Raw genomic sequence first — 246,912 nt, forward strand, 5'->3', positions numbered from 1 at the left:
GAGTATCAGTATGCCTAAAACATATCTGTTGTTGTCATATGGTTATCAGTTCTTATATGAACATGGTAAAAGCTAGTGGAGGAACAGAAACCTACATTTCCAAAGGAGAACATACTTCCTTTAGTCACCCTCATAGCTTCTGCATTCCCTACACTCACTTTTCATCCAAGATATTGCCCGCTATAATTTCAAATCCTTTAATAAACAATGATAGAATATATAAATTGTGCACTCAGTTTTGTTTTTACATTTTAGTGGCATGAAGATAATGTTACCATCTAGTTATTCATTAGAGAACAACTTCAAAATGTGAAGGAATGGACAGGAGAGTATATTTCTCTCCCCAACCCTTGGAATTAGGCTGAGTCTAGGACACTGACTATTCCCTTCCTACCTCCTCCTCTCCTTTCTTTTTCTTCCTTTCCTCTTTTTCTTTTTTAAAAATTTATTTTCACTCTTTTCCTACTCTTTCTTTCCCTACTCAGTTTATATACTACAGAAGAATGGGATGGCCCAGAAGGATAGGGAAAACTGGAAAGGTCAAGGAAGAGAAGAACTGGAGAGGATTTTTTCTCATCCCAAGTTCTGGACAAATCACATCTCCTATTGACTCCACTTAGCATGAAGGACATATGAGGGGGAAGAACTGGTTCATGTTAAATGGAGCCATATCACTTAGTCCTTGAAAAGGGAGTTTAAGGAGGCATTTGCACATCTAGTCTCTTAAAAAACAGACATATAAAAGAAACCAGGTACTTAATCTTCATGAAACAGAATTGTGATTTCCTCTTCCCAGGTGGCTAGAATTTATGCTTTCCTAACAAGATTCATTTAAGCATTAAATCAATCTATACTTTCTTTTTGTATGCAGATATGTGTTGAATTTCAGATAAAGTTAACAGAATTCTGGAATGAAGTTCTATCCAGGATAAAAAGCCCTTCTGTAGAGTTACATTTGTTTTTATTAATGTTATTACTTAGCTTGATCCTCAACCCAGTTACCACTCTTGGCTCCAGATTACTTTTGACCCTTTCCAAACTCAACTCTGCCCTCAAAGAATGAAGAAAGGCCAGCATGGAGAATATTAATTAATTAAAATTATTTAATATTATAATATTATATTTTAATTAATCAATTAGTTAAAAATGTGTCTCAGATCAGAAAGTAAATCCAATGAGGCAGCAAGGTATAGTTGAAAGGATACTAGATTTGGAAGCCAGAAGACCTGAGTTCCAACTCTGTTAGGTGACCTTAGGTAAATCAGTCAACTTTTCAGAGCCCCAGTATCCTCAAGTATAAAATGAGGAAGTTAGACTACATGATCTTTCAGGTCCTTTCTTATTTTAAATCTATATCATGACCTAAAGCATAGGGGGTTTTTTTTTAACCCTTCCCTTCTGTCTTTTAATCAATATTGTGTATTGGCTCCAAGGTAAAAGCGATAAGGATTGGGCAGTGGGTGTTAAATCATTTGCCCAAAGTCACACAGCTAGAAAATGTCTGAGACCAAATTTGAACCTAGGACTTCCTATCTTTAGGCATGGCTATCAATCCATTGAGTCACTTACCTGCCCTCTAAAGCACTGGTTTTTAACCTTTTTGCATGTTTTGAACCCACTTTAGCAATTTGTTAAACCTACGGACCCCTTCTAAGAATAGTATGTTTAAATGAAATAAAATAGAGTTCAAAGGATTGCAAAGGAAACCAAACACAGTTAAAATAAATTTTAAAAATCAAGTTCATGGATCCTATCTTAGGGACCCAATGATGTAAAAAGATGTCTAGAAGTGTCTCAGATACACTATGAACATTTGTAATATCATAAGAGTGCAATCTTCCATGGTACCTACTTTGAAGGATTCAGTACTAGAACACATAAATCCCACTTTGTTAAAATGTTGATTGCATTACTCTAATCTAATGCAGTCCAATAAGCATTTGTTATGCCCTGCAATATGCCAGGCATTGTGCTAAGTGCTAAAAATTTAATAAATAAAAATATAGCCCCTAACCTCAAGGTGCTTACAATGGAACCTACAGATTCATATATGTCTTATTTTTTCTGTATTCTCAGTATTGACTCTAAAAGGCATACACTTACAAGTCCTTGTTCTTTCTTTCTTTTTCTTTCTTCCTTTCTTTCTTCCTTTCTTCCTTTCTTTCTTCTTCCTTCCTTCTTTCCTTCCTTCCTTCCTTCCTTCCTTCCTTCCTTCCTTCCTTCCTTCCTTCCTTCCTTCCTTCCTTCCTTCCTTCCTTCCTTCCTTCCTTCCTTCCTTTCTTTCTTTCTTCCTTTCTTCCTTCCTTTCTTTCTTTCTTTCTTTCTTTCTTTCTTTCTTTCTTTCTTTCTTTCTTTCTTTCTTTCTTTCTTTCTTTCTTTCTTTCTTTCTTTCTTTCTTTCTTTCTTTCTTTCTTTCTTTCTTTCTTTCTTTCTTTCTTTCTTTCTTTCTTTCTTTCTTTCTTTCTTTCTTTCTTTCTTTCTTTCTTTCTTTCTTTCTTCTTTTCTTTCTTTTTTCTTTCTTTCTTTCTTCTTTCTTTCTTTCTTTCTTTCTTTCTTTCTTTCTTTCTTTCTTTCTTTCTTTCTTTCTTTCTTTCTTTCTTTCTTTCTTTCTTTCTTTCTTTCTTTCTTTCCTTTCTTTCTTTCTTTCTTTCTTTCTTTCTTTCTTTCTCTCTCTCTCTCTCTCTCTCTCTCTCTCTCTCTCTCTCTCTCTCTCTCTCTCTCTCTCTCTCTCTCTCTCTCTCTCTCTCTCTCTCTCCCTCCCTCCCTCCCTTTTCTTTCTTTTTTTCTGCTATGGGGTGGGCCAGCCTCCCACAGGGGATGGGGTCTTGGAGGTGGGACAGTGTCAACGAAATGATGGCTGGGACACAGCTTTTGCATTCAACCTGCAGCACAGGTTTCACAGGATAAACTGCTCCACTTTGGCTGAGGCCTGGCTTTATTTTATATCCTCATGATCACACATCTACTTGGCACACAGTTTCATTCTCAAAATGCATGTTTCCATGGAATCTAACAACAGACAGGAAATCTAGGGACATAGTCAACAAAACATTGTTGCTAAGTGAAGGATCAGTGGGTAGAATCAACATGACCCAGATATAGGTTAGGGAATTCAGAGCACAGATTTGCCAGAAGTTTTTATGCCTAGAAAAGAGGGTCCTATCTAAGTGGGTATATAAGAATCCTTAGGTTTAATTTTGTAAGTGGGACCTCCTGGTAATATCCTGGGGGGACAGAGTAGGACATCTGTATTAACCCGGCAAGCATGTTGCTCTCATCTATTTTTCCTGGAGCTAATCAAGAATAATAATCATGGCAATTCCAATGATAAGGGGATGTTAATAATGAAAGTCACTCAGTGAATGTTTCCATTCTTCCTGGGGGCTGCATTGCAGTCCTCAGTTTCCACGTGGACTGTGTCAAACAACGTGGTCTTTGATGGCTCCCAGCATCTATCTATCTATCTATCTATCTATCTATCTATCTATCTATCTATCTATCTATCTATCTGTCTGTCTGTCTGTCTTTCTTTCTTTCTTTCTTTCTTTCTTTCTTTCTTTCTTTCTTTCTTTCTTTCTTTCTTTCTTTCTCTCTCTCTCTCTCTTTCTTTCTTTCTTTCTTTTCCTTCCTTCCTTCCTTCCTTCCTTCCTCCCTTCCTTCCTTCCTTCCTTCCTTCCTTCCTTCCTTCCTTCCTTCCTTCCTTCCTTCCTCCCTTCCTTCCTTCCTTCCTCCCTTCCTTCCTTCCTTCCTCCCTTCCTTTCTTTCTCTTTCTCTCTTTTTCTTTTTTTCTTTCTGCCTATTTTTGTAATCCTGAGACTTAAGAAAACATTGCCTATGGTTTTCCCTAATACTTCCCATTGGGAAATAGCACCTGAAAAGTTTGCTGCCACTGTATAGGGAGGGCAACTCATGATGAACAGTATACAGTTTACTTTTCCTTTTTTTTAATCACATTCCTCAATTGGCAAAATATAAACATGCCAATGGGATATAGTACTTTAATGAACCTGGCTGACATTCAAACACTGTAGTTAATGTCAAGGAAAGAGCAGCCTGCTGATTTATATAAACAATTCAAAAAGCTTTAAGGATAAATCCCATTTGTTCCTCTAACCAACAGGAGAGAATTGTACCTTTAACCCTATGCTCATGTTATAGACTGTGTGCGTAACATCACTGGGGAAGCTCAAAATAACATTTTCTCTAGACTCTTTGGAAGAGACAGATGCCTTCAGCATTGTTCAAAAGTCAGAAATAACAACCGTGAGTTTATAGGCAGCCAAACACCACCAAACAAAATTGTCCAGTGAGTACCTACCCTCTTATACTCTGTTCATTTTAATTCTGTGTGAAGCAAACAGACCCAACATGCTAATACCAGAAATGTGTTAAGGGCTTTAGCTCCCTAATTTCCACCGGGGTGTTTGCATGTTGACATCTGCTAAAAAATGCTCCAAGTAGAGCTTCTGATCCTGGTTGCCTTCTTTGCAGACACCTGCATGGTGATTCATGTTTTCTCTGATATTCCCTGGGCTTATTTAAATGGAATGAATGAGTCCCACTACCCATCACTTTGACTTTATGTTGCTGACTCAAAAAAAAAAAAGACAGCAACAGAAATATAGCACTTTCACTTTAGATTTAGGTCTGGGATTGAATGGAAGACTTGTATACCAAATGAGTATTGGTGCCTGAAAGGGGTTGGGGGGGGGGGCCATAGACCTCTGGAAAAGTGTGTTTACCATCCCTCTTTATAGTAACAAAAAAACAACAACAACAACTGGGAACAAAATAGGGCCCCTCTACTGGGAAGGGCTGAACAAAATTTAATGTGGTATTGTTCAATTGTATCAATCTTACCTAATTCTCAGTGACTCCGTTAGGGGTTTTCTTGCAAAAATACTGGAGTCATTTGCCATTTCCTTCTCCAGCTCATGTTGGAGCTCATAGATGAAGAAACCGAGTCCAGGGAGGTTAAGTGACTTGCCCAGGGTCAAACAGGTAGGAAGTGTCTGGGGCCATATTCAAACTCAAGAGGATGTCTTCCTAGCTCCAGATCTGGCACTCCTGTCTGGGGGCCCATCACCTGGGGAAGGGCTGAACAAATTGTAATAGAAATGAAGCGAATGGCATTTTATTGTACTTTTAAGAAATGATGCTTATTAGGGATTCAGAGAAACATGGTGTCATAAGTTGGGTGTGATTCAGACTGGTCCCCTGGTAGTTTAGGTCTGAAAATGGAATGAAATGAGGCACTTATAATCCATCCAACAGTGAACAAAAGGAGACTTACTCAGCCATAGAAGCAGAAGGTTGTTCAAAGCAGGGAAGGGGATGTTCATTTGGGATAAAGCTTTGATTCCATTGAGCACAGCTTTTCAGGGTTATTCAGAGCAGTTGCTGCTGGTCTGTGGTCACAAACTGGAGGGAGAGCTCTAGCCTTGGGGGGCTGACTCTTTTCTACCCAGGCAACCAAGGAGCTAGGGCAAAGATGGAAGACAGTCCTCTAAACTCATAAATCTTGAGGACAGTTTAAATACCTTTAAAGGAAAAACTAGCATAACTTAAGGGAAGCAAGGGTGTGACGGAGTGCTTCAGATATTGTTCCTGCCACACATGGAAAGACTTATATGAACTAATGCTAAGTTAAGTAAACAGAATGATGGGAATGATATACGCAATTGGACTGGGATAAATTGTACTGAATGATCCAGGTCCTAGAGAATTGATAAGGAAATATATCTTGGTGGGATGGAGGCTACAGTTATTGAATACAGTTCACAATGTCATAGTTGCTTAGCTTAAATATTATTGGGTATCTTTTTGTTGTTGTTATAAGAAAAGAGCCAGTGTGTGCAGGGGGGAGTTAAGGAGAAATGATTATGGCATAAAACCAAAAGGTAACAATAAAAATTATTTTTAAAAGCAAAGAAAAAGTAGGCTTGCCTATGAAAATAACGATGAAGAAAATAATTGAGAAGAAACTGCTCATTATACTTTATTTTCCTTCGCAGGCATGTCATCAATATATTATAACCAAGCTGTGTCTTAAGTGATAGAGCATGATAGAGATAGAGAACTGTGATAGAGAACTGGCCTCAGTCAGAGAGAGACAACTGACTGGCTGTGACTCTGTACAAGGCACTTAGCCTTGATGTGGTTCTAGGAAACTCTATAAGACTATAAGTTATAAAGTAGATGTCAATCTGTGTCTGTGGAGAGAGTTTGCTCCCTGAGAGTTTCCTACATGGATCAAATCACAAGTCTGGTAAAAATGAAAGACAAAAAACTCAAGCCTTATCACAATGTCAGGAAAGCCCACTTCAATATTGTAATACATAATTTTTGAGGGTATATATTTGATGGATAATAGATAACTAATAGATCTGGTAGTTATCTTCTTTTACCTACCCTCCTCCCTCTATATCTCCCTTCATCCCCTCTTCTTCCCTTCAGTTTCCCCTTCCACAATAGCATTCATCTGTTCTCCAGAGTTGAACTAACCATCCCCATATTGAAAATCTGTTTTTCACAGAGCAGAGCTAATTATTAACAAGTTCAGGTTGGATATTCATGCACTCAGTTCTTGGTCCATTTTTCCAGAATACCAGAGTATAGGCAATGAAAAAGGGTACCAAGATACAAGGCAAACTTTGGGCAAGTCTGTGAATCAGATGATATTTTCTCTTGATAGTTTATTTAGCCTGATCCCAGATTCTCCTACTCTTTCTGCTTTTTCCTTTTGTTTGGGGTGAAAATTGAGGGGATCTTGAAAATTCCAAAGTTTACCCTCTTTAACCACCATTAAACAATATGACCAAGGAAATCCATCACTTAAAACAAAATACTTTATTAAGAGAGAAGGAAATGTAGGGGCATTGCCTCAAGTCATTGACCTAAGACAACTGCCCCCCAAAGATTTATAAAGAGAAATGACCATGACTGCCTCAGACTCACCAGAGTCTCGAGCCTTCCTCACTGACTTACAGACAAAATCTTCCCAACACAAAATGTTCCCACAGTTTACAGAGACACTACCAATTTATAAGGAGATACAATAGAATTAACATTCTAAGAGATTGGAAACAGTATTTTGAATAGCTATATAATGATTTCCAATGGACACCTTCAAATAAATTAACATCTTCAAGAAATTGTAACAAGTTCATATTTTAAAGAAACAGTCAAGGGTTGGAGGGGAGGGTTATCTAGGAAGGGCCAATGTGGGGACCAACCCAGCCATCAGGGCTTGACTTCCTGGAAGAAGCTTCCAAGACAAAAGAGTCCCCAAGATTGGTCCTTGTGTCAGTCTGGGACACCTGCCTCAGTCAATTTCCCAAACAAAACTCAAAAAGACCCAACCCAGAACACTTAGAAATGGATGAGGGTTGAGGGGTGGGAGAGCACCAGCCTTTACTAAATTTTTGGCAATATTAATAACTATTAATAACTTGAGAAGTACACACTGATTTCTCACTCCACATACTTTTATCCCATAGAATTTCATTACAAATAACTGTGAGTCCTTGCCTATATGGGAGAAACAAACCTACAAGAGGGGAGCTCATCTTTGATCAAAATTTTCATGGTCTCCTAAAACAAGTCTCCTGCAAAATATTTCTCTTTAACTAATTTTATAAGTAAATGGGTCCTGCTTCTTTTCTACCTTCTTCCTGTCTGATGATAATTTGCTCTCATTCTCTCTCTCTCTCTCTCTCTCTCTCTCTCTCTCTCTCTCTCTCTCTCTCTCTCTGTGTGTGTGTGTGTGTGTGTGTGTGTGTCTCTCTCTCTCTCTCTCTCTCTCTCTCTCTCAAAAATCACCAGGTTTGACATCTATGTCTTACATTGGTTCAGATCTCATTACTTTTTACTATAGTATGCATATAGTAGGCAGAACAAAACAAAACAATTCTTTTTGGTGGGAAAGAGGGCTTTTTGAGAGCCACATGGATCATGAAAAACTTCTTCTGTCCTAGATATTTCCCACTCCTGACTGTTCCCTAGCCTCCTCCTCCTGCCCCTTTTCTGGAACCTCTCATGTCTTTGATCTTCTGTGATGGTAATCAATCAGGTAGACCTTTCAGAGTAGTTGCCTCTGTTTCTGTCTCTGTCTCTCCACCTTCTCCAATCTCTCATCCTCACCCACCCCACGACTTTGTTGCCTTGCTAAGTTGCCTTTATATGTGGAGGATGAAGGAACCAGATAGCCTATGAGGAAATAAGGCTGAGGAGAGTTTTGTGTAACTTGCTCTCTTTTGTAACCTCTCTCTTGTCTAATCTGGTGGTACCAAATCCAATGGACTGGCCTTTTTCATAGACTTATGAGTCCTCTTCTCTTTCCTGACTATGCTATCCTATGCTTTCCTATGCTATCTTCTTAGTCATATCCTTGGTTGCTTCCCTCTCCTTCCCCATTTTTTTCTTGACTGCACCTGTACCCCTAGGTATCTTCTTGATTGCCCTCCCCCTCCAGGATAGCCTTTCTTGCCCCTATCTTTGGTTATCCCTAATTGTGTTCCTTGAGTTGTCTCATTTGGAAATTTGATTTTGGTATCCTAAGTTAGACTCTTTCTACCATTTAAGTTCTGGAACAATGAATTTCCAAAACCTTTAAACATCTATTATCCCTATGTTTCATCTTATCCCTATATTTCCTGAGTTTCATCTATAGTCATAGGCTCTTATGTTTAGAGCTGGAAGGGATCCTCCAGTCTAACTGAGATTTTATAAATGAAGGAATCAAGCCTCATTTAAGAAGAAATGTAATTAATTAGCTTTTAATCATTTTATTAATTAAAAGAAGTCATAACTGTGATTTGTAAGAGATGGTCCCAGTTATTGGTCCAATGAATGTATGAAATAATAATTAGTAAGAATAATCAAGAAATAATCATAAAGTGTGACGTGTTAGTAATTGAAATAAGATTAATTCTCTGTATACTCTTGACCCTGAACATTCAGAATTGTGTCACAGGGGAGGGGAAGCATAAGGAGCTCACAATGTGGTTTGCTGACCATCTGGTACCTGAAAGGGGAACTCTCCATGGTGGTGCCCACTAACTGAGAAATGTGGACTAGAAACATTCATTTCAGCAATATCTGTGCTTTTATGTTGTGAACATATAGGATCTCTAGAACTCAGAATCTAAAACCATAGTGGAGTCTGTAGATCCAGACTTTTGTGACCTGCAACTCTCACAATAAAATCAATTTTGCTTAGATCTTTGCTCAGGTTTTGTTTTTTTTTAAGTACTCAGAGAGGTCAGGTGACTTGTACAAGGTCACACAATGGCAGGGCCAGTATTTGAAATCAGGTCACATGAAAATAAGGTCTAATTCAATCAATTTCTTTCTGGGACACCCTGACTCTGAGTTTCCAAAGCAAATGAGATATTCTCATGAAAATACTGCTTTTATAAGTACTTCCTCACTCTTCTAATGGGTAAAAGGAGTCTATGTATTTTATAAAACTATAAATATTTATTTCTTCCTAACCTGTCAGACCAAGCCCATTGGAGGGAGGTAGGCAAACATTAAAGAATGAAAAAAGCATCATGCCAAATGTGACAGCAGCTTATGCCTTTATTACTGTCTCACAGTGAATGAAAACAAATGAGCAAATTGATGGTTTATATGCCAATTATTTGTACTGCAATTTCAAATACACTACGGTATAGCTGAAGGCAAGTTTTAAAATTCTAGCATGAACATGTAGCAATGATAGCATGAATACTAGAGGGGTTTAACTCTGGTTATGTTTGGAAGTAAAACATTTAAGTGATAATGACTTTGGCAAAATATTTGAACAACTGGGATGAGATTTGAGAGCATGAAGGGCTCAGGGCAAACCTAACCCTTTGCTACTAGAAAAACAACTCAAAACACATCTTATTGATAATAGGTAGTATTGTCGTCAGGTATAAAGGACGACAAACTGGCAGGGAACTGATAGCTACATTCCAAGCCAAGGTCTCCATGTCTGGTTAGCTCTAGTAGCTAAAGCAGTTAATCAGCCCATTAGCATCTACTATATGCCAGGCACTGTCCTAAATGTTGAGGATAAAATAAAGAAGGGGGGAAAAACCCAATGGTCTCCAAACTTTTAATCCACCCCGTTGATTAAAAAAAATTAGAACCAGCATTTCTAATAAGGATATATTTAGTTATTTATAAATTATATAAGGAGTAGCTAGGTGGTTCAATGAATTGAGAGCCAGGCTTAGGGATGAGAGTTCTTGGGTTCAAATCTGACCTCAAACACTTATTAACTGAGTGACCTTGAGCAAGTCTTTTACCCACCATTGCCTGGACCTTATTTTCTTTTCTGCCTTGGAGGCTATATACAGTATTAATTCTAAGAGAGAAGGTAAGGGTTTTAAAAATAAATAATTATAATTAATATTCTTTTTTGTTGCTGTTCCATTCTTGCAATCATATCAGACTCTTTGTGACCCCATTTAGGATTTTCTTGGCAGAGATGCTGGAACGATTTGTCATTTCATTCTTTAGCTCATTTTATAGGTGAAGATAGGGAGGCAAACAGAATTAAATTACTTGCCCAGGGTCACAGAGTTTGTAAATGTCTGAGTCCAGATTTTAAAGACATCAAAAAGATGAGTCTTCCTAAATCTAGGCCAGGTGCTCTCTCTACTCTGCCATCTAGCTGCCCATAGGTACTCTTAGACACATTATAAATCTTACATATTTAAAGAATGTATTAAGGATGAGTTGATAATAAATGTCTGGAATCAATGAAATTTATCAAGTAACAGTGTGGCATAGTCAGGATTCCTCTTTAAGATAATCACTTTGGCATCTGCATTGAGTAAGGTTTGTAGAGGTGAAACTCTTTTTTTTTTTTAACTCTCACCTTCCATTTTGGAGTCAATACCATGTATTGGCTCCAAGGCAGAAGAGTGGTAAGGGTAGGCAATGGGGGTCAAGTGACTTGCCCAGGGTCACACAGCTGAGAAGTGTCTGAGGTCAGATTTGAACCTAGGATCTCCCATCTCTAGGCCTGGCTCTCAATCCATTGAGCTACACAGCTGCCCCCTAGAGGTGAAACTCTTAAGGAATGGAGGTCGGTTAGGAGGTGAACTAGAGTGGTAGCTGTGTGAATCAAGAGAAAGAAGGAGCCAGATGGGAGGAATGTTGTGAGCCAGAAATGACAAGATTTGCCAATTGTCTGGCTACCTGGGGTAACTGAGCAAGGGACAAAGATGACAATGAGGTGAATCTAAGTGACGGGAAGAGTGGTGGTATCCTTGACAGAAATGGTAGAGTTTGGAAGAGGGGTGGATTTGGGAACAAAATATGATATTTTGCAGATCATAACTCAGCTGTGCCTGCTCACCCTATGAGACTCACCATACCTCAACCAAAATGGAGAGAGGGGTGGAGGACCTCTATTATTTGGGTCTATAACCTGAAGTACAAGAGCCCACCCTCCAAGTAGAGCTTACTTCAGGCACCAGGTGGAAGGGATGGGGGTGGCAGGAGGTGGATTTTTTCAATGGCACCAATGTTATTATGGGTTCTTGAGTGGTGGTTACTCTATAGCTGTCCTTAGGAGTTAAGAACACACTCAAAAGGAGGGAAGTGGGTACCTTGCAGAGTGAAAGGACAAAAGGAAAGCATTGGGTAGCTGGTAGATGGGTTTGTGTAGGATACAAGGCTCATCATTTGTTATTACTGGAGATTCCACTCATTTCCATACCATCTAATTGATTGGTCTCATACCCATGTGGGCAAGCCACACTTCCCCCTCCCTTCACCCCAATTTATTGACTCCTAGCCCTTAAATCTGAGACCACAGGATTGGAACCTTGAATGGGCCCATAAGATTCCCATTTCTCCTCTGCCATCTACTCTCCCCTTACCTTTGGCCAGGCCCTTTGCAAATGTATGTTGTTTTTATAAAGGATACTGGGACAGAGTATGGATGGACCAGTGCAAATCTTTTCCCTGCTACTGAAAAGACCTTATTTGCTACACACCAAGAGGCTAGTGTACACCAAGAATGACTCTTTGTCATGTTAATAGATCATAAAATTCAGATTATTTGTTTAGAGTTTTTTTCCTTTTAAAAAAGTCATAATATTTCCATTTTTAAGGCATCTCAAGAATTAATCAACCCAATTTTCTTTTTCCTTTCCAAGATATATTACTATTAAACCTGAACTGAAGAATTGAATACGATTTAGCCAGTGGTTTTCAGGACCTGAGCAGGACATGTGTAGGCCTCTACTCCCCCATTTTAAAGTTTCATCCTCATAATAAATGATTATTTTAATGATAGCCTTGATAACATATGGCAACTTAAAAACACTTTCTGTGGATTTGGCAGCATAGTTCCTAGTAAATGGTTTACTATACTTGAGACTTAAGTAGATATAACTAACTAACTTTAACACAGTTTCTCCTGAATTATTTAAAACACCTCCCTTTGAATTTGCATTAGAAATTTAGGAGACCAATTGGTTAATTCACCATTGCCTCTAATGTTCTAAAAATAAATACCAGCCAATGTATGCTGGAGGGAGCTCTGGGCCCAGATACAACTGCAATTTTACCCCACACCTATATCTGGCTTTAACAAAGTTAGAGGGGAAAGCCAGAAGCTTATGGCACTATTTACAAAGGTAATGAAAATACTAGCTGAATCCAGGCTCTGCTATTTACTAATAGTTTATATTCATCTTGTGATTTACAAAGTGCTTTCTGTTCAGCAATATCCCGAAGTAAGTAGATAGCACAAATATTATTATCTCTGTTTTGCAGATAAAGAAAGAGGCCTTGAAAGGTAGAGGTACTTACCCAGGATCACATGGTTCATATATGTGGGATTCAAAATTAAGATTCCTGACTACAAATCGAACATTATTTCTCTTTGCCATATTTTCTCATAAAGGGCATTTAATACTTGAGTGATCTTTGACTCTCAGTTTCTTTAGTGACAAAACAGAGTTTTGACTAGATTCTGAAGTGTTTTCCAGTTTTGAAAACTGTGATGCTTAAATCTTAAAATCTAAAAGGATACCAATCAGATGACTGCATGAAGCAAAATATAAATTTTATACATATTTATATTTTACTGGTCCTGGAATGTTTTTTTTAATGGTATCTAATTAGCTTATTTACATGTTCTTTATCATAATAGATGATCACCACTGAAAATTCAGGCATATGTCTAACGAAATACAGTATGCTGACCCTTTTATTTTCTAGATTCATCCCTGTATAGAAGCAGTTGTGTTAAAGTATTTTCTTATGAAACCTTAGAGATGGAAGAGACCTTAGAGACAAGCTAATCCAACCTTTATTTGAGTTATGAGTCAGTCACTCAAAATGGATTTGTTAACCACTCATTTTGTACCAGGCACTCTGCCCTGCCCTAAGAATACAAAGAAAAGCAAAAGACAGTCTGTGCTCTTTAGGTGCTAATGGGGGACTTAATGGGCAAACAACCAAATACAAACAAATTGCCCAAATTGAATTTTTAAAGAATTATTTTCTTTGGTGAGCTTTTGTACCTCTTTTTTCTATTTGTCCTTTTCTTTTTTTAAGGGGGTTTTTCTTTAGCTAACATTTTTGCTGTGCCCCCTAACTCTTATTAGGCCAATTCCATTTTTTTAAGATTTTTTAAGATTTCTTCAGCATCTTTTTGTGTCTCCTTTACCAAGCTATCCATTTCGTTTCATAATTTTCTTACTTCACTCTCTTTTCTTTTCCCAATTTTTCCTCTACCATTCATCTCTTTTTTGAATTCTTCCAGGAATGCTTGTTGGGATTATATCCAATTTGCATTTTCATCTTTGAACTTTTGGTTGTATCTGTTTTCACATTGTTGTCTTCTTCTGAGTTTATATCTTGATCCTACTGTTGTAGATTTTATGGTCAACTTCTTCTTTGTTGTTGTCCTAAAATAAGGAGAATAAGTCTAATTCTTCTTCAATAAATTTCAAAGATATTATCATTCCCCCCCAAGCCTAATCTTTTCAGAACTCACAATGGCAATCCCTGATCCATAACCCCAACCCCAATAAAACAATTTTTGGGTCTCCTCCCTCTGTGATACATGATAACTAGGATGGGATATCTACTATTTGTATGGCACTAGCTCCCTCCTATTGATACTGAGACATTCATCTTTGTGTCTGATCATTCAGTTCTTATATGGCTAGATCCTACCCTGTCTTGCCATTTTATTCACCAAGACAGCATGAGATACATTGTCAAATGCTTTACTAAAATGCAAGTACATTCTGCTTATACAATTCCATGATCTATCAGACTAGTACTTATTTAGAAGGAAAGTTTAGTTGTTCTTATATTTTGTTATTGCCTAATCAGAAGTTTCTACTTAGCGTCTCTGACACAAAACTTATTAGCTCTTATGAAACTTCTTCAAAAGCTTTACCTTTTCAGTGAATTATATATCCCCTCAAACTCTATCCTTGCCTTTTAATATCATATCCTGCTTATTCCTATTCAAAAAATAAGACAAAAAACAAGATCCATTGCTAGCTTTCAGTGGTTCCAGACATCCTACTCACTTCATTAACAGAAAAGAAAGAGAGAGAAAGAGAGAGAGAGAGAGAGAGAGAGAGAGAGAGAGAGAGAGAGAGAGAGAGAGAGAGAGAGAGAGAGAGAGAGAGGAAGGAAGAAAGGAAGGAAGGAAGAAAGGAAGGAACGAAGGAAGAAAGAAAGAAAGAAAGAAAGAAAGAAAGAAAGAAAGAAAGAAAGAAAGAAAGAAAGAAAGAAAGAAAGAAAGAAAGAAAGAAAGAAAGAAAGAAAGAAAGAAAGAAAGAAGAAGGAAGGAAGGAAGGAAGGAAGATAGAAAGGTAGAGATAGATAGATAGATAGATAGATAGATAGATAGATAGATAGATGGGTAGATTTTCATGGGATGGCTATATCTATAATTTCATCCATGTCGAGGAATTCCTGATGTGATAACTCCCCCTCCTGATATAGATCAGCAACTTGTCTTAACAGATACATGTAATTATATATATATATATATATATATATACACATATGCATAGATGATATAGATTACAAAGAAAGTACAGACCAGGACAACAGTGACTAGACCTCTTCTAGGATCATACCACCCTGGAAGCATCAAAAATTTGCAGACCCCAAGAACTGGCTCTAAAGACAGCAGCATAAAAATTTCGGAAGCTTGGGACAGTGCTTCCCCATCCCTAGGTGAGCAGAGCCCAAAGTCAAGAAATAGACTGGAAAAATGAGCATACACACACACACACACACACACACACACACACACACTCACACAAAGAACTTGACTATAAAAAAATTACAGTGTCAGGGAAAACCAAGGTATAAACTCAGAAGACAATATGAAATGTACTACAAGCATGATTTTGTGCTTCTGTTGTCCCTTCATACACTGTCACTTGAGTTGTATTTCTTTCCCAACAATGGGTAACTTTTCACAACATCTAGTCCAATTGACACACTGTCAACTCTTTCTCCATAAATGTTGCTGATTGACCATTTGGAAGCTTGGGCCATCAGTTTGAATCATAGTGCCATCTACTGGTACAAATACCACAGCCTCTAGACATTGTCTTTTTGGACTTAGGATAAGATCACAAAAGGTACCATATGCACATTGTCTCTTGTCAGGTAAAGATGCACAGAGACTCCCTTTTCCCTGCACTGTACCCACATGAACCTTCACGAGTACACCTAATAACTGTCTCTGATTTAGATAAAGAATAAGTTCTCTCCTGATGCTGCACCAACTCTGTAGGTATTTTTGTTTGTTTGCTTTCCTTGGCCCCTGCAAGGATTATCTATTGTTAAAAGGGGGAAGTTCAAAGGAACAAAAAATGGTTTCCATTTTGGTCTTCTATGAATCCACATCACTTTTAAGAAATGGGAGACTATTTGGCTTTATGTTCTATGTTTAGTAACATGGATTTCACTTTCTGTTTAGCTAAACTTTCCCTGATGGTTCAGAAATGGGGGAGCAAGTTCAGTGAAATGTTTACAAAGTTGCTGTAGTGTAATATCAGTTTACTAGAGGCACTTTTTAAATTTTTTTCACTCTGAGACCCAGCTCTTCCTTATGTCAGATAAGTTCTTATTGAAGTTCCAGTTGGGTATCTTCGTATGGAGAGGGAGTCGGGAAATATATTTTCTATCACAGAGGGTGGAGTATATGTGATACCCAAGGTCTCATCCATCCCTAAATCTGTGGTCCTATGACTTTTAGTAAGGAATTAGAGACCTTCTCAAATCCAATTCAACAAGACTTTGTTAAGTGTTTACTATTTGCATAGCTTCAGTTTCCTCTAGCTTGATATAGAGCCATTATGAATTAGATCTGTAATGAGATAATTATTTTAAAAACCCTTACTATCCATCTTAGAATTGATACTGAGTATCAGTTCCAAGGCAGAAGAGTGATAATGGCTAGGCAACTGAGATGAAGTGATTTGCCCAGGGACACACTGCCAGGAAGTGTCTAAAATAAAATTTGAACCCAAGACCTCCCATCTTCAGGCTTGAGTCTCTTATCCATTAAGCTACCTAGCTGCTCCATGACTATTTTTTTTTAAAGAAAAGATTATTCAATGCTAGCCTGAAACTGGTAGTATTTTATGTTTTTAAAAATGTTTAAAATAATGAGGAGTAGCAGAGTATAAAAGAATGCCAGAAATGGGTTTAAAATTTACCTCTTTCACTAACTGTGACCTTGGACAGTCACTTAAATTCTGTGCCTCAGCTTCCTTAATTTTAAATGAGGGTATGGAACTGCACAGTCTCAAAAGGTCTTTCCAACTCTCTCTCCCCCCACCCCTCTCTCTGTATCTCTCTCTCTCTCTCTCTCTCTCTCTCTCTCTCTCTCTCTCTCTCTCTCTCTCTCTCTCTCTCTCTTTCTCTTTCTCTCTCCCTCACTCTCTCTTATTTTTTCTTGTCTCTTGTCTCTCTGTGCCCCTGACTCTGTGTCTCTGTCTGTCTCTGTCTCTGTCTCACTTTCTCTTGTCTCTCTCTATCCCTGTGTCTGTGTGTCTCTCTTTTTCTCTCTCCCTCACTCTCTTTTTTCTTGTCTCTTGTCTCTCTGTGTCTATGACTCTCTCTCTCTCTCTCTCTCTCTCTCTCTCTCTCTCTCTCTCTCTCTCTCTCTCTCTCTCTCTCTCACTTTCTCTCTCTCACTTTCATCTCTTGTCTCTGTCTCTTTCTTTTTGTCTCTTTCTTTACCCCCCTCTCTCTCCTTCTCTGTCTCTCTCTGTGTCTGTCTCTTTTTGTCTGTCTGTGTCTGTGTGTGTGTGTGTCTCTCTCTCTCTCTAGTCTCAGAGTCTTGTTTTCAAATTTGGTCCCTGATACTGTGGCCATTTGATTCTGGACTAGCTGCTTACTCTCTCTGTGAGGGAGTTTACTCACTGGAAGTTCACTATAGAAATGAAATCACAGAGAAACATGGAAGACATGAATAGGATCAAAGTCAGAACCACACACGCAGGCACACATACAGCTACAGAAAAACTATAGACAGATCGAGGGGGTGACTACAGCAATGTAAATATCTGAGCAATGGCATTACTATAATATAAACCTGGCCTTGAAAAGCAAGGAGAAAATGTACCTTGTTCCCTCCACTGGAGGATTGTGGGTATGGAATATTGCACAGGCTACCCAACATGGTTGTTTCATGGATTGGTTTGGCTGAAATGTTCCATTTGGCTCAGTTTAAATTTTTTCTTAAAAGAGGATTTGATGGGAAATAAAGTGGGTTGAAATGATTGTAATATAGAAGCAAAAGACATCAATAAAGAAAACTAAAATAAAACAAGATAAAACGGCTCCCAGAGCCCTTTCGTTTAAGGCCTTTTCTTTCTGCTCCAAGGAAAGGAACGGGCACAGTGAATAAAGCACCCAGCACAGAAGGGCCAGCCTCTCCCTTGCAGTTCTGCAGATCAAGAGGCCGGCTCTCATTTCTGAAACGGAAGCCTGCTTTGCATTGCGAGTGATCATTAGTGACCCAGCAGATGCACCAACCGCATCTATAACCCACAGACAGATCTCAGCTGCGCCCAGAGCCCCGGCGCATCCTACTGAGAGGTGAACTCCAAACTTGTCACTGCTTTTGTGCACCCTCTTAATCTTCCTGTTTATTCTCTGCTTCATTAAAGTCAATCTCCGCCGGACAGACTGTCACTCAAGCTTGCCCTGTCCTGCTGGCGGCTCTCTCCGGAGAGCTTCCGTCATCCTGATAAGCAGCCTGAGCCCGCGAGGGGAGGAAGGGCCCCAACGAAGGTAAATAAATCCCAGAGAACAGCTCCCTCCACAGCGGATGGCTGGGATTTCAGGGATACTGGGCATTCAATCAGAGCTTCAGGGACACTCGGGTAGAGTGGGCTGAACATACATTTCTCTTGGTTAGCAGGGACGATTCCATTTGCGTACAGCTGTAGTCACTCAGATCCATTACCGATCCCTTCTTGGAGACTCAACACGCTGAAGAAGAAGCCCCTGGGCTGTCTGTCCGTGGGTTTGAGGAAGTTCTTTAGCTCACAGTCCCTGACCCTGACCCAGTTGCAAAGAAAGGCCAGAAGAACAAGGCATTGTTTCAAGGCTTTTCTCCAAAGCTAATAAGAAAGAATATGCGATTTTTTTTTTCATTTATGTGTCAGCCTTTTACAAGTAGGAGTCGTTAGTGGAGGACTTTTGTCCAATCAATCAGCAAGTGTTTATGAAAGGGCTCCCCATGTGCTAGGTTCTATGTCAGGCACTGGAAATTTTAAATGGTTCCTGCTCTCATATAGCTTTCTTTCTTTCTTTATTCCTTTTTAAAATTTTTATTTAGTCAATTTAGAACATTATTCCTTGGTTACAAGAATCATATTCTATCCCTCCCAACCCTCCCCCCACCCTTTCTTCTTTCTTCTTCTGTCTTTCTTCTTTTTTTTTTTAAACCCTTACCTTCCGTCTTGGAATCCATACTAGGTATTGGTTCCAAGGCAGAAGAGTGGTAAGGGCTGGGTAATGGGGGTTAAGTGACTTGCCCAGGGTCAGAGGCCAGATTTGAACCTAGGACCTCCCATCTCTGGGCCTGGCTCTCAATCCACTGAACTACCCAGCTGCCCCCTCAAATAGCTTATTTTCTATCAGGGGAGATAACACGTGCAAAAAATAAGCATATGCTTCTAGGTATGAGGCAGAGGGTCCATACCCTTATCCTCAGAAATTATAGAAGGCTGAATATCTGCTGAATCAATCAACTAATCACTCTCTCCCGAATACTTCTATTGGATTAATCTATTAATCAAAGACATTTTCTGCTAGGTGAGAGATGTTCTTGGTAAGTTTGGAAAGAGTGAAAGTTGTTGCATGAGGCCAGGGAATGCTGCTCAGGAAGTCTATCAGGATTGGCTAAAGACACTCATCAGGTTCCTTTGGTTGGGGATAAAATAACAAAACAGCTGGAAAGCCAGTCTTTGAATGCTGAGCCAATAGCTGAAGCTGAGCCCCTGAGAGGTAATTACTTGGACATAGAAATGACAAGAGTCTCTCCTTCTCCCCAGCCACAAGAAAGAGCACAGTTCTGTGAACTTTGGAGGGTCAGAGGATTCAAACTTCTCATTGGGGTCCTAGCAGTGTCCTCAGAACAGCAGTTTCTGGTGGCCATATCTGCACTGGGAGGCAAAGTTGTCAGGCTGAGGAAAAGCACCTTCTGTGCTTCTGTGACTGACTGTATCAGAAACCCAACAAAAAGTTTTATCATATCTGTGGGGAACTTTCCAGGCAGGGATTTCTTAAAGGAGAGGAAAGGACTTTCAGGACTGTGAGTTTTCCTCTTTGCCAGTACTCTCTGAGTCTGAGTCTCCTTTCTTTGTTCTTTGTACATATTTCTGGGAGAGTATGTGCCAGACTTGGAGGGATGCTTTTGCAAAGAGGCCCATGTGTTGTTCTAAAGGGTCTGTGTGGTAAGGGCTGTCCCCACACCTATAGCACCCCAAATTCCCCCAGGGTGAGGGGAGAAATAACCAGTTGGAATTCTGAGTTTCAAACCTGTTCATGGGAATAGCAGTTGGCAGAACAGCCCATAGCACACACTACTTATATTTGCTTATGTGCTAATCATGGGGTTCTACCTGAGTACTGGGGTATCCATCCTCATATTTGATCTTTTCCCTGGCTCTGTTTTCACCCCTTCCTGGTACTTGGGGAGTAGAATTAGTAGCCAGCTTGGCTTCACATTATTACCCCAGAACTTCCAGTTGATTTTACAGGCAATACTTCCCTGGGACTACCTGTAGACCAGGGGTTCTTAACTTGGGGGCCATGAATTTTTTTTTTATTTTGATAACTTGATTTAGATGTAACTGGTTTCTTTTGTAATATTATCTATATTTATGCATTTTAAAATATTTCTTCTGAGTGGAGAACCTTAGGCTTTACCACACAAAGGTTAAGAACCTTTACTGTAGAGAGAAATTTCCTTTCTACTTCCTTCTTCACTAGACATAAAAATGGGAAGGTGGCTGATTGGTAAAGGAGACTTACTTTTTGTGGAAGAAGAAGCACTTCTGGCCTCTGAGCAAGTTATGGAAGACCATGCCAAACCTGGCAATTTCTCAAGATTTAGGAATTGGTAGCACTAGATAATGATGAAAAACAAAGCAGAATTCCTAGTGCTTGGGGGTTTGGGGTTAGGCAGGCTCCTATAAACCTCTAGAGAGCTTCAATGTCTTATAGTGAGTCTCTATTGAGAATTAGGTTAGCAGGGGGAAAAAAACTACCAATAATTATTCAGAGATTAAGTACTGAAGATTTATCTGCTCCAAAAGAGTTCATTTCTAGTGAGAACTGCAAAGAAATAGGCTCAGAATATTTATAATGCTCCATAGTTTCCTTTTCAGAGATGCTATTTAAAAAGGAGCATCTGAACATCTCAGTTCATCTGAGGGGAAAAAAAAGAGGGAACATCCTTTTCTAACCCACATAACAAATGTGGTTTAAAATCTTTGAATTGAAAAGTTAACTGATTAAGCCAGAAAGCTCTTCCCAGATTGCAAACCTTGGCTCCCTCTAGTGTTTCTAACCCAGTCTTTTGTTTCAGAAAGAAAAATGTTCAACCCTCAGAAGTCTCTGTCACAGTGAAGATTCTTCACAAACTGTGAACCTATTGTTCCAAGTCTGGATGGGGAACCAACTGTGGTTTGCTAAGATTGCTTGTCAGTGGAGGTCTTAGTAATTTCTGCACATGATATTGCCAGACTAATCTTCATAGATTTAGAATTTGAAGGGACCCTTAAAGTCCAAAATTTTTCATTTTGCAAAGATGAAAACCAAACCACAAAGTGATTTGCTTTCAACGTTTTTGTTATTCAGTCATTATAGTCATGGCGGACTTTTCTTCACCCCATTTGAGGTTTTCTTGGCAAAGACTCTGGAGAGGTTTGCCATTTCCTTTTCCAGCTCATTTGACAGATGAGGAAACTGAGGCCAAGAGGGTTAAATGTCTTGCCCATGGTCACACAGCAAGTAAGAGTCTGAGGTCATGTCTGAACTGGGGAAGATGAGTCTTCCTGACTCCAGGCCTGGCACTCTCTCCACTGAAAATGATCTTCATGTCCAAACTCCTTATTTTACATGGGAACAAATTAAAACCCAGAGAGGACAAGTGCCTGGGCCCATGTCACACAAATAAGTAACCAAGACAGGTATTGAATCTATGCCCTCTAACTTCTAAACCAACACTCTGCCTACTGTATCACATCTCTTCCTTCTAAAAGCATTAATCAGTAAGGGACTCCTGTTGTGTACTGTTTCAAATTTAAACTCAGATTGATGACAACTAGAATTATTGATGAATGGCCATGAGAAGAGCTCCTGGCTATAAAGGAATTTTACCAATTTCTATATCTAGTCTTAACTAACTTCCTCAAGGTTGGCACATTTGCAAGAGGCTCCAATTGGTTTTTGTTTCGCTTTGTTTTACTAGCTCAGTATAATACTATATGGCCACTAAGATCTGTTGGGATATAATCAACCAACAAACATTTACTGAGCACCTATAAGCCTCCAGGAATGCTAGACACTGGAGATACAAAGATAAAGTGAAGTAACCCCTGCCTTCAAGGAACTTACATTTTATTTCCTAAACCTTGGAAATTAATTATAATTAATAGAATTTATGCTGTGTATAGATTCCAAGGCAGAAATGTGATAAGGGCTAGGCAAATGAGTGACTTGCCCAGAGTCACACAGCTAGGAAGTATCTGAGGTCACATTTGAACCCAGGACCTTCCATCTCTAGATGTGGCTCTCATTCCATTCAGCCACCCAGGTGCCCCCAAAGAGCTTACATACTAATGGAGAAGACACCATTGCACATTATATGGGTACTATATATATAAAATGAATTCAAGGCAACTTTGAGAAGGAAGACACTAGCAGCCAGACTGACCAAGAAAGACCTCATGTAGTATTTGAATTGAGTCTTTATTCTAGAGATTCCAAAAGGAGATGAGGAGGGAGGACATTCCAGGGACTGGGGACTGATTGAGTGAAAGTATGGAGACTAGAGATAGAGAACAGATTAGCTGGATAATCCATTTTATGGGAGGAGCTATATATGTTTCTTCTTTCTCCTGGAATAAGACAAAGATGGCGACCTAGTGGTTGGCACTGATGCACAAATACACACCTTGCTATGCCTTCCTTGGTTGAATGAATGTATTTTAAGCCTGTCTATTATCCAATAAGCTTGGTAGATTGGCTCCAGCGGGGATGGCTATGCCTCGATATCCTGAATCTGACTGGCATACTTTTACTCTTTTTTTCCAGCAGGAATCTTTTGACCACTCAAACTAATCTCCTAAGTAACCCCTACACTTGTCACACTCCTTCCTACTTTTGAGCCTTCCCTTTTTACTCCTAGAATTCTGTCTCTGCTTCTTTCCATCTATTCAAATCTTGCTCCTTTTTCAAGGCTCAGATCAAAGTGGCACAGTGGGTAGAATGCTAGACCTGAAAACGGGAAGATTTGAATTTAAATCCTGCTGCTGACCCATATTAGCTACGTAACCCCTGAAGACTCTAAACCTCTTTCAGCCTCAATTTCTTCCTCTATAAAATGGAGACAATAATAGCACTTACTTCACCGGGTTGTTACAAGGATCAGATGAGACAGTATTTTCAAAGTGCTTTGCAAACCTTAAAGCTCCATATAAATATTTTTTTTCAATTCTGAGAATTCTTTTTAATTTTTATTTATTTTTAATTTTTATTTAATTGATTAATTTAGAATATTTCTCCATGGTTACATGATTCATGTTCTTTCCCTCCCCTCCTTCCACTCCCTCCCATAGCCAATGTGCAATTCCACTGGGTTTTACATGTGTCATTGATCAAGACCTATTTCCATATTATTGATAATTGCACTAGAGTGATCGTTTAGAGTCTACATCCCCAATCATATCCCCATCTACCCATGTGATCAAGCAGTTGTTTTCTTCTGTGTTTCTACTCCCACAGTTCTTTCTCTGGATGTGGATAGTGCTCTTTCTCATAAGTCCCTCAGAATTGTCCTGGATCATTGCATTGCTGCTAGTAGAGAAGTCCATTATATTCAATTGTACCACAGTGTCTCAGTCTCTGTGTACAGTGTTCTCCTGGTTCTGTTCCTCTCACTCTGCATTAATTTCTGGAGGTTGTTCTGGTTCCCATAGAATTCCTCCAGTTCATTATTCCTTTCATCACAATAGTATTCAATCACCAACATATACCATAATAGAGCCATATAAATATTGCTTATTATTAGTTATCAATCTGTTCTCTACCATGAAGCCTTTCCTGAAAACTTCAGATTATACCAAACTCTTCCTTTATTCTGAATTTAAATTGCATTCATTATCTAAGTGATGTAAGTTAGCACTATAGTGTATACTATATACATTTGTTGCTCAGTCATTTTTCAACTATATATAAAACTCTTCTTGACCCAATTTGGGGTTTTCTTGGCAAAGATACTGGAATGCTTTGCCATTTTCTTCTGCTCATTTGACAGATAAGGAAACTGAAGCAAACAAGGTTATGTGACTTGCCTCGGGACACACAGCTAGTGTCTGAGAACAAATTTGAACTCAGGAAGTTTTGTGTTTCTAACTCCAAGTCCTATCCTTTATCCATTGCACCACCTCGCTGCCCATATTGTATATATTGCATGCTATAATATGTTTTCCTATGTGTTGGCTTTACTCCTCAAGAGACATAAGTCCCTCTACCTTCTTTGCCATTGGCTTAAGTCTCTTTTGTACCCCCAGAGTCCCTAGGACTGAAGGAAAGTCTACTTAGTATAGTAGAAAGGGTACTGGACTAAAAAATGTAGTCTCCTTGAGAGTAGGGACTGTCTTGTTTTTTGTATTTGTATCTCCAGTGTCCAGCAAATAGTAAATACTTAATAAGTGCTTTGCCACTAAAAATAAAAAGGCATTGAATTAGGAGTCAGGTGACTCCAGGAAAGTCACTGCCTCTGTTTATAAAATAGTAATAATAATTGCTCTGTTTATCTTACAGGACTATTGAGAAAAATCAGTGAGATTTGTTTCAGTAAACACACTCTAGAAATCTCTAGGAAAAAAAGAAAGCTCCTTGAGGGCAAGAGATTCATTATTATCTTTTAAAATTTTTTTATTGATTTACATTTTTAGTGCTCAGCAAAAAAAGAAAGTACATAGCAAATATTGAGTAAATGTTTGTTGATTTGGAATTTTAGATCTAGAAAGGATATGAGCAGAACCAAGAGGATGTTTTATACAGCAACAGCAATATTGTTTGAAGAATACCTATGAATATCTACCTCCAAAGAAAGAAATGATATATAGAAATATGGATATGGTTTTATATGAATATATATGACATCTTTTCAAATGGCAGCTTCTCTCATATGGAGTGGGAAGGGAGGGAGGGAGATAGCTCAGAACTTAAAATGTAATAAACAATTAAATTGTAATAAGACAAAAAAAACTAGGCAAGAGTCAATTCTTCCATACATTCAGGTTTTCACATCCCTGCTTTTATTTCTCCAATGACTTTCCTGGCCTCCTCTTCATCTTTTAATTCCATCTACTTTTTGCAGGAATTAGAAGGGGTTAATACTGTTACTTTCCACATCAGGAATCATTCTAGAGGACATTTAAAACTCTCGACAATCTGGCTTCTCCTAAATTTCCAGTCTTATAAAAATATTACATCACTTCAAAACTTTCCATTTTAATCAAATTTACCCCTATACATGACATTTCACCTTTCATTGGCATGTCAGGAGTGATCTCTCATGCCTAGAGTATATTCCTTCCTCTTAGAATCCCGAGTTTCCTTTAAATCACAGCTTAGGTGCTACCTCCTATATATGAAGCATTTCTTCATCTCTCTTGTTATTAGTGCATGTTCCTTCTTGAAATATATATATATATATATATATATATATACACATCTTTATATATATATTTTTTTTCAATTTATAAACACATTATTTCCCCCTTACAGACACACATAGTAGAATGCTCTTAAAATTAAGTCATTTTTATTTTTGTCATTCTCTGGTCTAACATAGTATCTTGTTCATGAAAGTTATTCATGTTTGTTGAAGGAAAAATGATTTAAATTCTAGCCACCTCATATAAAATTTCACTCTTTATTGCTTTCCAAGTCCTCCCCTATTATCTATGTATAGCTCTCTCTTTTTCTTTCTTTCTTTTTTTTTAAACCCTTACCTTCTATCTTGGAACAAATATGTATTAGTTCTAAGGCAGAAAAGCAGTAAGGTCTGGGCAATGGGGTTTAAGAGACTAGCCCAGGGTGATGTAGGTAGGAAGTATCTGAGGTTAGATTTGAACCAGGAACCTCCTGTCTCTAAGCTGGGCTCTCAATCTACCAATCCACCCAGTTACCCCCCTATCCATATCTCTTGATTCAACATAACGGAATTCTCAAGTGTTACCTGGGTTGTTCCCTTACTTTCATTTCTCTCTTTCATTCTTCATGACTGGAACATGCTTTTCATGTCACATCCATTCATTTCTTCCAATTTCCTTTCCAATTTCTCTTCCTGGTGAAGTCTTCTTGGAATAATCTCTTTCATTCCAAGTTTTCATTCATTTATCTTACCTTTCTGTCCCAGGTATCCTCATATTCCTAAATCCTGATTATAATGTGGCAAAAATGTACTCCTCCATTTCCTTCCTCCTTTTTTAAAGTTAGGGAAATAAACATCTAAAGATTGGTGTCTCATGAATAGATGGAGTAGAGTTGGCTTAGGAGAATAAGGAGAAATCTACTAAAATGTATCTCCCTTCAGTTCTGTCATACTATTTGAAATTCAAATGCTAGAATTCCTTTGGGTCTTGATGGCTTATCAATCTTCAGGAATATTCTATTAAAATACAAATACTACTGGGATTTGTAATACTCTAAACTCTCACGAACTAACACTTTATTAAAGATTAATTTAGCAGTTCATTGAGCATTAGATTCTGCCTCCTAATAGGATACTGATTAGGTCCAACAGTGGACCAAAGTAGAGATATTTAAAGAGGCATTTGACACAGATATGGTTCTTGATTGTGCCTATAGCCATGCACTTGGAGTAAGAGGAAACTAGGTGACTATATGCTGAGAAAACGACTCTCTGGAACAAATTCCCAAAAGACCAGTGTGCCTTTCCTAAGAGGAAAGTTGTAATAATTATAGCTGATGTTTATATAGCACTATAAGGTTTGCAAAGCACTTCATAGGATTATCTCATTTAAGCCTCACAACAATCCCCCCCAAAGTAAGTACCACAGTTATTATTATCTGCATTTTGCAGATGAGTAAACTGAGGCTTTAAGAGGTTGTGATTTGATAGCCGCACAACTAGAAAATACTAGTGGTATGACTTGAACCCAATTTTTCTTGGTTCCATGTAGCATCATTCTACCCATTCTACCATGCTGCTCACTTAACTTTGCTGAGATTCATTTTCCTAATTTGTGAAATGAGGACAATCAATCCACAAACATTTATTAAGTGCCTGCTATGTGTCAGGCATTATGCTAGGCACTGGGGTTACAAATACTAGTTGATATCCATTGCACAAATGAATAACACGACTGCTTTTTGTAGCTGAATAAAAGTATGAGGATGCAAGATTATCCTCTCAAACTGTCATTCATCAAACCATCGCTCATTCAAACTATTCTTGGGATTATTGTAATTATACTCAACATGGTAAGTCACATAAGAAAAAATCACTCTCCATCACTACCCTGGCCAGGTTAACCATTTGTTATCCATACTTATAGCCTTATATGTAAATAGGGATAGGGACTGGACTGTGATTTTATTGGCATAGAAACACACAGATGAGGAAATTCTCTCTGACAGGGTAGGTTAACACCTCTTCCATAATTTATGGTCTTAGTTGACTAGAACTACTAAGTTGCCTAAATAGAGATAGTTTTGCCCAAGGTCATAGAAGCAGTATGTGAAAGGGGCAAGGACCTCAACCTGTCTGTCTGTCTGTCTGTCTGTCTGTCTGTCTGTCTCTGTCCCTCCCTCTCTCTTCCCCATTTCTCTCTCTCTCTCTCTCTCTCTCTCTCTCTCTCTCTCTCTCTCTCTCTCTCTCTCTCCCTCCCTCTCTCTTTCTTTATCTCTCTTTATCTCTCTCTTTCTTTATCTCTCTCTCTTTACCTCTCTCTCTTTACCTCTCTCTTTCTTTATCTCTCTCTCTCTCTCTCTCTCTCTCTCTCTCTCTCTCTCTCTCTCTCCCTCCCTCTCTCTTTCTTTATCTCTCTTTATCTCTCTCTTTCTTTATCTCTCTCTCTTTACCTCTCTCTCTTTACCTCTCTCTTTCTTTATCTCTCTCTCTCTCTCTCTCTCTCTCTCTCTCTCTCTCTCTCTCTCTCTCTCTCTCTCTCTCTCTCTCTCTCTCTCTCTCTCTCTCTCTCTCCCGTGTCTCTTTCTCTCTTTTCATCCATCTCCCTCCCTCCCTCCTACCTGTCTATTCCCACTAAATCTGTATTCTCATAGCAGAGTAATCATTTTGGTGATATAGTAAAAATAAGCAGTTTTATTTTTCCTATTGTTTCCAGCCTGATGTCATTTCTTGTTTGACACTTCTTGCTCAAGATGGGGTTGGGGGAGCGTATGGCAGAGCAGTTTGATAGCAAATAATGCACTACAAAGCTCTGTACTGGGTTCGTTTCACTGTCCAGGAATCTTATCTTTCTGGAAATGGGCAAATGGAAATCACAGTTCTTAATGCTTTTCTAATGTCTGCCTTCTGGAATTCATTAATTTTTTTTCCCCGGCCCTAATATGTGCCATAATCACACTCAGATTATAGCATTATTTTGGTTGTCATTATCATTATTATTACTATTATTTAACATTTTCTGAAGCATTCACAGAATGCAAGAGAGAAAGAGAAGGCTGCTGGGGTTTGTTCTCGGCCATCTGCAGTGGCCAGTCTGGTTGTTATTAGAATAGATGAGATTCAGCTCTCATTAGTCCAGCAGACTCATTTGAATGGAAGTCCCAAGAGTTTTAATTTAAAAAAAGAAGAGGCAAAAAACAACAACAAAACCCCCTCAGCCTGAATGATGTCTGAGGGGCTAATTATATAGTCCTCCCATTACAGTTTTGCTTAAGTAAGGATTGTGCATCAGGGCCCTGAGTAAGCATAATTGAGAATTAATGTGTTCTGTTGCCTGGAGGTGGGGAAGGAAATAAGGCTGAGGAAGTTGCCTTAAGAAAAAAGGGCTTTTCACTGTGTAGAACTGAGGTAACACAGGTCTAGATGACTGACTTTGCAACTATATTCTCTCTTTTTAAATTAAGTAAAACATTTTAATTAACAAAGGTCTCTTTTCCTCCTTCTTTTCTCCCCTTCACATTAAAAAAATAAAACAAAACTTTTGTAACAAATATAGCTATGTCCAAAACGTATGTCTTTATACTCCAAATCTATCACATCTCTGCCGGGAGCTGAGTATAGTGCCTCATCATTGGCCCTCTGCAATCAGAGTTGGCCATGATATTGACTGGAGATGCTTAATTATTTCATAGTCACTTCACGTTTCCAGAAGACAGATGATGAAGTAAGTGACCCAACTCCTCGCAGAGAACTGATGGACTCAGGTACAGAATGAGATGGTTATTTTTTGGATGTAGAATTTGTCCAACCTGAGAATTTGTTTTACTTGCCTATCCAACTTTGTTACAAGGTGTTCTTTCTTTCTCAGTGATGGATGGAGAGAAAATACATGCTTATTAATTTGGAAAAATAAAATTTGATTTAAAAAGAAGAACAAGCAGTAAGTAAACAAAAAAGTCAAAGTTGCTTACGTTTATAGTGTTTTGGTTATTGTGTAAACTGTTTTCTTCATTCTGCTCACTTCACTCCATTTCATCCAAATTCATCCAGTTTGTCTAACTCTTCCAGTTTTCTCTGAAACTGTCCCTTTCATCATGTTTTATTCCATTCACACGCCATAATTTGTTCAGCCATTCCCTAATGGATGGGCACCTCTTAGATTCCAGTTCTTTGCCACAATACAAGACCTACTATAAATATTTCTGTACCTAACTCTCATATTCCCTAATAGTCAGGCCTAGTCACTGAGTCCAGACTCTAGGTTGCTATTCCCCAACCTGACTTTTTTGGGTTTAATGAGTCTAGATCCCAGTCAAAACCAAGCTGGACCATAGCTTTTGAAAGGATTTGTCAAGGCCAGAACTTTGATTTTTTCAGTAAAGGGAGCTCTAACTAGGAGATCTGCTGATGCATATCAGTACCTATTCTGCAATTTATAGCATGAAAGAATTGCCTATAACAGGGAGGTTAAGTGGCTTGCCATTATATGCCAGAGGTGGGACTTGGATCAAAGTTTTCCTGACTTCAAGGTTAGCTCTCTATCTATTCATTATGTAAGCCATGCTGCCTCTCACCCCTTAGCCTTTATCTCAGTAAAATGCACAAAAGAAAGAGACAGGAAGATAGTTCCAAAAATTTTACCTGGGAGAAAGTGCACTGCTAGGCACATAATGGTATCCTTTAACTATTTAGTGAATTGGATTCCAGCATCCTGACAAGTAGAGCATAATGGTAGAGCCCCCTCCAACAGCTCTATCCAATTGACTGTTCTTCTCCAGACCTACCTTTCAGCTCACTCTTTGGACAGAGGTCCACAGCTGGGAATAGTGAAGGGAATTTCCATCTGTTTCCCATTTTCTTATAGAATCATAGATTTAGAGCTAAAAGAGACCATAAAGGTCATCTAGTGCCCCTTCCTCAAGGGAGATAAGGTAAGAAATCAATATGATGAAAAATGGAAGAGTCTTAAAACAGGAGTTCTTAACCTTTTTGTTCTGTGGACCCTTTTGGTAATCTGGTGAAACCCATAAAACTCCTTCTTAGAATAATGTTTTTAAATGCATAACACAAAACATGGGATTAGGAATATGACAAATTTTATTGAAAAGGTATCAAAATGTTTAAAAACTAAGTTCACATATCTTCATAGGTTTTCAGTTCTAAGATGAGGAAACTGAAGCCCATGGTGGTTGGATGATCCACCCAAAATCAGACGGAGAGTAATTGGCAGCAATAGAATTCAAACCCAGATCTTCTTATTCCAACTCCAGTAGTCTTTCCACCATACCACACCATCTCTTCCCCTGCACCCAAAGATCATCAGAACATAGGATTTAGAGCTAGAAGAGACTTGAGATATCATCTAGTCCAATCTCTTCATTTTCCAGATAAAGAATTAAGGTCCAGAGAGGTAAAGCCACTATCTGAAGACATATATTTTTGTCAATAGCTGAAGCAGTACTTTCAGTAGTTTTTGGAGCAACCTTGTGGACATAAATAACATCATGTGGAAATCATATGGACAGTTTCTGGAACAGAAAGTGGATTCTTTATGGGGCAGAGTTGAGATCTCTAAGTCTACCTCCTCTTTCAAAATATCCACCAACTAGGACTGCCAAGGGAAGTCTAGAGGAAGTCAAGCCAATCAGAAAGAGAGGGCCAGAGTGCACTGGACGTCTTTTCTGTAAGAGGCAAATGGAAGGGATTCGTCTTTTGTTAATGGATTGTATGTCCCTCTTAATAAACCATGTAATTCTCAGAGGTGAAAAAAAAAAGAAATGAAAATGGATGGCTTGACATCTATTGTTTATGCCATCTTTTTTTCACATGGTCACCCTCCTAGTGAAGGTTTTTATCATCTTTCCCTAGGATTATTGCAATAGCCTTCTCATTGATCTCTCTGCCTTAAGTCTCTCTCTATACCAATCCACCCTCAACTGCCAAAATGATTTTCCTAAAAGGCCTCTTCTCAGTCCTTATCCTTCTTGACTTCTCTTTAGTGTGTGACATTGTTGACTACCTTCTACTTTTGGATATTTTCCCAATTCATCAAAAATAGGTATTGGGAACTCATTAAGTTGATTTACTTGAATGAAGATTCCAACTTGATTCACCAGCCAAGAATTAAGGCATCCCTGGAGCTCTCTTTGATGGCTTCGTACTCAAATGAGGAAGTGAGGTCACTGGTCTGAGCTCTTAGTGTGAGTCAGTCAAGTCTCAGATAATAGCTCAATAACTTTTAAGGAAAAATTAGCTTTACCAGAACAGGGGAAAGGTGAAGATGTTGCTTCTGTCATAAATAGGCACTCCAATATTTCAGCTGATTGATGGTGGTATTATACCTTCTAACAATGCAAAACATAACCCATCCATGTCACATTGTCCTACACTCCAATAATTTCATCACATCTTAGAAGCCTTCCTCAAATTCCCTTGATATCACCAGGATGCCAATGAATCAGCCTAGTTGCCTATTTAGTTATTCATTACCCTTACTGCCTTCCTGACCAATATTTTTCAATCATTCTTTTAAAAAAATAGCATCTGGAAGGACATTCATGGACTGATGCAGAGAGAAAAAAGCAGAATCAGGAAAACATTGTACACAGTAACAGCAATAGTGTGGCATGATCAATTGTGATAGACTTAGCTACTCTCAGCAATACAAAGATACGGGACAATTCTGAGAGACCTAGGACAAAGAAAGCCATCTACCTTCAGAGAAAACTTTTGGAGTCAGAATACAGATGAAATCATGTGATTTTTCAATTATTTAGATTCATATTTTGAGGTTTTGGTTTTATAAGATTCCTCACTTACAAAAATGAACAATATGAAAAAATAAAATAAAATAAAGGGTATCAACTAAATCCGTCATTGCTAAAAATAGCATCTTTTATTTATCATTCCTTAATAATTCATTGTAATGAGTTGAAAACTCTTCACATTTGCTGGGTCAGAACCATATAGAACATCTAATCCTTTCCTTTCATGCCTAGCACTTAGCAAAGTGTCAGGTATATAATAAATGCTTGTTTACTAGTGGTCTGATGAAACCCATGGGCTTCACAGCACAATTATCTTTTAAAATCTATAATCACCACTGAAGGGAATTCTAGGTTTCAGTTAGAGGTTTAAAAAAATGCAACTTCCCTTCTATCTCCATCCAAATGCATAGGCCCCCTTGAAAGCTATCCCAGGTCCCCTCTGGGATCTGTAGGTCCCAGGTTATTAATCACCAACATAGAGAATTGTATTTGCCTTTTTTTTGTGAGTTGTCATGGCCAAGGAATTCATCACCGAATAGTCAGGCTACATGTTTCATACTCAGTTAGACTAGTTTTTAGGAAGCAGATACAGTCTGAATGATTGAGTCAACATAGATGAATTGGGTTCTGTGTCAATAGAGAGAATATCCGAGCTGACAAAATCACAGATCTTTGAAATATTGAAGTTCAAATGTACAGAAGCAAAAAAAAAAATTTTTTTTTTGGTTTGCTTTTGCCATTGTTCAAATCCTACACATGTGGGTGTGTGGATATGTAGTGGTTTTTTGGTGGGTGGGTGTTTTTTTTTTTTTTGGCAAAATGCTACATGTTGTAATACATTGAATGGCAATGCAGAAAGCTGCTTGAGCAGATGACTCAAGAGTTCATAGAAAATGTCACCAGATGCCTTTTCTAAGTAAAGCAGTTTTTTGGAACCTCCAGAGCTGTTACATTGCACAAAACCCATTTTAAATAGTGCATCAGTTTTGCAGAGTTTTGTGTAATTGCCTTAAAACCACTATTTATGATGGAAAAGGAAAAAAAAAGGTACATTAAGTCCCAGAAAAAGCAAAAGCCTTTTAGTCAACTGTAAGCTGTTCACGGTGCAATCTCATTTAGATGATTATGTAAAAAGGCAGCCCTGAGGACCACCAAAAGCTTCAAGCTTCTTACCCCTGATCTAAGTAAAGCCCTCTTTTTATAGATGAGGAAATTGTGACTCGGAGAAATAATTCTCTTAAGGTGATATATATAGCTAGCAGCAGAGCAGGACCTAGAGTCAACTTTACTGACTCTTAGAGCAGTGCTATTTCCACTACACCAAACTACATCAATTGTTGCACTATTATATTTGTTGTAAATCTTTTTTTAAAACATTATGAACGTTTTTAAGGTCAGTAATGGATAAAGGAGCCTCTGAAACCTACTGACTTCCAACTAAAATGATTTTCATCAAGGTTACCAATAACTAACTGCAAGGTTTGAGGAACTTTTCTGGGCTCTCATCTTCCTTCACCTCTTCTGCAACACTACCTTTGTCCTTGTCTTCCATCACATTTCTCCCTCCTGGTTCTTTTTTTGTCATACTGCAACATGGTCTCATTTTCTGGATCATCATTCATTTCTAGCCATTAGTCTAAGTGACTTTAGTTTTGGTCCTTACCTCTTCTCTCTGTATTCTCTCCCTTAGAAATCTCATTAGCTCCCATGGCTTCACATATCAGCCATATCTATGAAAATGTCCCTAAATCTATAAATCTAGCCCCAAATCTCTCCTGAACTTCAGTCATCCAATATCAACTCCCTGCTGAATTTCTCCTTTTAGATGTGCCATCAGCATCTCAAACTCAAAATGTCCAAAACAGCCCTCATTTTCTTACTCACTAAACCTCCTCCACCTCTAAACTTTCTGATTTCTTTGAGAGGGTGAGTAGCTATCACTATATTGGCCTCAAATATATTTTCCTTGGGGGGATAGGCAAATATTAGCCCCTGAATTGGGGGGTGGTTTGGAGGAGTCCTACAAATCTGGAAGGCTACCAAGGTCTATGAACTTGGATGATGATGTTAGAGTTCAGAGAGGATATATGTATTTTCTCCTTACATTAGAATGTAAATAATTCATCTTGGTTTAGTCCCTTATGATTACCTTTACCTTTGTATGATTCTCTTGACTGCTATATTACATTTCTAAGAGCACAGCTATGATCTTTTCATTAGGAATGCTTAAGAGTACTCTCTAGAATTAAAAATATTTCTTTCCCCTATAGGATTACATTCAATTTTATAGTTGTAAACCTTGGTTTTCAGCTTTCTGGAATATTTTATTCCAAGCTCTCTACTTCTTCATAGTTGTGTCATCTAAAGCTTGTGTGATTCTGACTATGAATCCCCAATACCTTTCTCTATATATTTCTACTTTCAGTATTTCTTCTTTGACCTAGAAACCTGGGTTTGGGGCTATAATGTTCCTAGGAGTTTTGTCTGGAATGTGACAAGTGATCCTCATTGATTTTAAAAGATCTTTTTTAATTTCCTGAAATATGATGTCTAGGTTCTCAATTTTTATCGTGACTTTAAGATAGTCCAATGACTATTAAATTATATTTTCTTGATCTGCTTTCTAGAGCTATTGTCTTTTATATGAGATACCTACTACTTCTATTTTTTTCAGCCTTGTAACTTTATTTTAATATTTCTTATTGTCTCATGGAATGATTTGTTTCTATCTGGTCTATTCTAATTTTCGAAGAGTCTGTTGCTTGGATAAGGTTTTGTACCTCTTGTGCCAAGTTAATTCCCCTTACAGTTCTTTTTTCTATATAGCTCTTTTTCATTTGTTTTTGGTTTTTTTCCTCTTTCTCTTTTAAGGATTTGTTTATTTTTTAGCTTCTTTTTGAAACTCTTGCTGAATCTTTTCTAGGAATTTGAATTGGGTTTATATCCAAGCTGTTTTTCTCTGAGGTTTTGCATTTACATGTTTTAAAGTCATTCTCTTCTGCCACCTTATCACCATAATAGCTCTTTATAATGGGATTTTGTTTTGTTTTGTTTTCTCATTCTTTTATCCTTCCTTCCTCACTTTGGATTTGTATTAGGGTCAAATTTTTCACACATCTAGAGGAAATAGTTGGGTCCTTCTTAGTCCTTTCTTATGTCCTTTTAGGTTCTGACACTATTTTCTTGGAGATATTGGGTGTTTTATCACAGGATCTCAAGGACAGTTCAGGCTAAGAATTCACAAACCTTTAATGCAGGTATTAAAAGGTTTCTGAGAGAAATGTAAATACCACTCTGATGGTCTGACCTCTGTAAGTTCCTGACCTCAGTTTGGGTCTGAGCAATAATAGGTCAATGCCAGACTCAACTTCTGCCATGGAACTAGAAAGTTCCGCAGATTCAGAGTTACAGAACTATAAGCTCATCATTGGTTTTTGCTTCCTGTTCTGATCATTTGGCTCCAGGCTCCAGAATGGGGTCTGAGACACTACTCTTTCAAGCCAGAGAAACTAAGAGATGGAGTAGAGCAGGGAAAGCATTCTAGGAATAATGGACAGTCAGAGAGAATGCCCAGAGCTAGAGGGTCTTGTTTGCAAATCAGCAAGAAAGCCAATGTCCCTGGATCATGGTACAGAGAGGGGGCAAAGCGATAGGGAGACTAGAAATGTGGGGGGAAGAAGGAGCTAGGTTAAAAAAAGGTTTTGAATGCCAAACTGAAAGATTTCTATTTGATCTTGGAAGTGGTAAGGAGCCACTGGAATTTATTGAGTAAAGGATGAGATGATCAAACTTGCATTTTATGAAAATCACTTTGGTTGCTGAATAGAGGATGGATTGGAATGTGGAAAGACTTGTCCAGACTCACTGGCAGCTTATGACTTGAAGTAATGAGGTTCTGTACCACAGTGGAGGAAATCTCAAAGGAGAGAAGGGGGTGTATTGGAGAAATTTTGGGGAGGTGAGAGATATGGATGGAACCTTGCTTGGGAGTCTAGGGAACTGGCAAGATGGTGGTGCTTGAACAGTCATAAGAAGCTTTGCAAGGGAAGAGAATTTAGTTGGGGGTGGGGAAGATAACGAGTTCCATACTTTTCTCAAGGGGCATTGGGTAAGAAGTACTTTGTAAACTTAAAGAAAAAAGTGGAAGTATGTAACAATAATACATTTATATGTCATATAAAGTTTATGAAATGATTTATTCACTATCTTGTGAGGTAACTAATGCAAATACTCTAAATTTATATATGTTAATGTCCTTTTGAACACCCTGTCCTTCAAACTCCTTGATTTCCTCAACGCTTATGATTTAAATATTAACTTGACTTCAACCACCTACAGGAATGATCACATCTTAGATGTCACACTGGGCCAACATGATTTTGAACTTTGAAATTTCTATCTCTGGTGCCCTGTCTTTCTCATCTTTTCATCATAAACTTATTTTTCTGTCTTCACCAAACCCAATTCCAGTCTGTATCACCACCATTCCACCCTATTTCTCTAAGTTCATCACCTTGTGTGGATTTTGCCTTTCTCCCTACTGTCCCAATCCTATTGCTAACTAATTCAAAAGTGTCTTCCTCCCTTGACTCCCTTGCACAATTGTCCTATCACCATTCAAATCCTGACAAAACTCAGTCCTCGATCATTCTCCACTATTATATTATATTATATTATATCTGTTCCAATTCCAAAGCTCCTGAATTATGCTGGAGATAATGACACAATTATGCCAACTGAGACCACTACAAATTCATGTTACCTAATCATGACTGGACACTTACAGTGGCTTGGCAAATATTTTTATCTTTGATTCCCACTCTATATAGAGTCTATTCTAGTCTTCTCTTCTCAACCACCCTCAGTTAACATTGCCTCCCACTTTATTGACCAAATTAGGTCTTCTTTTATCTCCTTTATTCCACAGCTCCAATTTTTCTCTATTTTTTTTTTTTACTCTAAACTCTGGGGAGAAGATGAACTCTTCCCTTGTCAAGGCTAGTCGTATTTTTCTGCCTTTGACCCTATTTCTTCTTATCTCCTCTTGAGCGCTCATCTCAGCCTCTATCTCTCTTTCATATCTTCAAACTCTTCCTATTTGTTGGCTCTTTTCCTGCTGCCTACAAACATGCTAAGGTTTATCTCTGAAACCTTTGCTTGACTAGGCCATCTCCTCAGGCTATCTGTTGTATCTCTTCCTCCTTTTACTGCCAAATTCCTAGAAGGAATTATTTGCACTTGTTGACTCCACTGCCTTAATAGTTTTCAACCCCTTTTAATTTAGTTTTGAAGCTTGTTTTTCAATTGTGTCTGACTCCTTTTAACCCCTTTTGAAATATTCTTGGCAAAGATACTAGAATGGTTTGCCATTTCTTTCTTTAGCTCAATTTACAGAGGAGGAAAAGTGAGATAAACACTGTTAAATGACTTGTCCATCTAGAAAGTGTCTGAGGACAGATTTGAATTGAGGAAAATGAGTCTTCCTGACTCCAGGGCTGAAGCTCTATCTACTGTACCACCTTGCTACCTTCCAATCTTACCACTCAACTAAAATACTCCCTTACATCAAACAATCAATCAACAAGCATTTACTCAATGCCTCCTATGTGTCAGGTATTGTGCTAAGTATCCAGCTTTATCTAACTCAAGGAACCATTGCTAGGCTCAAGGTGCTGAGGACACTTGATTTACTCCCTTTTCCTAAACAATCTATAAATGTGACCTGGTCAGAATTCAGTCTTGGAAGAACTGATCTCTAGTAAAAGAGGATTTAGAATCTCATTTCTTACATTCTTTGGCTCAATAAACCCCACTTCAGTGCCTTGGGGACAAATTACTTAAAGATTAGGTTTTGGCTCATATCTAGTTTTTCTCAAAGGGAAGGAGTAGAAAAATATAGCACTAAATATAAAAAGTACAATATGAACCAACTATGGGATGGATATTTATTTCCTACATACAAAGATATGCTAATATAGACAAAAAACTTACAATAAGTATTGACAAAGCAACTTAAATCAGGTTTTGAAAATCAGACTTAAAACTACTATTACCATATACAAGGGGATTGATATTTATCACTCTTCTAAATGCCAAGCAGCTTTTAGGACTTCTGATTAGGAATGTTAAATTTTACCTTGTTCAATACTGGGTCCCTCAAAGTCTATGTCTTCTGGCAAGCCAGACCAAGGAGTGGGCTCCTCTTTGGTGCCACGGCCATCTTCTCAAGTACAGATGCTTCCCTTGACACCAATCAACTCCATTCATTATACCCAGGACTTTTGGACCTCTCAAACTCAAACCTCCAAGACCTCCAAGCCTGGACATGTCTACCACAAGAGTGATAATCAATAACCTACTCAGGAAAGGAAACACAAAGAAGAAAAGGCAGCCAAGGGCCCAGGTGCATACTCACCTACTTGAGTTCATGTTCCATGTGGAAATAGCCATGGTGTGGGAGGAAAGGATACCTAGGAATTTAATGATAGAGAGTTCAAGTTGTCACATAAGAGATAAAGCAATAGACCAAGACAGAAGCTGTCTTTTCATTTATATAGGCACTGTCATCAGCAAGCAGGCTTTTCACTTTTCAAAGCACTGGTATTCTTCAGTGCTGAGCCACCATATTGGCTAGAAGTGCCCAGGAAGTTCATGACCTTCAAAGAACCCAAGCATTGAGTCATAAATGTGGTTATCTGGAGTTAGTCAAGAAATATCTGTATTTTCTGTACAATCCATGTTATAGAAAGAAAATAAGTACAAGGTAGTTGAGGAAAATGGGGTCCTAGAGATTGGAATGAATCAGGAAATGTTTTCTAAAGAAGTAGTCTTTGAGCTAAATATAAAAGAAAATTTGGTGATTCTAAGAGGTGGAAATTAGGAGGAAGAACACTTCAGACATGCAAAACAGCCAATGCAAAGTGCAAGACATAGATAGGAGATTGATTATAGTATTTGAGCTATAGTAAGAAGGTTGGACTATAGAGTCTGGATAATGGTGTGAGGTTAAAACTTACCAACACTTTCTGGTCTACTAAATACAATTATTTTTCTCAGATCTCACTCTCCTTGACTCCTCCATAGCTTTTGACAATACTGAAAATCCCTATTCTTGAATACTTTCTCCCTTCTTGGCTTCTCTTACAAGTGACTTCACAGAGACATTTCTGGATTTCCTGCTTCTGCTCCTGCCTGTCTGAGCATTCTTTTTTCAGTATCTTTTCACAGGCCATCATCCTTCTCCAAGTGTAGGTGTTCCCCAAGACTCTGTCTTGAGCCCTCTTCAGTTCTCTTTCTACATTATCCTTTGATAATTCCATTGGCTCCCATGGGTTTAATCAACATCAGTAGGCAGATAACTCCCAAGGCTCTTTTCTGAACTTTAGTCTTGCATCATCAGTTTCCTAGAAGACATTTCCCTTCAGATGTTCTGTTGACATCTAAAACACAAGCCCAAAATAGCACTATCTACCCTTCACCCACTCTGCTTAATTCACAACTCCTCTACACTTAACTATTTCTGGTCCTTCCCCATCTCTCTAGTCACTATGGTCACATGTGCACAGTCATCCTTGACTCTCATCTCCACCTCATTTCCAACATTCAATCAGTTGCCAAGGTCTTTTTTGATTCCTCCATAAGATTTCTCACATTTCTTCCTATTTCTAGTTGCTCAAAATAATCCATAAGGATTACCATGTCATTCCCTGGCTTAAAAACCTTTAATGTTCTGTATTGCATTTTGTATGAAATACAAATTGCTTAGCCTAGAATTTAAGGTCTTGTATACAGTAATCTGATTCCAATATATCTTCCAAGCTTAATTTTTTATTACTGCCTTATAAGAACTCCTTTTAAGCCAAACTAGACTCACCAGGCTACCCCTAGGCCATTCCCCATGACTGAAATTCATCAAAATCCTCTTTTTCCTTCAAGGCTCTGCTCAGTGCCATTTCTTCCATGAAGCCTCTAAATTGTCAGTGTGCTCACCCTTCTCAAATGACTTTTAATTTGTTTTATTAATTTTTTATATAATATATATAATATGTATAATTAATTTTTATTTATTATTTAATTTTTATTTATTATTAAATTTATTTATTACATAATCATTTATTTAATTTATTAATTTATTTAATTAAATTAATAATTAATTAATTAATATATATGTATACATACATATATATATATACATATATATATATATACATATATATATATGTATATATATATATATATAGTATAGTATATATAGTGTCCCCACTAGACTGTGAGCTCCTCAAGGTGTAACAGTTAAAATTTAGGGGAGATGGGGAGACTGAGGCAGGTAGAAATTAGTTTCTCTCTGCAAGGAGTATTATATTTTTTAGAGGTTTATTAAAGGTTAAAGATTAAAAAATATACAAGTAAGAAACATGTGCCTAGGCCAGAGGCCTAGACAAAATAACCTCACATCACGCAAGAGACCGCCTGCTCCAAAATGGAAGTCCAAAAAGAGCCAAGAGACCCTCAAAAGCCTTTGAATCAGGTTAAATACCTTCTCAATCTCGGCCCAGGTGAGATTACAAGGCATTCTGGGGAAGTGGAGCAAAGGCTCATGGGGATTGTAGTCCTGTATTCAAGTCTATTTTTTACATTCCCCCGTATGATCATTTTGGAAAAATTAATTTTTCCCCAAAAGGATCATAAAAACATAATAAACTTAAAAGATTGCAATAGTGTGAGGATAAGAGAAAAAAGAATAAAACCAATAATTGCTGAACACATTGACAAAAAGCCATTAGGGGGCAGTCCCCTTTGGCATAAAAGTATACATGCAAATAAATGTTCAATCAACCACACCCAAAGTTCAATTTTGTGCAACTTGTGGTCTGGAGGCTTCTTCATGGTGGCTTCTCCAACAGTTCAGTTCTGGATTCAGAGAGGTAGCATCTTCTTTACCTAAAATTCTTCTCAAAAGGAATTTAAACTTTGCAATTTAAATAATGATTTTTTTTTTACAAAGGGCAAAGACTATCCTTGTAACCCTAGCATCTTACATGTTTCAACAATTTTTAAATTGTGTCTGATTTTTTGTAACACCATTTGGGGTTTTCTTGGCAAAGATAATGGAAGTGTTTGCTCTTTCCTTCCTTAGTTCATTTTTACAGAATAGAAATCAAGACAATCAGGATTAATTAACTTATCCAAGATTACATAGCTAGAAAGTGCACATTTGTGTATTTTTAATAGACCATTTAGCAGAGACAGGGCAGTAGGTATTCATATCGCCATATAATCAATCCGATTCTGTGGTTAAAATGGCTAAAATAGCCAGACACAGATTTGAGCTGTCTTTAACAATCAGATCCACCATATGGCAACTGGTCTGACCTGAATCAACCAGAAAAAAGTCATTTTCCTATTGAATACAGATAGGACCAGGGACAGAAGAACTAGAGGAAAGTTACATACAATGAAATCATTAGATGCAGATTTGCCATTAGGCAAAATGGTAATGCTTGAACATTATGAACTACAAAAACTCCATGAACACATTATATTTTAAACACTTCATCTATTTAACAAACTATGTACATTCTTCTGCTAAATAAGATGAATTGGGATTCAAGAGGCAGCACATACTGGCAAATCTCCTCCTAAAGGCATCCATTAATATAAATCAACACTAGCAATTTGGTTTGATCATTTATTTGCAAGAATCATTAAGGTTTATTAGCATAATTATTCCCTGCGGGACTTCATGTCATGGAAATGAAAAATGGCATTATCAATATTTAAAAGATAAGTGTGTAATGTTCAGAGTACTTAAACAGTCATCTGCAGGTGGTGTCCAGCTGCAGCAAATTACATTAGATTTGGGCATTTTTTGGAACCAAAGAAAAATTGTTTTGTTGTAATTGCTTCATTCCATGAAGCAATAAAATTTTACTTTGCAAATAATTCCAAATGTTGCATCTTACAGTGGATACATTAACATAACAACACATAATAGGCTCCTAACTGGTCTCCCTGCCTCCAGTTTCTCCCTTCTTCAAACCAGCCTTCCAAAAGCTACTTAAAGGAATCTTCTTAAAAAACCAGAGGTCTGGTAATGTCATTTCCCAGATCAAAAACCTTCTGTGACTCCCCAGAGTCCTCAGGATAATGTATAAATTCTTTAGCCTGTCATTCTAGTAAATAACACAGTCTGTTTCCAACATATCTTTTCAGCTTCTTTCCTATTATTATATACACTACATTCCTAATCAGAATTCTAATTATCCCTAATCCTTTTCAATCCTTTTTTTATTTCTATGTATTTATACCTGTTATTCATTCTACCATTCCTGGAGTAAGAAGAAAATAAGAAGATACCAATAATAGCAATAATTATTATTGACTCAATATTTGCCAAATGCTCTATTGTACATATTATTTGATCCTCAAAAGGATCCTGTGAGTTAGATAATGCAAATATTATTATATCCCTTAAATGACTTGGCCAAAGTAACATAACTAGGATGAGGCAAAGGCAGGGTCCAAATACAGGTCTTCTGACACTAAGTCCACTGTTCTCTCCATTATATCACACTTGAAATGAACTCTTTCCTTATCTAAACCTGTTGAAATCCTGTTCTCAACTCTTCCTTCACTATAGAATTCAGATGACACCATTTTGGTTTTTTGTTGTTTTTTTTTAACTCTTACCTTCCATCTTAGAATCAATACTTTGTATTGGTACCAAGGGAGAAGAACAGTAAAGGCTAGACAATAGAAGTTGAGTGACTTGCCCAGGGCCACACAGCTAGGAAGTGTCTGAGGTCAAATTTGAACCCAGGACCTGGCTCATGATCTACTGAGCCACCCAGCTATCCCCTTCAGGTGACACTGTTAACTTGACTGGATGACTCTGAAAGAGTATCCTAGAGATCTCCATCTAACCTTTTGAAGCTTAATGTTTTTCCTAAAGGGTTAAAGGGCATGCTTACCAGATTAGCAGATGATGAAAAGTGGGAAGGAAAACCAATATATTATATTCAAAATGATTTTGACAGGTTAGAACTTTTGGCTGAACCTACTAATAAAATGAAATTTTATAGGAATAAATGTGAATTCTTTAACTTGAGTTCCCAAAACTCACTTTTATAAGTAGAAGATGAGAGATGCTCTTTACCTTTGTAGCTAGATAACTTTATAGCTATAGATTCATAAATGAAAAGACCTACACATGGAATGAAACATTAAAAAGGGAAGAATTTCTTAATAACTTTGATAAGGAATATTCTGTACTATAAATCCTAATTTCCCACTAAGTTACCATTTACAAGAACAATAATATATTATATTCATATAATATATGTAATATATTTTTACATTGTGCTTTAAAGTTTGTGAAATGCTTTAAATCTGTTAGCTTATTTGATCCTTATACCAACCCTACAAGGTAATATTAGTCCGATTTTTCAAATGGAGAAACTGAGACCAAGAGAGATTAAATGAATTAACTAAGGTCACATAGCTAATGTCTGAAACAGAATTTGAAATGAGGTTTTCCTCAGTTCCTGTATTCTATCTACTATGCCAACTCTGTGGGTAAAATAATTCTTAAGTTTAATGATAGCTAATCAAAAAAATTGCTGATCAGAAAAAGTGCAGCTGAATTTGAACTAATAGTTGTAAACAATTCAATTTGTCTGTGATAGGATATATCATTAGATGTAGAAAGTATCATCCTTTCTTCACTCAAAACACTTCTCTCATTTTCTGATAATAAGAATCCTTTCATAATATTAAAGAATCTAAGTGAAATTTCAATGATGGAGACAGTTAGGTGTCTCAGTGGATTGAGAGCCAGACCTGGAGATGGGAGGTCCTGGGTCCAAATCTCTCCTCAGACACTTCCTAGGTATGTGATTCTGGGCAAGTCACTTAACCCCCACTGCCTAGCCTTTACCACTCTTCTGCCTTGGAAGAAATAACAGCATTGATTCAAAGATGTAAGGTAAGTGTTTTAAAAAAGAAAAGAAATCTCAATGGAAATATTCAGCTTGTACTCAACAGGAAATTCTGATGAACATTTCCTTTATGTCCAAAGCCTCCAAATTAGAGACCTAAAAACTTAAGTGAAATGTGTTAATAGTATCTTTTATGATGTACTAATAGTTATCTTATTAGAAATTCTAAAATTCCCTTTAATTTAAAAATTATGAACTGTGTTAATAATATCTTATTTACCTATATTTAGGATAATAGATAAATTTAAATATCAGAATATTTTAGTAATGGAAATTTGCTTGCAGAAAACAGTATTGATTCATTACTGCTTGACTAGTGTTAGGGTAAAAATTAATGGTTGGACAATAATTTTATAAAATTATGTAGTCACCAATATTTATTATATCTTGAGTCAGAAATTTATTTACAAATATGTACAAATAGAGAAGAAACAATAAAGAAGAGAAATGTGAGTGGATTAGAGAGGTTATCTATCCTATCTTAATCTAGGCAGAGATTAATTAGCTCTCAACCAGGAAGGACAATAGTGGTATGAGTAACCATGTGGCCTCCTCCAAGATGGAAGCTAGTCTCTCCAGAAACTAGAAAAGGAGTCAGCCTTTCACTCACCCCACAGAGTAGTCCAGGAGTCAGAGTCCAAGTTGAAGCCAAGTTCCAAGCCCATGATCCAAGCCACAGTCTCTAGCAAAGCTCCCTCAGAGACTCTTTCCAGTCAGGAGACTATCTCTACAAGACAGACTCAAGCTGAAGGATTCCTGGCTTTTATGATGCTAGCACTCACCAGGGGGCAGTTTTTGTGGGAACTAGTTCCCACCTTTTGGAGAAGTGAATTCTTATCAAAGGTCTCTGAAGGTGTCAACTCTGATCATAGGATTCACAAGGTTCTGGAGTTGTCACCCATTGCAGTAAGTGACTTGTGAACTCCTCCATCTAGTTCAAGCTTTTGTTGGTTCAATCCAAAAGTGGAAAAAGGAGAGTTAATCCTGGCTTCACAATCTAGTGAGGTACTAAGTAGGGGTACTTGAGTAATTGTTTAACAAAGTGTTAACTCAAAATAGACAAAGGGAATAAAGAATTCCCTTTTATAAGTGTAAACTCAGAAAAGAGAACAAAGAATTCACTTTCACATTAAGCAGTAAAACACAATCTATATATTGATGAGTCAAGAGATTTTTGCATTCAGTTGATAAACTAGTCTTCAAATCTCAAATCATACATCTCAGAAAATGAATATTTTAATATATTTGTCCATTGTGCTAGGAGTAACTTTCTGTCACTGGTGTTTTAAATAAATAAATAGTAGCTAGCACTTACATGTTTATAATATTTATAATTTAATGTTTATAAAATGCTTTTAATATGTAAAATCATGTGTTTTTTTTAAATAACCCTAATCTTCCATCTTAAAATCAATACTGGGTATTGGTTCCAAGGCAGAAGAGTGGTAAAGGTTAAGTAAAAGGGGTTAAGTGACTTGCCCAGAGTCACACAGCTAGGAAGTATCTGAGGCCAAATTTGAATCCAGGACCTCCTGTCTCTGGGCCTGACTCTCAATCCACTGAGTCACCCAGCTGTCCCCTCATTTGTTCTTCTTAACAACCCCATGATGGGCTACATGCTATTATTATCTCCGTTTTACAAATGAAGAAACAGGGCTGAGAGATGCTAGTGACTTGTCCAGGGTCATAACAGCTACTAAGTGTTTGAAGGCAGATTGAATTCAGGTCTTCCTGATTTCAAGCCTAGCATTCTCTCTACTATTCTACCTTTCTGCTTTATATATTATGGATCCCAGTTCTGAAGAGTGTGAATACTTGCTTCATTAAGGCAGAATGTAATCCATCCCCATCTTAATAGATGGTTTCAAGAGTTGCTGTGGGCAGAAAAATTGATCACCCAATGGCCAACTCTCTCATGGTAAGCCCCTCCAATAACCTTAGCTAGTCTATTCTTGAACAACAGCCTTTCCTTAGGAGGGTCCTCCAAGCTTTCCATCTTCTTAGGACTTATGGAAACTTTTATTATGCTGAAATAGCCTTTAGGAACCCAGTGGAGTTAGTTTCCACATCATAATGAGGCATCAGAGAAGGATGGGTGTTAAAAATGATAAATCATCCTATCAGTTTTCAACCTTTCCAAATAAATATATCCGTTGGGTACATGAGGTATTTTTTTTAAACCAAGAGGTCATGTATGTTTGTATATGTAAATGAATATTTCATAAAAGTCGTGTTTAACTCAAATTACAGCCATGGAGTTTACCATTTGGTTGTGTAAACCTTAAAATTTCTTAGACTTATGAATGTTGGAAATTTCACCATTGGGAAATTTCATACTTGGAAAAAATTTCCTACTGATAGTAAGAACTCTATTGGAATGTGAAAACACTTGGCATGGGAGGGTCCTTCTCCTCCCTACTTAAGACTACTTTAGGGCAGAAACCTTTTGCTAAACAATGGAAAGGGCTTTGACCTATGCTTAAGCATAGAACAGGAAGTTCTTTGAGTCATGATTGATTTTAGAATTGATACAATAGAGATACTTGGAATGACAGAACCAGGCCTTGGAACTTACAATCTCCACCCTACTCAGTCTAACAGGATTTAGGAAGGGCTGCAGCATAGATCAAGATTTAATTATTTGAAAATATGACCTACAACAGACATGTGCAAAGGAAACAGACCTCTGGGTGGTCCTGGGTTAAGCTAGAGCCACCATTGGCACAGGGAAGACATGGACAGTGATTGGTAGATGTGAGAACCGAGGGGAGGGGACTTAGATGGTTTCCTTAAAGATAGCGGGGTCTGAGGACAGAGGGGAGGTTTTGCTCTGAGCGAGGTGGCTCTGAAGGAGGACTGAGGAGGTTGCTCTGTGGGAGGACCAGGAGAGAAGGCTGGCTCTGAAGGAGGAGAATTCTCTGGAAACATTTCTTGAAAGGAGGCTCTCTTGAAGGTGGAGCCTGAGGTTGGCATGAGAAGCCTTACCTAGAGAGATCTTGGGTGAGTGATAAAACCAACTGACTGATTATTCATTCTTATTCCTTTCTTACTTTCTCTCTTTTTCTATTGATTAATCAGTGTATTATAAATTAAATTTCTCTATAAAATCCAGTTGGCTTGGGCATATTCATAAATTGGGAATATATTCCCTGGCAACCATCTTATATTTATATAAAACTAAGACACAGTAGAAAACATATTTCAGCGGTCATAATTGATATATATATTTCCCTTGCTCCCAAACATTTTAATTATCACAGTTGCTGAGTAGTTGCACAGTCTAATGGTTAATCCAATTTGCTCAGTCTTGTTAGGAAGTGGCCATCTTAATGACCAAATTGGAAGAATTCTTTAGTAGTCTTATCTCCTGCTTAGCATTTGTTCATCGAGAGGTCAAGACTGCCGAGGCGACACTTTTGGAAGCTGTATGGAGGCTGTTTAGACATAATATACTTGGGAGAGGTTTTCATGCATTATTGTGAGCAAAAAACGCATCCAATAATGGCCAATTTTTTCATAATGGATGTTTCCAAATTATTTAACTTCTTCTTGGACAATCCTATGAAGCCATTTTTAGATCTTGATTCTAAAATTTTATTTTCTGGATACACATGGAGCTCAGGTCAAGTGTACCTGAGTGTGTCAGCAGATCTAGTCCACACTCTGTGCATGTCAAGGTTTAAAGTATGGCTTAAAAGGTTTGTTTTATGCAAGAATATGCTGAAGATATGAAATCTTCAGTGATCAGTTCCTGTATGATCCTCTTTGCTGAGTTTTATAATTGATTTAAAAAAAAATCCCATGCAGGGGGCAGAGGGGTAGCTCAGTGGATTGAGAGCCAGGCCTAGAGATGAGAGGTCCTGGGTTCAAGTCTGACCTCAGACACTTCTTAGCTGTATGACCCTGGGCAAGTCACTTGACCCCCATTGCCTAGCCCTTGTCGCTCTTCTTCTTGGAGTTAATACACACTATTGACTCCAAGGCAGAAGGTAAGGGTTTAAAAAAAAATAAAAATAAAATAAAATGGTGCTATTGAGGGCAGCTGGGTAGCTCAGTGGATTGAGAGCCAGGCCTAGAGACAGGAGGTCCTAGGTTCAAATCTGGTCTCAGACACTTCCCAGCTGTGTGACCCTGAGCAAGTCACTTGACCCCTATTGCCTAGCCCTTACCACTCTTCTGCCTTGGAACCAATACACAGTATTGATTCTAAGACAGAGGGTAAGAATTAAAAAAAAAAAACATGCAAACTCCTGGCATGGAAATTCACTCCACTAACATAGACCTACACCAGTAACGCTTTCAATTTCCAAGTAGTTCTTATGGGTGATATCCATACATACAAGTCACATCAAAGTAGCCACTTTTAACGAGGAAGCAGACAGGAAGGAGATGGGAGGAGATCAGTGGTTTATCCATTTCTGAGAGCAACGTAGAAAACAGCCACTTCTTCCCGTAGAGAACCAGGTGTGCGGAGCGGAAGTTTAGAAACTCAGCATAGGGACATATCGGAGAAGCGTACTTTCTTTTTTCTGATTCTAAAGGATTTCTTTTTTAAATGAAGGAAATATAAAAACAAAAGATAATATTTGTTAAAGGAACAACTTCAAAATGTTGGATTTGGAGACAAAGGACCAGGGTTTGCTCCACTCTCCATTCATATTCGCTTCCATCTCTATTGCTATTTGTCTGACTCTGGGCAAGTCACAACCTTTGTGGGCCTCAGTTTCCTCACCTATAAAATGATTCCCCCCCACCCCTAACATCAACATTCGGGTTTATTGAGCTTGTTTGCCTTCCCTGCTCCCTTCCTGAAGCTTTTGGGTTCTAAAATGAAGGAACTCTAATTCTAAGATCCTCAGTCAAGCCAGGCTGACTTCATTTTCTTTTACTATGATTATGAGACAAATACATTATTTGGTCAAAATAGTAGATAAAATATACCTGGAAATCAGCAAAATATTTCATAAAAGTCTTTAAAAATATCATTGAATTTGAATAGAGGTGAAGGTGATGGTTGTCTTTATCAAATTCTCATATAATCCAAGCAGATGGAAGAATGAGTTTTAAATTACAAAATCAGGTTCCAAAAAGACCTCAATGGGACAGACAGATTGGCTGAACCTAATTAGATTAAATTCAATCAGTTTGAATCTAAATGAGTGGCCGGAAGACATAGCTGATAGAGGGCCAACCTTGGAGTCAGGATAATCTATTGTCAAGTTCTATTTTTGACAATTGATAACTGTGAGATCCTGAGCAAATCCTTGATCTTCTCAATGCTTCAGGAAAAATTATTGATCTATGTTAGGGAAGTGAATTTCCATGCCAGGAGTTTACTTACTGATCAAATCATAAGTCTATACCAAAAATTTAAATAAATTAATGCATGGGTTTTTAAAAAAATCAACTATAAAAATACAGCATCATAGAGTTAGAGTTAGACCTCTGAAGCTATATTGTAAAGTCTAACTCTCTCACTTTACAAATGAGGAAACAGACCTAGAAATTAAATGACCTGCCTAAGGTCACGTAGGCAAGCATCACTGTCAGGATTTGAACTCAGACTCTCTGATTCAAGTTCTTGTTCATTTCCCTAGAGCCCTTTCTCCCAATTTACTTTCTATTTTGTGTATATTTGTAAACTAAGTTCATATTTATGCTGCATATACTTTTATACACATTTTTTCCTCCCTCTTTAAAATATAAGCTCATTGTGAGCATATAGTCTATCATTTTTTGTGTGTCTTTATCACAAGGGCCTTGAACAGCACCTGGCACGTATTAAGTGTTCACTACATGCTTATTAATTATTTAACTTATATCAAACCTGATAGCAAAGATATAGCCCAAAAAATAATTAATGTGAGAGGAAAATCATGGAGTGTTGTATCGCAGTATTAACTCTATTTCACAGCTAGGTGGCACAGTGGAGAGAGCCCTAGGCCTGAAGTCAGGGAAACTTCTGAGTCCAAATCTGTCCTTAGACACTTACTAGCTGGTTGATCCTGGACAGGCCACTTAACCCCGTTTGCCTCAGTTTCCTCATCTGTAAAATGAAACGGAAGAGGAAATGGCAAACCACTCCAGGATCTTTGCCAAGAAAATCCCAAAGAGTGAGACACCGCTGCATAACCGAACAACACAAAGTCAAATAATCATTGCAAGGATATTTGAGGGGAAGCCAGGTGGCATAAGGGATAGGAGCCAAGAAGACTCCACTTCCTGTATGCAGATCTGGCCTCAGACACTTAGCTGTGAGCTGCTGGGATAGCCAGTTAATCTGTGTGCCTCGGTTCCTCATCTACAAAAAAGTAAACTGGAGAAGGAAATGGTAAATCACTCTAGTATTTTTTAATAAATAAATAAATTAATTAATTTAGAATATTTTTTCCCCTGGTTACATGATTCATGCTCTTTCCCTCCCCTTTTCCCTCCCCACTCCAGGAGCTGACAAGCAATTCCACTGGATTATGCACATACCATCATTCAAAGCCTATTTCCATATTGTTCATATTTGCAATAGTCACTCTAGTATTTTTTTCTGAGAAAACCTCAAATGAGGTCATCAAGAGTTGGCTACAATTGAAACAACTGAACAACAACCGGTTCTATTTGAGTCAACAGAGTGATATGGTGAGCCATAAAAAAAGAAAAGAAAAAAACTAACAAGGAATGCTATCAATACACACGAACAGAAACCCAGTACCCTGCCCGGGGGAGGTAATATTTTGTCATATTTTATCTTGTCCTGGTTCGAGGATTAGAAATTTAGAGGAAAGACATGGCTAAGCTAGAGGGGGTCCAGAGGACAAAAATGACCAGGCTAGTGAGGGGACTGGAAATCATGAACTACAAGAATCGGTTGAAGAGCCTGCGACTATTTATCCTGGAGAATAAAAGACTTGTGGAAGATTTGATTTCTGGGGTTCTTAAATATTTGAAGAGCTATCACGAAGAAAAGGAAGCAAATTTATTCCGTTTGGCCATAGAGTAGTAGATAGCAGCTGCAGAAACCCTACTTTTTACATAATATAAAGAGATGCTTCCAAATGGAGCTGCCCCAAAATGGAATATACTGCTTTGAGAAGTAGGAAGTTCCTCATTATTCCTTTTCAAGCAAAGCCTGGATGACCTCTTGCCTGGGAATTCACACTTCAGGTCTTGATTGGATGAGGTGATTTCTGAGGTCCCTTCCAGTTCCGGGATTCTTGGGTCATTCGTTTGGGTTTTAGCTCTGCTACAGCTAGGTTTCTGTGTGACCTAGACGGACACGTGCCCTTTCTGGGAAGTTATCAGAAGCCCTTAGATAGAGAAGAGATTCCTCACACGTAGGAGCAGTGGGCAGGCTCAGACGCTCAAACTATCAATAAATATTTGAAGCCTGACCTCTAAGTGCCAAGCACTACAGTTCAAGGCACTGTGGATCCCATCCCATTTCTTGGCAATGGTCAAGTCAGACAAAGGGTCGGTGGCCAGGACAATGCATAGTAATCAGAAACAAAGGCTGAGCAAGAGCTGGGGGGTGAGGACAGAAATTGAGTGTGTGCCTGGGGTCCAAACTGGAACATCAGAAAGAAATAGTCATTGTGCCTATAGGGTCCGACCTTCTGTCTTAGAATCAATATTAAGTATCTGTTCCAAGGCAGAAGAAGGGGTAAGGGTGAGGCAGTGAGAGCTAAGTGACTTGCCCAGGGTCACCCAGCTGGGAAGTGTCTGAGGCCAGATTTGAACCCAGGACCTCTCATTTCTAGGCCTGACTCTCAATCCACTGAGCTACCCAGCTGCCCCCCATTTATATATATATATAGAGAGAGCAGCCACATAATCCTTTGCATGACGCTTTGCTCTCATTCAGTTACTCTCAGAACATGGCACCATACAAAGGATTATGTCACCGGAAGTAGTACTGTACGTGAGTGACACCAAGCTTTGCAGTGCTGCCACATATAGTGCACTTCTCACTGACCACCACTGAAAAAGATGCCCCTTCCGGAAGTGCACTGGGGGCCGGATACATGGCCTTGCGGGTCGTAGTTTGGGGACCCCCGTCTTAAAGGGTCGATCCCATCAAAAGTTAAGATCTTTACCTGCAGGGAATACAAAGAAAGACACCGGCCATGCTTACAAGATTACAATATAGCCGAGGAGATAGAATAAGAACACATAAAATGATATGGAACACAAGGTCAATGAGACAATCACCACTGATGGGGATAAGCAGGGAAGGCTGAGGGAAGGAGATAAGGACTCTAGTGGGGTCGCAAGGACGAGCATTCTAGGAGCAATTGGGGTAGGGTAAAAGGAGGCATAACATGCATCAAAGACACAGAGGAAAAGAAAGCAGAGCACAGAATTGATGTAGGAGAGAAGTGGGACATAAGATTGGAAGAGAAGATGGGACTAGGTCAGGGAGGGCACTGAATGTTGAATAAAGAGAAACTGAACTTTTTCAGGCAATTTGAATCCCTGGAAGTTTTGGTCCAAGGGAAGGTATGACCAAAATGATACCTCCTTTCCTCCCCCCTCCCCAGTACCACACACACACACACACACACACACACACACACACACACACACACACTGCCTATGTGTAAAAGTAGTTTCAGCTACATACATGATAATTTTACAGACTTCTATCCTAATTCATCTAAGCTTTTATGCTCTGATCTTCCCTCACCTTCTTGATCATTTTAATTGTCCTTCTGTACACTTTAACACATTTTAGTAAAACTCTTTAAGGTACAGGAACTAGAGTTGTACCCAGTATTTCCATTTTCACATTCAAATTCAGTTTTCTCACCGTGGTTTTGTTCTTAAGTAAGGCAATGGTTGTAGTTCTGTTATTGGTTTACTTTGAAAAACCATGAATGGGACAAGGGGTTTTGGACAAAGTATCCACATCCTTCTCAGTAGGGACCATTCTCGGAACCTATTCATGGAGTCAGACTGGATTCAGTCCTGAGAAAGTGTATCCTCTAAAGGGAGGGAGATTAGACTTCCTTTTCTCACATTCTTAGGCTCATTTAATCTCTATCCAGCCAGCACCCAGGAATAAATCATTTAAAGCTTAGGTTTGGGCTCATGACTAGGGCTTCTCCAAAATGGAGGAACAGAAGAGTACTCAACGTGTAATATGAATCAGGTATGGGACAGTCATTTATTTCTTCACACAAAAGAATACTAAAACATCACATGCATATAACAGAATGCCGATGTGGAATTCTCCAACTTAAGGAAAGAGTTAACTAACTACTCCAAGAAAAACTGAAATGGGGTCATGAAGAATTGGACATGCCTGAAATGACCCAATACCAACAACAGCGAAAAACTTAAGTTATAAGTACGGTTACATTTTCTCCCAGGACAATTAAATGTCATTAGAAAATAAAGCAATTTGTGGAACTGCCAGATAGACATGACCACATGGTGCCCCTGCTCTGCATTGTTCTGTTTAAACAATGGATGGTTATCCTCCTGCCAATGGCTATCTTCTCCAATGAAGAAACTCCCTTTGCTTTCAGTCAGCTGGATCCAATGGCCCTCTGTTCTTCTGGAACCCACAAGATCACCTCCAACCCTGGACATGCCTGTCTCAAAGTTCTATCCCCTGTTTAGGGAAGAAATAAAATTTTTACGAAGATAGCCAGGGGTACCAGTCCAAGCTTGCCCAATGAAACCCCTCCATTTTGTAATTGCCACATGGGAGCAGTTGCCATGATGTTGGATCAGAGAAGGCCACCTTTCTCTGTCTCCTGCCTGAGGTCTCACAGTTAAAGGATGGTCAAATCAAAAGGGCAAGCTAGAAGCTGTCTCTCCTTTAAATCACGACAAAGCCCTCCACCCCCTGCTACTGTCATGGGCATAGGAAATGGACCAATGGACCATTCAGGGATTCCCAGGTCATACCAAAACAACAAGGCCTTTAAGGATTGAGCCAGTATGTAGACAGGAATGGCTAGTAAGTCTGTCATTCCCAATGAGTGTCCAAGGACTGTCACCATGTTTTTGGAGTCCCCATAAGTTTCCTAAAGAGCTCTGTGCTCATGCTCCTTGGGGCAGGCCTGACTGGTCAATTCATCCTTTTCTGCTGCAATGGAAATTATGTGATCTAAGTAAGGATTGGGCAGTTGGGTGGCACAGTGAATAGAATACAGGACCTGAAATTAGGAACTGGCCTCAGATACTTCCTAGCTGTGTGATCCTGGGCAAGTCACTTAACCCTGTTGGCCCCGTCTGTAAAATAAGCTGGAAAAGGAAATGGCAAACCATTCTAGTATCTTTGCCAAGAAAACCCCAAATGAGGTCACAAAGAGTCAGATACAACTGAGGAATGGCTAAACAATAGCTCCGTATATAGATGTAGAGATGTAGTATTTCTAGAGTAGTTATTTATATGTTGTCTTCCTCATAAGAATGTGAACTTTTTCAGGACAAGAACAGTTTTTGCCTTTATTTGTATGCCTGGTACTTACTAGAGCACCTGGAACATAGTAAACTTTCAATAAATTCTTTTTAGACTAACTGCCTCATGTCTTACCCCACTCCAAAAGATCACACAGCTGCCAAAGTGACTTTCTTAAAGCAGAGGATCATGTCTTTCTTCTATTTAACCATCTTCAGAGGCTCCCCTTTGCATCCAGATTAAAATATAAATAAATGTTTATTAATTGAATAAATGATCTAATACACTGATCTGCTTCAAAAGACAAGAATGAGATTTGCTTAAAGTTTTTCCTAGAAAAGACAAAAGCAAAGACTTCATTTAGCCTCTATGATCACTTCTTTTCTTCACTGGGAGTACTATGATTATTTGATGGTCTTGATTTTCTAGCAGTGAAAAATGCTTGCAATGAGAGCAAGGGGTGAAGGAATACAGACTAAGGAGAGGAGATATGTAAGGTAGGCTTCAGATTAATTAGGCACATGGATACAATGGTAACAGTCCACATAAGTAGCTAAGTGGCATAATAAATAAAACACGAGACTTGGATTAGAAAACCTGAATTCAAATATGACTTCAGACACTAACTGTATGACCCTGGGCAAGACACAACCTCTGCTTGCCTCATTTCTTCAGGGTAAAATCGGGATAAAAATATTACCTCTTTCTCCAGTTTGTTGCAAAAATCAAATGAGACAAACTGTAAAACTTTTTACAAATCTTAGAACACTCTATAAAAATGCTAATTAGCTAGTTGTAATTGTTATATTGTGTGTGTGTTTTTAAAGGCAATGGGGGTTAAGTGACTTGCCCAGGGTCATACAGCTAGGAAGTATCTGAGGCCAGATTTGAATCTAGGACTTCCCATCTCTAGCCCTGGCTCTCAATCCACTGAGTCACCCAGCTTCCCCTGTGTGTGTTCTTTATAGTGCAATATATGGGAAAGCATGAGACCAAATGGTTAGACAAAAAGGTAGGGCTAGGCTTGTCCAGGAATCTTTCCTATGTTTTTATATTTGTTCTTTATAATCCTGGAACAGAACCATTACAAAAGGCAATTATAAGAGCTCATATGGCATGTCTGTGCTGCCCTGGGTATCTGTAAATAAACCTGTGGTCAGGATCTGTGATGCTTTGGAGCCAGGAGACAGTATAAAAAAGATGGAACCCATGTGATAATGGCATGTCTTTCAGATTCTTCCTAAAACACATGCACGATATCTTTTATCACTGCTTGACCATGATGAGCCCATAGGCAATAGAAGCTTTATAAAAACAAAGGTATTTCAAAAATTTGATGTCTAATTATTACATATTTTGATTAATGAGTATTCTTCCTGGGTTCTATGCCACCAATCATGACCCGCACATTCCTCCACATCCCTCTCTGGGACATTGCTTCTCCAACCATGTTGTATGATGCAGCCAGCTTGTCTCTTCTTCAGTCAGAACATTCCATCTCCTGTCTCTGAGCCCTTGCCCTAGGGCCATTCTCTATGTCTGGAATGCCTTTATTCTTCACCTCCCTCTCATAAAGTCCCTCTCTTCCTTTAAAGTGCAGTTCAGGCACCATATTCTGCATGAGGCATTTTCTGATATCCTTAACTGTTAGTGCAATCCTTTCTGAACTCCCTTATATTTAATTTTATCTGTATTTGTACTTGACAACTTTATATTTATGCTGTTTATATTTTTACATGTATTTGTATTTTAAATTTTTTTCCAAATTATATTACTATAATTTTTAATTATTATCTTATGACATTTTACAATCTATGTTCTGTCCTTCCTTCCACCCCACCCTTCAATCCTCCCCAAGATGGCAAGTAATACGATAGAGTTCAGTGATGGTGAACCTTTTAGAGACCGTGTGCTGTGCCCTTCCCCCCACAACACATGCTGGATATGCCCTGTCCCCCCTCCCCCGAGGGAGGAAGCATTCCCATTGGGCTGCTGGGTGAAGGGGCAAGGGATGTGAGGAATGTCCTTAGTGAGGGGAGGGAAGGTGAGGGGAGTGGCCTGAGCACTCTGCTCCCCTCCAGCTCTTCTGCCTGTGAGCCATTTACCTTACCCCCTGTGCACTCCCATTGGGTTACTGGGCAGAGGGGTGGGGGAAGTGAAAATGTCATCAGACATGAGGGAAAAGGGGAGGGGAGCAGCTTTGCCTGAGCCCCTATGCCTTTCTAATAATGAACTCTGGGGATAGGAGGGTTGAGGGAGGGAGGGCAGCACTTGTGTCCACAAAGAGCTCTCTGTGTGCCATCTTTGTCATATGTACCATAAGTTTGCCAGCACTGATATAGGTTATATATGTGCTATCAAACAATACAGATTTCTGTGTTCATTATGTTGTAAAAGAAGCCATATTACACTAGAAAAGGTTCATAGAGGAAATAAAGCAAAAAATATTATGCTGGGGGTTCAGTGGATTGAGAGCCAAGCCTAGAGATGGGAGGTCTTAGGTTCATATCTGGCCTCAGACACTCCCTAGCTATGTGACCCTGGGAAAGTCACTTAAGTCTCATTGCCTACCCCTTACTGCTCTTCTGCCTTAGAATCAATATTGGTTCTAAGGCAGAAGATTAAAAAAAAAGTATGTTTCTATCTGCATTCATACTCTGTTAATTCCTTCTATGGTAGTAGATAGCCTTTTTTTTTTATCATGAGTCCTTGCTAATAATAGTTAAGTCATTCACAGTCAATAATCATACATTATTGTGTTTACTGTGTACAATGTTCTCTTGGGACTGCTCACTTTACTTTGTACCATTTCATAGAAGTCTTTCAAGGTGTTTTTGTGTTCATCTTATTCATCATTTCTTATAGCACAATAGTATTGCATTATAATCATTTACCACAACTTGTTTAGCCCCAATTGAAGACCATCTTTTCAGTTTCTAGTTCTTTGACACTACAAAAAAGATCTCCTATAAATATTTTTGTACAAGTTGGTATTTTTTCTATTGTCTTTGATATCTCTGGGATAGAGACCTAGTAGTGATATTGCTGAGTCAAAGGGAGGGAAAAGTTTTATGGTGCTTTGGGCATGGTTCCAAATTGCTCTAGTGAAGGTTAAAATTAATGGTTTAACTATGATTATATGAAATTATGTGATTGCCAGTATTTATTATATCTTGAGTCAAAAATTTATTTACAAATATTTACAAAATGGAGAGGAAACAATAAAGAAATATGAAGAGGTTAGAGAGGTCATTTATCCTATCAACCTAAATGTTTACTCTGGGTCTGCTTAATCCAGGAAGAGATTAATTACCTCTCAGCCAGGAAGGCTGGTGGTAAGTAATAACTCAGCCTCCTCCAAGATGGAAGCTAGTCTCTTAGGAAACTAGGAAAGGAGTCAGCCTTTCACTCACCTCATGAAGTAGTCCAAGAGTCAGAGTCTAAGTTGAAGCCAAGCTCCAAGCCCACAATCTAAGCCTCAGTCTCCAATGAAGCTCCCTTGAAGATTCTCCCTAGTCAGAAGACTATCTCCAGAAAAGTCTCTTCAGACTATCTTCTCAAAGACAATCTGATCTGAGGGAGTTTGGGGTTTGTTTTTATGGTGACTTTTAACAGGGGCCCAATACAGTTTCCAAGTTGTCTAGCACTGCCCAGAGGGACACTATCTGTGGGGCTGACCTCACCTTCTGAAGTTAAGTTCTCATCAAAAGGATTCACAGCTAAGGGTGTGAATTTTCTAAATCTCACCTAGTACTAAGTAGGGTGCTCAATCTTTTGTTGATTCAATTTAAACGTAGACAAAGGAGAATTAATCCTGTTTTCAGTCTAGTGAGGTACTAAGTAGAGGTACTGAAATTATTGTTAACCAAAGTGTTAACTCAAATAATCAAAAGGAATAAAGGATTCCCTTTCATATAAGTGTAAACTCAAAGAACAAAGAACAGAGAACAAAGAATTCCCTTTTACACTCTCAGGAATGGTTGTATCAGTTCATAGCTCCACTAATAGTGTATTAATGTCTTAATTTTTCCATATCTTTTCCAACATTTATAATATTCCTTTCTTGTCATATTAGCCAGTCTGATAGATGTAAGATGTTACCTGAGAGTTGTTTTAATTTTTATTTCTTTAATTAATAATGATTTGGAGCATTTTTTCATATGACTTAAGATAGTTTTAATTTCTTCATTTAAGAACTGCTCATTCATATCCTGTGACCATTTGTCAATTGGAAAATGCTTTGTATTATTATAAATTTGACACTATATACTTGAATTTTCAAGAAATGAGGCCTTTGTCAGAGGCACCTGCTATAAAAATGCTTTCTCTTTCCCTTCTAGTCTCAGTTGCACTGATTTTGTTTGTGCAAAAGCCTTTTAATTAAATGTAGCCAAGTTATCTATTTTACATCTTGTAATGTTCTTTATGTCTTTTTTGAACATAAATTCTTCCCTAATCCATAGGTTTGACAGGTAAATGATTTTGTGCTCCTCTAATTTGTTTATGGGATCACACTTTCTTCCTTTAAAAAAAAAAAACACTTCCTTCATTCTTTTTTAAAAATTTTATTTAATTAGTTGATTTTAGAATATTTTTCCATGGTTACAAGAGTCATGTTCTTTCCCCTCCCCTCTCACAACCCTCTCCCATATCAGACACACAATTCCACTGGGTTTTACATGTGTCATTGATCAAGACCTATTTCCATATTATTGATATTTGCACTAGGGCGATCATTTAGAGTCTATATCCTAAATCCCATCAACCCATGTGATCAAGCAGTTGTTTTTCTTCTGTGTTTCGACTCCCACAGTTCTTCTTCTGAATGTGGATAGTGTTCTTTCTCATAAGTCCCTCAGAATTGTCCTGGATCATTGCATTGCTGCTAGTAGAGAAGTCCATTATGTTTGATTGTACCACAGTATATCAATCTCTGTGTACAGTGTTCTCCTGGTTCTGCTCCTTTCACTCTGCATCAATTCTTGAAGGTCATTCCAATTCACATGGCACTTCCTTCATTCTTAGAATCAATACTATTATTGGTACCAAGGGAGAAAAATGGTAAGTCACTAGGCAATGGGGATTAAGTGATTTGTCCTGCATCACACAGCTAGGAACTAAGGTCACATTTGATCCCAGGATCTTCCATCTCTAGACTTGGCTCTCAATCCACTGAGCAACCTAGCTGCCTTCTCATCATTGATTTCTAAATCATGTATCCACTTCTCCTTCACCTTGGTATATAGAATGAGGTGTTGATCTGTGCTTACTTTCTGCCATATTGTTTTCTAGTTTTCCCAGCAGTTTTTGTCAAATAGTGAGTTCTTCCAAAAGTTTAGATCTTTGGGTTTGTGAAACACTGTGGAGAGCCTGCTGACAGAGTCACACTCTGGGGAAATGGAGACTGCAAAGCAGCCCCCAGAAAGATGAGATGAGATGAACCCCCTTTTGTGTGACTTCTCCCTCTAACTTCCCCTACTAATGGAATTGCTACAATTATTGTTCTCTTCCCAATACAGGAGAAATAATCAGCACATATATTCCACTTTAATCCCTCCAGATTCTAACCCTAAAAGATTACAATCACAAGAATTACCCATTACCCCTCCCTTCTCTATCAAGTAGAGGCACACTTAAATACTCCATATCCATTGCAGGCACAGCATGACAGGTAAATTAATCATTCCTTTGAAACACAAAGCTACAGACACACTCCACTGATTTGTTAACAACCAAGCAACCTTGCTAGGTTCCTGAATCAAGCACAAGAAATATACAACTTGGAAAGTGAGGAAAATTCCAATTCTGGTCTGTCTTAAATTACCCTCTAACCCTGTTCCTAGATACGAAATGTTTTGTTACCCATCTCCTAAGTAGTTGTGATTGATTGTGAAAGCTGATCAAAAGTAACAAGGATTCTCCTAACTGGTCATCTCCTAGGTCAGGAGGAACTAACCTCCAGATCACCCTATTCATGTCATTCATCTCCATCTCTATTGTAGCAACAATGTTTCATTGACTATCTCCTTAGGCTTCATGTCTGTTGTAAGGTTCTACAGAAACATGTATGTTGAGAAATGATTATGTGCCAAAAAAGCATATGCTCATTGAACCTATAAAATAAACCAAGTTCTGTGCCATGGCAGAGAACTATGTGATGCCTGACACAGGGATGAGCATACAGTGCCTCTCATCATTTATCTGACTGAACTGCCACACTCTAGACAGAAGGACCCTCTGCTCTGAGAGACACTGGGTTGGCTCTGAAAGAAACACTAAGTGACTAGAGTCATTTACTACTGTGTGGTTGAGGGCCTAATCTATTCCACTGATCCATTATTCTATTTCTTAGTCAGTACCAGATTGTTTTGATGGTTGCCACTTTATAATGCAGTTTGAGACTGATATGGCTGTCACCTTATTTCCTATTTTTTTCATTAATTCCCTTGATATTCTTAGCCTTTTGTTCTTCCAGATAGTTATATAATTTTTTTGTAGCTCTCTGAAATAATTTTTGAGTAGTTTGATGGTTAACTCCTCCATTAGAATATAAGCTTATTGTAGATAGAGATTATTTCATTCTTTGTGTTTGCATCTCTAGAATAGTGCCTGGTTCATAGGTATGTAATAGGGAATAAACAAGAAGGAATGTAATAAGTATTTATATTGTACCTAGTATATTCTAGGCACTGTGCTAAATACTTTACAAATATCTCATTTATTCCTCACAACAACCCTGGGAGGAAGGTGCTATTATTATCCTCAATTTACAGTTGAGGTAACTGAATGAATTACACAAAGACACATAACTAATAAGTAAGTGGCTGAAGCTGAATTTGACCTCAGGTCTTTATGACTCCAGGTCCAGCTATCTATCCATTGTGCCACCTAACTCACTAGTTGCCTCACAAATTCCTGTTCATTAATTCTATGGAATTCTTGTTCATGTCTTCCTATAAATTCTTCACAGAAAATTTCTAGATTTTCTTGGGGCACTATTTTAGTACTCAGATTGTATATCTATTATCTCTTGTTCTTACTACATGACTGATGTACCTTACTTTTTACAATTACACCTATCCTGAATGATATTTTAAAAAACAATTTTATATAAGTTAGCCTATTGTAATATGCTGCAGCCTCCTCATTTCCTGGAACTTTTATGCTTCAGGCTATAGTGTTCCATGATTTAGTCATATAAAATCACTAAGAGATTATGTTAAAAGATGCATTTTTATTTCAGAGATGAACTAGTAATTATTTAATGCAGTGTGCAATTCTCCAAATGAAATACAGTACTTTCAATTCAAAGCTTATGCCTTTTCTTTTCTTGCACCAACTAACCTATGATTGCTGCTTTTCTGTCCCAAAGTCTCTCAACCAGCCAGGAGTCACTTCTTCTTGCCCATTCTTTCAAAGATCATTAAACTTGCCTTGCAGTAGAGCTATACTAACATAATACATAGCATACCTATCCGTAAATAGTAAAAGTTCATGATCATTATAATTATTAGATTCAACTACAAAGTAAAAGCGTGATAACATATGTCATGTGCCTGTATCTGACCAAAAAGTGTAACTATGGTTCCCCCACCCTCGTGGATAGGATGATTTGAGTCTATAAATATTAACTTTGTGCCTGAAATATTCTGCTAGACACTGGGGTAGATATTTATCAATCCAGAATACAAAAAAAAAAGAATACAGTTTTCTGTCCTCGTGGAACTTAAAATTGGGCAGAATTAGGGAGGACCCATTGAATATGGCACATATGCAAATAATTATAAAACAAAATAGGGTATAAGTGCATTAGAAAGGTATGAAATGCTATGCATTATGGAAAGAAAATATTTCTAATGGGCTTAATCAGGAATATTTGGTGAAGGAGGTGCAATTGTAGCTTGTTAGATTGGAGCTGGATCCTGAAGTATGGGTAGAAACTCAATAGGTAAACAGAATTCAAGAAGAAGGGCACAATATCATGATTCTGCTCACTTCTCTTTGCATCAGTTAACGTAGGTCTTTCCAGTTTTTTTTTAAATCATCCTGCTCATCATTTCTTATAGCACAATAATATTCCCTTATAATAATGTAACATAATTTGCTTAGCCATTCTCCAAATGATGGATATCCTCTTAATTTACAGTTCTTTGCCACCACAAAAAAGCTGTAATAAATATTTTTGTACTATTTTTCCCTTTGAAAAAAAATGTCTTTGGAAGACACACTTAGTAGTAGCATTGCTGGATTAAAGGATATGTACAGTTTTATAACCCTCTGGGCAGGGTTCTAAATTGTTTTCCAGAATGGTTTGATCATCGTGCTTTGTTTTTGAAGCATAAAGTGTCATAAGATTTTCCCAGGTACAAAACATTTTTTACACTGCAAACAATTCTGCAGCAAATTTAACTAATAATTATAATAGAGCCAGGGGGAGAGCATTTAGAAATCACCCAGTACAGTGAGCTTTGATTTCTAAAGCCTAAAGATATTAAATGACTTGTCCAGAGTCATACAGATAGTAGTGAAGCAAAGTAAGTCAACAGCATTTATTAAGAGCTTACTATGTGCTAGGCAAACAACAAAACGGGTCCTGCCCTCAGGGAGCTCACAGTCTAATAAGGGAGACAACATGCAAACAGGTTATGTACAGGAAAATTGAAGAATCTGAAGGAAGGGACTAGTATTAAAGGTGATTGGAAAAAGCTTCTTGCAGAAGTTGTGATTTTAGCTGAGTGAGACTTGAATGAAGGCAGAGCAGCCTAGAGGTGGAAACCTGAGGGGAGTGCAGTCTAGAGATAGGGTATGTTCTTTGTTAAGACCTTCCAAAGACTGGAAAGCATTCCTAAATGTTTGTGAAGCAGTAAACTAAGAGTCAAGCATTTTCTTCAGTAAGCTACCGAGTCACCAGTCCAATTTAATTGTTAAAGTGTTTTAAAGAACTGGAGGCAGAGACGAGAGGGGGAGTGGGAAGATAGAGGAGGGAATGATATGAACTTGGACAATCACGTGGCATCATCTTTATTGCTCCTCCGTAGGAAACAAATGAAAGGAACCCATTTTTCAGTTTCCATTACAAACACGCAAGTTTCCAGAGTAGTATATCTGCAGATTGATTTGAATATACAAACAGCTGGGTGGGCGACCTAGACGTACTGCTAGAACAAGGTTGGTTCTCTGAAACTGCATATCAGATCTTGCTTTCTTCCCTCAGCCTGTAACCACGAAGGCACCAAAAGCAGGAGGAGCATCCTGAGTGGTGTGGTCGGGGAACAACGTTCTTACAATTCCTCCACGCCCTCACACTCCTATTCTCATGCTCCCCCTAGGGATGGAGGAACCCAGAAGGCAATGAGTAATCAAGAAACTTGGATACATGGTTCATTCTTGAACAGAACGACCTCAAACCATACAGTGATAGTCACCTGCAACCAGCATCCGGTCTCAACCCGCTCTCTTCCCATACACTTGCGACCCCACCCAGAGGCGCTGATTGGGCGTCCTCGCCAACCAATGGGAAGTCACGGCCTGAACGAAGCCTCTAAAGCGCCTGTGCCAGTTCAACTTGAGCTGTGACTGTTACCCGGGCTACATGTTGTAAACAAGAAAGCGGGAAAGACTCGGCTGGTGGTAGTAGTAGTGTAGGTGTTCCCCGGCCCATCGGTTTTGGTCTTGAAAGGAAGTTCGAGTTCACTGAGGCTTACGGTGCTTTTCATTAGCCAAGATGGTAAGTGGGACCTGGGATTCAAAACATGAGGCTCCCTGGGTGAGCAACTAGCTCCTGCTAGGACGATAGGGGCCCTCAGAGCTATCTTTCTGTCCTCCCCTTCCTTCCTCTCCTCTTCCTTTCTCCTCTACCTCCTCCCTTACCTCTTCCTCCTCCCATAGTCTCCTCATCTTCCTTCTACCCCCTTCTCCTCGTCCTCTCTTATCATCCTGCTATTCAGGAATCTGGAAATCTAATTTATATCCAACAACACCAAGAAAGCATGATTTGCCTCCTTCTCCATTTAATTAATTATCTTCTGCAAGCACAGGCTTCCAGGTCTTTTGTTCTTTGGCACCTGGGTGGAGAGGACGCTCAAAGTAAATAAAACCTCATCCTTGGAAGATTGGATTAGGTGATATTTGATAGCTGAAGGATTTACTGGGATTGTGTTAGGAGAGTTTGACAGTGATACTTCAGAAAAGCAGTTGGGTAGTAAGAGAGTGTGCTGACTTACCCTCTTCAGAATTATCAGTATACAGTTTTCTGAATTTAGGAAGGAAAATTAAAGCATTTTCAAGTCATAATCAACTTTTAAACTTAATGCTGATATTCATCTGGATGTTTTTCATCCTCTACTCTTTCCTCTTTCAAATCATTACTTCTCTTATCTTCCTCTGTTTCACCCTTTCCTTATACTCCATTTCAAATGATGGAAAACAACCTGAAACCACTTGACAGGATTTTACATAATAATAATAGCTGATATATAGCACTTTAAGGTTTGCAAAGTTTTTAAAACAATAAACATCTCATTTGATCCTCTCAGTTTAGGTTTATTGGCATTTTATGGGAAAAAATAAGAAAAAAATGGTATTATTTTTCATTTCAGGCTATGCAAGGAAAACGAAAGCTGACGGTTGCAGAAAAGCATCAAAAATTAGTAAATGAAAACCTTCTCAAAAAAATACAAAACCAGGAGCAAATAAAGCTGGGGGAACTAGGCAAATTACAGAAGGTGATGTTGGCAAATGAAGAACGTATTGAACGGAAAAGAATCCTCCGTTTACAACAGGATGAACAATTTGAATTAGATATGGAAGAGGTTATTCAAAAGGTAACTTCTCAATATAGTATCCAAGATTGCTTTGTCTTCCCATTTCTACTGAAAAGCAATGAATGTATGCAACTAGCATTGATTACAACCTTAATAATTACAGTATTGAAAGAAACACCAGGTAATAATAGTAATAATTGCGTATAGAGAGCTTTAAGTTTTACAAAATGCTTTCCTCACAATAACCTTAGAATGAGATTATTTACTGAAAAGCTGTAATTCTTAACTTACACTTCTGTTTTTTTCCTTGAACTATAGCATTCTACTTCCCAGTAGGCATTATTTAATCTTGATACAAAGATCTTTGATCTCAGTTCTTCATGTCCTTTGGTACATCTCACAATCCCTCTATATCTCCTGTGCAATTCTTGCTTTTTTAAAATTCTTTCATAGAGGATTCAACACAATGGAAGCTAACCTTTGGATCTTTTACTCTCTTTGAGGTACTATTGTGACACGGTTTAAAAAAATGTTTTGTCTCTTACTAAAAATTCAGAGATTTCAAGATCCCACTGAATGATTTTTAAAAAAATAAACTTTAAATTGGTAGACTAAAATGCATACAGAAAGTCTCTCCTTCGATAAATTGGCTCCCATATATGTTAAGATTATACGAAATTCTTTGAAAGAATTGACAACAGAAAAAACCTTGTTCAAACCCCTTGTTAACATCAAGCAAGGCATAAAATGAAGATATATACTTACCAAAGGTGTTTGCCACTATCACAGCCTATGCCCAACACAAAATGCAAATAGAAGAGAGATTATGGATTCTAAAGTACCCAAGATTTTTTGTTTGTAGATAACATTCTATTGATTGCATCATCTCTGAATACTATAAAGTTAACATACATCCAAAACAACTCAAAGAGTTTAATGTTATAGTTCATACAGAAAAACCAGTTCAACAAATGAGACCTTATGATTACAATTGGAATGATAATCTTTTGAGTTAGCCTGAATTATTGTGGACATATGTTGTGGGCAGACCTTATAGATAGGCAGTAAGGTGGGCCCAGAATTGAATAGGTAAAGATAATCGGTTGTATTGAGTTCAGGGAATTGTTCAGTGATTTCCACCATTCCAAGTTGCTCCTTGAAACAAAGATTCATCTTTTCAACATCAATTTTTTTTCTAACTGAACCCTACAATCTGAAGAATCAAAATTGTAGGAGCCCAAAATGGCACAAATAGGTAGCAAAATATTACCAATAATGAGTTGCCTAAAGAAGTGACCTAAGAATATCTTCTAGGGTATGATAGGAAAAGGAGATGAGTCAGTCATTTATTGACAGCAAAAAAGCCAAGGTTCTATATTGGTATACGCTGGTTAATAAGGACAAATAGGAAAGCCTCCAATGCATTTTTGAAGGTATGGAGGTAAGGCATTGATAAGAGTTGCATTGGATGAAAATGTATGGGTTATTGTAGGAAATACCCAAATATATGCAGTCACCAAATCATTGAAATATTGATGTATGTATGTAAGGCTTTATCCTTCCCTCAATAGAATTCACAATCTACTATGGTGACCATACCATATATAAAAATAAATATTCAATGCAAAATGTGGTAAAGACAAAGAGGAGATTGGAACAAAATGCTCTATGAAAATTGTTGACAGTGAGAATGTGTTAAGTTGGGACTAGAGAAAGCTTCACAGAGGAGGTAGCCTGATTTGAGTTTTAAAAGAGGAAAGAACCTCCAGATAGGCAATAACCTCTGAATGCATAGAAGTGGGATGTTGCATTTTGAGTTTTAAAAATAACTAGTAGACAAATTTGGCTGGAACAAAGTGTGAAAGGGAGTAATATAAAAAAAGGAATTAAAAGTTAAGTTGGTTTTAAATGTTACTCTGAGTAGCTTGTATTTTTCCCTAGGAACAATTAGAAGCCAGTGAAAGTTTTATTGAGGGAAGTGTAGAGGAAAACAGTTTCTTGTGAAATATTCAGAAGGCTAAAATACTTTACTAATTCCAAAACTAATTGTCTGCTCAAGTTTCTGTTTCCCAGGAATTTGCTTTTTCATTTATGTCAGGAACCACTTGTCCCAAGAGTCCCTTTTAATTGTACTTTGTACAGAGCTAACCCAGGAAGATGCTACTTTGAAATAGTAATGTACCATTCAATCTAGTCATAAGTCTTGGTTCATATTCTACTGGTTATACTTATATTGCATCCTGTACTTAAACTTCTTGCCTGAACACAACTTCTGTCTGGCTAGAAATGCCAGTTCACTCTTTTGGTGAAAAAGGTCTGTGTATGGGGGCAATTGGGTGGCTCAGTGGATTGAGAGTCAGGCCTAGAGACGGGAGGTCCTAGGTTCAAATATGACCTCAGACACTTCCCAGCTGTGTGACCCTGGGCAAGTCACTTAACCCCCATTGCCTAGCCCTTATTGCTCTTCTGCCTTGGAGCCAATACACAGTATTGACTCCAAGACAGAAGGTAAGGATTTAAAAAAAAAGAAAAAAGAAAAAGATCTGTGTAATGCCTTCTCACTTCTGTGGTTCAGATGCATTACCTTTCCTGCTGTGCTAACAACAGTATTTAATTAGTCATTATTCTTTATTAAACACTCACCTTGTACAGAGCAATCTACATGACACCTTGCAGAGAGTTAGCAAAAATGGAAGATGTAGCCCTTGCTTTTGAGGAGTTTTAAATTCAATTAGACGTTTAGTATGTTGAAGATACTATGCTAGGATCTGAGGATATGAAAAACAAAACAAAACAACCTTTGCCCTAAAAGAGAGCATTACATTCTGCTGAAGATGTAATAGAAAAATTGACTCTTAATGAAATACAATTTTCTATTTCTGGAGGTGGAAATCTAAAATTATTTTCTTTGGCCAGGAACAAGAAAACAAAAGGATAAAGGCAATGCAAATGGAACAAGAACAAAAATTGGCTACAGAGTTGGCAAAACTAAAGAATGAATGTCTAAAGGATGAAAAAATGAGACAGCAAATAAGAGAAAACAGGTATCTTCATTTTTGTAAATGACAAGTTAAGTATAAAAATTTTATTTTGTATAATTCAACACTTAGAATTAATTTATACTATAATTTGAATCAAAATCTTTTAAAGGATTATAATTAAAGCTATTTTATGCTCAAACATTTACAAGCACTATAATACTCATCGCAAAGAAAAGGAAATATTTTAAATGGCTATTTATGGATAAATTTTATGCTGGTAGAATATATTTTTTAACCCCATGTAAGTATACCTCTTCATATTAATTTTTTATATGTAACTTTAAAAACATGGCATTGCATAGTAAAGTAGAAATTCCTGCATTAGCTGGAAGCTAATCAGAAAATTTAACTGGGATTTTTTCTTTTGAAATCCTGTTAAATGATAAGTAATTAAGCTAATGTCCAGGATAAATTACAAAATAAAAATAAAACATTTTTCAGGAGTGTCCCTTTATTACAATATTCATTTAGCCCATCTCTATTATTTCCTTCATCCACAGAACAGGAAGTCCACAGTATTTAAATAAAGTGTCTTCCTGATCTTGTTCCTGACCTCATGGACTTTACAAAGTAATAGGAAAGACACACACACACACATATACACACATGTACGTACACTGTGACCCAAGGTCACAGAGATTGGAAGCATCTAAAGCCATATTTGAACCCAGGACCTCCTGTCTCTAGGTCTGGCTTTCTATCCACTGAGCCACCTAGATGCCCTTCAAACATAGATTCTTGAGTAGTTCTTAAAGAAAAGAAGTTATCTAATAATATATCTTACTGGTTAAATGAACATTTTTTTCAACAGTCTTGAACTTCGAGAATTGGAGAAAAAATTGAAAGCTGCTTACATGAATAAAGAAAGAGCTGCACAAATTGCTGAAAAAGAAGCCATCAACTATGAGCTAATAGTAATACTTTTTTCTTATTGTATGTAATTGTATTTTACGTGGATGGATCTTAGGCATTAACATTTCTTTGACCCTACCACATTTAGTTTCATCCTTTACAAGATAGTCTATCTAAATGTAATATATTTAAATACCTAAGTCTCAAATATATGAGACCTAAGCAAAAAAAAAAATGGGTTGAAGTAATGTGCATGTATGTTATGTGTACATTCTCAAAAGGATATGTAATCTTACTGAGGTGGATATTTTTTTCCAGTGATGCAAATTACAATCCATCAATGCCCATCCAATAGTTTCACCACAGGAAATCCACTGAATGTGGTAAGAGGGTTTCTCCTGATTTGAGGATACTAGAGAAGTATATGGACTCTCCACTGATCATTTCTTGTTCTCATTCTCCACATGATCAGCTTATCATTTTTTAATCAAATTTTTCTTTAAATAACTACCTTTACTCCAGTTCTTCTCAGTTCAGTATTTGTTAGATGTTAAAATCTTTTCATTCCCACCATGTTACTCTCTATTGTCCTCTGAGTGATAATCACTTTTGAGTTTTTTAGAGATTATATAGTATCCCATGACACAGGTATATAGCAATATTGGTAAAATACAGGTATTAAAAAGATGGACCCTTATTTCTAGGAGAAGTTTAGGGTATTTAAAGAGCTTTTCAATGTTTAAGTGGTATTCTACCCTACTCTATTTATTTTATTATTCTTTGCCCAAATAATTTTCCATTTATGTTGTACATCTAAGACATGCATAATGATAGAAGAGCTCAAGAGATTATCTATCTGCATGTTGTCCTCTGAACAGGAGGCATATGTATGTTCATATGTGTATATTATATATGTGTTACACCTTTCTACTGCCCTTGTAGTTGTTGATTCACTAGGTGTCCTTCAAGTTTGGTTTCTTGAAAATGTGATTTCTAATCATTTTCATATTAAACTTCTATTACAACAAAATAATTTGTAAATCATTTGAAATTCATTATATTAGAATTTTACTTATGAAATATCTTCTTGCATTCTTATGACAAATTGGTTGAGATAATTAATTCTTTAATGCATATAGAGAAGCCAGGTTGGATACAGATTTTATTAAAAGTACAGTCACTCCAGTCTTGATGTCATAGTTGTAGAGACGATGAAGAAAGTGTAGGCAGCATCTTGTACTGTACAGCTGAGCAACTAGTGTCTGATTCTGGAAGCATATCTTTTCTCTTCTTTTCTTTTGGGCCTGTCTTGTCCCATAGTGGTACCACTAGATTAAAAGGTCTTCCTTCCTTCTTTCCTTGCTTGCTTCCTTGCTTGCTTCCTTGCTTGCTTCCTTGCTTGCTTCATTGCTTCCTTGCTTGCTTCATTGCTTCCTTGCTTGCTTCCTTCCTTGCTTCCTTCCTTGCTTGCTTCCTTCCTTCCTTGCCTCCTTCCTTCCTTCCTTCCTTCCTTCCTTCCTTCCTTCCTTCCTTCCTTCCTTCCTTCCTTCCTTCCTTCCTTCCTTCCTTCCTTCCTTCCTTCCTTCCTTCCTTCCTTCCTTCCTTCCTTCCTTCCTTCCTTCCTCCCTTCCTCCCTTCCTCCTTTCCTCCCTCCCTCCCTCCCTCCCTCTCTCTCTCTCTCTCTCTCTCTCTCTCTCTCTCTCCTCCCTCCCTTTCTTTTTTTCATCATCTTTACCAAACTAATGATTATAAGGCTGAACTTCATCATCATTTAAATATGCCTTTTTCATAATATCAGTGATTTAGGCAGTTTTTTCATAAAGTTATTCATATCTTCTCTTTCTTCCTTTGAGCACTTTCTTTTCTTAGCCACTTAACTATCAGGAATGTCTCTTATTCTTATATATTTGAATCAGTTCCTATATATCTTAGAATAATTCATTTAATAGAGAAATTTTTATAAAGATTCTTTTTCCAAGTTAACTGTTTCCCTTCTCATTTTGACTTTATTTGTGCAGAAGCTTTTCAATATTAAGCAATCAAAATTTATTTTAAGTGATTCTCTTTATTTCTATTTTTGCTCATGAATTCTTCTCTTCTCCAAAATTGTTTATCTCTTAATTTGTTACTGTCATCTTTTTTTCCAGGATGTGATCTTTTGTATATCTAGGTTACAGATTCATTTGTAAATGGTGTATAGGTGTAAAAGGTGTGAGACATTGGCCTAGACTTAATTTCTGCCAAACTGATTTCCAGTTTCCTCAAAAAATTTTATTGAAAACCTTAGTACTGATTGGGCTTTGGATTTATAAAATATTTATTGGTAAAGCTAATCTAATTCACTCCTTCCTGGCAGACTATTCTATTTTAAAACCATTGCTAAGTAATTCTGTTTTATTTTTTTAACCTTTACCTTCTATCTTAGAACCAATACTAAGTAGTGGTAACACAGCAAAAAGAGGAGTAAAGGCTAGGCAATTGTGGGTAAGTGACTTGTCCAGGGTCACATGGCCAGGAAGCATCCGAGGTCAAACCAAGACATCCGGTCTCCACCCCTGGCTTCTATTTATTGAGCCACCTACTTGCCCCTCTCAATTGATTTTGACAACTAATGCTTTGTAGTGCAAATTTCATATCTGGTACTTCCTACGTTTTTCCTTCCATTTTTTTAAAGATAATTTTGGGCTTTTCCCAAAGCAGAATTTTGTTATTACTTTTCCTTTGGTAGTTTAGAATGACAATGAATAAGTAAATTAATTTAGGGCAGTGGTTCTCAACCTTTCTAATGCCGTGACCCCGCAATACAGTTCCTCATGTTGCAGTGACCCCAAACCAAAAAATTATTTTGGTGCCTACTTCAAAACTGTAATTTTTCTACAGTTATGATTCCAAATGTAAATATTTGATATGCATTATGTATTCTCATTGCTACAGATTGAGAGGTTGAGAACCGCTGATTTAGGGAGTCTTGTCATTTTTATTATCTTGGCATGGCATAGCCACACCATGACCGATGAATATTCATATGGTATCAAGATTATATCTGAACCATAGAAGGAATTTGGTAGAATCCTTTATTTTTCCAATTTAAGAAATAATTCATATAATATCAGAATTATTGCTCTTAGAATATTTGATGGAGTTCGCTTTTAAATCCATTAGGTCATTTATAGATTGATTGATTCCTTTCCCTGATATTGGGTTATTCAAATTCTCTGTTTCTTGTTCTGTTAATCTACTATTTCATATTTCTGCAGCCATGGCATGGAGTGGTGTTCAGTTTCTGCCTGCATCTGTACTGGTGAATGCTATTGACCAGAGTGCTCCATTTCCCTTTCCCCAGTATTTCCTCTTTTAGAGTACTGCATAGCCTCTGTATTCCTTGAGCCTGCCCCGGTCAAGGCTTTCCCTTGGGCTTCCCCATTTGTGATGCTGCCCTGGATTTGTGGTCTGTCCATCTGCACTCCTGTTGGCTTCTCTGGCAGGACTCCTTTTTTGCTGTTCACAGCTTCTAGCTATTTTTTGTTTGTTTGTTGTTTTGGCAATTTTAGGTTGAATGAGAATCTTACTGAGGTTTCTCTTTAGATTTCTGGGCCATTTTTCAATCTTGTGTTCCTTCTAAATCACTGTTTTTAATATAAATGGGAGAGTTTAATTTCTACATGACCCACTACATATCTAGATTAGTCAAAAATCTTCTCTGCCAGGATGTTCAGAGGAGCCAAATAATAGGAAGTGTGACAGGTGTCTTTCAATCCTGAGAAGGACCTCAGGGCCACTCAGTTCAGCTAATGGCAGACTAAAAATTGCTACCTTCTTCTCCTCTAGTGAACTCATTTTACTTTTCCCTTGTTCCATTTGTTAGCAAGCTTTTTTTCTTAAATGAATCCTAAATCTGTTTTTTTTCCCCTATCTATTGTACCTAGTTCTGTACAGTGGGACCAAGTAGAACATGTTTAATCCCTCTACCACAGTGATAACCCTTCAACTATTTGAAGACAGCAATCCTATCCTCAGTTCTTTTCTTCTTCAGGCTAGCTACTTGCAATTTCTTCAACTGATCCTCCCTTGCTACAGTTTACTTATGTCTTCCCTAAAATAGAACACCTAAAACCAAGCACAGAACTCCAGATGTAACTGAAAGCATAACGGAAGCATTACCACTCTTGTTCTGGACATCATAACTCAGAAGTCTGGTACAGTGTTAGCTTTGCTGACTGCCATGCCACACTCTTGGCTCATCATGAACTTTCAGTCCTTTAAAACTTGCAGATAGGGTGCAGCTGGGTAGTTCAGTGAATTGAGAGCCAGGCCGAGAGATGGGAAGGTCCCAGGTTCAAATCTGACCTCATATACTTCCAAGCTGTGTGACCCTGGGCAAGTCACTTAACCCCCATTGCCTAGCCCTTATCACTTTTCTGCCTTGGAGCCAATACACATTGACTCCAAGACTGCCGGTAAGGGCTTTATTTAAAAAAAAAAGAAAAAGAAAATTTGCAGATAGATCTTTCTCAGATGGGCCACTCTCTGATGATATTTCAAAGGATAAAACTTTACTATATCAATGTTAAATGTCATATTATTTTATTTGGCAGATTATTCTAGTCTGTTGAGATTTTTTGAATTATCATCGTCATCCAGCACGATATTTTTCCCTCAAAGTTTCATTTACAAATTTGAAGAAGATGCCATTTATGTCTATGTCCAAGACAGTCATAAATGTGTAAGCTTAATGACAGATATGTGGTTGTTTTTGGTTTTAGTTTTGGATCCCCAACACTAACACAGTTGGTATGTGGAATATGGAATTATAAATGGAATATGGTTGAAACTTAATAAATTTGTGTTGCTTCATTGACTTGGAAATGATTAACTAGACAGACACTAAAACAGTCATTAATGGGCAAGTGCCATGAAAAGAATGCCTCAGGTTATGTATTATTCAACACTTTTATAATTGACTTGGATATAGATATAAATGGCATCTTCTTCAAATTTGTAGATGTAGAAGCTTTGAGGGAATACACACTCTGGATGTTTCAGGATGTTTGGTAGCTATAAGTGGCTGTCGCTGCCTCAGATAGAGTTTGTGATAGATAGCTTTGTAAGGGAACACTGTGAAGGTGTCTAGGAGTGGGAAGACTTCTGGCTCACTGAACATTCTTGATTGGCTCTTTATTGCAAACAGTTCTGTGCATCTGTATAGTAAGGTAGCTCATGGAAAATAGACATATTAGTTTCAGGAATATTTTGACACTTTTAAATCCAAAGCTCTTAGAAGAGAAATCAGATGCAAAGATAAGAGTGGAATAGTTCAACTTTTTCTTCCTTTTATCCTTGATTATTATCCCATCCATCTTTATAGTGGTCCAGTCCTTTCTTTTATTCTCTTCCCCGTCATGAATTGAATTTTTTTTACTTGTCCCTTGAATTCATTACCAGCCCTTGGTTCTTTTTGGAATTCTTAAAGATCAGTGCTAATATTAGTTGTGTTTTATACATACACACACATACAAATATATATGTAATTTTTTTTTGCCCTTCCAGTTTCTATATATGTATTTTTACATTTGTGAATTCTCTTTACTTTCATATTGGTCTCTTTAAGCAGCCCCACCCTTTCCTCCCCCATCCTTTTATATTTTAAAAAAATCTATTCTTGATCTCTCTTGGGACAATTTCTCTTTCAAAATATTAAACCATTAGATCTTATTTCTCTTTTCTCGGGGACCCTTTGAAATCTGCTCTCCAAAAATTTAGAACCTGAGTTCCTCTTGTCATTTATTTTACCTTTCAAAGGATAAAATCATTGAGTTGTATAAAGGAGTACTGTTTGATAAACAGAATAGAAACCTATGCTTTTCTGAGGGCATATATTTGGAATGTATTGGAAAACCACTAGAGACCTGTCAAATCTGCTGACCACTACTTAGAAAGTGCTGCTAAGGAATATGGAGTTCTTAGTGAGAACCTGAAGATCCCAGAGGCATAGGCAGTTGTTTTTTCTTTTTATTCTTGCCTATTGAAGTTAAGGGATTCATAAGAAAGAAGCAGATCTGAGAATGGATAGTTGGCTAAGAATAGTCCCTGAGAATGAAATTTTGATTTGGGGGCTATGACTATTTTTCACATAGAAATGAGAAGCTAGATTATAATTAGAAAGGGTAGACAAATACTATTTGTTTGGAGTCATGCAAATCTAATCAAAAGGTCTTTAAAAGAGGCAGGAAAAAGAAGGAAATGTCCAAATCGATCTGACAGTCCCAGAAGAGTATAACAGATACAGACAGTACAGGAGGAAAAAGCAGGATAGGACTGATAATTCATAGGACATAATAAATATCCAAGAAGAAAACTAGCAATGAAACACAAGACCTCGGATAGCTATATAGAAATGCCCAAAGTTGCATAATAAGTGGGCTGAACTAGAGAACCAATTCAAGGAGGAATATTTTTATATCATAAACATTATTGAGATTTGGTATGGGATTTGAGACTGGAATTTGGTTTGAAATGGAAATACTTTTTCAACTGAAATAAAAGTGGAATAGGATACACAGTATTATGTTAATAATATATTTTCATGTAAAGAAATTCAGGAATCTGAGAGGAGAATCATAGGAAAGAGCATGTGTGTTCCAATAAATGGAAGTAGAAACAGAAGTGATATTGTCTTGGGTGTGTGGTATTGCCTTCCTGACAAAAATGACAGGGCATGAACCTAAAGAGATAAATAAGGTAGTACATGCCAAGTTCTAAATGCATTTTCAATATTACAGGCAGATTTTGGGCACCAGTTACCATTTATAAGGAACAACAGAAAAGATACCAAAATAAGGCAGCGGGTGGAAGCTAGAATTAATGGAATGGGAAGACCTAGAGGTCATAAGAAAGTGACAAGTAGGTTTTGAAATTAGTAATGAATTTTTTATCTTTTAATGGAAATTTTAATTTCATAAATACAGGCCTTTGCATATAATAGATGTTCAATAAATGTTTTATTAAATTAGATGAAGCAAGCAAAGTAGGTTGAAATTAAGTGATGTAAAACACCATGGGTTGTTTTTCATAAATCACAAAAATTCATTTCCTAGGTTTATTCAAAGAAGTTGTACAGAGTTCATAGGACTATGATTTAGAGTTAGAAGGAAATGTAGAAGCCATTAGTTCTGTCATTTTGCAGATGAGGAAACTGTGACACAGTTATGACTTATCCAGGATGTTCAGGCTAACAAGTAGCAAACTAGTCTTCCAGAAGGAGTCACTGCTGAGAGAGTTAAGGAACAGTTAGAAAAGCTTAACTGGGCCTTGAAGAAAGTGTGGGACTAAAGGAAAGTGAGTGTGGTCATTAATAAAGGTATGCTAATAAAGCAGGAAGGTCAAACGCCCTCTTAAGCTAAAAAGAAACCCTTGAATTTGGCCATTAGGAAGTATTGGTGATCACTGAGTGAGCACTTTCAGTGGACTGTGAGGGACCATAAGCAGACTTCACTTATCTGAAGGTAAATGAGCAGAAAGTAAGTAAAGACAGCAATTTAGACTAATTTTTTGATGAGCATGAATGAATTAACAAAGCAGTCATTTATTAAAGCTCTACTTTGTGTCAGGAACTGTGCTAGCAGCTGGGAGATACTAAGACAAAAAAACCCCCCCAAAACTAAATAGTCTTTGCCCTTTGGGTCTTAAATGCTTTCCAAGGAAATTACATAGACATAACAATGTATATGCAGAACAAATCCAAAATAATTTTGAGAGGGAGGGAGAATTAGAAAGACTTGAAAGAGAAGATAGATCTTAAGCTCAGTCTTGAAGGAAATAAAAGATTCTGCAATGTGGAGAAAGCATTCTAGGCCTGGAGGATAGAGCCTGATGTTTGAAAAAGAGCAAGAAGTCTAATTTTGTTGGACCCAAAATTGATAAAATGGGTAGAACCTGAACAATGGCGATGGGAAGAAATTCTACAGGTTATAAGAAGGTGATAAATAGGTTTTGAAATTATACAAGGATCTGAGAAGCCAAAGATTATGTGATCAATGGAAGCTCTGAGTTTAGGATCATTGCTCTTTTAAATTCTGATGTAAAGTTCACCAACTTAAAACAAAACAAAACAAAAAAATCCTTCTGTACAGGAAATAAGTTTTCTGCTTCTACTTTAAAAACTCAAAATTTGCTTTAGAGCAGAAGTTTATTTTCCCTAGAATTTGGGGGGGGGCAGGAGGAGAAGGTGGGATGGATTTCTCATATAAAGAGAACAATGTCTTGAATTTTAGAAATTTTACCAAGCTAGTGTAGTGGCACAAGTGCTGTGATGGCAGTTCCTTGGTAAAATGGAGCTCCAGAACTCAAGTGTCCCAAGTGCAGCATCCATATGGGTAGCCTCTGGGAGCAAGAGACCACTAAGTTGCCTGGGGAGGGGCAAATAGTCCAGGTGGCAAATGGAACAGGCCAAAAGCCCCTGTGTCAATCAGTAGTAAGATTGTGAGTAGTCTTGGTACTTCTAGCCTCAGGTACAGTAGACTACTCTTTTTAAAAAAGGGAAGAAAAGAAATTTAACTTATGCATCTTCAGGAATATTTTCCCGTCTAGAATCTTTAGAAGCCGTTTTACTAACTTTATGTATATATGCTAACTATGTGGTCATTTAAATCATTTTACAGATAAGGAAACTGAGGCAAACAGGGTCTCACTACTAATAAGTATTACAATGCTAGATTTGAAATCAGCTCTTTCTAACTCTAGGCCTGGAGCTTTATTCACTTTGCCACTTAGCCACCCGAAATTCAAAGGGACATGAAAGCTATCTTTCTAGGACTGGGAAGGCTATCATTTGGAAGGAAGGATTAGATGTGTTCTCTTTGGTCCAGGAGAACAGAATCATGAGTGAGGAATAGAAGCTACAAGGCTTGAAAATTCAGAAAAATTTCCCAATATTTTAGACTATTCAAGTGGAATGGGTCATCTTGAAGAATTAGATCATTTACTTTACAATTAATTTTTAATTTGCCTCTTCATGAACCCTTACTAATTATAACTTTTATCACATTATGATCCGAAAAAGTTGCATTTACTTTCTCTGTGTTTCTGCTTTTGTGTACAATGTTTTTGTGCCCTAGTATGTGGTTAATCTCTGTATATGTACTATGTGCTGCTGAAAGTAGGTATATTCCTTTTTATCCCTATTCAATTTTCCCCAGATAGCTATTCAACTCTAATTTTTCTAAAATTTCATTCAATTCCCTTCTTTTTTTATTCATTTTTTGGTTTAATTTATTGAGTTGTGATAGGGAAAGGGTTGAGAGACCCCCTCTAGTAGAGTTTTACTATCTATTTCCTCCTTAAGCTTCTTTAGTTTCTCCTTTTAAAAATCTGGATGCTATACCATTTGATGCATATATGTTTAGTATTGATATTACTTCATTATTTATAGTGCCTCTTAGTAAGATGTAATTTCCTTCCCTATCTCTTTTAATGGGATCTATTTTTGCTTTAGCTTTGTCTGAGCTCATGTTTGCTACGCCTATTTTTTTTTTTACTTTAGATTAAAGACAAAAGGCTGGAGCAGAATTTATTATGCAACATCTGTGTCACCCAGCCTCAGACATGTTTCTTGTAAATACCATATAGTAGGATTATGGTTTTTAATCCACTCTGCTATCTGCTTCCGTTTGGGTGAGTTCATCCCATTCACATTCACAGTTATGATTACTAATGGTATATTGCCTTCCATCTTATTTTCCCCTTTTTGATTCTGCTCTTTTTCTTTTCACTCTGTTCCTCCTCACCAGTGTTTTGCTTTTTATCACTCCCCTTATTTCCCCCTCCCTCCAATTACTTCCTCCTTCCCTTGTCTTATTCCCCTTCTACTTCTCTATAGGGTAAGATATAGTTCTGTACCCCAATGAGTATGGTTATTATTCCCAGTTATGATGAGAGTAAAGTTTAAGCATTGCCTACTATCACCCTCATCCTCCCCTCCACTGTAATAATTTTTCATGCCTCTTTACCTTTCCATCTCTTCCCCTTTCTCTCATTGTAATCCTTTTTCAACCCTTGATTTTTTTTGCATATCATATCATCATAATCAGCTTACTTCCCCACCCTCTGTCTGAGCATATTCCTTCTATCTGCTCTACTACAAAGAATAATATTAAAGAATTACGTAAATCCTCTTTCCATGTAGGAATATATACAGTTAGACCTTAAATTTTCTTTCTTATTTACCTTTTTAGGCTTCTCTTGGGTCTCATGTTTAGGCCTCAATTTTTTTGTTTAGGTCTGGTTTTTTCCTCAGGAATAATTGGAAACCTTCTATCTTATTGATAACCATTTCTCCCTCCGAAAGAATATACTCAGTTTTGCTGGATAGGTGACTATAGGTTGTAAACCCAGATCTTTCACCTTCCTGAATATCATATTCCATGCCTTCCAGACCTTTAATGTGGAAACTGCTAAGTCCTATGTGACCCTGCTTGTAACTCCATGATATTTGAATTGTTTCTTTTTGACTGCTTGCAGTATTTTCTCCTTGGCTTGGGTGCTCTTGAATATAGCTATTATATTCCTAGAGGTTGTCATTTAAGGATTTCTTTCTGGAGGTGATATGTGGATTCTTTCTATTTTATTTCTTGTTCAAGAATATCTGAAAAATTTTCTTTGATAACTTCTTGTATTATGATGTCCAAACTTTTTTTCATCATGACTTTCCATAAAAATTCTTTATAGCTATATGATTTTCTGTTGTCTGCTCATTTTTCCAAGCTTTTTATAGGTAGACTATGTTCTCTGGGAGGTTAGGGTACTCTCTTAAGCTTCTGTCCTTAGCTTTCTTTCTGGGTTTCTGCCAGTTTCAGGCCTACCAAGATGGTATGATGGCCTGAGGGCTGGGAGTTCTGAGGGCCTCCTCCCACTGCTGATTAAATTAACCCTTGAGACTGCTGATGGCTGAAATTCTCACCTCAGGCTTGGGTGAAGCTTTTGGTCTCACTCTGGGATGATCAAGTCATGCACACAGCAGACTGCCCTGACTTTGAGCCTTTGATAAGACAGAAGCAGGAGTCTGTGCTGCTTTCTCACCCCAGTGCCCCAGATGCTCTCTGCCTACTTTTTAGGTTATTCTCTTAAAAGTTGCTTCACTCTGTCTCCTTTTGGGTTCCTTCACTCCTGCATTCGTTTTGTGGCACTACTTGGAGAGGATTGTCATGGTGGTTTCAAGCTTCCCTGCTTCTACTCCACCATATTGGCTCTGGAACTGGAAATCTGGAGGGGGTTATCTTGAGAGACAATGTGGTTCCCCCTCCCTAGAGGAGAGGCATAGGCTCCATGGCTGCCGAGAGCCCCTTTAATTCTGAGATCCTGTGAGTTCAGGACTATTCAGTCCAACACGTTTTATAATACTAAGCTTTTCTTTTAACTTTAAATCTAAAATTTTTTAAGGTCAAAATAACCCCTTAGGTGTTTGTATTGTCACATTGGGAAATAGAGTATTATTTCATTAGAAAGTTACCCTTCAAATGTATTATTGTATGTTGATGCTTAAATATTTTCTAGAGGGGAAGGGAATAAATGTTTATATAATGCTTACTATATGCCAGGCACTATGTTAAGTACAAACATTCTCTCACTCTCTTCTCACAGTAACCCTGTGAGATAGGTGTTAAATAATCCCCATTTTATGGATGCGGTTATATCTTCTGAGAAATGTATCTTCTGTTACCTAGTGAGAATCAAGACAAAATAGAATTTAATACATAAACTTTCTTTCATATGGAACTTTTATAAAGCACTTATATATGTATGTGTTATATGTTTACATGTATATATGTACCTACACAAAAATTTGTATATATACACGTATATAATTGCCCTTGTGAGAGATTTAACAGGCATGTGCCTGCTTTTCTTAATTAGCTTTGCCGAAAGTAGTTCTATTTTCTATTTTGCATTACTCCAATCACCCCTGCCTTGTAAGAACTGAGGGGACAGTATAAATACATCTTGAAAAAGCTGAAAAGCCTTCCTTAGGATTTTCCTTGCATCTCTAAACCTTTTTCTTTCTGAATTTTTTGATAATAAATATGATTTTGCTTTTATGTGATTATGTTGTTTCACTAATATTGAATTCAACTTCATTCTTAGTATATATGCATCTTGATCATAGTGAATCAAATATATTGATAAAAATATTACAGTATATGTTTAGTACTTCATTCTAGAGAGTAAGAGTTTCAAAAGATTATGTGCATTTTAAGATGCTTGTTCTTATGTTTGAACTAGAAAGAAGAAACATGAAATAACCCATTTTTCTATGATAGAAACGTGAATCTGAAATAGCCCATCAAATGAAGGAAGAAGAGGAAAGATTCCATAAGGAAAAGACTGAAGAAGAAATTAGGCGTTATAAGGAGAAAATTCAATATCAGCAGGAACTCGAGAAACAGCTTGAAGAGCAAGAGAAGAAGAAGCAAGAAGCTTATGAAGAATTCCTTCGAGAGAAACTCATGATAAATGAAATTGTTAGAAAAGTCTACGAAGAAGACCAAATGTGAGTTTAGTCAACCTTTCCTATGAAAATCCTGTTCATTTGTGATTAACTCAAGATTTATCTTCTTTTTAAATTTTTTTGTTATATTATAATTGAGTTCCTTCCTAAATTATTACTATCTCAATTTTGGGTCACTCAGTAAATTTTTTTTGACAGAAAGTCCTACTTTAGAGTTCAGTCAAGAAAGGATGGTGGCTTCTGTTTTCTGAAATTTTAGTAGGACATGTCATGAGTAGATTTTGGAGGAAAAAATGTATGAAGCATTTTACCAATATCTAAATATTGATCTCTCACAGCATATTTACATAAATTACAAGTATAGAGATACTTGGGAAGCCACAGATCTTTTCCATTTTCATCATTAAAAGTCAAAGAGAAACTAGTTGTTTAGTTTTTTTTGACACTGATGAAATTGCAGATTTATTAAGTATTGAACTACTTTCTTATATAAGCACTGGCAATCTCATTCTCTCCTATTAGATCAACTGGATGAAACAAAATAGGATGAAGTTTTAAAATTATAACTAAATTTGTATTCATTAGAATATGAAAATTCATTTTGCCTTAATTTTTTTTGTTCAGGGAAAAATAATTCTAAGTTTATCAAAGTTGACTATTTCTTTATAGTTGGTTTTTTAAAATATATTTTGTATTTGGCTATATTTATCACAAGAAATACTAACTTTTTGGAGATGTACCTTTTAGGGAAAAACAACAACAATTACAAAAAATGGTCGCAACTCATAAGTACATAGAAAAGTTTAAAGAAGAACAAGCTCAGTGGCGATTGAAGAAACGTGAAGAAATGGAGGAAGAAAACAGGAAAATCTTAGAATATGCCAGCCTGCAGAAGCAGAGAGAAGCAGACCGGATGGCTCAAGTCCTAGAGCTAGAGGGAAAAAGGCAGCAGTACAAGAATTTGGTATTTATATACTCATCTTTAAAAATTGAGAAAAAATTCTTTAAAATGTGTGAGCCTTATAAAATTAAAAATTTTTTTTCTTTCATAGATTGCCCAGCATTTGCAGAAAATACAGCAGCAGCAAGATGATATGGAACAAATGAAACTAGATTTATATGAGATAGAACAAGCTGAATTAGATAAAAAAAAAAGCAAGGTAAGTGTTGGCAGTTGACAAAATGAGCAGTACAGAGAATAATATTCTCTACAGATTTTTTTTTAGTCATTTGTTTCAGTCATGTTCAGTTCTTCATGACCCCATTTGAGGTTTTCTTGGCAAAGATACTGAAATAGTTTGCCATTTCCTTCTCCAAAACATTTTACAGATGTGGGGTAAATAGCGTTCAATGACTTCTTCTGGGTCACACAGGTAGTAAATGTCCAAGACCAAATTTAACTCAGAAAGATGAGTCTTCCTGACTTCAGGCCTGGCACTCTAGAGATAAAAACAATTAGATTGCATAATATTAAAAGGCTGTGTTATTTTATCATGTCAGGATATTTCAGTCAGTCAAAGGGCATTTTCTGTGTATATCTCTAGGTACTATGTCAACCATTTATGACCTTCATAATTATAACAGAAATATTAAGGGAATTAAAAATGCAGAAAATGAGAGCATATTTGCTAGTGTGAAACTGCAAATATAGTGCAGCTTCTCAAACAGAGGAACCATTTTTATTCTGACTTCATGACCTTGGATTTTAAGTTGACCTTCAGGTTTTAAGGACTCTACAGACCCAATCATTGATAATAGAATAAAAGGGAATATGCTACTACTAGAGGCAGATAGGGCATCGAGTGAAATATTGTCAGTTTTCTAGAGAGCCATCTATTTTTTATTACTTAGAAATAAGTCACGTATTTGTTAGAGTAGTACCTATATCATCTTTTGCCCCATCTGAACACATTAGTTATTTCAGTGTGATTTGGATAAGAAGTGACTCACTACAAGTCAATAGTCATGATCCCTCCTCTTCTGTACTCTTATCACCACTCCCATATAGCTTTAAGTCAGTGGTTATTTTTTATTTAGTCACTTTCCACTGTCATTTAATGTCTTACAAAAAATGGATTCTTTATTAATGGGATAGATATATTTTAACTAGCAGATAGTAAACCCACCCCCAGGTATATGGAGTTGTAATAATACATTTTTTTCTCAGTGATCTAGTTGCCCACAATTATATATTACCAATTATTAAGTAACCTTTGTTAATCACATAAGAAAATCCTTTAAGAATTCACATTAATTATAGCAATCTTATTCGAAAAATTTCAGGGAATCCTCTTGCATTTCGGGGCTGTGTTAGAAGCATGAGAAAAACTTAGGATTTCTTTCTCTAAACATTTCTAACATTTTGGATTTCCCCAGTTTTTACATCACTTACTGATTTACTTTTGTATTAGATGCAGGAAGATTCCAGGAACTAGAGACAAAGAGGCCATACTCTTCTAGATACAGGCTATGTTCTTTTAGGGGGTGAACCTTGTTCAATTTAAGACATTGTGCTACTCAACAGGTGTTTGTTATAGATGTATACCTCTGTATGCATGAGAAATTAATATGGTTCTCTGCTTCCAGGCCCACAAGCTTAAGAAACAGTAATCTTAATTAAGGTATTGAAATGCATGTTTCCTAGGGAGGTAGATGTGTAGGAAAGGCCAGCAGAATTCATGCAAACTTGTGACCCACAAATTGAGAATGTGCAGGAATTGAGCTTTGAGAAAGCTAGAGGAATACTGACCCAAAGGGTGGCCAGGTATATCAATGGAAAGAGAAGAATCATCCAGAGTCTTCATACAGCTTAAGTCTGAGAACTTGAGCCAAAAAAATACATTTATTTGAAAGGAGCACTCCAAATAAAGTAAAGAATAGCTCCCTTAGAGCTAGTGGTGGGAGTGGGGGGAAACTAATCTTCTTCACATCAGACACTGATTCTACTTGAAAGAAAAAGATAAGCCAGGACTTGGTAAATGAACAGTTTTCTGTTTCAGTGACCTGAAAAAACAAACAAACAAGAAGAGATCAGTTAAAAAGCAGTTGCAGAATAGTGACAGGGGAGAGGAAGAAAGAGTATTTATGTAGTGCCTACTTTGTGCCAGGTGCTATGCTAAGCACTTTATTCCTTTGATCGACACAGTAACCTGGGGAGGTGCTATTACTATGTATTTTACAGTTGGGGAAATTGAGTGACTTACACAGAACCATGTGGTAGAAAATATATGAAGTTGTATTTGAACTCAGATCTTCCTGACTCCAGACTCAATGCCAGCTTCCTAGCTGCACTGAGAGAACAGTCAAAAGAGGGAGATTTAAACATAAGTTTCCTGAAGCTTGACCTGCTTTACTTGATGTTATTATGCCTTCCTATTTAGTGGTAACAGAAGAAAACTGGGAATAGAGAAGTGGTTGGAAAGATAGGATCCTTTTTTTCTTTTAATGCTTTCTTTCTCAGTAACAACCCTAAAATGGAAGGACAAGGGCTAGACAAACTGGGTTAAGTGACTTGTCCAGGGCTACTTAGCTTAGGAAATGTCTGAGGCCAGATTTAAACCCAGGTCTGCCCGACTACAGGCCTGGTGCTCTATCCACTGTACTGCCTAAGTGCTTGAGAGGATACTTCTTTTTTTTTTTAAACAGTATTTTATTTGAATCTTTCCAAACATTATTCATTAGAGACAAAGATCATTTTCTTTTCCTCCCCCCCCCCCCCACCTCTCCCATAGCCAAAGTACAATTCCACTGGGTATCACGTGTTCTTGATTCGAACCCATTTCCATGTTGTTGGTATTTGCATTAGAGTGTTCATTTAGAGTCTCTCCTCAAACATGTCCCCTTAACCCCTGTAGTCAAGCAGTTTTGAGAGGATACTTCTTAATGAGTTCTCCTTAAAAGAAATTTTGGTTAATTCTCTCTCCCTCTCCCTCCCCCCCCCCCCTCTCTCTCTCTCTCTCTCTCTCCCTCCCTCCTTCTCTCTCTTTCTCCCTCTCCCTCTCTCTGTCTCTCTCTCTCCCTCCCTTCCTCCCTCCCTCTCTGTCTCTCTCTCTCTGTCTCTTTCTCTCTCTCTCTACACACACACAAATATATGTACTATTTGTTTATATATAGATTCTATATTCTGTTTTTTGTACATATGTATTTATATATAATCATCCAGCTGATGATTCCATAAAAATTTTTATGATGTGTCATCAAGAAGGAACTTTAGAGATCAACCTTGTCCAGTCATCTCATTTTACAAATGAGGAAACTGTGGAATAGTTTAAGTAACTTGTCCAAGGCCATAAAATGATGAAAAGAACTGAGGTGTGACTCTGGATCTGATGTTTTATCACATTACTATACTATGCTGCTAAGAAAATGTATCTTGCCCTTAGGATAAACCATTCAACCCATCAGCTACTCCTAGAGTCTGTGACTAACTTCACACCTAGATTTCTCTGAGCAAAGTTGCTCCAAGTGGAGTTAAGTGTCTGAGAGTTCCATCTTGTGGCAAGAATGGATAATGACTTTGGTTTCTTGGTCCAAATCCAGGAAGGAGGCTCTGTGCAATATATTTTTAATAAGAATCTCAGAGTTTGTGACCAATTAACAAAATTAATAAGATTTTCATTGCTAGAATATTAAAAAAATTAGTGGGAAAGCATAGAAGGCTTCATTCTCAATCTAAGCTTAACTGAACCGGCATTATCTCTTCTCTGCTCTATGTAATTACTGGCAATCCTGATGACATGAGCACGGATTGCATCCATGTTATCATCTAAGTGAAGTGGGTGCCCTTGTTCTAGAGTCTGCATTTTGCTTTCTCCTGCTCAATAGAAAGTTTTAGAATACCAATTTTAATAGGAAATTCATAATCATTTTTATGTAAGGAGATAGGGGGATTACATCTGGCTCTCTCCATTTTTTGTACCTTCATACTGAAGGAATTGTTCTGCCCCAGGTATTCCTAAAAAAGAATATCTTTCATCTTAAGTGTCGTTCAATAGTAATCCCAAAAGTTCACATTTATATAGGAGTTTATAATCTCGAATGTTGTCACCTGTGAAATAGGCAGTTCTTGTACATTTTATAAACTTTATATATATATACATTTTATAAATGAGGAATTCGTGGCTTAGAAGGATTGTGAGTTGTCTCTTGATCCAGACACGGTCTCTTCACCGAGTTCCAGTCGAACCAGATGTCCGGTGTGAGCGCTCCTCTGCCTTCCCCTCGATTGCACGGTTGTGTTGCTGCCCGGGCACCCTCCTCTGGACGCCTGGCTTTGCAGCCTCGTCACTCCTGACGTCTCTCCCCATGTACCCACTCATTTGCCACACCTCATCACCTCCGTCTCCACAGCATCACCTGCATGAGTCGCCAACCTGCACTCACACAACCACCCCGTGGTCAGACCTTCCTCCCTTCTTTCTCGGTCTGATGCCCGGGCCTCCTATTTCCTCTCCCTACCGGCCTGCTTCAAGCTCTGGCTCGCCCCCCGACGTGATTTTCCTAAAGTGGACGTGTGGCCCCCTCCTCTCCCTTCGCCAGCCCGGGGAAAGGCTCCGCTGCTTCCCTGCCCCTCCCGGGGTCACATAGAGACTGCACTGTCGGTGATTCAAAGCTCTACACCGCATACCCAAGTCCTACCCTCCGAGCCTCCCTGTCCCCCTGGCTATTTCTCCCTCTCGCTGCTCCTCCTCCTTCACTTTGGCTCTTGTCACTCCCGGAGGCTTTCAGACTCAGCTTCCCGCGCCCGGAGCCTCCCCTCCCCAAACGTATGGAAGCACACGTACTGCGTGCGTATAAATACATGCACGTGTGTGTGCGCACGTAGACTTACAGGTGTCTCCCCCGTTTTTGTATACGTGCCCTCGGTGTTTAGCATCGTTTCTGGTACTTCGTAAGTACTTAAGAAATGCCTTTTTGATTGATTTTTGCTCCAAGTCCCCCAGAGAATAAATTTCAGATCCAGATTTAAAATCTGACCTCCTCCCTTCCCACCAGGCTCTGACCTGCCACTATGGGAGCCGGGGAAAAAGCCAATTCTTATTTTATCTCAAGTCTCCTTCCTTTGAGTTAGAGACAGGCTATTACCAGAATATAAAGTTACACCTCTACCATTAAGGGTTGGGGAATAGCGTTTTTCAAATCAAGAACCCCAGATTATTTCAACTATAAATTCCACAGAGATTTATTGAGCAACTTCTAGAAGTTTCCAGCATCTTAAAAACCACAAAGGTGTATTTATGACACATACACACACACACACACACACACATATATTATTACATATATAGTTAGAGGGAGAGAGGGACAGAAAGGGAGACTGTGGCCACTGGGTACTTACAGTTTAAATAGAGAATATAGTCATACATGGAATGGTTGAATAACAGGACAAAGCAATAGAAACATAAATCATCACCATGTCAGTGACACAAATTATTTCAGAAAAAGGAAAGATTAGTAATGCGGGCTAGAGTTATAGGAAAAAGCGCCATAGGTTGGCTTTTGAAAAGGACCTGGAGGATCAGTATCTTTTGGTTAGGTGAAAAGGAGCAGAAAGAACATTACAGGCAAGAAAAATCTACTTGTGAAAAGGTGTTGAGGCATGAATTTAGCATCGGTGTTTGAGACTCATTGTGGCTAGAACAAAGCCTAAAATAGAAAGAGGATTGGACTTGAAATTAAGGAAGGCCTGAGTTCAAAACCAGCCTCAGACACTGTTACTACTCTGGGCAAGTTGATTAGCCTCTCTTTACCTCAGTTTCTTCATCTGTAAAACCGAAATAATGATAACACCTACCTCCCAGAATTGTTGAGAGGATAAAAAGAGATATTTGTAAAGTGCTTTGCAAACCTTAAAGTGTTTCTATAAATGCAGTGGGGAAAACAGTTAAATAAAGGAGGGGAAGATTATGGAGGTGCTTGAAATTTATATGAAATTAGTGTTGTTTATATGTTCACTCTCTAGAAGTCTGCCCTTTATGGGCCTCAGGGCAAATAAACAAAATTAGCATTTAAAAATAAATACCAGGGAAATAAAAGAAAACATTTGTGTCTGACTTCAAGTAGGCTGGATACTATTCATTAAAAGATATTGTGTATTAAATGGCCATGTTTTCCCAGAGTTCTTGATTTTAGTTTGCTATTACATACTGAGCTGAAAATTTCCATTTGCAAGTCAGATTTTTTAAGTTGTGGAATTGAGCTTTTAATATTACTCTTATTGCGTTATTTTAGGAAGAAATAGAAAACAAAATCAAAAAGCGTGAAGAGCAACAAAGAGATTTTGCAGAACAAATGGCTTTCAAAGAATTGGTTCTTCGAGCTACTAGGGAACAAGAAGAAATCTTCAGACAAAACATGCTGGCTAAATTCGCTGAGGATGATCGAATTGAATTAATGAATGCTCATAAACAAAGAATGAAGCAGTATGAACACAGGAAAGCTATAGAAAAACTTATTCAAGAACGTCATGAACAGTTCCTTGCAGACAAAGTAGGCATATTGTTCTTTCAATGTTTTGTTATCAGTATTGAATAAGAGAATAAGGGAAGAGGTGGATATTTCTATTCCACTTATGAAAGTTGGTCCCACAGATTAAGACAGAGAGAAAAAATGATCTCAAAGTAGTAAAATAAACTACCACTTATAATATTTGTATTTGTATTAACTCAATCAAACAACATTGGCATCTTTTTTAGCTTATTTTCCCCTTACCTGTACCTTTTGCTATGAAAGCTTATATGGTATCCAGAGAAATGGGAGGTTAACTTAGATGGGTTGTTAGAACAGTCCTAACCTTTTAAAAAAATTACTCAATTCTCTCTTTTAACCTTTATTGAGATAATTGTGCCAATGTCTGTCCTAATGTGGATAAAACAAAGCAGAAATAAAAAGAAAGAACTCACACAGCATTTAAAAAGTAATATTGGCATGCACTTAGGAAGAATATTCTTGGATATTTTAAATAGCTATACTAAATAAATTAATGTACAATTTTAGCACCACGACAAACTATGAAAATGGATACTTATAAAGCTAGGCAAAATAATAACAAAATTCTTTAAAAAACCCCACAAAATTCTAGCACCATGAGTGAAATAATTGAAGGGAGAGGTTAGGAATGAAGAGAGAATTAGCAAACCTTAGATTATATTATAAAGTAGGGATTATTAAAACTTTTTGGTTAAAAATGGAAAAGTAAATCAGTGGAGTAAATGAAATAAGGAAGAATTAAAAACAAATCCTCCAAGGACATCAGTTTCTTGAGGACACACTTGTTATTTGCCAAGAACTGCCAGGAAAACTGGGGGCAGTTAGATTTAGGCTAGCAAATTCAACCACATATATCATTATAAGCACAAAATGGGCAAGTGATCTTAATAATAAAGGTCACTCCATAAAAAATTTAAAAGAGAATGAGATTGGGTACCTTTCATAATTATTGCTTGGGAAGAAGTTCTTAACCAAACAAGGAAATATGGATATGATCTCAAAAGTCAAAATAGATTATTTTGATCACATGAAATTGAAAAGCTTTCATGTGAATAAAGAAAGTAAAGCTATGATAAGAGGGGGAACTTGTCAATTGGTACAACAAAACCTTTGTATCAAATATCTCTAATGATATCCATGATATATAGAAAACTAATGTAAATATATAGAACTGAGTCATCCTTCATTTCATAAGTCAAAGAATATGAGCAATTCACAGAAATAATTTCAGTTATTTAAAATCCTATGAAATTTTGCTAATTATCACTAGTAACAAGAAACACAGGAGTTCATAACTCTTGACTTTCATCTTATGCCCAGAAAACTGGCAAATATGATAAAAGATAAAAGTTCAGTTTTGGAAAGACTTTGAAAAGCAGACACACTAATATACCATTGGTGAACAGTGAATTAATCCAATCATATCACTCAAAGAAGTCAAAGATAGCAAAAAAAGGTCCCACGTATATAAAAATATTCATAGCAACACGTTTTGTGATATACAGTTAAAGAATTGCTAAACAAATTGTGGTATATAAATATAATGAATAAATACTGTGTTGGAAGAAACAATGATTATGAAACTTCAGAGAAGCATGAGATGACATATAAACTGATAAAAGTAGAGTAAGCAGAACCATGAAATTAAGATACACAGTAACTACTACAAGTATATGGAAAGAACAAAAAAACCTTGGGGGTTGTATAATTTATAATGACCAAGCTTGGTTGCAAAGAAGAGATAATAAACTTCCCCTTATTATTGATTGATATATATGATTGGTTGATATATATGATTGATTGATATATATTCCCCTTATTATATATTGGAGAATATGTTATATTCCCCCAAAGCCTTCTTTGCATAGGTGGGGGCTGGTTTTGATGAACTGCCTTTTTGTTTTTATTCTTTGTTATAAGAGATGGTTTGATGGGTTGGGGATCGAGGGATAGATTCAGAAATGGTGATACAAAGTAAAACAAATAAAAAATTTTAAATTAACCTTGGAGAGAATAACAAAAACTGATTGTATTTCCAGGAACGCGAATTTGAAGAATTTAGGTTACAACAACAAAGAGAAGGACATATTAATGCAATTGTTGAAGAAGAACGTCAAAAGCTTCTTAAAAAACATGCTTCACAACTACTGGGCTATCTTCCCAAAGTAAGTAGAATTTATTAAATCTAAATTATTATGTTGTTTTAGAGGCAAAATGGAATAGGACAGTGAAGGCAAACCTTTTAGAGACTACATGCCCAAACTACAACCCTCAGGCTGCATTGAGCCATCCCCTTGCCCCAGGCAGAGGAGGAAAGAAGTGCTCCAATTGGGCTGCTGGACAAAGGGGTGGGTTATGTGAAAAATGTCCTAAGGCGGGAATGGAGAGGGAGAGGGGAGCAGCCCCCTCCCAGCACACCAGACCATGTATGCTATAAGTTGGCCAACATGGGTATAGGAAATAGAAAACTGAACTGGAAGTCAGAAAGCCAGGTAGTGCTTTTGAGACCCAGCATAGAACAAGTCCAAACTCTGACCACTAACTGGTCAGTGGTCTTAGCCTCTCTAGGCCTCAATTTTACTCATTTCTAAAATGAGAAAATTAAAGGAGATAACCTCTAAAATCTTTTCTAGCTCTAAAACTATATGATAATAGGCACACTTCCCTTCTAACAGATCATATTGATAATTAAACTATACTTGAGGCACATTATAATTCTATATGTGCCCAAGAATCATGTTACAAAAGCCTTATGGTACTTTTAATAATAAATATCCAGATTGACTTTGAATTAGTCCTATTTTTTTTTAATGGACTATGGTGGGTTATGTAATAGCTGGGGTCCAATATACCTTAATTTTTTTTAAGCTCTTTGATCAAGTAGTCTTTGTGTCTGTGTATAGTTATATAGAATATATGCCATTATAAAGCGATGAAACTGGTTTTCTTAAACCATAATACTACAAGTACATAAAATAATTACTTTTAAAAATTATTGAGTTATTACCAGTTTTTAGGATCATTCAACATATATTTATAGCTTGTACATAATATTCTTAGCTCTATATTTGATATTGTGAGGGATACAAAAATATCAAACATGATCCTTGCTTTAAAAGAAATTAACAGTCTAATTGAGCAGAAAGTGATTAAAGCACATTAAAAGATTAGCTTGTTTCATAACCAAGCATATGATTAAATGATAAATTATCAGAAAAAGACTAAGTGACATGAAAGTTTAAGAAATTGGTGATGGCTAAAGTAATCTTTTAATGTTACTTTGTTCATAGAGCACTGTGCCAGGTTCAAGGTTTAGATAAGTTGCTTCTTGCTGTCATGGTATTTATAGTCTAGCTCAGAAATAGGATAATATTTAATAAGTGCTTAAGAAGAAAGGTTATTGAGCACAGGATCGATTTAACCAAATCTATAGACAATGAAGCCGGGGTGTGACAGTGATTAGAAAAGATGGGGATGACTGGGGGGGGAGCAAGGCCTATTGGGCCATGGAAGAGTCTAGTTTAAGGGTGACAGGAGATTCTGTGCTGAGGGATGCTAGTGGGAATGGAGAGAAGGATCTGAATGCGAGGCATCTCAGAAGTGCAGCCAACAAGCTCCAATGATTGAGAGAGCTGAGAGTGTCAGAGGTAACAGCAAGGCTTCCAGCAAGAAGACAAGGAGGAAGGATGGATGGATCACTAAGAGAAGGCAAGAGTCAGGAAGGAAGAATAAGCCTGATCTTAGACTCGGGGAGGGCTTGGCAGGGCAGCAGCTAGAGATGCACCTACTTATCACAGAGTTCATATTTAAAAAGCATTAAGGGCTTCCACACACGGATTTGGGAGTCATCTGTGGACAGTTTATGATGGAAGCCAAAGGAGGAACTGAGGTGGTGGAGAAGCGAGAAAAGAAGGCTAAGAGAGGGTCCTGGGGAGCACAGATGCTACAGTGCTCCGAGGCTCGGAGGCGGGCAGAAGGAAGAGTGGGCAGTTGTATCAGTGACTCGATGAAGGGGCTGGAGGATGAGGGGAGAAAGGCCGTTGCCTTTGGCATCCAGGAGAAGATAGTCTCGGGAGGTCGGTGGATATAGAGAAGTGAGTTTATAAAGGGCTGAAGAGAGAGGAGGTGGAGAAGACGTGGCGAAACAGCTTTTTCAAGAAGTTTAACCACGAAGGGGAGAGAACAGATATTGGAATGAGGGAAGAGGGTTTAAGGAGAATGTTTTGGTTTGATTTTTTTTAGCATTTGGGGGACTTAACCATTTTTCCCCCCTTTTGGCAAAGCAAATGGAAACAAGCCAGAGAAGGGGAAAGAGACTCAAGTTGACCGAGAACAATGACAGCTGCGGGGGGCGGGGAGAGCCTCTAAGCATTGGGGGAGGTTCCACTGAAAAGTGAGCGAGGGAAAGGAGGAGAGAATGGGTGATGATACCGAGACGTTTGAGGTGGGAAATGGGAGCCCAGAGAGCTCCCTCAGACTGTTAGTCAAGGTGGAGGCTGATGAGCCTTTGGAAAAGGTTCCGAGCAGTTTTTGTGGGGAGCAAAAGAAGGAATCGATAAGAATAGAACAAAGTATTGCCAGCACGGCCCAAGTGGCTCTTCGGTTTTTGATGACGTTCAGTCTTTTCTCAGTCCTGTCTGGCTCCTCACTTCCTTCCTTAGCTCATTTTACAGATGAGGAAACGAAGGCAAACCAATCCCTCAGCTTCATTTCGTAGCGGCTGAGCAGCTCAGGCTGGCCTCGCTAGTGGGGATCTGAGCACAGGGGAAGGTGACCGGGGTTGAGAACTCCAAGGCTCAAGTGGCTGCCGCTCCCAACCCCGTCTTTTCATGCAGGGAAGCGGCGCTGAGGCCTTTCCTTCTGCCTCCCGGCGCTTTCCGGTCACCCTTCCCCGTGGCGCCAAGCCCTGCCACCAGTCAGAAGGTTGGCCAAGCTTGCGCAGACCGAGAGGAGAGAAAGGGGAGCGAGCCAGAGCTATCCCGAGGCTTTGGGGAACTAACTATGCGCACACGAACCCAACCGCGACACGGACAAGAGCTTGTGAGGAGAGCGGAGGGTAGCGCGTGGTGCCCAGAGAACGCTGGGAAAGCTACGACCTTGGAGGGAGATCAGTCCAGCCCCGGCGGGGGCGGGGGGGGGGAGGGGAAGGCGGCCGAGGCGGAACCATGTTGGAGCATGACGGAGGCGGAGCGGACAAGGAGGAGGAGGGCGCCTCTGGCGCTGCGTGAGGCAGAGCGCTCAGCCACGTGCTAACGCCCCCGAAGCCCTGGAAGAGCCACGGAGAGCTCGCCGGGCGACAGCTATCGAGAGAGGAGGAGCGAGTGGGGCTCAGTAGCTCCCCAGGTTTTCAGGGGAGCGAGGAGCGTGAACGCCTCTTCCTGGCTCCGCGGTGTGGAGGTGGGAGACTTTGAGGCTGGAAGGAGGGAGGCTAGGTCCGAGGACGCAGGGGATGGCTTTTGTAGAATGGACTTAGAAGAGAGCAGTGAGCTTGCTGTGGGCCTAGGGAGAAGGAAGGCTCCTCGCAGTAAGGGATGCGGGCTCTGAAGGACCCGAACTGTAAAGCTATTCCTGGGAGCAGAGAAGTGGTCCCGTCGTTGGAGGAGGGGGAAGAGGGACTACTCCGTCTGAAGGCACTGGAGAAACTTGCAGAATGAGCCAAGGAACGGAAGCGCCAGCAGGACTGCAGGAGCCGGGAGTGGAGGCGGCAGTTTCCCGAGTCCCAATTCCTAATCTTTCGTACAATCCAATACATTCCTTTTAGTAAGGTCTTCCACCATGGCCCCTAGAACTAAGGCTGGCAGACCCAGAATCCTGGACGCTTTCAAGTTCCATTTGCCCTCCCCTTTCTCCTGTGCCTACAGTGAGTATTTGGGGGAGGGAGGAAGGGTACAAAAGATCCCCCCGAAGTGGAATTAGGGACCCTACCTAGAGGGCAGCCCTAGAGGGAGGCTGGGGAAAAGAGAAGGGGCCAGTTCCTCACTACAAGAGCCCTTGCCTTGGACACCCCTCATTTGAATGGTTAAATTAGGAAATTCAGAATAAACTGTGTCCAAGGAATTCATTTCTTAATTCCATCAATTCATGCTTTTAGGTTGGCCCATACCATGGACAAGACACTTAACTTGCCTCAGTTTCTTCATCTCTCAAATGAAGGGTTTGGGCTATAACTGATCTCTTTGGGATTTCTAGTTTTAAAAGTCTTTGCCTCAAGGTTTCCACAAATTACACATTTAGTGAAATATCTGGTAACCTAAAATAATCGAAAGCATTTTCCTTTTAGGGAGTAATTAAACATGAGGAAGACGTCGATATGCTTGGTGAAGCATTCAAGAAAGCTTATCTGAAAAGCGACCCACAATGAGAAAGAATGTCATCCAGAACTGGATTGCTCTCCGTCACCACTAGATGTCAGCCTGACTTCTGTATCGGTTGTGACTGGTCATGCATTGTCTTGGTAAAAGAATCCTTCCTACTTTGGAATTTTTTAAACCATCGGAATCTCTGACAATCCTCATATACCTCCATCTGTCAGAGAATACAGATGTGCCTTGTCAATAAATCTTAGAAAAAGTAACTGCTGAGTTTCTAAGCATTTTGTTAATTATTAAATAAATGTAAAGGTCTTAGAGTAAAATGAGATAAGCAATAAAATTCTTTTTTTTCAAGTTACAAGTGATTTCCAATGACTACTTCTACTGTTATACAGTCAGCATGCCTGGAGGGAGGGGATATATGTTCAAGAAAAAAGAATGCATTGATAAAATGCTTTTATTTTCTTGAAAGTCTTCTAAACAAAGAGGAAACTGTCATTTATCTGAATTAGGCAGAATTTATTCCAGCAATTTAGTAAAAGGTTTTTCCTTTGACTACTTACTTTTAAACATACAAAAGTATATTAAAATGTTCGTTTTTCTGTGGATTAATCCAACTGTGAACTAAAAATGGGTCACGTTGCCATCTTTCTCACCTATTCCCCATGATACCGCTTTTCAGAAGGAACCTTATCTTGATTACAGAGGTGACCCTGCATTCTCATAGGTAATATGGGCCAGGCAATTGCTGTCAACTAGGCACAAAGCAGTGCTCCTCTAGGGTCAGGGCTTTGAAGACAGCCACATCACCCGTTCATAAAACACCTCTATCTGCTCCTGGCCTGCAGGAGGCATCATTTACACTTCTGGTGCCACCTTGCATTACCCCATCTGCCCTAAGCAGCTCAGGACTAGAAGTCATGGTTCAACTCTGAATCATCTCAATAATAAGCAAAGGCCCGAGACACAACCTGCCTCTGAAGCGTCCTCCAGGGATGACCGGGGTCAACCTCAGCACAGGCACACACACCCAAGTGCATCATGCACACTAGGGTCATTCGTCTTTATTCTCCTGGTCATCTAGCCTCCGTTGCCAGAGGATTTTATATAACAAAGCATTCCAGCTTTCCTCATTTCTGTGACTAAGAAGGAAGTATCTATTACCTTCCTGACCCAATAATGTTTAATATGAACCATGAAGGATGGGTCAGACAAGTCCAAGGATTCCACAGGCCCCCAGTGACCGGCAGAGAAGCTACTGTAAGCGTCCAGACCAGTGGTTGCATTCGACTCAAGAGCCTCCTCACAGAGCCTCCGTTGGACATCCCTCCTCCCTGCCTCCTTTCCAACATGAAGGCTGAGGAGGACAAGCCAGTTGCCTGCCTCAGACTTTGGCCGCTGTCCCTGTGACTCTTCCTTGCATGTCGTGTTCCCCTTGGAGAACATTAACAGAGGGGAGGGACTATTTTGCTTATATTTGTGTTCCCATTACCTGGCACAGCCCTTAATGTATTCACTCATTCATTCATATCCTTTGACCATTTAGCTATTGGTTCTTGGTCCTATATTTGTATTAACTTTCTAAATATTTTAGATATTAGAACTTTACAAGTATTTGAAGGGGGGAGGGCAGTTGGGTGGCTCAGTGGATTGAGAGCCAGGCCTAGAGATAGGAGGTCCTGGGTTCAAATGTCACCTCAGACACTTCTCAGCTGTGTGACCCTGGGCAAGTCACTTAACCCCCACTGCCCAGCCCTTACCTCTTTTACTTTTTTTTTTTAACTTTCTGCCTGGAACTAAAACACAGTATTGATTCTAAGACAGAAGGTAAGAGTTTAAAAATATATATTTGAAGCAAAGGGCCCCATCCTCTCACTCCACCCCTGCCACAGTCCAGTTGTGAAGGTTTCCTTTGTTTTTTGCAAGTTTTTAAATTTCACATGTGACCACTTCTACAACTCCACTCACATCATCATGCCCTGGAAGATGTGAAGATGGAATTAATTCACCCCTGCCCAGTTTTAGATTTTATCACCAGAAGTGTAAACACCCCACTTATTCTCAAGTATGGGGAGGTCTGTGACCCCCATGTGCTATAGTGAATGATGAATCAGAATCAACTGACTGCCCCCTGGGCAGGCCTAAGCAAAAATATAGCTGCAATTGGTCCATGCAAAGTGGAAGGAAGGCACAGGAAGTGATGAAAGGAAGGGTCTTTAAAAGTGGCAAGAACTTCCTGTGATCAGATTTTTCACCTTAGAACTTGACCTTGAAAGCTCAGGCTTAGGACCTTGAACTGCTCTTTGATTTTCCCTTAGAACTGCCACATGAATGAGTGAAAAAAGGCTGACTCCCTTACCTGGCTTTCCTGGAGGTACTGGCCTCTGGACTCATCTTGGAGAAGGCCTCGTGGCTAGAACCCTTGTTTAATTTACCTCTGGGCCCCTTTGCTAGGGCCTCTGAAGCTCTGCCTGGTTTGGACCAAGCCAGAGTAATTATCTATTCTCTCTCTCATTTCCTTACTTTTATTCTTTCACTCTATTTTATAAATTGCTAAAAGTCATTCTGACTTGAGTAATATAATTTTGGCAACCACATTTTTATATATTTAGTCTAACCCTTTAATTTTAACCCTTACAGAGAGTGTATGTATTAGGACCAATGCTATGGGGCTGGAGTTTCCAGCACTATTGCACATAAGCTTTCAAAGGGTTTGCTTTCCATTTCCTTGTCCATTGGATCTTTTCATTAGGCAGTCAGCATCAGCTAGGGAGTGTCTGGGGCTAAGAACTGAACTCCAGACTTCCTGACTCCAGTGCTTTTAAACACTGAGCTACCTAGGAAACATGTAACCAAAGTAAATTCAACTCAGAACTTTTTTTCCTTCGAGGATTCCTCAAGAAGTTCCCCAGAGGTATGGCTTCCAGGTTCCAAAGATTCCATGGCTAGCATTCTCTGCAGCATACTCCATAAAGCTATGTACTTCCTCCCTTCCAGGTCCACTGGTGTCTGTGTTGGTCCACGTCTGTCCTCAGTGTGTGCATGCGCCATATTGGATACATCACCTCTCATTGGTTTGATCTCATTCTAATAACATGGTAAGGATATGGCTGGGGAGCAAAGGGGGTGGCTGCCCTCTTTACAGGTACAGGAGGTACCTCTGGGCTGAGTCCTCCACTGCTTGGCTAGATTTCCCTTGGACTCAACGTCTTCATAAACAGAACAAGGAACGTCTCTAATTCTCTTTGATAATTGCAAGATGTTTCCTGTGTGCCACCATCTGTTTTCATACAGCAATCTAAGCATGTTAATTCTCTCAAATTCAGGACATGTTTCTATCTAGTATATACTTTTTGATTAATTTAATAACGGTATCTAGGTCTTTGGAGATTAATTGGAGAAGATAGAGCTTCGTCCTTACAGATAGCACTAGGATGATCTCATTTTTTATGATCACCTTGTGATGTCTGGTTAAGACCTTCTCCAGACATGCTTGGGGCCAAATGTAGGTCCTTCCATTTTTTTCTTTTAATCATGTGGACTTCCACATGTAGGTCACATATCAGTTTGGGATGCGTTATGTAGAATAAAATGCTGCTCTAAACCTCTTATTCAAAATTGTTTTCACAGAACTTGTCTTTCCTCCAAGTAGTTTATACTTTGGGGTTTATCAAACACTGGACTAAGGAGATTATTTCAGAGTTTTATATGTTCCATGGGTCTACTTTTCTATTTTTTTAACCAGAAGTAAATCATTCTGACGACTGATTTATAATAGTTTGAGGTTTTGATGTGTGTTATATGCTCTGTTTTCGTGTCTTCCCTTTCAATTTGGTACCTTTTGTTTTCTCAAAGGGAATGTTATATTATTTTCTTTGGTTCTGTAAAGTACGTGCTTGGTAGACTGATATGCTTACTACATTTTGTAAATTCACTTAAGTAGCTTTATCATATCATTTATGTTACTTCAGCCTAACCACAGCCTACTAGAATGCCACCCATTATTTGTCTTCCTTTGTTCATAAGGTATTTTATTTGTCCTGAGTGTCTTGATAGAGTGACTACCAGATAGTTTATATATTTTGACATTATTTTAGGATGGGCTCTCCTATGATATCCTGGGTTTTGTTATTTCTGTGTAGAAACCTGTGGACTTGCTTTATATTTCACTCTCTTCATTCTTGAGCCCACTGTTTGTTTGGTTAGTATTGTCCTTACACAAATATTTGTAACTGATTTGCTTTAAAAGCTCTCTTGCTGGGCTATGTGTTTCAAACTAGCGTTCTTCACGAGTTCATGAACTCCCTGATGACCTGTGGTTCCTGAGGAGCAGCTAACTGCATAAAGGTCACCTAAATACAGCTGGGGGCGCTCTGCGCTCACATAAATTGCATTTAGTCTAGAGATTGCTACCAACAGAGGCTTTCCATTCTCCTTTCGTTTCTGACCCTATTCCAGAATCAAAATCCAGAAAATCCTCTAAAACAAAGCTGTCTCATCACACAAAGATACTCATGATATAATATGGGTAGAGGGTACTAAGCAGCTTTTATTTAACCCATCCCAGAAAATGCCCGTGGCAAAAAAAAACCAACAGGGGCAGACCCAAGAAGCATAAAACATTAAGAAACAAACAGAAGAGATGGAAAAGATAGATAGGCTTTTCAATAAACAAATACACCACATTCACCTCAAACCTACACTATCCCTGCAACTCAAAACACACCTGTCAAACCTGTTGCTTCTCAGGAAATCTCCTTTCTCTCCATTTTGCCTAGGGAATTAAAAATCCTCCTTGAGGGAGGGAGGGAGGCATTCGGGAATCTCCCCTCTCAGGCTGCCTTCTCTCATTGCCATGCTCTTCTGCTATGAGTTGACACTGCTGGGGAGAGGGGAAAAATGGGGCTGGGGGTAGGGAGGGGAGAGGAGCCCCCTCTTCTACTAAATTCTGGTCTATTATTCCAAGGTGAGAAATTGCATGAAAAAGGGAATTCAAGGTGGGCCAGTCTTTGGCTCACTCTTAGAGACCACAGGAAGAAGCCTGTGAAGAAGCCCATCCTTCTGGACCTTAGACAACCATCAAGTCACTGAGGACCAATCCATGAAGCTCCTGCTGTCTTTTCACTAAGGGGTTATGGAAGATGCTTTCTTCTAACAGAGGCCTGTGCTCTATAAAATGATCAAGTCGACTTGTAGCACTCATCAGACTGTTCTCCCCATTACATAAACATGAAATTTGTATTTTTATTGAGATATTAAAATAACTTGGGAATTCAAATAAGTGCATAAGTTTGCAGATAGACCAGTTTAGGAAGTATTGCTGAACTTACTGGTAATTACTATGATTTAAAAATATTCATTTTTAAATTCAATTTTAAATTCATTCAAAATCAAAATATTGAAAGAAAACTATTACTAGTACCTTTAATTGTTGAAAATATCACAATGAATGAATGTGCCTATAATATCTCTGCATCTCTTTTATCAATCCTTAAGGTATATTTCGCAGTGATAAATCTTTTCTATGCTATATAAATATTGTATTAAATAATCAAATAATCAAAATACAAGGGAACTTTAGATTTTCCTCTATATATCAGAAACCATAATTTTTTTCTATGTGAATTATGCAGCTTTTGCACACCTCCCCCCAATCTACTGGATAATTAGAAATATTTTAATATTCAAACTTACAAATAAAATCAGACAATTCTAATTGATCAGAAACAGAATTTTCTTGTAGGGGGAATTTTTTGGTGGAATTATTTGAGGTTATATCAAATTTATTTATTCCCCCATTCAAGTGCCTTCATAAATTCTTCTTCACTGAAAGATAGCATCTTAGCCGCTTCAATGTGCATCTGTTAAATAAACATTGTTTAATTTAGTAGCAATTGGGAATCAGTAAATCACAGAGTAATTTGAAATATATTCAATATAAAAATAAACTATAAATACCATCATGAAAAACAATTTTGAATTATGCTTTTAAAAATAACAATTAGATCCATGCCTTTTAACTGAGATCCCATTGCTAAAATATAGATCTATCCATCCATCCATCCATCCATCCATCCATCCATCCATCCATCCATCCATTTCTCTCTATCTCTAGATATTTAAAGTCAAAGAAAGAAAAAATGTTGTATATATACCAAAATACTTCTAGTAGCATTTTTTGTGGTAGCAAAGACCTGGGAAAAAACCAATGCATACCTGAATGAATGTACACAAATACATGGAATGTCACTGTCCTATAGGGAACAATATGAGGAATTCAAAGAATTGGGGTACATGTGAAATGATGGTGATAATAACAGTAACCCACTCTGCAAGGTTGCCATGAGGATCAAGTGATAGATTTGTAAGAGAGATAAGCATAGTGCCTGGCACACAGTGCTAGAGAAATACTTATTTCCTCTCTCCATACTCAAACATCGTAATGATGATAAATAACTGATTATAAAATTGGTATGTGAAAATTTTATTTAAAAATTATAATCAGGTACCTAAAAAACAAGGCTGTAAATGCCTTAGTATAAAAAAAGTCCTTAAAAGCATATTTATATACACAATCAATTATATATGTATTATCTATGATTTAATTTTCAGAATAAGCTTACCTTTTGTCTTTTCAGAATATCAATTAATTTCATCTGTTTTTTGAAACCTGACATTAACTCTCCTTTTTGTTTTTCCAGCTTCTTGTTTTCTGCTTTTAATTCTTCAATTTTCTTGTGTTCTTCATTTGCTAAGTCCTATAACACAACAGAAAAAATTCGTTCGCTGACAGAAACAAACATTTATTAAGTTCTACTATGTGCCAGATGTCTGCTGAGTACTTTATAAAATATATTTGATCTTATAACAGCTCTGAGAGGTAGATGCTATGATTATCCCACTTTACAGATGAGGAAATGGAGGCAGACAGAGGTTAAATGACTTGCCCAGGGTCACATAACTAGGAAGTATCTGAGGCCAGATTTGAACTAAAGTATTCCCAACTCTAGGCCCAACACTGTCCACTGCACAACCTAACTACCCTATACCTGGACAAAGGCCTTGGCTAGGGGAATTTTCTCTAACTGTGCTTCATCCCTGGAATGCTCTTCCTCCTCGTTTGCCTATTGGCTTCCTTTAAATCCCAACTAAATCACATCATCTCCTGGAAGCCTTTCCCAGTCCCTCTAAACTCTAATGCCTTTCCTCTCTCTAGTTATATCCCATTTCTCCTGTACCTAGTTTCTCTGTAGGTATTTGCTTGCTTGCTGCCTCCTCCATTAGACTGAACTCCTTGAAAGTAGAGACTGTCTTATGTCTCTTTTTGAGACATGTTGAGACATGTTGCCTGGTCCATAGTAGGCATTCAGTTAATGTTTACTGTCTGATTAGATGGACCACCAACTAAGTTAGTCTAAAAAAAAGACAATGAATGAATTTCAAAATAGGATTGTAAGATGGATTGCACTAGGAAAATTGCGCAATACTTTAACCTCAATTTATTTTTCTCTTATTACTATAACAGTTATCATTCCTAGCACTACTATGTAAAATAAAGGATAATGGAGAGAGAGGGCATCCTTGCTTAATCCTGATGCTTTGGGGAGGGAAACCAGACATGACTGTATCGAAAACTTCCAAGTATTTCTTTTGAGAATAGCACAACTGAGTACACTTTTGGTCAAAGAAGAAAAAAACAAAACTGACAATGAAAATATTATTGACCTGGAAAAAAACAAAGTTATATTCATAAAAGGAAAAAAAAACCCCTATTAATCATATCCAAAGGAGGAGAAGAAAACCAAAGCACCAAAATAAAAAAATGAGAAGGGGAAATTATAAAAATGGAAATGAAATAAGAAAATGATCAGGAACTGCCATGCCCTATTATATGACAACAACAATGGAAAAATTGAAATAGATGATTTTTCTAAAAATAGAAAATGCCTAGATTAATCATTCAGAAAATAAAGAACCTGAACAATCTGATTTCTCTAAGAAAGCTATATATGAACTCTTAAGGAAGAAAAACACTAATTCAAATGGATTTACAAGTGAATTATAGCAGCTGGGTAGCTCAGTGGATTGAGAGCCAAGTCTAGAGACAGGAGGTACTGAGTTCAAATCTGGCCTTAGACACTTCCCAGCTATGTGACTCTGGGCAAGTCACTTAACCCACATTGCCTAGCCCTTACCACTCTTCTCTCTTCTGCCTTGGAACCAATACATAGTATAAGGCAGAAAGTAAGGTTTTTTGTTTTTTGTTTTTTAAGAACAAATAACTCTACTCCTTAAACTTCAGAGTAATAGAAAGGGTACCATATGAAATACCTTCTCTGAGACAAATATGTTTCTCATAACCAATTTGGGGAGGGGAGACATACTGGGTTTTTAAAACAGCACTTTGTTACTGGCTTAAATCAGCTTGTTGTTGGTCCACCATTACTTTAAAATCTTTTTTTCCCCTATGGTTGCCTATTCGTCATTTCTCATCAATTAACCATAACTACTCTGTAAAATCATCTACTAAGAAACAAAGGGATTACAACCTGCCCTTGTGAAGAGGATACATGCTGAGGAAATAATAGATCCTTGAAGGATTAAACTATATATGATGACAGTTAAGTAGTCCATTTGTTTTTGCTACCCAAATACATATGTAAGGATGGACTAGACCAGTAATGGTGAACCTATGGCACAGGTACCCAAGATGGTGTGCAGAGAGCTCTCTGTGGGCACACAGCCACCTCACCCCCCATTGGTTACAAGAAAGGCAAGAGGGACTTAGGTGGAGCTGCTCCCCTCCCCCTCTCCACTATGCCTGAGGACATCTTTTCACATTCCCACCCCTCTACCCAGCAGCCAATGGGAGCGTACAGGGGGTAAGGTGGGTGGCTCACAGATGGCAGAGCTAAAGGGGAGTGGGTATTTTGGGCCACTCCTCTCCCCCCTCTACATTCACTGAGGGCATTCCTCATTTCACCCACCCAGCAGCCCAATGGGAATGCTTCCTCCCTCCCCTGTATGGGGGAAGGGTATGTGTGGTGTGCCCAGCACTCATGGGGGAGGAGGCAGAGCACAACATGGGGTCTTTGGGGGCAAGGCACTCAGTCTGGGGGGTAGGGGGTGGGGCAGGGCCCAGCACTCTGTCTCAAAGGTTTGCCATCACTGAACCAGACCACTGATGAAGGTCATTTTTAATTCTAATTCTGTTTTCCAAGGTGTTACTGATACTTGATTCTCAGTCAATAGCAAATATAACCAAAATATTCAAAACTCCATCATCTATGTCATTGATGGAGAAAGGTGGACAGGTAGCAAACTCCAGGGTTTTCTTTCCGGTTGGTCATAGAAATATAGTCTCTGTTTAGGGAGTAACACCCTCTGAATTACTGTACAACCACTGAACTGCGATACAATTCAAGATATCTAATTCTAGTTTTTCTTTGGTGTTGTGAAATATATAGAGATTTCATCCTGTGTAATTCTTAGCCAGATTTTCCCATACATTTTCTATACAGTAGCCATTTAACATGCTAAAGGCTTTCCTCTTTTCCCCAGTGCTTCCTAATGACTAATAAGCCACTCAGGTTGCTGTCTGTTGTCTCTCTTGCTGTGGGACCAGATGTCTTCATTGCCACCTCTTGTACATGCTCTTAGTAACATGCCTTAACACAGCTTACACTTATATCATGTGTCTTCACTGATCTTTGTGTTATTTATTATTTCAATCATAGTAAGATTATTGTTTTTTTAAACAAAGAAAACATATAGAACATGCAGTGTTTTTTATTTAAAATTTCTAAAAGTATATTTTGCCGGTCTATTCTGCATTAGAGATAATGCTAATGAAGGTGATTATCACCAAAACTATTACATCTTTACCATACCTTGTTACTCTGCTTTAATTTACTTAACTCCAGTTTATACTTTTCTACATCTTCAAGAGCTCTATTCAAGCGAACTTCTATGGCACTTTGACTGGATGAAGCCTGTTTTTGTAGTTTCCTTCTGTTATCTAATTCCTGTATGATAAACCAATAAAAAGATAGAATTTTTATAACATAATGTGCTCATTTGATTATTTAACCCATTTTATATTTCACCATTCCCTTTTCTTCTCCTTTGTTTTTCATCCTTTACCTCTGGGGGGAAAAATGGTGTCTTTGTATATAAAGACCCAAGGCAATAAAGGAATAGGCCATATAAAGACATGGTTATGGAAATATATACTAAGATGTGTGAATATAGTAGGATAATGAAATAGTATTTCAATAATATTTTGTTGAGACTTGTATCTTTTAGTATATAAATACTTTAAAATATTTATATAATGTTGTAAATTGTCATCTGTGCCTTTTAAAAGCAGCTGTTTTTTAGTCCTTTGAGAAAGCTAATAAAGCTACAAATTAGAAACAAACAAAAATATCAGAATAAACCACACACAAAACCTCCCCAGAAAATCACAGAAGTACTTTGGGAACTGTGTTATTTGCAGATTCTAGGAAATATAGTGCTTTCTCCATTAACACAGTGGGGAAATCCCTAATTCTAAGTGGAAAATACCAGCCTACACAACAATTTCCCAAATATTGCATCTAAACTTGAAATTCATAATTGGCTGCTTAGTATTGTTGTTGACTAAATATTTCCACTTAAACTATTATGGCCCCCCCAAAAGTGATAATATGGCATACAACTGGAAGGGTCTTATTCTCCTATACTTTAGTCAGGCAATAAAAGACATAGAAAAAGAAAAAAAGTTACAACACCTCTTAGTTACTGGTAAAAGATAAATCAGCTAATAAATAACTCAGATAAATATGGAGGTCCTCTCTATACTGACCCTTCTCTTTGTAACAAAAAAAAAAAGAACCCAATTGATAAAATGACAGTGTTTGATCATGAATAAGACTCTTTACCAATGTAGATTCCTATCTTTCTGCTGAGAGGAGGGAAATATTTTTGACAATCTTTTCTGTAGAGCCATTACTAGTTTCTCAGTTACTTGGAGTATATAGTTTCCTTAATTATCTTTTCATTTATATTTCTTAAAGTCATTCATCTAATTTTTGTTTCTAAGGTAACATGGTTGGAACAGAGGGATCTCAGAAGTAATGTGTTTTTCTAGTAGGTCACTGGACCTTAGAACAGTCAAAACTAGAGTGGATACTGTAAAATACAGCATAATGAAAAGAGTTTTTGACATAGACCCAAAGGACCTGAGTCAAATACTGAGTCACTTCAAGTATCTGGCTTCAGTTTTCTCATCTGCAAATTGAGGGGCTTGGACTAAATCATAATAGCTATAAATAATCACACAATCATAAATTTTTAGAGTTGGAAGGGACCTCAGTGGCCATATATTATAATATACCTGACAAGTAGCCATTTGGTTTCTGCCTCCAAAGACATCACCTCCTTAGGCAGTCCACTCCACTTTTGGATGGTTTTCATTGTTGATATCTTTTCCTAACAGCAAGACTAAATTTGCCTTTTTGCAGCTTCTACCTTTCGTTCATAGTTATATCCTCTAGACTTAGAATAGGCCACATTTCTTTTCCCACATGTCAGCCCTTCAAATAAATGAACTATCACATTCTCCTTGAACCTTCTTTTCTCTTAGAAAAATATCCCCAGGTCCTCCAACCAAACCTCATCCATAAATGGGCTCAAGACCCTTCACTATCTTGGATGCAGTACTTTAGTTGCTCTCCAACTTATCAATGGCCTCCTTAAATCATGGCACCTAGAATAGAACATAGCACTCCTGATGTAGCTTCCCCAGGGCACAATGTAAAGGCACTATATCCTTGGCTTGTTCATCAAAATTATAGCTCTCTTATGCAGTCTAGGGACATGTTAGCTTTTTTTGGTCTCATATTTAACATTTAACAGACAAACTTGCCTCGCCTACCCTATACTTGTGAAGTTGATTTTTATCCCTTTAAATATATCCCTATATTATAAAGTAATAACATTTGTACAACTCAGTGAAACTGTTTGTCAGCACCAGTAGGAGGTAGAGAAGAAGGGAGGGAAAGAAAATGTATCATGTAAATTTGGAAAAATATTTTAAAAAATAAAATAAAAATAAAATATATCCCTATTGAAGTTCATCTTATTAAGAGATAGCCCAAAGCTGACAATCAACCAACAAGCATTTATCTATCTATTTATTAAACCCTTACCTTCTGTCTTAGAATCAGCAATAAGTATAGGTTCCAAGGCAGAAGAGTGGCACCAGCTAGGCAACTGGCGTTAAAGGACTTACCCAGGGTCACCCAGCTAGGAAGTGTCAAGCCAGATTTAAATTCAGAACCCCCTGTCTCTAGGCACCCTGTATACATATAAATATATAAAATACAAATGTATCTATTTACGGTTACAGATTTGTGTCTGTTCATTGACAGGGATATTTCAGTGAGGAAGCCAAGGTATTAGGAAAGGAGCTTGAGCTGGGCTTTGAGGAGAAGCCAAGGATCCCAAGTTGCAGAAGAAGGGAATGAATTCCAGGCATGTGGCGCAGTTTGTATCAGGGAAGGGAGAGGGCGATGGAAAGCTAATCTGATTGACTATAAAGTCATGAAAGGAAGTAATGTAGAAGAAACCTGGAAAGGCAGGCTAGAGAATGGCTATGAAGGAAACAAAATGGCAAAGAGAGACGTCTGAGTTTGTGCTAGGGAGCCTCTGGAGGTTATGGAGCAGGAGAGCACCAGGATCAGACATGCAGCTTACAGATATCACTTTGGTAGCCAGCCAAATAGAGAATGGATCAGAGAGTGAAAAGAACAAAGGCAGAGAGACCAATTAGAAGACTAGTGAAATAGTCCAGTTCGGGGAGATAATGAGGGATCTGAACCAAGATGGTGGCTTCGTGAGTGGAGAGAGAAGGGGACAGACATGAGCGATGCTGCTGAGGGAGCAATGAAAATGACACAAGAATAGATGTGTTGAGCAAAGGAAACAGAAGAGTCAAGGATGATACTGAGGTTTTGAACCTGGGTTACTGAGAGAATGGCATACTCTGGACAGAAAGAGGGGTGTTCAGAAGATGATTTGGTTTTGAGGGACAATTAATGAGTTTTGTTTCAGAGATGCAGACTTCTAGATGCCTATGGGATATCTAGTTTGCAATGCACAATAAGCAGTCAGTGATGAGAAGCTGGAACTCAGCAGAGCAACTAGGATTGGCTATATAGATCTGTGAGTAATTTGTAAAGATAGCTGAACCCACGGGAACTGATGAGGTCTCCAGGAAAGAGAATGAAAAGAGACTCCAATGCTATTTGGAGACTGAATTCCTGGACACTCTATTAATATATTCCTCAAAATGTCTATATTATTGTATTTCTAAATTCCTTCATACTGTAGCAAATGTAGATGTGCATCAAAATTATCTGAACTACACTGTAATGGAAAAAATAGGCAGAAGAATGACACTACTACTAAAAAGAGTGAGAGACAATAGTATGAGATACCTGAAGAGGAAGGGATCACTTTCAAGTGGGAGAAAGGGTAGAATGAACAGAGCATTTGAGTAAGTGGAGATGCTGGGAGAGACATTTCCAAAAATGACATGTTCAAATGCTCAGAGGCTGGAGAAGGAAGGATAAGACTGGAGAATGGCAAATAATTAAGGATAATGAGGAGACAGATTGTGTGAAAAGGAATAGTGTGAAATAAGGTCAGTTAGAGGCAGAATGTGGAAGGCCTTGATACCAGGCTAACAACTTAGTAATTCATTTATTTGGTAGCCGAAAGCCATAGAAAAATTTTGTTCAAGGGAAAAAATATAATCAGAATTATGCCTCAGAAAGTTGATTTTGATCAAGGGTAAATTGTAAGTACAAGCAGGAGGTGACAACATCAGTATGGAGGAGGAGACAGATGTGAGATATTTTGGAGAAGAAATCAATAAGGATTGTCAACTGACTGAATATATTAGGAAAGAGAGAAAGGAAGAGTTAAAGATGAATCTAAGTTTTGAGCCTGGGTCACTATGAGAATGGCAGCACCATTAACTTAGGGGAAGGCAAATGATGATAGATTTATTTTTGAGCATGCTTTTGATGTATCAGTGGGATATATCTAAGTGAGATTTCCTCCAGGTAGTTGAAAATGCAAGAATAGAACTTAAAGAAGTATTACAGATGTGAGTCACAATAAAAAAAATAATTCAGCTCATCTTATATAGTGGTTGAAGGTTTACAACATTTTACATGTATACACATATATTTATATAGAACGAAGATATTGTAAACTTATGTATATATTTATATCTTCAATTGCAAACGAAGAAATAGAGGTGCAAAGAGGTTAAGGGACTTACCAAGGAGCATAGTCTAGTAAGTGTTTAAGGTGTCATTTAAAGCCAGGTCTTCTTGACTCCATCTCTAGGACTTAGCTACCTCCCATCTACAGAGAAGCAGTAACTGAAGCCATTGGGGAGTAAGCAACACTTCCAAAAGAGAAAGTACATCAAGAATAATATAGTGATGAAGACATGGCCTCAAGGGATGCCCACAATTTGGGCCATTTATTCTCTCTTATCACGATGCTCCAAATGGTTTCCCTTTGTTAATATACAGGACCAACAGGGACTACTTCCTTTCCTCGAAGTCCTCATTGCCCAGGGAGGGTGTCTGTCTGTCCGTCTCTCTATGTCTCTCTCTCTCTCTCACCATGTTCCTCCCCTGATTAACCAGAGGCTGCTAAACCTTATCACTCTGAACCCTAAGCTAATGAAGTTGAATAGAAGAGGTGTATTCCAAAAGGGCAGGTAATCAAAAGCTGGCTTTTACTCTTCTGCATAAATTTTCTCCTGGCTGTATTACAGTTTTATTTGAAAACTAATCTTTCTGGTTCTGAGTAATTAAAAGAAAAAAACACATGCTGTTCTGTATGTGGTCCCAAACAAATCAAACTGTGTATGTATACCATCTGCTATCACCAGCCTCCTTCACAGCTTTGTGGGTGGTAGCTACACTAAGCACAAACCTAATTTATTTGACTGCTCAAACTAAAAAGACAACCATTCCCTACTGGATATAAAGTCCACAGTTCCTTCTGTCTGGTTTCAGCTCCTTTTTACAGTAATACCTAAGCTCTTTCTCTTTGCCCTGACATCTTGCTAAAAACTTTATAACCCTCTCTTAAACATTACTTCAAAAGATCTGTGATTTCATAATTATCATTGTTAACATCTAATCAGCCCTAGAAGTCTTGCAAACTGTTTTATGTATATTATTTCATTTTATCTTCATAACAGCCCCATTAGGCAGGTGCTGGAAGCATTACTATCCCATCTTTGTGGAATAGTTGTGGAAACTGAGGCTTAGAATAAATGACTTTCCTATAGTCAAATAGATCACATCAAAAGTAGAGAGTGAACTTAAGTCTTGCTTAAACTTTCAAATTATATCTCTTTCCACTTCATCCAAAAGAGGAGATTTGAAATGATAAATATTACTAGAGTCCCCAAACTTTTGGAGCTGATCTTTTGGACAGTGTTCCTTATACAAAAGAAGATGATCTCATATGAGGAGCAGAAATTTTCGAGGGTCAGACTTACTAGTGAGTGACCTGTTATTTAGATGTGGATATTCTAAAAGCACCTGAGGAAATGATCTTGATTTAGTAGTCTCATATTTCCTCTAATGTTGGAAATCTACTAACATGTTTCCCCAAAGGCACTGTGAGGCATCGATAGTTCAGAAACATACTTTAGGTCAAAAAAGGGGGAAAGGAAACATTTTTTTTTTAAAAGGGAATTAATTTTTATTTATCACCCAGGCATGGTGATATCACTATGGCTCCTGCTTTTTGGTTGTAAACACGTAAAAGTTACTTAATGATTATACTAACGGCGATAGTATTTGAAAATGGTAATGGACTAAGATAATAGTGTCAAACTCAAATAAAAGAAATGGGGGTCAATGAGCAACATTTACTGACCATATATTAATAACTATTTTACTACACTTTCATATTTTGTTAACTATTTTCCAATTACATTTAAATCTGGTTCGGGCTGCACTCAGGAGGGTGGCAGACTACATATATTCCAAAGACTGCATGTTTGACCCTTCTGGGCCAGGCATTCCAATAAAAACAGATAAAATGATTAAAGAATTGCTAGACTAAAAACTTGATGTGGTCACACTACAGCAAATAGAAGAATGTTTAATCAACCATTTTTAAAAAAATGCCAGATCTATTTCATTTGATATAGCCAATTTCTGTCAAGGAAGATTAGCACCAACTGTACAAGTTATAATCTGAGTTACAAGGGGTACTAAGAGATTATGTGACTGGCTCCATAACCCAGTCAGTATGCTTTAGAGGAGGGCCTGAAACCCAAAAGTTTTATACCAAGATTAGTTCTCCTGTCCACTGTTATGTTACCTCACTAACAATAACTTTTATATAGTGCTTTAAGATTTATAAAATGCTTTACAAGTATTTAGTTTTATCCTTTCATAACATCCCTGGGAAGAAGGCAAGATTATTTTTTTTCCATTTTACAGATGAGGAAATTAAGGAAGACACAGGTTAAGTGGCTTGTCCAGGATCACAATCTGGACTAGTAAAAATCTGGAGCACAATTTGAATTTAGGTCTTTCTGATCTCAGGTCTATCACTTTCTCCACTATACCATCGAATTGTCTATAATACAAATATATAGAGATCTAAGTCAAATTTATAAGAAATGCAAACCATTCCCCACTTGACAAATGGTCAAAGGATATAAATAAGCAGGTTTGGGATGAAGAAATCAAAGCTATAAGTAATCTTATGAAAAATGTTCTAAATCACTCTTTATTAGAGAAATGCAAATTAAAACAACCCTGAGTTATTACTTCATATCTATCATATTGACCAATATGACAGTAATGGAAAAGTGACAAATGATGAAGGGATGGGGCAAAATTGAGATACTAATATGTTATTGGTGGAGTTGTGAACAGATCCAACCATTCTGGAGAGTAATTTGGAATTGTGCCCAAAGGGCTATAAAGCAATGTATATACCTTTTGATCCAGTAATACCACTACTAGGCCTGTATCCCAAAGAGATTAAAAAAAAGAGAAAGAACCTACTTGTAAAAAATATTTATAGCAGCTCTTTTTGTGGTGGCAAAGAATTGGAAATCAAGGAGATGTCTATCAATTGGGGAATGGCTGAACAAAAATTGTGGTATATGATCGTGATGGAATATTATTGTGCTGTAATGAACAGGATAATTTCAGAAAGAGCTGGAAATACCTACATGAACTGATACAGAGTGAAATAAGCAGAACCAGGAGAACACTGTACCCAGAAATAGCAATTCTGTGGAACGACTGATCAACTGTGATAGACTTTAGCTACTCTCAGCAACACAATGATCCATGACAATCCTGAGGGACTTATGACAAAGAACGCCATTCTCCATCAGAGAAAGAACTGTTGGAGTTGGAATTCAGATCAAAGAATAGGATTTTTCACTTTAGTTTATTTGGGGTTTTGGTTTTATATGAGTGTGCTCTTCTTACAAAACTGAACTGAATATGGCAATATGCTTTGCATGATAATATACGTATAACCCAGATTAAATTGCTTACCAGCTCTCAGAAAGAGGAGGGAAGGGATGAGATAATTTGAATCATATAACTTCAGAAAACTTATATGAAAAATTATTACATGTAATTGGTAAAATGAAATATTTTCACAAAATATAAAAATAACAATAGCATTTATATAGCACTTTAAGACTTACAAAGTTCTTTCTATTTCTTATCTTATTAACTGTAAATTGATCAATTTTTTTTTTTTTGCTATGAGAAGGCATTGTGATTTTAATTGCTAGAAAACTTTGGAATCCGAGGTCTTGAAATAAATCTTTTCCCCCTCTAAACCCCCCACCTTCTGTCTCAGAAGAGATACAAAGTATTGGCTCCAAGGCAGAAAAGCAGTAAAGGCTAGGCAATTGGATTAAATGACTTGCTCAGGGTCACATAGCTAGGAATTGTCTGAAGCCACATTTGAACCCAGGACCTCCCATCTCTAGGCTGGGTTCTCTATTCACTGAGTCACTTTGCTGTACCACAGAAATACATCTTAAAAAAATTTTTTTTTATTTGGTTAATTTCAAACATTATTCCTTGGTTACAAAAATCATTTTCTATTCCTCCCTCCCCTCCCATAGCTGATGCACAATTCCACTGGGTATTGCATGTGTCCTTGATCAGAACCCATTTCCATGTTGTTGGTATTTGCACTAGGATGTTCATTTGGAGTCTATATCCCCAACTATATCCCCTTCAACCCATGCCATTGAGCAGTTGTTTTTCTTTGGTGGTTTCACTTGCACAGTTTTTCCTATGAATGTGGATAGTGTTTTTTCTCCTGTATCCCTCTGGGTTGTCCAAGATCAATGCATTGCCACTAATGGAGAAGCCCATTACTTTTGATTGTACCACAGTGTATCAGTCTCTGTATACAATGTTCTCCTAGTTCTGCTCCTTTCGCTCTGCATCACTTCCTGGAGGTTGTTCCAGTCCCCATGGAATTCCTCCAGTTTATTATTCCTTTGAGCACAATAGTATTCCATCACCAACATATACCACAATTTGTTCAGCCATTCCCCAATTGAAGAGCATCCTTTCATTTTCCAATTTTTTTTGCCACCACAAAGAGCGCAGCTATGAATATTTGTGTACATGTCTTTTTCCTTATTATCTCTTTGGGGTACAATCCCAGCAGTGGTATGGCTGGATCAAAGGGCAGAGTCTTTTATCACCCTTTGGGCATAGTTCTAAATTGCCCTCCAGAACTGTTGGATCAATTCACAACTCCACCAGCAATGAATTAATGCCCCAGTTTTACCACATCCCCTCCAGCAGTCATTACTTTCTATAGCTATCATGTCAGCCAATCTGCTAGGTGTGAGGTGATACCTCAGAGTTGTTTTGATTTGAATTTCTCTGATTATAAGAGATTTAGAACACTTTTTCATGTGCTTATTAATGGTTTTGATTTCTTTGACTGAGAATTTGCCTGTTTGTTCATGTCCCTTGCCCATTTATCAATTGGAGAATGGCTTGATTTTTTGTACAATTGGTTTGGTTCTTTGTAAATTTGAGTAATTAAACATTTGTCAGAGGTTTTTGTTATGAAGATTGTTTCCCAATTTGTTATTTCCCTTCTGATTTTGGTTACATTGGTTTCATTTGTACAAAACCTTTTTAATTTGATGTAGTCAAAATTATTGTGGCTCTTTCTAAGTCTTGCTTGGTTTTAAAATCTTTCCCTTCCCACAGGTCTGACATGTATACTATTCTGTGTTCACCTAGTTTATTTATAGTTTCCTTCTTTATGTTCAAGTCGCTCATCAATTCTGAGTTTATCTTGGTGTAGGGTATGAGGTACTGATCCAAATCTAATCTCTCCCACACTGTCTTCCAATTTTCCCAGCAGTTTTTATCAAATACTGGATTTTTGTCCCCAAAGCTGGGGTCTTTGGGTTTGTCAAAGACTGTCTTACTGAGGTCATTTACCCCAAGCCTATTCCACTGATCCTCCTTTCTGTCTCTTAGCCAGTACCAAATTGTTTTGATGACCGCTGCTTTGTAATATAGTTTGAGATCTGGGACTGCAAGGCCACCTTCCTTTGTATTTTTTTTTCATTATTTCCCTGGGTATCCTTGATCTTTTGTTCCTCCAAATGAACTTTGTTATGGTTTTTTCTAATTCAGTAAAGAAATTTTTTGGAAGTTCAACGGGTATGGCACTAAATAAATAGGTAAGTTTGGTTAGGATGGTAATTTTTATTATGTTAGCTTGTCCTACCCAAGAGCAGTTAATGTTTTTCCAATTGCTCAGATCTAGTTTTAATTGTGTGGAAAGTGTTTTGTAGTTGTGTTCATATAGTTCCTGTGTTTGTCTCGGGAGATAGACTCCTAACTATTTTATATTCTCTAGGGTGATTTTAAATGGTATTTCTCTTTCTAATTCTTGCTACTGAAATGGGTTAGAGATATATAGAAATGCTGATGACTTATGCAGGTTTATTTTGTATCCTGAAACTTTGCTAAAGTTGTTGATTATTTCAAGTAACTTTTTGGTTGATTCTCTAGGATTCTTTAAGTAAACCATCATATCATCAGCAAAGAGTAATAGCTTGGTCTCCTCATTGCCAACTTTAATACCTTCAATTTCTTTTTCTTCTCTAATTGCTACTGCTAATGTTTCTAGTACAATGTTAAATAATAGAGGTGATAATGGGCATCCTTGTTTCACTCCTGATCTTATTGGGAATGCATCTAGTTTATCCCCATTGCATATGATGTTGGCTGATGGTTTTAAATAGAGACTGTTTATTATTTTTAGGAAAGACCCTCCTATTCCTATATTTTCTAGTGTTTTCAATAGGAATGGATGTTGTATTTTGTCAAAGGCTTTTTCTGCATCTATTGAGATAATCATGTGGTTTTTCTTGGTTTGCTTGTTGATATGGTCAATTATGTGGATGGTTTTCCTAGTATTGAACCATCCTTGCATTCTTGGTATAAATCCTACCTGATCATAGTGAATAACCCTCCTGATCACTTGCTGGAGTCTTTTTGCTAGTATCCTGTTTAATATTTTTGCATCTATGTTCATTAAGGAGATTGGTCTGTAGTTTTCTTTCTCCATTTTTGACCTGCCTGGCTTTGGAATCAGCACCATATTTGTGTCGTAAAAGGAATTTGGTAGAACCCCCTCTTTGCTTATTATGTCAAATAGTTTGTACGGTATTGGGATTAGCTGTTCTTTGAATGTTTGATAGAATTCACTTGTGAATCCATCAGGCCCTGGGGATTTTTTCTTAGGGAGTTCTTTGATGGCCTGCTCAATTTCTTTTTCCAATATGGGATTGTTTAAGAATTCTATTTCTTTTTCTGTTAATCTAGGCAATTTATATTTTTGTAAATACTCATCCATATCACCTAGATTGGCATATTTATTGCCATATAGTTGGGCAAAATAGTTTTTAATAATTGCCTTAATTTCCTCTTCATTGGAGGTGAGGTTCCCCTTTTCGTCTGTGATACTGTTAATTTGGTTTTCTTCTTTCCTTTTTAAAATTACATTGACCAGTACTTTGTCTATTTTGTTTGTTTTTTCAAAATACCAGCTTCTAGTCTTATTTATTAGTTCAATAGTTCTGTCACTTTTGATTTTATTGATTTCTCCCTTAATTTTTAGGATATCTAATTTGGTTTCCTTCTGGGGGGTTTTAATTTGTTCGCTTTCAAGTTTTTTGATTTGCATGTCCAATTCATTAACCTCTGTCCTTCCTAATCTGTTAATATATGAACTCAAGGATATAAATTTTCCCCTGAATACTGCTTTGGCTGCATCCCATAAAGTCTGAAAGGATGTCTCATCATTGTCATTGTCTTCAATGTTTCTATGATTTGTTCTCTAACTAACCAATTTTGGAGAATCATATTATTTAATTTCTAATTTGGCTCTCCATGTACCCTTACTGATCATTATTTTTATTGCCTTATGGTCTGAAAAGGTTGCATTTATTATTTCTGCTCTTTTGCATTTGTATGCCATGTTTTTATGACCTAGTATATGGTCAATCTTTGTGAATGCACCATGTGCTGCTAAAAAGAAGGTGTATTCTTTTTGTCCCTATTTGTTTTCTCCATATATCTATTAACTTTAATTTTTCTAAGATTTCATTCACTTCTTTTACTTCTTTCTTATTTATTTTTTGATTTGATTTATCTAAATTTGATAGTGGTATGTTCAGGTCTCCACTAGTATAGTTTTACTATCTATTTCCTCCTTCGATTCTTCTAGTTTCTCCATTAGAAATTTGGATGCTATACCATTTGGTGCATACATGTTGATTAGTGATATTTCCTCATTGTCTATACTTCCTTTTATCAGGATGTATTTACCTTCCTTATCCCTTTTAATCAGGTCTATTTTTACTTTGGCTTTGTCAGATATCATAATTGCAACTCCTACCTTCTTTCTATCAGTTGAGGCCCAATAGGTCTTGCTCCAACCTTTAATTCTGAGCTTGTGAATATCTACCCACCTCAGGTGTGTTTCTTGCAGACAACATATGGTAGGATTTTGGATTCTAATCCACTCTCCTATTTGCCTACATTTTATGGGAGTTCATCCCATTTACGTTCAAAGTTATGATTGTCACTTGTGAATTCCCTAGCATTTTGATATCCTCTCCTAGTCCTTTCTTCTTTTGCTATAACCTTTTGAACCAGTGGTTTCCTTTTAATCAATCCCCTTAATCCCCTCCCTTGATATGCTTCCCTTTCTTGTCCCTCCCTTTTTGTTCCCTTCTTGTTGGTTTTTTTAGGGTCTTCCCCCCTCTCCTCTCCCTTTTTGTACTCCCTCTCCCCTACTCCCCTTAGTTTACCCTTCTCCCTTACCCTGTAGGATAAGATAGAATTCAGGTTCCAAATGGATCTAGATGATCTTCCCTCTCCCAGTTGATTTCACTGAGAGTGAGGTTTAAGTATTAGCTATTAGCATTCTCTTCCTCTCCTTCTTATAAGAGTATTCTTCACCTCCTCTTCCCATGTATATCTTTGTGTGAAAAAAGATTCTTCTATTCATTTTATTTCTATTTCTTCAAGTATCTCTTGGTACCATCATTGATTCCCCCCTTTTACTTTTTTTTGTACATATCATCTTCTAGCCCTTAATGTTCCAATCTTTCCCTATGAGTGATTCTTCTAATTACTATAATTTCGAATACATTTTTGAGCTTTACAAATAACTTTCCCCATATGTTAATATTTATAATTTGATCTAATTGTAGCCCTTATAGAAGAGAGTTTGAATAAAGAAAAAAAACATTTTTTTCCTTTTCCCTTTCTTTCATATTTACCTTTTCATGTTTCTCTTGCTCTTTGTCTTTGGATATCAAATTTTCCCCTGAGTTCTGGTCTTTTCTTTACAAATACTTGGAAATCTTCTATTTTGTTGAATGCCCATGGAAGTATATAGTCAGTTTTGATGGATAGGTGATTCTTGGTTGAAGACCCAGTTCTCTTGCCTTTCTGAATATCGTGTTCCAGGCCTTGTGGTCTTTCAGTGTGGAAGCTGCCAGGTCTTGTGTGATCCTGATTGGTGTTCCTTGGTATTTGAATTGTCTCTTTTTGGCTTCTTGTAGGATTTTCTCCTTAGCTTGACAGCTTTGGAATTTGGCAACTACATTCCTGGGAGTTGTCTTTTGGGGATTTAGTGTAGAGGGTGTTCTATGAACTCTTTCAATGTCTATTTTGCTTCCTTGTTCTAGAACATCAGGGAAGTTTTCTTGGAGGATATCTTGTGTTATGATGTAAAGATTTCTGTTTATTTCTGGCTTTTCAGGTAGACCAATGAATCGCAGATTGTCTCTCCTTGCTCTGTTTTCCTGATCTGTCACCTTGTCAGTGAGATATTTTATGTTTTCTTCTAATTCTCAGTCCTTTGACTTTGCTTTATTAATTCTTCCTGTTTTGCAAGATCATTGTCTTCCAGTTGCCTAATTCTGGTCTTTAAAGACTGGTTTTCCTTTTCAGTTTGGTCTAGCCTGCTTTTTGAGGCTTCTAGCTGTTTCTCCAATTGGGAGTTCTTGTCCCTCAGACTGTTGTATTCTCTTTGCATTATTTCCCATTTTTCATGCCAGAAGGCTTCCATCTTTTTGATAACCTCCAATTTAAATTCTTCAAGAGCTTGTGAACAATTTTAATTTCTTTTGGAAGGTTTTGGAGCATTTATTTGGGTTTCCTCTTCTGTACTCTCACTAGTCTGTATTTTTCCTCCATAAAAACTATCCAAAGTCAATCCATTCTTCTTGCTTTTCTTGGTGTTGGGAAGTTGTTCCTGGGCACTGTTTGCCATCTCTATGGTTTTTCCTTCCCTTTCCAGTCAGAAATCTGAGTGAGGAGGGCTGGCTCTCTGTGCATGGAGCTAAGGAGCAAAGCTTTTGCCTCAGGAAAGTTCTCGATTCTCCACAGCTGTGCTACCTTCCTAGGGGCGCCCAAGGCTCCCCTGCCTGCCAGCGTTTTGGATGTTACCACTCTCAGGGGTAAGTCCTTGGTAATCTTAGTCAACTCCCAAGACCTATAGGTTGTAAAAAATAGACTCGAATACAGGACTACAATCCCCACGAACCTTTGCTCCACTTCCCCAGAATGACTTGTAATCTCACCTGGGCCGAGATCGAGAAGATATTTAAGCTGATTCAAAGGCTTTTGAGGGGCTTGGCTCTTTTTGGACTTCCGTTTTGGAGCAGGTGGTCTCTTGCGTGATGTGAAGTTATTTTGTCTAGGCCTCTGGCCTAGTCACATGTTTCTTACTTGTATATTCTTTAATCTTTAACCTTTAATAAACCTCTAAAAAATATAATACTCCTTGCAGAGAGAAACTAATTTCTACCTGCCTCAGTCTCCACATATTCCTAAATTCTAATCATTACAGTTGGCAACCTAATGAGGAAAAAAGAACTTTCAATCTTCTGATTTCTTTTCTGATCTTAAATTCAGTTTTAATATCTAGTACCTAGAAAAAAAAATTTTTTTTGAGCCATATCTCTCTGGCCAAGGTTTTCTACCCTCACAAAGCTGCTACAGGCTCCGGACCTGCTGCCCACCCCACCTGGCTCGGCCCCGCCGCTTCCTGCCTGCAGCCTGCAGCCCTGATCATCCTCACCTGGTACCTGGTCCCGGCCTTGCCCACCCCCGCAGCCGCTCCAGCTCCTGCTCCTGGCCTCTCAACGGCCCGCTGCCTGCCTATTTCTGAGCCCCAGACCCACGAGCATGACCCCAGTTGGCTCATCACCCAGATCCTTGGAGCAGATCACTCAGGACTCATTGCGACCAGCTGGTAACAGTATTGGCCATGTGGGTGGAGGGGAGAGAAGAGAGGGAAAGGAGAACGGGTAATTTTCCCTTAGGCTAAGCCTCCACATGGATGGGGGTATTGGCCACAGGGGTATCAGAGAGGGGAAAGAGAGAAAAGACTAGAGAGAAGAAACAGACTTTTCAAACAGAAACCTAAAAAGCAATGGGCTGTTTAAAAGGATTTTTGACTCTTCTGGCAATTTCATTGATTTTACCTGCCTGTCTGGGAGCAGACTCAGCCCAAAGATTCAACTTTGAATTTGAAAATGGGTGGCCCAGCGAACTGGAAGCCAGGCCCAGAGACGGGAGGTCTCTAGTTAAAATCTGGCCTCCAATGCTTCCCAGCTATGGGGCCCTGGACGGATCCCTTGAACCCCATAGCCTAGCCTTTACTACTCTACCTTCAGACAATAGACATTTAAATGGATAATTAAAAACAAACAAACAAAACCCAAGGAACTTTGAAGAGACTAAAGGCTATATTCTAAGGCATTTCAGACTCCAATGGTTTATAAAAAAATCTCTGTATTCTATTGCATTTTTTGTTTAAGGTTTAACTTTGTGATTTTAAGTTCATATATTACTGGATTCAATATTATTCTGCTTGAACTGAAGGTTGATTGAATTTATTTTGAATGTACTGAGTTTTGAAATTCTGTTGTTTTTCCCCTATAACTGTGTTGAACAAATATTGTTGTGAATAAGCCCATATATGAAAAAACAGCTTTTTTTTATTTTGCTGAGGATAGATGGACTTCAGAACTGGTTATAATTGTATTAACAACGTTTGGAAATTTTAATGTGCTAAATACCTCAAATGATTTGATTTTAAGGGTTTTTTAAATATGATTTTTGGAATTTTTTTTAACAATCTGGTTATTTTTGCCTGCCCCTACCATGAGGTAAGGCCCATTACAGTAGCTGAAGTGAAATGTATTTTATAAACCCCCAACCTTCCCACATGTGAATGGAAGTTGGGCAGTTAATCTCAGGGCATTTGTATCCCTATAAGCCTCCAAGAAAAAGGAGCACCCCTTTATTTATGCTCTTCAGCTCACTATTTTACTTCTACCAGAATGATATATAGATTTATTGATTATCTTCTAAACCCAAGATGAGTTTTACTTTGTTTTAAAAAATATGTTTAAATACCAAGGTTGAAGGATTGCTATGTTTGTAAAAATTGTGACAAATGTCCATCAATTCATAGGTTTTAAAAATGTCATACAGCAACTTATGTGAAATATGAAAGTGTGTTTGTTTGCTATTGTAATTAATTGGGCTATTGAGAATTTTGGGGATTTTGATATCTACATATTTGTACTACTGTATTTTTAAAAATGAAAAATTGTTAACCTTGTTCAATTCATTTGCCTTCTACTCACAGTGATACAAAGAGGCCAGATACAAAGAGGAAATGGATCTCATTTTTTGGTGAGAAAGCCTTGTATTTTATATTTTCTTAACTGATACAGAGTGTCAATGGTTATAAACTATATTTTTGAATTTTTAAAAGCTCTTTTATTAATATATATTTCTTGCATGTGCAATATACTTTTTCAGTTTTTTTATTATTTTTTCTCTCCTTTTTATATTTGAAGCACATGTCACCAGTATTAAGATTTTCTTTAACCTTTTGATTTTTAAGTTTAAGATACATTTGCTACGTGCCCTAAAAGGCTTGTGACTATAAAAATGATGCCACTAATTATTTAAATATATTATGGGACTTTGCTTAATGATTCTGTCTGATTCCAGGACAAGAGATACACACAAGAGCCATTTCATAGGGCCAAAGAAAGGCCAATCTAGGATGGATTGATGCACTTCTAGGCCAATACAAAGGTCTTGAACCTAGTGTGAAGACTCGAGGTTACTATGTTTAACATGTGTTAAGACATAGGCTTTCCTTGTATCCACACTCACCCTGAAGATACTCACAGACGAGTATCCCCGAAACCTTGGCTCCTACTTGGCTTCTATAATCTGGTCCCTTTCTTTTCTGCCTCTCATAGTGTGGTACCTTTCTGTAGTCCTGGCAATGACTGGGTAAATGCATCATTACTTAGATCATTTTGATTGGGCCCTGATTGAAAGACCTATTATAGATTTATTTTTCTTCTACTTGAAATTTTTACACATAAGACTTTGATAGTCTATATTTTCATCCAGAAATTTTTCTTTCCTTTTGATTTTTCTGATGTCTTTTTAATATCTCTTGCCAATTGATTCATATACCTCATACCTCAGCCATGCATCCCTAAGTGATCCCCCTTTTTTTTATATCACCCTCTTAACGGGGGGAATGTAAAAAAAATATCATTATTTAAATTGCAAAGTTTAAATTCCTTTTGAGAAGAATTTTAGGTAAAGAAGATGCTACTTCCCTGAATTCAGAAACTGAACTGTAGGAGAAGCCATCATGAAGAAGCCTCCAGACCACGAACTGCACAAAAATGAACTTTGGGTGTGGTTAATGAACATTTATTTGCATGCATACTTTCATGCCAAAGGGGACTGCCCCCTAACTGGCTTTCTGTCAATGCGTCCAGTAATTATTGGTTTTATTCTTTTCTTTCTCTTATCCTCAAATTATTGTAATCTTTAAATTGATTATGTTTTCATGATCCTTTGGAAAAAAATTAATTTTTTTGCAAACAATCAAAGGGGGGGGAATGTAAAAAATAGACTCGAATACAGGACTACAATCCCCACGAGCCTTTGCTCCACTTCCCCAGAATGCCTTGTAATCTCACCTGGGCCGAGATCGAGAAGATATTTAAGCTGATTCAAAGGCTTTTGAGGGGCTTGGCTCTTTTTGGACTTCCGTTTTGGAGCAGGCGGTCTCTTGCGTGATGTGAAGTTATTTTGTCTAGGCCTCTGGCCTAGGCACATGTTTCTTACTTGTATATTCTTTAATCTTTAACCTTTAATAAACCTCTAAAAAATATAATACTCCTTGCAGAGAGAAACTAATTTCTACCTGCCTCAGTCTCCACATATTCCTAAATTCTAATCATTACAAGGTGCCCCTTGCTCACTTCAGGGATGCCCTTCGCACACTTGTTGATTATGGTGCGCTGGTTCTGAGAGCCTAAGATCTGAGTTCCCCTGCCCACCTGCCGGGGTTTTGGGTGTTACTGCTTTCAAGGGTAAGTCCTTGGTGGTTTTAGTCAGCTCCCAAGACCAGGAGCTTCCCGTTGATCACTCCAGGGGTGCCCCTCCCTCCCTCATTGATTCTGGCACTCGCTGACTTTAACTCTGGCTCTGTAGGTGTGGTGGGGAAGGGTAGATCAGCTCAAGTTTGGGTAGGAGCTTTTTCGTTCTCTTATAGTGTGGAAATAAATGCCCGAATCCCACGTACCTTCAATGCTGCGCCCTACTGTAGAGACCCTCCGTTCTTATGAGGATGGTTTTTTGGGGGTCTTTTGAGGTCGTCTATATCGTTGGGTCTGAGGAGGGGAAGCGAGCCGCCATGTTTACCCGAAAGTCCCAGAAATACATCTTAACAGATACTATGGCTTGGTTAAATAGATGCTTACTGGGACAGCTAGGTGGCTCAGTAAATAGAAAGCCAGGCATAGAGAAGGAAGGTCTTGGGCTCAAATTTGGCTTTATGCACTTCCTAACTGGGTGACCCTGGGCAAGTCACTCAAACCCCATTGCCTAGCCCTTCCTGCTCCTCTGACTTGGAACCAAAACACAGTATTGGTTCTAGAATGGATGGTAAAGGGTTAAAAAAAGTGTGCTTAGCATTTTTATCTGAAGTCTTTGAAAAGTTTAGAGATGGGAAATAGATAATTAGAGATTCTAATGCAATAATGAATATAAATGAGTGGATGCTTATAAACAGAAATATAGTTCAGTCTGAAAACATTTGCTCATATTCTAAATTTCATAAATAACTAGAGAATAGATAACTTATATAAATAGGAATTGACCTATATCATTCATTCATTAGAAATGCATTTGCAAGCCCTGTGATGTGAACTAGGCATCATGCACCAAGGAAGACAAACTTACTTTAATGCTTCACAAGCATATAGGATTTTTGTCAGCACAATTACTCCCTTCACACCTTAACAGGAAATCTGCATAAATTCTTGTGACCAAGAAAATCATCCCTTAGTGAACAACTCTTCTAAACTCAGGTGGCAGCATGGTATGCTGCTGGAAAGAGCCTTGATGCCAGGGTTTGAGGACCTGAGTTCAAATTCCATCTCTGACTAGGGCTTTAACCTACTTAAACTCCTTGGGCTTCAGATTCCTCATCTATAAAATGAGAATGCTAGACCAGGCAATCTCTTCCAGCTCTTGATACATAATCTTGTGATCCTACAAACTTAGGTAAATGGCTGGTCAACCAAAAGACAGACATTCTATCACCTGACTTCATGTCCCAATTTGGTAAGACCTTGCTAGAGTCTTTACTCCACTGGCAAAGAACCTGAGGACCCAGGATCACCTCTGTCCTGTTATAAGGCATTAGCGTGGGACTTTTAGGGGAAGAGGCCACAAAAATAAACAAAACATAGCCCCTTTCCACAGGCAGCTTGCAATTTACCAGAAGAGATAAAACATGTACATCAACATAAAGAAAGTCAGTTATGTTACGGGCATAAGGGGTGCTAAACACTCACTTCTGAGTGAGGGGAATCAGAGAAAGCTCCCTGGAGGACGGAAGCTGGAGGCCGACTTGTGGCACTAGAAAGAAAAATAGCTCTTGAGGCTACATGAGCACAGGGTGATGCCATCATCAAACTGGGTACAGCCTGTCTAGAACAACACAATATGGGCACATTGAGGAAATTATTGAAACAGTGCAGCGGCTCTCACTCCCAACACAGACAGAGAAGTGAAGTGGCTTGCCCCTTGTCACATTGCTCGTAAAGGTGGGGCAGGTTGTGAATCTAGGTCTTCCTATCTCTAAACTGGCACTTCGAGCCCCCTCTTCTGTAGCAGTCAGGCCATAGCTATTTACTAAGAGCCAGGCCCTGAACTTAGCACTGTGGATACAAAGAGGCAAAAGACGGTGCTTGCCCTCAAGAAGCTTACCATCTAAGGGGCCAGAAGACAAGCGAAGAAATATGTGCAAAAACTACATGCAGGACAAAGAGAGAAGGCATTAGAATTAGGAGGGGTTGGGAAAGGCAACCTCAAGAAGGTGGGATTATAGTGAGATTTAAAGGAAGCCAGCAGGCAGAGATGAAGAGGGAAAACATTTCAGGCTTGAAAGGCAGCCAGTAAAAATGCTCAGAGCTAAGAAATGGACATTTAACAAAATTCTCTACACCATAAAGTTTTTTTCTGAGCTGTCGTGGATGATAGATAAACTGTCTTTTAAAATTTTACTAATAAGAGAAAAACTAATTGTGTAAGATTTAAAGAATTTTTAAGATTTAAAGAATTTAAAGAAATTATATATTATATAAGCACTCCCAAAGTTAGCATATGACACTGATGAAATATGATCTCAACATGTTTATTATTTACTTTCAATGTTGGGATATATAACTCCTAGATTGCTTAAATTTATGATATACCTCATCTGGTATTTTTATTGCTTTGATGTTAACATGAAAAAGTTTAAAAAAATATTTGAAATACTTATTCTCATTAATCACGTGAGCATAGTAAATCTTCTGCCTCTTGGGTGAAACATATCCCTTGCCATCTTATGGAAAAAGAATCCTAAGTAAATATTGAGTGAACAAGTAATTGTACAACAAAATTTGCTATCTATAAAAGTATGAATGTTTAATGATTTTAGGCTCTTTTTGCCCTTAGATGAAGAATGCAAAAGTATTACCTTCTCAACTGCAGTTAGCTGTTGCTGAAGTCCATCACATTTTTTGTTTAATTCCTCTGAAAGCATTTTATATTTTTCAATCTGAGATTGTTGAATATTTATTGTTCGTTCCATTCTAACACGTTCTTCATTGATATCTTTAAGAGAGGCTTTTAAATTTCTTGTTTCATCCTCCTATAGTTAAATAGTTATAGATTAGTTTATGTGAAAAGAACCTATGTGATTTCAAAAGAGATTTATAGTACAACATATAAATAAAAGAACTTTATATAACATTGTGTGGTATGTACATAACTCTTTCCTGAAGAACATCAAACTATCAACATTTATCTTTAAAAACCAAAGTTCCATCCAAGTCAAATAACAAGCATATAACTCTAATTTAGAAGATTTTAATTTGAAATCTCATACTAAAAATTTTTTTTACTTCCATGAAACATTAAAAAATTTCAGAATGCAAATTGAATAAGGTTTGATGTTTATATGCAACTTTGTGTTCAAAATTTGAAGCCTAGTGAAATGAATATAACCCTCAAAATTTAATTATAATTTGAGCTAGAGAATATACTATATAAAAATAAGTATAATGACTATTTAGGACAAGTATATTTTACATACATGGACACAATAATTTACTTAGAGATGAAATTCTAAGAGTCTACAAATATTTACCTTTTTATTGCAATCATATACAAGACTATCCAGTTCCTCCTGCATGACCCGGAGCTTTGCCTTTAGAAATCTGATCTGGGCCTCTGTGAATTTAAATAATTATATTTAATACTTTTAAACCTGTGACTTCTTTTGACATTTCTATTCTCTTACTAAACAATCCACTTTCCTCACCTTAATTTTTTTCATCTATAGCAAACCTCTGGAGTTCATAAAGTACATACCTTTGAAAGTGAATGTATTAGGTACATAATATACTAAAGCAAACAAACATAGAATCTTAGTGTTTGATTAGCCCAAAGATATATTAAATGGGTAAGAACTATTTGACAAAAACTACTGGGAAAACTAAGCAGAAGACTGAACAACTGATGCAGAAATTAGACTTAAGACCAAAACCTCACACTATATATCAAGATAAGATCCAAACTGATCTAATCTAGAGAGAAAAAGCCACATTCTAAACAAATTAGAGGAAAACAAAAGAGATTACATTTCAGGTCTATGGATAGGAGGATAATTCATTCCCAAATAAGAGATAGGGAAGATCACAGAAGAAAAAATGGATGATTTTGATTACATGCAACTAAATTTTTTTTTCTTCAATAAAAATCATTGTAGTCAAAATTAGAAGAGAAACAGAAAAATAGGGGGGAATATTTGCATCAAATTTCTCTGAGAGTCTCTTTTCCAAAACATATAGAGAACAGATTCAAAAGCATAAGATCAGGGCAGCTAGGTGACTCAGTAGATTTAGAGTCAGGCCTAGAGACAGGAGGTCCTGGGTTCAAATTTGATCTCAGACACTTCCTAGCTGTGTGACTTAATCACTCTTCTGCCATGAAACCAATATATAGTATTGACTCTAAGATGGAAGGTAAGGTTTTTCAAACAAGCCAGAAAATTAAAAAAAGTATAAGAACAAGAGCCATGTGCTAAAAGACAAATTGTTAAAGAACACGCAATTTTTTTTTACCAATTATATGTAGTAACAATTTTCAACATACTTATTCAGAAATTATAAGATCAAAATCATCTCCCTCTCTCCCTTCTCTCTCCACTTCCCAGAACCAATAAGCAATTTGATCTGGGGTTTACATGTATTATCATGCAAAACACTTCCATATTGGTCATTGTTGTATGATCTGATCTGCCTTCAGATTCCAACATTTCTTTCTCTGGAGGAGGATAGCACTGTTTGTTATAAGTCCCTCAGAACTATCCTGGATCATTGCATTGCTGAAAGCAGACAAATCTATCACAACCGATCCTTCCACAATATTGCTATTATAGTGTATAATATTCTCCTGGTTCTGCTTATTTCACTCTGCATCAGCTCATGTACGTCTTTCCAACTTTTTCTGAAATCATCCTGTTCATTATACAATAGTATTTCATCACAATCACATACCACAATTTGTTCAGCCATTCTCCAATTGATGGAATTCCCTCAATTTCCAATTCTTTGCCTACTATAAAAGAGCTATTTTAAATATTTTTTGTACAAGTAGTCCCCTCCCCCATGCTTTTTATCTCTTTGGAATTGTAAAAATTAAATTTAATCTCAAATAATAAAAATATTTTTAGAGATTTATTAATGATCATTAGAAGTAAAGAAATGAAAAGTGAAATGGGATTTTGGGGAAGATAAAGTTTTAAGGAAGGGATCACAGTTATATAAACAGTTGTATTAACTAAAAGGGTAAGGAATGACAAGGGATGAGGGACCAACTTACTTTTACCCACCCAGATATTTAACTCACTAAGGTTTCTAATCTAAGCTTAACTTAACTAACTAAAGGGTAAATAAAAGATAAAGTCCAAAAGGGGCCCAGATTCTCACAAACTCCAGAGTCCTTGGTAGGGTCAGACTGAAGAATCCAGATGTAGGGTCCTTACAAGATCCAGGAAGGAAGGAAGTTCACACCCAAATCACATCTGTCCACCAGAGTGAATGGGGAAATCACACTCAACTTTTTTCTTGAGGATAACTTGGATTAGCAGCTTCAAAGATGATCTCTTCAGGGAGACTCTCACTCTGTCTGTGAATCCCAGCTTCAGAGAGACAGTTGTTAGCTGCTGACCCAGCCAGCTCTGCAGAATCTTGGCTTGAGGGCTGTCAATCAGCTTTGCAAATTCCCTAACTACAATCCCCCCTTTGCACAAAGCCGAAATTGTGTTAAAAACATGATTTTGGCATTTGTGCACTAACATGCTTACATATTACTTAACCTAAAATATCTACCCAAAATAACAAACAATCTATACTCAACTATCTTATCCTATTTAATACTATCCTATTCTAGGGATTTAATCAAGGAAAGGAAAAAGGGAATTAAATAATGAACAACTAAAAATTCCAACACATAGATTAACATATTCAAAAGCAAAACAAGTAAATAACACCAAAAGCAAAAGATAAACACAACTTTCATGCAAAACATTAAAATCATAAAATACTACTCTTATCAACTAATACAGAGACTTCTTCTACTATTGCAATGCATAAACATTAAACTTAGAGAAAAAATTTTTGGAAAAATACAATAAACACAACATTACATAAGTTTTTTTAAAAAATTAAACCAAATCATCAAACTCACTTTTGCAAAATACATTTAACAATATATAAAATGAAACATAAGTTATCTATTTACATAAATCATACATGTATACACACATATAATACACACAATATGTGCATGTATGATATACACATACCTATACTTCATATTTACACATGTTACATGTAGACACATATACATACACTATAATATAATTAATTTTACAATCCTGTTATACACACAACATATATTTACATATGTATTTACAATTTTTGTGTAATATGTGATATTATACATCATTTGTGCTATGTATGATGCAATGTATTTTGTATTGTAGTTCAGCATCTTACCTTATCTTATTTATCTTAAACTCTAAATCTTATTAAACTAAAGCCCTATCTCCTAAAATCTTTTAAAAGTAATCTCACCTACCTATATTCCTATACTAAACTAAGTAGCTAACTAATTTTTTGTTAGTAACCAACTACTGTATCATTAATTGTAACATTGTTAGTATCTAAATATACATTGTTTTACTCATTTAACTAGTGATTCAATGTAACCTATGTTTATGTGTTCGTGTATATGTGTTTTTTATGTTGTTATTCATGCTATGTTTTGTTGTTATGTTAGTGTTATGTCAGTGTTATTGTTGCATGCCATATGCTTACCACAACTTCAGATCTTTCCTTCTCATATCACCTTTTTTCCCCCCATTTGAATAAGTTTATTTAGTCAATATAGAACATTATTCCTTGGTTACAATGATTATATTATTTCCCTCCCTCCTCTCCATGCACACTTGCCGCAGCCAATGCGCAATTTCATTGGGTATTACTTGTGTCCTTGATCAGAACCCATTTCTATGTTGTTGTTTACACTAGGATGTTCATTTAGAGTCTACATCCCCAACTACATCCCTTTAACTCATGTATTCAAGCAGTTGTTTTTTTCTGGTGTTTTTACTCCTACTGTGTTTCCTCAGGATGTGGATAGTGGTTTTTCTTGTAGGTTCCTCCAAGTTGTTCAGGGTCATTGCATTGTCACTAATGCAGAAGTCCAGTTCATTCAATTGTACCACAGTGTATCAGTCTCTGTGTACAATGTTTTCCTGGTTCTGCTCCTCTCACTCTACATCAATTCCTGGAGGTTGTTCCAGTCCCTATGGAATTCCTCCAGTTTATTATTCCTTTGAGCACAATAGTATTCCAACACCAACATATACCACAATTTGTTCAGCCATTCCCCAATTGAAGGGCATCCCCTCATTTTTTGCCACCACAAAGAGAGCAGCTATGAATATTCTTGTACAAGTCTTTTTCCTTATTATCTCTTTGGGGCACAAATCCAGTAGTGCTATGGCTGGATCAAAGGGCAGACAGGGCATAGTTCCAAATTGCCCTCCAGAATGTTTGGATCAATTCACAACTCTACCAGCAATGCATGAATGTCCCAATTTTGCCACATACCCTCCAGCATTCATTACTTTCAGTTGCTGTCATGTTAGCCAACCTGATAGGTGTGAGGTGATACCCCAGAGTTGTTTTGATTTGAATCTCTCTGATTATAAGAGATTTAGAACACTTTTTCATGTGCTTATTAATAGTTTTGATTTCCTTAACTGAAAACTGCCTATTCATGTCCCTTGCCCATTTATCAATTGGAGAATGGCTTGATTTTTTGTACAACTGGTTTAGCTCTTTATAAATTTGAGTAATTAGACCTTTGTCAGAGGTTTTTGTAATGAAAATTGTTTCCCAATTCCTTGCTTCCCTTCTAATTTTGGATGCATTAGTTTTGTTTGCACAAATACTATTTAATTTGATATAATCAAAATTATTGATTTTACATTTTGTGATTTTTTCTAGCTCTTGCTTGGTTTTAAAGTCTTTCCTTTTGCGAAGATCTGACAAGTATACTATTCTGTGTTTGCCTAATTTGCTTATAGTTTCCTTCTTTATATTCAGGTTATTCACCCATTCTGAGTTTATCTTGGTGTAGGGTGTGAGATGTTGATCAAAACCTAATCTCTCCCATACTGTCTTCCAATTTTCCCAGCAGTTTTTATCAAGTAGTGGGTTTGATCCCCAAAACTGGGATCTTTGGGTGTGTCATAGACTGTCTTGTTGAGGTCATTTACCCCAGGTCTATTCCACTGATCCTCTTTTCTGTCTCTTAGCCAGTACCAAATTGTTTTGACAACCACTGCTTTATAGTATAGTTTGAGATCTGGGACTGCAAGTCCTCCTTCCTTTGCATTTTTTTCCCATGATTTCCCTGGATATCCTTGATCTTTTGTTCTTCCAAATGAATTTTGTTATGTTTTTTTTCTAATTCAGTAAAGAAGTTTTTTGGTAGTTCAATGGGCATGGCACTAAATAAATTAATTTGGGTAGGATTGTCATTTTTATTATGTTAGCTCATACCACCCATGAGCAATCATTGTTTTCCCAATTGTTTAGATCTAGTTTTAATTGTGTGGAAAGTGTTTTGTAGTTGTGTTCATATAGTTCCTGTGTTTGTCTCAGCAGATAGATTCCTAAGTATTTTATATTGTCTAGGGTGATTTTAAATGAAATTTCTCTTTCTAATTCTTGCTGCTGAAATGGGTTGGAGATATATAGAAATGCTAATGACTTGTGTGGGTTTATTTGGAATCCTGCAACTTTGCTAAAATTGTTGATTTTTTGACTAGCTTTTTGGTTAATTCTCTAGGATTCTTTAAGTAAACTATCATATCATCTGCAAAGAGTAATAGCTTGGTCTCCTCATTGCCAATTTTAATACCTTCAATTTCTTTTTCTTCTCTAATTGCTACTGCTAGTGTTTCTAGTACAATGTTAAATAACAGAGGTGATAATGGGCATACTTGTTTCACTCCTGATCTTATTGGGAAGGCTTCTAGTTTATCCCCATTGCAGATGATGTTGGCTGATGGTTTTAAATAGATACTGTTTATTATTTTTAGGAAAGACCCTTCTATTCTTATGCTTTCCAGTGTTTTCAATAGGAATGGGTATTGTATTTTGTCAAAGGCTTTTTCTGCATCTATTGAGATAATCATGTGATTTTTGTCAGTTTGCTTGTTAATATGGTCAATTATGTGTATGGTTTTCCTAATATTGAACCATCCTTGCATTCCTGGTATGAATCCTATCTGGTCATAGTGAATAACCCTTGTGTTGACTTATTGGAGTCTTTTTGCTATTATCCTATTTAAGATGTTTGCATCTATATTCATTAAGGAGATTGGTCTATAGTTTTCTTTCTCTGTTTTTAACCCACCTGGCTTTGGGATCAGTACCATATTTGTGTCATAAAATGAATTTGATAGAACTCCTTCTTTGCTTATCCTGTCAAATAGTTTGTATAATATTGGGAATAGTTGTTCTTTCAATGTTTGATAGAATTCATTTGTGAATCCATCTGGTCCTGGGGATTTTTTCTTAGGGAGATCTTTGATGGCCTGTTCAATTTCTATTTCGGATATGATGTTGTTTAGGTATTCTGTTTCTTCCTCTGTTAGTCTAGGCAATTTATATTTTTGTAAATATTCATCCATATCACCTAGATTGGCATATTTATTGCCATATAATTGAGCATAGTAGTTTTTAATGATTGCCCTAATTTCCTCTTCATTAGAGGGGAGGTCTCCCTTTTCATCTTGGATACTGTCAATTTGGTTTTTTTCCTTTCCTTTTTTAAATTAGATTGACTAGAAATTTGTCTATTTTATTTGTTTTTTTCAAAATACTAGCTTCTAGTCTTATTTATTAAATCAATAGTTCTTTGACTTTTGATTTTATTAATTTCTCCTTTGATTTTTAGGATCTCTAATTTAGTCTTCAGCTGAGGATTTTTAATTTGTTCACTTTCTAGTTTTTTAATTTGCATGCCCAATTCATTGACTTCTGCCCTCCATAATTTGTTAATATATGAACTCAAGGATATAAATTTGCCCTCGAGTACTGCTTTGGCTGCATCCCATAGATTTTGAAAGGATGTCTCATCATTGTCATTTCCTTAAATGAAGGTATTAATTGTTTCTATTATTTGTCCTTTAACCAGTTTTGGAGAAACGTATTATTTAATTTCCAATTTTTGATTTACCTCTCCATGTACCCTTACTAATTATTATTTTCATTGCACTGTGATATGAGAAGGTTGCATTTATTATTTTCTGCTCTTTTGCATTTGTTTGCAATGTGATCAATTTTTGTGAATGTACCATGTGCTGCTGAAAAGAAGGTATATTCCTTTTTGTTCTTATTTATTTTTCTTCACATGTCTACTAACTATTTTTTCTAAGATTTCATTCACTTCTCTTACCTCCTTATTTATTTTTTGGTTTGATTTATCTAGTTCAGATAGAGGAAAGTTCAGGTCTCCCACTAGTATAGTTTTTCTATCTATTTCATCCTCGAGCTGCACTAGTTTCTCCTTTAGAAATTTGGATGCTATGCCATTTGGTGCATACATGTTGAGTACAGATATTTCCTCATTGTCTATATACTGCTTTTTATCAGGATGTAATTACCTTCCCTATCTCTTTTAACTAGATTTATTTTTACTTTGGCTTTATCAGATATCATGATTGCGACTCCTGCCTTCTTTTTATCAGTTGATGCCCAATAGTTTGGGCTCCATCCTCTTACTTTTACCCTATGCGTATCTACCTTCCTCATGTATGTTTCTTGTAGACAGCATATGGTAGGGTTTTGGATTCTAATCCACTCTGCTATTCGCTTGCGTTTTATGGGCGAGTTCATTCCATTCACATTCAGAGTTATGATTACTAGCTCTGTATTTCCCAGCATTTTGATTTCTACTCCTGATCCTGCCTTTTCTTCTTTCACTATTTCCTTCTACACCAATGTTTGTTTTTAATCAGTCCCCCTAGTTCCCATTCTTATTTTATTTCCCTTTCTACCCCCTCCCTTCTTATTATCCCCCTTATTTTCCCTTGTAGTCTTTCTAAAATTACCCACACACACACCCTCTCCCTCCCTTGTACTGCTTCCCTCCCCACCAGTCCATTTGTTACCCTTCTACTCCCCTATAGGGTGCAAGTCTATTCTCTGCCCCAGTGGATTGTTATTCCCTCTTTGGGTCAATTTCAATGTACATAAGAGTTGAGTATTTCCTATCTCCAACCTCTTTACCCTTCCAGTGTATTGATGTTCTCCCCCCTCCTGGCATGAGCTTCTTTGTGACATATAAATTTACCCCCATTTGTTTCTTTTCCCATTTCTTTTAGTATTAACCTCTTTTTTTAGCTTTAGTTGTGTGTATACATATATACACATGTATATGTATTTATGCATGCATATATCTATAAACCTATTTATTTGTTGTCTTTTCATTCTATACAGTTTGTCACTGTTCCCTCTAAGTGTAATCTTCTAGCTGCCCAGGTGATAACAACAGTTTTTAAGAGTTACCAATGACCTCTTTTCTTATAGGGATACATATAGTTTTAACTTATTGAGTCTCTTAAAAATTTTGTTGTTGTTGTTTTGTTTTGTTTTTCTTTTTTCCCTCTTTTTCAATTACTTTTTTGATGATTCTCTTGAGTTCTGTGATTGGACATCAAATTTTCTGTTCAGGTCTGGTCTTTTCTTTGCAAATTCTTGGAATTCTTCTATTTTGTTGAATGGCCATACTTTCCCCTGTAAGAATATAGTCAGTTTTTCTGGGTAGTTGATTCTTGGTTGTAGACCTAGTTTCCTTGCTTTCCGGCATATCATATTACATGCCTTTTAGTCCTTCAGTGTGGATGCAGCCAAATCCTGCATTATCCTCACTATGGCTCCATGATATCTGAATGACTTCTTCTTGGTAGCTTGTAATATCTTTTCTTTGGTCTGATAGTTCTTGAATTTGGCTATAACATTCCTAGGTATTGTCAGTTGGGGATTAAATACAGGAGGTGATCTGTGGAGTCTTTCAATCTCCACTTTTCCCTCTTGTTCTAGAATATTGGGGCAGTTTTCTTGAATAATTTCCTGTAGTATTGTGTCCAGGCTTTTTCTTTTGTCGTGGTCTTCTGGTAGACCAATGATTCTTAAATTGTCTCTCCTCAAACCATTTTCTAAATCCTCTGTTTTGTGAATGAGATGCTTCATATTTTCCTCAAATTTTTCATTCTTTTGGTTTTTTTTAATAGCGTCCTGCTGCCTTGTGAGGTCACTTCATACTAGTTGTTGTATTCTGGTTCTTAAAGACTGGATTTCATCCCTGGCTTTTTGGTCATCCTTCTCTTTCTGGTCTGATTTTTCTATGGAGGTTATCTTTCCTCCTCTTTCCTTCATCTTTCATCTCCTTTGCCTCATCTTTCATCTTCATTGTCTCATTTTCCAGCTGGTTGATTTTGGCTTTCAAAACACTATTTTCTCATTTTAGTTCAAGTGCTTATGTTTCCAGATGACTTATCTTAGTTTTTAAGTTCTTTTCCCAATTGTCTTCAGCCTCTCTTAATTGTGTTTTGAATTGCATTTTGAGTTCTTCCAAAGCCTGTATCCAATTCGCTGGGATTTCTGATTTATTATTTGCTGATCCCTCCCCCTCTGTTCCGTTCGCTGTATAGAAGCTGTCTATTGTAATTTCTTTCTTCTTTTTCTGTTGTTTGATCATATTCACTCCTTCTTTGCTCCCTGTATTTGTCTGTGCTCTTGCTCCTCTCATTTTTTTGGTTTTGGGGGCTTCTGACAGTCTTCCCTATTGGAGATTTGACAGAAGATCTCTTGGTGTAGTCTCTGGGGGAGGGTTGTTGGGGTTTGGTCTTCCCTGACCTCTGGAGGCTTTTGATTGGATTAAAGTCCAGCAGTCAAAGAGGGAGGGGTGTGGAGTCTGGGTTTCCCTGAGTTCTGAAGACTTTTGATGGGATTAAGTTCAGCTGGGTTGGGCTGGGTGTTCTCTGAGGCCAAAACCTTCCGGAAGACTGGAGCAAATATGGAGAATCTCCACAGCTCTGGCCAGGCTGCCAACTCTATGCTCCTTCTCCAGCTCCTTCCCTGCCATCTCTGTTTGACGATCTGAGCTTGGCACAGCCCTGCCCGCAAGGTACACCCTCCAGACCAGCACTTTTGCCCACCCAGAGGTTCCCGCTGCCACTGGAGGCTCAGTGCTCTAGGTTGGTGGGGGGAGGGGTCCTGGGACCTTTCTTCTGCCTTTCCCTTAAACCCAAGTGTTCTCAGATTCTGGCTTTTGGGGGGGGGGAATACCTTTTGAATTGAGTCCAGCAGGAGGGTTCCCGCCTCTGTCTTGTTGTTAGGTTTGATTTTCAGTCCTTTGGGGTCATTCAGTTTGTGATCGGCAAGGAAGGGTGTTCAGAGGTCTGAACTTCTGCTCCTTCTAGGCTGCCATCTTGACTCTGCCTCCCTCATCTCATCTTGATTGAAGAGTTCTTCACCAAATTCATTGTAGTAAAATGTAATCATAAATGCTTGTGAATTTTTGTTATTTTGTGTTATAGTACCTTAGTTTACCCAAATTCCTTAAAATCATTAGTCCATTTATCACTTGATCCTCTTCATTGCAAATTTCTTACAAAGTCTTTATCTTTTTAATATTTATAAGTTTTTCAGTCTTTTACAATGTCCATTAATTTCTTGAATTCTCCTCTTCATCTGCATTGTCCTCTTCCATCCAAATTTCCACTTCCACTGGAATGATCCTCTCCTTATTGATCTTTCTGACTGAAGACTCTACGTGATGCATGAATCTCAGTTTTCCACAATTTATTCTTCTTCATTTTCTTCCTCAATAATTTGTACACTTTCATTATTAATTCCATGAGCTAATTTTATATGTGAACAATACCATGAATCTCTTTTTTACTTTTACTGATGAAGGTGAATGTAACACAATTGTATAAGGACCTACCCAACTCTCTTGTGTTGCTGATATTTTAGCAAAAATTTTTACATATACCATACATCACCTGGTTGAAAATTATGAAGAGAATCCAATGGACCAGATTGGATCAATACTCCCATATCATGCAGTTATCTAAGCCATTGTTGTAATGCACCTAAATATGAAGCAAGTTGACAATCTCCTCCTAAGAGAGATGTATAAACAGTCTTACAAGTTTTTGCCTGCAATAGAGCATGTCCAAAGAGCATTTCATAAGATGATATATATAAATCTGCTCTTGGTCTTGTACATAGGTAAAACAAAGCTATGGGAAGAATAGCTGGCCATTTTAGATGAGTTTCATCACAAATTTTTCCCACCATAGTCTTGAGTACCCTATTCATACACTCCACTTGACCTGAACTTTGTGGATGTTAAGGAACATTATATTTAGATATTATTCCTAGATTCTCATAGACTCTTTTCAGAATATTTTATGTAAAATGAGATCCTTTATCAGAATCTATGGTAATTGGCACACCAAGCCTAGGAACAATTTCCTTAAGTAACACTTTCACCACAAAACTATATTAGTATCATATGGAAAAGCTTCAGGCCATTTTGTTCATCTGTCAACAATTACAAAACAAAACTTGTATCTTCCAATTTTTGGCATGCTGATGTAATCAATTTGCAAACTCTCTAATGGACAATATGATAAAGGTCTACCACTCAAACATTTCTGTCTGAATGCACCTTGATTCAATTTTTGGCAAGCAGAACAACTAGTACAGGTCTTATTTGCTATAGTACTTATTCCTGGAGCTACCCATTGTCTTTTCACAGAGTCTACTACAGTTTGAGTACCAAATAACCTGTTGTGTGGATGGCTTGACATAACACAACTAGGTATACAAGTCTTTTGGTAACTCTTTCCTTGCACCAAATTTCTCCTTCCACTTCTCAATTTCTCAGTCTACATGAGTTCTTTCTAAGTCATCAGACTCAATAGTTGACAAAATCATTACATACTCTGGAGCATTCCTACCTGCAAATTTTGCAGTGATATCAGCTCTATGATTTCCTTTAGAGACTGAATCTATCTCTGCCACAAGTATGAGTTCTACAATGGATCACCGCTAGCTGTTTAGGTTTTTGGACAGCATCCAACAACTCAATTATTATTTCTGCATGAGCAACTGGTTTTCCCAATGCAGTAATAAAACCTCGTTGTTTCCAGATCTTTCCTGTAGCATGACATACAGGAAATACATACCTTGAGTCTGTATAAACATTTTTACTTTTACCCTCAGCTAGAAGAAATGCTTGCTTCAAAGTCCCCAACTCTGGCCCTTGAGCACTAAGCCACACTACAGTGTCTCAAATTCTATGACCAATGCAGCACCTGTACATCTAATTCCATTATACATATATGAAGATTCATCAGTGAATAACACCAAGTCTGGATTTTCAATAGGAGTCTTTTAAATCCATCCTAGGCATATCTACTAGATCTACTACTTCTACACACTCATGTAATAGTTCACCCTTCTTTGGCAAATCAGAAAGAAGTGTAGCTGGATTTAATACACTACACCTCCCCAACTGGATGTTCTCACTATCTAGGAGTATAATTTCATACTGAGATATTTGTTGATCTGAATAAGCTTGAGTACGAAATTTCCTCATTAGTGCTTCTATTTAATGTGAACAATATACAGTCAATGGACATCCCAAAACTAAATCTGCTGACTTCTGGACTAACACAGTTGCAGCTTCGACACTCCTTAGACAAGGAACTGTACTAGCAGCTATTGGATCAAGCTAACAACTGTAATATCCAATTGGACAATAACTTTGTCCTAAAGTCTGTGGCAGTCCCCCAGATACAATACCTTTAGTTTCATTTACAAACAGTTGAAATGGTTTTGTATAGTCTGGGATACTCAAAACTGGGGCAGATAAAATGGCTTCTTTAAGTTTACTTAAGGCTTGCAGATGTTCAGGCTTTATTTCAGAGAGGTTCTGGTTCAGTATTCCTGGTTAAATCGGTTAAACATTTTTTTAATTCACTATATCCAGGTATCCATTGCCTACAGAAACCAGTTGTTCCAAGAACAGCTCTGAGTTGCTTTTTGGTCTTAGCAGCACTCAGTTTCAGGATATATGCTATTCTTTTCTGTGTGATACTTCTGGTGCCCTCTGATAACACAAATCCAAAATATTGTACTCAAGGCAAAACCCACTGTAATTTTGTCTTGGAGATTTTATGCCCACACTTATATAATTCTAACAAAAGAATCTTGCTATCTCTGAGACACACTTTAGCATTTGGAGATGCAAGGAGATGCAAGGAGAATATCATCCAAAAAATGCACCAATTTTCTTTCTTTGAATGTTAGAGTTTTAGATCTCTATTTAAAATTTGTGAAAATTGGCTGGGTGAGTTTGTATACCTTTGGGGCAAACCAAGTCCAGGTCCACTGGGTTTTTTTCCTAGGCAAAAACAAAGATCTTTTGAGAATCCTCATGAATTGGAATTGAGAAAAAAGCTGGGCATAAATCTACCACAGTGAAATATCTTGCCTGGCTTGGAATGGAAGAAATTATAGCAACTAGACTTGGTACAATAGGGTGTATATTACATAATAATTTATAGCTCTTAAATCCTGTATGAATCAATATACCACTTTGCCATTTTAATCTAACTTTGGCTTTTTGATGGGAAGACTAAGGGTATTAAATTCTGAGAAGCAAGGTATTATGATCCCTTGTTGGATTAGGGATTCAATAATTGGTCTTATATTCTCAGTTGCTTCTTTACTCAAAGGCTATTGAGGTATACAAGGAACTGGTCCTTCCTTAGTCCTCACCCTTACTGAAGTAGCTGATTTCAATAGACCTACATCTGTGGAAAACTTTGACCAAAGGTCTTCAGGGATATCCTTAGGTATTGAATCTAAGTCATACTCTGTACTGACTGAGTCTAAGAACAGCAATGGAAAAGCTTTCACAGATTCTTCTGGGAGATGTAATGAAATATCACCAGCATCAGTATATTGGATTACTGCTCTTAGTTTACATAATCAATCTCTATAGAAAAGATTCATTTGACAATCTGGCATACAAAGAAATGCATGTTCCACAGATAAGGGACCTAAAGTAATCATTTTTGGTTGTAATTTAGCTACTCTCTCTGATTTTCCAGTAGCTCCTATTACTTCCATTGTACCAACAGTTCTATAATTCTTAGGAAGACTTTGCAAAACTGATTTACTGGCTCCAGTATCAACCAGAAGATCATAAATCTGGTCTCCTATAGTGACAGACACATATGGCTCTATACTATTTGGTGGTTGGAATGTTTCCAACACTGCTACAAACAAGTAATATCAGTACAAAGCTCAGTCATTTCCTGTCCATCCAAATTTACATCTGCTTGAATTGCATGATATTCCTAGGATTTAATATCTTTAACACCATCATCAGCTTTTTCACTACTCTCATTGGTATTTATAATCTCTACCTTTGTATCATTGCTTTCATTTACAATCATATTATTATTATCCAATTTACAATGTTAACTATTTTCCATTATTACACAATCATTAGAATTTTCCATTAATTTTCCATTACATTTTTTACTTACAATTATTAACACTAATTATATTATCCTTTGATTCAATCACATCATTTACAACTTCATTAACCTTATCACCATTATAATCACTTTCATATAGTCTCAATCCATTTTCCCTTGATTCAAATATGGAAGAACTCTGGGTATACCTTCATCATGAGCATACCCCTTTGTTTTGATCACTCTTAACTACTTGACTGGGCCTTGCTCCAGATTTAACCCACTCCTGCATGGTGTTCAAATCACCATGACAACAAGCATTTTGGCATGTGTTAACATTATTTCTCCTTTGGTAATTATTCCAATTATTATTTTTATTATTCCAATTATTGTTATAATTGTTTTGTCTATTGAATCCTCCACTTCTATTCAATTGCCTTGAAAATTGACCTCTGAACCTACATTCCTTAATAAAATGCCCAATACAATTGCACAAAAAACACCTTTGGGGACCAGATCTCCTTTCCCTAGGCTTATACTGGTTGCTAGTTTGCATGGATCTTAGAGCTGCCACAGCCTTCACTTATTTTATTTCAGTGTCCCTGGCTTTGTTCTTTGCTTCCCTCAGTTTCCTTTTAAAATCTTCTATCACAATATCCCTTTCCTCATATTTGTCCTCATTATCACAACACAGATATGTTGCCTTCCTTAAGTCCTCTAATCCCACTTCCTCCCAATCTGGGCAGTTATTTTTGAAAAATAATTTTATTTGGGGGGTTGCATTCCTTACAAAAATCCTTTTTATGTGTGCAATTGTTCCTTCTTCTAACACATCCATGCTTAAATATGTTTCTGCAGCCTCTGTAATACGTTCCAGGAAGTTTGTAGGGGTTTCATTTGTTTTTTGCTCAATACCCTCAAATTTAGACCATAAATTAGGCCTTTTTGTGTATCTTTTCCTTACATCCATTATTGACTGTATGGTCTCTTTCATCAGTTCATATTCAGATTTATTATTCATATTCACATCCTGGAAATTTTATGGCCATTGAGTCAATAATGGGTCATTTCTTGTCTCATCAATGAATTTATTTCTTTCTCTTTTTGTCAACAGTTCCTTCATCAATAATAAAAATCACCATAATATGGGTCAAAAATGTCTCTAGCTCTTTGAAATTCTCTAACTACCTTGTTTTGTTCTTCTACAAATGATGGAATTCTGTGTTTTATCGATTCTAAATTCTCTGGTGTAAACAATTTGTGTGTTTTTACTTTAAATATTTCATCTTGGGATACCACAGGGATCTCCCTTAGAGGAAACAAGGACACTTTGTTTTTAATGTACTCTGCCTCTTCCTTTTGTAATCTAGTTAAATTTTCACTATTGACATCATTATTCTTCAAATCATTTCCAAAATCATTTTAACATTCTTTCTTTCATGCATGACTCCATTTCATCTAACATTTCCTTTATAAGTATAATCATTTGTTTTAACTCTGAGTCTTTAGTAATCCACAATATAATAGCTTTAAATCCATTACTACTAATAAACACAACTCTACATTTGTATACCACAAATAAGCATATACACATTAAAGGCATATAAGACAATATAGTTTGCATAGTCAGACATATAAAGGGTTTCATTCATTGATACCCCAACATAGCATAACATCCTTTAGGAAACAACTTAAAATTTATCTAAGGGATGTACAAAACACAATCTCAGAAGAAATAAAATGAATTATTTATCATGTCCCCTGACATGTTTAAATTAAACATTAAACCAATTTATGATACAGGATCTGCTATATTACACTCCATTTTGATTTGTATTAGTTAACATACAATAACACAACAACAACAAAAAATCAACAAAAATTTCAACAAAAAAAATCCAAGTTGGCTGTCTAGCACATGTGCAGTATGCTTTAATTATTTAAATACCCCTCAGAGTTCTGTCAGAGTCCCAGAATTCCATTGCCACCCCCCTGGAAGGTACCAAATGTTGAGAGTTCCAATGGATTCTTCCAGCTAACCTTCTAAGTGTCTGTTTGGTTTCTAACTGATTTTCCTATCTAAAGTTAAAATTTTTCTAAGTTTTTATCTACTTGGCTCAGCCAACTGAAATAGGGGGATTTGGGGGAAGGGAAGGTTTTAAGGAAAAGGTTCCACAGTTATATAAACAATTTTATTAATTAAAAAGATTGGGAATGATAAGGGATGAGGGACCAACTTACCCACCCAAATATTTAACTCACTAAGGTTTCTAATCTAAGCTTAACCTAACTAACTAAAGGGTAAATAAAAGATAAAGTCCAAAAGGGGCCCAGATTCTCACAAACTCCAGAGTCCTTGGTAGGGTCAGACTGTAGAATCCAGATGTAGGGTCCTTACAAGATCCAGGAAGGGAGGAAGTTCACACTCAAATCACATCTGTTCACCAATAATCCAAGTCAGGCAGCTTCAAAGATGATTTCTTCAGGGTGTAGCAAAGGAAGGTAGAAGTTGCAAGAATGATTGGCAGGTTTTAAGACTTAAAATCTTTTATGAGCTGGTTGGGTCCGAGTTCCAATGGGGCAGTTTTCCAACTTATTGAGTTTGGTGCTGAAGGTGAAGAAGGAAGGTGTGTAGCTGAGACTCCCTGAACAAACCACCTATCAAGCAAATGGACTTTGAGGATGAACTGGCTGAGGTTAAGAGGAAAATCTTTAGTCTTCCTGCTGGACAGATAGACTGAGGAAAAGACCTCTATCTTGCTGGAACCATCTGAGGACACCACAACTTGGATTCCTGATATCTGACCAACCATTGACTCTGTGTGTGTGAGATTCTGGGTTTACTGTGGGATTTATTCTTAATAGTCTTTAGTTAAGATAGTTAGACTTTATAAGCTTAGATAATTAGAGTGGGTAAAAAGTCAAATGCTATCCTTCCCCTTATTCCTTTCCCAACATCTCCTTCTCTATTAATAAACTCAAGTTATTTAAATGTGATTTTCCCCTTGTGTATAAACCCTTTCCCCTTTCCTAAAATTCCCGTAACAAGGGAGACTCTCAAACACATAGTCTCTGTGTATGAATCCTAGCTTCAGAGAGACAGTTGTTAGCTGCCCAACTGTTTTAGAATCCTGACCCAGTCATCTCTGCAGAATCTTGGCTTGAGGGCTGTCAATCAGCTTTGCAAATTCCCTAGCTACAAAAGGTAACAAAATAAAAAACCCACATGCCTATGGCTAATCTCTCTATTCAAAAAGCCCGCTTACCACCACAGTCGCAACCCAGGAAGCAAAGAGACTGAGAGCAGCAACCCCACTGAATTTATCCCTCTGTCTACAAGAAGTACATAATGACAGGAAGTTAGTGGGCTCCTGGGAAATGCAGTTTTTAGGGTTACAGATTTCCAATTACACAAAATATAGACCTTAGGGATATTACTGGATCAAAGGGTTTGTAAATTGCCCTTCACAATGGTTGAATCAGTTCACAACTTCACTAACAATGTATCCTGGTCCCAATTCTGCTACCTGTCCAACATGTATTATTTTCCTTTACTGTCATATTGGCCAATCAAACAGGCAATTCTCTAAGAAAGAAATTCAAGTAATCAATATATCTATATGAAAAAATAAATCCTCCAAATCACTAATAATTAAGAGAAATGCAAATCAAAGTTAACTCTCAGGTCTTACCTCAGACCCATCAGACTGGCAAAGTTGACCAAAAAAAAAATAACAAATGTTAAGAGGAGCAACAGGAAAATAATTGATACATGGTTGGTGAAGCTATAAATTACAATGGCCTTTCTGAAAAGAAAGTTACCAAATTATACATATCTGTTTAATTCTGTGACTCCACCACCAGGTCTATGCCCCCAAAAAGACCAGAGAAAAACTTAAAGGTCTGATATCAACAAAAATTTTGATAATAGCTCTTTTTGTAATGGCAAAGCACTGGGAACTAAGGGAGTACCCATCAATTAGTAAACGGCTAGGCAATTTATAGTATATGAGTGTAATGGAATAGTATTGATGATGAAGAATCCAAAGACCTCAGCTACATGAGCAAGGACTCACCATTTTGACAAAAACTAGTGGAAAACCTGGATAGTAGACTAGCAGAAATTAGGTTTTGGGGGCAGCTAGGTAGCTCAGAGGATTGAGAGCTAGGCCTAAAGATGGGAGGTCCTAGGTTCAAATCTGGCCTCAGACACTTCCCAGCTATGTGACCCTGGGCAAGTCACTTAACCCCCATTGCCTAGCCCTTACCTCCCTTCTGCCTTTGAACCAGTGTTGAGTCTAAGACAGAAAGTAAGGGTTAAAAAAATTAGATTCATGCCAATATCTCAAACTATATGTATGCCAAGATAAGATCCAAATCAATATGTGACCTAGATACCAAAAATCACATCCCAAACAAATTAGAGAAACAATTCTGTAAGAATTGAAGAACTGGTTCCTGAGAAATGTCAGACAAATAAATAATGAAGAGTGAAATTATCTCACCCAGAAGAATATTATACTTAAAAAGACAACATTGTAAAAAATGTTGATTTTCAAAGACTTAAAGAACTCTGATCAGTAAAATTATTGACAATGATTCTAGGGGACTTATGATAAATAATGTTGTGTATCTCCTGTCAAAGAGATGATAAATATGCAGAATGAACACATTTTTGGACATAGCTAGTATGCAGATTTTGTTTTGCATGATTATGTATATTTGTTATAAGAGTTTTCTTTTTCTTTTTTCAGTGGTGGGGAGAGGTATGAGGAAGAAAATATAAATGCTTGATCATTGAAAAAAGTTTAATTTAAAAAATAAAGTGAATACAAAGTGAAATATAAACTCATAATCCCATTTTAATCTGAGATACCTTAAGCAAACACTTCAAATTAGCTCTAAGTAATCAATATTATTTTTACTTTAGTTAAAAGTTAATATTTGTTTTTAATGGCTTACCATGATGATTATAGTATACAAAAAGAAAAAGATGACTTCAGAAGTTTATTCATTCATTTATGTATGTATGTATGTATGTATTTTTAAAGCCCTTACCTTCTGTCTTAGACTCAACACTGGTTCAAAGGCAGAAGAGCAGTTAGGGCTAGGCAATGGGGGTTAAGAGACTTTCTCAGGGTCACACAGCTGGGAAGTGTCTGAGGCCAGATTTGAACCTAGGACCTCCCATCTCTAGGTCTGACTCTCAATCCACTGAGCCATTCAACTCCCCCTTGACTTCAGAAATTTAAATCATTATATTACCCAGTAAAATATGACAATAATCCATATTTAGTTAGTTTATGGAAGACTTAGATAAAGAAACATAGAGTTAACACAAATATAATGAGGGAAAAAATCAGAGAATAAAATTTTTTTGAATGGTTACTTTAGGGGGCAGATAGGTGGCTCAGTGGATAGAGACCTGTGCCTGGAACTGTGAAACCCTGGCCTCAGATACCTCTTAACTGTATGACCCTGGGCAAGTCACTTAACCCTCATTGCCTAGTCTTTACTGCTCTTCTGCCTTGGAATTAATACACAGTATTGATTCTAAGATGGCAGGTAAAGGTTTAAAAAAAAAGACAAAAGATTCTAAAAGAATGCATGTTCTTTGATCCAGCAATATTACTACTAGGTTTATACCCCTAAGAGATAATAAGGAAAAATACTTGTACAAAAATATTGATAGCCACATTCTTTGTGGTAGCAGAAAATTGGAAAGTTGAGGGTTGTTCCTTGATTGGGAAATGGCTGAACAAATTGGCAGTGTTAGAATACTATTGTGCTAGAAGGAATCTGAGGATTTCTATATGAACTGGAAGAACCTCAGTGAATTGCTACAGAGTGAAATGAGCAGAACCAAGAGAACAATACAAACAGAAAGTAAAACATTGTGGAACAATCCAATGTAATGGACTTTGCTATTAGTAGCAATGCAACAAGCCAGGATGGACACTCCTGAAGGACTTATTGAGAGGAAGAACTATGGGAGTAGAAATGCAAAAGCAAAACATATGACATCACTTATCACATGTTTAGATGGGTATGTGATTTGGGGTGTAGGCTTTAAAATATTGTTCTATACCAAAAATTAATAATATGGAAATAGGTATCAAGTATTAACATTTGTACAACCCAGTGGAATTGCTTGTTGGCTCTGGGAATGGGGAGGAAAGAGAGAAGGGAAAGAAAATGAATCATGTAAACATGGAAAAATATTTTAAAATAAAAATTAATTTAAAAAATAAGAATGATTACTTTAGTAATTTACTAGTAATTACTTTAGTATTTTAATCATTTTATTTCACTTTAACTTTTTTATAAGAAGCATCAGTTAAGAAATATTAAATACCTACTAAGTGCCAAGCACTCTATATAACTATAGCTTCCTTTTAAAATATTCAGAATATTGATTTCCTTAGAGATTTATTCAACATGGTAGTCGTGACATGAATACACATGCATGCATAAATCACACTGGAAAAAAAACACAGCACGCTTATGAAAGCTTACCTGTACCAATGCCTTCACTGAGACCATGGAAAACATCCTCATCTATGTCAACAAGTAAATCTCCTTCATCTAATTTTCCTTCAATTCTATGAATTGTGCTTTTAAGTGAAAAGTCTGTGAAGTCCTCTGGGACAGCAACATCAGTGGAAAGTTGCATATTTGCATGTTTCAATTTTACACTAAAATACAAAGCAGAAAATGTTACTATTTTCCTTAATCGCATGATATAAAAGGTAAAAATACTATGAAAATAAAAATTTATAGTAAGAGCTATGCTTATTTCTGGAAAACTTTTATATACAAGTTATATATTGTAACAGAATATCTTAGTAGTAGTTTTGGTCATTATGAATCACAAGACCTTGAACTGATAAGCTAGCTTCTTCTTCCTCTGCTTCTAAACAGGTAAGTAATGAAGCCAGAAGCAGGGAACTTTGAATTCAGACACCAAATTTAGCCACTGATTTCATTTTACTTGGCTCTAAGAAAATTCTATAAGAGTTTACGTTGCCCTGACTATATACAAATACAGATTAAACTCCATTTGTGTGAGCTGCTGTGCTAAAATATCTTCTAGAGAAATGTTGAAGAAATGTGAATGGTATTTAATAATTCATTTAATCTTGAAGGGTTTTCTTTTTCCCTATGAGGTTTTTTTCTCTTCCAATTAAATATCATATGGATTTAGAACCCAAGTGAACTAAAGAACTAAAATCTAAAAAACTAACTTTTACTTGAAAATCTCAGAAAAAGTAGAAAATTTTCAAGGAATAAAAATAGTCATAGGACATGGCCCAAGAGCTAGAAGAGATCTCATTGTTTATCTAATCCAACACTCTCACTTTATAGTAGGGAAAACTAAGGCCAAGAGACTGAGTTGCCCAAGCTCATACAAATAAACAATCATTAGGGGTAGCCTTTGAACCCAAGTCCTCTGACTTCAGGGCATTTGCTCAGTCTACTATACCAAGTTAATCTAGCTAAAATAATTCAACAGCTTTTGAAAGGCAAAAAAATTTCCGGGAATTTATTAATGCTGGATTGTAAAGTAAGTTTGAAAAACTTAAATAATTTTTCATATTCATGCAAAAGCCTTTGGAATTCTAAGAGAAAATAAAGCTTTAGCACAAAAAGGAAAATGACAAGGAACTTGTCAGTTCATAAAGGGCAAAAAAGTATTGAACATTTTGTTTCCTTTTGTTCTCATGAGGAACTGGCAGAAAAGCCATACAAATGTCACCAGCCCTTCTTGGCTTCTTTAACTCTTGCTAGGCGAAGTTCGCATAGTGATTTGCACAGGCCATAGGCAGGATGGAAGTTGAATATCATTTTTTCATCTGAGCTAAAAAAAAAAAATTAGACAATTCTCATAAGGGTAGCTGGGGCTGGGGGGAGAGGAGACAATGAAAATGCAGAAGCCTAAGGGCTCCTCTGGTTGGCTACATGGCTCTGAGACTGAGTCCAAAAAAGAAAAATTCAAAGATTTAAGAGGGATACCTAAAAGCTGAAATTCAATAGAGAGTCAGCAGGCATCAGAGACCAAGAAAATAGGAGCTCTTCTGAGACACCAACAGATGGCAGGGAGGGAGAGAGAAAAAAGCAGCCAAGGGTCCTCCTGGTTTGCAGCCAGAGAAAGCTGTTCCCATCCCAGTCCTACCCCCAATACACACACACACACACACACACACACACACACACACACACACACACACACACACACACACAGTCTTGGTGGCTGGGAAACAGGGGCAGGGAAGTTAATGCTCTAACTATATATTTTCATTTCCTACAAGACTGGTGGAAATCCATGGGAAAGCATACATTTTGGCATATTGGGTTTGTTTTCCTTGACATTTATTTGCTATGCCACTTCAATATCTTTTGCTTTCAATAAATTTGTCCACTGACCAATACAGTAAAAAAAGGAACCAGTTGGTACTTGTGAGCTTTGTTTTGGAAAGTTTTTTATTCAAAGTGTCCTTTGAACTTGGGATATATTTAATAATAATAACAACAGTTGACATTTATATAAGACCTTAAGGATTCCAACAATTGAGAAGAACCTCTGCTATATATTTAAGAACTTGACCACATAGACCTTCAAAATTACTTAAAACACTTCCTTGCCTTATAAAACAGAAAAGAAATGATAGAAGTTCTCAATAATTATAAATGCTTCTACAATTTACATTACAAAAGGTAGTCATCAGAGATCCTAAGAGTTCAGCTGGAAGGTATGTTAGAAATAACTTTTTAATCCCTGAAAGAATAAAGGTTAAGAAAGGTTGTATATGACCCATCCAAGGTCACAGAGATAGTACAGAATCTAAATCTGAATCCAAGTCTTGTGACTCGGAATCCGATGCATTTCAAATATTTATTCTAATGTATATTGCTAAAATGAACAGGAGATGGGCAATCAAAGCAATTTGCTTACCTCTAATTGGCATTTACTGCAGAACATACTGAGCTCCTTGTCTCTTCCTTCTCTCTCTTTTTTTCTTTGACTAGCTCTATCCATATTTCTCTTTGCTTTCCCCCTTTTCCTTTCTCCTTTGCCCACCAGAGTTCTAAAGCTTAAAGTAAACCATAAATATCTTCCAAATATATTCAACAAAAAATGTAGTAGAGAACTGATACAGATTTTCAAGAATTAGTAAGTTCAGGATAGAAATATGAATATAATAATATACCCTGGGGATAAGCATTTTGAAGCAGTTTATTGATATAACCTGCTAAGTCTAGTTTATTAGGTATGTTTAAAAGTAAGATCAATTCAAGTCACCAAACATACATTAAGTGCCAGCAATGAGCAAGGTCTTGTGTTAAGCCCTGGGGATATGAGGATAAAAGCTGACCTAGTATGTGATTTCAGGGAGACAGAATACAAGGCTTGAACCCTGATTGGATATTGAGGGAGAGGGAAGAGTTTAAGATGAGGCTGAGGTTTAAAACTTAAGAAATCATCAACAAAATTTTGGATTTGGAGTCAGAGGATCTAGATTCTTCTGGTTAATGCCTAAGTCATTAACTTCTCTTGACCTAAATTTTCTAATTTCTAAAGTAGAGTCAACAGGATGAACTGTAAGGTCCCTTTATGATCTTGAGTTATGTCTTGAGTTATGATCCTAAATTTTAGGAGGATAGACTGGCTTGGGGAAGATGATCAGTTAGGCTTTGAATTTGTTGAGCAGCTGGAATCACCATGGGTGGTCATGTAAGAAAAGAAGAAATGGGAGATATTTACACGCAGATTGCATGAAGAAGATGAATCAGTGAAGAAGACTAAGAATAAATGATCAGAGAGGGGAGAACAGAATTGGAAAGAACAGTGAAAGAACCAAGGAAAGCCAGTACACAGGCAGAGGAAGTAACCAATAGTATCAAATGTTATAGAAAATTCAAAATAATTGGAAAAGGATCTTGGGATTTATCAATTTAAAAAGTCATAAGTACTTGACTAGGCTTATCTTTTTTTTAATTTGGGGGAAGAATTGGAAGTAACAGTAGTATTGCCCAAAAAATGAAGAAAAGGGAAATGCAAAAGAAAACACAGAAAAGAAAGACAACTTCAAAAAGTAATATGCTATGTTACATGTTTTTTTTAAAGTAAGCTATATATAGTCATAGTTTCACATGATCTTCTTTTCCTATTCTGCTTTGTATATAGAATGACATAAAGTGACCATGTAGAACAGTTTCTTCAATAATAAGTACTCATCAGTGAGACCGCAAGTGTTTAAAGAGTGGTTAGAAGAATAAAAAGTAGGGCTAACACCTGTAGGATACTCATTCTAATAATTCAGTGGTGAGATCTAGAATATGATCATTTAAGGGGCTGAAAGAATCAAGAAAGGGTGTTTGTTTTAAAATAGACAAGATAGAAGAATGCTTATAGAAATCAGGGAAGGAACCAACAGAGAAGGAGAGAGTAGAAATGAAAGAAAGAGAGGAAATGATCAGTGGAGAAAGTTCCTAGAGGGATTGGATCAAGGGAACAAGGGTTGGCTTCAGAAACAAAAGGAAGAAGGCCTTTTCATCCACTTAGACTACAATACTGCAGAAGTGAATGGGCAAATAGGTTCTGTGGTGCAATGGATGGGACATAAAGAAACTCATGACTGTTGGCCTCTTCTTAGTAAAGTAGAAAGAATATATTATCTTTTGAAGAAAGGAAGCAAGGCTTGGGAGAGAAGAAAAGGTGCTGGATGAGGTGCTACGAGAAGTATATTAGGAAAGAATTAAATTAACAAAAAGGGTAACTATATAGTGATGAAGGTCCAGTTGATTGAGGATAGCATGAATTTATAGTAGATTCAATCATCATTAATTTATGACCTCTTCCAGAAGCACCTGTCAACAAAAACAGATGGCAAAGACAACCCAGAGTGGAGCAGAAGGATAAGAGAAAATGGCAGAAAGGCAAAGGAGCAAGCAATTCAAGTGTGGAAGACCATGCTTTATTGAACTGGCTAGAGAGTATGACCAGAGAAAAGTGAGGCTAGAAAAGGAGTTATGAATAGTATAAAATAAAAAGAGATGGGAGTGACTAGAGGCATCAATCAGGTCAAAGGGTGGATTCAAAAGAAATAAGACAACAGGTGAGATGGAAAGATAGGAGATTATTTTCACAAGGAAATATCAGATTTGAAAATCTTGGAGGTAGAAGAGTTTGGGAAGATGATGAGTTCTAAGGTCTAAGGACCCCATAAAGAGCATTAAGTGTTGGTAACCCATGTCAATATGAAAAAATGCTATAAATGACTAATAATTAGATATGCAACTCAGAGATCCCACCTCATTCTCATCAAATTGGCTAACATGATATAAAAGAATATGAAAAATGCTACAGAGGATGTAGAAAATGCATGGAGCTGTAAATTCAGCTTTATATCAGATCATATTCTCAAATTACTAGAATTATTGCAAGTACTTTTGTTAATCATCTAAAATTGATAAAGTCTATTATAGAGAACAGTTGATTGGGCCAGGAATGAATGAAAAAAATTATTTGGTGACTTATATATGCCAAGCACTGTGCAAAATGGTAGGATCAAGGAACTAATCCCATTTGTAGGTCTGAGAAAACAGTTTATTTCAAATCAGTAAAAACGGGCTATAAAATAATATATACCCTTTTATCCAATAATACCACTAGTAGGTCTGTGTCCCAAAGATTTTTTAAAAGGGGGGAAAGTAACCACTTGTAAAAAATTATTTTTTATATTATTTATAGCAGATATTAATTGTTAATAATAAAATTAATAAAAATAATAAATATTAATTATTTATAGCAGCTCTTTTTGTGGTAGCAGAGAATTGGAAATTGAGGGGATGTCCATCATTTAGAGAATGTGGTACATGATGGAATATGATGGTGATGGAATACTATTGTTCTCTAAGAAATTATGAACAGATGATTTCAGAAGGAGCTACATGAACTGAGGCGGAGTGAAATAAGCAGAACCAGGAAAACATTGTACACAGAAACAGTAATACTGTGGAACAATAAACTTTGATAGAATTAGCTACTTTTAGCAATACAATGATCCAGGACAATTCTGAGGGAACTTATGACAAAGAGTGCTATCCACCGTCAGAGAAAGAACTGTTGGAGTCAAAATGCAGGTCAAAACATAAGATTTTTCACTTTAGTTCATTTGGGTTTTTATTTTGGAATTTGGGTTTTATATCAGTGTGCTCTTAAAAATGAACACTATAAAAATATATTTTGCATGATAATACATGCATAACCAAAATCAAATTGCTTACCAGCTTTTCGAAGGAGAAGGGAAGGAAGGGAAGGAGACAATATGGATCATATAATTTCAGAAAATATGTGAAAAATTATTACATGCATTTGGTATAATAAAATATCTTTAGTAAAAGATGAAGTCATTTTACTTATGAGAACATGACATAATCATTAGTGGGCTGCTGCAAGATATCACTGACTCCAGTGTTTTAAATGTATGAAAATGAGTATTATATACACATAAAATTACATATATGAAATAATAATAGAGGTGGAAAAGTTTAGAAAGCTTATTTATTCACAGTCATAATATTGCTAAGTTTTGTATACTTGAAAATTAAAGAAATACTTTAAAAATATGTACCTTGAAGTTTTTTTCTTTCCTTTATTACCAGATTTAGGCTTGTTCTGAAGATCAGTTATAGAATCAGATTTTTTAATCTTTAGGTTCTAGGGAGAAAAATAAACTAGGAATTAATTCGCATCCAGTCACTTCCAAAATCATACATTTATCACATATGGCTAGTTGTTTACCTGTACAAGAGAGCTACTCTATTTTTTATTTAATAAACACAATAGCAGAAGGGAGATTCTAAGCATAAAAGAATCAGAATTTTCAAGATGAATGTGAATCATCTCACAACTATCTCATCTTAAAGATAAGTAAAAGAAAAGCCAGAAAGGTTAAATGATGCTACACTAACTGCATAACTAGAACTCAGGTCTCATGACTTTCAGTTCAAATGTATATAAGGGATATGAGAGAGCTACTAAGCCTTCCTTATTAATCAACTACTTGCTCATTGGGACAGATCAGTTTCAATTACTGAAGATCTTTCTTTTGTTTAACTTCAAGCCGTAAACTTTTTTCTGGGACTCTTTATGCAGCATAAGGGCCGCAGCTATAAGAGAAAGAAAAAATTTGCCTGTAAAGGAAATCCATTAGGCCCTATGGATACTCCTCCCATAATGACTTTTTTTTATTCCCATGGAAGGCAGCTCTGATTTTTGCCAGTGAATTCAATAGAGAAAAGGAATCTATGTAAAGAAATTAACTTTGGAGGTAACAGTTCCAAAACTATATATTTCTACTCTCAATGATCTGTTGTACATGCTCTCTCTAGGGAGATCACTGAACCTGTGATTTCACTGATATTCACTATAACTCTGATGAGGAACTTCCCTCACCCAAACTTGGTAGATACCTTCTCTACAACTTATTGTCTCAAAGGCCTCTGCCTAGATCACCAAGAGCATTGACTTGCCTAGGGTCAGTTTCTATCATGTGACCACTTCCAAGGTTAGCACTCTCTCCACTATGCCATGCTCTCCATATACCTGAATATTTATAATTATCCAACTGTGAAAATAAGCTTGTGAAAATTCGTTCTATAGGACTTAAGTACATTCAGAGAAAATTTGATTTTATTACCTTACTATTTGAAAGAGAGAAAGCGGGCCCATCAAAAGACAAATGATCTCTAGGAAGCAAAAAAAATATAGATATAGATATATTTAAATTCATTACCAGCTAATATAAGCTGACATTAATATTCAATAGTAACAAGTTGAAAAAGAAAATGTACAACTACTGAATAGGCTTAAAAAATTCAAAATTACCTATATACACTGCCAAAAAAGATAGTGATGCAAAAGAAAAAGAGCACATTATTATATAAATTTACTTAAGTGCTTAGTAAATAGGACCTTATAGTTGGTCAATATTTTTGCCAAATTAAATTTTCAAATTAGATTCAAAAGCCAAATTTCTCTAGAATTTAATCTAAATGGATGATTATAAATGGCCCCACTTTATAAGAATTCAACACAAGAAAATCTAAATGGAATATGTGGGAAGGTGATTATCTGTAATACAAAGAGATTAATTATTTCACAACTTAACCTCTTCTAGTACTACTGCACCCTAAAACGTTTAAAGTTAGTCTATCAATACAACTTCTCAAGAATAAATTTATTGTGAAAATAAAGCTATTTGAAACATCGGTACACAGCATGGCTTAGTGGAAGAAACATCAGTCTTCATCCTCTCCCTCCCTAACTGTGTCTTTGAACAAGGACACACATTTATAATTTAAACTCTCTAGTATCTTCATCTGTAAAATGGGGCAACAAGGCTCCTTTTGTAGAAGCCATCTTGGTCCTTTTCATCTTTATCAGTTTGTCAAATGAGCTGAATAGAAAAGCATTTGAAGCAACAAAGCATTTATTTAAATTAAATTATTAACATTAAAATCTTGGGAAAACTGTTAAGTGAGTGGCTGACTATCCACTCTTGTCTCTCTGAAAACCACTACCTTCTGTATTAGTATCGGAAGAGTGAAAAGGGCTAGACAATCAGGGTTAAGAGACTTTGTCAGGGTTCCACAGCTGGGAAGTGTCTAAGCCCAGAAATTAACCCATTCCCTCCTGACTCCAGGCCTGATGCTCTATTCTCTGTGCTACTTAGCTGCCCCCTGGCTATCCATTAAATTTTTTTTTTCAATTACATATAGAAACAATTTTTGACAATTGTCTGACATTTTGAGATTCAGATTCTTTCTCTCTTCCTCCATTCTTCCCTCACCAAAGTGGTAAATAATCTAATACAGTTTATACCACTGTTACCATGAAATATATATTTTCATATTCTTTATGCCATGAAAGAAGACACATCACACATATGGGAAAAAACTAGTGAAGAAAATAAAATGGAAAATGGAATGTTTTAATTGGCAATCAGACTAACGGTTCTTTCTTTGGTCTTGAATTAGTATTTTTTATCATGTGTGCCTTGGGGTTACCCTGGAACTTTGTATTACTGATAATGGTTTAGTTCTTCACAATTGATCATCATACAATATTTCCCTACTTCATCTATGTTCTTCTGGTTCTGCTCTCTTCACTTTGCATCAGTTCATACAAGTTTCCCCAAGTTTTTCTGAACTCATCTTTTTCAACATTTTTTATGGTGAATAGTATTCCATTACAACTATGTATTATGACTTGTTTAGCCATTCCCCTATTTATGCACATCATCTCAGTTTTCAATTCTTTAATGCTACAAAAAGAGCTGCTATAACTATTTTTGTCGAAGGGGGTCCTTTTCCTCTATCTCTGATCTCATTGGGATGCAGACTCAGTAGTGGTATTGTTGGGTCAATGGAAATGCATAGATATCCACTCTTAAGATGGATAACACATATTCCACTCTTTTCCTCAAGTATAATTGATATCTCGTTAAGGATATGAAAGTTCAATTCAAATAAATTAATATTATTAAACATATACTAAGTACAAGATACTCAACTAGGATCTGAGAATATATAAATGAAAATGAACACATTCTTTATCCTAAAGGAGCTTTTCTTTAGTATTCCAACTATTGAACTATTTAGATACACAAGGATATCTCCCAAAAAAGCTAAGAAATAAGCATATGCAAATATATAAGTAAATAAACATTTAATATTATACATAACATATGTAACTTAAATAGCAAAGAATATATCGTTCAAAAACAACCAAAAAGGATTTATATAGAAAGCAAAAGTAAAAATTGTTTACAGTAAAAGCAAAAGAAAACCATCATTTTCCCAAATAATACAAATGAATGCTATGTATTTTTAAGAAATACCTCTTAATCACAGTCACTTGTCAATTTAAGGTTTAACACTTCCTTGTACACATATTTCAATTTAAAATCAGTTAACATTTGTTTCTCCTATGAACCCAGAACTAGTCTACTGCTGGTGTACTTAAATGAAGGAAGAAGATTGCAGAGTAATCCAATAGCCTCTCTTTTGTTGTTTTCCCATGAAAAGAGTTTGTGATATTGACTCACCAGACCAAGGTTCAGCCAACTATAGCCCATCATTTTGCTCTGCTCCGACTCTTTCCCACCACTCTAGAGAAGGGGCAGCTACAGCAGCAGGTTTAGGCTGACCCAAGACCCAGGCCAGGGCAGTGCCCTCAGTAACCCACCTAGGAGGAGACTGAGCTTTGCAATTCATTGGCTACCCAATAGCGCACCTGTGGCTAATAACCTCCCACATCCTATTTTTTTTCTAACACCGTATTCATTACTGGTTATGTAGTAGTAAACTATCCCCTACCCAAATATCCCATTCTCTCATTCCCATCCTCCTCAAACTAAGTCCAACCATGTTCCCCCTTCAACTCCTCCCATCCCTTCTACCTTCTGTATTCCTGTTCCACAATAAACAAATTTTCCTTCATTCTGAACTTTTTTTCTCTCATATTCCTCTCTATTAGCTTCTACTGTAACCTATTATCCCTTTTGCTTACTGAATGCCCTGGCCATTCTCTCCAGTACTGGTCTTCTCACACACACCCCAACTCCCTCCCCCCACATGCAAACCCCTCCAAAACATTGATCCTATAAGGTGGTCTGGCAATATTCCCTGTTCCTCATTGCCACTTCTAGACTCCTTTTTCCACCAGCCCTCAGGAATCTCTCCTCCTTTGAAGTTTACTCAACCAGGATTTCCCACCTAATGTACATCATGGTAGCTACTATGTACTAGCTCTCAGGTCATTATTCTTCCTTTTTCAAGGACTTTGGCACCTCATCTCATATCCTAACGTTTGCCCCTATGCTAGTGGACTTCAACATTCACAACAATGCTTCCTTAAACTCTATAACCTCTCAACTCCTAAACCCTCCTTAAATCCCACAACATATCCTTTCAGGCTACTTCAAGTACACAAAGATAAGATCACAGGCTGGATCTGACCATTACCCATAAGTGTTCTACTTCCTTAAGTAGGAACACTTTATCTTCCTCTATCCGACCCTAATTGTCTCTCATTACATTACTCGGTGACTCACCCCTCCTAAACCTATTCTTTGCCCTCAATGAGACCTCCTAAATCCCTGCCCCTTAGTGTTTTCTCAGACCATTATCCCTGCTCTGATTCCACTTTCCTCCCCTTCCAAGCAAGACCCTACAGTTATTCATTTCAGCACTTGAATGTCCTCTGCTCTCAAATCCCTCATACTAGGATCCTATGGCACTGGCCTCTTGCCCAAACTCAGCCCTGACTTACCCTCACCACATGGGACTCTGCTGTCCCGATTCATTCCTACTTAATGGAGCTGGATGAAGTCATGGAACAATGTTTAGTGTATATATTATATAATGTGACATTACTAGCTCCAACTGGGCTCTACCACAACAAGGCAGTCCCTTTTATTTCTGCCTAATGGATTCTCAATCTCACTTCACATACAAGTTATTTTAAATCTTTTCTTCCCTCTTCAAGCTTCTTTTCCCTTTCCCCATTCAGATGAGGATCTTGCTTCATAGCCTCTTTTTTTATACTGAAAAAATTGATGTCCTTCAGCTCAAGTTCTCTCTTCACCCATTCTCTTTATCTTGAAACTCCTTGGCATTCTCCTCCACTCTTGTCTCCTTTCCCATTCTCTAAAAATGAGACAGCTCAAGTCCAACCTCTCTCTATATGTCCTTGATCTCACCTCTTCCTGTCTTTTTCCTGCAGCTTGCAACCTTAATCTTCCCTCCCCCCCAAATCTTTAACTTCTCTCTATTTACGGATTTCTCCCCTACTTCCTTCAAACCTGCCCATGTCCTTCATAGTTCAACAAACTTTACTGGACTCTACTATCCCCTCGATCTATGTTCTTGTATCTTTTCTCCCTTTCTCCTAGAAAAAACGATCCATACTTTTGCCTCTATTTACTTCTTTCACTCACTCTTCAACCCTTTGCAATCTGGTTTCCAACATCAACATTTACATTGAAACCGCTCTCTTCAAAATTATAAAAACTGACAAATATGATGCACCTTTCTCTGATGATCATCCTTCTCAACTTGTCTCCTGCATACAACAATGTTATTCATCCTTTACACCTGAATACTTTCCCCTTTTGAGGTTTTCATGAAATTGTTCTCTCCTGGTTCTCCTCTTGCCTCCTTTACTGGATAATCAATTATCCATAACAAACCCCTAACTGTGGATAACTCATAGCTCTGTCCAAGATCATCTCTTCTTTCTCTATATTTTTTCTTTTTGTAAACTCACAGGGTGCCAAAGGTTTAATTATCATCTCTATGCAAATGATGCCTAAATCTATATATCCAGGCCTAGTCTTTCTCCTGACTTTCCTCTACATCACCAATTATCTATTAGACATTTCAAAGTAGATGTCTAAGAGATATTCAAACTAAGTAATCTGGTTTCCAACATCAACATTTACATTGAAACCACTCTCTTCAAAATTATAAAAACTGACAAATATGATGCACCTTTCTCTGATGATCATCCTTCTCAACTTGTCTCCTGCATACAACAATGTTATTCATCCTTTACACCTGAATACTTTCCCCTTTTGAGGTTTTCATGAAATTGTTCTCTCCTGGTTCTCCTCTTGCCTCCTTTACTGGATAATCAATTATCCATAACAAACCCCTAACTGTGGATAACTCATAGCTCTGTCCAAGATCATCTCTTCTTTCTCTATATTTTTTCTTTTTGTAAACTCACAGGGTGCCAAAGGTTTAATTATCATCTCTATGCAAATGATGGGTAAGTAAGTACAAAAGTGAACTCATAATCTTTCTCCCAAACTCCTCTTTCAAACTTTCCCTTTTAAGTTGAAGGCCCCACCAACTTTCACTGTCCCAGGTTCACAATCTTGGCTTTATCCTGAAATCCTCACTCTCCTTTACTTTATATATCTAATCAATTTCCAAATCTTTCTGTTACTGCCTTCACATTATCTTTCATATAGGATCTCTTTTTCCTATTCACACAGTCACCATTTTAGTTCAGGCCATCAATACATCTCACCTAGATTATCATAATGGCCTCTTACTTGATCTGGGCTTCAATTCTCTTCCAACTTCAGTCCACCATCAACCCAAATGACAAAATGATTTTCTTAAGTGAAAATCCAATCATTTCATTCTTCTAACTCAAACAATTGCAGTGGTCTCTCTATTCCCGCTAGGCCCCAAAACAAATTTCTCTTTAAGTCCTTTACATTCTAATCCCAATTTATCTTTTCAGTCTCACTGGACTCTTACTCTTCCTGTACTCTGTATCTCACAGTAAAAACTGGCCTTTTCTCTATTACTTTCTCTCCCTCTCTTTTTTAAATATGTCACGTTATCCTTTTTTTTATCATATACTTAAGTAACCACTACCACCACCACCACCACCACCAAAAAAATTTAACTAAACAAATGCATTAGAAAAAATTATGTACTAAATCACAAACTCCACATTATTTGTAATTTGTTTAAAATATGTAAATTATATATGTATGCTCATATAAACATCCTCTGCTTTTTAGTTCCCTTTGGATTTGTTTTACTTGGATACTTTTTTTCTCTTGATTTTATGGCTGTTATTTTTTAATGTAATTATGATATGTAGTATTCTTATTCTCTTCATATATTTCCCTTATAGTTCTAATATTTGTAATTTCTAACAGCACAATACTATCCAGTACATTCAAATATCACACCATTTCTCCCATTCATTGCATTGGTGTTATTTCCAGTTATTTTGTCATAACAAGGCTTCCATGAATATTTTTATACATACATAGCTTTTTACCCTCCCAATAATGCACTTTGGGTCTAATCTTAGTAATGGAATCTCCAAGTCAATGATTATGAACAGCTTTACAGCTCTTAATGTAGAATTCCATTTTGTTTTCTAAAAAAAAATTTTAAAGCTGTTCTAGCAATGTAATATTAGGCCTGTTTCTCCATGTTTTTTCTCTATTACTCTCAACTACAAAATTCCATTTCCTACCTCATAGTCTCTTCATTGGCAGTTTCTCAGGCCTGGAACGTACTCCTTCCCTTTCAGAGTCCTTCTCTCTTTCTAAGAGGTAGCTTCTTGAGTCCCTCATTTCTGGTAGCCTCCTTCCCAATCTATGTATTATGCACTTCACCATTGTATATATCTCTTACTTTTATTTATTCTGTATAGATTTATATATACATATATATGTTCTTCCTCATTAGAATGTATGTTTCTTGTGAATAGTGATCATTTCATTCCTTGTATCTGTATTACTAACACACTGCCTAGCACATAGCAGGCACTTAAATGTTGGATTGACTGCTGAGCCCAGCTTCCACTTAACCACAAGGAATATGTATGTATATCGGTGGTAAAAAATACTTTCATCATTTTTGAAGTAGATTTAGATGCAGCAAAAATGTATTGAGTACCTACAGTATGCAAGAATAGCATTGTTTTGTACTGAAATGAATATTCTGCATGCCAAATTACTGGTTTTATAACTGAAATAATTTCCAATATCCAAGAACTATGCTTTATAATTGGTAACATTTATCTGTAAGAAATAGTGCAATTAAAAAAAGCCAACTTGTATAGGTAAATAGAAGGTTCATTTCTAATTTGTGCTTCAAGAAAATTTAGCACAAGAAAACAAAACATCTATTTTTATTCTTTAGAATAACATTTATTTTTATACTTGTGAAATGAGTCTCTCACTTCATTTCACAGAAACAACAGATTAGTAGTTAACCCTCTTTAGCTTTTTAGTTCACCACTGGAAGGGATGTGCTTAAAGGTCTTTTTACCACTGATATAGAAGTACTCATATCAGTACCAACAATAATAACTAACAGTTAATTTTTAATTATATTTTAAAATAGTAATTTCAAGTTGCAACTTTTAGGAATTGTATGACTTGAAGCTTTATGTTCCAGAAATTTCTGTGGTGAAGAGACATTTTAAATACTGATGTATCAGATACAGTATTTTTGTTATTTCTAAATATTAAGCAAATGTTTTTATAGCACACATCACATGGTGAATACAATTAATTAAATATTATTTTAAATACTGTTGTTGTTTCCTGCATATAAAATATTGAAGACCTGATTTACATTAAAAGAATAGCTAACAGAGGGGTAGTAAATCATCCTCTGGTAGTAACTCTTTTCTATTTCATTTACTGCTATCATGCTTTCTTTAACCTTCCACATGTAACAGACACCATAATCTTTCAAGTATTATCATCTTTTTAATTTAGGCTATTATTTTTGTATATGAGAACAAGAAAACTATGCCAGCATCACTAAGGACTTTGAAACAATCATAATAATTGAAGCTTGTCTCTGAAAGAATGCGCCCCTCAACAAAAAGGGTTTGTGAATCACTGCACAATCCTCTTCTCCCTCCCCAGACAATGCCATGCTGAGATGTAAATGGGGAGATATTAAGTATTCTAAACTATGAACTACTATAGATTTTTAAACAATGTTCTACAAGTCCAAGGGATTGTCCTGTAAAGAGGAAGTGTGTATATGAAGGAAACTGAGAAGCCTAGAATGGAATCCAGACAACAGATCTTCAAAGAGTTACAGTGCTTTAGACATAAAAGAATCAGAATTGGATGGAAACAATCTAGGATACAAATGTGAGAAAAACAGAAAATAGTTTATTGTTCTTGTTATAATTTTGATGTGGTCATTTTTACAGTATCAGAAACTATTAAGTTTTTTGAACTTCCTATTCTAATCAGGCATCCTCAATGATGCATATGAGAAAATTTGAAGCCACGTGTGCCTGGATATTGGATAGGAAAAATGAAAAAAAAAAACAATCTCCACATCTAAATTCTATTTATAGTTCTTATAAGAAAAGGTCTTATAAGAAAAGAAGCAAAATCAAGAAGAGTTTTTTGAAGTTTAATGAAGACTAAGGAAGGCTAAGGAGTACAAACTTAAGAAGAATATAACTGGCAAAGTAAAGAAAGGTGAATGGAACAAACTGGCTTATATTAAATTAAGAATGTATTAGTAAATGGGGCAAAAAGATAGGAAGATGGAATGAGGTGGGAGGTAAAATAGGATTTGCTAGTGGAGTTAAGAATACAAAAAGAAACCTAGGTGGGGCTGACTGTCAAGTTCATAAAAAGTGACAAATGTCTGTTAAAAATAACTAGGAATTTGGGGGTAAAATTAAACACTAACAAGTAACTTTTTTTAAAAGTTGGAAATTTCAACCAGAAAGGGGCTCAGAAATTATTTTAAAGTAACTTATACTGAGTGTTCAGTGTTTGTATTTCTGCCAGATAAGTGTAATATAGTGATGTCATAAGCAACTAAAACTTTTGGTGATTCACATGGCTACAAATGATAGTGCCAGATGGAACAAAAAAAGATCTAGGACATATATATTTTTAAAACTGGTATAAGTTAAGGCTGATATTCTACAATGACCTGCACTTATGAAAGCACATAGTTTGTCCTCAGTGAAAAAAGAAGTCAGATCTCAAGTTCCATATTGCATTTTGAAACTCGCTTTGATTTTGTATCTTTTTACCACTCTTGAATTTTGTTTTTATTATGGATTACATTTATTTCTATCCATATCAAACTGATGCCAACTCACCTATTTTCACACAAAAAGGACTCGCCTGAAGTATGTTTCCTTTTGTCACCCTGCTTAATTATTCTATAGATTGTTTATGAATAGAAAAATAAAAAGTTGGCTGTGTCTACAGCAATAATGTGCAAACTGCCCTCAAGGAGCTTACAATCTAAAATGGACAATACCAATAGAGATATACTGAATAAGGCATTTTGTAAAATGAGGAAATTTTTTTTGTTCCTGTTGATATATCTGAGTGAAGAAGCACAAGGGAGGTCAGGGTCAAAATGAAAGGAGGTAGAAAAGTGGCTGCATCTTCAGGTGGTTGTATATTCAATGAGGATCCCTTTGGTAGCTGGGGGTACTTCTAAAATGAGTGGCTCTCAAGCATAAGGAGATGGACAAAAGAAATCCCACATAGATAACTAACAACAGAGAAAATATAGAGCTATTCAATTCTTACTTTACTCCTGTTTTCAGGGAGACTGATTTCTATGCTGAAAATGCTGTAACAAAAAAAGACTAGCAAGAAGTTGATATAAGTATATGTATTATATATTTAAGTAATAAGAACACAGGGGGGAAAAGTAGTTGACCTTGATAATACAAGTCACCTGGATCTACATGATATCCTGAGGTACTAAAAATTTTTATATATTTCACTGCTAAGCCACTGTTGATGATGTTGGAAAAACTAGAAAACTCAGAGAAGAGGCATCAAAGAGAAAACATATTGTATTACATTTCAAAAAGGAGGAGCATTCACAGACTCTAGGCCAATGAATTTGACTTCAATCCCTGGGAAATTTTTAGAATGGATCATTAAAGAGAGGACCTAGACAAGGAAGCAATAATTTTAAAGTGTGACCAGAGTAAAAAAAAATGAGTGACCATTAATAACATGCCAAACTAACCTTATATCCTTTTTAGGCAGGGCTATTAAAATGGAATTTCAAGGGAATGCTATAGAAATAGTTTATCAAAGCACTTGATAAAGCATCTCTGACTATAATTGTGGAAGAGATAGACAGATGTGGACTAGATAATATAATTAGATATATTCAGAAATGGTTCAATAGGCATCCTTGAAAGAACAATTGATGCTTAGATTAGCAGTTCTCCAATGGAATTGCCTCAGGCATCAGTCTTTAAATCTGTGCTGTTAAATTTTTTATCAATAACTTAAAGACATAGATAACATGTTTACTGAATTTGCAGAAAACTGAGTGCTGATTTCTTGACTTGTTTAATGATAAAGCAAGGAAAAAATAATAAAATGGATGACAGAATCAGGATCCCCCCAAAATCCTGACAAGTTTTGTCCCTGGATTGAATCTGGTTAAGGGATAAGGATAAATGTGAAGTCTTGTACTTGGTTTAAAAAAATCTATTTTACAGGTACAGGATGGTAGAGACATGGTTGGGCAGCAGTTTGAAAACTATCTGGGGATCTTAATGGGCTCAAATCTCCATGTGAGATTCAAATTTAAAGGAGCAGAGGAGATACTTTTCACACTTGTGGATAGGGGGAGAATTCTTAACTAAACAAGGGATAGAAAGGATCACAGAAAAGAACAGACAATTTTGATTACATAAAATTGAAAAGGTTTTGTACAAAATCAAGGCAATTAGGAGAAGCAAAGATTAAAGGAAAAATATCTTTGCAATAAATTTCTCTGATAAAGGCATTATAATGAAGATATATATGAAATTGGTAAAACTAGGGAAGAGGCACTCTACAAAGGAAGAAAGGCAAGCTATCAATAACCACATAAAAATTCTCCAATTCACTAAGATAAATGCCAAGGTTCTACTTCATACTCATGAGATTAGCAAAAATGACAAAAAGGAATATGACTATTACTGGTGGGAGTGTGGGAGAAAAGGTATGCTAATGTGCAGTTGGTACTGTGAAATGATCCAACCATTCTGTAAAGCATTTTGGAACTATACTCTCCAAATTATTAAAAAGTGCATACTCTATGACTCGGTAATGGCCTATACTCAAAAGACAGAAAAAGACCTGTATAAAAAAAAAAATTTTATAATATCATTTTTTGTTGTAGCAAAGAATTTTTAAAAAGTGGATGGCCATTAACTGGGGAATGGCAAAATAAATTATAGCACATAAATATAATGGAATATTATTGTGTCATAAGAAAGTACAAAAGGGATGGATTCAGAGAATCATACTATGTTTGTATGAACTACTGTAAAGTGAAGAATAACCAGAAGAACAATTTGTACAACAATTTTAACACTGAAGGAAGTGAAAGATTTAAGATCTATGATAAAACACACTGACCAGTTATGATTCCAGGAGATGATGAATCAGGCTTTTTGGCAGAGAAAGATGGATTAGAAGTATAGAATCAGACATATTCAATTCAACCATTAAATGGGTTGGAATACTTTAATTGCATGTATTTGTTGCAGGGGAGGGTTTTTGGTGGGGAAGAAACTGCTGTTGTGGTGTGCTAGAAAGGTTGTAATGGTGACAGCAAAAAAAAAGGAGAAAGACAGGAAAGAAGGAAACTTCAGTGAAACATTGGAAGTGAGCAGAGGGAGATTCAGAGGAGAATACAGACAAGCCCGACAATATTGGGAATTACACGATGATTTTGATATATATTTTAAAAGATGTAAGCTGGGCATAGTGAAAATCCATAGTGTTGTGCTATGGGATACTCTTTCACTTGTTCATCTTTGTGTTAGGGGAATGTGTTTGTTGATATTTGTCAAGTTCTTCATAAAAAAAGAGAAAAAATTTTAAAGAAAATATGTAGATATGATTTACTATTTATGTATATTGTTCAGTTGTAACTTGGTTCTAGCTTCTCTTCATCAGTCCTACTATTTATTCCTCTTCACCTCTTTAGCTTACTACCTACAACAGCTAATCAAAAGACTCCCTTCTCTTCTTGGAGACTCCTCTACTGCTCTACAATTGTTCATTTAATTTACTTTCTAACTTTTTTGCATGTCATTATTTATCTCAACACCTTGTTAGCCTCTCCTTTCATCCTTCTCTAAGCCTCAGAGGAGTGTGAATGCTAAATCTTCCCAATTCTAGAAGCACCTTCCACACTTACCCCTTCTCTTGGTGTCTCAGGCAATTCTCTAAAACTACAAGTTTCAGAACAAATGCTAATCTGCCTTGGTAGAGGGTACTTTTTCCTCCTGGCATTCTCATTACCATCATATAACAGGGTCTGGACCATTGTTGATTATGATAACACATTTATACAACAAGTGATTTCCCTTATAACCCTGTGTAATACAAATATTTTTATTCTCACTTTATAAGTAAGTAAACCAAGGCCCAGAGAGGTTAAAAAGGAATTGTTCATAGTCACAAAGATTGTAAATGTTAGATCTAAAATCTGACCTCACATCTCTTGACTGAAAGCCTAGTGTTTTTTCCATCATACTCCAATTTCCACAAATATAAACATTTTCTAAAATTCCTAATTGGTTCTTATAATGTTAGTCAACCATTTCAGTCCTGTCTGACTCTTCCTATCTCCATTTGAGGTTTTATTGGCAAAGATACTGGAGTAGTTGGCCATTTTCCAACTCGTTTTCCAGATGAGGAAACTAAGGCAAAGTTAAGTGACTTCCCAGAGTCACATAACTAGTAAGAGCTTGAAGTCAAATTTGAACTCAGGTCTTCCTGACTCTAGGCCTGAGGCTCTATCCACTGCACCACCTAGTTGCCCTTATAAATTTATAGATCCTTAAAGATGATTACTGTCTTTTACTTATCTACTTAAGAACCCTTATCTCCTTTCTTAGTATCAGGTCTAAGACAGAAGAGCAGCAAGAGCTAGGCAAATAGAGTTAAGGGACTTCCCAAAGTCACACATATAGGAAGTAACTAAGGCCACATTTGAATCCAAGCCCTACTGACTCCAGGCCTGTGCTCCCTAGCTGCCCTGGTTACTGTCTTTTAAATAGCTGTTAATAAAAATGCAGCAGTATTTGATTTCATATCTTTCAAATTGCACCAAAGCCACACATTTGCCTCTCGTTGACAATTAAAAGATCCTTGCAAATATTTTTTTACCAATTATATCAGTAGTTTAGATGAATGTGGATAATAAATATATTTTCTTTATTAATTGTAATTTACTTTATATATTAATTACATAATTACTCTTCAAAACAAAGGACTCAAAAATTCATGCTTTAAAAATTTTTAATATAATCCCTTAATCTCTGAGAGATGTCATTGCATAATGGATAGAAAACCAGCCTTGGTGTCAGAAAGACATCAGTCCCAGTTTTGCATCTGACTCATATGGATTGTATGTTTTGGGGCCAATCATTTAACTTCTCAGTGCCTCAGGCAATTAACTAGTTAACACTTATTGCAGAATAGATGTCAACCTGCATTGTTAGAATGAATTTCTTCTTCAGGAGTCTCCTGTATCACTTAAATCATGTTCCATTCCAAAGCTGCAGGGGAGACTCGCCATTGCAGTAGATGAAGCCCCAGGCCTGGAGTCAGGAAGATTCATCTTATTGAGTTCAAATCTGGCTTCAGACAGTTACCAGTGTGTGAGCTTGAACAAAGTATTTAACCTCTATTTGCCTGTTTTCTCATCTGTAAAATGAGGATAATAATAGCACCCATCTTAAAAGACTGTTATAAGGATCAAATGAGATATTTGTAAAGCACTTAGTAGGTGATATATATTGTTATAACATATATAACATGTTATATAGTTGTTTTCAGTCATATCTGGCTCTCCATGACCCCATTAAAAGTTTTCTTGAAAGATACTAGAGTGGTTTGCCATTTCCTTCTCTAGTTCATTTTACAGATAAGGAAACTAAAGCAAACAGAGTTAGGTGAATTGCCCAGAGTCACACAGCTAGTAAGAGTCAGGTCAAATTTGAACTTACTCCAGGCCTGGTAATTTATCTACCATACCACCTAGCTGCTCCCAAGTTACTATATAAATGTTATTTATAATAATTATTATTATTGTTTTTAAATGCATTCCCTACCATCTGTAAAAAAAATAAAGTACTTACTTGGTAACATCTTCATTCTTCTCATAAGGTTTAGCTGGAGATGAAACTACTTTGGACAGTATCTCATTTTGATCTCTCTGATTAAGAAATTGAATGAGAATTGTAAGTATACTATATGGTAAAAGTATGCCAGTAATTCTAGCATGGTTCCAATCTAAGCTGCCAGTTTTGCCTAGAAGGTGATCAGGAGACAACAAATGCCTTCCATTGGTCATTCAAGAAGATAAGACCACAAGATGGTTCCCTTTACCTGCTCTGCCTTGTTGGCATCTTTCTATGGCACCACTCTGCCAAATTGACCAAATCCTCCCCTGTTAGAACTAAGTGTAGAATACAAAATAGCAGAGGGGATTTGGCCATTTTGATTATTCCAACCATGTATTGTTAATATTGTTATATTTTGTTTTTTGTTGTTTAAAAAAACAACAACAAAAGAACAACCCTTACTTTCTGTCTTAGTGACAACTCTAAAACAGAAGGGCAAGGTCTAGGCAAACAGTTAAGTGGCTTGCCCAGAGTCATACCGCTAAGAAGTATCTGAGGCTACATTTGAACCCAGGTACTTTTAACTCCTAGCCGGGCACCTGATGTACTAGGCCATCTAGCTGCCCCTTTCAATTTTATTTTGATAGATTCATTTAGATCTTATATTAGGAGAGTAAATTATCTGGGATCATTCTAAGAAATGAAATAAGAATGGTGCTCCTAGTAGGCAGGGACAATACAAACCAAAAAGAGTTAGGATGTTTCAGGGGAATTTATCTATACTCCTAGATAGACCCACAGAAATCGAGGGACCAAGGAATGTATGCCAGCAGAGGAAAAGTGGCTGTTTGTTTTTCATTTGCATCAAGCTTCAAAGGCCACCTGGTGGCTTACTCATATATACAATCCTAAAGCAGGTAATTTACCAAGTAAGCTAATCACCTGATACAGAGACAATTGTCCCTGAACATTACCCAAACTCAAGGGGGAAAGAGGGTGCTAAAGAGTAAGGGAGGGAAGTTTTATAAATATCTTAAAATTTGTTCTAAACCCAAATTAAAATTTTGCCTTACTGAGGCTAATTACAATATTTACTTACTATTGCGTCTTCTGCTTGACGAACTAATGCAGCTGTTTTTTTTTCAAGTTCTGCATTTAAGCGTCTAAAATGCATAAAATACTATTTATCTAAGAGTTACTGAAATATCCAATGGAGATCAAAATGATTAAATGAAAATGCTATAATTAGTAGGTTAGCTTATGATGCCAACAATGGAAGAGACTATCATACCAAAATATAGTCATTTTAAAAAATTCAAATAAATTATTTTGAAACCTCCTAAAGAGCCATATAGCCAATTCAGCAGGAATAAATAAGGTGCCAAAGATTTGGTATTAGTAATTATTTGGTTCAGAAATCACAAGGGAGACATCATCCCCTCACCCCCAATCTATATTTTGTTTCCTTAAACAATCCAGTGTTGAAAAAGTAAGTCAGTCAACAAACATTTATTATATATTTACAATGTGCCAGGCACCATACTATGTACTGGGTAAGCAAAGCAAAGCAAAAAACAGCACCTGTTTTCATGGGGCTCACAGTGTAATGGAGGAGTCAACATGAAAATAACTATGTACAAAATAAAGATAGATTGATATGATATGATATGATAAATTGGATATAATCACAGAGGAAGACTTTATCATTCAAAGAGATTGGGAAAGGCTTCTTTTAATTTTAACTGGGACTTGAAGAAACCTAGTAAATGAAGATAAGGAGGGAAAGAATTCCAACCATACAGATAGTTAAAATGCAGGGAGTTGGGGGCAGCTAAGTGGATTGAGAGACAGGTCTACATAGACAGTCCTAGGTTCAAATTCAGCCTTGTATACTTCTTAGTTGTGTGACCCATAGCAAGTCAGTTAACCCCCATTGTCTAGCCCTTACTGTTCTTCTGTTTTGGAACACACACTGATTTTGAAGGAATTTAAGGTGTTTGTATTTTTTTTTTAGAAAAGAAAAAGAAAAAATGCAGAGTTGGAAGGAGAGTACCTTGTGCAAGAAAATAGCAAAGTTAGTTTCGTTGGACTGCTTTTTTTCTCTTTTGTTTTGTTCATTATTATAAAGGGTGGATTAATAAGTAAGAAAGAAAGGATAAATAACAATAAATAAAGGTAATATTAAAACAAAAGAAATCAATACATTTTCAAATTGTCTGTTAGTATAACTTAGAAAGTGTTCCATACTCAAGTGGATTTGTGATCTCAGAAGTTTGTAGGTTCTCTCCAATTATGCAGGTTACAACTCATATCATTATGGCAAAGTACAAGAGAACCATGGTATCAGAAAAAGGAAGACTGAAGTCTCTCATTCCCAAAGTGACTCTGTGGACTTCTGTCATCCTAGGCCATTTCTTGTTAGCACTGAAAAAATAGCTATATTTTAAGACCACAGGGCTAAGATTCAGTATAACTTTTGATGAAAGTACCTAGCAATTAAGCAATAAATATTTATTAAGTGTCCAGTATGTGTCAGGCACCCTGACACTTATGCTTTGTACATAAATGATTAATAAATCATTGTTGGAATAATGAATAGATAGACTGTACATGTGTACATGTGCAATACTAAAGATCTAAAAGGACAATCTACAGAGGCTGGAGAAGGTTACTCTGGGAACCTGCCTCAAAAATTCCCTTCCACTTTAAAAGAGGGACTGAAACCAAGCCTAAAACGTTGTAGTTGTACTAGACAGTGATCATGAAATTAATTGACTGATTCAAGTCTTCAAAATCATCATTCAGAAGTATTCAGAATTCAAACTCTTCACCTATTATTGTTCAGCATCAACTTTCAAAGACTCCTTCACTGGGGGAGGGGAAGATTATAGGTCAAGCCCTCCCTAACACCCCCAAGAACAAATATAAAATTTCTGAACTTCAAAGGCCTTAATATCCTGTCCCACTCCATTTCCACCTTTCCAGTCTTCATCTTTTTTTTTTTTAACCTTCCCCTTCTGTCTTAGAACCAATACTGAATATTGGTTCCAAGGCAGAAGAGTGGCTAGGGGCTGGGAAATCATGACTTGCCTAGAATCACACAGCTTGCCCAGAATCACACAGCTTGGAAGTGAGACCACATTTGAACACAGGAACTCTCATCTCTAGGCCTGGCACTCTATTCACTAAGTCACCTTGTTTCTTACCTTTCCAGACTTCTTACACCATATATATTTTCCACCCACCAATAACCACCTCTCCACTCAGAGTGCAATTTAGTAGCCCTGGCTTCCTTGCTCTTCCTGCTATAATACAATACATCTCCAGTCTGGGCAATTTCTTTGGCTGGCCCCCAAGTCTGGAATGCTCTCCTTCCTCATCTCCTCCTACTGACTTCACCAGTTTCCTTCAAAACCCAATTAAAATCCCACTTTCTACCAGAAGCCTTTTCATGATCCCCCTTAATTCCAGCCCCTTCCCTAAGCGGTTCTCCCCAATTTATCTTGCACATATCTTTCTTGGTATTTCGTTATTTGTTTACCGTTCCCCAACCTGCATCGGAATGTGGGCTCCTTAAGGGTAGGGCCTGTCTTTTGCCTTTCTAGGCCTCCCCAGCGCTTAGCAACGAGCCTGGCTTAAGGTAGGCGCTTAATAAATGTTTATGGAATAAAATTCTCGACAGTGAAAGAAAGAAGGAAGAGACAGATGAGGAAGGGCAGGTGGGTGGATGGAGCCAAGAGAAGGGAAAGCCAGAGAAGATATTCTATCCAATCGCAGGAACCCGGGAAAAAACAATACAAACCCGTCCCCTCCCACTCCCGGTTCCCCGGGGCGCTCATTTCTTACAGATACTCTTCCTCCCTGTTTTGAAAGTCTCTTAGCAGCAGCGGGGTCTCGTTGGAGTCACACCTCTGAAACGAGACCATCATTGCCCTTCAGACACGATTCCGAGTGATTTTCCTCAAGCCCCCCATCCCACCCCTTCTTGACTAGAGCCCGGAGATACCCAGGAGTCTGCGGCCTCAGCGTCCAGCTTTGCCCTAACCTTCCAGGCCTCCATCTTCAGCAAATGTGTCGCGGTTACCCAGGCGACCTGTTATCTTCTCGCGAGATTTCCCTAAGTCTCTCCTACTGTCTCCTCTTCCTCCTTCCCCGTTCCGCAGCCTTCCAAATTCTTCCCTATTTCTGGATTCTCAGCTCATTTGGCGGAGTTAGGTAGGAACTCTAGGAGATACCCGGGCCTGGTCTCCTATGCTAGCGAGAGGCCGCTGCCTAAGAGTTTCCCTTGGTAACCCGCACCCTCTCTGTATGCATACTCAACAAATCTATCTACCTTGAGCCCAGGAACTTAAAACACAATTTCACAAGACTTTTTTATTTTGTTTCTTTGGAGTTATTAAAAAGGAGGTACAATTAGATCCCCGAAGTTATTTATTTCTAGAGAAAAGAAGTATAACTGCAATGAGAAAATAGAAGCACGTGCAAAAGTCCTTTTGTCAGTCTCCTGTGTGCTGGTGTCTGCTGAACAACTGAGGCTGACCGGTGGGACTGAGCTGGGGAAGTAGAAAGGATGCAAGACATACATTTCAGTTTAATCTGCATTGCTAACATTTCTCCTATCACTTTCCTAAATTTAGTCAATCAAAAAAAAAATAGTGAATTTGCGAGTTTCCGAAGTGCCAAAGCTCACAAGGAAAATTTAACCTAAGAACCAGTAGAACTCCAGAAGAACCTATCACCACACTAGTCCCAGAAGGCAAAAGTATAATTTAGGGATAAGCAGTTGGATCTAATGCTAAAGGCCAGAAAAGTTAATGGCTGGGTGGAATGAATGGTAAGTAGAGAAATCTGAGAGATCTTAAGAGTGCTGACCTCTGAAGGAGGGGGAGATTTGGATGGTGGAGGGGGTGGAAGACCAAGGGAGAGAGATCCAGCAAAAGTATATGGGAGCAGGAATGAGCATGTTGGTGCAAGAAGGAGACTGTAACCTGTTTGACTGGAGCAAAGTATGATTGCTGGGAAATAAAGGAAAACAAGGTTGGAGAGTCTGGGTGAGGCAAGATTCTGGAAAGCCTTGAAAGCTAGCGGAGGAGTTTGGACTTGACATTGTCAAGGAGGGAGGAGACATTTCTGTTCTTGAGCAAAGGTGGGGGAAAATGAAATGAAAAAAAAATATGACATATATTGTAAGGGACTTGGTTATCTAATTCAATCTCCCAAGTAGTACAGTAATCCATTCTATAAAATCTCTGGCAGGTGGGTTATTCACCCTAGACAAAATGGCATCAGAAAGGATAATAAATGGACTTTTCAAGTTATGCTTTGGTGGGGGAGGTAGGTGGAAAGAGCAGATTCATTGCTTGTTGTGAAGTTCACAGATCCCAGAGGGGGAAAAAAGCCTTAATCCTGTGTTTCATCCTCAGATTGACGATCAAAGAACAAAAAGATGGTTGAAGAAGATGACTGAAATAAATGAAGAAAGAGCATGAAGTTGCCTTAAATGAGTTTGTCACTTGATCTAAATCAAATAAACTATCTCCCAAGGTAGATCACAAATGCAAATCACAGAATCTTATATATGGGTAGAGATTTATGGGTCATCTAGTCCAGATAATCTGAACAAGAATGTGTTCTACAACATGTAGTCATCTAAACTTTGATTGAAGATTTTGAGAGAAAAAAAGCCACAACCTCTGAAGATAGCACATTCCTCTTTTGGATCACTTTAATTATTAGAAGTTCCTCCTTCCTTCAAGCCTAAACTGGCTTCTTTGCAACTTTTTATTGTTCCTAATTCTGCCCTTTAAGGAAAAGCAAGTCAAAACTAATACTTCTTGTAAGATGGCACATGATGGCCTATCATACTTAAAGATAACAATCATGGCTCTTCTAGGTTTTTTTTCCCCTTTAAGCCAGACATCCCCACTTTTTTTTAATCCATTTTTATATGGCACAATCTCCAGGTCTTTCACCATCCTGGTTTTCTTCCTCTGGATTTTTTCCAATTTACCAACTTCTCTCCTAAAATATAGTGGCCAGAATTCATATAGGATTCCAAAGGTGGTCCAACCAAGATCTTCCTAGATCCACAACTATGACTTTCAATGTAAACTAACATCATCTTAGCTTTTTCAGTTACCATATCAGACTGTTGAATCATATTGAATTTTTAGTTGGCTAAAATCCTCAGGTTTTTTTTTTCAGATGAACCACTTCATTTCCATATTGTACTTGTTCAATTTTTTAAAAATCCAAATGTAGTAATTATACTTATCCCTATTATTGTTGGTCTTTCCTTCCTTCCTTCCTTCCTTCCTTCCTTCCTTCCTTCCTTCCTTCCTTCCTTCCTTCCTTCCTTCCTTCCTTCCTTCCTTCCTTCCTTCCTTCCTTTCTTCCTTCCTTCCTTCCTTCCTTCCTTCCTTCCTTCCTTCCTTCCTTCCTTCCTTCCTTCCTTCCTTCCTTCCTTCCTTCCTTCCTTCCTTCCTTCCTTCCTTCCTTCCTTTCTTCTAAAACTTTTCTTTCTGTTTTAGTAGCAACTTCAAGACAGAAGGGCAAGGGCCAGGCAAATGGAATTAAGTGAAGTCACATACTCAGAATCAGACACCTGGTCTGTGGCTGGCCAGACCAATATCAATTTGGAAGGCATAACCACAGACTGGGCCCTGGCTCAAAGTTAGGGTTTTTCTATGTCTTTTTTTTTGCAGGTTAGCTATCCTGTTCAGGTTTGTGTCATCTGTAAATTTGGTAAGCATGCCATTTATGCCTTTAAGCAATTGATAAGTTATCATTAGACAGCACAGGTAGAAGGACAAATTCCTGGGTTGTAATAAAGGGCTTCCAATTTAACATAGAGCCATTAATGAGTACTTGTTGGGTCCATTTACTTAGATATAAACCAACCTAACTAATCTATTACCTAATTATCATGTCCACCCTCCCCAAAAGAATAGTGTAAGTACTTCCCCTTTTTAATAGAGACATTTTTATTTGCTAAAAGGGGCAAAAAAATAAAAGGAAATTTATGTGAGAAAAGCAGTCTGAGAGAATTCTGAGACCCTGGGAGGAAATCATCTCTCAGACAGATAGATTTAGAGAAACATTTTGGTTACCTGGGTAGTTTCTATTTTTGTAAATATTCATCTATTTCACTTAGATTGGTGAGGATCAGTTTGAAGCATCTCAAAAGCACAAATACTAACTGAAGGTGGAGATGGATACAGGCTTTGTTGCCCCTTAAATGACTTACCATGTGACTTTTCATATTTTAAAGGGATGGCTCAGAAACTATCAATCACAAAATTATCTATGGATTTTTTCCAACTTTGGTTGGAAATGGAGGACCATGTATAAGGAAACTCTTATTTAAGACATTAGAAACTATAGGAAACAGGAAATCAGATCATTGAGAGGGCATCACAAGAAGCTACAGAAAAGGGAACAAAAAGAAATGTTTTCAGAAGACAAAACAGAATCTTACAAGAGTTGAACAGAGCTGACAGGCAAGATCTGGTAGAAGGAGACAGAGAAAGACAGTGACAGAGAAGGAAAGAGGCCAGCAACAAGCATACACAGACGGTATAATAACAAGCAATTATAATTTGTCAAGGTCTTTCTCGGATGTTAGTTATCCAGAAATTAAGCAGCTGAGACAGTCTCTGCAAGGAGTAACATTCTACTAAAGCAAGCCTATATTAAATGAGGAACTGTACTCTTTTTGTGGTGGCAAAGAACTAGAAACTGAAGGGATGTCCATCAGTTGGGAAATGACTGAACAAATTGTAGTATATGCTTGTAATGAAATTCTATTGTGCTATAAGAAATAACAAATAAGATGATCACAAAAAACCTGGAAAGACACATGAAATGACACAAAGTGAAGTGAGCAGAACCAGGAGAACTTTGTAAATAGTAATAACAATAATATCAGATAATCAACTGTGGCAGACTTAACTTTTATCAATAAGGCAAGGATGCAGGACAACTCCAAGACGCATGACAAAAAAAAAGTTCTCTACTACCATAGAAGGAAAAGATGGAGTCTCAATGCAAATTGAAACATACCATTCTTCACTTTATTTCCTCCATGAATTTTTGTGTAGTATAAGCAGTATGTATCTTCTTTCACAACATGACAAACATGGAAATATGTATTATATGTACAACCTATATCAGTGATGGGCAATCTTTTGAGCATGGTGTGTCAAAATTCACCAAAAAACCAAACATAACTCAGGTGGTGTGTCACTTTGAGAAAAAAAAACCATAATTTTGCAATATTTATAGTTTAAGTAACAAAAATGTATAATTGTAATATATAACTGTATTTAATAAACCAAAAACTAATTGTTTAACTCACCTGCTTAGTGACTTCTTTGTTCATCTGTCAGTCAGTTTCTTTTATTGGTCTTGATATTATTTAACTTGTATGGGGTGTTGTGAATAAGATGAGTGAGGAAAAAGGGGAATTCTTTAACTAACCAGCCTGTTAGTGACTTTTTTGTTGCTGAATCTTCAATTGAAGGTTGGTATTTTGTAAACTTCAAGTCTAAGCAAACGCTATTAACCTCATCTGTCAATCTGTTTGTTTTGTTGGTTTTGATATTATTTAATGCTGAGAATAAGGTCTCACAAAAGTATGTAGAGGGAAAAATTGTGAGTAAAGCCATTGCTATATTTTTCAGGGTATTAAAAGTGTCTGGTAATTGGTTCCAGGCACTCCTCCCTTACTCATGGGCTGGAGCCCCAGTCTTCGATGGCCCAGCTCCACCCCTCCCCTCCCCAGCTGTCTGGCCCCGGGGATGGAGTGGGGGGTGGGGGGGTGGGGAGAGCAGTGGCTGCCACCCACCAACCTGCCTGCCTGCTGCTTCTTCCGCTGGTGTTCCTTCCCCTCCCCCCCACTACAGGAGCCCCGGGTGACCCAGCCAGCTGGCACACACCACCTGCTACTTGTCCCCTGCCCCCTGGCCAGCACATGGAGTAGCCCCCCCCCCCCCCCCTTCTCCAGGCCAGGGCATGGCCAAGACCACAGCTGCAGGTGTGCAGCTACTAGGCGGCTCCTGGATCCCAGGCAAGCTAAGCCTGCATGTGGCCACGTGTCATCGAAAATGACTATGCCTGTCAGTGTCATAGGTTCACCATCACAGACCTTTAAGAGGAGAATGTCGAGAGAAAGAGAACATGAATTGCAAACATCAGAAAACAAATATTAAGAAATTATAATTACATGTAATCCAGAAAAAAAATTATAATAAGAAAAAAAGAGGAACTGGAGAATAACATGAAGATATGGTTCAGAACTGGAGGGCCCAGGCAAGAAAAAGTGAAAATTCACCAATCAGGACTGGAGGGCCCAGGGGCCTGACTCTGATTTTATGGAGGGATTGAAAGATAGGCTGCATGGTGAGAAGATAGTGGGATATAGGAAGCTGTTTGATTAGAGAGGTTGTAGTTACTAGAAGCTTATTAGAGAAACCAGAATCCTCTAAGTGAAGAGCTTGCTAGTGCTCATTTCCCTTTCTACAGCCTAGAGAAAGAAATGGAAACTCCAGTATTTTTGTCAAGAAAAGGGGTCACAAAGAGAGAGGCATGATTGAAAAATGACTAAACAGCACAGCTTGAATAGGGGAAATCCTTTAGAGGCTCTACTAATTGCCCTCTACTATCTTGTCTTAAAAGGGAGAAATTCCTCAGTGGAGGGGGCAAGAGATGCTTTGCAGTTCTCCAGCTTGTTACTGAAATGCCTTAAAACTACTTTAGCACCCAGCCAAAGTGTCAAACCTGAAAAGCTTCCAAAAGCTTAGGACTTCTGTTTAACTGAAAAGATGTAGTGTTATTGATCTACTAAAAGAACTTAACACTGCTTCAGTAGCCCAAAGGTAGCAGAAGCTTGGCTTTGTCCAGTGGGAGAGTGAAAAGGCTTAGAAGAGGAGTAGGTGAAATGTGGTACAGACTATTCCTTACCAGAGACAACTGGCATCCATGACTACAATCCAGAATAAGAAGCTGTCCAGGACACATGGACTTCCCTAATAGACTCGGTTTCTACAAATGAGTGTCCAATCTTGATCACAGACACAGTATGCATTAGTAGAATGTGACCTAGGTTTAGAAGTGAGAAGTATTTCTGCTTTAACAGTCTATTGGATAAATTTTAGGTTAGGATTATGATTTTTGTCTTTTTAAGTCAATTTTTACCTTTAAGAATTAGTGATGTCATTGTACTGCTCTGTATAAATGGAAGCACACTGATGAGAGCTCAAGAATTATAATGGTTAAGTGTTGACCAACCACCACCACCACCACCACTAGGATGACTCCTGGAACCCAGAAAGTTGAGTAGACCTTTCAAAGTAAGAACAGGAAGGCTGAGAAAGCCAGCCCCAAGCCTGGGGGGGGGGGGGGGAGGATGCCTGGGGAGATTTGGGGATCAGCACCCAAGCTAGAAAAATTGAGAGACTTCAACAAATGCTTTGCCATTAAGTAGGAATCCTATATCTAAAATGCCCTCCTGACTTGCCAGAGTAATAACCCTCTGAAAATTCTCAGTGATCTATTAAAGAAAACATGGAAAATGGAAGGAATGCTGTAGGATTAGAGAGAGGCATATGTACTTAAAAAATTAAAATCATTGGATTATGGAGGGCTAGCAGGGGCCTTCCATTATAATTCAATTTTCTCATTTTACAGACTAGGAAACTGATGATTATTACAAATTATACTTTAGTTAACTTGACAACTGCAAACTCTTGAGTGCAGGAACTGCTTAATTTCTGTCTTTGAATCTCCAGAGATTAACACTCTACTTTACAGATAATAGGCACTTAATAAATGTTTTTTTTTACCTGATTTGAATTTCATAATGGATTATTAAACAGATAGTTTATAAGCACTTAGAAAAGGAAGTGGAAATCAATCTTACCTCATTTCCTTTTTTTTTTGACATGGTTACTGAACTATAGGTTTACGGTGAAATGCTGTAGACAATGTATATCTGAATTTCAATAAGCTGTTCCAGAAAATCCTATGAACAAGATGGATAAATTTGGGCAGGACAATAGTAGAATTAAATGGATTGTTAAATTGATGGTAGTTACTGAAACCAAACTTAAATGTAGTGTTAATAGGTGAATTCTCCAAACGGAGTAAGTGATTAGAGAGCATAGATGATGGAAAACTAAACTTGCTGGGATACCTACAGTGAGGAGATAGAAGAAATAAGAAAAGGCAGCAAATAAGACATGAGAGAAACATAGGAACTGAGAGAAACAAAGACCAGAAAAGTGAAATGTCTTGGAATCCATGGAAGGAAAGAGTTTCAAGGAATGGAGGTCAGAAGTGTCAGTGGTAGGGGAGAAGTTAAGAAGAATGAAAAATGAAAAAAGGCTATTGGATTTGGCAAGAAGGGGCTTTATGGCATTTCAGTCACTGAGGATGATATATTATAACTACATTTAATCTCCAAAACCAACCAGTCTAAACTTTTCATTTTATAGATGAGGAAACCGAAACCCAGGGAACTTAAAAGACTTGCCCGAGATTATACAGACAATAAATAGCAAAACTAAGATTCAAGCCCAAGTTCTCCAATTATAGATTCACCTGTTCATTGGTATGACATTCCTTAAATTAAATAAAATCACAAAATATGTTTCTTGAATTTGCTTCATTTGTCCTGAAATTCATTTGATTTGGTTTATGGAAGGCAGAATAACTATTCTATAACTAACTCCCCTTTCTTGAATTTTAAGAATTTGTGATTATCAATATCAAGCAAGAGCCACATTTAGTCTCCATTAATCTTTAATTACCTATATGTCATCTAGATTGACTTCAAGATTCAGGGCAGATTGGGCCATACAGAAGTACTTTCATTTTTCAATCCTTTGATAAATAAAGTGTTAACAACTTAATGTGTACAAAAGTTGTTAAGCTCTAGTTGTCAAGCTTCTTAGTCTAGTTTGTTCAACACCGAAATTGTTGAGGTCTTCTTAACTCCTAAAAATATCATTTGTATTTTCCAGGTTACTAATATAATATTTATTGCCTTCCAAAGGGATTGGCACAGGAAGTTGTAGACAAGTTTTATTTTTATCTAAGACTTACCTTAGAAGTCCTTATAATTTCTCATGATGTTACCTTTGAAAAAAATTTTTTTCAGAGTTAATGTTTTTCCAAATGTAGTTTACAAGGTCAAAAATAAATTTTCACAATTCAATTTCTTAATTCATTTTTCTTAATTCTTAATTCATTTTTAAAACAGTAAATCATATTGATGTTTTTATTTAAGCACTAACCATCTTTGTATTGATAAATTGTTTAAGGAATTATAAGAATATTTGTGGTTTAGTTTTTTTTAACATTTTAGTCAGTTTCACTAGCATTTGACTATAGAGAAAGGTAGCAAACAAACAAGAATTAATGATTGTATGTGATTCTTGATCTCCTATGCCATTAAAGGTTTATTTATTACATTGAATGTGACCTGAACTGACATTAGTAGTTGGCAGTTGATTCCATAAAATAAGCATCACAATGAAAAATATGATTATCTAAGACTTCTTTAGTGTTATTTATAACTAGAACTTCATTGAATTGAAGATAAAAATGTTTTTAAATAAAGATGACATGTTAGCACATTATAGAACCATGGTATATTAGAATTGGAGGGGAACTTCCAAATCATCTAGCCCAATTACTTACATAACAAATAAACAAACCAGCACTCAGAGTATTTTTCCATTAATTTTCCTTAGAGATCTGACTACAGTAAGAGAGGCTTTCTCTTGTGCTTTAAGGCCTTTTAAAAACAATATGATAGGCATGATATTTTTATTGGGGATCATTCTGAGCCCACAGAAGAGCAAACGGAATCTTTGTGTGGAGGAAGAGAATGAACAAACCTAGCTTTGCAGGTTGTTCCAGGTCACATTTGAGTTGTTAATAGGAATACAACTGAATTTATGTAATTGGATTAGGCATGGATTAAGACACACAATAATTCAATTCATAATTAATTCCTGGACAGCTAGGTGGTGCAGTAAATAGTGCTGAGTCTGGAGATTCGTTTTCCTGAGTTTAAATCTGTTCTCAGATTTAGCTGTACAATTTTGGGCAAGTCATTTAACCCTGTTTGCCTCAGTTTCCTATCTGTAAAATGAGCTGGTGTAGGAAATGGCAAACCATTGTAATAGCTTTGCCAAGAAAACTCCAAATGGGGTCACAAAGCGTCTGAACTGACTGAATAACAACAAAAAAATTAACTCCTTGTCATTCATTGGAGAGAGTCTACATCATCACCATTTCTGTATTTATCCTTGAAAGAAAATATTTCATTTTATGGCATTTTTAGTATAAGGGTCCTGAAAATTACTGTTGGTATACTACACTATCTCCATTTATAGATTCTGGGTCACTATTGACTCCTATCATCCTATCACAAAAGAGTAGGGAGACAAGGAAGGAGGAAGTCTGATAGAAATAAAAATATTCTCTCCACTTACTTGGTTAAATTCCCAAGTCTCGAAGATTTAAAGACTCTCTCCATCTATAGAGTTAAATTTCCAAGTTCTTCATTAAAAAAAAAACACAAAAAACTTTATTTTCTAATCTTAGAATTAATACTAAGTATTCCAAATCGGAAGAGTAATAAGACCTAGGCAATTAGGGTTAAGTGACTTGCCCAGAGTTACACTGTAAGGATGATATTAGAAAATTTAAGTATTGTTTTATTAGTTTAGGGGTAAGAAATTAACATGGCTTGTTTGAGAAAAGAACTGGAGTTTGAAGCAGAGCTGTGAGAGCGTGTTGATTTCAGATGTGACATTTATAACTGTTTTTCTGTGTCAATTACTCTCTCTGGCAGTTGGGAGTTGCTCTCTGGCCCTTGGCAGAGACACTCTCAGAGACTCTCTCTCTCTCTCAGGGCTGTGGAGGAGTGTAACATCTTTGCCTCTCTCTCTGTCTGAGGGAAAGATCTGAAGCAGCTCAGTGTTTTCCTTTCTCAACTTGGGAAACACTATTGAATATCTATTGTGGTTTTTATAAATTGTTTAACTCTGAGAAGACCAAAGAAAAATCTGGTCTTTGGTTTGGACTCTGAGTCTAAGACTCAGGTCCTAACTTGATTCTTGTTGAGACTCAGCCAACTAGCAATTGCTATTTTATAATTAGGAGGCAAAGTTAAGATTTATAAGGCTAATAGAGGTAGTTTTAATTTAGAGAGTATAAATTTGGGTTAGTAAGATCAGGGAGGATTAGTGTAGCCTGTGAAGCACAGGAAAAGTGGTTCCTTGCCGAACCTGGGAGTTTATTTGGGTGCATTTACTCCTAAACAGGTCTAGTTGGTCACCAATTCCTGTAATTTCTACCTTAGTAACTTCTCTCCTTTGACCTAACCACTACTTTGGTGCAGGCCTTCATCATCTTAAGCCCGAGTAATTCCAATAGTCTGCAGGTTATTCTCCTTCTTGTAAGAACCTTGCTATTTTAGTATATTTTCCTTTTCTATCGTCACTTGTGGCTCCTAGTATCTGGTAACATGCGGCAGTGGTCACACCCCGGGCAACGGCTTTGACAGGCCAGCTAAACCTTGTGAGGGTAACCATTGGGTCATAGACCCCTGGTGAACTAAGGCTTTGCTCACCCAGCATGTGAAAACTGCTTCGGCCGAACAGACGGAAGAAACCAGTAAGAAGGTTCAACGGCTGAGAGAGGGCGACACAGCAAAGCACTGTGGAGTGCTTAGGGTGTGTTGGAGTACAAAAGACAACACGGCCATCCAATGCAGCTGAGGAAGTCTCCAGGTGTAACAATTTTTCGTGCCACTGGACCCAGGCTTCCAACGTGGAGAGAGTGGGACTGTCTCTGTGCATCAGCTTTTCCACTTAAATCTCCTTCACGCACAAGTGTCTTTGTGCACACTCATCTATACACCATAGATGAAAACGCACAAAGACAATCGTCATCCTCGGTTACGGAGAGACTACTACTACTACTACTACTATTTAGAATCCCTTAGAATTAGAAACCCTTTATTTTTCCTTATATATTTCAATAAATATTTTATATTTATAATAAGAATCTCTTGAGTGTCTTGTACCTGGCCCTGAAGGGAAGTTCACTTTTTACCTTCACTTCATCACTGAGGATATTTTTGATTACCTCTATCAAAAGTAACTGAACAGTTTGAACCTGATTGGTGAGTTAAACTGTTTTGAACCTATATTGGAACAGTTTTTCCATCTAAACATTTTATTTTATAGCTCCCAAATTTATTTTTACAACATAGATAGGAAGTGTCTGAGTCTAGATTTGAACTCAGGATCTCCTTTCTCCAAGCCTGGCTCTCTATCCACTGAGCTGCCATATTTTTATGGCAGTCCTGCACATTTTTATGGTTCTTTGCTTGAAAATTCATACATGTTTTCATTGCAAAACCTCTGTGAAGTAGGTAGGAAAAAAGTATCATTATCCCTCTTTTACAGCAGCAGAAGCTAAGACTGAGAGGTCAAGTGAATTACCCCAAATCATGCAATTTCAAAGCCCAAACTTCTGAAACCTTTTTGCTTTCTACTAAACCACAGGTAACTTATGCCACTCTACTGAAGCAGTTGGCCAAGAAAGATAATTGCATCGCATTTATGCTACCTTAAAGTGACTTCATCTTTCTGGGTCCAAGTTTTCTCATCTGTAAAATGAAAGGAATAGTCGAGAAGATAGCCAAAGTGCTTTCCAGCTCTAAATCTTATGATTCTAAGTTTAGCTTTACTTTTTTCAAGTTTTTTCTTACTAGGCTTATTGTTTATAGACATGAATGTAATCATAATTAACAGGTAGGTTCAAATATAAACTCTTTGATATCAACATCTGAGCCCCTACTGCATGATATTCATATCTTTGTTAAAAATTCTTTTTCCTGTTTTAATGAGGAATAAATTATTCTTATTGACAAAGGACAGTTATAGCTTTGATAAGTACAATTCATTTATATTTGAGTTTAACTCCTTATATAGTTTTACATATTTGTCTTGCTAATTATGTTTTATTTAGATAACTTTTAAAAGTTATTTTCTGAACACATAATAGGTCAGGATGAAGGAGCAGGTTGGATGGTGTGGCAAGGTTGACTTTCATTATGAAATATAGAAAGGATGATTTACAGTATATCATTAAGTAGAAAATTGACTTTCTAAAGTGAGGAGGAGGCCTATAATAGGTTTTTTTTATTTTTAACATTTTATCATTAATAAACAGCTTATTTTTTCTTTTTTGAAAATAAATTTTTATTGGTATGTTTTCTTTCTATATCATTTGCATTTTCCATTATATCCACTAGGCCCTATCAGAGAGCTATGCCTTATAATAAAGAATTTTTTTAGAGGAAGAAAGGAAAAAATAGTTCTGCAAAACCAATGTCAAAAAAGTCTGTTATATACAGAATCTATATCCATAAGCCTCCATTTCTGCAAAGTATTTGGGGAGCTGTCACATATCTCTTATTTGGGGTCACACTGGGTCATTACAATTTTTTTGCAGCATTCATTATTGTCATTTCCATCTCCATCATTGTAGGTATTGTATATATTGTTTTCTTGGTTCTGTTAACTTGACTTTGCATCAGTTCATATGTATTTTCATGGTACTCTATCCATTGTATTGATCCTTTCTTACAACATAGCAAATATGCTATCCTATTTATGTGTATGGGGAATAATATATATTCCCCAGGTCATGGAATCCACAATGGAATCCACAATGTCTTTACTTCTTTGATACCACAAAATGTGCTGTTACATAAATATTTTGGTGTATATTGGGACTTTCTTTTTGTCAGTAATCTTCTCTGGGAATATGTCTTTCCAGAAAGGTTATATGAATCCATTCCTTCACCATTAATGTATTTATTAGTATGCCTTTCTTTTCCATGAATTCTTCAAAATGAACTATTCTTATTTTGTGTTATTTTTGTTTGTTGAGTGAAAGAAGTCACAGCATTGTTTTGATCTGCACTTTTTCTCATTATCATCTTATAAATTTAACAAATACTTCAGCTTCAATTTCAGTCATTTTTAAAATCTAGATTTCTAACAAATTAAGTTCACACTATATTTTTGCTACTTTTCTCCGGCAACTCAGGTGAAATGGAATTATATATAGTGATAATATTTTTTTCTGCTCACTTTCTGTGAAGCTTTCTAGGGGTGCTAGTTGGTGCAGTGGATAGGGCATTGAACCTGGGACAGACAACTCCTTATCAGCTGTTTGACCTTAGGACAAGTCACTTAAATTCGGTTTAACTTAGTTTCCTCAGCTGAAAAAATGGGAATAAGAGCATTTACCTCACAGGATTGATGTCAAGAGCAAGTGAGAGATTTGTAAAAGAAGCACTTAGCACAATGCCTGGCACATAGTAGGTGCTTTATGAATGCATATCCCTCCCTGTACAGTGTATCTTTTCAAAATAAAACCATAAGGGAAACATGAGCCACCTCAATCAATTTTGTGACAGTTTGTGATGGAAATTTCAAATGATCTGTTGTTCAATTTTTTCAGTTTTATCCAACTCTTTATGACCCAATTTGGGATTTTCTTGGCAGAGCCAGAGTGGTTTGCCATTTCCTTCTCCACCTCATTTTACAGATGAGGAAACAGGGTTAAATGACTTGCCCAGGATCACATAGCTAAGTGACTGTATGAAGCCAAATTTGAACTCAGAAAAGAGATTCTTCCTGGCTCCAGGCATGGCAATACACCACCAACTCCCCTCAAAATTATCTGGGCAATATTCAAATCCTAATGGACAAATATTCATTTCAAATATATTTAGAAGTGTTGACATCATTAATGATTCCAAAATTTTTCCTTAAGACTCTTTCAGATACTTTCATTTAAAATTATAAACTATAGCTATGTATATGTAAATATCCAGAAGTAGCTGGCTATATTCTAGAGCATAAAAATATATTCCTTATAGGTACTTTGAGACTTGATATCTGTTCAATAAAAAGAAAAACAAGGTTTTTTCCTATTAATGTAGATAATTTCTTTCATACTTCTCACTTTATGATCTATTATAAGGATCATAAAGCAAGAAGGTTCCTCAAAGGTCAAGAAATTTAGCCTTCATTTTACAAATGAGGAGACTGAGGACACAGGGAGTTAAGTGATCTTCCCCAAGGTCACAGGAGTAAATGTCAGGGATAGGATTGGAATGAAGGGCTTCTGGTGCCAGAGTTGGCACTCTTTCCAGGTTCCAGAAGGTCTCTTACACGTACATCCATAAAACCTCCATGGTGTATCCACCCAATATACTGGCAGCCTTCCTAGTCTTTTCCAGTGCAACCTTAGGGTTGTTATTCCCTGTTCTTGCTACACAGACTACCTTCTTTTCCAGTCAGACATATGCCTAATAATGTCTTTTATGAACTCTCCTTTATTCAAGTCATTTTTGGTAATATGATGTCACCTACTTATCTCCACCATGAAATTAGCAATAATTCCATCATTTAAAAGATGAAGAAAGCAATAAGATGAAATGTTATTCTGGATAGGATTCTGAATGAGAATATGGTGGGGAAATAACCAATGCATCTTTAAATTAATGATAAATTATGAGAGAAAAGTGTCACACGTATCCCAGATTTAGGGAGAGCATAGGGAAAATATAGCTAGTGATAGGTTTACTTTTGTACAATTTCCATTTTTCAGTCAGTCACTAATTGTAACAAGTCAGATTAGAACTATTAAAATTATACACAGTATTTCCTCATTTGAAACCTTTTTCTCAAATTAAAAATGCAGTGAGGAATAGGGAGAAGAGGCCTGAATTTGGAGTAAAGGAACTGAGATTTGAATTTGATATCTCCAGCCAAACATACTTACCTCCCACCTGGAGGTATCACTGACAATTAATTGAAGAGTTCCAGAAATAATTCTTCCTATATTAGACCTACACCACCATAATGACAACATTAGCCAATTTTGCAAAAATATTCCCTTTCATAGCCTGTCTCATGGGCCAGGAATTGTGAGTAATCCAGTTTATGGAAAAGTCCAAACCAATACTCTAATTTCCAACTAGGAGTTGATGTTGTTTCTTAAAGATATTTTTCACCCTGCATCGCTTATATCACCACCTACCTCCCTAAATAATGATTATACAAAAGTCAGGGGTACTTCATGGGTGCAGGGCTGGCCCTAGGTGCAGGAAGACCCTTATAAAAGTCCTGCCCCTGACATAGACTGCAGGACATGTAACTCTGGGGAAATCACTTAATATCTTAATTCTTCATGCAGAGAAGGTGTTGATGTTCCCAAGTATAGGAAACTCCTCATCAAGAGTTCTCTATACTGTATACTACAACCTCCCGGCCCGCGAGAGGTTGCAAGGAGAGAAGATAGAAACAGGATAGAAGTTTTAGATCCCGTGAAGGGCGTGAACGAGCCAACTTTAGAGATGTAAATAATCGAGTCAGTAAACAATTATCATTTTTCGGGAGCCACAGCCTGCTCCGACCACTGGGCGGTACTATCCAGGCTATCCCACCCAATGGTCTCAATTTAACACTGCACTGGTCAGAGGATAATGCTAGCTCAGTAGGAAAGGAGATCAGAAACTAAAGGAGGTAGATAATGCTAGGTATTAGCATTAGAAGAAAGAGAGAGAGGAAGGAAGGCAGGCCTGCCTAAAGACCAGGCCTCAGGGAGAAAGATAGAGAGGAGAGAGAGAGGGGAGAAGAGGCTCCTTTGCAAACCTGTCGGTGTCCTCCAAGTGGGCGGGCTGGCTGTGACTCGCTCATTTTATTCTCTTTGATATACAAATGAGCTCAATACATATTGAACAGTTACATGATACCTCAATACATATGGATGAGTTACCTGGGGTATTGCCATTGGATAATGCAACTTATGACAAGGTGAAGGTGGGGAAGGAAAGCAAGGTTTCGCACCTAAACTTCAGCCACGCTGGCAATAGAGCTCATTGCCATGCGCAGGATGGCCATGTGCTCACTCACAATCCTTGTCTCTCATAATACCTATGGGCTGGACTGCTACATATACTCTCTACACTGATGAAATAACAGATCTGGTATAATACATATATTATGTACATATATATGATATATATGTAAACATAGCAAAGGCATGTAAAAGCTAGCTTGTACTGGTTCTTGAAGACTAATTATTACATTTTCAATTGAAGTATTTCATCTTGGAAATCAGCAACCATTTTGAATAAAGGCTCAATTGATTATTTTATTGATTTCTACACTTAAAAAATGGAGAAAATGTGAATAACAAATTAAACCTAAATATGTCTTGTGTATTTTTCCTCCTAGAGAGATAGTTATTAAATCTTTATAAGTATAACATACATGAGAATATCTTTAATAGATGAATATTCACATATACACATGCTAATCTTCTAACATTCCATATTCTAATGATAAACCAAAGTAGTAACAATAATAACAAAGAAAAACTACAAAATATACTTAGGTTGTCACCCAGAGCTGTCCCCTAAATAAAATCCAGTAATGGATCATGCAATCAGCTGCCTTGTTGATGGTGGTTTGGCTCTGTGCTGACACATAATAGTGTGTGCTTTCTTTTTTTTTTGTTTTTGAAAATTTTATTTAATTAGTTAATTTAGAATATTTTCCCATGGTTACAAGATGCATGTTCTTTCCCTCCCCTCCCCCTAACCCTTTCCCATAGCTGATGCACAATTCCACTGGGTTTTACATGTGTCGTTGATCAAGACCTATTTCCATATTATTGATAATTGCACTAGGATGATCATTTAGAGTCTACATCCCCAATCATATTCCCATTGACCCATGTGATCAAGCAGTTGTTTTTCTTCTATGTTTCTAGGTAGTATGCTTTCTAAGGTGACTATGGATGAGTATCTGCTTACAGAACCAAATAAAATTAACAGGGCCACTCATAATTAAGTAGTTCTCAGACTTCTGTAGGTAGCAGTTAGAAAATGTCTCCTTGATTTGATTTTTGACCACTTCTGTCATACATGGACAAACTAAAGTTCACCATTTTCTAATCCTTAAGTTTAGATTCAATATTGCATATAGGGGATTTGACTTCACAGTTAGTGAAAGGAATTATGTTTAGGCATTAGAACTGTAGCCCATTTACTTTATAAGAAGTAAATTTCTTCTTCCTTTTTTGGAAAACCAAATTTCCCTTTGACAAGACAAGAAAGGTAGCCAGGACCTCTAGCCTACCACAATGATAAGTCCCCAGCCTGGTTTGTTTTTTAGATGGTCTTTCTTAATTCACATCCATAATGGCTAACAGTTCCCTTGTCCTGTTCCTATTGATCAAACTTAACAAGAAACAGTGGAGGAGGGACTCCCAGCCAATAGTAAGGTATACCTACATACATTCTTGAGGTGAATACCCCTATAAGGGAATAAAGAAGGTATAGGAACACAAGATGTTAGAGCAAAAAAAAAACTTTACAGATCATATAGCCCGACCTCCTCATTTTACAGATGAGACAGAATATTTGAGACATCTCTGACAAGAATCTCTAGATCATATTACATAGGTCTGGTGAATAACATTTCAATTTCATAGCTATTCTTTTCATAAATGGGTTTTTAACTTATGATTTTGTTTCACAAGTTGTAATCTCAAAATGTAAAGTTTTCTTGATAGCCTAGAGAACTCTTCATTTGACACTTAATTGGAAAGGTCTTTCCCTTGACAGTTTCTCTAGCTTTTTGAAATTAATTAAAATATTTGTGTTTAGAGATCACCTAAGGCTGACTTGGTTTTAAGGAAATTGTCAAACACCATACTACTGTTAAACAGAGACCCATGAGATTCTTAGAACTTTAGTTTATAAGGCTTTAATCTTAAAGGTGAATTAACCACAGTATCTACTCATCATGCATTTACATGTTTTAAATGCAAGTAGATGAGATGTAAAATAATTGTTGAATTCTTTCTACCAGAAAATTCTCTGTTTATTAATTTGGCAAATCCTAATTTGGCTTCAGAGTTGTAAGCATTAGTCCTATTTATTCATCATGCAGAAAAACTGAAACAATCAATTAAAGTTGCCCCCTGCAGCATTTAGACAGATGGCGAAATCATTTTTAATTAAACATGTATATCAGATTGATGGAGGGGATGTATTTACCATGGTAGATAGTTTGTGATTATCAAGGTTCCTTACATCATGGTGTAAACCAGGAATTATGTTTAATATACATTCTTATTGGTTGGTTTAAAATTTTTAAAAATTAATTATTAAAACTTACCTTCTTAGAATCAATACTAAGTATTTGTTCCAAGGCAGAAAGCGACAAGGGCAAGGTAACTGGGGTTAAGACACTTCCTCAGGATCACAGATAGGAAGTGTCTGAGTCCAAATTTGAGCCCAGGTCCTCCCAGTTCTAGCCTGGGCATGCTATCCACTAAGCTCCCTAACTGCTTACTATTGATTTTTACATTTGCTTCTAGGGTATCTCTTTAAAAATTTTTATATATAATTTTTGTATGTAAATTTTAATTTATATATCCACTTATATCATAAGTGTCCTTTAGCTTTAGGTACAGATTATTGATAATGCCCAGTGAATAGATAATAAGGAATTATGAAATATTGTTAGAACCTGGTTGAATGACTATAGAAACAACAAGGTTAAGGGTATCCAGCTCTATAAACTTCTAGAGAAAGCAGAAGAGTTAATTAGATGTCAAACAGTAATAAAAACCAAAACATCAGAACCTCTTGGTCTTGATCAGGCACAAGTGGAAAACAACTACAAACAGAATGAATAAGAAAAGTTTAAACCAAGGTTGGAAAAAAAAGCAGAAACATGAAAATTGGAACAAAGAAGTCAAAAAGAGTCAAAATCAATAGCCTAAGTGAAAATACATAAAGCAAGGTCACTATGGAGAGACGTTTTCAAAGTCTACAGCTCCTTTTTGCCTGATACCAAAGTATGCAACCACATGCAACCTTATATATTAAAAGAGATGAAAAATGAAGTTCCAACAGATTGCAAAGGAATGCGGGTTCAGTACCATAGACAATGAATTAATATCAATGCTAAACATAAATGTACCAAATGACATAGCATCTAAATATTTGAAGAAAAAGTTAAATCAGTCACAAGGAGAAATAGATAATAATAGTTGGGGACTGTCACGTAATCTCTTTCAGACTAGGCAAATTTAATAAAAATGAACAAGAAGTTAATAAATAGAATTTTAGAAATAGCTAGATATGTGAGATTTTTGGTGATTATTTTTGAATGGGAATAGAAAGGAGCATATATATATTATAAGTTATTCATGGCACCTTTATAAAACTGACAACCTAAAAAAATGTAAAAAATCAGAAATATTAAACACATCTTTTATGGATCACAAAAATACAAAAATTATATTCAATTAAGTCTTATTCCAGAGCTGTAATCCATCAGTGTATAGAATTCCTGGTGAAAAACGTCATCTACCAACATAAATCAGCAACTGTTTTGCAACTTAAAGTCTTAAAGAATTGTGTGGGGCATTGAGGAGGTAAGTGACTTGTCCAGAAGACAGCATGTTTTGGGGTAGAATTTGGACACAGTTCTTCCAGATTCTATGGCTCTATGGCTCTATCCTCTATGCCAAATTGCCTCTTTGTGTGGAGGGGACTTGCTAAAAGCAAAAGTTGATAAAATTAAGACATAAGAGAGAAATGAGAAGTAGCATATTAATAGTAGGGGTGGGCAAACCCTGGACTGCCACTACATCAACCATCCCCTCTGCTCAGACCAATGAGGAGACGACATAAGACCCTGAGTTTAAGAGCCCAGGGAAGAGGAGTCATTCTTATGAAGACTCAGAAAAGAACCTTTTCAACAGCAATAAAATGACTCAACTCAAAACCAGATGTGATCTTATGAATGGAAGTGATGTTAAAGAAGATGTACTGCTGCTGTACCCTAAGGATCACTTACATAGTTTTGATCCTAACCTATGTTTTTATCCACATGGAGTCTCTCAGTGTGAAAATTCTTACCACTGATACAGATGAACAACTTTTCTATAACTATAAATTGACTAACTGTAAATTTCTTGACAGTTTCCTGGAGCCATGAAGAAGTTAAATGATTCACTCATAGTCACAGATTTATTATGTGTTCAGAGGCAGAATTCAAACCCAGTTATTCCTGACTCTAAAGCTAGCTCTCTATCTGCTCCATTATATTTCACAATATATAATTTTAGATGTTACTGTACTTATGGCACTTGTCGTGTACGGCTTTGTATCATAACAATTTGCCTACATGTTTCATCTCCTCTATGTACTCTCAGCTCCTCCTACAGGTGCAGAAGTAGCCCAGGGCTACAGCATTAATCATGCCATGAAGTGGGTATTGATGCTGGCAGGACAGCCTAATCTGGGCAGGGCTATTTGTAGCAAAAACAGTTCTTGGTTGTAAGGAAGCAGCTGAAGTAAGTGGAAAGTTATACTAAATCAACAGGTCTCCTATCACCCAGTTTGCAAGCAGGTAGGGACCAGAATTAGGAGGAGTAGCCAAGATCTGGAAATACAGGTTAGTAATACTGGAGCATCAGAATCTGAAAGGCATAATGAAGCAAGTGTGGTCTGGTGTGCCAGGAAAGAGCATAATGATCCAAAAGACGAAATGGTCACGCATAAACATAAGCTGAGGCGCTGTTGACTGTCTGGACTTGCAAGGCACAGAAATTTCTTGGTCCTTCCACCTGTCTGATGATTCCTTCTCAGTCTCCCTTGCTGGAAGAATAGCCTTCTTTCACCTGCAAAGTGTGGATATTCCTTAGTGCTATATGCTGAGCTCTCTACTCTCTTCCCTTTCTAGGCTTCCTCCTTTGGAGATCTCATCAACGACTGTCCTGGTCCTCATTTGGCCAACTTTCTCTCTAAGTAACCACTCTCAGGGGTGTGCTGGGGCCAGATGGTAGAGCTGATGGTTAAATTTTCAATGTGGGCATTTCCACTTGACCTTTTCCCCAACCTTCATCTTCTACATGGATCTTTGGACAGTAAAGGTAGAAAGCATTTTCACACTAGAAGTATCTGGGTCCACAGAGGCTGATTCCTTATTAGACTACAAATTCTTGAAGTAGTGACTCTATCTTATAATGTGTGCTTAGCACAAACAGTACCTGGCACATGGAAGTCACTTAGTCAATATCTGATAGATAATGAAAAGATACACACACACACACACACACACACACACACACACACACATATATATATATATATATAATGGAAAGAGCACTAGCTTTGAAGGGACAAGAACCCGGGTTTAATTTCTGGTTCTGCTATTATTGACCTTTGTAATCTTGGGAAAATCCTCAGTTTCTTTGGGAAAAAAATAATGATATTCTGTCAGGCAATTCCCAGCTCCTAAATTTATAAACTATGATCTTGTTCCTCATAAATACCAAGAATGGAAAAATCATCTAGAACATTTTTAAAAATTAGCATTAAGACCAATGCCCCAAATGGGTGAAATTAGTTTTAAGATCTGTGGAGCAGGAAGGCAGTAGCAACTACCATTAATTCAAGGTCATCTGTCTCCTTCTAAGGTTGCCTGTAGCCAACTTATTCAAGCAGAGATAAGCCTGTCTTTCTCTTAAACCGATCTGTTCTTATACTGTAAAACTGACTATGTTGATAGAACTAGGCTTGGAAGAGCCAGGGAGGAATCTCTCTGTAGCAGAGAGCCTAGTTATCTGAGTGACTTTCCTTTATTTGCATTCTCCTCTGTTGTGTACATGTCTCTGGGAAGAATCTCATGCGCTGAGCTGTACTGAAAGCTGTTCAGAATCCTAAGGTAATGCATAGGACAGAAGCAGGAGTGGCGGTGGTGTTACATCACAGTGTTATTGACAACTGTGTTCTTGGCAGTACTTTCCAAGTCTCTCCCTGTTCCTTTTGGTGTGTCCATGCCAGAACTGGAGGACCCTGACATAACATAAACTTTGATAGAAAGCTTGATGTTTATATTAATCCTTTGCTTATCTGTTTCATCTTTTCTTTCCACCAACACTTACTTTCTTGTTGAAATACTTCAGTAGTTTTTCAGTGGTGTCCAACTTTTTGTGACCCCCATTTGGGGCTTTCCTAAGAAAGATACTGGAGTGATTTGCTATTTCCCTTCTTCAGCTCATTTTACAGATGAGGAAACTAAGGCAAATGAGGTTATGTGCCTTGTTCAGGGTCATATAACTGGTAAGCATCTGAGGCCAGATTTGAACTCAAGAAGATGAATTTTTCTGTCTCTAGGTTTGACACTCTATCCACTGTCCCACCTAGTTGCCCCCATTTTTAATGAGATCTTCAGTAAGCCTCTGATTCCTCAAGTCATTAATGATTGATTATTCCCCCAAAAGATCTCATGCAGTACTATGTTTGCATCACTCTATATATTTTTGTAATGTTTTGTAGCAAAAATTGTCCCCAACAGGAAGTATAGAGGTATAGCTCAAAAAGAGGGGAAATAGATTCTCCTCCCCAACTCTTTTCCAAGAGAGATTTTACTTCCTACCAGGTGGGGAAACAAAAGGTGGAAGGCAGAAGGCTACTCTGCTCCTTTTAGAGAGAGGAATACTAGAATTAGATCTACTCCCTTAAAGATTGTTAGTCTAGGCCAGTGATGGTGAACCTTTTAGAGACTGAGTGCCCAAACTGTAATCCTCACACCGCATGTGACTCCCCTACCCCACAATCTTACCCCAGATAGGGGAGGGAAGAAGTCCTCCCATTGGCTGCTGGGAAGAGGGGTAGGTCATATGAAAATTGTCCTCAGGTGTGGTGGAAAGAGGGAGGGGAACAGCTCCATTGGCACACAGGCCATAGGTTCATCAACATGGGTCTAGAATATATAGGAAGAGGTGGGAGGGAGAGGGGTAAAAAAGAATGAGAAAGATTTTTGGAAATAGCTAATGTGAGAATTTGTTTCTTTTTGGATAAACACAATTTATTACATATTTGTAGCAAATCTTATATATATATATAATATTATTGCTATCTTTTACATTATTTTATTTTATATATAAAGATGAAAATAGTAAACTATATTGTTAGTCTAGGGCTGTGTTGGTAAAGGCATGCATGCCCCAGCAGCATAGAGGGGGCTGCTCTGTTCCCCCTCTCCACCATGCCTGAGGACAATGTTCACATGCCCCCAACCCTCTTTCCAGCAGTCCAATGCAAGCACTTCCTCCCTCTGCTCTCTGGGGTAATGCAGGAGACTCACAAGCAGCTTGAAGGTGCAGTTTGGGCACACGATCTCTAAAAGTTTCACCAAAGCTTGTCTAGGGTATATAGTTTTCAAGTTCAAGCTAAATTTCTGAACATTTCAATGACTGGGAAAGGAAGACCTAAGCTTTATAATAATGATGATAGCATTTATATATAACCCTTATATAATGCTTACTCTGGATCAGGTACAGTGCTAAGTACTTTATAGTTATCTTATTATACTCAAGGCTTGATTTCATAACAAATATAAATTCCATAAGGAAATACACATAGCTAGTAGCAAAGAAAGTAATTTATCCAGAAGTCAATAGCAAAACCAAAATGAGAGAAGGTGTGTGTGTGTGTGTGTGTGTGTGTGTGTGTGTGTGTGTGTGTGTGTGTGTGTGTGTGTGTATTAGATAGTACAGAATGAAAGAACTCTCTCATTGGAAATAAGGTAAATCGGTCTGACAGAGAGAATCTCAGATCTTCCCAAAGTCTCTAGTGTAGCAAGCTGAGGATAGGGATATGATGGTGATTGCCAACTCCTCTCATATCAGTTTCTTCCTAGAGTTTTATTCTTGCTTCAGCAAGCCAAAGTTGACTTAGCATTATCCATTATTTTTCTTAAAGCTTAAAGCCTGAAGTCTCTGAAGCAAGTACAGAACCAGGAGACAGAAAGATACCTGAAGATGCTGAAAAGACCTGAAAAAACTGAAGAGTTCTCCTGTTCTTGTCAACTCTGCCCTGCTCCCCATCAGGCACAGGACACTAATCTCCCCCAGTGGAAAGGGAGTCCCATACTAAAGGGCTTTAGGACTCAAGTTATAATTTTTATACTATAGTTATTTGTGAGTGTATTATAGTCCCCTCAAAGATTGCATAACAGCAAAGACCAGGGTATTACCTAAACTTTCTCCTAGCACTCTTCAAACTACTGCATACATCATAGATGCTTTCTAGATATTTACTTAATTGAATAAGAAAAGACACACCAGACTTAAATTCCTCTGTACTCCTTTTGGATAAGTGTATTCAACTTATATAAATGGGTTTCTTTACTACTGGCTATATGGATTCATTGTAGAACTGGTATTTATGAGAAGGAAGTCAAACTTTGGATATAATGAGATAATAATTGCAAAGCACTCAGAACAGTCTCTGGCACTTAGTAAATGTTTTATAAATGTTAGCTATTATTATTGTTATTATAAAGCTCAAGCTATAGTTATTAAGAGCTTTAAGTTGGCCATTATTATTATTTTAATGCCTCCCCCATTAATGAATAGTGATCAGAAGTTTAATTTGAATCTAAAAACTACCTACCATAGACTTTTTCTGATACTATGACATTGTTTTTGTCTTTAATTTTTCATATTTCTTCTTCTACATCATGGAATCCTCATTTATCCTTATTTGACTCTTTGTCACACTCCTTCCTTTGTCCTTTTGTAACTCCCTTTGTTTTCCCTTCTGTTGCATTTGACCCTGAGACTGAAGGATTGAAACATTATAGAGTAGCCAGGACCTTAGGTAGTTAACTTCAGTATTAAAGTGCCCCTTGTCATACACCCTTTAGGTTAAGAGTTAAAATTCTCTGCACTAGGGAGTTAAATCCAATTCCTTCCCTTCCTCCCATGATGTTAACAATATTAAAATGTATTTAAACTGTTTTGCAGGACTACACATGAATTATCTATATCAAATGCTTGCCTTCTCAAGGAGGAAGGAGAGGGGGGAGGAAAGGAAAGAATTTCAAACTGGAAAAAATTTTTAAATGTTTACAATTTTGCTTACATGTAATTGAAAAAAATTAAAATTAAATGGAAAAAATGTATTCAAATACCCTGGGGACTTGCTCCAGGCAGGAAAGCACTGCTTGAAGACACCTGACAGGCTGCCTGAGAAAGACCATTCAGTCTGTCCAGTATTTACCAGTAGTTTTTCTGACCCTTTCCTGTTTGGATGACTCCACAGGAAGTTGCTCATATGCTTCTATGAGAATACTTTCCTAAAGAAAGTCCTGTTTGTCCAGTTGGAATAGTGATCAGCTCAATATAACCTCTTGTTTGTTTTCACTTTGTGGAGTTGAGAACATTTATTGTCTGTTCAGGAACAAATTTCACTGAACTGGTGTTTAAGTGTGTTTGATACAACACCTCTCTAATCATAGCTCTAAATGACCCATTGCACTCAGAAACTCATTTTCTCTTCCTCTTTCTTTTTAAATTGAGCACAAAATACATTGTAATTCATGGGACTACAGATGAAGTGACCCTTGGTTGGGCACAAGAAATGCATAAGAGTGAAAACCCAGTGTCCTCAACTGGAGCTTCATGCTAGACTTTTCAAAATTCCAAAGCACTAAATTCCAAAGCACAGGCAAGAGCAACTAAAAGACAGAAAGACCCATGGAAAGCATAAAAGTTAGGGCTTGAGAATGATGAAGGTGCTAAGGCTATAGTAACATCAATATAATCCACCATGTAAAATGAATCTCTGACTTTATCAAGATGGTAGCAGCTACCATACATGTTTCTAGTTCCAAGTACTGAATCCCGATCTCATGGATTGTGAATTGAGATGCAGTCTTGCTTCAATTGCTTATTACTTTTTTTTTCTCTAATAGCATACAATCCGTACTCTATAGGGACTTGAAATAGTTTAAAGATTCCGGATGTGCAATTGGGTTTCTCTTAACATGTCCCTGGAGACAAATGGAATTTATAATCTACTTGCATGATTTACCATCTCTCCAAATAATCACTTTCAGATATCCTAATGCCACTGGTAAAATTTAAGTTTGTTATTAAAAGCACATCTCAATTACTTCCATTAGAATCAATTTCTGGTGATTTTTCAAGATAGCTTTCTATTTTAATAGCAACTATTAGCATTCCCATTTTATACACAGAATAAGAAAAATGCTTTGAAAAGTTTGAAGTGCTATATAAATGTGCTATTATTATTAATTTTATATGAGGAACTAGTGAATATATGTACATCATGTGTACATTACAGGTTAAAATCAAGCTATTTATTCATTGCAAAATTTTTCATACATCACTTTTACCTCTCTGGGTCTCAGTTTCTTCTTTATTTAAATAAAGAGGTTGGATTAGATGGACTCTGTTTTGTTTCAGCTTCCTTTGTTTTCCCAATAACCTCTATCCAAAATGTCCATTTAACTTGGATAATATGTCCTATATTTTAATTCATCATCTCACCACAAATACTTTAAACAACAGAATTGATGATTTAACACTCACCTGTTTTCATCTATGTCAAATGAATGAAAAACATTAAGTGCTTAAATGCATTTTCATCACTGTGATAAATGTTAGGGATGCAAATACAAAATACAAAATGGAAAAAGGAAAACAATCCTTGCCCTCAAGGAATTGACATTCTAATAGGAAAGGCAACACATATAGGGAAATGATGGCCATGGAGATGGGTTTTGGTCAGGAATGTCATGGAGAGAGTGAATGAAATGCTCTTTTCAGGAATGATAGTTTTGATTTGATGAATGTTCTCAAAGCTCGTGGAAAGTGGTACTTGATCTGAGAAGGATTATATATGAGGTAGAATGACATAATGATGGCTTGGAGTAATATAGTAGATCTAAGTTGAGCTAGGTTTGACAAACACTCCCAATCAGAAGTCCAGAGTCCAGGATAAGAATTTGTATGCCAGATGAAGGTCCAGGTTCAGTTACCTACATTAGGAGAAAGGCATGGAATTTATTTAATCAGGTTTTTTCTGATTAAAAATAAATATAAAAATACTTTATTTTTGACTTTGTTCTGTATGGCATTTGATTTAATACCTTCAGCTCCTTTTTCTGAAATTATAATCATTCACATTGGAATCCAAGGATTAATTAAATGGCTAATCTCATTTCTGAGGAGCAGTGTAGTTTTTATCCATTATAACACCTTGCATAAGCAGGGACAGATTTGACCAGGCAATGAGCCAGATAGAGATTCGGGATTCTAACTAAATCTTTGGATTTAGGTCATTGTTGATAAGTGGCAGTCATTATCAACTGACTATATGGCAGCTTTTGGTTATAACAAAGGTCCTGTAATTAAAGGGAACATCTGAGCAGAGCAAAATAAACACACTATTTTGGGATAAAGTAATCAATTTAAGATTGTCACTGAGAGGCCATGTGACTCTCCAATATTTCTTTATTTTTCTCTTTGAATCTTTCTTTATTCTTCTTCAGCTTTAATTTTTTCTTCTCCACAACCCCTATTCTATTCAATTTTTTTCTGCACTTTTACCTATTTTAAGACTACAAACAGCTCCTGAGAGTTTTGCTTTAAGTGCTATTGATGTGGGATATCATCTGCTTATATTTATTGTTTCCATATTTTAACTTATTCATATTCATGTATTTATTAAAGTTTCTTACTAATCACACTTAGGAAAGATTCTTAAATTCCTGGGATGAAATAGCACCTTGGTTAAAGAGGTATAAAAAGGAAGTGGCACTGCATTTTAGTTTATAAACACAGCTTAATTTCTTGATAGCTCCATCGGGTCAAAATAAAGAGGAATAGTGTGAGGAGTGTAGTAAATAGAAAATAGGTCGTCTCATTTGGTAATTCAGAAAATCCAGGAGCAGTTTTTGGCTTTGTTTCTATGTCATGTGACTTAATCTCTTTTGTCTTCTATTTTGAAATGATAATTATTCAAACTGGAAACCATGGATTAATAAAACCATTAACTATTAGTTATATTATATATTAATTATATTAATAGTTTAGTTTTCATCTGTTATACCATTTGTGTTGATATTATTTGAGTTATTTGATCCTTCTACCTATCTAAATCATATCCTATCTTTCTTCCTTCAAAACTTAGTTTTTTAAAGTTGCCTATACTTTATTTCTCAGATTCATTCAATTCCTAACACTCTGACTTCCAACCTCACCACTTCACTGAAATTATTATCTCAAAAGGTAAGCAATAAACTACCATTTGTCAAATCCATTAGCTTTTTAAAAAATCTTCATCTCAGATCTTGCTTTCTACAAAGCATTCTATTACCTCCTCCCTATATACTGAATTTTTTCCTCTCCTTTGTTTCAGACACATCATACTCTCTTGGTTTTCTTTCTAGCTCTAACTAAACTCCTTTTTGACTAGCACCTCTGGTGTGAAGGGCTGCCCATCTACCATTGGCATCCACTTTTCATTCAATTCTCACCTATGACTCTAAGAAGCTGTGGCATGTCACACTCCAGTAAAACTATCTCGGCAGACAGAATAAACCAAGTTGAGAATATCTGACAGACCTCAAATCTATTAGAGTTAGGGGGATGTCTACACTAAGCATGTGAAAGCATGTGAAAATTTCTCCCAATGGAATGGGTGTATGACAACAATTTTTTCCAGTCATGAATGTGGCTGAAAGGGGCACTGTAGAGCTAGGTCAGACATCAAAGACACCAAGGTCATCTACTACATCTTGAGACATTACCAGTCATCCTGACTTTTGTTTTGCCACTGGTCTTGGATGACTCTGGAGACAAGAGTGAGGCTGATGACTCTGTGCAACTCTGCTTCACTTAAATCCAAATTACTCACACGTCAAGATATCACCTTACTGTAATATCATTGGTCCTTTTCAAAAACAATGGACAAACAATAAAATTCCTTTTTTTTTAAACCCTTACCTTCCATCTTAGAATCAATAGTGTATATTGGCTCCAAGGCAGAAGAGTGGTAAGGGCTAGGCAATGGGGGTCAAGTGACTTGCCCAGGGTCACACAGCTGGGAAGTGTCTGAGTTCAGATTTGAACCTGGGACCTTCCATCTCTAAGCCTGGCTCGCAATCCACTGAGCCACCCAGATGCCACCCAGATGCCTCCCACCTTTTTGTCTTTTTTGCTGGTTACTTGTCCTCAAGCCCTACTTTTCTAGTATTATTTCCTTCCATGCATTATATACTCTATCAAAACTAGAAATTTTATGCATTCTGAACATATGCTGTGATTTACCACCACCATGATTTAGCTCATGCTATCTTTTTACCCTGAAGTATTTTCTGAATCCTTCTTAAATTATTCACTTCCTATACATCTTTTAATTCTATAGTTTCCCTTCTGTTGATCATTCTGTTAGACTTATCCCAATCTGAAATAAAGACAATGAAATTTCCTGCCATTATTATATAACTGTCTATCTTCTTGTGGTTCAGTTCATTTTTCTTTTGTGAATTTAGGTGCTAAGGCATTTGGAGAACATAAGTTTAATATTAATATTAGTTTGCTGTCTGTGCTCCCTTTTAGAATAATGTAGTTTGATGATTAATCACTTTTTATGTTGTAAATGCTTATTTTACTTTCTCTGATAACATAATTGCAAATCCTTCTTTTTTATTCACCCGATGTAAATTTTGTTCTAGCTCCTCACTTTTATCCTGTGTATATCTTTATTTTTTATGTATTTCTTGTAAGCAATCGATTGTAGAGTTCTGTTTTCTTATCCAATGTGTTACTTTTTCATTTGATTGGGTGGTTGTTTAAACCATTCCTTCTTTAGTTATTTTAGCTTAATATATATATATATATATATATATGTATTCTTATTGTGGTAGACTCTTTCCCCCTCATCCTCAATTCTTCCCCTTCCCTTTTGTTATTCTTTTCCTTAGTATCATAGTTTTGCTTACCTTATTTTTTCTTTCTTTTATCCAGTTATTTAATTTCCCCTGCTTTTTGTAACTTCTCAATTAAGTAAAGTAAAATGCTCCTTCCCTTCTTTTTAACTTTTGTTTGTTACTTTTTATTTCACTTTTGTATCTTTTTTCCTAAAAAAACAAAACAAAACTTCCTTCTCTTTTTATCTTCATTATTTTCCTTTTTTTGCTTATTCCTTTTTTGATTCATGGACAATATATTTCTTTAGTCCTTTAGACTCTATATTCATCATGGAATTTAAGCCCCTCAGATGCCTACTTGGGGTTTCCCTTTCTAAACAGTTTCTATATTATTACTTGTAGATCTTGATCCTTGTTCCCTTTTAATTGTTGTGCACCACTCTAAAAATACCATTTCCTACAGTTGATAAAAAGATACTGTCCAATGGTAGTAATTTTCCTGTCCTGATTGTGCAGTACATCATTAATATTTGTTGTTCCTATGGTCATTTCCCCCACTATTTGCCATGAAATCTCATTCTTAGGTCCATATTCTCTTACTCTTCAGGGTGCTGGTTACCCCTTAGAACTTTGATTTTCCTTTTCTGAGGCCAGCTAACTAGTCTGTCTAAAGCATCCAAATCCCTGCAGATTATACTCATTTTAAAGGTCTCATCTCCCCTTATAGAATAGCTCTCTTTCCCATGAGAATAATTACACTAAAATGCTTCTCTGGATATTAGTGTAAATTTGGGCAAATTACTGAACCTATCTGGACATCAGTTTTCTCATCTGTAAAATGAGAAGATTGAATCCTAATAATTTATTTGGTCTCCTCTAGCTTTAAAATTCTTTGAGTCAGCACTGCTTTACCATTAAATTTGACTAGAAAGAGGCTTAATGGAAACTAGGGACTGGCAAAAAGTAGTAAGTAAAATAAGGAATAGGGAAATTCATTGTATGATTCTAAAATACAGGAACTATTTATTAAATGATGACTGGAAAAGAACTGCACTCTTCCTTGCTTTTATGTTGTCAGAGGGTCCAAAACTGAAGGTGCCAAACATGTGGGATTACCTGCCCCACAATCCCCCAAATGAGTAATTTCCTATGACTTAGGACCAAAAGAAGAGAGTCACTAAATATGAGATGGAGGCAGGATTGGGAGGATAGGATATTTTTGGGGAAAAAAAGGAATACAGGATCTTTCCTGCCAGGCTTTGCCTAGGAAACAACAGAGAACCAGTGAGTATTTTTTGTATGATATGGAAGAGAAGGTCACTCAATAGGTCAAAGTATATAATACAACCTCACAATGTTTCACTAGTTTCCTTCACTCTATCCAATGAATCTCTATTTATAGGGTGTCTGAGAGCTTAAATAGAAATAGCTTTAATAGATGGCCATAAGAGGAGTAAGTATTTTTATAGGATTTCAGAGGTCATGGGTGGTTCCCCTCTAAGTTCATATGATAAATTTGGAGCCAGATGGTACCTTATTGATTATATAGCCCAAACCTCTTATTTTGCAGATCAGGAAACTGAGATCCAGCCAAGTGACATGAGCTGTACAAGGCTAGGCAAGTAGTAATCAGGCAAGTCCTAACCCATGTCTGAAGTTTTTTTTTTCCTAAACCTTTACCTTCCATCTTGAAATCAGTACTGTGTATTGGTTCCAAGGCAGAAGAGTGATAAAGGCTAGGCAATGGGGGTTAAGTGACTTTCCCAGGGTCACACAGCTGGGAAGTGTCCAAGGCAAGATTTGAACCTAGGACCTCCCATCTCTAGGCCCTGCCTTTCAATCCATTGAACCACCCAACTGCCCCCTCTATGTTTGAAGTTTTATCTTTAATTATTTCCTTTATGTTATTCACTATCTTCTCCATGTGCTTTGAAATGCAAATACTTCCAGAAAGGAACAGAAAATTAATTCAATTCAACAATTCAGTTGTAATAAAGCTTAGAATGAACTGAGGCTAGTAAGGGAAGCTGATGACAAAAACTGCTTTTAAAGAAGTGTCGAGTGAAATAGAAGTATCAAAAAAAGATATAAGACCACAGATTGGGGTGGAAGAGACAATGATAACTGACAAGAGGAGGAAAAAAGAGCTGAGTTATATATAAATAATATGTATATCTCTATATATACATGTAAATATATATTTTTGCTTTAGTTTTCTCTGCTAAAGATAATAACCATTGCCTTAGAAATGATGTTTCCAAGAGGAAACTGAGAGCCAAGATAAGTTGTTGCACATTTTTTGTTGTCAAAGAGGACCAATGATATCATGGGGCAAAGTCTTGACTTGTGCATGAATTGAAGTGAGACAGAGTGGCAGAAAGTCATCAATCTCACTTTCTTTTCTAGAGTCACCAAAGTCCAGGAGCAAGACAAAAGTCAGGAGTGGCCAGGGATACAGTGGATGACCTTGGCATCTCTGATGTCTGACCAAGATCCAAGAACTCCATGGTGTCTCCTTCAGGTGCTTTCAAGACCATTGGAACAAATTATTCTCATTTACACATTCCACCAAGGGAAGTCTTCATGTATCTTCATATACTTGGGCTAGATACTCCCCCACCCCCAAACTCACTGACGGGTTTGTGACCCATTGATTTCCCTCAGCCTGATTTAGCCCATCTCCCAAGATGGTATACAGGGGTGTAACCACTGTGCATGCTATAGCTTCTTGGAGTAATAAGTAACAGTTAAATGGCAGATGGATATCAAAGGAGGAAAGCATCCCTGAAAATGGCTCCATGAGCCCTTTCATCAGAGATTCTAGTGTTCCTGAAACACCCCAGTCAAGAAAAATAAAGAGAAAATAAAAGGGTACTTAATTATTCTCCATGAATGTGAGTCCACTGACCCAGATGAGCTACATCCTCAGGTACTAAAAGGATTAGTAGGTGTGATTTCTGAGCCATTGTTAATGATATTTCAAGCATTGTGGGGAATAAGAGAGGTACTGTAGGACTCAAGAGGAATGTCTTGACTTTTTAAATTCAAGGGAAGGTAGAGAATCTATAAAGTAGAGGCCAGTGAAATAGGTATCACCTCGTGGGAAAATTCTAGCATGAATCAGTAGATAATATGTATTTAGTATGTGACAGGAACTGTGCTGAGCTCTTTATAGTTATTGTTTCTTTTGATCCTCATGATCTGGTTTATTTTAGAGTTAGCAATGAAAACAAAGGTCAAGTGACTGACTTGCCGAGGGTTGCACAATTAGGAAGTGTCTAAGGTTAGATTTGAATTCTGATCTTCCTGACTCCAGGTCCAGTGATCAGGTAATATTGCCTAACTACCTGATATAGCCCAATGTATGCCTCAGCAAAGAGAAGGCTGGTGCACATCTAGAAAGGGAAGCAAGCAAACAACAATTATGGAACCTGCACAACTTTTTCAAGGACAGGTTATGCCAGATTAACCTAATTTCCCTTTTGGCAGCGTTATTAAAATTGGTAGATGAGAGAAACATTGTAGATAGAGTTTACCTAGATTTTAGCAACACCTTTGGTAAAGTATCTCAGACTATTTTGTGGAAAGATGTCGATTAGATGACAATTCAATTAGCTTCACTCAGATCTGATTGAATGACCATACTCATAATAGTTATTAGTATGATCATGATAGTGGGTCTTCAGTGGGTCAATATTTGATCCTGTGCTATTTAACATTTTTATCAATGACTTATTGATTGGTGAGCATTGAGAACATATTTATTAAATTTTCAAGTGACACAAAGCTGGGAGAGATAGCTTACATAAAGTGTTGGAATTTCTAGTACTACTGTTCTCATTGATTATGAGACAAAGTTAATTAGCTTTTAGGGAAGGGAAGAAGAGTTTATTAAGAGCTAGAAATCAATGCTATATATAGTCATATAAAATGCTCTAAATCATTATTGATTACAGAAATGCAAATAAAACAATCCTGAGATATCAACTCACACCTATTAGAATGGCCAAAATAATAGGGTAAATGACAAATATTGAAGGGGATATGGAAAAATGGAGACACTAATATGCTGTTGGTGGAACTGTGAACTGATCTAACTATTTTGGAGAGCAATCTAGAATTATTCCCTCCAGATCACAAAACTGTATATACCCTTTGATCCAGCAATACTACTCTTAGGTTTTTGAAGGTGATCAGGGAATAAAAGAAAATAACCTATATGTTTTAAAATATTTATAGTAGCTTTCTTTGTGGTGGCCAAGAACTGGGAATTGAGGGACTATCTATCAATTGGGGAATGGCTAAACAAGTTGTGGCATATGATTGTGATAGAAAACAATAAGATAGGATGAACAGGTTAACTGGAAAAAAAAAACATGGAAAGACCTACATGAAAGTATGAATAGTGAAATGAGCAGAACCAAGAGAAGATATATGGTAATAGCAACATTGTTTGAAGAATAACTATGAATGAAGGTAGCTAGGTGGCTCAAGGAATTGAGGTTTAGACCTAGAGATGGGAGGCTCTGAGTTAAAATCTGGATTCATATACTTACTAGTTGAGTGACCTTGGGCAAGTCACTTAACCCCCATTGCCTAGCTCTTACCTCTCTTCTCCCTTAGAACCAATATTGACTCTAAGATGGAAAAGGAAAACCTGTTAAAAAACCTATGAATGTCTAACTCCAGAGAAAGAACTGATAAATAGAAGCATGAAGGATATGGTTTTATACACACATGAATATATTTACTTATATATATATATGTCATTACTCTTTTCTTGAACACATGAAGTCCTTGGGAAGAATGAGCTCAAACTTAGAAAGCAGAGATGGCCAATTGGTAAATTCTCAAGTCCAGTTACTAAAAATTCCTCTCCCTCCTTGTAAATTCTTTATGAAATTCACCCTTAATTACTGTTCTCTGCTGGGTTCTAGTTCTGCTCTCATAATCTTGCCTTCAGAATTTGTCTTTGGTATATATCTCAGCTCCTGAAACAGATCTTGATACTCTACCCTCATAATCCCATAGGCAATGAAGAACCATTAAAGATGTTTGAGGAAGGTAATAATCTGCTCAGACTTGTACATTAAAGTTATTATTTGTCAATGATGTGAAGATAGTCTCAGAGAGAAGAGATTCTATGGGCAGGGGAATGATTTAAGAGTCTTCTTTAATTATTTAGAAGAGATCATATAATTGTTTTCAGAATACTTTTTCCTTGACAGAAAAAAAGTGAATATGAGAACCCCTGAGAAAGAAAGAAAGAAAAATTAAATGAAGCTAAGGGAGATAAGAAAAAATAAAATTGTTGTTTGTCCTTTATTTTCAAAGAGGACCAATGACATAAAAAAGTGATGTCCTGTCTTGCATGTGAATTGGATTTGAGTGAGGTGGAATTGTATGAAGTCACTAGCCTCACTCTCTTTCAGTCATTGAAGTCCAGTGGCAAAACAAAAGTCAGAACAATGGGCAGCATCCTGGGATGCAGTGGATGGATCTTTAGTGTCTTCAATATCTGACCAAGCTCTGAGAGATCCATTGTGCCTACTCCATCTATTTTCACACCTATTGGAACAAATTGTTCTCATCTGCCCATGCTACCAGTGGAGATCTTTATGGGCTTGGGGTGGTCATCCCTCTAACTCACCGATGGGTTTGTGATCCATGGTACCTTCATCCTAATTTAACCTGTTTGCTAAGATGGTTTTCCTGGGATGTGGCCACTTCTTGAAACTGCAGATGAGAGTTGGGTGACAACACCACAGATGGATGTGCTGGGTCTTTCCTGAACAATTTCCTAAAGTGGGAAACATCAAAAGCTTCCTGGCCAGGATTTTTTTTTTTTTTTGAGACTGAGTCATTCCATCTCATTCAGGCTGAAAGCACAGCAGCCACTCATGGGCCTAGCTGATCAACATGGAAACTTTGACTTACTCTGAATTTTTGATGTAGGCTATTTTACCCCTTCCAGACAGTCTTGTGACTTTCTGTTCCTGAGGGCTCACCATATTGGTGACAGACTTAATGTGGATAATTGACAGGCTTTAACCCTATTTCAGTTCAAAACTTCCAAGTTCAAGTGATCCACCAGTCTTAGCCTCCCTAAACAGCAGGGATCAGAGGCAAAGGTCATCATGCTCAGTGTAATATTTTCATTATATATTTAGATAATAGAGTTTGTTTTATTCTCAAAACTCACATGTAAATCTCTCTAAATATAATAAAATGTATTCATTTAAAATAAAATCACAAAAATTAAGACTAAAATATTATTTTTTTAAGTTTCCATCTTATTCATAGGGTTATTCTTTTCTGGATAAACCAAAAATATCAAAGGTCATTCAGTTCTGAATATGTGATGCGTTAAGGGAATTCTGGTTTTAAAAAAAGGAATCTGTTTTCCTATATCCTATTTTGTCTTATATGTTGCCTCATTTTAAAGTGAGGTTAAAAGTTTGGGTAGTATAATGTTTAAGAGTTTAGCTTTGGAGTTCAGAAGATGTAGGTTTAAAATTTGTCTCTTTCACATAATAGCTTTGTGACAAGAGGCAAGTTGTATTTCTGCACTTGTGAAGTGATTCTCCACACTTGGAATTTCCTGAATGAATAAATTAACTAATCTGGACCAAAATGAAAAAAGGTAAATCAGTAATTATTTAACTTTCAGATAATCCTGCCATCATACTCCATAAAGGTTAACCTCAATTTGCCCAGAATTTATGTTATCTCATTTTGGCAATGCATTGTTTGTTGACTGGGCATTTAAAATAGCTGCATTCACTTTTTCTGTTATGAATAAAATTTCTAGATGCTTGAGTTGAACTTGTATTGCCTTTTTGTCATTAACCACATATAAAAGCAGATGTAGTAGAGACAGTGATTGCACAGCTAAGGTCCATTTTAATGAATTTCAATTATCAGGCAAATTCTACACAGGGTGTGTGCTGGACACATGCAGCTCCAGGAGCAGATCCACTCCATAAATATTAACTTGATGCTAATTGGAATCTTTATTACTTTTTTCTTTGACATCAACGAATTTTCCTTTTGTCCTTTGGAATGCAAGCCCTTGGGACAGGAGGTTGGAGTACATGAATGGTTAGCTGTTGAGAAGAGAGGCAAAGCATGATTCTAAAAAAATGAATGCATACATTTTTAAAAAGGGAGAATGGAAGATCTTATTTAATTTCCTTTTGGAAATCTTTAATATACAGAGATAGAAAAATTATCGAGTTGGGAGAAATCAGAAACTAAGAATTCACTTAGTTGATTCTCTGACCCAATCTCCAAATTTATTCTACAACACCCTTGATAACTTCAGTTCAATTTAGCAGATGTTTATTAAGCCCAGGCTTAAAAATTGTTATTATCCACTCGTTTCAGACATGTCTAATTCTTCATATCCCCATTTGGGATTTTCTTGGCAAAGATGTCAGTTGTTTGCCATTTCCTTCTTGAGTTCATTTGACAGAAGAGGAAACTGAGGCCAACAGAATTAAGTGACTTGCCCAGAGTCACACAGCTGGTAAGTGTCTAAGGCCATATTTGAATGCTGGAAGATGAGGTTTCCTGACTCAAGGATTGGCACTCTATCCATTGTGCCATCTAGCCACTCAATTCCTGCCCTTTAAGAGCTTGCTAGATAGGGCAGCGGATGGATTGGATTCAGGAAGAGCTGCATCTTATCTCAGAGGCTTATGAGTTGTGTTGTTCTGGGCAAGTTATTTAACTTCTGCCTGCCTCAGTTTCCTCACCTGTAAAATAAGGATAATAATAGGACCTAGCCACCATGGTTGCTGTAAGGATAAACTGAGATTATATTTATAAAGTACTTTACAAACTTATAGTGCTGTATAAATGCTAACTATGGTTGTTGTTATAATTAATAGATGATCATTGACCCTCTCCTCAAATATATTCCAGTGATAGAAAATAGTTTTACCTTAAACTGAGTCAAAATTTGCTTCCCCATAACTTCCACCCATTTTATATCCCTACCATGAGGAAGAAAAGAAGAAACACTGGAAATTCAGAGCTAAATAATAGATACAAGGCTCTTCCAGGGACAGCTAAGTATCTTGGTGGATAGTAGAGCACTAGGATGGAAATTGGGAAGAACTGATTTCAAATCTGGCCTCAAACATTTACTAACTGGGTGGCCCTGAGTAAGGCACTTAACCTCTCTTTGCCTTAATCCACTGGAGAAGGAAATGACAAATGACTCTAGTATCTTTGCCAAGAAAACTCCATGGACAATATGATCCACAGGGTCATGAAGAGTTGGATACAACTGAGCAATAGCAACAAGGTTCTTCTACTAAAGGAGCAGTTTTTAACTTCTTTTTTTTTACTTTTTTTTTTCACTTACATATAGAAACAATTTTTGACAATTGTTTTCTGACATATGACTCAGATTCTTTTCCTCCCTTCTTCTCCTTCCACCCCCCCAGGCAGTAAATAGTCTGATACAGCTTATACCAGAACTTTCATGCAATACATGCTTTCATATTGCTCATACTATGAGAGAAGACAGATATATTACACATAAAATTAAAAACTCATAAAGAAAATAAGATGGAAAATGGCATGCTTTGATCTGTAATCAAACTCCAACAGTTCCTTCTTTGGCTGTGGATAGCATTTGTCTTCATGAGTCCCATGTGGATATTTTGGAAACTTGCTTTGCTGATAATCGTTTAGTCCATCACAGTTGATCATTTAACATTATTTCATTTACTGTATACAATGTTCATTTGTTCTGCTCACTTCACCTTGCATCAGTTGATATAAATCTTCCTGGCTTTTCTGAACTCATCCTGTTCATTATTGTTTAATGGTACCGTAGTATTCCATTACAACCATGTACCACAACTTGTTCAGCCATTCCCCAATTGATGGACACCTCCTCATTTTCCAATTCTTTGTCACTACAAGGAGAGCTACTATAAATATTTTTGTACAAGTGAGTCTTTCCCCCTTATTTCTGATCTCTTTGGAATACAGACCCAGTAGTGGTATTGCTGTGTCAAAAGGTATACATAATCTTATGACCCTTTGAGAGTGGTTCCATATTGCTATACAGAATGGTTGGTTGAGTTCCACCAACAGTGTATTAGCGCTCTGATTTTCCTATATCCCCTCTAACATTTATCATTTTCCTCTTTGGTCATATTAGCCAATCTGACAGATGTGAAGTGGTAACTCAGAGTTATCCTAATTTGCATTTCTCTAATCAATAGTGATTTGGAGCATTTTTTTCATATGACTGTAGATAGTTTTAATTTCTTCCTCTGAGAACTTCTTGTTCATATCCTTTGTCCACTTATCAATTGGAGAATGCTTTGTATTCTTATAAACTTGATTCACTTCTCTATATATTTGAAAGAGTAAGTCTATGTTAGAGATGCTTACCATAAATTATTTTCTCAATTTATTGTTTCCCTTCTAATCTTGGTTGCGTTGGTTTTGTTTGTACAGAAACTTTAAAATTAAATGTAATTAGAATTATCCATATCATTTTTCATAATGCTTACTGTCTTGTTTGGTCATAATTCTTCTCTTATCCATAAGTCTGACAGGCAAACTTTTCCTTGTTTCCCTAATTTGTTTATGATATCACTTTTTATTCTAGGTTTTTCTAGATTTCTATCCATTTTGATTTCATCTTGGTATATTGTGTGAGATGTTGATCTGTGCCTAGTTTCTGTGATACCGTTTTCCAGTGTTCCCTGAGTTTTTGTCAAAGAGTGAGTTCTTCCTCCAAATAGCTTAGATCTTTGGATTTTTCAAACACTAGGTTACTGTTGTCATTAACTATTGTGTGTTGACTACCTAACCTATACCAGTGACACACTACTCTATTTCTTAGCTAGTAGCATATTATTTTGTCTTAACTTCTTTTCTCTCATGTACAGAATTAATGACCCACAAGTCTAATCAACATCTGAAAGAATCTGTATGACATCCTGAAGTCTTTATTTGAAGACAAGGCAGCTTACTCCACTTTTGAGTAATTGTGATTTTTAAGGAATTTTCCCTTACTTTAAACCTGCTCTTTCTTTTTTTAAAATATTTGCCCATTCATGGTTCTGCCCTTTGGCAAAACATATCTAATTTCTCTTCTACGTGATAATCCTTCAAATAACTAAACAGTTATCTTTTTCTTTCCAACTCTTCTCTTCTCCAGATAAAATGCCCCTAGTTCTGTGTCTGACATAACAACAAAGCTCTTTATCGTCCTGATCACCTTCCTATGTGGTTCTCAGAATACAATGCTACATATGTTGTCTGACCAGGAAAAGTATGGATGTTATCTTCTTTTTAGACTATCTGAAGCAGCCTACGATTTGCATAATTGGGGGGGGCTACTATATCATACTAATTCATAATGAATTTGCAATCTTACTTGAGATATTTTTCAGATTAAGTACTAGTCGACCATACCTACCCCATATTGAATTTGTGAAGGTGAATTTTTTTTTACACTCAGGCATGAGAATTTTTACATTTATCCCTAGTGAATTTCAACCTATTCTATTTGATATATTGTTCTAACCTGATTCTGTCATACCTCTTTTACCTTTGTATCATCAACACATTTGAGATGTTTGCCATCTTGATTAAAAATGTTAAATGGCACAGGGCCAAGCACAGATCTTTGAGGCACTCTATGAAAGATTGACTTGAAAGTTGACATTGTTCTTTGCTTCTAGACTCCCAACTTTGATTCCAGTCTCCCAACTAGTTCCAAAACCATCTATTGTCCAGTCCTAATTTCTCCATCTTGTCCAGAAGGATACTATGAGATACTCTGTTAATAGATACTGGTTCAATTTTAAAAATTACTGTCAAATAGATATAGGGTGAATAAATATGGATGACTTATGCTCTGCATCTTATTATATTATCTTTCATCCACTCTCTGCCAATTTTCCCAATATAAATCAAGAGCAGCAGCATCCTTAAGACACTAAGTTTACAGGTTTGGTATCATCTTTTATTCCTTTTCACTCATCTCACATATCCAAGCAACTGCCAGATCTTATCATTTTTATCTCTATAGCATCACTCAAAGCCATTCTCTTCTCTCTAGTCACACAGTTAACACCCTTATTTAGGCCCTAATCACCTCTTAGCTTATGTAACAGGGAGCTGGTATATGGCCTAGGACAGAATCTCTTTACACCTGCTTCTGGGAGAGTCATGATGATGTGTAAAGTAAATGCTCTGAAGAGCTCCTAGAGCACGTGAGCATGTGTCAATATTCTGTAAGTGTCTCTGATCACCTAAACATATAGTGAATGGGAGGCTCTTTGGCTATGGAGACATTCAAAACACCTAAATTGGGGACAGAGAGGTGGCTCAGTGGATTGATAGTCAGGCCTAGAGACAGGAGGTCCTGGGTTCAAATCAGACCTCAGATGCTTCCTAGCTTTGTGACCCTGGGCAAGTCACTTAATCTCCATTGTCTAGCCCTTATTGCTCTTCTGCCTTGGAATCAGTACGCAGTATTGATCCTAAAACAAAAGATAAGAATAAAAAAAATTTTAATTAAAAAACCCTATCTTAATTGGCATCCATTATTTCATTTCACCTCAGTGTTCTTGCAGGTTTTCAATGACTCCTTTAATTAGAATGTCTGGTAAGAGACAATGCTGTAAGGGGAGAAGCATCGAAGCCTTTTGCTTTATGAGGCTCTGAGAAAGGGTCTCTGACCTTGGTTCCTAATTTTAAGACAAAGATAACTTTCTAATGAATTAAAGTCAGAAAAAAAATCACTTTTCCTCATGTACTTCTTTTCAAAAATATATTGAAAAGTAGCAACGTTGACTGTTAGAACTTATTATTTGATTGTATTTTTTCTTTTGGCTTTCACTTAACCATTTTTTTGTTTTTAATTTTTTTCTTTATTTTGAACTTGGCAAACATCAACATTTCCTTATAAAAAGAAAATTAAAAAATGGGTTTTATATGATCAATTCTATTAGGTACAGCTGTTTAAAAAATATAGAATAAATTTAACAGAGTAGTCCCAACCTTATCCTATTAACCTTTGTTTTTTTCTAAACTGCCTTTTGCTCTATTCCCTCTGTTGTTAGATGTTTCATTGACCTCCTTTTCTTCTTGTTGGAATCACTAGTTTTTATTAGTGATTGGAAGCATTTTTCCATATGGTTGTTAGTCTGCCTTTCATTTTCTTAATCTGTTAGAAAGTAGCTCTCTTTTCATGTAGTTGGATCAATTCCCTATATAAAATGAATATCAGACCTTTATCAAAGGAATTTGTTGCAAAGATTTTCCCCAGGTATTTGCTTCATTTATTTTACACTCATGTATAAGTCCTTTGCTAAAATGGGTTTTATTGATTATAATTTTTATTACTTTTTGGTCAGTAAAGAATGTGTGTGATATTTGTTTTTCTGAATTTTTATTAGTATAGCTAGACAGCTCAATGGATAGAGTCCTGGGCCTGCAGTTGAGAAGATTTGAGTTTAAATTTCATCTCAGACATTCCCCAGCTGTGTTTGTGAGCATGTCACTTTACCTTTGTTTGCCTTGATCCACTGAAGAAAGAAAAGACAAACCACTCACCAGCATCTTTGCCAGGAAAACTCTAGTGATAGTATGATTCACAGAATCATGAAGAGTTGGACACAACCAAATGACTGCACAACAAAGCACCTGGCCAATCTTGTAAAGATGCCATTAAAGTTGATAAATATGCATATTCCTTTCTGTTCCAATGAAGTAATCACTAGATATCTATCATATCTACCTTTTCTAAAATTCTATTCTGGTCATTTTTTTTTTGTTGAGAGTTGTCTAGTTCTGAAAAGGGTATATTAGATCCCCAACCATATATGTGGTTAATATGTAGTTTATTATTAATATAGTATATAAACAAATAGGAACATAGAGAGATAGCGTGAGGTAATGAATAGAAAACTGGCCTTGAAGCCTGAGAGATCTGAATTCCAGCTCTATATCTGCTACACACCCCCAGTGTCATCTTTGGCAAGTCATTTAACCTTTTAGTACACTTAAGCGACTCTCTAAGACTAAATTGCATGGAAGATGCTAATCTAAATTTATAAAGCAAAATTTCTCCTGTGGGGGGTTAGCCGTACAAGTGAAAATTCTAGTATCAAGGCTCATCCCCTATTTATCCCTATGTCAACAAACATTATAAAATGAGGATCCTTAAAGAAACTACCTTGTAGAGTTATTGTGAGGATCAAATAAGCTAATATTTGTAAAGTTCTTAGTAAATGCTTGGTACATAATAAGTGCCATATGTAAATAAGTGCTTATTCTTCTTTCCTTTCCATTTATTACCATTCAAGAAAATGGGGTTCTGAAGGGACATATCTCTTATGCTATTAGAATTTCTGCTGTTTATGCATATTATTCTTAACATGTCTAGGATTTTATATTTTGCTTTTTGGAATATATTGCAAGATTTTCTCTTTTTTTAAAGTAGTTGCAGCATAATCTTGCATGTTCCTGTCTTGTATTTGAACTTTTTCTTTCTGGTTGCTTCCAGTACTTTTTTTCACTCAGAAGTTCTAGAATTTATCCACAATATTACTGGGCACTTTTATTACAAAGTTGATTTCATGAGGTGTTCAGTGGCTTCTTTCTATTTTTATTTTATCTTCAAATTCTAATAGATCTGGGAAATTTTCACTTATGCTTTCTTGAAATACAGTGTTGAGACTTTTAAAAATCATAATTAACAGATTTTAAGCATTCCTTTAAAAATTTTTTTAATTTTATTTTTCCCTGTTTGCATGTAAAAAGTTTCTGATATTTTTCTTTCTTTTTTTTAAACCCTTAACTTCCATCTTGGAGTCAATACTGTGTATTGGTTCCAAGGCAGAAGAGTGGTAAGGGCTAGGCAATGGGGATCAAGTGACTTGCCCAGGGTCACACAGCTGGGAAGTGTCTGAGGCCAGATTTGAACCTAGGACCTCCTGACTCTAGTCCTGGCTCTCAATCCACTGCCCCTTCTGATATTTTTCAAAGAATAGTGAGTTTCAAAATCTCTCCCTCCCTTTTAAGCCACCAAACCCCACCCCCTTGAGAGGACAAGCAATATTATATAGATTTTACGTCTGCAATCATATAAAACATTTTCCCAGATTAATTCTTTTGAAGAAGGAAACTTGAATTTTAAAAAATTAAGAAAGTGAAAAAATTTTGCAATCCCTTGATATATACAGAGGGAATTTAAAAAAAATGATGAAGCATATTCAATTACATTATATATATTTTTATATAAGTTTTCTCATTTAATATTCACAATAAATTTGTGAGGTGCTAGTATCTACGTTTTACAGATGAGGAAACTGAGCCTGAGAGAAAGTCAGAGAGAGAAAAGATAAAGACTGAGAGAGAAAGAGAAAGAGACAGAGACAGGGACAGAGAAACTGAAGCAAAGAGACAGAGAGAGAGAATCTTGACTGACAGTAAACTAGAGCCAGAATTAAATAGATTAGACTGGTGCATTTTGGAAACTGCTATGTGCTTTTAATGACTCCAAACTTTTCCTTAATAAACAGGTTAATTTTTAGTCTTTGATAGGAGGCTCACTACTTATGAGTGTCGGTGGAAATGAAAAAGAAGAAATAGATCTGGGAGATGTTGCAAAAGACAAATCAATAGGACTTTGCGACTATTTAGATGTTGGCGATGAGAGAGAATAAAGTCAAAAGACCAAGTCCTGTCGATTTTTCTTTGGCATCTCTAAATTTTCTCCCATATCTAAATTTTTCCAGTGTCACTAGCACCACTATTTCACACTCTTTACTTTCACCTGGCTATCATAATAGTTTGGTAGAGGGGGAAAGATCATTGGATAGAAATCAAGAAACTTGGTTTATAGTCTCAGCTCTGTCTCTTGTGTAACATTGAACTAATAAATTGGCCTCTGTTAAGTCTGTCTATCTATAAAATAAAAAAAAAAACGTGGACCACTAGCCCATCCCTAAATTCCTTCTAGCTCTAATATTCTGTAATTATCATCTTCCCACCCATGATAACTCTGTACTTTCATCCTACACTGATGCCAGATTTGCTTCCCTGTAGAACAACTCAGATCATGCCACTCCAAGGTTTAAAAAAAGTAATTTAAATATCTCTTTTTGTCTACTAAATAACTCTTTAGTCAAATATTTGGAAGTTCCATCCCCTACCTCCAGCCTACCTTTATTGCCATATCACCTACTATTCCTCTTTCTTACCCTTTCTTCTAGCTAAATCACACTACTTATTCCTATCTTTAAAAGTGCCAGCATTTCCATCTTCATATCTTTGTTCATGCTATAGCCTTCACCTAAAATAAATCATCCCTATCCCTGTCATCTCTTTATTCAGAAATTCTGCTCTTTCTTGAAAGTCATTCTTTTCTTTTTTTTAACCCTTATTTTCGGTATTAGTATTAACTGTAAGACAGAAGCAAAGGCTAAGCAATTGGAGTCAAGTGGCTTGTCCAGGGTCACGCTGCTAGGAAGTACCTGAGGCCACATTTGGACCCTGGTTTTCCAGTCTCCAGGTCTGGCAGTCTCTTCACTGTACAACCTACCTGTTCCTTTGAAAGTCATTTTAAAAAGATACTTCTTGAAACCATCTTATGCATTCCATAGCCCCCCAACCAGATGCAATCCCTTTAAATCCTTGAGCATTTTGCCCATATCTCTTTTGTGGAATTAATTCACATACTTGTTCATGATCATATAGTTATTTGGGTATGTAATCCTTGAGTCCCTCCACAAGTTCCATTCTGTGTGAAGGAAATTATTGAGGGGACTTTGAACATGAGGATAGAATTGTAACTTTGGCACCCCCTGAGGTCAGCAGGAAAAGCCAGCAATTGAGGTGGGGGACAAGGAGGCCAATATCCCCTGGACGGTCCCCTGAGTGCACAGATGAAGGAGGAAGGACAGCTGGGCTCACGAGTCATGTGGGAGTCAGTGAGAGGAAAGAAAGTTTGATAAACTGAGGTCAGACCAGATTTTGTGCTCTCAACTGCTTTGTTGGGGGGTTTGGGGGTGGCTCCCACATGACTGCTGCAGAACTGCAAGCTAAATGGAGAAGCTAGAAAAGTAATGGATCTCCACTGTCTCTCTTTCATTCTTCTTCCCTTCTCCTTTCTGATTAAATAAAAACATTAAGTCTCTGGCCAGACATTTAATTATAATAATTCTCTTGTTCACTGTGATGAACATCAGCATGTTCTGTGATGGTGACACTGGATTTTCAAAGCAGTAATGGCAGAATATAACTTCTGACTATTTCTATCATTCTAGAAAGGTTTCAAGTAAGTTCTTGAAAATAGACTAATTCTGAAAACCAGCCTAGCTAAATGTTGCCAGGAACCTTGTCACTTAAGTGATTAATTCTTTGACCAGGACAACTTATGAAACAAAGATAAACACAAATTGGCCCTCAAGTCTGTGAGGTCCCTTGTTTCTTCTGCAGTGATGGTATACAGACACAGTAGTGATATTACAGGATCAAAGGGCATGCATGGTTTTATAGCCCTTTGGGTATATCCTCCAGAATGGTTGCATCAGTTCACAACTCTACCAATAATGCATTAGTGTCCCAATTTTGCCACACACACCCCCCCCAAAATTATCACTTTCCTTTACTGCCATATTGACCAATCTGATGTGTGTGGTGGTACGTCAGAGTTGTTTTAATTTGCATTTCTTTAATCAAGAATGATTTAGAACATTTTTCCTATGATTATTGAAAGCTTTTATTTATTCATCTGAAAATTTCTTGTTTATACCTTTTGATCTTTTGTCAATTGGAAAATGACATATTCTTATAAATTTGACTTATAAAGTTGAGAAATCAGACCTTCATTATTCATTATATATATATATATATATATATATATATATATATTCCCCAGTTTGTTGTTTCCCTTCTAACCTTGGTTATATTGTTTTTGTTTGTACAAAAGCTTTTTAGGAAACACAATTTCAAAGGATGTTGGTTAGCTCATGTATTGCTTTATTCATGAAGAATATCTGCTGTAAGATCACCAGGAAGATGAATGCAGAATACAATGGTGTCTACAAATATTACATAAAATGAATTGGAGAAATTCTCTGAGATATAATCTGGACCACCAAGATCCAAACCTCTTGGTTTATATAGATTAGGAACAATTTCATGGGCATTCCCTGCGTCAAAATCTTTTTGTCTTGGTATGACTCCATTCAGAGTTTACTCTTGGAACATCTCCAAATACAGCTTGTCTGTAGGTTTCCACATATGTGGTTAAAAGAGTTCCCCAAATCTTATTTGAACACAAAGTGTTAGAATAATTTAGGAAAGTGGGGAAGAGTTTATACAAAGGGAAAATTGCATATAAATAACTGAGTTTAACAGAGAAGGGAAAGATAAGGGAGGATAAGGGGAAGGGTTTGCATCTGACTACCCCAACCCACTATAGTTAATTTCTAAAATTAATCCTTCTCTAAGCTAAACTAAACTAAAGATTACTAAGGGTTACTAAAGTTAAGTCCTAACAGGGAGCCCAGATTTTCACTTAAGAGTCCTTTGGTGGGTTAGGGAACAGGAATCCAAGGTATGTTGTCCTTAGATGATCCAGGCAAAGTAGAGATTCTCTTCCCTAGTCAAGCTGTCCACCAGGATGACTGGAGATTTCCTCTCCACATCTTCTAGTTGATCCTCACAGACAAGCTGCTTGATAAATGGTTTTTCCAGAGGAGTCTCAGACCCACAGCTTTAGTCTTTGCTTCCAGCTTCATTCAGACTGACTGCTGGAAAAACTCCTACTTCAACAGCTTAGAACTTTCAACCAGCCAGCTCTTGGAGAATTCTAAGGCTTGAGGGCTGTCACTCAAACTCTTGCTACAATATACATAAAATATTTTATGGATTAATAGGACAAGCTTTAGTACATCCCACAAAGAATGCAAAAACACATAAATGAGCCATAGTAACCCATTTAAAAAGTAGATATAATTTCCTAACTCTTCTGTAAATCCCTTTTCCCACATCCAGATTGATGGTGTCTTCTTACATTTTAGAATTCCTCTTAGAAAGGAAAGAACTTGGATTTTCTAGACAAACAAACCTCTTTCCCACCAGATCTAAAACGACTCAGTGACTTATGGTAATAGAAGAGTTCAAAGTCCAATTTATGCTTCCTATATCATTTTCCTGCTGCTCCTAGTACTAGAATACAATTTGTGATGCTCTTCTCTTGCCAAAAGAGACACTTCTTAAGAAATTCCCCTTTTTTTCAACAGAGGCCTGGATCCCCAAATTCTCAAACTTGAGATGTCTCTCATGTCTTGCTAAAAAGCTAGATTTTGGAATGTGTAGCCAGGAATTCCTCTTCTCTTAGTAAAAAGCTGCAGTTTAGGAATTCTTACCAGTTGGACTATATGGTTCTCTCTCCATGGTTGCCATGGAATTAAGGGCAGAGAGCTTTTGCAGCTATCTCCCTGTAGGACTAGAAAAGCTAAGTAGCAAGTGCAGTCTCAGGTATAATTTAAATTTTAGTTATGGCAGTCAAAGTTAACAGTCCCTACAACACTATTCTGTTTTTTCACTTTGACTTTGAGCCTCCTTATGGACAAGTGCTGTATCTGATACTTCTTTGTAGCCTCTATTATTCATTTTAATTCACCAAATCATATTAATCATCAACTTTGTACAAGGCTATATGATGAAACCTGGTTTCTCACACATAGTAAGCCCTTAGAAAATATTGATATGATTTGATTTGACATTGGAGAAAGATGATAAAAGATCCATTAAGAACATCCAATTCCTTTTGTTTGAATTATGGATTTATCAATCCTTTGGTCAATAATTGGGCAGAGGGGGGCAGCTGGGTGGCTCAGTGGATTGAGTGCCAGGCCTAGAGATGAGAGGTCCTGGGTTCAAATCTGGCTTCAGACACTTCCTAGCTGTGTGACCCTGGGTAAGTTACTTAACCCCCATTGCCTAGTGCTTACCACTGTTCTGCCTTAGAATCAATACATAGTATTGATAAGATCAGAACTTGGATCAGACATGCAATTATAAATAGCAATTATAAGCAGAGTAATTATAAACCATAGAAATTCACTCAGAAGACTACCAGATCTTAACAAGTATTAAGTAGGTGCTTGTACATAGGTACTTCACTTCTAGGTACAAAAAGGAAATAGATATGAAATAGCTCTACTTCATATGCAAATTATTCTCAGTGATTTAATCACTGTGTATCCTAGAAAGCTAATTATGTATACTAATTTAGGTTAGTCAGAATAAGTATTTTTTGGATAGATTGTTTCCTGCAAGGACAGCACCAGAGTTTGAACCCTGGAACCTCAAATGTTTATTTTTAATAACTTTAATATGGTAGTTCAGGTTTCTTCCACCTAATCTAGTAGTAGGCAACCATTCAATAATTCCCTGTCTGATTTTTTCATAAGCCAGGAATCATAAAGTCAAATCCAACTCATAATCTTCTTATGGAAATTGTTGTCTAATAATAATAATAATAATAACAATAATAATCATAACGTAACATTTGTATAGTGTCTTGTGGTTTTCAAAACACTTTATATATGTAAATATATATACAATTTCATTTATTCTTCACAACAATCCTATGAAATAGAAGCTCTTCTTGTCTACATTTAACAGATAAGGAAATTGAGTATGAGAACATAAAATGACTTGTCCAGGGTCTCACAATTAGGACGTGTTTGAGGCAGGTTCAGGCTCTAATAGTCTATATTTATAGAGACTTTAGATTTTATTACAACATAGGTAACACCACAAAGATCCACTGCTATATTTAGGGAAGAGAGAGAATCTGGAGGAACATTTTTTTCTTGACTACCACCACTCTCATAAATTTTCATTAGTTTTTGAAATGTTTAATGTGCTCACAATAAAAGACTATCTTTATCATCTTTCAACTGTGAAAGTGAATATATATAATAAATGATATAAAGGTGGCATTACATTCTCCTCTGGTTTGGGGATGAAACACTTTGGGTTTAGGAGAAGAAATATAGGATTTGAAGACAGAAGAGATTTTAGAAATCAGCTGGAACCAAGTTTGTATGAAAACAGTTTGAAAAAATAAAAGCTTTTTTCCCCCCTGATGGCTTTTGAGTAAGGGGAAAGAAGAAATCCTGTGGGCATCCAGGTGGAGAAATGGCCTAGAGCCTTCTTGTCATCCAGTCCCCATGTGGTCACGAAACCATGAAGCTACTTTTTTTTTCTTTGTTGGATTTATTTTTTATTGATCTTAGGTACAGGAGTATCAGAGAGAAAGGACCAGATCTGTGAGTTCAAAAGTTCTGTAAAAACCACCAGGGGTCTAGCTAGCAGCTGGGGCCCTTCAAATAGTCCCAGAAACCAAGCCTAGTGAGGAACCAGCCTGGAGGAATGACTTGCTTGATTTATCCCAACAGTGGATAAACTGAGAGGTTAAGCCATCCTGTCCTATAAAACAAGGGAACAACTTATCCATTTGTTATGTCACACCCAGAAGTGGACTTGATGGGAGGAATATTGGTGGTCACCACTTTAGGTCTGAGTCCATTACAGAGGTGGTAAAGGAGAAAATTGTTCTTCCCCTAGCTTCTTAGTAGATAACCCTTTGTAAAAGCTAATTGGTATTAATTAGTTAATTTATATTGAGGAAAGATCAATTGTCAACTGGTTAAACTATAATATCCAGGAGAGATGAAATGGTCTATTGAAACTGGAGCAGAACACACCAGATAGGGTCTTATGAGTGATAGGATTAAAAAGACATCCTCTAGATGAAAAAGTTATTCCCTGACTTATGAGAAAGAATACTATCCACGTTCAAAGGAAGAACTGTGGGAGTAGAAACATAGAAGAAAAACAACTGCTTGATCACATGGTTTGATGGGGATATGACTGGGGATGTAGATTCTAGACGATCACCCTGGTGCAATTATCAATAATAAGGAAATAGGTTTTGATCAGACACATGTAAAACCCAGTGGAACTGAGCATTGGCTATAGGAGGGGGCCGCAGGAGGGGAGAGAAAGAATATGAATAATGTAACCATGGAAAATATTCTAAATTAATTAATTAAATACAATTTCTCAATAAAAAAGCTACCCCCTAGAAGTGTGAAAGGAGAAAAGGTGACTGAGCTCTGGAGATCTGACCTGCTAGCCAGAGTAGGTGTGTAGAAGAGAGAGTGAGCCTTAAGAGCATATATATTACAAAAGTAAGAGAATTAGAGACAGCTAGGCAAAAAGGAAAGTGAATTCTCATTACTTCTCCTGTGCAAGGCAGTGGCAAGAATCTAGTATCAATATTAATTTAACTTTTTTTAACCTGATCTAACCAATAAGTCATGCTGCCATTAGCCTGATCTTAATCAGAAAAAAAAATTTTTTTCCTGGGATTTGCCCTAGTAATTCTGTGCATCTGTCCTACTTTGTATAAGTACTGAAAAAGTTCCATAGTTTCTATTGTTCTGAGAGAGTTGGTTACTTTATGTCCTTAAATTCTACCTCTCTGAAAGACACCAACTCATTATATTATGGATTAATTCAATCAGAATCAGCCCTCACCTTTGACCAACCCCAATTTTTTCTCAGATAATTCAGAAAATAGTAGTTGCCAGACCTTGATATAATGAACTCATTTCCCTCAGAAACAAACATGTTTAATTGCATACAGTGCTTTTTGTGGCATAAAATCCATTAAAAAAATACAATAATAGTAAAATAATGCATAATAAAACATCTACTCCTCATCGTCTTCCCTCTCTCCCAGTCACCAGATGTCCCCATAGTTCATAAGCTAGCCCAGACCCTTGAGTTCTAGGCAAGATAAAATTTGAGTTTGCCTAGTTTCCCTCAGTCACTCTTCCTGTGAACAGACAAGGGAGTTAAGGTGTCGATCACCACACAGAGTGCAAAATTTATGTTTAATGCATTTATTGAATTGGACTGGTTGTTGGGTGAAAATTCAGGAACTTAGAAGGAATTCTGGCCATGGGACCATTCAGGATGCAGGGCAAAAATAGGTTAAGGTTAGTGCTTTTCCACTTGGTGCTCTCTACCTGACAATAAGCTCTAGTTGCCTTTACTGCAGCCAGTTTATTAAGGAGCAAAGTGAGTGGATTCATTAGCTGGCCTCAGCAAAGAGAAGGCCACCACAGTCATGCTGTCCTGCCATGCCTCTGACCTTCAGATGTTGACTCTGCAGCACCTATTTCCTGCAGCTGGGTCCTTTCCTTTCCGGTAACCACTTCCTCTGTTACCCTCCTGCAGCCAAAACCCAAGACTCCGTGCAAGGGGGGAAGGGACAAGCATCTTGAGAAGGGTGCTACATTGACAAAAGGAAAGGGCATCTTTTTGTGGAAATGTGGTTGTTATGTCAGTACAGAAATGAGAAAAAAGTAAATAATGATAGGAAAGAATCATGTGGGAAAAATAATGTTTAAGCTTTTTCTCCCTCAGAATATGTATGAGGGAAAATATAAGAGATAAGATAGATGAATAAATAGGATAGTTTAAGCCTGTAGTACACCTGACCAAAAAAAAACAAAACAAAAACATTGAACTGGAAGTCAGGAGACCTTTGCAAAAAAGTAGCTAGTTAATCTTAGACAATTCCTTTTGACCCTTTGGGCCCTTATCTGAGCTTTTATTCACTAAAAATCTGCATCTTTTTCAGATGCACAGGTGCCTAATGATGTGTCTCTCTTCTTATACCTGCGAAATTGATATTTATTTTGTCTGTTGGTTGTCCTGTATTCTTTTTTTTCTCTTTAAATTTATTTATTTAATTAATTAATTTAGAATATTTTCCCATGATTACATGATTTATGTTCTTTCCTTCCCCACTCCTGGAGCCAACGAACAATTACACTGGGTTTTAAATGTATCATTGTTCAAAACCTATTTCCATTTTATTACTATTTGCAATAGAGTGACCCTTTAGAGTCAACATCTCCAATCATATCCCCATCAAACCATGTGATCAATCATATATTTTTCTTCTTTGTTTCTACTCCTGCAGTTGCAAAATTGATTTTTTGAACCCAAATGTAAGATTTTATATTATTCCCATTAATTCTCATCTAACTATATTTCTAGTCTCTAAAAGATAACAAAGCTGAGTTCCTTATTCTTATCATCTATATTTACCTCAGCTTTCTTCTGTGTAACTTTAAAATATGCTTTATTAATGCTTTCTTTTTTTTCCCTTGTACCCACCAAAGGGGGTAGGTAGGTAGATAACTCAGTGGATTGAGAGTCAAACCAAGAAATAGGAAGGCCTGGATTCAATCTGGCCTCAGATACTTCCTCGCTGTGTGACCCTGAGCAAATCACTTAACCCCCATGGCCTAACCCTTCCTGCTTTTTTGCCTTGAAACCAATATACAGTATTGATTCTAAGGCAGAAGGTAAGTATTTAAAAAAATATCACCCACCAGTTTCCTCACTTTCTTCCTCTCCCCCTACCAAAAAAGTCTTCCTTTGTAAAAAAATAATTAAGCAAAAAACAAAACAAAACAACATGTTGGTTATTTGAAAACCTATGTGTCACTCTATATCCCCAGTGTATAACCTCCCTTCTATGCAGTGGGAAGCATGTTTCATTGTCAGCCTTCTAAAGTCATGCTTAGTCAAAGTCCTGTATTCTTTACATTTTTCTTTCCACTTCCTATTCCACCTACATGGAGACTGGGCCAAGCCATGCAAATGATCCTGGGCTGCTTTTCTGAAGATTCCTAAAAAGAAAGGTGAGGCAGAGAATCGCTGGTGGCTAACAGTGCCAGCCTCTGTGACTCAGCATATAGAAGGAGCAGCACTGGGCGCCCTACACATGTCTAGTTCTTATTATTGGGCACTGAGAGCTCATTGAGACGAGCCAAGTTAGAGTTACTATAATTTCACACTGTTTCCTTCTTTGCCATTTAAATATCCTCTTAAATTGGCACTGACTTTAACCTTTTCTATAAACAGTACATTATCTGACTGCACACAGATAACCAATTCTTAAATGACTCAATTTTGGTTTTTTAAAAAAAAAGTCATTTTTTTGTCTGTCTAGGTACAGTCAATTACATTAAAAAAATTTTAGTGTACCTTTTGATTCTCCTACTAAAGAATATTCTTATGATGTATAGGCTGGAAGCTACTCAGAAACTACAGGTATGTACATCATGTTTTACAATATGATTTTCTGTTATTGTCCCTTAAATTCCCTCTTATACATTGAAGTCATCAAACATCAAGGTATAATACCTTGATTTGGCAGATCTTGTCACATATTCTTAGAATTTCTCTATTTCTTTCTCTTATGTGATAAATATTGGTCTCTAACCCGACCGTGGTTTCTTGGATTATCTTCAGGAGCACTTTGTGACAAATTGGCCAACTATCTCGACAAATGATGTTTCTTACAGCCTTTATGTATATAAGAAAAACAGTTCTGCCAATTCCCTTATTTAGCCCTCCAAGGAGAACCCAAATGTAAGATTTCATAATTATTCCCATTAATTCTCATCTAACTATATTTCTAGTCTCTAAAAGATAACAAATCTGGGTTCCTTGTTCTTATCATCTATATTTACCTCAACTTTCTTCTGTGTAATTTTAAAATACTTTATTAATGCTTTTCCTTTTTTTTCTTGTACCTTCCATTTAACTTTGTTTCTTTATGTCTTCTGGTTTCATTTACAGTGAAAAGGTCAATATGGATGTTGTTTGGTTCCTCCGGTAGCATATTGACTCGTCGGATGCTGGGCAAAGATTATCCCTTAGGAGTAACAACAAACAAGTAATAGGTAGATGAATCAAAACTACATTAAGTAATTCTTAGCACCCTTGCCCTCTCTTCTATCATCCCACCACCACTATTGTTGAAGAAGGCACTTTTGTATTTTTTTTAAACCTTTACCTTCTGCCTTAGAATTAGTACTAGGTCTACCCTATGAGACTAGACAAATTCAACCTCCTGCTTCAGTCTGTTAGACCTGTCACTTCTGCAGAACTCTAGAACTTTCCTGCCTCTTCCTTTTCAGCAGCTCCTGCTCCTGCTAATTTCCTTATAACGGTTTCAAGGCAGAACAGTTGGTAAGGGCTAGACAATGGGGTCAAGTGACTTGCCCAAGGTCACACAGCTAGGAAGTGTCTGAGGCCAGATTTGAACCCAGGATGTCCCATCTTTGGGCCTGGCTCTCAATCCATTGAGCTACCCAGATGCCTCCACAATTTTATATTTTTATCTTGATTTCACTATTACTTACAACCAAAAAAATGAATTATCTAGTAATCTACTTTCTTCCTATTTTTGAGGCTCTGAATAAGTTAGCTTAGTTTGACCCTGAAGCATTACATTTAATCTCTTATTAACTTGTCTGAGGCCTTTCTGAGTTGGTAACTTCTTCCAGGACTGATGTGTGCTGACATAAACTCTGAGAACCCCAGGGTCACCTCCTTGCTACAGTAGGAATTTTAAAAAAGTTATAATAAATCAGTGATCTAATTTTGTAGCTTTCTAATATGGAGGTGACTTCTGCAAACAAAGTAACATAATTCTCAATGATGCACATGAAAGAAATAAAAACAAAATTATGGTAAGCATATTTTAATAGCTACTATCAATTAGTATGGCATCAATGTCACCTCAAAACCTGTCAAATGCAAGGTTTAATGATCTCCTAACCGTCTTGTTTCCCCTCTTCTATAGATGCTCCACCTTGCCAATGTCCTTGTAATAATATGGTTCCCAGAACATAATAAAATGCTCCATGTGTGGTTTGGCTAGTGAAGAGTACTATAGGATGATTATCATATTGACATATAAAATGTAAGTTATATGTATGACATATGGAAGCTACAGATATGTTTTATATGTATATATATACATCTATACATCTATATACATACACACATATTTTATATATACATACATATGTATATATAGTTTTATCCCAGGTGATCTCCTCCCTAGCCCTGCCCTGCTCTCACCTACTGAAGGCGTCCCTAGACTTGTGGTTTCTTGTCCTTCTATACTTTTTCCAGTAACCAGAATTCCTAGTTAAGGTTCTAGTTACCAGAATTCCTAGTTATAATCTGTAATCCAAATAAAAGACTGGTTCCACAGATATAATTATATTATCCCAAAGCCATATAATTACAAGGCATGCTTTAAAAAATAACGACAAGATTGCATTCTTTGGCCCCCTTTTCTACTCAGGAGAGCAAAGGGATATCTTCTGTCTTCTGCAACAAAGTTGAGGCGACCACCTTATTGAGCAGACAAGAAAAATCAAGATTTTGGGCAAAAGATATGAACAGACAGTTTTTGATTGAGGAAATCAAAGCTATATAGAGATATATAAAATACTCTAAATCACTACTAATTAGAGAAATGCACATCAAACAAGTCTGAGATATCATCTCACACCTAACAGATTGACTAAAATGATAAAAGGGCAAAATGACAAATCTTGGAAGGGATATGGAAAAATGGGAACACTAAATACATTATTGGTGGAAATGTGAACTGGTCCCACCATTTTGGAGAACAATCTGGAATTATGCCCAAAGCAATACCATCACAAAATCTGTTTTCCAAGGAGGTAAAGGAAAAAGGAAAAGAAACCATATGTTCCAAAATATTTATAGCAGCTCTCTTTGTGGTGGCAAAGAACTAGAAATTGAGAGGATGTCCACTGATTATGGAATGGCTGGACAAATTGTGGTGTAAGATTCTGATGGAATACTGTTGCATATTAAAAAATGATGAACAGGTAATTTTTAAAAAAAAATTGGAAAGACCTATACAAAATAATGAAGAGTGAAATGAGTAAAACAAGAGAATATAATATACAGTTACAGAATTAATATTTGGAGAATGACTTATTAATGTCCATCTCCTGAGAAAACTGAATAGAAACACAAAAGACATAATTCTGTATATATATGTATATATATGTATACATATCTTTTTGTTTGATGATGCCTTCTGTGAGGTGGGAGATTGAGATAAATGGAAATAAATTCTATTTAAAAAGATAAAATAGAAGGTTGAGTTTTCAAGCTACAAGATAAAATTTAACAAAGCTAAGTGAAGAATCCCGAAGATCTAGGGATTTTGTTGACTCTAAGCTCAACATGATGCAACTGCAAAAAGAAAACAACAAAACTAATACAATCTCAGACTAACTTATTAGTCCTGATCACAGAAGTATCCAGCTATATAACTACTAAATACCTTACAGCACATCAAATATGACATGGGAGATATAGTGGTTAAGGGCTCCCTAAACTACAGAATACAAGGATAAGGAAAGAAACTATACTTAATTGAGTCTATGAACTATGTCTAAGAATGCATAATCAGAATTCCGGTGAATGTGATGAGCAGTCTTTAGTCAGTCAATCAGTCAATATATAAACACTTATTAAGCCCCTACAATATTTGAGGCACTAAAGATATAAAGAAAGGTAAAAAAGAGTTTTTGCTCTTGGGGAATTCATAATCTAGTGGGGCCTCTGTACAAACAATTTATATACAGGATAAACTGGGAATTATCAACAGAGGGAAAACATTAGAATTAAAAGAGATTGGGAAAGACTTTCTGTGGAAGGTGGCATTTTAGCCAAAATTTGAAGGAAGTCAGGAAACCTAGCAGGGACAGATAAGCACTGACCATGATACATCCATACGCTCTTTTTCTCAGGAAAGAAGTGGTGGACTACAGGCCCTGAATAAGAGAAGTCAGGCATTGTCAATATGTGTATTCATTTTGTTTCATTGTACTTATTCATTAAAGAGCCTCACTGGTGGCATGGAGCAGGTGTTGGGGAATGACAAGTGTGCTTTTAAAGGTATTTAAAGGTATTATGGGGAGTGTTTTAAAAGGTTTTTTTATTCATAAAGTATTTTTTAGTCTATCATTTATTTTTCATGAATATTTTTGCACAAATATCTTTTTAAATTTTTTTTCATTTAGTTTTTTTACCTTTTTTATTTAGAAAAATTTTCCATGGTTACATGATTCATGATTCCCCCTCCTCTTCCCTTTCCCCTCCCGGAGCTGACAAGCAGTTCCACTGGGTTATACGTGTATTGTTGTTCAAAACCCATTTCCATGTTATTCATATTTGCAGTAGAGTGATCTTTTAACATCAAAACCCTAATCATATCCCTATTTTACTATGTGATCCATCATATGTGTTTCTTCTGCATTTCTGCTCCCTCAGTTCTTTCTCTGGATGAGGACAGCGTTCTTTCTCATAAGTTCCTCTGGATTGTTCTGGGTCATTGCATAACTGCTAGTAGAAAAGTCTATTACATTCTAATCAATCATTTATGAACCAATACATGAAGTAAACCAAAGATTGTAGCTTTTAGTTTCAATACAACAGCTCTAATATCTTATCAGTCTGAAGACTCCCTATAAAGATATCTATCACAACTTATCTATACCTTCTCATACTGTGGAACTGTGTTGGTTCTAAGGCAGAAAAGGGGGTAAAGGCTAAGCAATGGGGGTTAAGTGACTTGCCCAGGGTGACACAGCTAGGAAGTGTCTGAGGCCAGATTTTAAACCCAGGTCTTCTTGTTTCTCGGCCTGGCTTCTCAATCCACTGAGCTAATGTTAGGGGGGAAATGGGTTGAAATAAGTAAGAGAAAGTTTTGCAAGAGGAGAGCCAGTTGCATGCCAGGAACCAAGTGACAACAGATTCTGGAACACAGAGAGGGCATAAGAGGAAATACCAACAGCTACTCAGGGCTCTTGAGCTTCCTGTCTCTTGAACTAATGGGAGGTCTTGACTTCTGGAGCTTAGGAGAATCAAGACACTTTATCTCTGTTTGTTCCTGACTTGAAGAAAACCTACTTTGCAGTAAAACGAAAGTGTTCCTGTTGACTGTGAAGATTAACCTGTGAGCCTAAACTAAGCAACAGGCAGTGTTGGTGATGGCCTGAGGCTAACTCTAGGCCCAACTAGGGTTGAACTAAGCCATCTAGAGTTCACCCTGAAGATCCTTGGAGACCTCCTTCATCCTATAACCAACCAAGGAGGATTATTTAGAGCCAGACTTGCTAGTGAGTTTTAGAGATCTTAGCCATAAACAGGCTAAGGCCTAGGGAGCTTCAAGATAACAGAAAAAACCTCCCTGAGGGGGGTGAAGTAGGGGGGAGGTTAGTGAGAGTCTTTTAGATCTAGGGAACCCCTATTCCTTAATTCTCCCTTCATACTTTGTTGTTCCAAAGAAATCCCTGTTCCTGTTTTTACCAACCTGTCTTGGAGACTGAAAGTGCACTGGTCCCAATGAGGGAAGCTCTCAGGCCTACTTCACTGGCTAATCAAATAACTTCAGTGTCACATCACCATTTCAACACCACCATTATTATTACTGTCCTCATTTCACTACCTAGTTGCTCTATCTTATCCAGGTCCTCAAATAAGTCCTTAACAAGATATCCACTTGGGGCAGCTAAGTGGCTGGAATCAAAGACAAGGTCATTGGCCTGCCATCTGTGGACTCTGTCCTCTTCCCTTTTAAAAAAAATATTAGAATTATTTATTATTAGAACATTTGCCCTTCTCCAGTTTTGTGTTATGTCTCCCATTTTCCTGGATATTTCATAAATCAGTCTTAGCGGCTCACCAGTCATATGCCAGTGCCCTGGGTAAAACTTTGGTTGTCTCTTTCTACTTATACTTCTGCTTTCTCTACATTCATTCCATTCAGTCTCACTACCATGTTTAGGTCACTCTTTTTTTCATTTCCATGTTTGGGTCATTAAAGGTATACCTCATTTTCATTATCTGGCTGGCAGAAATACTAGAGAAATCATCTGTTTCAGTTACTCCAGAAAGCTCCAATGCATTGGGAGCATCCCAGGAGAATATCCTACACTGAGCCCCCTTCTGTCTCCACACTCCAACATTTCCCATGCTCATCACAAAGTCATTGATTACATTATCAAAATAAATGCCCTTTGCAACATCCTAGTCAGGGAACAACATGCTTGAATTTGACAGGCAATCCCATATCATAGACCTGAAATAATTCATTATTTTTAGTTTGCCAAAGCTTCTTTCACATGATGTAAGAATAACTTGCAAAGTCAAATAAATGTGTAATGCTCTTTCTATGTTTAGATAACAGCTCCCAAGGGTGTAGTCCTATGTCAGCTGGAACAGATCAAGAGATGTTACTGATTCCACGTGAGGCTGTAAATTCTGGGCTTAATGCTTGAAGCTCTCCTCCTCAAAACCAAACTCTAAATCAAGATCATTGTTATGTTTCACAATAAATTGTTAGAAGTTCTTTTTAATTCAGGCAATTCCAAATTTTTTCAGGGAAAAACTATAGAGGAATTCAAAATCCATTCAGGATTCTTATAAAATTTCATTTTTTTGACTTAGATTGGCAATGATAAAAGTAAAAATGTTTATCTTTATATATGAAACTACCATTGCAGACAAAATAGATTTTTCATTGTTTGGTGACATATTAATTTTATCTCTTTCTCTGAAAGAAAAATTATTGGAAATTTTAATTCTGTAAATACTTAGGTGTAAATGAGTATCTTTCAGGTATAATTTTACAGAATACTTTGAACTTGGCCTCAAATACTGCTGAAATTGTTGAGACTTGCAAAACTGTAACGTTCTGGATTGCAATTCTCTGGTTAGATACCCTCCATTAGGATTAATTTTATCAATACACTTTAAAGTTCAGTACCAAATTACCAGAGCAACCAAAAAAATTGAAGATTCTATTTAACAGTAAAACATTGGATTATGGAAGTTATTTATGCACTTGACAACATATTTGTAATACTATACCATGATTCAACAACTTAAATATTTATTTGTGAATTCAGTGCTTCAATAGCACTTGTTTAAAGATGTTAGTGTGTTCCTGAGTAACATTTAAGAGATTTTGTAATGTGTTCATTAACATTTCCCAGTGGTTGATGGAACTTGGAACATAATGTGATAAGTCTTTATACTACTTTGGAAAAAATGTGAGAGCTGCATTATTCCACTCCTTACACTCTTTCCTCCACCCACTCTCCTCCAACTCTCTTCCCTTCCTATCTACCCTTCTTAGCACTGCTACATTAATTTTATTTATTCATTCAGTTTTCTGCTAAAAAAAAAAAAACAAACACTACAGTAGCTCCCTATTCCCTACTGAATAAAATGTGTACTTCTTAGCCTGTAATTCAAGATTCTTCATAATCTGACTATCCCCTATATATATATATATATATATAAAATCTAATATTATATAATCCCATTGGTGAGCTCCTCATAGAGCCTCTATTTTGATAGAATCATCTACCTTTTTTTTCCTATGAAACAAGCCATTCTTTATTCTTCTCCTGTCTCTGTCGCTTTGTCTCTTCTTTTCACTCTTTTTATGCCTTGCCTTCCCTATTAGAATATAAACTCCTTAAGGACAGGAACTGTCTCTTTCTTTCTTTCTTTCTTTCTTTCTTTCTTTCTTTCTTTCTTTCTTTCTTTCTTTCTTTCTTTCTTTCTTTCTTTCTTTCTTTCTTTCTTTCTTTTTGAATTGGTATCCTGAGCACTTACCACACTTCCTAGTAAGTGCTTAATAAAAGCTTATTGACTGGCTGTCTTCTTCTTTTCTATTATATATTCCATATAAATTAAATTGTGCTTTAATTTCCAAACATACTGTCTTTTTCCTTTATCTTTGCTCATGCTATTCCCTATGCCTATAATGTCCTCCTTTTCTCTTTCTGCCAAATCAATTCATCTTTCTGCTGACTTAAATGCCTCTATTTTTCCATATTCCCTCTAATATTTACCATTTTACTCTTTATCATTTTAACCATTCCACTAGGTATAAGATGATATCTCGGTTGTTTTGATTTGCATTTTTCTAATCAATAATGAATTAGAGAAGTTTTTTTTGTATAGTTTTATATAGCTTTGATTTCTTCATCCAAAAACTTTTCATATCTTTTTGGTCATCTGTCAATTGGCAAATGGCTCATATGCATATATATATATGTATATATATATATATTTGACAGAGTTCTCTATTTTAGATTTGAGACCTCTCTGAGCAACTATCTATAAACATTTCCCCCTAACTTATTCCTTTCCTTCTATTCTTAGCTACACTAGTTTTATTTGTACAAAACTTTTCAATTAAATGTATTCAAAATTATCTACTTTACATTTTACAATACTTTCTGTCTCTTGTTTATTCATAAATTCTTCTATCCATAAATCTGTTTATAATATGTTACTTATGCTTCTAATCTGTTTATGAGAACTTTATTTATACCAAGGGCATGTATTCATTTTGATCTTATCTTGGTAAATAGTGTAAGATATTAGTCTCTAATTTCTACTAAACTGCTTTATAGTTTTCTGAATAATTTTTACCAAATGGTGAATTCTTATTCCAAAAAATTTAAAATTTAACCATCACAAGGTTATTATATTTTACCCCTCTTTGTTGTATGTCTATTCTGTTCCACTGATCTACTTTTCTATTTCTTAGCTCATATCAGATAGTTTTGATAATTACTGCTTTATTATACAGTTTGAAGTTTGGTACTGCTAAGCTCCTTTCATTATTTCCATTGACATTCTTGTCCTTTTGTTTTTCAAATTAATTTTGTTATTATTTTTTCTAGGTTAATAAATATAAATCATTGTGGACCCAATCTACAGTTTCAGGACTTCTCAAAGTGTATAATTATGTGACATGGAAGTAGGAGCATAGAAGACAAATGGTGGACATTTCTGAGGATACATATGATCATAGAATTTAAAGCTAAAAAACACCTTATGAAGACTATCTAGTTTAATCCTAACATTTTTACAAAATAGAAAACTGAGATACAGAAATGGGAAAATAATTTGTTTAAAGTCGTCAAATTGTCCTCTGATTTCAAATTCTAGTATTCGTTGTTCCCTTGATCCACCATCACATTGATACAAGTTGTGTGTTTTTATTTAATCCCCCACTGGACTGAAAATTCCATGAAAACAGATATACGGATATATGAAAAGTATTTATTAAGCATTTATTATGTACCAAACTTTGTAGTAAGAGTTGGTGGTACATACATAAAAGTAAGATAGTCTCTGCCCTCAAAGAGTTTATATTCCAGTAGAAGGAAACAACCAGACAACAATAACCAGGATAAAATGATTTGGTCTGAGAAGCCACAGAGATTAAAAATGGCAGCTAGAGGGGGAAATCAATTGAAATAACCTTTTGTTGAAACAATAGTAATAGTGTTTTGATTATAACTCTGAAACTCTGAGAGCAGGAGATAGAAAACTAGTGGGAGCAGGAGCATGCTCTACTATAGGGCAGATTGCAAAAAGATAGATATCCAGAATGGCTGGCTAGATAGAATATGAAATATGGTTTGTATTACCTAGTGCCTAGCACTGGGGTTTTCATATAGTATGCAGTTGATAATTGTATCAGGCATTCTTAACCCAGAGTTCATAAATTCTTCCTCCCCTCTCCCCCCCACCCCCCCTGCCATGAAGTCTGTGGATAGATTTCAGGAGTTCTGTGAACTTGGATAGGGAAAAATTACATCTTTATCTTCACTAACCTTTGGTTTCTTTTGTAATCTTAAGTAAACATTAATCCGAGGAAGAGTCCATATGCTTCTCTAGACTGCCAACTGATCCACGACATAAAAAAGGTCAAGAATCCTTGGTGTAAATAAATGAATAGGGCAAACAAAAATGCTTAGATCATAACTGTTTAAATTAAGACTTCACATTATACATTGCAGTTCTAGAAAATTGGTTTTCCTTGCTAACATTTCATTGTTTTGGCCTCTAATCCTCTATCCATATATGCTACCTATCAATTCCATGCAATAATACTTTATAAAAAATTTGGGATTACAATGCACTTCCAGGTTTTCTGAGATGCATGAATGAAATCTATAAAATTCCTTCATTTAGAAACCCTTCTAATAATAAAGTACTATGACAAATTATCCAACTCTCTGTTTTTATCCTGCAATGTTAGTGGTACAACCAAATGATGAAGAAATATATTTTTCTAAATTTCACAAATCCAAAAATTTCCAGAATTTTTATCCACAATGCTTTGCAGATGGGTTTGAACTCTCAATTCAAGTCAAAATTTTGAACTTTTGAATACTTTCATTTTTCATTTGGCAGGGGAATTAAGGTTTTTCTGACAGAAGTGATTCCTGATGTCTCTCTGCTCATTATAGTGACTGTTCTGCATAAATAAACTTTTCTATAAGAAGTGATGATAAAGTTAATGTCTTTGCTTTGTCTATTTCTCACTTTATAGAGTGACCTGCTGGAAGTACATGCACTATCTTTCCAACTTCATTCCTTTTCTATTTTGCCATTTATTTTGATCTATGAGTTTAAGTAGTTGATGATGTGGCTATTCACAGAAAGCCAATTCTGAAATGTCTCCCACAAGGGTAAGCCAATCATTTCCTGTCTGCTAAGATATAGTCAAATTTGTTTTCTGTGATGTTTTTGCCACACCAGAGCCTTCCAGTTTTCTTTGTTAAGAGGGACTTCATTATATGCCAGGATGACATTTTTAGTTGGTTTTTGGCCTCTTTTATTTATGGTCACAGTATCATATGTATAATACAATTCTTCCTGTCCTTCCTTGGACCCATCTTCTCAATGAAGTCACCAAGAATTGAGGCATATGTGTATAAACTCATACTGATTTGGCTTAAAGATTTATCAATTTATTCATTAAATTTCTCCTCATCCTCTGACAAAGATGTTGATACATATGTTGGTACATAACTTTTTGTCTTCTTTTTTACCATTCCACTGTCATCACTTTGAAAGTGGAAGAGAAACATACAGAATCAAAGACCAGTATTATTAATAACATTATTCATCTATTCTACATATCTTTGTGGTGGTCTTTTTTTAGGTATATCATGAGTAAAGCATGATGAGATGACCAGGAATCCTGTGAAATTATATATCTAGTTATCTTCTAGCTTCTTTATCTGCCTCTTTAGGAGAGTTTTTCATTTAACTGTATCTTCTAGTTTGGGGTATGTGAGAATGACTTGAAAGTGGCTTAGTCACTCCAGGACTATATGCACTAACTGATTTTTGGACAAAGATCACACATTTTGGCTAAATGTTAGGTTGTTAACAGTTAAATTTAACATTTGCAGACAATCTAAAAACTGAACTGTGAAGCTCAAAAATTCTTAGAACCCTCAGTCTTTTTTTTTTTATCATTCTACCATCATCAACTATAAACATGAAAAGAAATGTAGACTAGTTTGTATTTTTAACCATGGCCAAAAAAATGAACTACTTTAGCAGCCACATTTCTGATAGTAATCCTCTCTATAGGCTTAATGATCTTCAAATAGCCAACATAGTCTGTCCCCATGCTCTTTTCCAACATGGCACCCATATACACATACTCTAAATCTCATGCATTCACAAAACTCTTGGTCTCTTTGTGCACTCATTAGAAACACTCTTTCCCCATGCAGACACTCCTAGTGTTCAGGACTTGGTAGGATATTTATCCTTGCTAGGCTTGATTGTAGTCCCCCAAATGCTAATCCTACTCCTTGAGGATTAATACAGGAACCCCAGGAATTTAAGTCTCTGGTTAGACACAGACTGGAAACACCTGTCTCTAAGCTCTCTGTCTTTATTCTTAAATCATATACATCCTCCCTGAATGAATATCTGTCTAAGGAGGTACCCCCAAACCTCTAGAGAGATTTGACTCAGAATATACCTTCCAATGACCCCAAAATCCATACACAGAATCCATAGCCCCTTCCCCTTTCTATATACTTGATAGAAATATGTATTTTCGCTATGACCAAGCCAAGGTCTTGTCTGCTGAAGTGGGCTTGAGTCCTTTTCAGATTAGGACCTGGTTTGGCAAACAAAGATCAAGAAAGAGGAAAAATTCCAGTGAACTGTCTACTGAATCACCATCCTGCTGAGAAGTACTGTGCTCATCAGTGCTCTCCTTGCTTCCACACACTCTCTTTCACAGACCCCTAGTGGTCATCTTTCAGCCACACTTCTTCAGCAGCAGGAGAATGACTGACTTTCTTATAGTCCTGGGTGCCAACCACTAAGATGGGCTACCAAGAGCAGACTTCACAGATGGTCTCCCACCTATCTGCCTTTCAAGCAAGGCATCCCCAGAGTGGAACACTTTCCATATTAGGTCAGTCTGCTAGAACCTGCCACACCACAGCCTTGAAGAGCCAAGGAATATTTCTATATCACAAAGGGACTTCAAAGTAGGAATGATTTTTGTGCCTCACATAACAATGAAAAGCAGATGAAGAGAAAACAGAGTGACCAAGAATTTGGCTTGAGACCCATAAGCGAAATCACAATCCAAAGCATTTTTATACTAACCCGAAGAGAGGAGGACATATAGGCATGAAATGAACAAATCTGCCAGTGTTTCAACAGAGATCTCTATTCTTATTAATGCATTCCCTAATTGTGTGAGTAGATCATTCTTTCATGTTCCACTGCTTTCCATCCAGACTTAGGAACTTTAGGCACAAGGTAGGGGCTGAGAGGAATTAACTAGAATTGGACAGTAGCAGGGCATTTAGCCATTCTTGTGCTGAGTAGGATTTTTAAAAAACAAAAATGATTCAATGTTCTGGGACCATACCACATAGCATCATGCAAAAGAGAGGTAGTTGGGAGGCTTGAAGAAAGGAAGATCACACACAGTATGGGCTTGTCATGCCTTAAGTGTGCTCTGTGAAAGTCATCCCCACAGGAAAAGAACTCTGTTCCTTTCTCTTAAATAAGCTACCAGTGAAATATCACAGCTATTGGGAGACTAGAAACCTCAGGGATCCCAACTTGAGGCAGCATAAAGAGTGTTGGATTTTAAGACAGAGGGCTCAAGTATGAATCTTGGGCAAGTCATCCCACCAATCTGGTCTTCAGCTTCTTATCTGTAAAACAAATGGATTGGGCCAGATGATCTCTGACCTCTCTCTCTCTCTCTCTCTCTCTCTCTCTCTCTCTCTCTCTCTCTCTCTCTCTCTCTCTCTCTCTCTCTCTCTCTCTTACACTTTTAATACACTAAATCTATGACCAGGTGATGGTATTACCTGGCAGAGCATAGCTTGGAAAGAAAGTAGAAACAATACAACCAGGTGCTGAGGGCAGATTCCTAGGGGAAGACAGGTGTCAGGAGAAAATGTCTTCTAAGTCAGAATCCTCTGATTTACTGCTAAGTGAGTTACTCACTGTGCCCTGAGACAGTATATTCCATTGTTCTATGCTATGGGGAAATTATAAATGATAGGGCTCCTTGGCCAATTTGAATTTAGGGAAATTTTTTTCACTTAGGGAAAGTAAGGGTGTACAGCCGCTGGGCATGGAGCTGGCTAGCCTGAGGAGCACATCACAACTTGAAGTCTTATTGCTCAACTTTTCAAAATTTGGATTTCTTACAATGAATATATTTTAAACTATAATATAAATATATTTCCTTTTTGGTTACATAAAGAGAGGGAGGAGATAAGAGTCTTAATGGGAAATAAAAGAGAAAGCTGTATTGGAAATTTCCCCAGTTTCATGTGGGAGCATAATAAGTCAAATTTATAAGAAGTCTGTGAAATATTATACACAAAAATTTACATTTTATATCCTATGCTGAGTCTGAAGTAACCTGGACCAAAGAAAGTGAGGAGGGGGAAGAAAAGATTCTTCTGCAGTTAGGAAAACTTCTAAGCTATTAGCAACTACAGCATTCATTCCTTACTCATGGAGGGTACAAAACCAATCCTCCTATCTGTGAGACCCTTCTATGTAAGGAAGATATCTTCCCTATCATATTACATACAAGTATATGATACTCTTTACATAGCATTTATTAAATATGCATTAATTGATTGGTTAATAGTGGACCAGAATTTTAATTCTATTACCTTGGTACTATGCCAGAAAGTGGCATAAGATGCATACTAAATGCAGGCAAAATACATATTGGATTAATTTGTATTGGAGGAGACACAATTTCAAAGGCACATGGGGATTGATTTTCAAGATACTCTGAGGGGAGGAGCCTAAAGGATCATTATTTGTTTAAAAGGTTTACTTAGAAGATATCAGAAACTACCAGCATATATTTCCACTATCAAATCCTTATAAAATTTTTATGAGAATTATCTGTGTATAAGAATGCCCTTTGTAACAGGTAGTTTGAATACCCTATGGAGGATGCACGAAGACTATCCCCTTCCATCTTGGCCACTTCAGTGGGCATAATTATTCAGCACTGAAGGACTTGGGGTTGGGGACATGAAGCAATCCCCTCATAGATCCCTTCATCCCCAGGTGCCTCTCCCCTGTTCCAGGATGTGGCCATGTCTAAGAAGAGATGCCACAGAGCCAGAAGAAAAGTTGACTCACTAGGCTTCCCCCCCCCCTTGCCTTCTGTGTTAGAAAAGATACTAAGCTCTATTCTTTTTCTTTTTCTTTTTAGAATTGAAACATTTTATTTGATTAATTGATTTAGAATATTTTTCCATAGTTACATGATTCATGTTCTTTCTCTCTCCTCTCCCCCCTCCCCCAGAGCCAACGAGTAATTCCACTGGGTTGTACATGTGTCATTGATCAAGATCTATTTCCATATTATTGATATTTGCATTAGGGTGATTGTTTAGAGTCTACATCCACTAAGTTTTATTCTAAGACAGAAGACAGGTAAGTGCTGGGCAGCTGGGGCTCAGTGACTTGACCAGGTTCACTCAGCTAGGAAGTATCAGAGGTCAAATTTGAACCCAAGACCTCTTGTCTCCAGGTCTGGCTGTCTATCCACTAAGCCACCTAGCTATCAAACTCACTAGACTTTAAATGAAGTGATTGTCTGGTACCTTTTCTCTTTTGCTGCCCAGTGTGTGGGGATTTTATCAAAAATCTCTTGCACTTGGGGATTTGTGGAACAGAAGCCAGACAGGAGAGGGCTTTACAGAGAAATGTAAACAAGTCTTCCCTTCTTCTACCACTCATGAAAAGTCCAAGAGAAATCCTTCACAGAGCTCCCCCCATCTAATAGCTGGTAAATGAGAGAGTACCAGAGAGAAAATGAGAGGAAAAAAATCACCGTTTAGGGTCTACTGATAGGGCCATTCTTCTTGGTTCAGTGCCTAATCCTTTTTTACTCTACCATGTTGCGGTGGGAGGGGGAGACACATGGACATCAAGGAACCAGTAAGGTTATTGCTTCCTCATTCTTCAGTCCTGAGCCTGTCCCTTGGGAGGGAGCACAGGTCCCTGTAAGAGAGGGGAGGGATGGAGGGAGGGAGGAGAGAGATTTCATGGGATGACCCTGATCAACCCATTCCCCTTTTATACCTTCATGAAAACACAGTAAAACATAATAAAGGAACAACAGGCTCACTTTCAAAGTTGATTCTCTACAGCAGGCTGCTTCTTCACAGTCACACAATTGACTGAGAATGATTGATAGGATACTGTTAGAGCCATTGTTTGTTAATGACAAAAAAAAGGATTTAATTCAGTTGAGCAAAGTATAGAATTTAAGGTTCTTCTCGAAAAAATTCTCACATGAGTTAAGAAAATATAGGACTGATTTCATGGTAAATGTGACTAAAGAAAAGACTTTGTACAATGATTTGCTGCATATAAGTATCAAGCAAAGAATAAAATAAGGAGACCTGTGCTCAACAATGGCATTTTTTTAGTATAATGAGGGAAGGTAAAATAGCATTTATTAAGCCTCTACTTTGTGTCAGTTAATGTTATAAGAACTTTACAAACATTTTCATTTGATCCACAACAACAGACCTTATCCTACAAAATTCAAATAAATCCAAATAAATGATGGATTCCCTATCAGTGAAGAGGTTGCACAGTAGCTTCCATTTGCAGATGATTTTGTATTGATTTTATTGGGTCCTACAATATGACACGGTTCTGGGGTCATTCCAAAAAGGATTATGCATGGGAAAAATTAAGTGGTTAGGGAATATATGGTACACAGGGTAACTCATTGTAGTAGTCCAGAAGGATATGTACTGGCAATAAAGTGGGCAATAAAGGACCAGAATTGATGAGAAAAAGAAAAGCAAGCCAGATCAAATTTAGAAAACTCTACAATGCTTTCAATAGACCCAAACTGTTCTCTGTTTCAATAGCCCATCCAAAGTAGTATTCTCCTTAATATGGTGAAGAATAATAAATGACTAGTCTTGAAGTCCAGAAGAATTGAATGCAAGTCCCACTTCTACATGATTACCATGGGTAATTCATTTGTCCCTTCAGTATCCTAGGAAATCTCCAAGCCTAAATTATAAATGGTTGATCTGCTTTATAGATAGAAGGAATTTCCACATCAACATTTCCATTACTCTAATAAAAAATAGCTACAATTAAAAAAAGCCTACCAATGATGGCTGTGAATCCTAGAATGCAGCAACCCCAAACAAATAAGAGTGAGAGGTGACCAGAAGAGTGGAATGATGCATTTATATGTAAGGAGTCTGTAGTGTATTACCCTCAATAACTAGAACACCAGAAGTAGCATAAAACAGTTATCATATATGTGGCCTATACTGAACACACTTGAAATAATGAAAATAAAATTTGGAAATATCTAATAAGATAAATAAGAACACAATAAAATATAGACAACAGGACAATTGTGTGGAAGATGGAATGGAGAGTGGAGAGCCTGAAAGCAGTAAACAATTAGGAATCCATTATTTTGCTTCAGGCTAAAGGGAATGAGGACCTGACCCAAGTTGGTAGACAGGAGAAGAGGAATATAAAAAATTTATTGAAATAGAATTCAAGAGGCTTAACAATTGGTTGAATATGACTGGTAAGAGAAGAGTCAAGGATGACTTTATAAGATAACAAATGGCAGTGTTCTTTTAGAAATGCAGAAGAATGGGAGAAGGGTCACAAATATGGGGGAAAGATAAAGAAATGTCGATTTTGGGATTCATTTTGGAGCATTCATGTGTTTAGCACACATCTGTCAAAGATGGAATGGAATTTGGGAAAGAGATTAGTACTGATTATAAAGATTTAAGAGTCATCTTCATATTGGTAATAATTGAGCTTGTTAAAGTTGATGATGGAAACAAATCTTACTGAGAGAGAGGGAAAGAACGAGACAGAGAGAGAGAAAAAGAAGCAAGAAATGGAGACAAAAAGATAGAATATAGAAGAATAAGAAGCTGTAAAAGACACGCATTAAAAGAGCAGGAGATTGATAATGAATGACAAAAGAAACCAGAATGTTTTAAAATAAGACAGGTAGAAGAACCAGAGAGAACAGTCATGGAAGACAATGAAGGAGAGAGTATCTAGAAGAAAAGAGTGGTTGCCAATGTCAAAAATCTGCAATATGTTAACAATTATAAAGATGGAGAAAAGACCAAAGGATTTAACAGTTAGATCATTGGTAATCTTAAAGAAAAAAGACTCATTAGGTGAAAAAGCTAGAAACCTGATGTAGAAGTTAAAGAATAGAATGAGGTAAATACCAATAATGTAGATTGCTAAAGTTCTTGATCAGAATATTTTGGGGGATTAATTGTATATGTTGTTCCAATCAATGATACTGCAAGTAAAGCAAAATAAACATTTATACAATTTCCAAAGCATTATCTGATTTAGGTCTAAAATTTTTCATTGAAAGGTCTTTTGGTAAACCAATAATCTTTAAATCAAAGTCCATATTCCTTTTTCAATTCCTATCTTGGTCCGAACCATGTTTCATCAGACAAAATCTAATGCATTCATTAATTTTTGAGCATGAAGAAAGAATAAATTTAATGAATAGTAGGATTTTTATCACTTATTAAACTATCTGCTTCCAACTAGCTATTGGTTGTTACTGTTAACTATTACTAGACATTTGGAAGAAGTTTCTTAAATTTCATAGTTGTGTATTGTAGAAGTAGTACTCTCTCAGTGTATATTAGTTACTTAAGTTTATGCATTAAAAATAGACATTTTTGGTGATGATACTTGTATCTATAGTTAACCATTCCTTCCATTGTTGTGACAATATGACTATCTCTTCCTCTTTCAGCTTCTTCTTTTTTCTAAAGTTGTCAATGGTTGTTTTTATGCCATTTTAAAACAAAGCATAAATATTTTGTTATACAGAAAGGAGTGAAAGGGAACACTATTATTTTTCTATGTTTGTCTACTTTATAAATATTTTTATTACATAATATTGTATTGATATTATCTACCCAGATTTAATTCTTCCTCTTTAGCTTTGTCACATAGAAGTTTCTGAATAATAATGTTCATAATTTGACAGCAAAAAATAAATATTTCCATTTATATCACTTTTATTTTACTGCCAATAATGATAGTGGGTAATCAAGGGCTCTAGGTCAATCTTTGTTTAAGATATTTAAGATAGTGCTTACTTTTCTAATTATCTGACATCCTAAAGGTTAAAAGGGGAAATGCAATTTGCTATTTTGAATATACAGAGTTAGAAGAGTAGAGTGGGAGTAAAGTTGTTCAAACACTCTTATTTGCCACATACTCTACTGTCAACACATTATCCAGATGGCTTTCCCAATATAAATTGTCCATCTCTGCTATGGTAAATTGTATCCAAAAAAAATCTCATATTTTCTATAGTTTTTTTTTTAACTCTAAGACCCCAGTCAGAGATTGTGTTCTGGCTAAGCACTTCAGTATGAGATGGAACTCTTTCTTTTTCTTCTCTAGGGATGTCTTCCCACCCTGCCCCCTTTCAACTGTCCACTCCCAATGGTATTTCCATTAAGTGTTCACACATTTTCAAAAGTCTGTGGTTAATACTACTTAGAAATTCAAAATAAACTTTAAAAACAAAGAAAGGTAAAAAATACTTTCCCTTTGGCCAGAAGGAAAAGTTTCCAGCTTCCCATGGAGAGCCAGTTGGGAAGAAAGGAGATGTAGGATTATCACCTTGGAGTCTACAAGTCTAGGGTTGGGGATAGGATTTTCAGTAATTTACATTTATCCTAAAAGTCTTCACATCACTCCTAGAATCCTGGCCTTGCTTTTTAGAGATATAGATTAACATAGACAAAGCATTCAATAGTTCTTATCAGACTCTGGGGAACACATTCAAGAGTTAGGACCCTGTTTAGAAGTGAGCATGGCTAAATTGGTCACATCTTTAAATGGAGCTTCCAGGCAGGAACTCACCATTCAGAAGAGGAGGCTCCAGGGATGGAGGTATCTACAGCTCGAAAAAAACAACCAAGGCAGAGGTGTAAAATCTCATCTTCTTTGGCATACTATTGTGTTGTAAGAAATGATAAACAGAATGATTTCATAAACATCTGGGAAGACCTACATGAACTGATACAGAAAGAAAAAAAAAGCAGAACCAGAAGAACATTATATACAGTAATAACAATATTGTACAATAATCAACTGTGAAAGACTTGGCTATTCTCAGCAATAGAATGATCCAGGACAATGAAGGACTTGTGACAAAAAATGCTCTCCATCTCCAGAGAAAGAATCAATGGAGTCAGTGCAGCTCAAAACATATTATTTTTCACATTAGTTTATCTATGTTTTTATTTGGGGGGTTTGGTTTTATATGAGTATTCTCTTACAGCAATGAACAATATGGAAATTTGTTTTGCATGATAATGCATGTATAACCCACATCAAATTGCTTATCGTCTCCAGGAAAGGAGAAGGAGAGAGGAGAAGGAGGGAGACAAATTGGATCTTACTTCAGAAAATTTATGTGGAAAGTTGTTATTGCATGTTGCTGGGAAAATAAGCATCTTTTTAAAAAATCTTATCTATCAAAAACTTTTCTCAATTTCTTTTCATTCTAATGCCTTCCCTCTGTTAATTATTTCTGATTTGTCCTGTATGTAGCCTGTTTGCATTATTTTTGCTTGTTGCCTCCCTCATTAGACTGTGAACTCCATTGTCTTTTGCTCCTTTTTATATCCCCAGTACTTAGCATAATACCTGGTACACAGTAAGCATTTAATAATGTTTATTGATTGATTAATCTTCAAAGAATTTTTACTAATCCCTGTATGCAAGCTTACTTGGCTTACTCTTCATTGTATTAAAAAATAACTGGATTCTACTTGCACTACATTAGAACATTAACAAAAAAAGATTTCAAGTCTTTTTGTCTTCCTGAATATAAAAAGAGCTAGCTATAAGTGTTATTGCTACTCATATTAATATGGTTCTAGACCAAGCTATTTCTGTACAAAATCCAACTCATTATCTTTCCCCTTAAATTTGTATCCCCCCAAGCATAACACCCAATCTGTTGGCAAGTCTTGTTGATTCTTCCTCCATGGAATCTCTCACATTGATTCACATGGTCAAGACCCAAGTTCAGTTCCTTTTTT

The 246,912-nt window shown here is 36.9% G+C and overlaps 2 protein-coding genes and 1 long non-coding RNA gene across 3 annotated transcripts; 1 reads left to right on the forward strand and 2 right to left on the reverse strand.

The window, feature by feature from the left end:
* Positions 1-63,569: 63,569 nt before the first annotated feature.
* On the reverse strand, positions 63,570-64,126 carry LOC103099520 (uncharacterized). The gene is made up of 2 exons (XR_460691.2): positions 63,990-64,126; positions 63,570-63,889 (listed from the first exon to the last, which is right to left on the reverse strand). It is a non-coding gene; the product is annotated as an uncharacterized LOC103099520 (long non-coding RNA).
* Positions 63,880-95,876, forward strand: MNS1 (meiosis specific nuclear structural 1). Its single transcript, XM_001378001.5, has 10 exons — positions 63,880-64,291; positions 65,163-65,387; positions 68,244-68,371; positions 69,180-69,282; positions 81,532-81,761; positions 82,467-82,683; positions 82,772-82,879; positions 88,950-89,207; positions 91,247-91,372; positions 95,488-95,876. Exons 1-10 carry the CDS (start codon positions 64,289-64,291, stop codon positions 95,566-95,568), a joined length of 1,479 nt encoding a protein of 492 aa, XP_001378038.4. The 5' UTR covers positions 63,880-64,288; the 3' UTR covers positions 95,569-95,876.
* Positions 95,877-100,047: 4,171 nt separating this feature from the next.
* On the reverse strand, positions 100,048-172,757 carry TEX9 (testis expressed 9). Its single transcript, XM_016428574.2, has 12 exons — positions 172,603-172,757; positions 172,443-172,507; positions 169,696-169,759; positions 168,612-168,688; positions 154,603-154,651; positions 153,535-153,620; positions 147,416-147,594; positions 126,899-126,981; positions 126,227-126,400; positions 105,409-105,543; positions 102,142-102,276; positions 100,048-101,379 (listed from the first exon to the last, which is right to left on the reverse strand). Exons 1-12 carry the CDS (start codon positions 172,654-172,656, stop codon positions 101,302-101,304), a joined length of 1,179 nt encoding a protein of 392 aa, XP_016284060.2. The 5' UTR covers positions 172,657-172,757; the 3' UTR covers positions 100,048-101,301.
* Between the last annotated feature and the right edge of the window lie 74,155 nt (positions 172,758-246,912).

Source organism: Monodelphis domestica, chromosome 1, assembly GCF_027887165.1.
Source record: "Monodelphis domestica isolate mMonDom1 chromosome 1, mMonDom1.pri, whole genome shotgun sequence".
Taxonomy (NCBI): domain Eukaryota; kingdom Metazoa; phylum Chordata; class Mammalia; order Didelphimorphia; family Didelphidae; genus Monodelphis; species Monodelphis domestica.

Coding starts and splice junctions, on each gene's coding strand:
- MNS1 (XM_001378001.5), top strand. Junction 81,762..82,466: donor GTCTACGAAGAAGACCAAAT/GTGAGTTTAGTC, acceptor TGTACCTTTTAG/GGAAAAACAACAACAATTAC. Junction 91,373..95,487: donor TACTGGGCTATCTTCCCAAA/GTAAGTAGAATT, acceptor TTTTCCTTTTAG/GGAGTAATTAAACATGAGGA.
- TEX9 (XM_016428574.2), bottom strand. CDS start 172,656: ATGGAGGCCTGGAAGGTTAGGGCAAAGCTGGACGCTGAGGCCGCAGAC. Junction 154,652..168,611: donor AAGAATGAAGATGTTACCAA/GTAAGTACTTTA, acceptor TTTGCTTCCTAG/AGATCATTTGTCTTTTGATG. Junction 126,401..126,898: donor TATATGATTGCAATAAAAAG/GTAAATATTTGT, acceptor ATTTAACTATAG/GAGGATGAAACAAGAAATTT.